The sequence below is a fragment of the Botrytis fragariae genome (genome assembly GCF_013461495.1).
Source record: "Botrytis fragariae strain BVB16 chromosome Unknown tig00000274, whole genome shotgun sequence".
NCBI classification, from domain to species: Eukaryota; Fungi; Ascomycota; class Leotiomycetes; order Helotiales; family Sclerotiniaceae; genus Botrytis; species Botrytis fragariae.
Window position 1 is genome coordinate 5,549 of NW_023501007.1, and position 286,182 is coordinate 291,730.

At 38.0% G+C, this 286,182-nt stretch overlaps 69 protein-coding genes across 69 annotated transcripts in view; 35 read left to right on the top strand and 34 right to left on the bottom strand.

The window, feature by feature from the left end:
* Bfra_012320 (putative surf4 family protein) overlaps positions 1-729 on the bottom strand; it is a gene marked incomplete at both ends in the record, with an annotated part of 946 nt that extends 217 nt beyond the window's left edge. The window contains 3 exons of the mRNA XM_037342637.1: positions 1-467; positions 522-634; positions 689-729. The exon at positions 1-467 is cut by the window's left edge and continues 27 nt beyond it. Of these exons, the coding sequence (XP_037187359.1) occupies positions 1-467; positions 522-634; positions 689-729 (621 nt within the window). The remainder of the gene's footprint in view (positions 468-521; positions 635-688) is intronic.
* A 580-nt stretch (positions 730-1,309) lies between these two features.
* Bfra_012321 (uncharacterized protein) lies at positions 1,310-1,613 on the top strand (the record flags this gene model as incomplete). The annotated part of the gene is made up of 2 exons (XM_037342638.1): positions 1,310-1,519; positions 1,578-1,613. The coding sequence occupies 2 exons, from the start codon at positions 1,310-1,312 to the stop codon at positions 1,611-1,613; spliced, it is 246 nt and encodes an 81-aa protein (XP_037187360.1).
* A 629-nt stretch (positions 1,614-2,242) lies between these two features.
* On the bottom strand, positions 2,243-3,396 carry Bfra_012322 (putative uncharacterized membrane protein; the record flags this gene model as incomplete). Its single annotated transcript, XM_037342639.1, has 4 exons — positions 2,243-2,494; positions 2,544-2,735; positions 2,791-3,056; positions 3,120-3,396. 4 exons carry the CDS (start codon positions 3,394-3,396, stop codon positions 2,243-2,245), a joined length of 987 nt encoding a protein of 328 aa, XP_037187361.1.
* Positions 3,397-3,899: 503 nt separating this feature from the next.
* On the top strand, positions 3,900-5,016 carry Bfra_012323 (putative tat pathway signal sequence protein; the record flags this gene model as incomplete). Its single annotated transcript, XM_037342640.1, has 5 exons — positions 3,900-4,194; positions 4,264-4,513; positions 4,564-4,594; positions 4,650-4,719; positions 4,781-5,016. 5 exons carry the CDS (start codon positions 3,900-3,902, stop codon positions 5,014-5,016), a joined length of 882 nt encoding a protein of 293 aa, XP_037187362.1.
* A 457-nt stretch (positions 5,017-5,473) lies between these two features.
* Positions 5,474-5,799, bottom strand: Bfra_012324 (uncharacterized protein; the record flags this gene model as incomplete). Its single annotated transcript, XM_037342641.1, has 2 exons — positions 5,474-5,498; positions 5,615-5,799. 2 exons carry the CDS (start codon positions 5,797-5,799, stop codon positions 5,474-5,476), a joined length of 210 nt encoding a protein of 69 aa, XP_037187363.1.
* A 680-nt stretch (positions 5,800-6,479) lies between these two features.
* On the top strand, positions 6,480-7,262 carry Bfra_012325 (uncharacterized protein; the record flags this gene model as incomplete). The annotated part of the gene is made up of 1 exon (XM_037342642.1): positions 6,480-7,262. The coding sequence occupies one exon, from the start codon at positions 6,480-6,482 to the stop codon at positions 7,260-7,262; it is 783 nt and encodes a 260-aa protein (XP_037187364.1).
* Positions 7,263-7,732: 470 nt separating this feature from the next.
* Positions 7,733-8,526, bottom strand: Bfra_012326 (uncharacterized protein; the record flags this gene model as incomplete). Its single annotated transcript, XM_037342643.1, has 2 exons — positions 7,733-8,449; positions 8,503-8,526. 2 exons carry the CDS (start codon positions 8,524-8,526, stop codon positions 7,733-7,735), a joined length of 741 nt encoding a protein of 246 aa, XP_037187365.1.
* A 235-nt stretch (positions 8,527-8,761) lies between these two features.
* Positions 8,762-10,702, bottom strand: Bfra_012327 (uncharacterized protein; the record flags this gene model as incomplete). Its single annotated transcript, XM_037342644.1, has 6 exons — positions 8,762-8,843; positions 9,692-9,758; positions 9,809-9,901; positions 10,022-10,130; positions 10,173-10,348; positions 10,405-10,702. The coding sequence occupies 6 exons, from the start codon at positions 10,700-10,702 to the stop codon at positions 8,762-8,764; spliced, it is 825 nt and encodes a 274-aa protein (XP_037187366.1).
* Positions 10,703-11,751: 1,049 nt separating this feature from the next.
* Bfra_012328 (uncharacterized protein) lies at positions 11,752-13,703 on the top strand (the record flags this gene model as incomplete). The annotated part of the gene is made up of 4 exons (XM_037342645.1): positions 11,752-11,761; positions 11,795-12,003; positions 12,034-13,016; positions 13,070-13,703. The coding sequence occupies 4 exons, from the start codon at positions 11,752-11,754 to the stop codon at positions 13,701-13,703; spliced, it is 1,836 nt and encodes a 611-aa protein (XP_037187367.1).
* A 6,383-nt stretch (positions 13,704-20,086) lies between these two features.
* Positions 20,087-21,940, top strand: Bfra_012329 (putative carboxylesterase protein; the record flags this gene model as incomplete). The annotated part of the gene is made up of 3 exons (XM_037342646.1): positions 20,087-20,549; positions 20,684-21,547; positions 21,606-21,940. The coding sequence occupies 3 exons, from the start codon at positions 20,087-20,089 to the stop codon at positions 21,938-21,940; spliced, it is 1,662 nt and encodes a 553-aa protein (XP_037187368.1).
* A 49,705-nt stretch (positions 21,941-71,645) lies between these two features.
* Positions 71,646-73,396, bottom strand: Bfra_012330 (putative mfs multidrug protein; the record flags this gene model as incomplete). Its single annotated transcript, XM_037342647.1, has 4 exons — positions 71,646-71,791; positions 71,936-72,280; positions 72,705-73,126; positions 73,191-73,396. The coding sequence occupies 4 exons, from the start codon at positions 73,394-73,396 to the stop codon at positions 71,646-71,648; spliced, it is 1,119 nt and encodes a 372-aa protein (XP_037187369.1).
* Positions 73,397-76,874: 3,478 nt separating this feature from the next.
* Positions 76,875-77,835, bottom strand: Bfra_012331 (uncharacterized protein; the record flags this gene model as incomplete). The annotated part of the gene is made up of 2 exons (XM_037342648.1): positions 76,875-77,588; positions 77,746-77,835. The coding sequence occupies 2 exons, from the start codon at positions 77,833-77,835 to the stop codon at positions 76,875-76,877; spliced, it is 804 nt and encodes a 267-aa protein (XP_037187370.1).
* Positions 77,836-78,068: 233 nt separating this feature from the next.
* Positions 78,069-79,303, top strand: Bfra_012332 (putative integral membrane protein; the record flags this gene model as incomplete). The annotated part of the gene is given in 7 exon segments (XM_037342649.1): positions 78,069-78,239; positions 78,279-78,473; positions 78,530-78,569; positions 78,626-78,732; positions 78,854-79,097; positions 79,109-79,161; positions 79,232-79,303. 7 exon segments carry the CDS (start codon positions 78,069-78,071, stop codon positions 79,301-79,303), a joined length of 882 nt encoding a protein of 293 aa, XP_037187371.1.
* A 5,711-nt stretch (positions 79,304-85,014) lies between these two features.
* Positions 85,015-87,229, top strand: Bfra_012333 (putative heterokaryon incompatibility protein; the record flags this gene model as incomplete). The annotated part of the gene is made up of 2 exons (XM_037342650.1): positions 85,015-85,480; positions 85,548-87,229. 2 exons carry the CDS (start codon positions 85,015-85,017, stop codon positions 87,227-87,229), a joined length of 2,148 nt encoding a protein of 715 aa, XP_037187372.1.
* A 1,233-nt stretch (positions 87,230-88,462) lies between these two features.
* Positions 88,463-89,542, bottom strand: Bfra_012334 (putative transcription factor nrm1 whi5 protein; the record flags this gene model as incomplete). The annotated part of the gene is made up of 2 exons (XM_037342651.1): positions 88,463-89,275; positions 89,327-89,542. The coding sequence occupies 2 exons, from the start codon at positions 89,540-89,542 to the stop codon at positions 88,463-88,465; spliced, it is 1,029 nt and encodes a 342-aa protein (XP_037187373.1).
* A 1,557-nt stretch (positions 89,543-91,099) lies between these two features.
* On the top strand, positions 91,100-91,963 carry Bfra_012335 (putative carbonate dehydratase protein; the record flags this gene model as incomplete). The annotated part of the gene is made up of 3 exons (XM_037342652.1): positions 91,100-91,408; positions 91,464-91,543; positions 91,666-91,963. 3 exons carry the CDS (start codon positions 91,100-91,102, stop codon positions 91,898-91,900), a joined length of 624 nt encoding a protein of 207 aa, XP_037187374.1. The 3' UTR covers positions 91,901-91,963.
* A 203-nt stretch (positions 91,964-92,166) lies between these two features.
* On the bottom strand, positions 92,167-94,971 carry Bfra_012336 (putative duf221 domain-containing protein; the record flags this gene model as incomplete). Its single annotated transcript, XM_037342653.1, has 4 exons — positions 92,167-92,939; positions 92,993-94,339; positions 94,416-94,890; positions 94,969-94,971. 4 exons carry the CDS (start codon positions 94,969-94,971, stop codon positions 92,167-92,169), a joined length of 2,598 nt encoding a protein of 865 aa, XP_037187375.1.
* Positions 94,972-96,698: 1,727 nt separating this feature from the next.
* Positions 96,699-97,194, bottom strand: Bfra_012337 (putative nitrilase protein; the record flags this gene model as incomplete). Its single annotated transcript, XM_037342654.1, has 2 exons — positions 96,699-97,115; positions 97,189-97,194. The coding sequence occupies 2 exons, from the start codon at positions 97,192-97,194 to the stop codon at positions 96,699-96,701; spliced, it is 423 nt and encodes a 140-aa protein (XP_037187376.1).
* Positions 97,195-98,196: 1,002 nt separating this feature from the next.
* Positions 98,197-100,151, bottom strand: Bfra_012338 (putative isoamyl alcohol protein; the record flags this gene model as incomplete). Its single annotated transcript, XM_037342655.1, has 2 exons — positions 98,197-99,897; positions 100,080-100,151. The coding sequence occupies 2 exons, from the start codon at positions 100,149-100,151 to the stop codon at positions 98,197-98,199; spliced, it is 1,773 nt and encodes a 590-aa protein (XP_037187377.1).
* A 582-nt stretch (positions 100,152-100,733) lies between these two features.
* Positions 100,734-101,794, bottom strand: Bfra_012339 (putative retinol dehydrogenase protein; the record flags this gene model as incomplete). Its single annotated transcript, XM_037342656.1, has 2 exons — positions 101,679-101,794; positions 100,734-101,605 (listed from the first exon to the last, which is right to left on the bottom strand). Exons 1-2 carry the CDS (start codon positions 101,770-101,772, stop codon positions 100,734-100,736), a joined length of 966 nt encoding a protein of 321 aa, XP_037187378.1. The 5' UTR covers positions 101,773-101,794.
* Positions 101,795-104,997: 3,203 nt separating this feature from the next.
* Bfra_012340 (uncharacterized protein) lies at positions 104,998-106,804 on the top strand (the record flags this gene model as incomplete). Its single annotated transcript, XM_037342657.1, has 3 exons — positions 104,998-106,020; positions 106,098-106,376; positions 106,433-106,804. The coding sequence occupies 3 exons, from the start codon at positions 104,998-105,000 to the stop codon at positions 106,802-106,804; spliced, it is 1,674 nt and encodes a 557-aa protein (XP_037187379.1).
* Positions 106,805-109,042: 2,238 nt separating this feature from the next.
* Bfra_012341 (uncharacterized protein) lies at positions 109,043-109,538 on the bottom strand (the record flags this gene model as incomplete). Its single annotated transcript, XM_037342658.1, is given in 3 exon segments — positions 109,043-109,169; positions 109,417-109,508; positions 109,521-109,538. The coding sequence occupies 3 exon segments, from the start codon at positions 109,536-109,538 to the stop codon at positions 109,043-109,045; spliced, it is 237 nt and encodes a 78-aa protein (XP_037187380.1).
* Positions 109,539-110,671: 1,133 nt separating this feature from the next.
* On the top strand, positions 110,672-114,652 carry Bfra_012342 (uncharacterized protein; the record flags this gene model as incomplete). The annotated part of the gene is made up of 1 exon (XM_037342659.1): positions 110,672-114,652. The coding sequence occupies one exon, from the start codon at positions 110,672-110,674 to the stop codon at positions 114,650-114,652; it is 3,981 nt and encodes a 1,326-aa protein (XP_037187381.1).
* Positions 114,653-115,410: 758 nt separating this feature from the next.
* On the top strand, positions 115,411-116,655 carry Bfra_012343 (putative deoxyribonuclease tatd protein; the record flags this gene model as incomplete). Its single annotated transcript, XM_037342660.1, has 3 exons — positions 115,411-115,572; positions 115,647-115,824; positions 115,877-116,655. 3 exons carry the CDS (start codon positions 115,411-115,413, stop codon positions 116,653-116,655), a joined length of 1,119 nt encoding a protein of 372 aa, XP_037187382.1.
* Positions 116,656-117,067: 412 nt separating this feature from the next.
* Positions 117,068-118,989, bottom strand: Bfra_012344 (putative trfa protein; the record flags this gene model as incomplete). Its single annotated transcript, XM_037342661.1, is given in 5 exon segments — positions 117,068-117,658; positions 117,670-118,493; positions 118,543-118,809; positions 118,867-118,908; positions 118,977-118,989. The coding sequence occupies 5 exon segments, from the start codon at positions 118,987-118,989 to the stop codon at positions 117,068-117,070; spliced, it is 1,737 nt and encodes a 578-aa protein (XP_037187383.1).
* Positions 118,990-120,381: 1,392 nt separating this feature from the next.
* On the top strand, positions 120,382-123,665 carry Bfra_012345 (uncharacterized protein; the record flags this gene model as incomplete). Its single annotated transcript, XM_037342662.1, has 4 exons — positions 120,382-120,688; positions 120,737-122,484; positions 122,543-123,113; positions 123,172-123,665. 4 exons carry the CDS (start codon positions 120,382-120,384, stop codon positions 123,663-123,665), a joined length of 3,120 nt encoding a protein of 1,039 aa, XP_037187384.1.
* Positions 123,666-125,480: 1,815 nt separating this feature from the next.
* Bfra_012346 (putative regulatory protein cys-3 protein) lies at positions 125,481-126,949 on the top strand (the record flags this gene model as incomplete). The annotated part of the gene is made up of 2 exons (XM_037342663.1): positions 125,481-125,736; positions 126,414-126,949. The coding sequence occupies 2 exons, from the start codon at positions 125,481-125,483 to the stop codon at positions 126,947-126,949; spliced, it is 792 nt and encodes a 263-aa protein (XP_037187385.1).
* A 2,329-nt stretch (positions 126,950-129,278) lies between these two features.
* Bfra_012347ia (uncharacterized protein) lies at positions 129,279-132,204 on the bottom strand (the record flags this gene model as incomplete). Its single annotated transcript, XM_037342664.1, has 3 exons — positions 129,279-130,574; positions 130,724-132,027; positions 132,108-132,204. 3 exons carry the CDS (start codon positions 132,202-132,204, stop codon positions 129,279-129,281), a joined length of 2,697 nt encoding a protein of 898 aa, XP_037187386.1.
* Positions 132,205-134,608: 2,404 nt separating this feature from the next.
* Positions 134,609-134,869, top strand: Bfra_012348 (uncharacterized protein; the record flags this gene model as incomplete). The annotated part of the gene is made up of 2 exons (XM_037342665.1): positions 134,609-134,730; positions 134,773-134,869. The coding sequence occupies 2 exons, from the start codon at positions 134,609-134,611 to the stop codon at positions 134,867-134,869; spliced, it is 219 nt and encodes a 72-aa protein (XP_037187387.1).
* Positions 134,870-134,920: 51 nt separating this feature from the next.
* Bfra_012349 (putative gamma-glutamyltranspeptidase protein) lies at positions 134,921-137,093 on the top strand (the record flags this gene model as incomplete). The annotated part of the gene is made up of 8 exons (XM_037342666.1): positions 134,921-135,079; positions 135,135-135,186; positions 135,252-135,326; positions 135,379-135,515; positions 135,566-135,626; positions 135,674-136,408; positions 136,528-136,624; positions 136,682-137,093. The coding sequence occupies 8 exons, from the start codon at positions 134,921-134,923 to the stop codon at positions 137,091-137,093; spliced, it is 1,728 nt and encodes a 575-aa protein (XP_037187388.1).
* Positions 137,094-137,613: 520 nt separating this feature from the next.
* On the bottom strand, positions 137,614-139,496 carry Bfra_012350 (putative alpha mannosyltransferase alg11 protein; the record flags this gene model as incomplete). Its single annotated transcript, XM_037342667.1, has 4 exons — positions 137,614-137,837; positions 137,911-138,895; positions 138,949-139,084; positions 139,141-139,496. The coding sequence occupies 4 exons, from the start codon at positions 139,494-139,496 to the stop codon at positions 137,629-137,631; spliced, it is 1,686 nt and encodes a 561-aa protein (XP_037187389.1). The 3' UTR covers positions 137,614-137,628.
* A 279-nt stretch (positions 139,497-139,775) lies between these two features.
* Positions 139,776-140,753, top strand: Bfra_012351 (putative mitochondrial export translocase protein; the record flags this gene model as incomplete). The annotated part of the gene is made up of 1 exon (XM_037342668.1): positions 139,776-140,753. One exon carries the CDS (start codon positions 139,776-139,778, stop codon positions 140,751-140,753), a length of 978 nt encoding a protein of 325 aa, XP_037187390.1.
* An 873-nt stretch (positions 140,754-141,626) lies between these two features.
* Positions 141,627-144,771, top strand: Bfra_012352 (putative ribonucleoside-diphosphate reductase large chain protein; the record flags this gene model as incomplete). Its single annotated transcript, XM_037342669.1, has 4 exons — positions 141,627-141,645; positions 141,698-141,855; positions 141,933-144,441; positions 144,498-144,771. 4 exons carry the CDS (start codon positions 141,627-141,629, stop codon positions 144,539-144,541), a joined length of 2,730 nt encoding a protein of 909 aa, XP_037187391.1. The 3' UTR covers positions 144,542-144,771.
* Positions 144,772-146,753: 1,982 nt separating this feature from the next.
* On the bottom strand, positions 146,754-148,089 carry Bfra_012353 (putative cfem domain-containing protein; the record flags this gene model as incomplete). The annotated part of the gene is made up of 4 exons (XM_037342670.1): positions 146,754-147,383; positions 147,564-147,649; positions 147,704-147,881; positions 148,006-148,089. 4 exons carry the CDS (start codon positions 148,087-148,089, stop codon positions 146,754-146,756), a joined length of 978 nt encoding a protein of 325 aa, XP_037187392.1.
* Positions 148,090-151,584: 3,495 nt separating this feature from the next.
* On the top strand, positions 151,585-151,919 carry Bfra_012354 (uncharacterized protein; the record flags this gene model as incomplete). Its single annotated transcript, XM_037342671.1, has 2 exons — positions 151,585-151,763; positions 151,871-151,919. The coding sequence occupies 2 exons, from the start codon at positions 151,585-151,587 to the stop codon at positions 151,917-151,919; spliced, it is 228 nt and encodes a 75-aa protein (XP_037187393.1).
* A 215-nt stretch (positions 151,920-152,134) lies between these two features.
* On the top strand, positions 152,135-152,459 carry Bfra_012355 (uncharacterized protein; the record flags this gene model as incomplete). The annotated part of the gene is made up of 3 exons (XM_037342672.1): positions 152,135-152,190; positions 152,227-152,302; positions 152,388-152,459. The coding sequence occupies 3 exons, from the start codon at positions 152,135-152,137 to the stop codon at positions 152,457-152,459; spliced, it is 204 nt and encodes a 67-aa protein (XP_037187394.1).
* A 5,967-nt stretch (positions 152,460-158,426) lies between these two features.
* On the bottom strand, positions 158,427-162,285 carry Bfra_012356 (putative serine threonine-protein kinase ssp1 protein; the record flags this gene model as incomplete). The annotated part of the gene is made up of 2 exons (XM_037342673.1): positions 158,427-161,895; positions 162,119-162,285. 2 exons carry the CDS (start codon positions 162,283-162,285, stop codon positions 158,427-158,429), a joined length of 3,636 nt encoding a protein of 1,211 aa, XP_037187395.1.
* Positions 162,286-163,999: 1,714 nt separating this feature from the next.
* Bfra_012357 (uncharacterized protein) lies at positions 164,000-164,240 on the top strand (the record flags this gene model as incomplete). Its single annotated transcript, XM_037342674.1, has 2 exons — positions 164,000-164,090; positions 164,125-164,240. The coding sequence occupies 2 exons, from the start codon at positions 164,000-164,002 to the stop codon at positions 164,238-164,240; spliced, it is 207 nt and encodes a 68-aa protein (XP_037187396.1).
* Positions 164,241-171,619: 7,379 nt separating this feature from the next.
* Positions 171,620-173,426, bottom strand: Bfra_012358 (putative mip family channel protein; the record flags this gene model as incomplete). Its single annotated transcript, XM_037342675.1, has 3 exons — positions 171,620-171,831; positions 171,966-172,589; positions 172,640-173,426. The coding sequence occupies 3 exons, from the start codon at positions 173,424-173,426 to the stop codon at positions 171,620-171,622; spliced, it is 1,623 nt and encodes a 540-aa protein (XP_037187397.1).
* Positions 173,427-175,059: 1,633 nt separating this feature from the next.
* On the bottom strand, positions 175,060-176,511 carry Bfra_012359 (uncharacterized protein; the record flags this gene model as incomplete). The annotated part of the gene is made up of 4 exons (XM_037342676.1): positions 175,060-175,501; positions 175,623-175,786; positions 176,087-176,290; positions 176,431-176,511. 4 exons carry the CDS (start codon positions 176,509-176,511, stop codon positions 175,060-175,062), a joined length of 891 nt encoding a protein of 296 aa, XP_037187398.1.
* A 283-nt stretch (positions 176,512-176,794) lies between these two features.
* On the top strand, positions 176,795-178,147 carry Bfra_012360 (putative cytidylyltransferase family protein; the record flags this gene model as incomplete). The annotated part of the gene is made up of 1 exon (XM_037342677.1): positions 176,795-178,147. The coding sequence occupies one exon, from the start codon at positions 176,795-176,797 to the stop codon at positions 178,145-178,147; it is 1,353 nt and encodes a 450-aa protein (XP_037187399.1).
* A 1,385-nt stretch (positions 178,148-179,532) lies between these two features.
* Positions 179,533-181,131, bottom strand: Bfra_012361 (putative glycosyltransferase family 31 protein; the record flags this gene model as incomplete). The annotated part of the gene is made up of 1 exon (XM_037342678.1): positions 179,533-181,131. One exon carries the CDS (start codon positions 181,129-181,131, stop codon positions 179,533-179,535), a length of 1,599 nt encoding a protein of 532 aa, XP_037187400.1.
* A 2,999-nt stretch (positions 181,132-184,130) lies between these two features.
* On the top strand, positions 184,131-187,274 carry Bfra_012362 (putative ph signal transduction protein; the record flags this gene model as incomplete). Its single annotated transcript, XM_037342679.1, has 4 exons — positions 184,131-184,138; positions 184,206-184,443; positions 184,494-185,193; positions 185,584-187,274. 4 exons carry the CDS (start codon positions 184,131-184,133, stop codon positions 187,272-187,274), a joined length of 2,637 nt encoding a protein of 878 aa, XP_037187401.1.
* A 1,137-nt stretch (positions 187,275-188,411) lies between these two features.
* Positions 188,412-191,378, bottom strand: Bfra_012363 (putative iq calmodulin-binding motif domain protein; the record flags this gene model as incomplete). The annotated part of the gene is made up of 1 exon (XM_037342680.1): positions 188,412-191,378. One exon carries the CDS (start codon positions 191,376-191,378, stop codon positions 188,412-188,414), a length of 2,967 nt encoding a protein of 988 aa, XP_037187402.1.
* Positions 191,379-193,877: 2,499 nt separating this feature from the next.
* Positions 193,878-195,549, bottom strand: Bfra_012364 (uncharacterized protein; the record flags this gene model as incomplete). The annotated part of the gene is made up of 2 exons (XM_037342681.1): positions 193,878-194,153; positions 194,212-195,549. The coding sequence occupies 2 exons, from the start codon at positions 195,547-195,549 to the stop codon at positions 193,878-193,880; spliced, it is 1,614 nt and encodes a 537-aa protein (XP_037187403.1).
* A 9,122-nt stretch (positions 195,550-204,671) lies between these two features.
* On the bottom strand, positions 204,672-205,030 carry Bfra_012365 (uncharacterized protein; the record flags this gene model as incomplete). The annotated part of the gene is made up of 2 exons (XM_037342682.1): positions 204,672-204,865; positions 204,958-205,030. The coding sequence occupies 2 exons, from the start codon at positions 205,028-205,030 to the stop codon at positions 204,672-204,674; spliced, it is 267 nt and encodes an 88-aa protein (XP_037187404.1).
* A 1,528-nt stretch (positions 205,031-206,558) lies between these two features.
* On the top strand, positions 206,559-208,255 carry Bfra_012366 (putative integral membrane protein; the record flags this gene model as incomplete). The annotated part of the gene is made up of 8 exons (XM_037342683.1): positions 206,559-206,705; positions 206,812-206,848; positions 206,935-207,014; positions 207,066-207,398; positions 207,483-207,550; positions 207,642-207,694; positions 207,773-207,802; positions 207,894-208,255. The coding sequence occupies 8 exons, from the start codon at positions 206,559-206,561 to the stop codon at positions 208,253-208,255; spliced, it is 1,110 nt and encodes a 369-aa protein (XP_037187405.1).
* Positions 208,256-208,849: 594 nt separating this feature from the next.
* Bfra_012367 (putative cytochrome p450 alkane hydroxylase protein) lies at positions 208,850-210,421 on the bottom strand (the record flags this gene model as incomplete). Its single annotated transcript, XM_037342684.1, has 2 exons — positions 208,850-209,821; positions 209,873-210,421. 2 exons carry the CDS (start codon positions 210,419-210,421, stop codon positions 208,850-208,852), a joined length of 1,521 nt encoding a protein of 506 aa, XP_037187406.1.
* Positions 210,422-211,197: 776 nt separating this feature from the next.
* Bfra_012368 (uncharacterized protein) lies at positions 211,198-212,099 on the top strand (the record flags this gene model as incomplete). The annotated part of the gene is made up of 3 exons (XM_037342685.1): positions 211,198-211,414; positions 211,469-211,704; positions 211,755-212,099. 3 exons carry the CDS (start codon positions 211,198-211,200, stop codon positions 212,097-212,099), a joined length of 798 nt encoding a protein of 265 aa, XP_037187407.1.
* Positions 212,100-212,987: 888 nt separating this feature from the next.
* Bfra_012369 (uncharacterized protein) lies at positions 212,988-213,967 on the bottom strand (the record flags this gene model as incomplete). The annotated part of the gene is made up of 2 exons (XM_037342686.1): positions 212,988-213,564; positions 213,624-213,967. 2 exons carry the CDS (start codon positions 213,965-213,967, stop codon positions 212,988-212,990), a joined length of 921 nt encoding a protein of 306 aa, XP_037187408.1.
* A 1,037-nt stretch (positions 213,968-215,004) lies between these two features.
* On the top strand, positions 215,005-216,717 carry Bfra_012370 (putative methionine protein; the record flags this gene model as incomplete). Its single annotated transcript, XM_037342687.1, has 2 exons — positions 215,005-216,099; positions 216,175-216,717. The coding sequence occupies 2 exons, from the start codon at positions 215,005-215,007 to the stop codon at positions 216,715-216,717; spliced, it is 1,638 nt and encodes a 545-aa protein (XP_037187409.1).
* A 2,139-nt stretch (positions 216,718-218,856) lies between these two features.
* On the top strand, positions 218,857-219,643 carry Bfra_012371 (uncharacterized protein; the record flags this gene model as incomplete). Its single annotated transcript, XM_037342688.1, has 2 exons — positions 218,857-219,235; positions 219,309-219,643. 2 exons carry the CDS (start codon positions 218,857-218,859, stop codon positions 219,641-219,643), a joined length of 714 nt encoding a protein of 237 aa, XP_037187410.1.
* A 515-nt stretch (positions 219,644-220,158) lies between these two features.
* Bfra_012372 (uncharacterized protein) lies at positions 220,159-221,574 on the top strand (the record flags this gene model as incomplete). The annotated part of the gene is made up of 3 exons (XM_037342689.1): positions 220,159-220,261; positions 221,262-221,332; positions 221,428-221,574. 3 exons carry the CDS (start codon positions 220,159-220,161, stop codon positions 221,572-221,574), a joined length of 321 nt encoding a protein of 106 aa, XP_037187411.1.
* A 5,491-nt stretch (positions 221,575-227,065) lies between these two features.
* Bfra_012373 (putative cobalamin-independent methionine synthase protein) lies at positions 227,066-229,548 on the bottom strand (the record flags this gene model as incomplete). The annotated part of the gene is made up of 4 exons (XM_037342690.1): positions 227,066-229,141; positions 229,205-229,368; positions 229,426-229,481; positions 229,538-229,548. The coding sequence occupies 4 exons, from the start codon at positions 229,546-229,548 to the stop codon at positions 227,066-227,068; spliced, it is 2,307 nt and encodes a 768-aa protein (XP_037187412.1).
* Positions 229,549-232,111: 2,563 nt separating this feature from the next.
* On the bottom strand, positions 232,112-235,724 carry Bfra_012374 (uncharacterized protein; the record flags this gene model as incomplete). Its single annotated transcript, XM_037342691.1, has 2 exons — positions 232,112-235,102; positions 235,152-235,724. 2 exons carry the CDS (start codon positions 235,722-235,724, stop codon positions 232,112-232,114), a joined length of 3,564 nt encoding a protein of 1,187 aa, XP_037187413.1.
* A 14,386-nt stretch (positions 235,725-250,110) lies between these two features.
* On the bottom strand, positions 250,111-252,066 carry Bfra_012375 (putative ankyrin and het domain protein; the record flags this gene model as incomplete). Its single annotated transcript, XM_037342692.1, has 1 exon — positions 250,111-252,066. One exon carries the CDS (start codon positions 252,064-252,066, stop codon positions 250,111-250,113), a length of 1,956 nt encoding a protein of 651 aa, XP_037187414.1.
* A 935-nt stretch (positions 252,067-253,001) lies between these two features.
* Bfra_012376 (putative gamma-glutamyl phosphate reductase protein) lies at positions 253,002-253,422 on the top strand (the record flags this gene model as incomplete). Its single annotated transcript, XM_037342693.1, has 2 exons — positions 253,002-253,225; positions 253,248-253,422. 2 exons carry the CDS (start codon positions 253,002-253,004, stop codon positions 253,420-253,422), a joined length of 399 nt encoding a protein of 132 aa, XP_037187415.1.
* A 1,341-nt stretch (positions 253,423-254,763) lies between these two features.
* On the bottom strand, positions 254,764-255,525 carry Bfra_012377 (uncharacterized protein; the record flags this gene model as incomplete). The annotated part of the gene is made up of 1 exon (XM_037342694.1): positions 254,764-255,525. One exon carries the CDS (start codon positions 255,523-255,525, stop codon positions 254,764-254,766), a length of 762 nt encoding a protein of 253 aa, XP_037187416.1.
* Positions 255,526-257,420: 1,895 nt separating this feature from the next.
* Bfra_012378 (uncharacterized protein) lies at positions 257,421-258,752 on the top strand (the record flags this gene model as incomplete). Its single annotated transcript, XM_037342695.1, has 1 exon — positions 257,421-258,752. The coding sequence occupies one exon, from the start codon at positions 257,421-257,423 to the stop codon at positions 258,750-258,752; it is 1,332 nt and encodes a 443-aa protein (XP_037187417.1).
* A 296-nt stretch (positions 258,753-259,048) lies between these two features.
* On the top strand, positions 259,049-260,461 carry Bfra_012379 (uncharacterized protein; the record flags this gene model as incomplete). The annotated part of the gene is made up of 2 exons (XM_037342696.1): positions 259,049-260,163; positions 260,206-260,461. 2 exons carry the CDS (start codon positions 259,049-259,051, stop codon positions 260,459-260,461), a joined length of 1,371 nt encoding a protein of 456 aa, XP_037187418.1.
* A 219-nt stretch (positions 260,462-260,680) lies between these two features.
* Positions 260,681-261,834, bottom strand: Bfra_012380 (putative short-chain dehydrogenase protein; the record flags this gene model as incomplete). The annotated part of the gene is made up of 4 exons (XM_037342697.1): positions 260,681-260,808; positions 260,873-260,965; positions 261,029-261,697; positions 261,750-261,834. 4 exons carry the CDS (start codon positions 261,832-261,834, stop codon positions 260,681-260,683), a joined length of 975 nt encoding a protein of 324 aa, XP_037187419.1.
* A 933-nt stretch (positions 261,835-262,767) lies between these two features.
* Bfra_012381 (putative short-chain dehydrogenase reductase protein) lies at positions 262,768-263,166 on the top strand (the record flags this gene model as incomplete). Its single annotated transcript, XM_037342698.1, has 2 exons — positions 262,768-263,013; positions 263,035-263,166. Coding segments are annotated over 2 exons (378 nt in total), but the record flags the coding sequence as incomplete, so codon positions are not given.
* Positions 263,167-263,223: 57 nt separating this feature from the next.
* Bfra_012382 (putative short-chain dehydrogenase reductase protein) lies at positions 263,224-263,847 on the top strand (the record flags this gene model as incomplete). The annotated part of the gene is made up of 3 exons (XM_037342699.1): positions 263,224-263,294; positions 263,358-263,625; positions 263,722-263,847. 3 exons carry the CDS (start codon positions 263,224-263,226, stop codon positions 263,845-263,847), a joined length of 465 nt encoding a protein of 154 aa, XP_037187421.1.
* Positions 263,848-264,810: 963 nt separating this feature from the next.
* Bfra_012383 (uncharacterized protein) lies at positions 264,811-267,265 on the top strand (the record flags this gene model as incomplete). The annotated part of the gene is made up of 7 exons (XM_037342700.1): positions 264,811-264,906; positions 264,967-265,025; positions 265,067-265,440; positions 265,904-265,932; positions 266,189-266,258; positions 266,315-266,757; positions 266,816-267,265. 7 exons carry the CDS (start codon positions 264,811-264,813, stop codon positions 267,263-267,265), a joined length of 1,521 nt encoding a protein of 506 aa, XP_037187422.1.
* A 1,478-nt stretch (positions 267,266-268,743) lies between these two features.
* Bfra_012384 (uncharacterized protein) lies at positions 268,744-269,900 on the top strand (the record flags this gene model as incomplete). Its single annotated transcript, XM_037342701.1, has 2 exons — positions 268,744-268,992; positions 269,076-269,900. 2 exons carry the CDS (start codon positions 268,744-268,746, stop codon positions 269,898-269,900), a joined length of 1,074 nt encoding a protein of 357 aa, XP_037187423.1.
* Positions 269,901-274,031: 4,131 nt separating this feature from the next.
* On the top strand, positions 274,032-276,319 carry Bfra_012386 (uncharacterized protein; the record flags this gene model as incomplete). The annotated part of the gene is made up of 3 exons (XM_037342702.1): positions 274,032-274,433; positions 274,492-275,521; positions 275,702-276,319. Exons 1-3 carry the CDS (start codon positions 274,132-274,134, stop codon positions 276,317-276,319), a joined length of 1,950 nt encoding a protein of 649 aa, XP_037187424.1. The 5' UTR covers positions 274,032-274,131.
* Positions 276,320-277,511: 1,192 nt separating this feature from the next.
* Bfra_012387 (putative aldo-keto reductase protein) lies at positions 277,512-278,950 on the bottom strand (the record flags this gene model as incomplete). The annotated part of the gene is made up of 5 exons (XM_037342703.1): positions 277,512-277,896; positions 277,956-278,147; positions 278,205-278,555; positions 278,638-278,872; positions 278,932-278,950. The coding sequence occupies 5 exons, from the start codon at positions 278,948-278,950 to the stop codon at positions 277,512-277,514; spliced, it is 1,182 nt and encodes a 393-aa protein (XP_037187425.1).
* A 463-nt stretch (positions 278,951-279,413) lies between these two features.
* Positions 279,414-280,853, bottom strand: Bfra_012388 (uncharacterized protein; the record flags this gene model as incomplete). Its single annotated transcript, XM_037342704.1, has 1 exon — positions 279,414-280,853. The coding sequence occupies one exon, from the start codon at positions 280,851-280,853 to the stop codon at positions 279,414-279,416; it is 1,440 nt and encodes a 479-aa protein (XP_037187426.1).
* A 2,184-nt stretch (positions 280,854-283,037) lies between these two features.
* Bfra_012389 (uncharacterized protein) overlaps positions 283,038-286,182 on the bottom strand; it is a gene marked incomplete at both ends in the record, with an annotated part of 6,947 nt that continues 3,802 nt past the window's right edge. The window contains 3 exons of the mRNA XM_037342705.1: positions 283,038-284,316; positions 284,403-284,501; positions 284,567-286,182. The exon at positions 284,567-286,182 is cut by the window's right edge and continues 1,387 nt beyond it. Coding sequence (XP_037187427.1) covers positions 283,038-284,316; positions 284,403-284,501; positions 284,567-286,182 — 2,994 coding nt within the window. The remainder of the gene's footprint in view (positions 284,317-284,402; positions 284,502-284,566) is intronic.

A 286,182-nucleotide genomic window follows, 5' to 3' on the forward strand; every position in this document is an offset into this window, starting at 1 on the left:
GAGGACACTTAACATGGAGACGAGAACAATGCCGCTTATCTTTGCTTTGTAGCCGACGGCGACCATAACACAGACACCGAATCCCACGACGAATACAATAACGCTTAATAAGTTCAATTCCAGGCTGGAAAAGAATGCAAGGAAAGTTAAAACAATAAGGACTCGACCAGCAAGCTGGACATACATCTTGTTATCTTTTTGCTCAATCCCAGGTAGGCCAGCCATAACTGGTCTCTTGCGCGCCCATGACGCGCATAGCATTATCAACAACCCCCCAAGAACCGAAAGATTACGCAAGAAGTAGCCAAAATCCGAGATCATGCCATAACATAATGCTTGCGTTACAACCACAAAAATGAGGCCTCCAACTGCAAGTTCTATGTGTTTCCGGGCGAGGACGAGGGAGGAGCAGGAAATCATCAAAACAACATTAGTAAAAAGTATGAGATTAGCTACTCCATAGTAAACTTGGAATAAGTTAGCAAAGACTCCATGGTTAGAATCAACCCTGTAGTACTGACTTTTTCGGTATTGATTCAGAAATATGAGCTGATTCTTCCACTCAGTAACGATTGTAAAAGCATCCTCCAAGAATGTGACGATTATCAGGAATCTTCCCATGAGTGGTATATATCTCGAACATGTCAGTAGATAAATGACAGTCTCAGATGCTGGATCGAAAACCTACTTTTTGATGGTGTCGCTGTGGTCTTTCATAAAAGCTTCCATCTTGATTGCCTAGTGACTTTGAGAACTGAGATGATTCATGTACCTAACTTAGTTTTGGAGACTCATAGAGGTATATGCGTCGCTAATAGAAAAAACTTGAAGTATTTAATGAATGCACTGTGAAAAGAGAACCAATCTAGCCAAAAGACATCAGTCTAAGTGAAATGTCGGCTGTAGCGTTTTATTAAAAGTTCTGTTTGATAATATTACACAAGTGCGATGGGGGAGTATCGGTAACCAGACACTGATGTTTAAAGGGACATTATCATGTGGAGTGGCTCACTGCTGTAAGCCACTGTGCACAGTCCTATCTAGAAACATTAGAATGAATTTATGTCCGACTCTCCGAGACCAAAGTGTATTTGACGCAGTTCTTTCAAAGAGCAGCTGCCCTTGGAAAGAGTATGTCCCTGAAGCCACAGAAAGCCCTTAAATTTTTTCTGAGTATATATAGACAGTGATTGCTGTATGTTCCACTAATCACAACACATCACATTCAAACATCCTTATCAATATTCAGCCTTTTCACTAGATTCAACTTCCAACAACTTCAATTCCACCGGATACAGAATTCACCATCATGCAGTTCTCTCAAGTCATTATGGCCGCGGCCGCTCTTTTCGCTACCCTCGCCGTTGCTGGTCCTTCCTACCCTAACCTTTTGGATACTCGCTCGCCAAAGTGCTCCAATGGCGAGACTTGCGAAGGTGTTAACTCCGACACGTGCTGCTACAGTGATGGTTGTTGTTATGTCTGCTCCGAGGGCTCTGATTCTGAGTGCGTCGCAGAGGTATGTTCTATTCCTGAAACGATGCATTGAACGGAGATGCTGACTCATTTACTTGTAGATCACTGAGCGCTCTATTTTCGCCGAGATTGCTTAATTGATCTGCACGCTAATCAAAGCCTGAATCACAGGAGAGGTGCCCCAAGCATTTCTCTTTTGGTCTTTGAGTCTTGGTACTTGGATTGCAGAGCGTAGTAATGGGATGGAATGGAACTGGTGTGATTTTATCTGATTTTATGTGAAGAAGAATGGATTTGGATCTGGGTCCATCTCGAAACCTGAATACTTTCTACTGGCAGGTTTCCACACTCATTTAGCAAATAAACTTTTTTTGGACTTCCATTGTTGTGTTCCGTATCGCTTGATACTTGATGTATCAAGATGTGTGATGTGTAAATCTCAAACTTGCAACTTGGAAAAGAGGATCTGTAAGCACAAGCTGTAAACTCTCCTTTTATTTGCTTCCAGTCCATTGTTAGATTAGCCTCCTTTCAAAAGCAAGTAAACCCTACAACAGGATAATTTTGACGACTCGAAATAAAGGCCGTGATATGTTTCAGCACTGAATCAAGGCAAGCTTGACTTTCATAAGGGCATCTACTACTTCGAAATTTTTCTTCTATCGTCAGGCCAAATCTTCGATAATAAATTTCACCGTGAGCAATAGTTGAACTTTCTTGCTTCGAGAAAAAAGTTTTATCTATAACGAATTGATCATAACAAAGTTTAGGTCATTGATCTACAATTTCGCGTATAAGGTGCCATTTCAATGTCAACTATATCATCCTCTTTATATCGATATTTTTGTATCACATACATAGCCTGAATGATCAGCCCCGCCCCTATGCCAGAAGTGATATCAGGTATAGTATGCCAGATCAGCCAATCTGCAACGAGGGCAAGTACCACCTGGAAGTAAATCATATGCACAGCATAACTGTTTCCTTCATCAGAAAGCCCTGCTGTCAGAAGATACTCCTAATGCATTTGATCAGTATCAATTCAAGTTTCAGGAACATTGTATTACCATTAAAGCTCCAGAAAGCCCAATAGACCCCATAATAAACCACTGTAACAAGCCTAGATCAAAGTTGAAGTTGACTCCCGGAACGGCAGCAAAGCAAGCACTGCTTACAATCAGGATACTAGTGGCAAAACAGTTGGTTGTCACAAGTGGATGTGATCGTAGTCCGATCTTGGAGATTGAAGAGTAAGCGCACTGAAGTACTGAAGTTAGTGAGATTCAGAAAAAACAATTGATATGTTCTGCTTACGACTCCCCCTAGCACCCCGATCATTGAACAGGCCAATCCCAGCCGCGATTGAGATGTCCAAATCTTCTGATGATTATCTGCATCATTGTAGTAAAGCAGATCGATGACAAAACTTGGTTTGGTGATAAGTCCTACACCAAGAAAACAGATTGCTATGGAACCAATCTCTATCAAGGTGAATTTTTTTGTTGTGACGAGACTAGCTCCCAACGGCGCTAGAAGATTCAGAGTTGTTGCGTCTGCTAGAGGAAGATACTTCAGAGAATCTGAGGCAACATTGGGAGTCAATCAAGGTTTCAAAGGTGAGGATAATCTCGATGTGCAATGACGGACAGGATACTCACAGTAAAATCCAGCTGAACCACAAATCCCTCCTAAGCTTCTCAGTATGAGCAGATGCCTAACACTTTTCTTACCAAGAGGCAGCTCATTCGGGTAACGTGTCGTGAGGAAAAGACTGTTGATACTCAAGGTGATGAACATACGGACTTGGAGAATCTGTTGGGGGTCTACTGAGGCGGTTGTCTCTAGGTATTTGGCCAGCCCGTGAATCGTTACAGCAAAAAATTGAGAAGCAAGTACTAGCAACGGTCCTTTGTTGATCATCCTGAAAAGACCAAAAAAATAGAGTTGATGGCTTGGCCGCTAGAAAAGTGAAAAGCTGGAAGATCTTATGTATACCTGGAGGACATTGAAAGAAGGTTGAAATTCATAGTGCGACTTCAATCGTATCATTAAGGATTTCCCATCCTGGGCCATGGTGTACTGGAGTCAGACTTCGGCAGAGGCTCTACCCTAGTCAACCGACTCTCGATTGCAGGCTCGCGCTCAAACTTAAAACTCCTTCAATCAAGTGATTTTTTACCCGATTTCCTCTCACGATGTTCCCAATATAAGGTTCCCTCTCGGGGTCCGTGAGAGTCATGCGACTTTAGTTTATATTGCAAAGTCCCCTGCCCTGATAAGCGAGCCGATGATCAGACCAAATTTATTTCACGGGGCACTTGCTACTTCAAATGAAAACCACATCGAACGGCTTCTCTACATCAAAATAATCATCACAACCTTCCTATTATCTGCGCTCTTCTCAATTTACTGTTCAATCCAAAATGACTTTATTTTTGAGAATTTTCAATCCTCAGGCCGAAAGATGGGCAGATCAACATCGAGCCAACAAAGCATCAATGGAAAGTGAGGAAAATTTGCTACCAAAGGCTGGAGACGACACAGAGGTACCGAGATCGCATAAATCTTTAAATGGTACTACCCGAGTCGTCATCACAGTTATTACATTGCTCCTATGGGGTGCGGCGGCTTTCGTCGCGGGTAGTATGACTAGTAAAACGCATCGGGATAGTCCTTTGGGCTCAGCTGAAAATGGATTTGTTGAAGAGCTAATTATTAGTAAGTTGAAGGAAATCAACATTTCATACTTCAGTCTCAGAAATTTTGCTAATACAACATGACTCATAGCACCCTCTGAGACATTCAAGCTCATACAAACGAGATTTACTGGCGGAGTGGACTTTAGCCCTGAAGGCATAGAAGTCCTCGCTCCCTCAATTTATGTCGGCGAGCCGAGTCTTGAGATCGATGAAGCATGGAACGCTATTATCGGAGGAGAATCACATTACTTTTCGGTCTCTGAGGAAGAAGCTAGAAGGTTATGGGGTACAGAGTCTGATAGGTATAGAGACAGGATTAGGGGTGGGTGGACTGGCACGTGAGTCTCAACTAATGTTTCTGGCTGGCCTAAATATCTAACAGACTTAGACTCGACATGTTTCACTGTCTACATTGCCTAGTACGCCATATACTAAACATCATTTGATATAAACCCGCTGACAACTTGGAAACAGAATCAATTGAGAAAAGCTCTACGTCGTGACATCTATCCCGAGGAAGAACATCGAGGGATGATACACCAATGTAAGTGAAAAAGGCCTTCCAACCTCTTGTAAAATTACAGCCAAACTCATAAATTTTCCAGTGCATTGCATCGATCATTTAAGACAGGTGATAATGTGCCAGGGTAGCAGCGTTATATCTCCTAGCGAGTGGCATGATGAACGCGGCCAGTATATAAATCCTAAGCAAGTCCATACCTGCAGGGCTTTCGAGAAGCTTCACGAGTTTTCAAAAGCGAGATACAATGGGAGTATTGCTGTACCACGCGGGCCGAAGATGCCTCTGCACCCACATCCATCTGTCCCACTATTTACATAGATTCGAAGGAGAAAATGAAGCGTCCAGGCTAAACCTCGTGATTAATTCTCACATTGATCAATCCAATAATGTCTTGAAGTCCTTCTACACGTTGCCCACGCCATAGGCTCCTGCCTTCTATCTTGAAGTATTCACTGGAATCATTTGAATAATGAGAACATTACAGGCTTGACGAGCAATTTCGCCCTGGTTGAACGTACTTGAGTAAGAAAACGATTCCAGAGTGATAAATTTTCAATAAATCATAAATCTATGTTGGAGGGAAAAAGATCACCTTAAACAGATCTATCCAAGCACCTTCAAATCACTCCCATTGTGTAGCTACTGCAAAAAAAGACATCAACATCCGAACTTCCATTCTGAGGAAACTTCTCAGAGCCCTTTCACAAGCAACTTCAACCCTCTCAGTACATCTGTTTCTGCGGCTTCACGTGAATTGGCGTCTCGAATTTGCAGCTTAGATTTGCTTGTCCCAAAGGAAACTATTATTTCATAGTTTAAAGTCAGTGAGGGTATAATATCGTCATTTCAGAGCTTGTAGTACCAGCCGCAGGTGTCTAACTACTGAATTGCAGCCCGACAAGAGAGGCTTGCTTACAGGCAGTGCTGGGTGAGATATATGGCGTGAGTGAAGACTATATCGAATCCTCCTTTCTGCACCTCTTCCATTGAAAGCTGACTCGTGCCCTTGCTGTGCTCCCAAAAGGTAAAATTGTTAACTGCGAGGTATCGATACGAGAGCTCTTTATCATAACACGGCTTGGATAGCCGCGAGGACAGCATAATATCAAAATCGCAACCGTTTGCTTTCGCTTCTGCGACCGACCACCCGCATTATCCTCGGCGGGTTAGGGCATAAGAAGAAGAAGTTGTATAATGGTTGTACAAAATGATGCCGAATGTCCATGCCAAGATGACCGTTGCCTATGACACAATGTAAGTATACCAGCTCCCTTTTGCTCGTGGCTTTTGCTGGTGTTCGTACTCGTGGGCGGAAAACAACCTGGAATCGCCGATTTCCGAGCCTGTACTAAAGAGGGGCGATTTGAGATACTCCGGGGAATTCATCTGCAGCAATTTACCAAATAGAGTAAGGGTAATAACAATGAGTTCAGGAATAAGAACAAAGATTGGAAACTCTTAATGTGCTGGGACAGAGTGATCCTGCACTAGATGTGAGAGCAAAGCAGGTAGAGGTTAAGAGGTTAAAGAGAAGATTGAATTAAACAAATGCTCACTAGGATCAGGGCGCTATAGTGAAACATCTTGAATGTTGCCCCTTTAAAGATAGCCTTCGAACTACTTCCCCCACTAAGCAGCACCGCGGTAATTGCCCCCTTAAAGACAGGATAGACTACCCACATGAATATTGGACCATATCCAGGTAACCTGGGAGAAGACATGAATTCATCAGTCAGGGTGCGTCTTCCATTTCTTCCATCAGACGATATCACAAGACTACGATGAAATTTATCCGCTCCCCAAGCTACGAAGTAGTGCGCCAAAGTGAAGATGGATCTGAAAAATCAAGTCCAGTTATTCAGTCTCTCTCAACATCCTTCTTGTGCATAGGGTGGGTGTTCGCGGCAGTTTTTGCATTCACCACTGGAGTACAGATTTTTTGGCAATCCAGGCTATACAAGCACCGCGATCTTAGTTCCGGTTCATTCGGTACTGGGTTTGATACTGATTTTGACCCATCAAAGCCTTATGTCCGACAAGAATCGAAAATGTTCTATGGAGGACCACGCTGGTATGATAATGGTACTGGGTACAAAGTCCACAATCCTTCCGAGCCAAGATACGTCGGACCACCTACAGACGAATTGGACGCGGCGTGGAAGGAGTTGGTCAAAGGTCGATACTTCAACGTCACCGAAGAGGAGGCTGAGATCGCATTCGGGACGCCACACGGACTTTACAATCACCCTGGTCTTGGCTACCTAGTGGGACTGGACGTCTACCATGCTCTACATTGCGTCGACGAGATCAGGAAAGCTCTAGACAAGGAATTCTACTACAATAATAAGACAAAACATGCCTATCCGGAGAGAGCTCACCGCGACCATTGCCTGGATCACCTTAGACAGCAACTAATGTGCCATGCTGACCTTACACCAATACCAGTAATATGGTACGAAGGGCATGGGAGAAGTTTCGTCCAGTCTGATGTTGTACATACTTGTCGGAATTGGGATATGCTGCAGGAGTTCAAGAACTCGCGGGTTGACGAGGCGGTGTTTTGAGAAAACGGTGTATCTGGATAGGTCTCAGAGAAAGAAAGAATAAAGGAGGGAGATGCAGGCAATTTTTGAAGTTATTTTCTACAGAAGGGGATCTCGAGCGCACAAGTTGATGCAATTCTATCAGTGTTGTAATTAGTATATTCCATGTTTTAATTACGCTACACTTTAGTAATGAGTATCAACATTTCCATCTATCAGAAAAGAGGCTTCACAATATATGTTTTCACGCTTAGATTTCAAAGATATCAACTTGAAGTATAAATACCCCCGCGTTTCATTATGTCTCTAGTATAGCCCTTTCGTATAAAATATACGGTTGTCGTCTACGAGATAGCAAGGTCTCCGAGAGAGACTTTCCATGGATGGCATGCACCTGTATGGCACAATACTTCCCTTTAATCTTTCTAATAATAAAAAATTGATTTCCCGCTCTGCTAACACCAACCACACCCTCCTGCGATTTATTGACTTTAAAAGACTTCCATCTCGCCAATCATACATCTAAGCCTGAACGCCGATCTCTTGATTTTTGTTCCAGTCGCAAGCTGGATCTGAGTAATGTTCGGGCTCCCGACCCGGCTGTAACAGTGCTCAACGTGCTCTTTAGAACGTGATACACTGTCTAGAACAAGGGGGGACTTCCTATTCGCACGGATCTGCTTGGCCCAAATGTAGGCGCAATGTTGATAGTGGAAGGTTCCATGACTGTATATGACCTCGTAGTTGCCCAGACGAGCCTCTGCTTCCGTTATGATATTGATTCCCTCTCTTTCCCTGTAGAAGGTGAAATTGTTGACTAGTAAAAACTCGTCGGACAGTTCTTGGTCGTAACAAGGAGGATGTACCCAACCGGACATCATGAGATCAAAGACGCACCCGCTGTCTCGCGCTTCTTGTGGTGTACGGCCGCATTCTCCCATGTTTACAAATTGAGCTGATGATAGACCGAGAGAAATACTTGTACTGACAATTGAGCCAATACCAAATATAACGAATAAAAACGCTAACCCGACATAAATACCTATGTACTGCCACTTTCTCATATAACGAAGATGCGGATTATCGTCAAGCTTTTCATCGTCGCACAGAGACGGCGACAATGTGCGATCGCTGCTGCAATTTTCCGAGCCTGCCGGGTAGGCCTGCTCTGATTCTGCTTCTCCTAGAAGCGCGAGTCTCTGCTCCATCTAATGCGGCAATGTTAGCAAAATCTCCCAGCGATATCACAACATCATCTTACCTTACTCGTGCTGTGAAGAATCATTCTTCCGATGCAGATCAGATATCAGAAACAGCTCAAAGTCGACACATGAAGAAAAAATCGAGTTCCCCTAGCTACCTAGTTTCAGTAGTAGCGTCCCAACCTGCAAAGATATTGACGCACAATGACGAAAGTGAAATGTGCAGACTGTGAAGAGGAATTAAGGGTGTGTCTAATCTGTTGAAAATCTGTAAAGAAATTTGAGCGGCGCTATCATGGCCAAGAACAATGACCACATCTACTCATGAGTGCCTTTCAGAGAGAAAGTGCCCCTTGAAAGATGAGCCTCGGGCACTATTCGAAGTCCCGAGTCGAGTTCACTATTCTCTGAATTGCATTCGATGCCCGTTCAGCCGAAAAAAGTTAATCGATAACATAAATCGTAGTAGTGACAGAAGTACAAGGCTTTTGTGCTTTATTTCTTTCGTAATAAACGAAAGTCAACCTTCGAACGGCATTGAAAACTTATCCCCTGTGGTAACAGAACCAGTATAAATTTTCTCATAATTTTTTTAATGCGCAGTCACTAAGTACCACTGAGCAATCAAGGGGCGCACAACACTGCTAAATCGACAACTACTACTTGTTTACCTACCATTGCCTTACTACGATCCCATATATGGCTGTTTCCAATGATAAACCTGCGATCATACTGTTAGTCTTGTGGCCAGCAGTATTCGGGGTCCTGGCCGCTTCTACGTCACTCGGAAGGCAAGCATTCTTAACATCGTTGTCCATATGAGCGAGCAAAAAGAGTATGTTGAGATGGAATGTTTCATGTATGAAAGTGAGCAAGGGAAAAATTGCATCATGCGTGCTTTTACACGTTTCCAATCGAGTGTTCTAGAGCTTCTCTGCATTTTAACTTTACATAGAATTGTTCAAACAAATAATTCACCAATAATCCGTAGTGCAGGTAGAATTTCTAGCAAGTAACCTGTGGAGTGGATTATCAGCAAATAACCCGTGGGTGCGGATGATCTCTGCGTAGTCTATTCAAAGATACAAAGCAAAATTCTCCACTACATATGAATACAAATTACAGAGCCAAATCCATCACGTATGGTGTTCTTCTAATGGATACATCCAGTTCCTCAAAGCACTGAAATCTCTGCAAACATGCCACATATCTGTGTCCGCATGATGTATGTGCTTAGTAGGCCTCAACGTTCTTGGAATTGGAGTCATATCAAGCTGACACTTAAGGAGCTGGTGAATCTGCAATAAGCAGTGTTCTGCGTTTGAGTTAGTTACATAGTTCTATCAATTCATACTTCCAACTTACTCAAATGCATTTCAAGCGGTCTTTGCGGATCTGGGTCTGCTGCGGGGCCAAAGTACCACTCGGGTGACAGTGACATTCTGATATAATTCTGATCTTGAGGTCAGTTTTTGGCATATAGCTAAATTGATGTCAAACTTACTAAACAATGAAGTGAATGTAATCCATTTGTCCTATAGAGAACAAATTTGATGGTTAGAATGCTATGTTTCATACAGATCACAAAGAACTTGCTCCAAACGTATGGTCCCATGCACAAAGTCTCTTTCAAAGAACTCAACCGCTTCCGGAGGCCAGTCTTTCGGTGGAACAGCAATAAATCGATCTGGACAACGCGATAACGTATTAGAAAAGCTCAGGTTTCCACCGTAGTTTGAAACATGCCTTTCAAATCGAGATTCCAATGGTGGTCTGTTTCGCGACCAGGGATGCCAAAATAGTCAGGGCCAGGTGGCTGGGTGAGAGACGCAGTGCCGTTCTCGTCATACACAAATCCTCCATAGAACTTGACCTTTTTCAAAGCCAATGTGTTGCGATCAGGTCCTATCGGTTTTCAGCTTCCCATAGCATTTCGAGGTCTCATTATCAGAACAACCAACGTATTTCAGTCTTAAATCCTCTCTCATAACTACCTAAAGGACCATCACAGTCTGCAGCTTCTCCCAACAACGTGATGGCCAATGCTACTGCGAGTACTAGTGATAGAGTGTAGAGGCATATTGCGTGGAATCTAGAGATGCTATCAATGCTACGGGAATTCATCGAACCCACCTCTGCTGTTTTCGTCTCGATATCCTCTGTGTCGCTGTCATGGTGATTGGATCGAGAGATGTTTTCATAAGCGCGAGGCGGGATGCTACGGAAGCCGGTTCGGAAGCCGCTAAGTAAAGAAGCCATTTGTCGAGATAAAATAGACGACCACTTAATGATCATTTTGTATTGTGTATTCCAGTCCTACGTAGAGCTTAAATTATATTTGAATGTAGTTCGGAGGTGCCGAAGCGAAGTGAGAGGTATTTTGAGATACGCATTGTTTAAGAGGGCAGTTGCACCCTGAAACCAACTTACTAATCCTCCACCATTTTCATACTAATACAATTTGATCCCGGCTGATATAGTACGAACTCGTCCTGCTCTCCTTTTCGTGAGGAATCATAGTCTCGCATCAGAATGAATTGAGTGTTGCTTTGAAGCCGTACACATGATTTCGATGTTATGAGCCATTTAAATTATCCATTCGTAGTTGGTACTCAACTCTCTGCAGAAGAAACTCATGAAGATGGCTGATCCAACTCGCCGAGCCTCTTAAATATAATTTCTATATCGATGTTAGAATCTAAGTTTGAAAATGTTTGAAGCAGAGGATGACAAGGTGGATTCGATTCTGAGCTTCTGAACCAGGTAAACTTACGTCAGAATAAGCTTTCGGGTCTTCTTACTTCTTCAGGTGACGGTAAGTTCGGATAGCTGATAAACTCCGATGGCACCCCGTGGAGTATAATCTCCTAGGTTTGAGATAAAATAGAAAGGCTTATCTCAAGTTAAGCTTTTGAGATAAGCTTTCTTTCTTATCTTTTCATATAACTCAAGCAGTCTAGATAACAATACTTGTTAAGGCCCTTTATCAATCTTCTAGAAAAACATTATTTCAACTTAAACTTTCAAGTCCTCTTAGTTCTTCAGGTCGTACTACGGTGATTTCGGATAGTACGCAGTGACTGATAGAATCCAATATAACCTTTCAAATTTACAGTAGGGGAGGAAAATGCTATCTCAAGTTAAGCTTTCGGTCTTCTTACTTCTTCACGCCAAAGGCTATTTTTAGACAGCACAGCTTGGTGACACCGCCTGAGATTCTCAAGTGTGATCGTCAGCCTGTCACAATCTCTTTATAAACTTTAATCTGATGCAGTGTTGGAAATGACCTCAGCGGCGCGCTGGCACTTATGGTCCATGGTAGGATATTATTCTGTTTATAACGATTCGTAGACCCGGGTCTTGATAGCTTGGCAGCTTGGCAGCTTGGCGAATCGAATTCTGAATATACAAGCGCTGGCAAGAAACATGATTCGAAGAGAGCTATTAGAACCGGTCACGGAGTTTCAACTGGCATTGGAAAATGTGTCTTTGGGGGACGTGGTTCAATCGCCGGTCAGCTTTTGCCTCAAGATTCCAATGCGGATAATACTTTTCTAAGTGTTAGAATGCTAACTAACCCTAAAAATTAGGATGCTCTACATAGCTTCCGGAAATTTTTGCGACGTGGAACCATTCTGCAGCGACGGCAACTTCTTATGGAAGCGCACAAGCTCTCTGCTCAAACATCATCATCACATGATCTTCATCTCCTTCAATCGCCATCCCTAGAGTTTGACAACAGTACCACGTACGCATCTGACGTCGCATCTGAAATTTGTAAGAAGCGGCATCTGGACGGTCTGTTGCAGCAATCCAGTCCTATAAATGGCTCTGCTCGCAAGCGGAGAGCTCAACCCTCAAGGGCGGCCTTTAATTTATCAAATACCACTGCGCACTCTCCCTCTACTAAGAAGGTCTCTTTAACTACGTTCCATCCTCGAGAATATGACCAATACCCAGAGAATGGGCATGGTGAAATCCATATCGATAAAGATGCAGGAGTTTATGGCTTGACGCCGGAACATGTACAGTCGCCACAGACTGCATCTTACGACCTATCTAGCAATCCCACTATTCCAAACATCCTTGTCAAGGCAAGGGAATTCTTTGAGTTGCGGCTTGCTAACCGTGGGAATCGCGCTAGATATCTTGTTCGCGCCGTCCAGGGATTTCTTGAGGCACCTCAGCTCCCATGTGATTTTGCAAAGGAGATGTGGAATAAAAAGTCGGCAATCTTCTCTAAACCACAAGTGACAGGGTCCACGGCTCGCTTTCGAAGTCTCTATGAGGGCCATCGGAAGATTAAGAGGGGTGGGGAGGAGTACCTTGCTGCAGCTCGCTTCTGTTATATCTATTTGGAACACGATTTGGAGCAGATAATACAATCGCAAAAACTTGTTTTGTCTCAAGGTAGAGGCAAAGTGACGGCTGCCTTCCAGCTACAGGCAAAGAACATTTCCATCACTATGGATGCTCTTCGAGCCGAACGTAAGGCCGGCCGAGGATATATACGACTTTTAATGGAAGGCGGACCTGGTTTTGTGCTTCGCATGGGTAGCAATGTATCGACCATGTAAGTTGCACTTTTCTATTCTCAAAGTTTTAGATGCTAAGGAATTTATTTAGATGGGAAAGGAAGCTTAGTGTCAGCGATATCACTCTTATTATAGAATTCATCAAGACCTATGCCGGCGACCTATATGACAACATCAAATCATACGATCAAGCTGCTGTACAAGCACTTCTTAACGGCTTCATCGCATATGGTTGGACTAACACGGAGATTCGTGAAACACGAAGCTCTCTGTTCGACGAATTACAACGCTATGCCAATTTATACAACCAATGCCCTGAAAGAACACTCGAAGATAATTCCAACACAGTGTCTCTCGCAACACCAATATCAGAAATCTGGGACGGTTCATTGAGGCAGAACAAATCCCCTTCTATGCTTTCAAATCTAGATCTGCTTCTGGAAGAGAGAAATCAGATGATGTCAATGCCAACAAATTCCGAGGGAGACCTAGAATTAGTCCTTTGTAACGAGGACTTCGGCTATATCGGAACAACTGCACTAGAGCTTGAACAGCCTTTATTCGAAGAGAATTTAGACACAACGTTTGATACAATAGATACTTCTGGCTCCGAAATACAAGATGATTTTTCTCTCTTCCACGAGCTCTTCCCAGAGCTCACTGCCTATGAAACTTCCGTTCATTCTTTAAACAGTGGGTGTTTAGATACGCCACCTGAGAGTTAACTAATTATCTCGTGGCACTTGGCAAAAGCGCATGAGCGTGTATTTGAGAATGTTCTGGGTACTTATTTGTTTCTATTCTCGACAACACTGATCGAAATCTATATAGGCTGCTCTAATCTTCGGATTTTAGCGGAGCCTCAATCGGTACTTTAGGACTTTGAGGCATATGTGGATGGTGGAGGACGCAGAATGTAGGGGGTCTTGCTAGCCTCACGACCGGTGCGGTAATGTGTTCAAGCTTTGCGTTTCCGTGTATATAAGTGCTCAGAACGTCGGGCATCAGCCTGACGCATCTACGAAGAAGAGAGATATCCCTTATGTGATATGTCGGGGCTCAATGGTTTTGCCTATTAGCCTAAAGAATAAATACATGAGAGTATGCATTCTGAAAGCATCTTCACCGTACCTTGGTGGCAACACACTATTTTATGACGTTCTTGAACATGGCAATGTCAAACGAGGAAATGCTAGTGGTGGCGCTATCTATTCCCATAATTTGAATAACTGAGGAAATCGAACGAACTTGTCTTTAGACTTCTATGCAATGATCTGTGTGAGTGGTCTGCTGCGCCGTCATTTCACTGTGATTCTAGTATGACAAATAATGTTTTAGAACACCCTAAAAATAACTCTTAGCCAGGTTATTACAAGAGCAAGGAAGAAGGCGTATTTCTGCGCACAGCACAGTGTATCTGATGCAGAAAAGCGAACCCAAATCCTTGACTTCCAGCCACAAAATCGGTCGAGTTCTGCGCTTCAGTACTTAATTCTACTCCACCCTGGAACCCAAATTGTTGTGGATTTTTGACCGCGATGAAACTACTTGGGTAAATATTATCCCAAACTGTAGACTGACGTTCGAGATCAAAGTTTTCATTTTTATAGAAAGTCCAAGCTTGGCCATCGTACGGATCAACAAGAAGAAAATCGGCGCCTCCACCGAAAGTCTGTCGGGTTCACGGAACTAGGGAAAGTAAGCTGACGAGTTTAAGTTAAGAGAGGAGAGATCATACTATCTACAAAAATGGTACGGGTCGTATAATCATTCTCTGGATATGAAAAGATGTGTAGGTTCAAGACTAGAAGAAGCAGGAAGACAGAGCTGAGTATTGCAGAGAGAGAAACTATCTTCCCTCCCAGCCCATAGAAAGGTGACCATGTCGGCGATTTCAACTTTTCTTCCGACTCAATGAAAGAACATTCTCCAGAAGTAGGACCTGAAGAAAATTCGGTGTGAAGTGAACTTATAGGTCTCGTCTTACAGGAGGTGCCGTGATCCTAAATATACGCAAAATGAATGCGGGTGAGAGAGATACTTTGCGAGATATAATGATGGTGAAAAGTAGATATTATGATCTTATCAATTCTAGTCACGCTTGCTTGATGGGTCAGTTTGTCCCCTCAAATCTATTCGGCACGAGCTCCGGCATAAAAAGGACACCCAGAGCTGGTAGTAAGCTTGTGTGGCAGGCCAAAACCTGGCCTGCGCTCACAGATATATTCTTTTATCATATATGTGAGCCTCATTCGTAGTCACTGAGAGAGTTTCCTCCCCACTCTAGCTTATTATCATAGAAATTAGGGTTGAGGTTAAAGATTTTTAACACCCTTTAACACTCTTTAATACTTCCAAGACCTAACAATAATCTGCCTACAAAATCAACTGAATTTATACTGGCTCAGCAGCCACTGCTGTTAGTACTGAGATGCTTGAGGGCTCGAGAGTCGGATATGCTAGATAACTGAAAGTCACTTGCGCTGATAGACTTCCTTCCGAATACGTACAAGACATTTAATTTCTCTTTTATCATCACCACGTTCATGGCAACTCAAACATGTTTATGGAAATTCTCACACTACTAGCATTGAGACATTATTCATATCTTTGGCTGTTTATCTAACTATGCTGACATAGCACAGACAACTGCTAGCGGCTGCTAATGCACAAGATAAAATATACGCATTGAGAGGATTCTGCAAGGACAGTGACTCCCCAGCATTGCGTCCAAGCTACAGACTCCCTGTTCGAGAATTTCTGATATTAATGTCGCCAAAAAGACTATTCAAAAAGGAGAATAATCTGGAACTTCTAGCATATGGCGGATTGGACTGCCAGGACGGGACCCTTTGCTGGGTTCCTGACTGGGGCTTGACGCCAATACCAATTAATTTTCCTAAGCCTAAATATAAGGAAAGTTAGGATCTGAACTTTTCTGCTGATGCGGGAATCGAGCCCAATTATAGGTTGGAGGATAACGCTTTACTTCAAACTCCATGGCATTATTGTTGGATCAATTACTCCACCTAATCAAAGAAACCAGGAAAAAAATAGATCGGCAGCCTAGGACACTATGCCGGAGTGCCATGTATGATTGAAGTAGCAAATCGACCCTACTATCCCATAAACAAGGTTCAGGAGATCAAATACTTGCACGAATCTTGAATGATAATTCTGATGATGAATCTGATAATGGTTACTCTGGAGCTCTTGACTTCACTGAGAATGTGACAAAGTGAAAACCATCCACCGTGCAAGATAGAGATTACATGCGTCATAGAAGGCCATATTTCTTTCGCACATCCCGATCTAAAGATCTTGTTGGATGCATTGGACCAGCCGAGCTGAAGGCAGGAGATATCATGTTTGTTGCTGTCGGTTGCCGGTACCTTTTGGCGCTTCGCGCGGTCACAGATGCGGGTGAAGTGCACTATAAAATTACAGGAAGCATCTTCAGTGCCGGGGATATGTATGGTGAGTCGTTCATAATACCATGGGAAAAATTGTTGCCTCGCAGATTCTTAGTCACGCTAGTCAACAAAATCGGAAGATTGATTCGGGATGCGTCAACCCCGGAGAACTTGGAAGAAAATATTTATGAACTTCTCCTAGAAGTTAATGTTTACGTCCAATTTCACTGAAAATTGCTAGACTCGCTAGATGTTGCTAATCTTGTGATTGGAGGAAGCAGCATGATAGATAGGAAGAAGAACCGATGGTCAACAACGAAGAATATCCAATAAACATGGTTTACACATTGTCTATGCGAGGTTCGAGCACGCCTAGGAAGAATGCTTCACCAACATAAAGTCTCTAATAATTGACGATGTCATGAAAGAACTGGATATGACTGCTATGCTCGAAGATATTAAAGACGTTAGTAGCAGTGAAGCTTCTTCGCCTCAGTCAATAGAGTGTCTAATCACAAGCTTTGTGGGAGATCTCTTTCGAATGCAAGGATCTCAGATCAGGTTTGGGGGCAGCATACCCGACAGCCGACATGCATAGCGCTAATGCCTCGCCTAGCGCGAGCATTGACTTAGAATCCAGTCATCGAGAAAGGGCTAGCTGATCTGGGGTATGATGTCAAACTTTCTTTAATTAGTGTGACCATCATTTAGAGGTCATGAAATGATGATGAGAAATTTCATGCTCGCAACCTGCCAGACGACTCACTCGGCTAGGTCTTTGGGTGGCTGATCTGATCCTGCGAAGGCTGGTGCTCTTGGAAGCAAAGCTAGGAGTGCAATTTAGTGACAGTAACTCCACTGCCCAGCTCGTTGTCAAGCCGGAGTTCATACCTATCCCAATTGTTCAGCCCGCTACATGTATCTCTCAATGAGCCCGGGGCTATTCTGTGAAAGAATATCTTAACGATTCCAGGAAGAATGATTGAAACAGAAGAATAACATGAATGCAAAAGCATTGTAGGCAATATATACTATGGTGAACGTTGGTGTGTATTGAGCTTTCAATCTGACAGCTAATATATATTAGAAAGAATTATGGTATTTTAGAATGTTAGGTATACATCCAAAAATTGATGTTTCAATGAAATACGGCGCGGGTATGAGGTAGCATCAGCACCACAAAAAAGCAAGCTGATAAAAAGCGTAAAAGTTGTTGTAAGTAGGATGCGTTTTATTGTAAAAGCTATCTACGTCCGGGGTGTATGTGAATCTCCCTTTAATGACTGAGGCCGCCAACTAGTTTTGGGTGCTATTTACGATGGTTGGAAGGATAAGTATTGTAAAACACACCAAAAAGTGATCAAGTTTTTCTCCACTTTTAGACTTTGAACGAATCAAATCGCAACATTGGTTGAATATTTATATAACAAACTCTAGTATACCAAAGTATTATAAAAGTTATATTTTATTCAAAATCATTTGAATTTCAAACGAAATCATTAGTTTTTTTATTCAATTATAATTCAGAATCCTATTTAAAATCTATAAAGAGCTTCAAATACTTCAAAAACTATAAAATTCCTCAAGTAAATAAATTATAATAAAAAGCATCAAAAATTCAAATTTGAAAAGAAATAGCTCAATATCTATTAAATTTCCTTAAAGCAACAATAGATTTATTAAAAACAACAAGTTTTTGTTAAAAGTGGGTTTTACACAACTTATCCATGTAACAATTGTAATCATACGTACCAAAATTGGTCTCCACATCTAGTGACCTAGTTTGATTTTCTCGAAAAAGTAGTTAAATCCATAATCTCTTAGATACTTCATTAAGCGATTTACAATTGGTTTTGATTATATCTAAAGTGAAAAGACTTCGATACTGGTTCTTCCTATTCGGATTCAAACGAAAGATCTTCTGTTTCCTACTTATCTATCAATCCTCGACATAAACAGCATACTGAGAGCTATGGATTCATCAAAAGAAGGAATCATCGTTCAAACAGTCGAATGATACTCCGGCTATAAGTATAGCGTCATCCGGACACCAACCAAAAGCAGCGATGGTAAAAACTATGTGAAACTATCATTCAAGATGGGGAGAAGACGATCATACTTGTAATGATTTTCCTTCAGTCTAGTGATAAAAATCAGACTTGCATTAGAGCAACTCTAACAAAGTAACGGCTTAGATATATTGCAATATAGTCCATATATTCTATCAACAGCGTTTTCCCTTACTTCTAATTCGTCTTTGTCTGCCTTATGAACTCTTTTTCTAGCTCCACATTCTTACTCGAGCCTTGTTCTCGTTTACAACAACTTCACTGGCCGGCTCTCCCGAGAGCTATAAATATACGAAACGTGAAAGCAATAGGATATAATAATAAGTCTCAATCGTTGTGATCACAGTATAAGACTGACATCTCAGTCAGGGAACTTGAGTTCCGACTTCAATGTATCCTCCTTAAGAACTGTTTAATAATTAACTCATTCATTGAATGAAATGAAAGCGTTGTTAACTCCTTTCACCGTCTTTGCACGAGCGCAAAGCATTCCATGTGTGCTATAGGCCGGCTCGGAACATTTGTACACTATATAAGTAATGTTTAATTGATGCACACTCGCTCCCCACTCCAAAATACCGTCATCGAAACTCTTATAGCTTGATTTTAAATGCTGACAATAAAGTTAACGTTTTCAAATCAAATCATGCAGATGAACCCAATGAAAGTATTGGGTATTGTAGAAGCATATTACATATACTACTGCTATTAACTCGAGAACGTTCTTGGATTGCATATTAAAGAGTCGTGGTCGTAGTACATAGCGTAGAAACGCCGAACTTTATTGCTCTATGAAATTATAACCCTCGAATTAAATTGTTCACAGCATAACTAGGATCTTTCTACCTACTATTACTAATATGATGTTCAAATAGAGTATGTCGAAACAAGTTTCTAAGACGTCGGGTCCGAATACAATGAATATCAGATGACGCGTATCTTTTCGTAAGAAAGGCTTGATATCCCTCTCCAAATGCATTTTCGACACTACGTTCATTCTAGTTCGCCGTGCTGGCATATATAGTGCACGGCAGTTGCAGCTTTTATGGATTTCGTGGCTTGGCGGAAGAGGAGACCCATGTTCGGTGGTTAAAAAACCTCCGACACGGTCCCGAAACCCCAAATTCTATACCGAGAGGAATCGATGTCATAAACAATACTTTAGATGCAAAGATCATGTGAGGATAAGCAAGCACCTTCTTTCCTGTAGGATTTGCCTGAGTAGGGTACCATGAGCAGCTTTCCTGTTGCAACTGTTTGAACCGAAGTATATACATGGAGGCAACGACCATCATGTCAGTCTGAAATTAAGATACATCGGTCTGTAGATAATGAACAATGACAAGTTGCTCATGGATGTATATCTACCTTATAGCCATAATTGGCGCTGTTGCAACGTCTGTGGGGCATCAGGGACCAAAAGTCCCCCTGGTCATTCATCTACTGTGCGTAAGTGTTCACTTGGAGTTAGTTACACGTTCATATGAACCTACGCGGCACCTTCAATAAAGCGGTCGATCTATGATATAAATAAAGGCCAGTAGGACGTTCAACAACTTATTAGCCAGACATATACAACTACAGTCTGTACTAATTATCGCTCATCTTGAGACGATTCAATCAATCATGTCGTTCTTTTCTTCCAAATCTGCTTTGACTTTGGTCACCTCAGCTTTTTTGGCAATTACTCCTATCAATGCACAGCTCTACAACAAAACAATCCAAACCACTTTGGGTCCCGTTCAAGGATACAAGTACTTCACCGCCAATGTCAGTGAGGAATACTTTGGTGTTTCTTCCAGCAATGTCGCCGCGTTCTTAGGTATTCCTTATGCTGCCGATACTGGCTACCAAAACCGATGGAAGCCAGCCCAGTCTAGAGAGTCATGGAACGAAACTTTACAAGCTACCAGCTTCGGTCCTGCTTGCCCTACCAGCACTTCTTCGGGCTATGTGAGCGAGGATTGTTTAAGTCTAAATATCTGGACGAACGCAAACTCTTCCAGTGATAAGCTCCCAGTCTTGCTTTGGAACCAGGGTTCTGAAGAGACGAGTGACAATCCTTGGTGGTATGGTGGCGGAATGGCCAGTAAGTATTCTACAATTCATACAAGCTAAGATTCAAATTCGAGCAAACTTTCTACATCTGGGAAATTTCTAGATGGTGGTAGAGGTCGGATTGCATTGCTTGTATTGAATGAATACTGACATACTTCACTCTAGTGAAAAATGTTGTCATGGTCACTTTCAATCGTCGTGACGACGTTCTAGGTTATCTCGCCACTCCTGAACTCAATGCAGAGGGTCTCGCTACTACCGGTTACAACACTTCCGGCAACTACGGTGTTCTTGATCAACTTGAGGTCTTGAAGTGGATCCAAAACAACATCGCCAACTTTGGTGGTGACCCAGACAGTGTTACAATTGCGGGCCAATCTTTCGGTTCATCACAAGTATACCATGCAGTCAACAGTCCGCTTTTCACTGGTTACTTTCACCGCGGTATCTCCCAGTCCGGTATTAGATATCCATATGATACACTCCTTGCTGGTCTAGCTACTTCTTACGTCACTATGGAGAGAGCGTTAGCTTTCGGTGTGAACTACACAGCTGCTCAAAACGTTAGTACTCTTGCGGAACTCCGTGAACTGCCTCTGTCAGATGTCATCCAAGGATCCAATGATCGTGACTCTAGCATCTGGTATATCACTGCTTTGCTATGCAACGACCCTCTTATATTCAAGCCTGTTCTGGATGGCTACGTTCTCCCCATGAAATACTTGGATCAACTCATCGCAGGTCCCGCCAACGATGTCCCACTTATCACCGGAAATACTAAAGACGAGAGCGGTGCCTCTACATCACTTACCCTATATAATCTCACCGAATACCAAGAATACAACGCTCTCCGATGGGGCAATCTCTCCGACACATACTTCAAACTTTACCCTGCAGATGGTAATGTTACTCTGGCCAACATGGCTTGGAACGCTGCTCAAAGAGATGTCTCGGTTGTCAGCAGTTGGGCTTATGCAAACAAGTGGATTGAGTCTGCCGCAAGCCCGATCTACACCTACTACTGGGACCGTAAGTCATCTTCATTGCTTCGTAAGTTCAGAAGATCAGTACTAATTATCTTTTGTAGATGCTCCACCGGGACAGGATCAGGGTGCTTTCCATCAAAGTGAAATCATGTACGCATTGAATGCACTATACGCCAATACTGACACATACCCTTTCACTGACGAAGATTACTACATCGGCGAATTGATGACTGGCTACTGGGTCAACTTTATTAGAACTGGTAACCCTAACACCGGTGGAGCGTACACTAATGGTACTTTGCCCCATTGGTATCCTAACGATGGTATCTCCAACTACGTCATGGAGTTGGGTGATGGGTGGGGTAACCATACTGTTTCTCCAACTGCTAATGTTGATCTAATTATGAGCTATTTTGGACAACAAATTCCTTACTAGAGAAGGTATAGGATTTGATAGGCCACAGAATTGAGATGAAGTGGTTCAGCCATGAAAAAAACCGATTTGCATTCATTGTTTCATATGCATTCGAGAATTGAATACAGCTCAATAACTGAAACAATTTGAAGAGTTAACAAGGTGCTGGACATTCTAAGTTTGATTGTTAAGCTGTAGTCTGAACTATTGAACATTCTAGAAGTCACACGAAAAGTGTCAGGTATAGCTATGACGAAAGAAACACAATAATAGTTGTACTCAATTACTCAAAATCCTCAATCCGGGCATTGGCCATGCTTCATAGTATAGAATTGATCAATGGCCTTGAAGAAGGCCAAGAAATGTAACGTGAGTCCAATCGCTATACCTACATGGAGTATCCGATGAGAATGGCCCCAAATATAAAAGTATCCAGGTTTCCATACCTCTGTAACTCGAAGCTATAGACGATGTTAACGGATCTCGAGCCTCCAATTCGGTAGAAAAATAAACTTACTGCATAAATTGTTACAGAGCAGAAATAGATGATGATAGCAAAGCTTTATAGCGAAGCTCCATACTAGGAGTTCGCTTGCGACCAACCAACTTGAGAGATCTTTATGATAATAGGGTAAAATGCTGAAGTTGCCATAACAGAAAACACTAATCTACGGAGGGGTCGCATCTTGGGAGCCTGGAAGGATTTCGAGAAAAGAGCAAACAAGGCGAAGCAGGATTGAGCGATAAGGTCAACCTGTACAGACTGATCAGCTAAATCGCTTGACAATTTACTCTGAAGTCTACAAAGAGGGCCTGAAATAGGAGAGCAACGTAATTATAGAAATTGTCACGGATCGCACTCAATCGCAATGCGATCGCTTACATACATATACGCACACGTGTACAATTATGTGTATATAGTTAGTATATAGAAGTACTTTATAAATACTTTGCTTTTAATTCTATAGTTATAAATTTTAAGGATAAATTGTATTCTATTCTTATAATTCTTTTAAAACAAAATGTTATATTATCTATAACTTTTTATATAATTATATAGTTATTTGATAGTTGATCAAATAATATCTTATAATTTAATATTTTTTTAAGTGAATTATATAAATTCAATATTGTTTATAGAAAGAAGATTTATTTCAAGTAATTCTTAATAAAGATAATTTATTAATAAATATATGAATTATAAGTACTATTATTATATTTATATTTATTAATTCTGATATTAATCTATTTATATCAATAATTAGTATATAATGGTCCCTAATTAGTCTTTCTGTTTAATCTTATTTAAAATAGATTTATATAAATAATAATAATATTATTTTTGAATCTGATATTAATCTTGATAGGAAAGGAAAGAATAAGGAAAAGGGAATTACTTATTAATCTCGAGATAATATTACTTAAATCAATATCCAAATATAATTAATTATAAATTAAATATAAGTATTCAAGTTTTTATAAAAATAAGTTATTAGATTATAAATATAAATTAATAATGTTTAAAATATTATTAGTTTATTTTATATTATCTCTTAATGATCTTATATATCTTTTATTAAGGTACGGGTAAAGACTTATATTATATTATAAGAATAAAAGGACTATAGAAGAAAAGGATTTTACTTATAAAAAATAAGGTATATTAATTATGGAAACTTTAGGTATAAAAGCAATTAACGAATAGATAATTAATACTATAATAGTATTCTTTACTTAAAATGATTAATCTTTGATTATAATAATTATCTAAACTAGAAGACAAAATAATATCAAAATATCCTTATTTCTATTATTGAATTAAAATAAACTTTTCTAAGGATTATAGTAATCAAATATTGAAGCTTTTTTAGTTTATTTTAGCTTTGTTTTAAGGGAACAATATTTATATTTGATGTAATTGGTAAAAGATTAATAATTAATCTCTTGAATTTTATTCAAATAAATGGATTGAATTTAATTGGGTTCACTAAATAGAAAATAATAATTATATCTTTTTGACTGTAAAGGTTTTTAGTGGATTATCAAAAGGTTAGGTAATGTTTTCATTTAATCAAGTAATAGAATCCGTTTTTATTGTAATAATCAAGAAGTTTATTAAATTTCTATTATTTAATCTCTTTGTTTATTTTGTTATTATATTTAAGAACTTGACTCTAGTTTTATTAGGACTTAGCTTTATTGATTATATCTTAATCAACTAATTCTAATAAGCAATAAAGCAATTATAGCAAAAAATTATAAAATACTAAAAAAATCTTAAAGTTAGATAAAAGCTAAAAAAGATAGGTTTATTTATAAACTTTTAGGATCTTATAGAAATTATTTTATTTATTATTATTTTTCTTTATAGATTAATCGATTTTTATATTTCAAATATTAATTCATATTTTATCGCTTTTTTTATATAAAGGAGTATTGATACAAACTCTATTAATATAATCTTTATATCTTTGAATAAACTTAATAGCAAGAACTTTCAATTTTGTTAAAATCAAATTGAATCAATTTATAATTTCATTAGCTTTCAGGAATTTATATTTTCTTTAATATAATAAGTTTGGAGGTATAAGTAAAGAAAATTTAATGCCAAAATATGAATAGAATTTATAGTTAGTAAAGAATAGAAATATACTAATAATCTCTAAGATAATATTATTAAATGTAAACTCTATAAATAAAAGCTAATTATATTAATTGTTTTAATAAAAGTTTATAAAAACTTAAAGATATTATTCTATTATAATATTAATTCTTTTTATTTAATTATTAAACTTAAAGTGAAATAAAGAAGATTATTTTAAAATAATCAATAAATATTTAAATAGATATTTCTAGAATTCCGAAATGAATTGTAAGCTTCTATCAAATATAATATTATTAAATGCTTTGTATAAATAGTAAATCTTTTCAATAAATTAATTAATAAGCTTCTTTATAAATAATCCTATAATTAATATAAAATGACATATCTTTATTAAACAATAAATAACTATAATAATATACTAATACTTTTTTCTATAATATTCATTAATTAATAATAATATAATATAATTGATAAAAATATTAAATTAAGAGTAAAATAATACTAATAGGAATTTGAGGAATTCGAGTACTATAAAACAAGAGGCTTTAATTCAAAAATAAAATTAATAGATTTATATAAAGATTTTAATTTCCCTTGATATATTGAGTTATTAATATATATAGGAAATAAAATCAAGAATCTTAATTCAATTAGAATATTCTATAGATCTAATTGAGTATATTTAATAAATTATTTGTATATAAAGTTTAGTAAAAAAGGAAACAAAAAGGTAATTATAGTAAAAGATTTTATTATTAATTAATTTATAATTTTGAAAAACAATTTAAAGGTTTTTTTGGATTAATAGTAGTCAATAACAAGTAATTAGATTTTGAAGTGTTTTATATATAATAGTAATCAAATCGAATAATTTATATACTTTATTAATAAGATTATTAATTGGCTTTTCGATATTAGAAATAATTATATTTATAAGGACTATAATCAGATTGATATTATTATTTACTTATTAAATAAGATTTATGAATATAATAATATTAAATACTCTTTTCAAAAGAATTATTTATAAATAATTCTTGATTTAATTATTATTAGAATTAGTATAAATTAAACAATTTTCTACTTTCTAATTTAATATATTAGGACAAATTGCTTTATAACCAGATTAATATATAATACAAAAATTAAAATCGAATAGGAATTTAATTTATTTCATTTATTTTTAATTTAGTATTTTTATTAATATAAAATATTCTAGATTTTTATAATTAATAATAATCTCAAATAGTTTTTGAATATTATATAATTCAAATCTCTATTTTTCTAATAATTTAATAATAACTAGTAATTCCTTATCATAAATCTTATAGTTATATTTAATAATACTATATTTCGAAGAGAAATAAATTATTAGATATAAATAACTTTTATTATTATACTATAAGAGTATATTACTTATAGTCCAATTTGAAATATTTATTTCAATAATTATATAATAATATAATATATGAGGAACTCGAACATATGGGGAACTCGAACACTTTTAGTCTATTATCAATTTGAAATCGCAATAACTTTTATTATATATATCTAATTACTTTTTATATTTACTCAAATTAAAGAGAAGCTTTAAAAGGCTATAATTTCATTTTAATTAAAAGAATTTAAATCAATTAGAAAGGCTACAAAGCATTTTGAAGTCTCTAAATCTATTTTAGCTGATAGGCTAACTAAAAAGAAAATATATTCCTAAATCTATGAAATGGCTTAAATTCTTTTAAATATAAAAGAAAATACTTTTATATAATAGATTTTATGATTTATTATTATTGAATTCCTTGTTATACTTATATTAGTAAAAAAAATGGTTAATGAAATTCGTTTTTAATATATTTAGATTATATTATTTCGAAATTCTATTTCAATAGAAATTCTATTTATAAATTACAAATAGATCTATAGATTCCAAAAACAATATTTAAAATTTAAAATATACTATTTATATTAATTAGAGTTTAATCAAATTAAAAAAGTAATTTCAGAAAATATTCAGATTTGGTTTGATGTATTTTGTATATGTTTTATTAAATAAAAGTATAAATTAAATAATATATATAATATAGATGAAACTAAATTTGGAATTGGAAGTATTCAAAATATATATATTATAATTAATTCTATTCAAAAATCGAATTAGAAAGTTATAATTAATAAGCAAGAATAGATAACTACATTTGAATATATTAATACAATTAGAAATGCTTTATTACCTATAATCATTTTCAAGGCTTAAAATATGAATTCTATATAAATTCCAAAAAATATATTTCAAAGCTAATAGTTCTTTACTAATATAAATAAATAAACTTTAAATAACTATAAATTAGAATAATTAAAAAGGGTTTTCAAATTAGAATCCAAAAAAGTATTAAATAACTAATCTCGATTTTTGATTATAAATAGTTATTTAAACTATATTACAAATAGCTTTATTGCTTTTTATATAAATAATAATATTGATTTATTTATATTATCTTTTTATTACTTTTATTTACTTTAATCATTTAATATTACAATATATAAACTAATAAAACAATATTATACTTTAAAGATTAATTGATATTCTCGAATTAATATAAAGTGAATTTAAAGAGTTAAATGAATAAAACTTTTTCAAAATATTAAAAAAAAGTATTAAATTTTTTTAATATTAAAATTAATTAAAAAGGAATTAGTTTAATACCTTTTATCCCACAAAAAGTACTTGATTTATTACTATTTAACTCTTTTCAATAATCTTCTACTTTACAAATAAAAACTCTTAATCAAGATTTAGACTTATCTATACTCAGAAGTTCTTTTTTAAATAGAATAAAATTAAAACAAATAAATCAGATCTTTAATATAACTTTAGCAAATAATAATTCTTTTATATCACTAATTCATTAATATACTAAAAGAATAACTAAACTTATAGAATCTCAAAATATTAAGATAGTCCTATTTCGAAAACAATTTTTTAATATTCAAAAAGTAATTGAGATTTAAAAAAAAAGAATTAAAAATAAAAGAATCAAATTACAAGATTAATTTGTTTTTAGTATTAAGAAAGTATTGAAAATAATATATAAAGTAAAGGAAAAACTAAAGGAGAAAAAGCTATAAGAATAATTATATAAATACTTAATTAAAGAATCAGAAAAAGAGATTGAAAAAGAAAAGTTAGAGAATAGTTTAAATAATTCAGAATTGGAATTGGAGGATTATATAGCTTGTAGAATAAGATTGTATATAGAATAATTGAAAAAGTATCCGAGTTCCTTATATATCCGAGTTCCCTATACGTTATATTAATAATAATTGAATATTATAAGAATTAAAATAAAGATAAAGATATATTTCAATATTTTGAAGATATTCTTTTAATTAATAATTCAATTTTATATATTCTCTTTTTTTAATAAATAATTTAGAGATTCTATAATTTTTGAAAAGTTTTGAATAAAATATTAATAAAAGTTAGTAAATTCTAGGAAATATTGAAAGTTTTTTGATTTAATTAATAACTTTTATTTAAAAGTAATCTTAATCTTATCAAAATCCATTTCTATATTACCAAGAATAATAATTAGACTAAAATACTTTATTCTCTTTATTTCAAACTTATATTTATTAATATCGATTTGTAATCTAATATTAATAAGCCTTTAAACAACTTTGCAGACTTACTTTCAATAATCTATAATATTCTCAAAATAAATCAAGATATTGTTTAAATATATTATATAATTTTTATCTAAAAGATTGAAAAGAATATAATTAATATAATTCTGAAATAAGATAGAAGTATTATAAAAACTGAAGAATATTACTAAGGATTTGAATAAATCAAAGCAAGTTGTAAAAGCAGTTTTCCATTTATAATCTTTCACAATTCGTAATTTATTGAATACAGTAATAATATCTAATTTAATATAAACTTTAGTATAACATAGAGTATTAAGGATTTCTTTAATCAATAATAGTAAATAATAGTTTTTAATAATAATATTATTTAGTTTATAATAGTTTTAGCAAATTCGAATATTCTCCCTTGGTTTTGTAGTTAAAAGAAATAAAACAATTAATCGAAAATAGAACTTATAAATAAATTCTTTATTTAGATTATTATTAAGCTATTTATAAATAATTTAAAACTTGACTAAAAATATTAAATAGTCTTTATTATAAAATAACTCTTTTTCTAATATAATTTCAATTTTATAATCTCAGGATTACTATAATAAAAGCTTATTTACTAAAGAAAATCAAAAATCAATAAATAAGTTATAAAGCTATAAAAATAATTTGTTCTAAATCTTTATTATAATAAATACAAATTAATTAGTTTTTTCTATAAACTTATTAATATTATTATCTATAATATTGTAATATAATTAAATAGGGTTTTTTATAATTATTTGATATAATTTATAAGCCTTATTCAATTTATCCTATAATACTTTTATAATATATATTTTTTTTGCAGAATTGAATAAAACTATAAACTATAAGGAACTTTATATTCTTTATTTCTAGTTATATATTTTGTAAAGTATTATTCGATTTATTCAAGAATTTAGATATTATTGAAATACGTAATAATAATAGAATATTTTGATTTTGTAGTAATCTTATATGGATTCTAGAATTAGCAATAATTCTTATTAGAACTGATTTCAGGATTAATTAGTTTAGAATTATTTTAATATAGATCTCAATCTTATTATCTCCTTAATGGATATAATAGTGATTTGAATTGGATTATGATTAATAATTAATCTTAGAGTTCTTATAAATAATTTTATTAATTAATATAGGATTAGAAATAATAGATTCAAGAAATATGAATTGATTATAAGGTAATAATAAAATAGCTTTGAAATTCTCATTAATGATTTTCTTTATAAAAACTTAATATAAATTTAGAATAGACTTTTTTAAAATAGATTTTCTAATAAATAGATTTAGCTTAAGATTAAATATAATATTAATTAAGGTTAATATATAATTAAGAATAATAATTATAATGAAATTGACTAAATAATAATATTTAGAATAATATATAGAAATAAACTTTAGAGTTATTATTACCTAATTAATAAAAGGATTATAATACTAGAGCTATAGGAGCTCGAGAATTATAAAATCCTTTTTTAAGAAATTCATAATATAGAATAAATCTATCTTTTAATAATTATTGATTTATATATTCAATAGAGTATAATAAAATAAAATATTAAAAAGTTTTTTATTAATTAAAAATAGATAAAAAATATAGAAAAGAAAGTATATTAATATATAAAGCTTAGAAATAACTTTTTAATTAATAAAATCATAATTTATAATTCTATTATTAATAAAACTAATAAATAGAATAATTATATTAAATACTAAAAAGATTTCTATTAAGATTTTTAGAGATTTGCTATTTATTAATCTAAAATATAAAGAATCTTTAGATATAACCAATCTTCTAATTCATAAAAATAAAGTTCTTATAAAGGATCTCAATTTGTAATTGTAAATTAAGATTAATCTTTTAATATACTTAGTAGAGAAATTGAGCCTCTACTTTCTTCCAAATAAATAAAATTCTTAATATATTCTTCTAAATCAAGTTTTTAAACAAAACTAAATAAGGTTAAAGAAGTATAATATAATAATATAATTAGAAAACGATTGATAATCTAAAAGGGGGTTTAGTACAAAGTGCTAATAATTAGAAATCAACTAATAGATATAAATGAATTCTAATATAGAGAGTTAGTAGTATTAATATTTCAATAGAATTTAGAGTTTTAATATTGATTGACTATAGGGAAACAATTAATATAAAGGGTATATCTTATATTAATATTAATATTATATTTTGTATTATTAATATATTTTTCTTTATAATTATCTTTGAAATAATTAGACTTTTTGTAATAGAGATAAAGATTAAAACTAATATATTATTCTCAAATATAATAAGATTGAGAATACTAACTTTAATAAGTAGTATCTAATTATATAAGATTATTAGAGAGATTAGATATAAAAGGAGTAATAATAATAATCTATTTTCTATTATAAAGTCTTGATTGATTATAATTGAAATTCAATTGATTATAGTTAAAATTAATATCTTAATTCTTTTATTGATTATTAAGATAAATCTTCTCCTTTAAATTATTATAAATACTTTATCACCAAATTATTTATATATTAATATTAATAGTAAAAGATTTATTAAAATAATTGATTAAAGTATTAATTAGTTTTTAGAAAATCTTGAATTTGAGATTAGTAATTTATTACTTTATGGTTTTTTTATATTTAATAATAAATTATTTAAATTCAATAATGAAATTACTAAATAGGGTTTTCTTTATTTTATATTTATTATAATTTATAGTAATCTTATATAAAAGATTAAGAGTTTAATATTATTTATTTAGTTTATACTAGATATTTGCTATAATATATTATCCAAAAAACTAAAGATTGGAATTATATAGATTGTTAGTAATTATATCAAAGTGTATCTGATTATTTATATAAACAGAATTAGAAAGCAAATTAATAAGAAATATAATCTTTTAAAATTCTAATTTGTTTTTATAATTTACAATTAAATAATAATTGATTATACTATAGAACACTATATATTGATTTTAATACTTTATAATATCTTATTTATTACTATTAAATTTCTTAGAAATAATAAGATATTTTTGATAAAATAGGGTTTATGAATTGTTATGAATAATAATCTTTAATATCTCAATTATATTTTTCAATTTAACAATCTTAAATTAAATATTAATAACTTGAACTTATATATTAATAATTTGAGTTTGTAATAAATTTATAATCAATTTAATTAATTTGAATATAGTTTAAGCAATTATAAAATATATAGTATTTGGATTATTAAATAAATCTATAAATAAAAAGATATTAATTTTAGTGGAATTGAGAATATAATTTAAGAAATGAAATTGTAGGAATAGATTAAGTATAGATACTAGATTAGTTATTTTCGGATATTCTTATAGTTATAAAACAATCTTACAGAGTTCCTGGATAATAATGGCTAGGGTGTATAGTGAATTAGTAGTAGGTATAATTAATATAATCGAAATAAACTTTAATGGAATTCAATTGAAATGAAATTGTAATAGCTTCTATATAAATAATATAAACTATTAAGATACAGGTAAAGACTTATATTATATTATAAGAATAGAAGGATTATAGAAGAAAGGGACTCTATTTATAAGAAGTAAGGTATACTAGTTATAGGAGCCTTAGGTACAAAGGCAACTAACGAATAGGTAGTTGGCGCTGTGACATCTTTTTTTGAAAAAAGTAGAGTTTAGATTTCTAACATTTTTATAAAATTTGTTAAACAAAATGTTTCTATATTTAGAAAAAAGAAAAATCGTTTTCAAAAATACATTTTGGAATGATTTCGCTTTTATTCAGAAAAAAGTATTTATTTACTAATAATCATATTTAATTACAACTTATTATTTTATTAAATATTTTATTTTTGTTTTAATATTATTTTTATAGAAAAACTATATATTCTGAAACCTATTAATCTTTTATTAAAACTTAAAGATAATATAAAATCAAAAGTAGATTTATAGCAGCTATTAATTATAGAATAATTAAAGCTATATATAATATTATTTATTTTAGAATTATAATATTGATTTTATATAACAAATCAAATAAAAAGAGAAATTCAATAATATTTATACTCTTTATATACCCAAATCCTTCTTTTAATAAAACTATAATTGATTAATAAGCTTATAGTAATTTATAAGAATTCTATCAAAATCGATTATATATAAATTGAATATAAATATTAGGTTATACTTAATATTATTTAAAAAGATAACTTTGTATTATAATATTAAAAGTTTTGACTACTTATTATATAAATAGAAATTATTAATAACAAAACTCTTTTTCGCAATTTGAAAAGAAAAATATCCGATTTCCTTTAACAAACTATTAATTTTTATATCAAAGATTATATTATTATTAAAGACCTTGTTAACAAGTTTATAGAGATTAATAAATTCAAAGTTATTATTTGAGAATGTAATTATTATAAATAAATTAAAAAAACTTTAAATAAAAAAGTTATTAATAATATTTTTATATAAAGTATATTTAAAGACACTTTTTATATATATAATAACTCTATTTCATTTTTTTAATATTGTTTTCAAAATCTCTTTTATATTTCAAATGACTATATAGAAACCTTTAGATCAAATATTATTTTATTTTTAAAAAACAATTTCAATTGTAGTATTATATTTCCCTCATTAGAAGCTAATTGTAATTCGATTTTATATATAAATAATTTTAGTATTATAACTGAAATCAAAGAAATTAGAAAGAATAAAGATTTCCATAAAGATTTCTATAATATTGAGAAAGATTTGAATTCAGAAATATAAGCGGAAATTATCAAATCTATTTGTGATATTGAAGATTAATATTTAAATTAATATGCTTAAATAGAAGTTCCCTTTTAAGTATAATCTAGAATATAAGATTCCTTGATTTAACAAAATTAATAAAAAGTGATTCTATAAATCTATTCTATATACTTTCGAAAAATGGATATTTATTCTAAACTCAATTTCTTATAAACTTCAAAGCAAACAATTTCGCTTTTATTAATAAAATACTTTTTATATTATTTTTTCCTATATTTAAACCTTATTATTTATTATTTAATCCTTTTATTAAAATCAAAAACTATAATAATATAAAAAGTAAAGTAATTATTTATTATATATTTCTTAATTTTATTATTAATACTCAATAATAATTCTATTTATTATTCCTTATTATTAATTTAGAGTTATATAATATAATCTTAGATTATATATAGCTAATAAAGACTTGAATTAAGATAGATTGTTTTAATCAAAGTTTTAATTAGTTTATAGAATATTCTTTTATTATTTTATTATCAAAAAATATATTTTTAATTAGAAATAATCTTTAAAACTATAAAATTAATTATTTAAAATAGAAAGATATAAATAATTAGAATATCCAATTAAATTAAATATATTATTAATTAGATAGTAAATAATAAAATATAATAACAATTATATTAAAGATATTTATTATATTTTCAAAAAAAACTAATATAATAGAAATAGTATTTATTAAAGTTTAGATTTTAATCAATTTGGAAAAGAAATCTGTTTTTGATTAAATATTTATTTAAATAATATATAAATCTCTTCCTTTTTGTATCTCTAATATATTCAATATTTATATACTTAAATCAATCTAATTTCAATTTATTTATAAGAGAAACAGGGATTATAAGATCTTTATAATTATATATATAGAAATCAATAATATTATCTTACTTTACAAATTTAATTAAAAAAAAGATTACTATATCTCAAATATAATTTTCATTTTGAAAAGTTCGAAATTAGAAACTTTAATTATTTTCAATTATATTATTATAGATATTGAAATTAAATCATTAATCCCTGAAGTTTATTAACAATATTATTGAGTATTCTCCAAATATAAATCGGATATTCTACTTTCCTCTTGATTATATAATTATAAGATTATATTAGAAAAAGAAAGCAAAAAAGCTTTCAAATATAGTTTTTTATATAAAATATTCCTTAAGTAGCTTGAAGTTATTAAAGAATATATTATTAAAAATCTTATAAAAGGATTTATAGAATTTAATTAAATTCTATTCGTAATATCGATTTTCTTTATAAGAAAACTAAATAAAAACTTAAGATTTTGTATAAACTTTTAATTATTTAATTTTTTAATATATAAAGATAAATATCCCTCACCCTTTATTAATAAGATGCTTATATGATTTATTAATATAAAGGTGTATATCAAACTAGATATTCAACAAATATTCTATTATATTTATATAGATTCTGCTTTTAAAAAATATACTACTTTTTGTATTTGATATGATTTCTATAAATATAAAGTTTTACTTTTTGAATTAATAAATGATCTTATAATTTATTAATAATATATAAATAATATCCTATTTAACTATTTAAATAACTTTTATACTACTTATTTCAATAATATACTAATTTATTCTGAAAATGAAGATAAATATAAAGAATATATTAAATATATTTTCAAATAACTTAAGTTTATTAGTTTACAAACAGATTTTAAGAAATACGAATTCAATATCAAATATACTAAATATTTAGATTTCATTATCTTTATTGAAGAAATATAGATTAATCCAAAAAAGATTAAAATAATTATTATTTGGATTTATTCTATTACTATAAAAGATATCCAATTATTCCTAGGTTTTTAGAATTTTTATTGTTGATTCATTAAGGATTATAATATAATAATAAAATCTCTTTATAAATTTACAAAAGCGAATATCAAATTCTATTTCAATAAAATCTATTAAATTATATTTAATATACTCAAAGATAAATTTATCTCTATTTCTTTTCTATAGTATTATAATTATATACTATTTTATATACTAGAAACTAATATATTTAATAATATAATTGCTAATATACTATTTCAGAAATATAATAACAAATAATTATTAATTATTTACTTTTTGAAAATAATAATTATTATTGAATTAAACTATAAAGTTTATAATAAAGAAATACTTACAATTAATATAACGTATAGGGAACTCGAACATATAAGAAACTCGAATACTTTTAGCTTATCACTAACTTGAAACTGCAATAACTTTTATTATATATATTTAATTACTTTTTATATTTACTTAAATTAAAAAGAAGCTTTAAAAGGCTATAATTTCATTTCAATTAAAAGAATTTAAATCAATTAAAAAGATTGTAGAGTATTTTGAAGTTTTTAAGTCTACTCTAGCTAATAGATTAACTAAAAAAAAAATATATTCCTAAATCTACAAAATAACTCAAATTCTTTTAAATGTAAAAGAAAATACTTTTATATAATAGATTTCATAATTTACTATTATTAGATTTCTTGTTATATCTATATTAATAAAGGAAATGATTAATAAAATTCGTTTTTGATATATTTGGGTTGTATTATTTCGAAATCCTATTTTAATAGAAATTCCATTTATAGATTATAAATAAATCTATAAATTCCAAAAACGATATTTAGAATTTAAAATATACTATTCATATTAATTAAAGTTTAATTAAATTAAAGAAACAATTCTAAAGAATATTCAGGCTTAATTTGATATATTTTGTATATATTTTATTAAACAAAAATATAAATTAGATAATATATATAATATAAATAAAATCAGATTTAGAATTGGAAGTATTCAAAGTATTTATATAATAATTGATTCTATTCAAAAATCGAATTAAAAAATTATAATTAGCAAATAAGAATAAATAACTATATTTGAATATATTAATATAATTGGAAATACTCTATCATCTATAATTATTTTCAAAGCTCAGAATATAAATTCTATATGAATTTTAAAGAATACACTTCAAAACTAGTAATTCTCTATTAATACAAATAAATAGATCTCAAATAATTATAGATTAGAATAATTAAAAAGGGTTTTCGAATTAGAATCTAAGAAAGTATTAAATAATTGATCTCGATTTTTGATTATAAATAATTATTCAAACTATATTATAAATAGTTTTATTATTTTCTATATAAATAATAATATTAATTTACTTATATTATCTTTTTATTACTCTTACTTACTTCAGCTATTTAATATTACAATATATAAATTAATAAAACAATATCATACTTTAAAGATCAATTAATATTCTCGAATTGATATAAAGCAAATCCAAAGAATTAAATAAATAAAACTCTTTCAAAATATTAGAAAAAAAGTATTAAATTCTTTTAATATTAAAACTAACTAAAAAGAAATTGATTTAGTATTTTTTGTTTTATAAAAAATATTTGATTTATTATTATTTAATTTCTTTTAATAATTTTCTATTTTATAAATAAGAATCCTTAATTAAGATTTAAATTTATTTATATTTAGAAGTTCTTTTTTAAATGAAATAAAACTAAAGTAAATAAATCAGATCTTTAATATAATTTTAATAAATAATAATTCTTTTATATTATTAACTTATTAATATATTAAAAGAATAATTAAACTTATAGAATCTCAAAATACTAAGATAACCCTATTTCGGAAATAGCTCTCTAATATTCAAAAAGTAATTGAAACTTAAAAGAAAAGAATTAAAAATAAAAGAATTAAATTATAAGATCAATTTGTTTTTAATATTAAAAAAGTATTAAAAATGATATATAAGATAAAGGAAAAACTAAAGAAGAAAAAACTACAAGAATAATTATACAAACATTTAATTAAAGAATTAAAAGAAAAGATTAAAGAAGAAAAGCTAGAAAATAGTTTAAGTAATTTAGAATTAGAATTAAAGGATTATATGACTTGTAGAATAAGATTGTATATAGAATAATTGAAAAAGTATCCGAGTTCCCCATATGTCCGAGTTCTCTATACGTTACGTTATTAAATCCTTAGGTTATTAGAAAGTCAAATTTATTAAATTCCTATATCAAATCAAAATATATATTAATTATAAAGTTCTTAAATACTTTATATCAATTAAATAGCTAAATATTTATTAAATATATTAAACAAAATTACTTATTGATTATAATTTTATTATTATATATTATACTGAAAAGAATAATCTTCTTATAGATATACTTATATATTATATTAATTAATTAGATTAATAGAATAATACTAAAAAGAAGAATTATTTATAATAGTTTATTAAAAATGATTAGATAGATATTAAGATTATACGCGAATCTTTGTAATAAAATCTGAATATAATTACAAATATTAATATATATATAATTATCTTGCTTTTTGATATTATAAATCGAATTATTAAAGTAAATAGATCTTATCTGAATTTAGAAGCTTTGTATGTATAGATTATTAAAATATATAGATATTTTATATTTAAAAAAGGATTCTTGTTTTATAATAATCAACTTTATATATTAAATATCAATAATTTATAAATCTATCTAATTCACGAAATTCATAATTTAATCTTAATTATACATTCTAATATAAAGAAGATACTCATTTTCTTAATAAAATAATATTATTAAAATAAAATGATTTAAATTATAGAATAATATATATGGAACTATTATTAATATAAGTATAACTTTATTCCAAAAGATTATATTTCTGATTTTCTATATTCATTATTTATTTCAATCCAAGCTTAATAATATATTACTATGGATTATTATAGTTTTAATAAAGATAAATATAATTATAATAATATATTTGTTATAATTAATTGATTTATTAAATAAGCAATTTCTATATTATATTATAAATTAATTGATTTAAAAGATTAAGTATACGTATACTTATACTATATTTACAGGTATTATGGGCTTTTAGAATCTATAATCTCTAATTATAATTCTCAATTTATATTAATTTTCTAAAAAGAATTCAATAACATTTTAGAAATATAAGTTAAGTATTTGATTATTTATTATTTACAAATTAATAATTAGATTGAAATTTATAATTAATATTTTCAATAGTGTTTGTAATCTTTTATAAATTATTATTAAAATAATTGATTTGAATTCTTATTAATAATAGACTATATTCAACTTATACTTCTATATAAATCTTTAGGTAGTTAATTTTTATATAAAACTTTGTATAACTATTTATCTTGTAATTCTTAGAATTAGAAATTTGATTTAATTCTATTAATTGATAATCTAAATATAATTGATATTAGAGAGTATATCAAATACAATAGATTAGTTTTTGATTAAATAAAAGAGAATATTTTGTATATATAAGAAAAGATATTTTAATTAATTAATTCATATTATTGACTAATAGATTTCGATATTGGAGATTAAATATAGTTTAGTATAAAAGACTTTTCGATATAATAATCTTTCAAGAAACTAGATTACTCTATTCAAAAAAGATTTAAGATTATTAAATATATTAGAAATTCTTTTAAATTAAATCTATTTTCAATTATAAAAGTCTATTTAATATTTCTATTTAATAAACTTTATAAAGCGATTAACAATTTACTTTCTGGATAAATCCTTAAATTACTATTTCTAATAAATATTACTAATAATATTAAATAGGAAATAAAATATATTCTTATTATTAAGAAAGTATATAGATAATTTAAGTATAGAATATTATAGTTAAATACTAATAATAATCTTATTTAATATTTTGCCTCTAATTTAAAAACTGCTTTATATTATCTTTATAATTTCTATTTACAAAATTTCATTTTATTAGAACCTTTTATATATTTATTGAAATAGATTTGTTTTTATAAAAATAGAAAGAATAATTATGATTTCATAGATAATAATCAATATATAAATAAAAAAGATTGAAAGAACTTCTTTAATTTATTATTATAATAAAGAAAATTCTAATCTAATAAAAAACTAAAAACAATTGAATAAAGACTAAATTACTAAGCTAATATAATAAAGAAAGTCTTTTTCCTTACTTAATAGATTTAGATTAAATTAGAAAGAAAATCTTTATAAATATTAATAGTTATAGTTGAATAAAGTATAATAGTAAAGATTGAATAATTTAAATCAAAATATTAGTCAAATCTCTAGTTAATAATAATAATAAGAATATACATAATAGTTATAAGCTTAAAAACAAAACGACTTTTAGTTGTAATATATATAATAACAAGATTGAGTTTATACTCAATTTTATTCAACTATTTATAAATTATTGAAAGTTTTGCTTTTATTTGAGTTATAGCAAGTTGATACTATTGTTTTAATTTATTTCTTTATTTTATAGCTTTAGTTATATAATGTTTTGTGTTTTTCTAAGCAAGAATGAAAGAAAGCATTTCTTTCGAAATACGATTTTTTAGTTTCTTTTATAAGTCGAGCTAGATAAAAGTTAGTATTATTATTAGTTTTAAGAATAACTAATACTTACTTTTATTATATTGCTATATTAGGCTATAGTTAATTGATATTAGAGAAATATCTTATAAGTATTCCTTTTAGATAAGTATTTATATTTATATTTGCTAGTTAAGTAAAGCAAGTAATAAGGTTGATTAAATGATTAGCTAGAAAGTTGATAATAGATATTATTCCTTTTATTAGAAATATAGTTGTGAATATAGTTAATATAGATTTAGTTGTTCTCTTGAATATATTGTTTCTGTTGTAATATTGTTTTCTTTAGTAATCTTTTGTTTGGAGATTCTAATTTGTTAATATTGATAAAGTCAATACTTTTGTAATGAATTATATCAAATTTATAATCAGATTAATTCTAGTATAAAGTCTTTAAGATTTCTTTTCTTATTATAATATTCTTATTAACCTCGAGTTTACGAAAATGATATATTGCTATAGTCAATTTGGTAGTAAACTCTATTTTGTAATCTTCAATACAATTAATAAATAAATTATGTTCCTTTTCCGAATTCTGTTTTGATAGATAATAGAATGGATATATTCATTAAATATATTGAAAATCGATTCTATCTTTAAGTATATCATTTTTGATATTTATAATTATATTTATCAAATAAGCTAATTACATATTGAGGATGAATAAAAGAAAACTTTATTTATATATATTCTTATAATCTAATTTATTATTATTACTTTTATTTTCATTAAAGTTTCTTTCATTTCCATTATTATTTGATTTTTCTATGGGAGTATATTTACTTTATATAATAAAAGAAATAAATTCTCTTTTTGCTATAAGTTATTAGGAAAATATATTAATATATTAAATGCAAAAGATAAAGTAAATAATTTATTATTATATATATTACTTTTAATTACTTTAATTATATTAATAATAATTTATTCTTATTGTTATATTTTGTTAATAATATCAAAAATATAATAATAATAAAAGATAAAAGAGAATAAATAATTGAAAAGGGTTTTAAGAGAAGAATAGGTTTGGAAGCTTTATATACCTCGAAAGATTCGAGCTATCATTAGATTATAGAATGGTTTTCTTTACTTTCTATATGCTTTTCTGTTAAAAAAAAGAAAAACTTATGTACACACCTATTTACCATATCATTCGATTAGATAACAATCGATACTATATTACAATCATCGATTTGAATACTAAATAGATAATTATAAAGCTTAAAGACAAGCTTTTCTAAAAGGGGGGATAATATTACAGATTATACTCAATTACAATACAATTGCTTACATATATGTATATATATATATACAATTATATATATATAATTAATATATAGGAATACTTTATAAGCACTTTGCTTTCGATTTTATAGTTGTAGATTCTAAGGATAAATTGTACCCTGCTCTCGCAGTTCTTCTAAGACAAAGTATTACAGAAATAATACTTACTGTGATTCATGTAAATTTTAATTGGCGTATTTTTTGAATAACGTGGTTTATCAGTATATACACTATATTAATATATACATCACTTTTACCTCAATTAACACTTTCGAATTCATATTATTTAATACGGTAAAAACCCCGAATATTATTATTCCATGTATTAATACCTCAAATATCAGATTTATAACTAAAGTAACCTCAACTAGTATTTTATAATATATATCAATCTTTTAATCTAATATAAAGCTTTTTAGAGATTAATAAAATAAAAGAAAAAAATACACAATTATTGATTAGAGTTTAAAGAATTCAACAAAATAATTCATTTTGAATTATCTCAGAAACTGAAATTAAATTTCAATTTAATAATTTTCCAGCTAGTTTTGTTATAGTAATCAAGTTTTAATATTAACCCTTTTATTACTAAGATATTATTATATTAGATTTTAATTTGAATTTTAAAGATAATTCCGAAAAAATTATATAATTGAATTCCTTGAATTCTAATCAATAATTTTATCTCTTTTTTTTCATTTGATTAATTTCTAAAAGGTTGTATACTAGATTCGAAATTTGCTAGTCTATAAATTTAATAATAATATAAAAAAATGATAATATTTCGTTTTATTATATACTAGTTGAGGTATTAATATATAGAATAATAATATTCAGGGTTTTTACTATATTTAATAACTATTAATTCAATTAATTAAAACTATTAAGAATCTAATAATCTAGAATCTATTATATTAATTTAATAGATTCTTATATTATAATCTATTTTTCTATATTTATTATAATATTAATTAAAGAATACTTTTTTATTAGAATTCTTTTTATTTTAATATCTATTATATTAAATTTGAATATTAATTTTTTATTGAAATAATATATCTATAGCTTTTTATTTAATAAATATTTCCTTTTAATATAATTAAGTTTTTTTTATATATTAATATTTATTTAAAATTTTATTTGTTTTTTGAAGTATATAAATCTTTATATTTAAAAATATATTTTTATATATTAATTTCTTTATATTTTTAGTTAAAAATTAATATAATTTTAAATAAAAATATAAAAAAGTTTAATTAATAATAATTTATTTGAGATTTAATTAACATTAATTAAGAAAATGTTTTTATAGGATTATAAGGTATTTGAGAAATCTAAGGATTTAAATTAAAAGAAGAAAGAATAGATATATAAATTCGAATATTTAGTTTAAAAAGTATTATTTTAGAATTAAATAGAATTAATTTTATTTCTAGAAATCCTGATTTCATATTCTAATTTATAATTAATTATTAATATATAGTTTTGAAAACTATAAAGAATTCAATCTTTAAGATATAATTAATATATATTCTTATAAACTCTTCAATTTATATATTATATTTTCATTTTAAAATACTAAAATATCTAATATTAAGAGATTACATTAAATAATTTAAATATAATAGTAAATATATATATTTAATATTATTCTTTTTATAATAATTCTGAAATAATATTGATTTATAGCTTTTATATTTATTCAATATTAATATTCTATATTTACTTTTAATTTGATTTCTAATATATTTATTAAAATATTTCAATTATTCTAAATTTATTTTATTATTTGTTCATTTATTATTTATAGATTTAATAACTTAATCTATAAAAAGATTAATTTCTATATATTAATTAAAAACATATATTTATTCTTAAATTATCAAAAATAAAAATATAGTATTTCCTTTATTATTACTATATATAATTACTATAACCTATTCTTAATTATCTAATTATATAGCTTTACTTCTATTATATCTTTTAATATTAATAACAATTATATTAATATTTATTATTCCTATTATAAAATCTATTTCATTAAAATTCTATAAATTATAATCAAGAATACCAAATTTCGCGTATATATTTAATATAAATCGAAACTAGTTTTAAATAAATATAGGATCTTTATAGAAAACTCTTTGAAAATTATAAATATATTTAAAATATATTCTTAGCTTTATATAACATTTTATAAATCAATAAGCCTAAAGCTTTTCAACTTATTTTATATCTTAAAAATTTAAAATATAATTTATTATATCTTCTATTCCTTTAACTTTAAAACTAAATTCTTTATTATTTATATCAATTATATATTAAATAATAATATTCTCTTTTAATTTAATAAGTTTTTATTATATTAATCGAATCTTAATCACAGAAAGTATTCTATTTATTCTTTAAATAAATATTATATAAATAATATTATATAGCTTAATAGCTTTTTTAAAGAATAACTTTTTATTTTATTGAATAGTTTTAATAACTAAAAGTATTCAAGCTTTTTTATAAATTGATTATATATTAATTGATTAATATATTACATATTATAATTAAATAATAAGAATTAAGGTAAAAGTAATATATATACTAATATAGTATACATACTAATAAACTATGTTATATAATTATTAAAAAGAATATTATAAAAATATAAATAATAATAAATAAGTTTTCAGAATTTTAAATAAATATAAATTTAAATATTTAATATTATTAATATCTTTTTCAGTCTTTGTCGGGACAGGGATCATATGACCGCACTAGCCCTAGCTTTTAGAACTTCAAGTAATATTATAATAGTATAAATCATAGTACTATATTAACTTTATCATCCTCATGATGATACTAATAGTCTTTTTAATATATTTTGAATGTATAATAAATATTATTATATAATTAGTTTTAAAATTTATAAATATATTTCGATTTTTAATTAATAAATCATTTCGAAATTCAATTATATTTAATTCCATACCTCTAATTAAAGATTTATTTGTTAAATAAATTATAATAAATAATAATTCTAAAAACTTTTGCTTATTTTTCATGTAATTATTAATTTTTGTTAGATTATGTCAGCGCAGGACACTATTAGTCAGCCGGGGAAGCCCCGGGGAAACCCCGGGATAACTATAGGCCGGTTGCTTAGCGATTGTTGAAAAGTTGGTATTAGTAGAATTCAATTTAAGGGTTATTAGCTTGGCTTATGATAGGCCTATAATCTATGATGCTATGAAAAGGAGTATTAGAAAACTATAATATTAAGATTCCAAAGGGATAGTTTACAAATAGCCGGATATACTCTGGACTGGTTAGGGTATAAAATTAGTTTTGATTAGAATATAACCTACCTTCTTGTGTAATCTCTAACTAAAGTCTACTAGTCCTGTTCTGATATATTCTCTATTACTAAACCCTGACAGATTAAATTTAATAAAGTTATTTTTCAAATTTATTAATTAAACTATTAGAATCTATAGCTTTTTTTAATAAATAATATTGAATTTAATATTCAATAGAAAGAAAGTATATAGAATAACAAATGATCTTTGGTATTTCATAGTGTGTTTTTTTTAAATACAATGTAAATAAGCTTATATATATAGACTTTTAGATAATTTAAATATTTGAATATAGATTATTTATTGGTCTGTACAAAATACATATAATCATTGTCTTCAAAAGACTCTCTCTGAAGGATTTTGTAGTAGGGAATATACCAGATAGACCTCGGATTACTCGTAGAGAATATCGGAGATAATAGTAGATTATTATATGATTGAAACTAATCATATGCCTTAATCAACTCAGAGTATATACTGACCTATTTATAATTTTAATCTACTTGATTAACTTTATACTCAATTTCCTTGATTTCTAATCCATTAATCAGAGCTTTCTTTAATAGTAAACCTAAACCTGTAGATTCTTAGGATTAAGGTTTCCAGAATTATTTACCTCCGATCGTCAATCGTATATTACGAGGTATTATAGAACTCGTCTGGGCTGACTAAGCTCGGATTTCGGTAATATTTGAAAGTATATTTTATTAATTAATTAAATTATATCTTTCGATTTATATTCTTTAAATAGAATATATAACCGATTGCCTTAAAGAGCTATAAAAACGAATATAATCAATTCTTAGAATCCCTATAATAGCAGAATTAGTGATTAACGAAGTAATTCTTTCGTAATTGTTATAAATTCTATAATACCTTTATTATATATTAAATAAATCGTTTTTAAAGTATTAATATAATTAATCTAAATCTTTATATTTTTTGAAGTTTATTCTAATCAATAAGGTTTTAATGAATTTTTTAAATTTTAGAAAGTTAATTAAAGTTTTGGTTTGAAGTAATAATTATTTATTAAATAAAAAGTTTCTAGGTTTTATTTGTTTTTCAATTCTCTTCTTTTCCTTTTCTTTTTCTTTTAAATTGATTTCTTATCAAATTATAATAAAAAAATAAAAAAGGGTTTTTAAATCTTTCAATTAGAATCTATCAAATACCTCTTAAGTATTATTAATCTTCTTATTATACCTTTATCTTAAATCTTTTATTAAATTCAAATAAAAATTATAGTCTATTAATAACGTAACTTGACTAGAAGTGAGTTATATCATGATATAGGTCAGATATCTTTACACTAAAATTTGTATGTAAAGGTACTTAGAGCGAAATTTTCTAATTCTATAAATACTAGAAATAGAGTTTCGATATTTTGAAGTATAATATATTCAATATAAAGATTTAATATAATAAGATATTATAGAGATATAAAAGCCTTTAATAAAGATATTAAAGTTTCTTTCAAATTTCCGTTTTTGTCTAACAAAAATTACTATAGGAATTTTTAAAATCATATTAATTTAAGAACAATATTATTCAAAAGTATTTTATAACTTTAATACTACATTTTTATTAGATATTAAATCTAATTATCAAGAAAAATTAAATTATCTTTAATATCCATAAAGATAAAAAAAGTCGCTCTAAATACCTTTACATACAAAATTTGGTATAAAGATACCTAACCTATATTATAATATAACTCACTTCTAGTCAAGTTATATTATATAAATTAAAATTAAATTATATTCTTATTTATATAATAGGTTCTATATTATATAATATAATAATATAGTTTATAATTTCATTTAAAAAATTTCTTATAGATTTTCCTTATATAATATAACTTATAAAAAGATTCCATTCTCTTTTAAACTTTTAAGTAATATCTTCTACTCACCCCTTAACTTTTATACTTACTCTCCTTTTCTTCTCTAACTTTTATTTACCTCTTTAATCTTCTATATATATACCTATTACGGAGGTACCCGTACTATAATATAGATTATAATATAAATACAAGCCTGTGATATCGTAACCTACGAAAACGATATTATAGGAGACATAGGATTTAAGGATAACTAGGAATAAGAGTAATTAAGTAAGTAATCAATAATTAAAAAAAAATAGATATCTATCTTTATTAGTGATTATTCTATAATAAGTACAAAGTAGATAGATAATATAAGTTAACTAGTAAACATAGATTAGATAAATAATAAACTTACAAAAAATCATAAAACGATTATTATATAAGTAAAGTCAATCAATTTATTAAATTAATCAATTTATTAACCGATTTTAGAGTATAAAGGTCTATATAAGAGAATAGGTTTTATTATAATATAAAGCTTTATAGTCAAAAATAATTATTACTTTTATTATTATAATTATAAGAATTACAACTAATTATAACTTTATTGAATTCCTACTTAAAGTCTAGTCTAAATCATCTCGAGAGATCTCTAGTCACTTCCACATAACCCTAGAGGCAGCTCCTGTAATAATACCTTTCCATTCACCTTGTTACAGGCATCTATATGAAATCAATATCAGGCCGACTATCATTCCGATATTGAAGAGTTTTCACATATATATATAGCTTTAAAAATAGATTTTTAAAGAAATTAATAAAAAGTCTTATTATTAGATTTATATCTATATTCTATATTAATTATTATTTTATATATATTTTAACAATTCTTTTTATTTAATTCTTTAGAATAAGCTATTAACTAATTTCTAGAAAAAGCTTTAAAAACTTTGAAAGCTTTAGATTTTATTTAAATTGTGATATATCTATAATATATTATTAATATATAATTAATATTATTTAGATCAAGATAATCTTTATCTTATTTATAAAGATTAAATTGAAAGCTAAAAAAGAAAAAACCTTTAGTATAAGTTCTTTAAAAATGCTTAAGGTATTTTTACGATATATCTTTGATATTCTTTCGAAATAAAATAGAATAATAGAATAAAAGAAAAAGAAAGAATATTAAGAAAAAGAAGAAAGCTTTTTCTATAAGCAAATTCTATTCTAAGTAATATTTGCAAAATATTAGTAATACTTTTATAAACCCTATCAAGAAAATAAAATCTTTATATAATATTTTACAAAAGAAAGAATTTAATTAGCTATTTCATAATTAATAAGATTATTAGTTAAAACTAATTATAAACAATTAATATCTTATTGAATAGCTTATATTTAATTAAAAATAGAACAATATTTACTAAAATTGCTTTACCTTAATAAATAAATACAAATATGCTATATTCAGAATTTCGAGGTTTTTAGGCTTTAAGTATTTTCTATATTTTCTGGATTTCCTTTAGGTTTCAAGATTTTCAGATTTTAGGTATTTTCTATATTTTCCAGATTTCCCTTAGATTTCAAGGATTCAATAAAAAACTAGCGAAACTTCTTTATTTTCAAACTTTTTCTAGATTTTCTAGATTTTCAGAATTTTCAAATCTTTTAAACATTTTCAGCATTTTCAATCATTTCCTAGATTTTTATTATTTTTTGTATTTCCTTTAGATTTCGAGAATTTAATAAGATATTAATAAAGTTTTATTATTTTTAGTATTTTCAGATTTTTTTCAGAAATTTCAGGATTTTCAGATTTTTCAGGATTTTTAGGATTTTCAGATTTTAAAAGTATCAGCTTAATTAGCTTATATAGTTCTGTTATTTTTTTAGAACTTTTAGAATATAGAATATTATTTATTAATAAATTATTATCAAATTCTAATTTTATATTTTTTATATACTTTCAGAAATAAAAACCTAAAAAAGGAAGAACAAAATCTTATTAAATATAAACTATTATTCTATCAAAAACAAATCGATTTCTTTTCAAATTTTTCAAATTTTTTAAGGTTTTTAAGGTTTTCAAACTTCAAAATATAAATTAGATTATATAAATTAGATTATATAAATTAGATTATATAAATTAGATTATATAAATTAGATTATATAAATTAGATTATATAAATTAGATTATATAGATTGGATTATATAAATTAAATTAATTCTTAGTATTCTTATATTATAATATAATTATTGAAAAGAATTATAGAAAAACTAAACCTTATAAAATAAGAATATAAATACTACATAATTAGTTTATACTATAGAATTTTATTAGAAATAAACAGCAAGTTACACATAGTAAATAATATATTGAATATATATATTTAATCTATATATTCAGAAAGTCCGGAAAAGGAGTTTTATAGTAATATATATATACTATATATATACTATACATATAATTTCCAATATCCCCCTATAATAGAAATCTATTATCTAAATTATATAAACTCTATATATATATATATTTGTAAAGAGCCTTATTAACTCCTACAATAGTACTAATATTTCAATATTACCTATAACATTTACATCTCTAATAGAATTCGATAATCTTATAATCTAATATCATATCGCAATACAAAAGTATTCTTTTATCTGAATCCTATTCTCCCTATTTATATTAAATAAAATCCAATTTACTATAAAGAGATATAACAATACAAATTTGATCTGTTTTTGTAAAATCCTCTTTATATAACGTAGTTTATTAGTACGTGTATCATATTAGTATATATACTACTTTCAGCTCAATTTACACTTTCAACCCTATATTATTTAATAATAATTCAATTAATTAATTAAAACTACTAAAATTTTAACAATTTATAATATATTATATTATTTTAATATAATATTAAATTTTATAATATAATCTATTAATATAACGTAGTTTATTAGTACATACACCATATTAATATATGTATCATTTTTACCTTAATTCTTATTATTCAATTATAATATATAATATATCAATTAATTAATATATAATCAACTCATAAAAAAGCTTGAATACTTTTAGTTATTGAGATTATTCAATAAAATAAAAAGTTATTCTTTAAAAAGATTATTAAGCTATATAATATCATTTATATAATACTTATTCAAAAAATAAATAAAATACTTTTTATATTTGAGATTTAATTAATATAATAGAAACTTATTAAATTAAAAAAGAATATTATTATTCAATATATAATTAATATAAATAATAAAGGATTTCGCTTTAAAATTAAGAGAATAGAAAAGATAATAAATTATATTCTAAATTCTTAAAGTATAAAACAAATTAGAAAGCTTTAGGCTTATTAATTTATAAAATATTATATAAAACTAAGAATATATTTTAAATATATTTATAACTTTCAAAAAACTTTTTACAAAGATCCTATACTTATTTAAGATTGATTTCGACTTATATTAAATATATAAGCGAAATTTAGTATTCTTAATTACAATTTATAAAACTTTAATAAAACAAGCTTTATAATAAGAATAATAAATACTAATATAATTATTATTAATATTAAAAAATACAATAAAAATAAAACTATATAATTAAATAATTAAGAATAAATTATAATAATTATATATAATAATAATAAAAGGAATATTATACTTTTATTTCTAATAATTCAAGAATAAATATATTTTTTTAATTAATATATAGAAATCAATCTTCCTATAAATTAAATTATTAAATCTATAAATAATAAATAAATAAATAATAAAATAAACTTAAAATAATTAAAACATTTCAATAAATATATCAGAAATCAAATTAAAAGCAAATATAAAATATTAATACTAAATAAATATAAAAACTATAAATCAATATTATTCTAGAATTATTATAAAAAGAATAATATTAAATATATATATTTAATATTATATTTAAATTATTTAATCTAATCTCTTAATATTGAATATTTTAATATCTTAAAACAAAAATATAATATATAAATTAAAAAGTTTATAAAAATATATATTAATTATATCTTAAAGATTGAATTCTTTATAACTTTCAAAATTATATATTAATAATCAATTACAAATCAGAATATAAAATTAGAATTTCGAGAAACAAAATTAGTTTTATTTGATTCTGAAATAATACTTTCTAAACTAGATATTTGAATTTATATATCTATTTCTTCTTTTTTCAATTCAAATCCTTAAATCTCTTAAATACCTTATAATCCTATAAAAACATTTTTTTAATTAATATTAATTAAATCTCAAATAAATTATTATCAATTAAACTTTTCTACACTTTTATTTGAAATTATATTAATTTTGACTAAAGATATAAAAAAACTAATATATAAAAATATATTTTTAAATATAAAGATTTATATACTTCAAAAAACAAATAAAATATTAAACAAATATCAATATACAAAAAAAATTCAATTATATTAAAAGAGAATATTTATTAAATAGGAAATTATAGATATATTATTTTAATAAAAGATTAATATTCAAATTTGATATAACAAATATTAAAATAAAAAGAATTCTAATAAAAAAGTATTCTTTAGTTAATATTATAATAAATATAGAAAAATAGATTATAATATAAGAATCTATCAAATTAATATAATAGATTCTAGATTATTAGATTCTTAATAACTTTAATTAATTAAATTAATAATTATTAAATAATATAAATTCGAAAATATTAATTAAGATAAAAGTAATATATATACTAATAAACCATGTTATAGGCTATATTATTATATAAATTATTTCAAAATAATATTAAAATTATATTTTTTTAATATTTATATTTTAATAATAATCAATATTTTTAAAAAATAAAAGAAGAGTTAATTATAATAAAAATTGAAATATTCGAAATTTAATTTCTATATTTATATTTCTATTATATTAAAAAATAAAGAAAGTATATAATTATGTACAAATGAATTTTATATATAAAATAAGTAGTACATATACTAATATAATATATTTACTAATAAACCACGTTATATATTAATAGATTACTTCGAATTCGTTATTTTCAAATTAGAAGGTTACCTTTTTAGTATAATAAATAATCCAAATCCAATCTTATATAAATAAACCTCCAGCTTATCTATTACCCTATATAGTTTTCTTAAAATAGTCAATTTAATTAATTTAATCAATTTAATCAATTTAGTTAATTTGGTTAATCTATAATAAATTAATCAATTCAATTAATTCGAATAGTTTTTGAAAAATTTAATAAATCTAGTAAATATAATAAATCTAATAAATCTAATAAAATTATTAAAATAGATAAAATTTATCAATTTGATCAATTTAATTAATTTAATAAATTTAATCAATTTAAATCAATTAAATTAATCAAATTAATTAAAACAATTAATTTAACTAAATATAATACTAACATTTATTGATTCTTTTTGATATATATATATTCAGTATTTTAGGTTTAATTCTAAATCTTTTTTATGAATTATAAAATTGGGGTACATAAATTGTTTTATAAGAATATTAGTAATTTGCTCAATTCCTAGAATCTATATAATATACAGTCTTTTAATATCAATTATATCTTTCTGAATATAATACTACTAAATATTAATATATTTTATTTTGTTATAAAACTTATTCTTTTATATTTAATCGATTCTGTTTATATTATTATAATATAATATTGAAATAAAGAGCTTTTCTTTAAAGTATTTATTTAAATCTTTTATTAGCTTTTTTATTTAAATTAATTCTTTTATATTCTTATTTGTTACTATAATTTCAGTTTCTATTATATAAAGGGATATCGATTTCTATTCAATTAAGAATTATATTATAGTATTATTATATCTAATAAAAACTATTCTTTGGATAGATTTCCTATTAGCTAAAAATCCCTATATTGAGTTTATATAAGCTTGATATTCATATAAAAATATATTAAATTGATTTAAATAAATTATGCCAATTGAATATATACTAAAAAAATATTAAAACAAATATTTTGTAAGTATTAAATAATTTTTTTTAGTATATATATAATATGAGTAAATTAGCTCATAGTGTATATTATATCAGATTATATACAATTAGAGAAATAAATAATATTACTAATAATTTGGAGGTAAAGAGTTTTATTGTTTTTGTATAATAACTCATTTTTTTTGTATCTTGAATAATTATATCTAAAGGTAAAGACAAGATCTTGATATCAAAAAAATCAATTCCAAATCTATATAAAATCTTCTTTATATAATTCAACTAATATATTTTAAATAATCAATCTTGTTGATTACATTTTATCTGAATATTTAGGAATATATTAGTTTCACTTAAATCTTTGTATTTCTATTTATTTAAGATTATTTTTTTTATTGAATTTATATTGATACGATTTCTTATTATTAATAGATTATTTATATATAATAGGATATATACTTTCTTTTTTATAAATAGATTTAAATCTACTATAAATTCTTCAAATTCAATTTCTTTAAAGAATCTTTAAATAACGATTTACCAAACTTTTAGTACTTGTTTTAATCTGTAAAGTGACTTTTTCAATTTGAAATATAATTTGCTTTTGAATCTAATCTCAAAAAAGATTTCTTTAAAAAATTATGATATTTCCATAAGGATTTCTATATCTATTAGTTTATTATTCAAGAAAATAATATCGATATTTATATTATTAATCTCTAAATCTTTTATAATAACTTTAACTAATAAAGTATATAATATTGAATATTTTATTATATTAACAAAAATCTTTTGGAAATCTATTTTATATCTTTAAAAACACCTTTTGATTATTAATCTTACTTTTTTTTTTAGTTAATCTATCAAATTAATTTAATTTATTTCTTAGAATATATTTATAATTTAATAGTTTTTAATTTATAAATACAATTTTATTTATAATCTTGAAATATTATTATCCTTTAAACTCTATAATTTATATTTTTGATTACTTTTATTTATACTTAAATATTCCCTTATATAATATCTTTGAATTCTATTAATTCTTTAAATATTAAATTGAAATTGCTAACTAAATAATTTTTAGAATATATAAAAATAATATATAATATAATTATATACTAAATAATCTAATTATTAAAGATTTTTCTCAATTGTTTTTTATAACTTTCATTTAAAACATTTTGAATTAAAATAGTTATAGAAATAAATCTAATTCTTGAAATTTCTATAATTATTTATATTTTCTATTTTAAAGATAAAAATGCTTATATTTTTTGTATTAGCTTAATAGTCTATAATTATTACTACTATAGTATTTGTAAAGAATAAATCTAAGCTTATAGCTTATTTTAGATTTAAATATTTTATTACTTATTGATATGTATTTGTATATCTTCTTATATTTATTATATCCTTTTTCTTTTTATAGTATTATTATATAAATAAGATTTTCTTTTATTCATTGTTTTAAACTATTCTGAAATTATCTTTTCTTTAAAATTTTTAAAAGAACATTTGTATTTATTAAAATCAATATCTACTATTTTATTTATAATTATATTATAAAAATTAAAAAGGAAATAAATATTATTTCTATTTATTTTAATAAAAATATAATCTTCTTTAAATATTTTAAATTCGAATTTTATTATTATTATTAAACTAAATTGCTATAAATTTCTAATTCATACTTTATAATCAAATATTCTGAATTTCTTAAAATTAGATTATCAATTAGATATAGCTTTATATAATATAATTATTAAGAAAAGTATTTTAGCTTTTTTAAAAGATAGGGATTTAATGAAAAATCTGTTTTTTAGATATATAGTATACTTAGTTATAAGCTTTTATATATTAGGTTTTATTTCTAATTTATTTAATAATAATATTAAAAGATTGAGTGGAAAAGCCCTCTATATTTACTATATTACTATATATATAAATATCTTAATCTCAATTTGCTTCCTTCAAAGAGAACTAATATGCCTATCTATAGTTTGTCTAATTTAGTCTATTTAGATAACTATATTACTAATCACAGTATATAATTAATACTAATAACTTCTATTCCTTTTAATATTTCCCTATAAAAGTTATTATTTTCAATCTTTCTAATTCTTTATATCTCTATTATCTTAATCCTAATATTTCTCTGAATCTTTTGAATACTATTTTTACTAGAGGTTTGATTATTCTATTTATTACTATATCTAATATATTAATATAATTAATTACTATCTATTCTTTTTTAGTAAAATCTTTAATAAAGTAATAGTATATATTAATATACTTTGATTATTCATATAAATATAAATTCTTAATTAAAATTATTACTTTTTAGTTATTATTTAATAATTAAATAGTATCTCTATATATAGATATACATTTCATTTTTCTAAGATTTTTAAATATTTGAACTAACCATCTCCCTTACTTAATGAATATTATTATTAATATATATTCGAATTTAGTATTTAATATTACTATTAAATTCTATTTCTTATTAGTTTACAATATTAGTTCTTTATAGAATATAGTAATTCTCTTAAAAATACTTTTCTAATTATATTAATTATCTATTCAATTTATATTAATAAAAACTTTTATAGTATTTGCTAATAGATTATATTTTTTTATGATTTAATATTATATTCTCTCAAACTCATATTTGAGTTTCTAAATAATTATAGTTCTGTTATAAGAGCTGCCTTTAGGGTTATATGGAAATGTCTAGAGATCTCTCAAGGTAATTTAAATTAAACTTCAAATAGGAATTCAATAAAATTATAACTAATTATAATTCTTATAATTATAGTAATAAAATTAATAATTATTTTTGAGTATTAAGCTTTATATTGTAATAAAATCTATTTTCTTATATAGATTTTCGTTTTATTTGAATAATTAGAATAATTGATTGTTTTTGAAATATTGTTGTTTTTGAGCTATTTATTATAGAATATTAATCTTATAACTTTTGATATTCTAATTTATTTTTTTGTTTTAAGGCTAATCCCCTAGAATATTATTAATTTTAATAAAATCTTTTTATTTATTATATTTTATTTTTTCTATAATCTATTATTCTGGGAATTATGTTTTAAGTTTCTAAAGTATTTTATAATTAATATTATATATATACCTAAAACTTTCTTTGAATATTTAGTATTCCTTAATATACTATAATTGAATTATTGAGATCTATAATATTATTATAATTTATAAATTAGTGATTCTATAGTTTACTACTAATTCATTATAATATTATTCTCTTTTTAGCCTAATACTTATCCTAAGTATTTATATTAATACATTTTCTTTTTTATATACTTTAATAATTATAATATTTCTTTTCTTCATTATATCTCCTTTAAATATTAACAAAAGAAAAAAACAAATCCGTTTTGCTCATTTTATTAAATAAAAAGGTTTTGAAATACTTTTATATTTATTATGTAAATGTATTAATTACAAATATATTGTTTTGCTCTTTAATTTTTTGTAGTATAATGAATGTATTTGTAATAGCAAAAAATGTAATGTTCAAGATCCATCTGAAAATAATTAGGAAAGTTTGTTTTGATAGAAGAAGAGATTGAATTAAAAAGAGAAAAAAGTTATAGCTAAAATCCTATAATTACAAAAGCAGAAATGTTTTTTATTAAAATATAAATCTGAAATACTTTATTATAATTTATAAACTCTTAATAAACTAATAAAAACAAAAAAGAAAAAGAGATTAAAAAAGGAAAAGATTGAAAAAAAGTATATTAAGAAAAAAACAGCAAATATTGATATTATATTTATTTTTATTAATTCCTTTTTTTTTGATTTCTTTAATCCTTTTTTATCTAAATTATCTAAAACAAATCTTGAAACCTTATTAGCAAATATAAGTACTTCAAATAAAATACTTATAACTTCTTAGAGCAATTGAAATCTTTCTTGAGTTCTTATATATTTTTTGAATATAAATAATCTAACTATTTAATTAAATATTTAATCTTATTTCTAATATATTTATAGTCTAATATTATTTCGATATTATATATAATATTTAAATTAACTAATTCAATTTCTATAAATAATACATTTAATATTTTTGATAGTATTGATTTGAATAAGGATATATAAAATATTAAATAGATATTTATTATATTTAATAATTTCAATTAATAATTAATTATTCCTATTATCTTATCAATCTTAAATAGTTCTAATTTCCTATAATCGAGTTTATTATTTAATCTCTTAATCTTAATATCTTGTTATAACAAATAAACTTTATTCTTTTTTTTAAGTATAGATTCTATATTATATTTTATATTATAATATACTATTGTTTTGAAAGATATAAATTTTAAATCAAAAGCCAATTATTTATAAAAATCTTTTAATTATTTAACTTATATTATCACTAATTTAATATTGACTTTTTGTAATATCAGGATTTTATATACTTATAGATTAAATCCAAAATTAGCTTATACTAAAATGATTTTTGTAATTTCCATTTCCAATATATTATATACAAATTATACTATAAATAATTGCTTTACCTAATTGTTTTATTAATAATTTATATAATATTTAAAATATACTTTTATTATTTAATTAATTCTCTTTATTTAATTATTTATTTATAGATAAAAAGATATTAATAGTTTTCTTTTAATATTTATAAATACTAATAAAGTAATCCAGAATTTCAAGGTAAAGAGCTTATTTCAATTCAAGATTATCTTATCTAATACTCTATATATACTTATTATAATTCTAAGAAATATATATATTAATTACTTGGTATTTTATATTTTCTTGAATAATATTATATATATAAATTTCGTTAATTTATTTATTATATTAAATATTATATTATATTTGATTTCTATAATAAAATCCTTTAAAAATAATAATTTGATTACAAAATCCTATATAATAGACTTCTATAATTAAAAAAATATATCTAAGATCTAGAACTAACCATATAGCATATATTATAATGATTTATTGTATATACAAATATTATAATTTCCAACAACTTCTTTAACTATTATTCTTATTTATAAGAAATAACTGATTTCCTATATTCTTATAAATATTCTTATAATTCCTTAATATTCATATACTAGTAATTTATATTATTCCATTACAAATTCTTTAATTATTTGATTTGAAATATATACTTTTCCTTAAAAGTATATAATATTATTTATTATAATAAATTCTGATTCTATTACCTTATATATATATATAGCTATAGTATCCTTATTATAATATAATTAGATTTTAGTTTTAAGATAATTATTTTTTAATACATGAATAACTATAAATTGTAATACATTATAAACTAGTAATTCATTTTCTTTTTTGAATATAATGTATAATTTGTATAACTTATTATTTTGATATTCTGGTTTTCAGCTGAAAATATTCGCTCTAGTATTTTCTGATTTTTTAATATATAAAATCTTAAAATTGTAATTGACTATAGTTTTTGATTATTTAATCTATTATCTATTTAATTATTTTATTATAATAAAATAAACCAAGTTTTTATAATTTATATATATTTATACTATATATTTTGATTCTTTTAAATAAATTTATTATTCTCTAAATATATCAATTATCACTAATAATTCTTTATTATATATTTTATAATTCAATTTAACTAAAAATAGTTTTTGAAAATAAAATATAATTAATTATCATTTCTCATTTTAACCTGATTAGCTCAAAATTACTTTTATAACAAAATCTGAAAAATCCGTTTTCATTATGATTTCTTTTTCTAAATTGAAAATCAATAGTATTAGCTTTTTTATCATTATTTATTTAGATATATTAAATAACTTCTATATTTTAATAATTTATTTAAAGTTTTTTTAATTTTTTCTAATTAATATAATCAAAAATATAATAATTCCTAAATAATTCTTAATAAATCTTTTATAGAAATTAATAAATCCTAAAAAGGATTATATTTTTTTAATTATAATTAACTACTTTTATTCAAATATTATCTTAACCTTATTCTTATTTATCTTAAGCCTTTAACTTAATATAATAAATCCCAAGAATTCTATTTTTATAATATAAAATTCGTATTTATTTAGTTTACACAACAAATCAATCTTAATTAAACTTTTAAGAATATTACTAATATCCTTAATATATTAAACCTTATTATTTAAATATATTAAGATATCATCTAAATAATATATATAATAAATATCTAGATATTATAACAATATATTATTTATAAATCTTATAAAAGTAGTTAATATATTAATTAGCTTAAATAGTATAACTTAATATTTGTATAGTCTATATTTAATTTTGAAAGCAGTTTTTCATTCTTTACCTTTCTTTATTCTAATTAAATAATAATTATTACATAGATTTATCTTAATAAATATTATTATTCTATTTAATTAATCTCTTAATTCTATAGCTAATAAAAGTGAATATTAATTCTTTTTAATAAGTATATTAAGCTTTCTATAATCTATAATTAATCTATTAAATCCATTTTTCTTAAATATCTATATAATTAAACTGATTATTTAAAATACGAATTCCCTAATTTATTTTTTAATTAAATTATTATTAATATATTCTCTAAATGTTTTTAGTTTATTTACTAATATTAAATAAATTAAAATATATATAAATATCTTGCCTTTCTCTAATATTATCTCATAATCCCATAGCTTATATTCTAATAAAGTCTTATAAATCCCTGATTTCTTGAAAACATATTTATATTTTTTATACTATTCTGATATTATAAACTCTTTTATTTTAATTATAATTTTCTATTATATCACTAACTTCTATATTTATAAAAGAAATATACTAATTTTCACTTTTAATAAAAAACTTTGGATTGAATATCCTATATCACCTATATTATTTATATTCAATTTTTCTTAATATATATTATATTTTATAAATATTTTGAATATATTTTTATAATTATTTTTATATTAATCAAATATTACTATTTCTAATAATTAATCTATTATAAAATTATATATTCTTAACCATAATATTTCTAAGATAATTTATTATTAACCCAATAATATAATATCAAATTATATAATCTTTAAATATTAAATTATATTTATTTATACTAGTTATATTTCTTATAAAATATTTCTATCAAATTCTATTAGTTATTTATTAATTAATTATAATTAATAAGAATTCTATTTCTATTAGAATAAAACTTTTAAGTACTTTGTAATTTCTAATATAATAAAATTTTCTATAGCCTCTAAATCTATTATAGTAATTTGTATTTATTTATTTATCTTGATTTTATAATAAATTTATTCTATTTATCCTATAGTATTTAATTGTAATATAATTTGCTTATTTCTATTATTCTAAATAATTTTATTAATAAATATTACTTATTAAGATTCCTTCTTTTCTAAATATATAATACTTATTCCTAATCTTATTCTATTATCAAATAAATCTTTTTATAAAATATATCAGTAAATCCCTTGGATAACTTTTATTATTATATCCATAACTAATAATAATAGTATAACCTAAATTTAAACATAATATTCTTCTCCAACTTTTCTATATAAAAACAAATCCTAATTTTCATTTTGTTCAAATATATATTAATAGAATATTTCCTATAACTCTCCTTTATCTAATTATTAAAGATATTCTACACTAATCCTTTCTATAAAGAATATATTTATAATAATTCTAAACCATAGAATTCAATACTAATCAATATATTTCACCTTATATACTTTTCTTTCCTTAATATTTACTATACTAAAATCCTCATTAATAATTCTTTTATTCATATCCTCAAATTTCCAAATATAATAATTCTATTAATCAATCTTTTGGATTGATTATAATTCTTCTAACTGTAGATCTTTATTTATTTATAATAAATATTTGATTTCCTTTTCTTATTTAAGTTTATTTTCATAAACTAATAATAATATAATTAGCTCTATTATATTTGTAATATATAATTATAATATAAAAGTAGTATTAAATTGATTCTTATCAAATTTATTCTTAAAGTTGTCTTTTTTATTTTCTATTTTCTTATTTCAATATTCTACTATTTAATATTCTGTTTTTCTATATTCAAAGCATAAATTATTTTCTTATTTTTGTTTCTTTTTCTAATTATTATTTCTAAATATATAATATATAGTATCTAACTTTATAAAATCCCTATATCTCTATAGATTATAATATAATCTATTCTTATTCTTATAATAATATTTTTGCTTTTGATTTCCCTAGGATTTATATAATCTTTGATTTTATCAATATTAATAAAGATAATCATTTGATTTGATAGAGTTTTAGATTAGATTGTTCAAATTTGTATTTTCAATAAATCTTTTTAATTTCAATTTGATTTTTGATTTGAGTTTTTTATAATAATGACTTATAATAATAATATTATTCTATTTAATTATTTCTATATATTTTTAGAATTCTATAATATACTTTAATACTAACCCTATTTATTTGAAATTGAAAATCTTATTTTTTATTACCTTTAATTTATTAAAGTTCCTAAAAATTCTATAAATCTCTATTTTGAATTCTTCAAAATCATTAAAAATAATTCAAATAGATTATATATAACCTTTATTATTATATTCAAAATAATCTTACAAATATAATTAAATTTATTTACTTATTTCTCCTTATAAATAAAACATAGCTTATACACTTTTAGATTCTATAACTATAAACTTATTTTTATTGAATCAGAAATAGATTTCTAATTACAAAAGAAAAATATTAAATTTCTATCAACTATCTTAATACTTATCTAATAAAATTATTTTAAGAATTTTATTAATAATAATCTCTTTTGGAACATCAATTATCTTAATATTAATAATATTTGCTACTAATATAAACTAATTTATAGTAAGATTTCTAAATACCATATTTAATAATAATTTATCAAATTAATACTTGAAATAGAAAAGATACTTAAAATATTATAAAAACTATTTTTAAAATCATATAAAAATATTTAAAAATCTCTCAAAATAATTTAAACTAAACTTCAAATAGAAATTTAATAAAATTATAATTAATTACAATTCTTATAATTATAATAATAAAACTAATAATTATTTTTAAACATTAAACTTGATATTATAATAAAACCTATTCTCTTATATAAATCTTCATTTTATTTGAATAATTAAAACAGTTAATCGCTTTTAGAATACTATTATTCCTAAGCTATCTATTATAAAACACTAATCTCATAACTCTTAATATCCTAGCTTATTCTTTTATTCTAAAACTAATCCCCTAAAACATTATTAATTCTAATAAAGCCTTCTTACTTACTATATTCTGTCTTTTCTATAATCTATTATTCTAGGAATTATATTCTAGATTTCTAAAGTATTCTATAATTAATACTATATATATACCTAAGACTTCCCTTAAATACCTAATATCTATTAAAAGATTAAGTGGAAGAGGCCTCTATATTAACTATATTACTACGTATATAGACATCTTAATCCTCTCTTACTCCCCTTAAAGAGAATCAAGATATTTGTTTATAGTTTATTTAATCTAGTCTGTTTAAATAATTATATTACTAATCACAATATATAATTAATACTAATAATTTCTATTCCTTTTAATACTCCCCTATAAGAATTATCACCTTCAATCTCCCCAATTCTCTATATCTCTATTATTTCAATCCTAATATCTCTTTGAACCTTTCAAATATTATTCTTATTAAAGGTTTGATTATTCTGTTTACTATTATATTCAATATATTAATATAATTAATTATTATTTTTTCTTTTTCAATAAAATTCTTAATGAAATAATAATATATATTAATATACTTTAATTGTTTATATAAATATAGATTCTTAATTAAAGTTATTACTTTTTGATTGTAATTGAATAATATCTCTATATATAAATATATATTCCGTTTTTCTAAAATCTTTGAATATTTAAACTAATTATTTCTTTTATTTAATGAATATTGCTATTGATATATATTTGAACTTAATATTTAATATTATTATTAAATTCTGTTTTTTATTAGTTTACAATATTAATCCTTTATAGAATATAATAACTTTCCTAAAAATACTTTTCTAATTATATCAATTACTTATTTAGTTTACATTAATAAAGATTTTTATAATATTTACTAATAGATTATACTCTTTTATAATTTGATATTATATTCTTTCAGATTTATATTTGAATTTCTAAATAATTACAGCTCTCAGATATTATATTAAGTTTTTTATTTTTATTCTATAACATTTTATTAGTTTTATTATATATTATAATAGTTGATTTAATATAAAGAAGATATTTGATTTTATATATATTGTTGAATAAATGAGATTATTTATAATTTATTAATATTCAATAATATCAATTAGTTTATTGTTTTTTATAATAAATTATAAATATAAATAATTAGTAGTAGATATTTTTTTAATATAATACTAAGTATATGAAATTCCGAATTTGGTAAATATAATTTCCAGATATTCTTTTTGGTTTAATGTGAATAATCTGTTTGCTTGATCTTTTATAACCCTAATATCTAGAATCTTATTAATCTTTTTTAGGTTTTTAGTATTGAAATATAAGAAGAGTATTATAGAAAATCAATTAAATTAATCTTTTGAGATTGAAAAGATAATTATATTATTAATATAAATTAGTAAATTGAATTATTAAATAATATATATATATAAATATAAATTAACAAGATTTTAAATAAAGCTCTAATTAATTAATTTAGATTTTAAAAATTGATTTCAATTTTATCTAGTTTATTTAAGACTATATAAATTTTACAGTATATATAAGATATATTTATTTAATATATTGATTTTTTGAAATAATATAAAATATATCTTTTTTTTGAAATAGGATTTTATAAAAATATTCTTTATATTGAAGTACTAATATTCTAAGTTTTTTTTTATAGTGATTATTAAGAATAAATAGAATATATTGAATTACATTATAAAAATAAATATTTCATTATAATTTTTTCTAAGAATTTAATTAAAACCTTTTATTATTAATTATACTTTGAATTTCTTAATTTTATTGTTTTTTGTTTTTATTGTGAATACCTATTTAGTTAAAACAAGATTCTTTTTTTTCGATAAAATATATTCTTTTTAAATACTATTTGTAATCAATAAGCTGATTTCCTTTTTAATAGTTTACTTCCATTTTTCCTTATATTTAGGATTCGAGATTATTTAATTATATATAATAGAGATAGAAATATTTAGAATCTATTTTATAGAAAAGATTATATCCTTACTTATCGAACTTCTTAAAATCAATTAAAGGTTTTTAAATAATTTCATTTTAATATTTAGATTGATTCTTAATATAAGAAATATAAAGATTATAGTATATTTGATAGTATTTTCATTTAGATTTATTAAGAATATTATTATTATTACTCTTATTAGTTTTTGAATATATTTATTTGGTTTATTATTGTTTTGTTTATATTTTCAAAAAGAATATTTTTTGAGAAAATCTATATTTATATATATAATTGAAATCTCAATCAAAGATTTATTAATTATAAATATTATATTTAGTATTTCTATTTCTTTTATTTTTGGAAATAAAATTGGTTTTATAAAAGAATTGATTTTGATAATATTCTTTTTATTATTTTTATTAAATTACTAAATATTATTGATTTTAAATATATTAAAGATTACAACTTTCAAATATTCAGGAATAATAATATTTTATAATAACTTAAATAAAGATTCTTATATCTTTTATATTTTATAAAATCTATCTTTTGATTTTTTATTAGAAATAATATTCTTTATATTTTGAAATTCTAATATAAAGTTTCTTATTCTTAGATTTAAGTTCTTCCCTTTTTTGAATTTGTTTATAATTATTCAATTTGCTTATATAATATAATCTAGTTTTAGTAAATATATTCTAATATATTTATTAATTATATATAAATATTTTATAAAAATATCTATTTAGATTATATCTTATAATTTGTTATATTATTAATTCTTTAGAATTATTTTTGAATTAATATATATATAATATTTGCTTTTCTATATTCTATAATAACTAATATCTAAAGTTAATTTTATAAATATTTTAATAAAATTAATAATATTATTATTAATAATTAATTTAATATTTATTCTATTTCTATAGTATATATTATATTCAATAGTTTTATTTCAGAATTCTAATAGTAATTTAGTTTTTTTTAATATAACTTTTATATTAATTTTAATAATACTAATATTTTTTCTAATAATTCTATTCTAATAAAATAATATTATAATAATTAATTTCAATTAGATTTTAGAGTTTTATTTCTTAATAACTTAAATTAGTTTTAATATATTATTAATTCGAATAGCTAATATTTTATTATTTATATCTAATTTCAATTTAGTTTTCTATTTTTTTAGTTTTAATATAACTTTATTTTTTGTTTTTAGAATTAAAGTTTAATTTATTTTTGTTTAACTATTTATAATTAATAGAAAATAACAATTTCCTTATAAAGACTTTAAAAATAAACTAATAATATCAAAATAAATAAATTCTAATCTTTTTGTTTTATAAAAATTAAATTATTTTGAAATTAGATTCTTTATTTTAATAAATATATAAACTTTATATAATATAACTTATAATGAATCAAATTATATAAAAAACCAAATTAGATATTTTTATATTAAAATTTGTATATAAAGATATTTAGAACAGCTTTTTATATTTTTATAAATATTAAAAATAATTTTATTTTTTTTAATAATTAGATTTAATATTTAATAAAAATATAGTATTAAAATTATAAAATACTTTTTAATAATATCGTTCTTGAATTAATACAATTTCAAAAATTCCTATAATAATTTTTGTTAAGCAAAATCGAAAATTTGAAAGAAACTTTAATATCTTTATTAAAAAAGATTATATCTTTATAAAATTTTGTTATATTAAATATTTATATTAAATATATTATACTTCAAAATATCGAAACTATATTTTTAGTATTTATAGAGTTATAAAAAATCGCTTTAAATATCTTTATATACAAATTTTGCTATAAAGATATCTGATCTAATTCCTTATATAATCTAGTTTATTATAAGTTATATTATAAAAATTTTAAATAGAATTTTGATTAGTTTTCTTAATATAATAACTTTATAAAGATTTTATATCTTTTTTGAATTAAGATAATTAAATTATTTATATTATAATAAATAGTTTTCTAAATTCTTAAATTCATTCAAAAAGATTTTTATTATAATTTCGTTTGATTTTATATTATTAATAATTTTTATATTTTGAAAAGCAATATTTTTCTATTTTTTTATAATATTCAAGATTATATAAATTCCTTTATTTATTTTTATTTTAATAATATTTATTTTATTTTTTTGAAAATATATATAATTTAAATTGAATTTATCCTTAATTTAATTTTATAAATCTTTTTTTTAAAAAGAAGATTGATTTTTAATCCTAATATATATAATATCTTTAAAAATAAAATTATATTTTTGTTTTTTAGCTTTATTATAATAATATTTATTCAATTATAATATATAACTTTCTTATTAACTTTTATTATCTTTTTCTTTATTTTCTTGATATTTTTAAAAAGAGAAAGTTAATTAGTTATATATAAAAAAATATTAATATCTATATATTAATAAAAAAGAATAATTTTATAAGTAAATTTTCTAAAAATAAAATATTTTTTATTATCAAACTCTTCTTTGCTTTTTAATAAATCAAAATTAATTAAAAGATTCTTATTATTTACAAAGTAAATATAATTATTTCTTTTCTTAATAAATAATATTTTAATTATCTTTTTAAATATTTCTTTTCTTAATAAATAATATTTTAATTATCTTTTTAAATATTACTTTTCATTATTTAATTTTATAATAATTATAAATTAAAGTTTATATAAATATAAAATCTTTATAATTATATAGAAAATACTTTTTTTATTTATAAAAATAATAAACATAAATTTTGATTTTATTATTTTGATTTTATTTTATAAATAAACTTAATCCTTTATATTCTCTTTATTATTTTGGGATTATATACTTTTTATTAATAATATAATTTTATTTTATTTCTTGAATATTAAGTTCTTTAATTATAAAATACTTAATCTTGTTTTTTATTATTAATATACTTTGAATACTTATAATATTAACTATTATTTAATATTCACTTAAAAAACTTTTAATTAAAATTAAAAACAAAGCTTTGTTTTTATATAAATCCTTAAATACAGAATTAATAATACTAAATTTATATTAATATTCTTTTAATTTATTCTAAACTTTAATAATAATTATTTCTAGATAACTAATAGATTTGAAAATAAATATTTGAATTATTATCAAATATAAATTAGCTATAATATTACTAGTTTTTGAATATTTTGATTTCAGATAATTTCATAATATTTATATTATATTATATTTATCAATAAGTGCTTTATTATTACTACTAAATAATCTATATATATATAATAATATACTAATTTTATCTTTCAAATATTTGATTTTCTTATTTAAATTAACCCTAATATTTATAACTTTGCTTTTTTTGAGAATTAGAAAAACTTTAATATTATTAACTTTTATTCTAATTTCTTTAACCTTAGTATACTCTTATAATATAAATTCAATTATATAAAATCAATTCTTTTCTTTTAATTATATTTTTATTTATTGAAATTATTAATTATAAATCTTTTAAATAAGATTTAGAATACTTTTTGTTTACTTTTTGATTTTATTTATTTTGATATCTATATAAAGAATTTACAAGGTTTTTTTTTTCCTTTTTCTATATAAATAAATTCATATAGATTATAAATATAAATATAATTAGTATTATATACCTTTTTATTATATTATATATATTTTGTTTATAAATAATATTATATACTCTTTCAATTTTACAAATTAATAGTAATAGTAATTATAGCATTATATACTAGTCATAGAGTAATACTATATATTCTTCAACTTTATAAGTTAGATTATAATAATAACTATATCAATTATATTCAGAGACTATACTAATCAAACTTATAACCTATTAAAAGATTAAATAAAAGAGATCTCTATATTTATTATATTACTATACATATAGATATCTTAATTCTAACTTGCTCCCCTCGGAGAGAACTAATATATCTATCTATAGTTTGTCTAATCTAGCCTGTTTAGGTAACCGTATTACTAATCACAGCACGTGATTAGTACCGGTAACTTCTATTCCTTTTAACAAATAATTTAAATATTACATTAATATTTTAAATCTTTTTTTTATAACTTTGTTTATAGAATATTTTTTTGATAATAATAGTTCAAAGATTAAATCTTTTTTTGAAATTCTTATTTAGAATTGTTATCCAAATTCATCTCTACTATTATCTACTCTGATTATAATAACTTTTGAATTAAACTCTTTTTCAATTTGATTAATTAAATTTATTAATATAAATATAATAATATTCATAAACTTATTTTTTATATATTTGATTTATATAATTCTAATTATATTATTAATAACTAGAATAAAGTATTTATTATTATTCTCTAAGAATTCCTGAATTCCTAAAAGATCTATATAAAGATAATATAATCTTATAGAAATATAAATAATAGTATACTTATTAAAATACCTATTTATTCTTTTTGTAAAATATAGCTTACAAACTTTTCAATTAATAATTTTCCTTTTTTTTCAATATAATAAAAATTATTTGAAGCTTTCTTTAGTTTCTCTAATTGATTATAATTGAGATAATTAAGTTAATAATATATAATCTCTATTTTATTATTATTTGGATTAATATTTTTAGTTTCAGAATTTAAGTGAATTATATAGATATAATGAATAAAAGATTATCTAATAATATAATTCTTATTAATTCTTTTTATAGATATTTTGAATTATCTATTTTTCTAGTAGGAAATTAAGTCCCTTTCAAATATAACTTTTTATTTATTTAATATAAGTATTTCAATTGATATAAGATAAGTGAATTCGAAATCCTTAATATACTATATATCTCTTAGAGTAAGATTCTTAATTATAATTATTTTAAAGATAATATTGAAAATATTTATATTACTTATAGTTTTTATATACTAAAAAGTATTCTAATATATAATATTTTGAAAATTTATAAATAAACTAATAAAATAATAGAAAACTCTAGAATTAAGTATTTATATATAATTATTAAATATTTATATATATATAGTATTAGCAAAATAAAAAGAAATAATATATTTTGAATTTATTATTATAAAATATATAATAATTATATATAGAGCCTTTATTAACTATCTTATCATTTCTTATTACTTCTTTAACTTTAATATAAATAAAACAATCTTTTTATAGAAGTTATAATTAGAACTATTTATTTTAATAATTTTGCTAATCTTTAATAAATATATCTCTCTATTATTTTCTTGATATTCTCTATAACCTCTAAATCCTTTTCTTTTTTAAGCTTTCTTTAATTTATATCCCTAAAAGACTTTTTATATAATATAAACTAATATAAAGTTTATATTAATTTAAGGAATTTTCTTAATTTACTATAAAATATATAGTATATCTTAAAGATTTATATTCATAAATATAATGAAATTATATTATATCTATCAAACTTCTATATCTAATAATATATTTAAAAACTAAGTATAAACGTTTATATCAATAATAGATTACTTTATTTTAGATATTTTATATTTATATTTAATAAGGTAATTAAGGAAAACTTAAATAATTTCTATTTTTGGATTGAATTATTTATAAATAAATAGTTTTTAAAGAGTCTGGATATATTAAGGATTTATAATATTATTGAATATTAATAGCTTTATTTAAATATTTAGAAGATTATTTACTATAAATAAAGATATTAGTTGAAAGTAATATATTAGGGTTAAATAGGAATTAATAATACTGATAATAATTTCTTTCTTATTCTTTCAATTTATAATCTCTAAGTGAAAGCCTACTAATATCTCTTCTTCTTTTGTATATATTCTTAATATATTAGCTCCTAATATTGTAAATGTAATATATTTATAAAAATCTATTCAATTATTGTTTTTAAAGATAATAAAAGATCCATACTTTGATTTAACTAAAATCGAATTTATTATATTTGAATAATATAAATTTTCATATTAAAATATATTATAAAAAAGATAAAAAAGAAGCTTTTTATAATACAGTACTTATAATTTGTTAGAAATAAATAATAAGTTATATATAACAAATAATATATTAAATATATATATTAAATCTATATATCCGGGAAGTCTGAAAAAGGAGTTTTATAGTGATATACATGTACTACACACATACTACACATGTGATTTCCAACAAATTTAATAAAATTTAGAAAAAAAGATTAATTCTATAGTAATTAACTATTAAATAGCTTTAAAGCTTTCAAAAACAAAAATCTTGAGAAAGAAAGCTTTATTATAGATATCAATATAAAATCAATATCAGGCCAATTATTATTTCAATATTAAAGAGTTTTTATATATATATATATATATAGCTTTAGAAATAGGTTTTTAAAGAAATTAATAAAAAGTCTTATTATTAGGCCTATATCTATATTCTATACTAGTCGTCACCTTGTACACACTCTAATACACCTTCCCTATAATACTAATATTTGAAAATCTTAAAGTCTCTAAGACCTTTTGAAATCCTTATTTTCTTTTCTTATTAAAATTCAATAATAAACAGGTTACAAAAAGAATCAATTTGATTTATTAATAATAAAAAGCTCTATTTATTATTAATAAATAAATATATTAAAATTATAATATACAAAATAGAAATTTATATAAGGATTTATATTGAATTCCTCTTCATTCAGAATATTAATTTTATCACTATAGGGAATCTAAAACTATTGAACTCCGGTCTATAGAAGCTTTCTATATATATCTCTAAAACGCTAACAGAGCGGCTTTAGAGTTGTTTATATTGAACCCTCCCTAATACCTCCGATTTATTATACTAAATCGACTAAATCTAATGGTGTATAAACAGTCATTAGACTATTGATTATCACTACGTAATCAAAATCGCAATATGAATGACTTTATAATAAAATCCTCAACTTCATTTGAATATATAATCTTCAACTAACAAACACCCTTTATTCTACCAGATGTGGTATTCTTCTATTACAATTATAAAGATTTAAAAACATAAAATCCTATAAATATTTTAGAATCTGTAATTAAACAACTTATATTGGCCAACAGACATGGATTTGCGAAGTTAGAGACTTGCTGAATCAATCATTGTCCGAATAATGATATTAGCTTTCAAACTCAATGTCAGTAGAGCGTCTGTATGAACTACTTGGACATTTATCGTGCCACTTCGACAATGTTCATCTAATTATTGATGCTCTAAATGAATACAGAGATGACCGTTCAAATACTATACGACTACTAGCTAAGCTTAATACTACCAGAAACAGTAACATCAAAATCATCTTGGCGTCGCGACCGGAGCCCGATATTTAGCAGCATTCGGAAGAGTTTTCAAATTTTTCGATTGCGGCATACAGAAACGATCTGGAACTCTATGTTCATTCGGAGATGAAAACTCGCTTGCGTGATGAACGATTAATTCTCCAAGATGAACAGAAGCTTAAAGAAGAAATCATCCAACGGGAATGTGTAAGCTATTTCAGCCTAATTATAACTTATTTGGACTAAGAAAACATTGGCCTTTTAGTTCGCTGGGTAACATGCCAACTCGATTATCTATGTCGACTAGATAACGATAAAGCAATCCGCAAAGCATTACACTCGCCTCCTCCGATATTATTCGAAATATATAAGCGAATCCTAGATTGCATTGATTTCAATAGTAATAACATAAAGAAGCTGGTATGTTATGTTCTAATATGGACTATATGTTCCATCATTCCTTTCTCGATATTGCAACTACTCGAAGCCATAGTTATCGATCTGGGCGATAAAGCTCAAGAAGAAGACGGTATTTCGACCGAGAAATTTATATTAGAAAGATGCAGCAGCCTTGTGAGAAGAACTAAAAGCTCAGGGAACACGTATGTCGAATTGGCACACTTCATGGTGAAGGATTTCTGACTGCGCAAAGTTGAGAGCCCCGCCTCTCAAGAACGCCACGATCCTAACCGTTGCAATTCGTGAGAATCGCACCCATAACAAAGACAAATCGTTTTATCGGTCTATTTTCGTACAAGGACGCCGGGGATATTAAGAACAAGCTAGATGTCACTATTACCGTTACTACTGTAGTAGATTTGGATTGAAGAACTGGTGCAGTACATGGACAGGCACAGTGCATTCTCTTTTCATTCTTTCCCATTAAATTCTTGTAGTACAAGAAGGAAGTTCGTAATTTTGGCCTGCTTCAAGGTGTCCGAGCGCAATTCAATCTACCTGTCAACACTAGATCGACAATAAAGGTTGAATGATGCCCTTTCAGCTGTTCATCATTCCTTTAGAATGTGACCTGAAGGTTCGATTTCATTCTAATCTTTTCTCCACGTCTCATAAGTATGAGAGGGACCGGCATGAAAACCAAAGCTACAAAGCCAAGAACCGAATTGCCCCACCCGAGACCCAAATTATTATACAGAGCTGGTCCTACAGGTACCGTTATTAGTATCTATGCAGCAAGAAGGTGTGGTTTTAAATGGGTATGAAATAGTGAGTGGCTTCGATTAACTCAAGTATATGATGTTTGAAATGGCGTGAATTAATTCACCAACCAAAGCAGGGAAGCCTTACCAGCCAAAGGGGGAAGAGCTCCTACAACACATCTCATAGTGACCATCGCTGCAAGAGAAGAGGCTACGTGAATGCCAAAAGCATCCACAAGGTAGCTGGAGGTTGGAACTATCGTAACAGCGACTCCAAATCCAAGAATTGCGGTTCCCAGCACAGGAACAATCCAGTGATTATGTCCCTGGGCTGACCATCCGTAGAGAAACAGACCGATTAGTAGTGTAGGACTACCAATAACCATGACAAGGAGACGATGTTCAGGTTTCATGTTTCCAGAAGCCTTCATCTTCTTGACGTATCTGTCCAGCACAGCGCCGCATACGAAAACACCAGAGGTCATTCCAATCCCTGAGAGATACGTTAGTTCATAAAATTTGAATCGATGCGAGTTGATAGCTACCCATTCCCAGGAATGTTAATTCCGCAGCGCCCGTGGAAAAGTGATATATATCCTGAAAGTCTTCCGTAATGCTGGTCAGAAACAGGTAGAAGTAACCGAACACCATTGCGACATTTACGGCCAGTAGAAAGATCATCGGGGAGAGGGAAAGCATCCTTGCCGGTCATATGAGAACTTTTTGGAGGAAGTCTTTCTTGGTAAGTTCGGTACTAGCGGGGAAACGACCCTGGTCGTGGTCCCCTAATTCTTTGCGGCGTTTCGCCATCTTCAATTTCAGAATCCTTACTTTATACGTTTCCCGAAAGATCAGTATGAAGGCGAGTTCGAGAACCCCAGAAAAAATGGCTACGAACCGGGATATCCATCTCCAACCGATTGCCTCCGACATGTAACCTCCTATCAGAGGCCCAGAAACTGGTCCGAGTAGTGGAGCAATCCCCATAACTGCCATAGCTCTCCCTCGTTCCTGTATGATGAACATATCCCCCACTATGCTTGAGTTTAAGGTTATTGATGCCACCGCAAATCCATTGAAAAATCGAAAGGCAACAAGCATTCCAATGTTTGTACTGAGTGCACCGGCTATGGAGAATACAACGAAAAGCACATTTGCAATGTGATAAATCGGATATCTGCCATAGACCTCAGATAATGGAGCCGCAAGCAAAGGCCCACACGCTTCCCCGAGTTCCCAAATGGACACCACAATATTGATATACACTTTACTCGCGTTCGGCGAGATCTCTTCGAGGATTTGTGGCGCCGCAGGAGTACACATCCCTGTAGCAAGGTTACTGAAAGTCTCACTGTTAGTGAATGACAGATAAATGAAGGCCTAGGAGCTAAAGAAATACTCACACGACCAAGGTCATGGCTGATATCACGCCGATGATAGACCATTTCCTAAATTTTGACCAGTTCTGTGGGTCTTCGGATCCATGAAGCTCATAAAAACATTGGGAACCTGAGCCTAATTCCACTATCTGTTGTGTATTCTCGATAAATCCTGGACTACATTCTGCCTTAGCACTCTCAGTTGTGGATGGCAAGGCTTGGCTAGACATAGGACATGTACTGAATGATCGGAAAATAGCTATGGCAGATTTCTAGTATTATAAAAAATGGTAATAATCTTATATAGTATTATTTCATGTATTGATATCTCAAATGTTAGGAATATAATTAAAATAATCTCAAATAATATTTTTGATATTTCAGTCTTTACTTTTTTTGAAAATAATATTATTTTAGTCTTTTTTTTTAATATTTTCTAAATAGAATTTTCTGATTTTTTTAAATTATTTTAAAAAATCAAGAAATTAAAAAAAATATAAATTTAAAAAAGTTGAATTTCTTTTAAATATTTTAAAAAAAATTAAAAATGAAAAAGTTAAAAAGAGTTCAAAAATTGAAAAATTGGAAAATTGAAAAACTAAAATTTTTGAAAAGATTAAAAGAATTAAAAAAACTAAAAAGATTAAAAAAACTAAAAACCTTTAGATATTATAAAAAATTCAAAAAATCAAAGAAATAAAAAATAAAAAATATATTGGGATTAAAATAGTAATATTTATAAAATCAAAATGATCTGAATTAGTATATACTAAACCCCAATTAACACTTTTGATATTTGGGGTATTAATATATGAAATAATATTATATGGGGTTATTACTATATAAAAAAAGTATTATTCTGATGTATTATTCAAGATGAGGCATAGCATCAATAGAAGTTTCAGACATTTTATCAGCAGTACTAGTTTTGTGCATGATGTTATTATGATTGAACATTCATATGATTATCCTATTGGATGACGGATAATACCATTCGTATCTGAGCCTGTTATGGGGTATCAGAACGGCCTGATGCTAATTCCAAAGGCAACGCCCAACCAGAAGTCATATTCATTATACGACTTGCCCTTTCAGTAACAATCAAGTCATGGTATCATGCATCTGAGCCTTTGAAGGACATAATTTCTATCTAGATTCTAAAGATCTTCAAAAATACATGGAAGGTGTATACAGTATTGAAAATATACCCGGTAGTCATACCCTTGCCTTTTACCAGCCCTACACTATGCAGACGGCCCTGCTGAACATATCACCGTGCGCATCGGCTGCATGCAATAACACGATTGACGCACCCTGTATCAACCTGCAATTGCAGTGCGTTCAATAGAAGCCGAAGCGAAAGATTATTTGTGTAGCTTTGTGGCGACACCGGGTAGAAGCCTTATGGGAAGAAATACTTTTTTGCTCTGAGATTAATAATATCTTACATAGACCGAGGATTCTCTAGTTCCAAACCCTAAAATTACGTTGAATCATCTATATTTTGCAAATATTTTTAACATTAATGCTAGCAATGAGGGGCAGTTGGGAAGACCGTCGTCTGTTTAGCCAAGACAGTAGTTTCGAGGTAGACTCCCGGGGAATTGCGATTCAGCGGGCTTGCCTACGATTTCGGAAAGTTCTCTTAACATTGTTCATACTCTCTGTGGGTATCAACATTTTGATTGGTATGCAAAACCTATTAAATACCACTAAAGATCGGCCCACAAATCTTCAGCATCCAACGCGTTTTGGTAAGCAAAAGTCATGGCCCCATACACTTCACAGTCATGATCTCGATGTATACTATAACAGCACATCTCGAGTGGAACATTCCAAAAACATTCGACCATCACAACGAATTTGACAGCAATAATGAAACCTTAAGAAATGAGGCGTGGGCATCGATCAACTACGATAGGGGATCGATCGCTTTGACCCATGAGTATGCGGACTCGTTAGGACTTCCCAGCGCTCAAAGATTCCCTTGGGATGATAGGAAGGGGCTTTTCTTCTTGAATGCCCATCACAGCCTTCACTGCTTGGTATTTAGATCACCCCCCCCCCCCCCCCCCCCCCCACCTTCCAATCGATTAATCTATGTAGCTAACTAGAGTTTGCGCTTTTAGGTCATACTGTATTCTGTGATGCACGAGTTACGGGACAACAAACCTCTGAGCTACACGTTCGGGCATGCTTTGTATTGTCTTGACACGCTGAGACAAGATGTGATATGCTTCGTCGATGATACTCCACGATATACTTCTGAGCTACACCCAGGTCAATCAGGAACTGGCCAATCTCGACAGTGTCGGGATTGGGGAGCGCTTGAAGCATGGTCTCTCGATCACACCTCGTGCTGGAGAGATATACAGCCTAACAGCGAAATCGACACACTGATCAGATTCAAGTTATGTCCACCAGGATCTCCTCACTGGAGAAAATTCATGCGGTCTTTGGAGATTTTGATAGCGACGATGCAGGCCCATTGATAAATTAGATTATGGCAAAACATGTTCTCAGTCTGGCTGAAAGGGAGAGTCGGCCCAAGGCACAAGTTTTACCGATTGTTTTAATGGTGTCACATCGCAACTTGCTGAGGTCTCTAGGCATGGTAATTGAAACTTTGAATTGTGTGTAAGGAATGTACTACTAGTAATCTTCTGACCGTTCCCCATCCCCAAGTGATATAACTGCACAACAAGCAAGCACCTAAATAATCGTCCTTGTCACAAGCTGCAGACGTAGCTTCTCTTCATAATCAAACTGTTCTTTCATCATAGCTCATGGCCACATATATTAATACCTCTTCCAAAAGTGCAGGTTCAAGTTCTGCAGCTAAGTTTCATCAGTATATCTAAGGAGACACATCTTCATAGGCACTTACTATTTCTAGTCGGAGCGCGCGACAACAATCGGACCAAGAATAGCCGGAGCTAATGATCTTGGCTTTTCATTATTGGCTTCACGCGAAACAACAGCCGGTTCAAGGATAGATGGAGCTGGAGATCTTGGCTTCTCAATCCCTGGGACTAGAAATTCATTAGCTTTGGCAAATCAGGAGGCAAATGACTTCAGCTCAGGCCTTGGGGTCATTCTCACTTGCGATTGGGGCAGCAAGGCCAAGTGGAGACAAGGCAAGCCAGGTCAAAATCAAGGTGGGAGTGTGCATTTCGAAAGAGTATCCGGTGTAAAGGGTACAGTAATGGTCTGATGGTTCTTTAGACTATGCTCGGTTCAGGTCTCTGTTTCTACCCATCCTTGGAGTAGCGTCTGAGGATTTTATAGGCACAGGATTGATAGCTACCTGCCGAGAAAGTGCAAAGCCGTCCCTCCATATCAGTTCTGTGATATTGCGTCAATATTGACGCAATACCACAAAAGTAGCTCGGTCTAATTATCCAAAGTTGAAGAATGATGACTGCGGCGCGGAACAAAAATGTACAAGGTATTGCATGTTTAGATTGGATGGATAATTGTGAAGAGGCGTATAGACTGAATTTGGGTGCCATCTCTACTGGCTTTCAATCTCGAATTGATCACATAACATACTGGTCTACGATTAGTGCCCGTTCAATGCCTGTTCATAATACTAGCAAAATGTGAAACTTTGGTTCGCCTGACAGATTAGATTTAAAAGTGGGTCCATTTTTAAGATAACAAAGTTCGGTGATTCTGATTTGGAAACTATAGTCGATGCAGTCTCCATTATTCCTGCGCCTGTATACTTACATTCGTGAGCGGGTGTTGTGGGATGTTCCCCAGACCCTCTCTTGCCAATTTCTTCACCCAGCCAATACTATGATCCACCCAAACCGCCCTCTCAGGAATCATAGCATCCGAATCTAGATCTTTCTTATCGATAGTTCCCATCATCACATCGAGCATTTCGGGCCACCCCTCCGGCATAGGACTAATACGATATCCGATATTTGTCCCACAACGACCACAAAAGTATCTCGTGCGAGCGTCGGAGGATACGAAAGCCGTCAAGAACGAATCATCACCTGATAATCCTGGTCGAAATATTTCTTCGGCAGATAGCCAAGGTCCTCTACGATGCTCCTCGTCGCTATCGCCATCAGCCTTAGTTGTTGGGGACTGAGACGCCGCAGATCGACGAAGGAGTGAGGATGTAATGTAATTGATTGGTGAGCAAAGCCAAAGCGGGAGTACGGCACCCGTGGCACGGCGACAGTCGTTGCAATGGTCGATGGCAATCATGGGTAAATGGACATTTTCTCCTGATTTGATCTTGTCCAAGTAGGGGTGGAAAGGTCTGTCACCGAGAGATGGAATTTGGATTTTGTAGCGAACAGCTCGGCAGTTGCAACCACCACGAACTGTTAGTGGGTGTTCAGGAAGTGGCATCTTGGATGCGACGAGTTTGTTGACCGAGTAGTGCACCGACAGTTGCGTTCCCTTAAATAGAACAGTAAAGATCGAATTGCAATCTGAAGATAGGTTTTGGGACGACGAAAACTCTTCTTATCTACTGCAAATTTCTTTTTAAAACTTACAAATCGTTGTGCGGATATTATGAGTTCATAAGAGCGTCGTATTTCATGTAGCTGAATACCAATAGATCTGTGCATCCGCGGCGGGTATCGACACGAGAAATGCCGGAAACGGTAGGTCGAAAGTACTCTGCCTCCTCGACTGCTACCATGATATCATTTCAGTCCGCTAATTTTGAATGCTTGCACACTGTACACCAATAAGCCCTAGTCACTAACAAAATGATTCATTAAAGACTCTTCGGTCGATTTCAAGGTTTATCAATGTGCTACAAATGGGGCACACTGGAGCCTATCTCTGTTCCCTTTTGGAAGATTACGTGCTGAAGATTGTGTATTGAAACGGCGCCATTCAATCTATTGTATGTTCTATGTGCTGAAAAAAATGTCTTCAGACGGCGCAGCAGCCAGCTCGCCATCCTGCTCGATAGGCGGTCATTCCAACACCCCCCTTTTTATGACAAGAATTTCTATCTCTTCATTTGACTTCGTTCTTTCCAAGGCTGTCCTTCTCTTGCATTCTCTTCACTTCTCCACTCACACAAAAGTTGGAAAGGTTGATTCCCGGAGCTTTCCTTTTCGTCTGGCTTGCTAGCACCTCTCCTGCAAAATATCGTCTGATACACCTTCCTATACGTTCACGTTCAAGTATGTGAATGAACAAGAGGTCATTGCTCTCGGGGTCACCCTTCCGATCGTCGGTATTTTTATTGTCGGCTTGCGATTTCTTACTCGGCGTCTCCAGAATACTAAGAGGGGTGTCGATGATTGGCTAATATTGAGCGGTCTCGTGAGTCAAAGAACTTTAATCACTCTATCAAAGACGGAGACTGATACCAGCTAAAGATATGGCTGATTGGAATGGGAATATGCTTGATTGATGGTAGTTAGATGTTTAATATTACCATACATAACGTCATTTTATACTCATTCACATTTTAGGGGCCCATAATGGAGCCTTTGGTTCACCAACTCCGGCAGCACCATCGGATTTCTCCCCAGAAGAAGAAGAACTCTACACCGATCCCTCAACTACTTTTGGCCAGAAGGTATGTCGATCCAACGTCTCTTTTCTCTACAGTTCCACAACGATGTCAAAACAAACATACTTGGAAGTTCTTGGCTGTGGCTAACTTTCTTGGCGCTCCCTAGCTCGAATTTCCCTTCCAGATATTCATGATATTAGCATATGGTTCCATCAAGTTGAGCATTATTGCATTTTATCGCCGAATCTTTGTCGTTAGCAAAAACGATGCATTCAACCGTGTCTCTAAGATCTCCGCTGCCGTAATATTCCTTTGGACAGTTGCCTTTATATTCATTATCATATTCGATTGCGGTACAGCAGTCTGGGCAAACTGGGGGTCCCCACCACTGCGCAGCTTAAGTACTGTACTATTGGTTTCACCAGCGAGTACGGTCTAGCCATCTCTGATTTCCTCGTTGATATCTATGTGCTCCTTTTACCTCTACCAATTGTAAGTTGTACAACCTGTGTTCGATACTCGCTTGATAATACGAAATCGGACTGACTTCTGAACGCGGTAGATATGGAAGCTTCGGTTATCTTTGAAGAAGAAGATTGCGGTTAGCGGCATCTTTCTTCTTGGAGCCTCGTAAGTGCAAGATGAGCGATGATCTGGACAAATGATTGCATATTAACTTGAGTCACTAGAGCCGTTGGCGCCTCAATTGCGAGGATGATACTATACATCCAGCTACTCGCCGGTCTTACCAAAGATGCCGTAATAGGCCCCAAACGTAAGAAACCCATATTTTCTCGCAGGATTCAACCTTCTAACTCAATAGCAGAAGTACTCACAGTAGGCTTATGGTGGAGTATGCTTGAAGCGGGACTCTCCCTCATCGCTGCTTGTCTACCCACCCTCAGTTTCCTCTTCACACACTTCAATCTTCAAGCCACGCTACGCAATATCCAAAATGTATCCTCTCTTCGGTCAACCGCTCATACCTCTACGCATCGTACGACTCAGTCTGATCCTCATCTCAATCCATACGTTGATCTGGAGGCTAGCCAGTCGAAGACTCCTTCGGAATCTGTGACGGCCACGCCGGAACATGCTTCCCGCAATGGAGGCTCAGTTGAAGAGTATCGAATGCATGATATGTATAACAATGTTTAAGGAATGTTGAAAATGAGAGGGAGCATGTAGACCTGGAGCTTGGGATTGTTTGGCTTTGGCTTTCATCAGGCCATGAGATCTGGACGGTAGACGTGTGAGAATAGATGCGGATATCATCTTGGTGATGTTGCCCAAGACGATTTCATGATATAATATCGGGAGTGTATTTATTTTTGGTCCTATCCAGGGTTCAAAGCTACGAGTGCCTGTGTATTATTTTACATCAGAGGCCCAGTGCTTCTCATCAAGTCTCCAATTTTCAAATGGGACTGTCAAATGATAGAAGATGAAGCCTGATTGCAGGCTGAATTGGTATGAATATTCTTCACGTGTATGATTATCAGCACCATAGTCCTAGAGCTACCAGACGAACAAGGTCCCATATAAACATTCATAAAACAATACAATTTAACAAAAGTTGATTTACTAACGTGATTCATATACGAGTAAATCATATCATTAAATGAATCACTCATTTTATATACAAAATTTGTTTATACATAACTATACACTTCCTTTACTTATTGATATAATTCTTCAAAAATTTGATATATAATATTTAAGTCTATAAAAATTATAAAATTCTAATTAGTTTTTCAAAATCCGAATCAATATAAGAATTATTATTAAAATAATTGTTTTGTAATAAAAAGGGTGATAATTTAGAAATATAATAAGAATATTTATATATTAATTAGATATCTAGATATTTGTTATTTTATTATTGTTTATAGCTTCCTTCTTTTTGAAAAATATTGATTTGTTATTAAAATGTGAATATTAATAAAACCTTGAATCTAATGTGATTTTGAAGTGATCCATTTGATGATATGATCCACTCGTATATGAATCACGTTATACAAATTAAGCAAATATGAATTCTGTATTATAAAAATAAAGTTTTTAAGATTTATTATATGTTACAGGAGCTGCCTCTAGGGTCATTGTTACGGGGGTAACTACACCGTGATATGGATTATCTTATAAAGCAAGTTCGAGATGTTTTGAACGCTGTATTCGGTGTGCTTCGTCGTTGTTTTACGTAGCCTCAATATGCGCAAAGGACATTGACCATGTGCACTAGCGCGAACCTCTATTCCTCCAAGCCCTCTAAATCGATGGGGTCCTCATCCATCGCCCTTTCGCGTTTCCCGTTTCCCATTCTCAGCATTACAATTCTAATTAAGAAAGAGCCAAAAATGTCTATTCTCAGGTTATTTAACCTGTGGCCATCCCATTTCTCTCTTCTTCGACAGTTACTCACATAAATCAATACATACTGTACTATTTCCTTCTTCAACCCTTTTTCAATTCTCTTTCCTCTATCCCTAGAATTCTCATCTAGCATTGTATATAATAACAACTATAATCAAGACTTCGAGAAAACGTTGTCTTTGTGATAACGGCCCAGAGAATTTAAATCTTTAGTATTTCGTTATAAAGTAGAATAATCTTTATTAATGCATAAAAAAGCCTAAGCTTATATTAAAGAACTATAAACCCAATATTCAGAAGCTGAATAGATTTGGTTCTCTTATATTGAAAGATACTAATACTATAAAGAAAAATATCACTAATATATACCAGAAATAAAAAAGGTAAGGTAATAAATAGTATTACAACAGCATCCAACATACCGAGTCACATGATCAGGAAATCACAGGATTAGAGATTCCCACTGGATCCCACTACTCTCATCTAATGAAATACAATAGAATCAATAGGACAATAGAGAATAAAGATCTATATAAAGAAATAGATTTCATTATAATATAAAGCTTTATACTCAAAAACAATTATTAGTTTTATTATTATAGTTATAAGAATTACAATTAATTATAATCTTATTAAATTCCTATTTGAAGTCTAGTTTAAACTATCTTAAAAGATCTCTAATCATTTCTATATAACCCTAAAGACAGCTTCTATAACAAATAGTAATTTTTTCGATTTCTATTTTATAAGATTAATATATAACATTAATATATAACATTAGGTTTTACAAATTCAGAAATGAGTAAGACTAATGAGTAACTATTTGAAAATTTAATAAAAAGGTTATAATAATATTTCTTTAATATGTCTATAAAAGTTATAAAATATATTGTCACGGAGATCACCGTCTTATATAATATCACATAATTGAGCATAGCACTTCTCTAAAATAACTACTTATATAATTACAAAATATTCTTTTATTATTAATATTAGTAAGCCCTATTAACCAAATTAAACAACTCTATCACCCGATTCAAGTATATAAAATAAATATAATTCTTATAATTATACCTCAAGTCAATCTGGTTTATTATTATTATATATACCCACTTCCTAATCAAGGTGACCAAGTGACATAGCTATCCTCTGTGATATATATATATATTCAATTCTGTATATTAATATCTACTTTAGTTTAAATAGCTTTATAATTGAATCGATGAATAATATATAAATATAAATAATATAAGAGAAGTTTGTAAGGTATATTAGTATATAGTAATTAAAAGATATTATTGATTATATTACTGTAATATCTCAATACCATTTTAATTGAAAAGTTTAATTTGAAACAAAAAAAATCGATTAACTTAGTATTAAGAGCAGACAACCTTATCCTCCTTCTTATTTATTACTAAATCTAGGATATGTTTATCTTTTTGATTGAAAATCAATATTTAGCATTTGTAATAATTATATTTCTTTTGATATATATTGATTATCGATCTGCCGAGCTAGTTTATATAGCTAAGGGAAAGATTAGTGATTATTATCAAATATATAAGGATATCAATTGAAATAGTAGATATAAAAATTTGAATGAGACAAAAGATGATAATTCTTTATATAAGAATCTAAAGTAATAACCCTTATATTAATTAAACTTTTTGAAAACTAATTTAAATTTTATAATATTTTTATTATTAAATATTATATATAAAACTTTGTTAAATTCTATTAATAAATAAATGAAGTACACGGTTATATACAGACGAATTTTGTATGAAAAAAGGAGTAGTATAGCAGCTGATATAGTGCATGTAATAATAAACTACGTTATCTCTTAAACATTCATCATTGCACTGCTGCCATCACTTCGAAGGTAAGATTGAGACTATTCTGGCCTCTGCCATATTCCCTCAATCGGAGATAGATGGATAGCAGTCCCAACTTCGTTCTATGAAAACTTTCATCTCTTGACTTTATCTGACACATGCTCAATAGAACTTCATTTCCGAACACAAACTGTTGTTGTGTTAAGTCCATTCTGCCAAGGCTGGGGTTTGAGATGAATGTCCAGGTAGGTATCCACTGATAAGCCGTCACTATGACTCGAACTACAAGGTAGGTAATTCAAATAACCATGTAGTCGCCCCAACCCTAGTTGAAAGATATATCACTTTCTCTAAATCGCGCCATCAGCCCCTGCCCTCTTCCAAATTCTACCCAGCCAAGCCAGCAGTGAAGCAGCCTCGAGCCAGCAACACTTCTGCCGCCTATTTCCAGGCTCCATATTGTTTCTCCTTTCTCCATCACAATTTTGGTTTTCCTTACTACTTTAAATGTACAAGCAACGACCGTCACGAGTGTCATTTACGCGGCCATAATTACAATATCGAATACACAGAATCAATTGTATGGAATAAACCATAGAAAATCTGTATAAAAAACGAAAACAGTTATCTGGCTTGTGGTAGCTCATAATATGTTTTTTAGCAATATCCTCCCTCCCTCTAGTTGGACTTTCCAAAAGTTAATGAAACCTATTAATAGAGCGGCTTCTTCAGGGTTGGGAGGAATTTCCGGGATAGTGGGAAGTTTGTAAAAAATGCATAGGCATGCTGGGCTTGCAAATGTTATTGTCGGTGAAATAATCCTTGCACCCATGCTACGATGCTATTCCCATCTTTCTTTCCAGATTCACGAAAAGACTAACTTATGACTGTAATACATTTATCAAATATTGACAGCTGTTAAATCGATCTCAATCCCCGTGAGCTTTATAGATATAAAAGAAAGTCTTATCACAATAATAATCATACAATTTTTGTTTAGGTCTTGCACTACGCTCCATTCTTTCATCGTCTATACTATACCGATTCGGTTCCAAAGCCCGAAAGATTGATCTCCAGTACTCAGATACCATAGTATACTAACTACCAAACAAACCCATGTGTCAATGTAAGTGGTAAGGCACTCTTCATGCAAAGTCATATCGTTCGATGTAATTAGCTAAGAAAGTCACAAGAATAGGGATATCTTTTCAGAGATTGATTGATGATGATTTAACGTGGTTTATTAGTGCATGGCCTATATCAGCATATGGCCTACTTCAAAAATGCATCAAAATTGAGCTTTTTTAATAATCATATTTTAATAACTAATTATTATTTTCTTGATAAAAAAATTATTAAATAATAATAAAAAATCTGCTCTTTTAAATATATAGTTTTTATATAAATTTTCTTATTATATTTTTAAAAAAAGTAGAAACTGTTATGATTTTTGTTATAAAAAAACTATTTCTGTAATAATTCTTATATTAATTCGAATTTTTTTAAAAAAAGCTTAGATTTTTGTAATATATTTATATTTAAATTTTATATATTTGGGTTTTAAAAAATTTAATTAATAAATAAAAAAAGTATACAATTGTATATAAACAAATTTTGTATATAAAATAAAATAGACAATATATTGATATAGGCTATATACTGATAAACCACGTTATAGCTTTTTGGAAAGACTAGATTTGTAATCAAAGTTTTCGAGGACTTTATGAATCGTTCTTAGACTGAATTCTAGTAATAGCTTAGGAGATGATAAGTTCTGTATTATATAGATAGAGATAGTCATTATAAGATTGAGTGCTTTTTGTTGATATTTATAAAGCAAAGAATTGTCGAAACTAAAGCAGTGTGAAGTGTGAAGAAATATTGATGAATGAGAAACTAAGGGAATAGTTGTATTGTATTGCTTGGGATTAGGATTGTTATCAGCCCCCTTTATCTAAATCGGTTATTAGCAGTCAGTTGCGTCACTGCGAAACCCTTGTATACTGCTCAATGAGCTAAGCCAAAATTGCAATTAATTTGCTTAGCCTCAATGGTAATTATTTAATAGATAAGGTCAGTCTCCAAGTCCACATTATGATTTCTTAAGCTTATAGTCTTTTCCTACCACAGAAATATGCTTTGTAATGTCTGTCATGATATCCATTTTAAGCCAAAATTACAGTTGACGAGAAGAGAGAAAATAAGTGTCATAGACCCTGAAGCCTGGCCGACTGATGACGACGATAATGAATGCTATGAGGAACAACTTTCTGATGATGACATCAACGAAGCACTAGAAATTTCAGGTCTAAAGGGTGAACTGTTTTATTTTCATCATCCCAATTTGAAAACGTTACGAAAATCAGCAGATAACGGCTGTCCTTTCTGTTATCAACTTTACAACTTGCTTGAACAACACATACTTGAAGAAGCATGGGCGAAAGAACTATTTGATAAGAATGATTCTTTGGAAGTCTACCTTTGCTATAACCCTCATGAGAATGAGATTTCATCTGAAAGAGAACAGGATTACCTGGGAGCTCTTCGTGTAAATCTTGGACCTGAAATCTTCGTCTATCTGAGATTAAAGGATCAAAATGGTAGGTGACCTAGACTTGTAATCTATCAACTCAATTTTCGTATCAATACTTATTTTCTTATACTTAGTATATATCACGCAAAAATACTATGGCAATTCAACCACTGGATCTACAACAAATTTCAGCTTAGCAGCTAGATGGCTAGAGGATTGCATGAAGAACCATACGCAATGTTCTGCACAACTTCAGATGAATACAGAGCTTCCTCTCAGAGTTCTGGATGTTGGGGAAATAGAAGGATCGAAACGGGTATTTCTGTCCGTTGGCAAAAGGGGTAAAAAGCGGTTCGGATCCTATGCAGCGCTTTCCTACTGTTGGGGTAAAGAAACTATACCTCCCCGACACTTCACAACAAGTAGGAATATCGAGACCTTGAAGGAGGCTATCGATGTTTCAAATCTCCCAAGAACTCTCACCGACTCTTTTCTTGTATGTAGACATTTGGGTATTAAGTTCATCTGGATCGATGCCCTATGTATTATTCAAGACGACCCAGATGACTGGAACGATCAAGCATGTCAAATGAGCCATATTTATTCGAATTCAATACTCACAATAGCTGCTGCTATTGGTGATAACAGCCAGGCCAGTCTATTCGTTCAAGATCCACGGCGAATCTACCCTACTTTGCTGAACTTTCAGTATACAACCGATGATGGAACAACTACAAGAAAAACGTCATTTTCGTGCCTTGACATGGCGGATAAGCAATGGGGGCACTTAGACACACGCGGTTGGGCTTTCCAAGAGAAATTTCTACCTATCAGGACTTTAAGATTTTCTAAATCTGGAATGCATTGGATTTGTGCTTCTAAAAATGCTAATGAAGGATTACCTATGGGGATGAAACCCTCAAATAGCAAAGCAGACTATGATCATTATATAAGAAATGATAAAAAGTGTCTTCCTGCAAGTTCATTGGACAATAGGCAAAGATATTTATGGTGGTATCAAGCGGTTGTGATGTATAGCCATCGAAATTTTACCCATGAGTCCGACAGGCTTATTGCACTATCTGGACTAGCATTAGCGTTTCAAGAATTACCAAATGACTATTTCTACGGGTTATGGAAATCAGACATAGCGTACGGATTAGCATGGAGCCTTTTGCCGAAAAACAATGAATCCATCCAAAATACCCAAAATACCCAGTCAGCATCATCATTACCTTCATGGTCATGGGCATCAAGGCCAGGTTACCGAATTGTTTATCATAACCCGGGTATTATTCCAGGTTGGGATTCTACAGGCGTAGACGAAGATTACTTAGACACCTCTGTAGTCAATTGTAGGAAGTGGGAGTGGGAACCATATCAAAAATGTCTGTTTGTCGAGGTGTCAAAGCTGGTACCTGAAAGCTCAACTAAAGATTCGGGTGGTCTGAATTCAAATGGATTATTAAGATTACGAAGTTCACTTCTGAGAGTTCTATTATTGGAACCAGTCAAAGATTTAGATTGCCCGAAAGAGAGATTTTTTACGGCATATAAGCTCACGGATTACTCGTCATCCCAGAATGATAAAATAAGGCTGATCAGAGGCAAAGCATCTTTTGATGAGCACTTTTGTGTGGCTGACGACTTATATATACTACCGCTTTTTGGAGTTCAGAGTTCACCTGATAATTGCTTGTTATTAAAAAAGATTGACAAAGGAGAAATGATGTTTCGAAGGCTTGGGTTTCTGAATTTGTGGGAAGGCAAAGACAACTTCGTTGACGAAGTACCTGTGACCCTTGTGCTTGTGTAAAGCAATCACAGTGCTAATATAATCAGACCTGAGAAGTTTTGAAGCATTATTGTTGTGTTATACTCATAGATGATTTTTGTACATATCATTGAGGTTATTCGGTGTCAACTTGAATACTAAATTTCGTTAGAAATATATACAAATAATGAAATTTAATAAATTGTTCCTCAAATAGACAACCTTGGTAGGGGCTTGGGAGAATAGTTAGAGGAGAGGCTTTAGAGAATACTGGCACTGAGATCTATTCTTGAGGTGTTAGGGGGCTAGATTAGCTAGTTATAGGGTTAGTGATGATTGATTGATCGATTGACTGAACCAGAATGATAGGTTCTTCGGTATTCTGTATTAGTCTAGGACTACGTAACATAGCTAAAGAAAAAAGCTCTTGGCAGTTTCTATAGGATGGCAATACTAAATAAACACTAGTATACAGAAAAACAGTAATGGTAATAGGAGTACAACAACGAATGTTGGAGAGCCATACCCGACTCTACACGTACTACCGCATGTAGAAAGCACGTTGATATAATAGCTGCCTTGGACAGCCAGAAACGTTAACATAGTGAACTTGATTCATCCTAGAATTTAAGGATATGCGCATCCTGATGAAACAAAATTCACTTCTACCTGCCACGTATGTTCTGTCCCCTCGTCTCCCCGATCATCATTCCTTCAAGCTTCCAGTTTCATATTAGAACTACCCCTCCACCACCTCCTGATCTAGTATCTCCATAGCCTCTTATACTAATATATCCTTTCGCAGTCCCATAGACTGAGTCACGCCACGAAAGCACTTGCATTATTCGGAAGTCATAGATAGCCCTTACTAACTGTTCCTGGACCAAAAATTCGGCAGCCTCTCAACTGTGTTCGGTTCACTCTTCACCATGATATCCAACCTCGTTTCGTCACTCCTGAAGTCTTCACTCATAAATTCACCACTGTAATAATCGTCACAGGCCACACAATTTTCTAACCTTGATGTAGATAATTACTGAAGTCCCAAAAGTGATGCTCAAGTCATCATTCGAAGCTACTTAGCAACAGGTCAGAAAAGGTATTTGAGAGTGATACCAGGGTTTTCAAAATGACCAGAATGTACATCACAGAAGCATGATTGATACCAGTATCAAATGGAATACCCCAATAACACAATAAAATTTCTAGCCCATCATACATCATGAGCCACCATAGGTTTTGCCCAATTCCACGCCCTCACCAATTTTCATAACCTCATAAACTCCTTCTCTTCCATACAAACATCCCTTCATCCTTTCCTGCAAAACTTGGCATTGCGATCCTACAAGTGAGCTCCCAATCACTCATCTCTTTCTGAAACCACTCTTCCATACTACAGTCGCTAAATCCTGTGTATCGATTCGCGTTTTGTGTTCCGACTGCTACAATTGTATTCCCTTTATAAGCGTTCAATACCCGTTTCGTAAATGTCCCAGCTGTAATCATGTATACCATTAATAAAACTTTGTTCTTTCCTCCAGCATTCTTCCTCAAATATTCCATCCCATCTGCCTTTTCAGTATCAGGTATCCACATATTTCTATATTCACTTGCCATGTTATCAACAGCGTTGACCTTCACCTTCATTCGGCGTAACATATATGTCCAATATCCACTTCCACTTGCCATATCAATAACTCCATCGGCTTTTGACTCTTCCACAAGTTGAGATATTATGTAAAGCGAATCGTAAGATGGTACGACACATCCAAAATGATGGTAAAGAACAGGAAGAACAGGATGAGTCATTTTTGCGGCCGCAGGATCCGCATAATGTGCATCGGGAAGTGGTCCAAGGAAAGATACCATCCGACATGTATGGGCCCAGATATCATAGTATGGATTTATGTGTGCTTTGGCTTTCGGTATCTTATATGAAGGAGCAATTCGGCGAGATTGGAGATAATTCGCAACCCACTCTCGAGGTGAACTTTTCTTTGCGTTGGAGGAGAACGCTACTAGAGCTTTAGATGTATCGGTCTTGGAAGAGAATATCGAAGTATAGGCATCGATGTCTGCGAGTGGTACCTTAGAAGTCAGTCAACATCAATCTACAAGTTGTGAATAGAAATGGCCTACCTGAACAACCTTGCCATGATCTTGGTAATGATACTTTAGTTTTCCCGTACTAGTGGTTTCTTGAATTTGTGATAATGTCATGGCGAATGATTCGGCGCGATATACATAATTATCATCGCTGGATAGCCCAAATGCCTCGAATATCGTTTTGGAGAAATCATCTTCTTTGATTCCACTCCAACCATCAAAAATCTCATCAGAAGAGGGAGAGGTCATCGCGGTAAAAAGATTGAGTGAATGGCAATGAGGAGTTGAAGTTTTGATTGAACTTGCGAATAATGTCGCAATAGCGTAGAAAGCCCCATCATGACAAATTTCAATCTGAAGTACGGCTTTTAGTTCCTCCAATGTTTGTGGCAATCCGTTGAAAGATCCTTCACATCACAATGGACAAGAAAGGTCAGCAACAAATGGGCGACGATAAGGTAAAGCGAGAATAGTAAAGAGGTGAGTTGGTTTCACAAATGAGAAATGTCTGGGTACCTAGGTCCAGTAATAATAAATTTTTTCGACTTTCAGTGAGGTGAAAGTAACTTTGGCACCTACACCCCACATAGTTCTTGATGCACAGAGTACGGAGTACAATCTGTCACACCAGCAATCACATCTTCACCTTCATTATCAAATACTTCTCTTCTCCACTCAGATCTTTGAAAACGAGTACTTAGCAGACAGAAAGAGCATCCCAATGTTCAGTCACCGAGCAAATTGGAATGTTTCCCGGTGATCTCTAGATATTCTATTTGGTTCATGATTGAAAAGAAGACTAGTACTTTACCCCGCGAATTTAGCCCCCAACTGTCGTGAGTGTCGGGTGAGTCCGCAGGTTCTCTACTTGAATAACTTCTCAAAAACATTAATGCGGTCGAAATAACGCCTAAGCATCTCTATCTCTCCCTAGTAGTGAGAATATGAGAATCAAGCTGGAAAACCTCATAGCTTTTGATTTGTAGTACCATCATATCTCCCTACTATGAAACGCGCTTGGTGGTGATGGACAATGGCATCACAGCCTTATGTGCTGCTAGAAGCACAACACTCATGCGGTCGTATCTGTCGCTTTCTTGGCCTGTTTTATCCCATCGAATTTGCATGATTTCAGTTCTTTCTAACAATTGATCTCAGTGGCCATTGTGGAGTGGAGCTTCCAGGTGGCGACACAATCAGCTTCCCCATGCATGAAGAGCGAGTTAGTCATGTACGAAGTAGGGCGGAAGGAGGTTGATTATTTATCTACCGTCTGCATGAATTTCAGGCTATATCTTCCCATATTTAAGCTGGAAGCATCGACAACACAGATGGTCGTTTCAGGCATCGCTTTGTATAGCCCACTCTACTTTGGGGACTACACTACTCTCCTACTGTACTCTGTTCTGCTCTTCCGCCATTCTCGAGGCAGATCTACACAGCCTGATATCGTTTCTCGAATTGCTTCCCAATCCTACCATATATATAATCTAGATTCCATTTTTCCAAAATCCCCCATCAATTCTACTGGAAGAGACAAAAACAAGCTTTCACTAAGCTTCATACTGCATGCTATGTGGCGTGATTTTTGTAACAAGTCACCCCACGTTAAGCCGCTAAGGACTCATTTTCATGGACTAACCTTTTCTAAACATTATGAATCTCCACTGTCTTGTGATCACTTACCATTGCATATACATTGAGAACTGAATGAAAGTAATAATTTTACATTCTTTTCTCCCTCTCAGAAACATTGATTGAACATACATCTTCCAATCAAACTTTTAACCAAAGAAATTCGTGAAAATGACAATTCCACTCCCCTCCCTCCGTTACTCTGTTCAATCTGTTCCAGCCAATCTACTCCAATTCAACAGTCCATCAACCTCTTCTCCACCGTCGCCTCCACCTTCCCGGGACTCAACTACTAATGCCCAAGAACCAAAAGAAACTGTACTCTGGATAGGGTGTTCTGATTCCCTGGTATCAGAAACTGATGCTCTCACCAATGTTAAGAGATCCGAGATTTTCGTCCACCGTAACTTAGGAAACCGTGTGAGCGTCGGAGATACAAGCAGTGGAAGTGCAATTGAATGGGCCGTCGATGTTCTAAAGGTATGTTAAAGCCTGCTATATAGTGAAACTCGAATGCTAAAGTCATCGGTATCAGGTACAACATATCATAATATGCGGCCACTATGATTGTCATCTGCTTGAAGAATCAGAAAGTGATAGTAACAACTGGTATCGGTAATTCTCCCCAATACTGCCTAGACATACTCACGTGCCACCTTTCTTCCTCAACCTCTATATCACCCACGCTCCATTCACTTCTGGTCCTATGGCAACACAAGTCCCACTAACACATGCAGTGATATCATCCAACTTCATCAAGAGTCCGACGCACTCGAACCACCTGCTCAATCACCTCAATCACGGAATCGTCATTTCACGGAACTTTACGTATTGTCTGAAGTAGAATGGTTAAGACAGCAACCTAGTGTTCAGCGAGCAATGAAGGAATGGGACTGTCAGATTCATCCCTTTGTCTATGACCGGGATCAAAATAGCTGCGTAAGATTGGTACCAGAGAGTCAGATGAAATGAGTCATTCCGATTGGGAAATGCAAAGTTGTATAGATGGTTGTAGTTTCAGACGAGGGATAAAATTATAATTAATTACAAAACATTATTCATGCGCAGAAGGCGCAAGCAAACAAGCACAAACAATAATCATTTGGGTATGTCCATCTCCTCCTAACACAAAACCTCATTATCACACTCTTCCAAACCACTTCGCCCACCATGACACGCCGTGATATATCCATGATTCCGACCATACATGATATAGACCTGGGTAATGCGCTTAAGAATCAATAGTCGATTCTCTTTTCCCGAATTGGCGCCTGCAATACTGTATCTTGATTCCAGACAACCTTCCCCTTCTCATTGAAGGTTGAAAGCTCGTCACTAATTGGGATTATCCCACTGGTTGCCTCAACCTCGTGTTGACTAATGCCCATTTCATCCCTAACAATCCACAAAGTTTGAGGGGGGCTTGTAATGGCAGGATCAAGGTAAGCCTGACTCTCAACAGCTTCCTCATACGATGGAAGCTCCTCGCGACTAGTCACAAATTTCTTGGCACGCGCGTGTGATTTGAATTTTCTTGGATCAAACAGTTTTCCAAGCATCGCGACTTTCTTGGACTTCTTGACATCTTCTCCACGACCTTCGGATTGTGTGGGTGGGAGTGCAGACTTGGTATATTCGTGAGTATTGTTTGATGGCGTCTCGAATAAAGCAACTTGATCATCACCATCAGTGGACCTTGGAAGGTACATAGTTAAAGGCTTCAAAGCATGACGCATCACAGCATGGTAAACAGCCGTCAGGAAAATAAAAACGCCCATAAGAACGATTGGACCTATTGTCGTATTAATGGCGAATAGACCGAGTAGACAGACTTCGGAGATGTACACTCCGACCATTAATTGTTGCAGAGCTTTAGCATACGAAGATCCTCGAGTATCGACATTGTTGGAAAGAACGAAGAACATATTATAACGGACGGCAAGGTAGACGATTGCGAACCCAATAGTTGCAAATCCGAGAACAAGGGGTGCGATGCAAGAATAAGAGATTGCTAATTTATTGTTAGAAATAAACATTCTGTGTGTCAGGACTGCATGAACATACCAATAACTCCTAAACAAGCAAACTTCGGATATAAGGATCCCCAACCGAGACCAGCCAGTGTAATGTATCGATTGTACATTTTTCTTGGTGACTTATCGAGGAATTTACCACCAATGGTTAACATGACCAGAGCGCCAACGTTGATCAAATTTCCAGCTGCAATTCCAAGACCTTGAACAATGATGTAAGATATGAAGAAGTTGGAAGCTTTTGGTAAACTTTGAGCGAGTAATGTGGTAGCTGAAGAGGGATTCGCAATGATTTCGGATACCACAGCTGCCGCTCCAGATGAGAATGTGGTGACCAAGAATACTTGTATGACTTGGAATGCGAAATACCAATTCTGGCATTTAAGTTCCACAGCCGGTGTTGTCACCTCACCACTGAGTTTGGCCATCCACCTGCAGACGATGGGTACCAAAGCCATCAGGATTGATAATGCGACTGAGGGAAGTAAACCAGTGACGACACCAAGAATAACACTTGGGATATCGTTAATGAATGACAAGAAAGGAACTTTTTCAGTCAAATAGTTGATGTTGCTGATAGCACCGACAACAGCAACAGGAATCGACCAAAAGATAATCATAGCAGTCAAGAATGTCGCAGTAGCGATCACCCTCATCTTTCTCTGTGTTTTCTTGATTTTGAGGTTCTTCCAAATGACTTCCTTGGGTTTGACTGCGATAGCTCTTGGGTCCAACTTGGTTGGGTTCTTTGCACTGAATCTTTGGAATGCATAATTGGCTTCAAATTGGGATCTGAATTCAACAAAGGCAGCAGGGAGTGATGTCCCATTTTGGCCCACTACAGTTCCCTGCTCCTTTTCGATTTCTGGAATAAGTTTTTGAAGTTCGTTTCGAGACCAATCAATGGTATCGACTTTCTTTCCGATCAACGGTATCTTCCCTAGACGATGCGATGGTCGATCTGTCTTCTTCATCCATTCGGAGACAAGTCCAGCTTCGGTATCCACATTCTTTCGCGCTGGCTTTGGCTTTCCTTTCTTCTCCGCCTTAGCCCATTTCTTTTCCCATTTAAGGCGTCTATCATTTGCGGATTTGATCATTTTAATTTCGGCATTTTCCAGCTTCATTGCATCGGTATCTCGCTCTTCTACTTTCTCCGTGAGCTTCTCACAATCTTTAGCCATCCATATACGAGCAACAACAGCATCTCCTCCAAGAGCCTCCTTTAATGCTGATTCATTCAAATGTTCCTGTGGGATAAAGGTGAAGAGGACAGTCTTGGATGAAATTCTCGACGCATTGAATGGGGCTAACATATAGTTGTGCCGAACATTGATAAAGAACATGGTTTCTTTGGTGATCATGAATATAACGAAACCTAAAATTGTCAGCAGATTTTCGAGCAAACGTGGGAGAGACCTGAAGAACGAAAGACTAGTACAAGGAATACTGACTGAGGAATATCCATGCAACAAATGTATGGGCATAGTATCGATTCTTATCAACTACATTACTGAAAGACAGTATATCAAGCTCCTTCTGGCCACCACCACCAGTCGCGTTGACCGGAAATAAGATGGGGAAAGTTATACAACAACCAACAAAACATATCTTGGTCAACAATCCGAAGAATCGAAGGTAAAAGTAACCATCAAGGGATTGATGGTCCAAGACATGTTCATCTGGAATACTTCTGAAGGGAGCAAGCCAGCCAAATTTGCTATCAGATAACCGCGATGTCCTTTCATCCTCGCGAAGTGTTGGTAAGAAGGTTCGAGGTTGGTAGACGCGTAAATATTTTGCGCGAAGGACCAAGAAGCCAATGATGTATACCACAGCAAGAGCGGCGACAGGTATCAAAGTAGAAACAAGACTGGATGCAGAGCTTGATGTAGTAGTAGATGTTCCAGATCCTGCATTCTGAGAAGACTATAAGATTGTTGAGTTAGCAATTGCATATTTGACCCAGATGCATAATGTAGAGTTGAATAGGAACACAATACTGACCATCTTGAAGGCAATTGCAAAAGCAAGTGAAAAACAAGAGTCTTTTTGGCAATGCCAGTATTTTTCTATGTATGAACAATTTCTTAAGAAGACTTTTAATCGTGATGTGATATTGATGTGGATTGAAGTAGACAAATAACTAAACCAATTTTTTTCTCAATTCAATAATAACAATACTGAGCTTCGTCACCCCCGCACTCGCACTTGCACGATCTGATTGATTAACTTCAGACTTGTGGTTAATTAGACCGAAAGACAGGATCAAATCGGTTTCTTTGGACAGAATTTGTTCTGCGGTGGGCTAGCTGATTGGGCACGGATGGCACAAGTGCAGTGTGATAATCGATAGTTAATTTCAGGTTGAAAATAATATAACTTGTTGTGCGCAATCTCCTACTCCGCATGTACTTTGTACTCTGTCAAAGTACTACGTAGAGAAGACCGAGAATAATTGACTTACATCAAACCAGTGTTAGCCACATCGCTACATCAAACATCATACCCTAGGTAGTGTCCTAGGTAGGTACTCCGTACTAGGGATTCAGCTACAGATGATTTCATGTGACGTAGCCAAACTTCAAACACTTGATCAAGTCCTTGATTTTCGGCAGAATTGACTTTGAGGCTAACGTACAATTATCCAGGCAATGAAAAGTTCCAAGATAATCTGATAATTTAGCTGTAAAAAAAATTGGTTTGGAAGATAACACTTTGTGAGATTTGAAGAAGTGGCAGCAGGTACGACTGGTGAGTTACTACGTAAGTGGACGCCAAACGGTATATTATGTTTAGACAACACCAAGACCTGGCTTCCACATTCGGTAATCTTCCCAATAATTGACTAGCTTTACGAAGTACAGCTTCGTTATGCCAATAATTTCGATGTGCCGAACCCTGTTTGCAAATCATACAAGGATAAACACATCTAACGGAGCGCGATCCTTGCCTAATTTGAGATTATGGGCGTCAGACATGCGATACTAGATCTTCAAGTACCATACCATACATATTCCTTGCCTTTCAGTGGTCCATTACACAAACGAATATACGGAACATCGTGGTTCATGTAACACGGTGAGGTCAGGAATGATCAAGAATAACATGATATTGCTTGCTATGCTGGCTACGCCATAAAAGATTCTCTGGAAATGGACTACCCATGACTTGCATACTCTGATCTGACTCATCAACGGTGAGCTTTGGGAAAGAGTACTTTTGTGGCTGGTGAACCAAGTTCGAGCCACGTAAATTGATAAATCGCTAGATAGATATCTTGATAGATCTACTACCCTAGGAATAGATCAATGTGATTATCCTACCCTGAAAATTATACCACATGCAATAGATTAAGATGTGCCAATACATCCCCGTTGCTATGTTAATACATCTTGCTGATGCCATCTACGGCCAATATCAAGGTGGAGGGCTCAGATCCAATCCTTCTACTGTAAGTTTGAAAGCATCATTCCTTGAACTTGTTCGCAGGCCCTATAGCAAAACTTGAAGATTTTGACATACCTTGAGGAACTTCCACCGACGTCCAGATTCAATCTGCCCCTCAAGCTATCTTCAAAATCAATGTCAACAGAGAGTAAACCATTATCATCTTTCCATATCGGACCGGCAAGAACATCACCCAAAGGCGAAATGACACACGAACCACCTCTACATACGAAACCAGATGTAACCTTTTTGTGAGTTTCTGTGATTTCTGGTGTTCCTTCTATCCTCTATGGAAGCTCAATCTCACAACCATCATCCGTTAGAATGGGTTTTCTCCTTGATTTAGATTGAGCATGCCTATAACCATCCGCATGAGCATCGTCAATAGCGCCGTCATCTTTATTGTTTCCAGCAATCCAGCTTGGAAGATTCGATCTCTTCATAAATTGATTCGCACTTAATACCACGCATCTACCCTCGCATGCAATTGTCCGCATCAATGGTAGCCAGGTATCCTTTGCATCTGCTGTGGGGGCTAAATATAAATTGACGTTTTGGCTATAAAGGGATTGACGTAATAAAGGCATGTAGTTTTCCCAGCATATCGCAGCCGCAAGCGTAAGTTTCACACCTCTGATCGTGGTTGTAACCGCTCTTAATGATGAAGGTTGACCTTGGCCCCACATGAGCCTTTCACTGCCAGTCTATGTCACCATTAGCATTTGTTGCAGACGACCACTCTTCCCAAATAATGACGACAAAGAGGAAATGTCATACCGGCATAACCTTTCTCCTTTTTCCAATCATTCCAAACTTTGGACAAACATACACAACACCACAATATAAACTTCCACCACACCTCTCAACTAATCCTGTCACAATGAATACACCAGTATCTCTTGCGATTCTTTCCAGCTCCTCTCTTGTGCCATCTCCGCGTTTTCCATCATCTCTAGCCTCGAGTTCTTTGTTCACCTATTTCTTTCCTGCGCCTTCTAGTGTATCCCCTAAATCGACCGCATCTTTGTAATAATGTAGATACTGTTCACGGCCTTTGGAATCTCGTGCTCCGACTACTGCGCCAAATGTTGCTGTGCGAGGGTAACCTCCTAGATATGCTTCTGGAAATAGGATTAAATCAATGGATTTTGTCACAGCTCGTTCTGTTCTTTTAGAGAGGGCAGCAAGAGTGGCAGATGCTGTAGAGAGTGTATGAGATTGCGAAACTGCCAAACGTAATTTTTGTGCTATGATAGTTAAATTTCCTGAATTGCTGAAAAGTTATGATTGATTAGTTGCTAGGTAGGGGTGGAGCTCCCAGGGCTTCAAGGGCATCAAAGCTAAGGGAATACTATGTGGGGGAGTTAGTTCGGGGAGACCTGAGGAATGCGGGGTTGTTGACTTGGCTTGCCTACATTATTACCTACCTGCTACCAGGTTTTCAGGGTAACCTACCAGAAATTGAATTAAATGATGTCGTCTCTTTTAGTATAATTCAAATAATTCGTCCACCTATTTTTCTATCATAATGTACCGGAAGCTTGCTCAGTCTCAGTCTCAGTCTCAATCTCAATCTCAGGAATATTATATTGCTCAGAGCTCGCAAAGTCCAATTATCATTTTTCTCATATGAGATTATTCGAAAGCTAATTCTTATCAAGGCCTCTGCATTGAAAACAGTCTTGTCAAACACATTACCTCTTGTTCATCCTTCATTTGTATGTCTAGAATCATGCCCAAACATTATAATAAGGTCTCTATATCTAGAACCATGCAAGATCCGGCTCATATATCCAAACAAGGGAAATCTGTTGCTGCGTTCTCCTCATCAAATCCCACGCATTTCCAACAAGTCAACAAATTATCAGGATCGTATTTCTTCTTGATCTCAACCAACCTCTCATAGTTTTTAAGACCCCACCAAGCTTCTTTCCAATCGCTGGTCCATGGATGAGCTTCGTTAAAATATGCACCTCCTGTCGGTGTAAACTCCTCTACCATTGCGGTCAGATTATTGACCAAACCAATCTGGATTCTTCGTTGCTCCAAAGTTTCGTTAAATGTCCATGCTCCACCATACGAAAGTTCCCAAATGGAATCCCGCCATGCTGGCGTAGAGGATGTTGATGCAGGATCCCACTGATAGAGCCATGGCGTAGTGTTGGGAATGTAAGGCGAGTACCCAAGAGAAATCAGACGTTCTAGAAAGCCCATCAACTTCGATCTGCCCTCTGAACTATTGAATACAGATGCCGGTATAAGTCGAGGAGCGAGTGGGCGAAGACCGCCAACAACGGCCTCATAGGGTGTCACATATTTCGTATAAAATTCATACCATGAAGAAAGTATTTCAATAACTACAGTACCGTCGTTCTCCATCGCAAACTTCATAGCTGGAGCCATTGATTCAACTGCTTCGGAAAGATTGAGAAGTGGTGTCACACTTATCAAATTGGCAGCTTGATAGTGTCCACCCCAGCCCTGGTTCGCCCATGGTAAAGAATTGTTGACTATGATAGATAGCCATTCCAGAACATTATATGATGTACGATTATATGAAATGGCCGCTACAGCCAGCTGAATTCGTGGCTCAACGCGATGGGTAACTTCCATCACGATCCCAAACGTTCCACCACCACCACCCCTCAAGGCCCAGAAAAGGTCCGAGTTTTTACATTTATTGGCGACTCTTAGGACACCATCGGTTGTAATGATCTTGTATTGAACGACTCGGTCAATTCCTAGTCCATAAACCGGTGAGAGAACGGAATGACCACCTGCTTGTACCCAACCTCCGGCTACACCAATTGTTGTTGCATAACCTCCAATGAACGTGACATTCTGGGTTTCTGCAAACTCGTAAACATCATTTGTGTTTACTCCTGCCGCTGTCGTGATGATATTGACTGGAGTAGAATCACAATCTTTAGGTACAAAAGATGTTTCATGACTCATCCCTGATACTTTTCTCATCCAAAGAGCCAAAGATCCCTTGCGACTACTACGACTAAGATAATCATGTCCACTATTCTTTATGGACAATCTTATCCCGGTCTTCCTAGAGAAGTCAAGAGCGGCGACAACGTCAGAAACCTCCTCAACCTGTACATAGTACTCTGAAACAATTCCTTGATTACAGCTGACATTTGTGAACGCATTTACATCGGCTGGAAGGATGTTATTGAGAACACATTGGTCAGTAACATTAGTAACACAAATCTCGTCTTGGTTGTTCATGAATCCGTTGTAGAATTGAGTTCGATATTCCGAAGATGTATAGTTATGTTGAATTTCCGCGCATTGTAATTGGTTAGGGGTAACTCGCTGGCCTTCATAGATTGAAAAACATGGATATGAAAAAGGTCGCGAAGTATGTAATCGGCCATTCAATGTTTGATTAAGAGATGTCCAAATGCTATGGCACTCCGTTCCGTGAATAAGGATGAAGAGGAAGGATTGAATTGGGCCTATATGTGAATACATTTTCTTTGAACAAAACTCTAAAGTTCTCCCACAATTCCGGACTGATTTTGGGGGTCCTTCAATGGACAATTCCGACACAACAAAAAATCGATTGAGTCTCAAAGAGCTTTCCAGAAACTTATTACACTGCTGTCCTATCCACTTTCGCTCGCTCTCTCCGCATTAATCTTGAGTTGTCATCATACAGCGTTACATGTGAATTCTTTCGTGAAGTGAGCAAGCATACCACGGATGTTGATATGATTGGAACGAGTCATTTGCCTATTTTGTATTTTGAAGCAGACATTATTGGCCCGGCCTGAAGTTGGTCATGCATGTGCATATACAATGATGGGATGCAGAATTATATATCAGGGTGTCAAGAAATTGTGCCAGGATCAAAGCAAGAAAATCGACTGCCTTGACGTGAGCTTCAATCCTGTATCCAAAGACCACATCGTAGATTCATTCACAATGGTGCCTACTTGGCCCCGAGACTTGTAAGTGCTTCATTCGATCATCGGCACGATGATAGACCTTCGGTATGATATTTGCGCTGGCAATACTTGAATCTTCTTCAACTGAGAAATATTACTTGCATCAATAATAGAGGTATTTTCAGGTACATAATAGATTAGCAAGATGTAATTGTTCGATGGCAGAACTTACCATCTCATCCTCATTATATCTTTCGGAAAGATTCTTGAGGCTAGTAATCACTCAGGCAGTTGCACCCGTGTAGGAAATAAGTGTAGGAAACAGAAACAGAAAATCATAATATACAGTAAATGGGTCACATTGGCATATGAACAAAAGTCAAGATAAGCCACTAGTGGGTGTCATGATCAGTTAAAGTCCAGTCAAGCATTGTACGCCTCCAACTCTTTCTCTGTCCAATCCCACAGCTCATCCGCCAGCTTTTCATCTCCTGCATACTTATTTCCATTGCCAGAAATTCCAACAGGTGTGTAATACTCGCCTTTCAAAACTTCGCCTTTTGCATTACCCTTGTTTGCTACAGCAGCCCAGAGTTGATTCTTTGCTCCGTCAGCCATACCTGTAAAAACCAAATCTCTTACTAAACCACCGACTTTCCCAAACACCCCATATTTCTCAAAAGCGGTCGCATACAAATTTGTGTTCACTACTCCCGGATGAACTGATACAGCTGTGATGCCCTTCTCGCCATATCTCTTGTTCAATCCTTTGGCGAAAAGAATATTTGACAGCTTGGATTGTCCATATCGAGAAGCTGTTGTATAACCATTCATATCTGTTTTGAGATCGTCGAATTTGATACCTCCAGCAGGACCCAATGTATGACCCAAACTACTCAAGGAGATAACTCTCACGTCTGCATCTTTCTGCTCTGCCGTCTTCAACAATGTGGGTAGAACTAGTTTCGTCAAAAGAGCATGTCCAACATGGTTTGTGCCAAATTGTATTTCATAACCTTGTTCTGTAGTTGCCGCTGGTACCGCCATGATTCCTGCATTTAAGAACAATAAGTCGAGACGGGGCTCTTTCGCATTGAATTGTTTGGCACACTCTTGAACTGACGGGAGGGAGGTAAGGTCGCAGTGAATAAATGTAATTGGAGCATTTGGCACTTTGGACTGTATCTCTTTGATTGCGGCGGCAGCTTTAGGTTCGGATCGCGCGGCGAGATATATGTGCGATGGATTGTGCTTGGAAAGCTGGAGGATAGTTTCAAGGCCTAAACCAACGTTTCCTATGATAACCAGTTAGCATCAAGTGAAGGGAAGAGACAATTGATCTTTGTGTGGAATAGGGAGATAATCTACCGCCTGTAACAAGAATGACTTTTCCAGAGAGATCAGGAATATCTTTATCGGGTTTGAAGGATACACCTCCTAAGCCAAAGAAACCATAGAACATGTTGAAAGTTTTTTTTTGGAACAATTGAGAGCAAAGGAGAAGATACAATACAATTATTAGATTATGACATTGCCTAACTTACAAGCTTGACGTCCATTTAAGATACCAAGATAGCTCCAATAATAGTCTGAGCCATCTCGCCTTACCTTACCGAGGCACTTTCATAGTTCATTCTTTTCGACATCGAAAGAATATGGAAAAAGAATATCGGGATTGAGCATCAAGATCCGCTAGGTGTGACGTAGTACCTGAGTAGTGTGGAATAAACACTATTTTCTAATGCCAGAAAATAATTTATTCGTATAAAAGGTAACCTTGCCCAAGCCGTTCGTTAATTCACCAACAGGTTGTTTATGTAACATGTCTCGGTTATGCGGTTATGTGACAAAGACCAAAAAGATGGATGGAATTGATATTGTTTCAAGTAATTATCATATTCATCTACTCAAGTGCCTACTCATCCATGACTACAGAACAATCCTTTTCTTGCCATTCAAATCCATTGCTATTTCGCGGCCTTGTCATTACCGCAGCGTTCCAATTCTCTTAAAGCCCTTCGCCCTATGATCTTCTAGTACTGGCATGAATATGGGATTGAGATATTTACACGCTCTTTTCTACACTTAAGAACTTACGTTTGAACTATGGTTAGTAGTTAAGTGTTAGCAGCATTGGACCATATCAGTATCAATGGAGATGTTAATCGTCGCGATAATTCGCTTTATCAATCTTTGAAGTCATCAATCAGGCTTACCTTTGAGGAATCGTGTCATGCTACAGTATAGCCGTTCAAACCTCACTCCTTTTTCCAAGCTATTCGATTTTTGAATATTCTAGACTACATTGCCTTCCATCAACTAGAATCAATCAAGCCAAAGCTCACAATCTCTCGCGCGCAACTACCTTGCCACCGATGGAAGAAACGGCTCCTACCTCACTGCGACAGCTTCCACCACCGGCACGATTCAGTAATATTAGAGCTAGCTTTTGGATACAAAGCTTCAAGAAGTAGAGAATTCATGAGAACGATTTCAATAGAAAGCAGCATTCGCAGATCACTTTATTTTGGGTGCAGCGAGTGGCTAGGTATGTTCGACAGAAAACCTATCGTAGTTGGAACTACGAATTTGAACGCTGATTCAAGCCGTTGCGATTTACAGCTCGATTATCCTAGGTCGAATCATCAAGCAGACGATAAAGGATTTGGTTGCGAAAGTAATCTGTCCGAGGCCCGTACTGGCAAACACGACGGGCATTGAAGGTAGCCAAACAATTCCCCGCAGTAAAATAAGTGGTAGACAATAATTCTCATTAAAATGTTTGAAATCTCTTGAACTCAAATGCTACATGCTCTTCTCCTTTGACGTGATCTTGAATTCCAACGATTCACTGTCTTTTTCTCGTAAAGTTCGTTTGAGGACTTGAAAAATGCAAACCTAGGAGTTGATAAAGTGAATGAAAAGCGAAGAGAACTGTGAATGATTAACAGAAGTGAAAGTACTACCATTCCTCATGCATGCAGCATGTCACCCCTCCCATCTCGTTCGTGTCATTTCAAGATTCGAAAAAGACCTCACTGTATTGATTTCAACTCTCTTTGATTTGAAACCGTGAGTTGGTCGTACTGGGTAATTCAGACAGGGTACTTGTATACACCTTGATGCCTTCGAAATCATGGCCGAGTCCTCCTTCAACCATTCGAGATGGAATCGCGCCGTTGCCATTCACCCCTAGCTAGCAATTACTGAAATTCTTCTTACGCAAGGTAAATTGCCCGAGTAGATCGTAATGGTGATATAAACTCTCGCTATTGCAATACCATGATTCAATCTCTCTCCTTTCATGTATTTGTATCCTCTGGTCCTTAGATTTTACTCAGATGATCGCTAATTTGTCTCGTTCAATATAAGTCTCGTTAGACCATTGGTGAATTATTAGAATGTAATGTGAGTAGGCGAGTACGAAGGAAGCGGTGGAAATAGTAGGTGAATCCCCAACGAGGAATTCCTACTAGTTTCAACATCGTTCACCACTGAATGTGTTTTAAGAAAATGGCGAAATATTTCTGAAGAACTTCGTATCCAATAAAGATCAAGCAGATCACTATTGAGAATCATGGGCACAATGGCATTCAGGTGGCAGTGGATTTCTTGTCTTGAGACAAATGGTAATCCAGACGCATTCGAGGGCCTGAGCCAATAAGGTTAACCTTCCACAAAACCATTTCCCTAGATGTCAGCAATGTACTGATTGTTGTTCTGGATTGTTCAAATCTAGAGCAGATACCGCGGTGTTTGGCGTCAATTAACTGGGCTCTATGCGCTTCAGATGAGATATCTGTTAGCTTTGTCGAGTCTGCGATTGTGGGAGGCTGTTACTGAGTTGCCATTTGTGCCGTACCTGCTTGTTGTGGTATCGTTGCGTTTCTATCAACGTTGCCCAGCGGCAGACTTCTCGAAGATTTGGGTTAATACTATGAGACCGGCGTGGTCTTTAAGATCTAGATGAGTGAGGATACAAATGCTTCATGCTTTGCAGGGCTTCTAGAATCTTCAAGGTCCATTGTTTTTTTCCCACAAACCCCATGAGCTCAGCATTTAAGCACCGAAGTACCCGAATTGTTATCATCGCCAAGTGGTACGCGGAGTACAGTGCAATTTATCTGACAACGGAAAAACGCCTTTTCGTTGTTTCATGTAATTCCAATAACTATCTCTTCATGTTTTTTACTATTGACGTTCCACTCCCTATGCTCTTTGTGGAATTGATCTAAACCTTCTTCGCTTCATTGTTTCTCATAGAAATAAATTTAATCAACTTCACCAATTTGCTAGGTTCATGAATAATATATTGCGAGCATTGATCTTGTTACGCGTTTTGATGTACGCAATAAACGTAGACTGTCTTGCCAATCGGGGGTTTTAATGGGCTTTGATGGGGAATATTAAATTTGCTTTCCCGCACATCAAAAGTTGATCGCTCCATAAACTCCTCTGAGCCCCTTATTTACTCAAACAGGGGCGGGTATCAATCATGGAACTACGCGTTCTGGGGAATTTAAATGGAGGCTCAGGGAGGTTAATTACGTGTTTATTAATCGTTTCTGTAGATTATAGAAAACTAGTCGAGTTTGATTCCCCAAATCTGATTTCAAAATCACGAAACTTTTCTTTCCGATGTCACCATCGTTCTTTTATGTTCGAGACTCATGACCGATCAACAAATATGTATTCTTTCATGGGATTCAACATCGATATCAGTGTAACGACATTATTATTTCTTCTAAGCAATACCCCTCATTATCAAGTTCGAGCAGATGCTGGTTTGATCACAAGTGAAAACTATGATACCTTTAATCTTGGAGGATATGGTGATTGGCCAAAACAGCATTATCATTCATCCGATTTGACATCACCCCTCTTTCTCGTCAATAAATGGAACGAGAGTGCTATCAGCAATCATTCTCATATTTTCATGTCGCCTACATTGGATGGAGAAGAGAAATCACCCATGATATTTTCTAGCAAAGATTTAAGTCTAGTTTACGCTGATTCTACATGGCATGGTGGTTCAGATACCAAGTTACAATTCTACAACGGAAAGCCGTATTTAACCTTTTGGTCTGGTATCGACTTTCAAGGCCATGGTTCTGGTGGAGGGGTAATGCTGAATAGCTCGTATGACAAAGTCTACAATATCAGTGTGAATTCATTAGCTGGAGGTGCGGATGGTCATGAGTTCCAATTGACGGAAGATGGAGGGGCGATGATGAATAACTACCATACTACTATTGCCGATTGTAGACCAGTAGGCGGTCCCAATGGTGGAAAAGTCTTGACAGGGTCATTTCAAGAGGTTGATATCGAGACGGGGTGGGTACGACATACCTGGAACGCACTTGATCATTTCGGTTTAAACGAATCCTTCACAGCCTATGTCGACGAGAAGTGGGGATGGGATTGGTTTCACATGAACAGTCTACAGAAAACCCGAGAAGGGCATTACTTGATTTCAAGTCGTCATTTAAGAATGATAGCATATATCAATGGAACCGATGGAAGTAAAATATGGCAGGTTGGTGGACACAACAACGATTTTACTGATTTGAGTGGTGGAAACGCCACGAATTTCGCATTCCAACATCATGCAAGATTCGTCAATGATGACCTGACGGAAATTACATTTTTTGATAACCACAACATGTACATAAACTCGCCGACGCCCAATTGCACAACGGATTGTTCTCGGGTATGAAGATCAAGCTTAATTATCACAACATGACAGTGAAGCTTGTACATCAATTCTATCATCCGAAAAGTGTACAGGCATGGGCTGAGGGTGGCATTCACGCATTGGATAATGGGAATTTCTTAGTTGGATATGGAGTTGTTCCTAGCTTTGCTGAATTTACAGAGACGGGTGAAGTCGCCATGGAAATTCAGACCAGGCCCTGGTATGTCGCCTCTGGTAGAGGTACGGACTTGTACCGCGTGTATAAATTTGATTGGGTTGCCCAACCCTCATGGAAGCCAGTCATGGTTGAGGTTGGGCAAATTTTATATATAAGTTGGAATGGAGCTACCGAGGTTGATTCCTGGGCTTTAGTAAGTACATTGTCTTTGTATGGCCTTCGTCCGTCAGAACTAACAAATCTCTATAGTACGGAGGAAGCTCTCCGACCACTATGCATCATCTTCTCACTATGCCTAAGACTGGATTCGAAACCGGAGTGCGACCATCCAATTCTTCTGCTTTCTATCAAGCCATTGCTTTAGACAAAGATGGGAATGAATTAGATTCAACGGAAATTCTCGAAATGTATCGCCTCTCTTCTCCTACACTTCTCCATATTCCGGAAGAGTATTTGACAGCAATGAGAGTTTTTCCTTTCATTTGGGCTGCTTTAATGTTCATTTCAATGGCTTTGGCACGTCCAAGTTTCTGGATTAAATTGCGAAAAATAATTGGAAGTGGAGATAATGAGGTGGGAGAGGGTATGGAGAAAGAAAGTAAATCTAAATTACTTCCGTAGGATTTGCGGTGCGATGAGATAAGGAGTCATTAACTTTTCCTATAATTTTGGCATTGGTGGAGCATAGGAGTTGTCTGAGGCGTATGGGATGTTGCATTTTTTCTGGAGGGGGGGGCAGATCATTGACATTGATCGAAAAGTATGTCTACGCGGATACCCAGTCAGGTTGATTTAAATTAGGGGGCACTTAAATTTAGTAACTTCGAATTGACAAATTTACCATGCTCTTCAAACGAGTGAGTGAGGGAGAATCTGTGACTGCGTTGAAGAAGCGTTGTCAAACATGTACGAGAAGCGCCGAAATAAGCGACATATCCAATGTTCCATGGAGTGAGAATATTGAAGTGAAGTGTGAGGACAGCTACGTGTCCCCGCGTCGCAAAGTTGAGGGTCAGGAAATGCAGGAAACATGATCATCTGGGCCACATTCCTGAAGGAAACTAGGACAGTGAAGGTCCTACAGAAGGGTGAAGGCCAATGTAAATTTCACCTTGCCTTGCTTCTCAACTTCACAAGTTCTGAATATATTAACCACATCTTTGATACAGCCCAAGTCGTTCCCTTTTCATGCAACAGAGTAAACGAATCATCCTATTCTATCCCATAATGAATTGCGAGAATGTCAAATGCAAAGAAATCGAATGGAAACAATTTTCCGATGCCATCCCAATTCTTCTGATGACAAATTTTTAATACACCAATTGGGTTCCATCCGGCAACTGTCACTGACTTTGAATTGTCAAAAACTTCTAGGCATGAGGTGAGAACCCTTATATGAGACTGGATAGGGCGCAAGTATAATGTAGTTGATGGACAATACGAGGCACAGAGTTCCGTTCATCGCTAAGGCCTAGCAAATCTCAATGTTCGTCTAGACGTCAGACATCTGGATACCAAATAAGAAGTAACCTGGCGCCGTCTAGACACCTTTGCGGCTATGTGCATACCATCATGCCATGCGAGCAATCGCAGTGATGTGGGCAGACTGGCTGACATATTTTACAGCGGCAATCACCCTCAGCGAAGCGTCACTTGGTTCGTTCAACCGCAATAAGTGTCGACAGACGAGGTATTCAGGAGCCACACCTTCGTCGAATGGGTCATTAGTGTGAGTGGTCGTAATTCGGCGTAGTTTCTGATCAACTCATAAATCTGGGAAAATGGAATGACAAACTAGCGCCTCGAATATCCGGTGAGTGAGTTTCTACCATGGTTGCAAGTACAGAGTAGACGACTGAGTTTGATTCTGTATCTAATTTGAAAGCATCTGCAAGGCTGTGAAACTCTCAATGAGATTTTTCTGATGAATACCACATGAACAGTGCGCATATACATAGACTTAAAGCCACCCTATGCTGCAACCTTGGTCACATAACTCGACGATAGTGGATAACCGCATACAGGAAGAAAATGCAGTAGATAACGTACCCACATCGTCTCATGCAATCAATAAAGCACTCAGACCGTTCGATGGTCACCACATAAGAGAATGGAGTAGAAAATATCCCGATGTTCTTCTAGCGAGAAAAGACGTTTTTGATCATACAAATAAGGGGGGCTTGAAAGGAAAATTTAAACAATGATTGTCATAAGCCGACTATCCTTATAGCGACCAGAAAATATCAGGTCTACTGACTGATGGTAGCCTCAGTGGCTGGAATGCGAAAGTACCAGTTTCTACCTAATGTGATTATAAATTCTTTTATCACTTTCCCAATCTTCAGCATTAGCATCGGCACCCCCATTCTTTATTCGCTCAGAACCATAAATACATTGACGACGACCTGGCAACAACGTTTGTCTTCAAGCCAGCTGATATATCATTTCCAAAATCAGGTGTGGGCCGACAGCCTTTGTCGCTGCGGATCCCACCCAGTTGATGCTTCATTTCTGAAAAAATAAACTTAGATACCAATATTCAAAACTCAAGGCGGTAACAATCTTGTGTGTTGGCCAATCCGTTGAATAAAATCTTTGTGGAAGTTTGTTGCTCTTCCGCAACAGCCGTTCCATACAAAAACTTTGCCAGCTCAATCGAGTAACAACAAGGGCATAGTAAGTCTCAACTTTTAAGACTCTTGAAGTCTTAACTGCGAACTCTTTTGAGAACTGGGGTAAGCACAGACGATAGGCGATAAAATTTTCTAGATACATGAACTAGAGGAGCGAGAGGAGTCTACACTAAGTCGAACAGATAAGAATGATTCATAAAATCCATAAACTTGTTTGTTACTCGAATCAAAAATCGACAAGTGGATGGACGGTCTTCAGGGTTCTAAATCGTAAATGTTTCAGAACTTCTTGGGGTTCAGGGAAAAAGATCAGTCGATCCTGACGTGCAACCTTCGCCTTGTCGCCTTGTCGCCTTGTTTATAAGAATTGAGAACTACTAGGTATCTAAGTATGCAGCATTTAAAGCGTATGATAGGTTATAAGAAATACTTGAGGAATTCAATAAACCACAAACGAATGAAAAGATGAGGCTGGAAATGTGAGGGGACTATATCGATAGGCATAGGTAAGAGGAGCGGTGTACTAGTAATGTCAAGGGTACTGAGTCCTGACCGCGAGCGACGAGCGACGAGCGTTTAACCTTACTACTTACTACGTACAAGCCGTTCGAAGTCAAATGGGATGCTGAAATTAGATGATAAGCAATTGAGTATCTCGGGAGAACTTGGCCAAATTCTCGTTGAAACTCTACCTAGGTGTACACCCAAAATTTCCTAGACATTTTCATCCCGAAAGATGGGATTTGAACGATATAACTTGTAACCATACCATTTTATGGAGTACAGACTGGACGGTATGGAGTAACAGTACGGAGTAATGCATCGGCAAAATTCTGGAAATGCGAGGCAATGCATCAACATGTACAGTGTTCATGTATATGTACGGGTAACCACCCACATAAACCGATATCCGAGATACCCTTTGCTTACCTTCCTTTGCCCTTCTTACCCTTCCTGCCCTTCCTGCCCTTCGTGCCCCTCTCGCCCCTGTATGCCGTTGGTCTTGATCGAGATTTCTGGCTCACCAATAACTGCAACTCGTTTCTCGCACTCATTTCCTCCCAGACTCAAGTTGTTAATTGGATGTTGTGTCTTGCTTTGATGGGTTCAATGGGTTTTAGTGGATTGGTTGGTTACTTTGGCTGGTATTTAGCTACTTCCAAGTGGATAATGGATGGGGCCGCAGTACCAGGGAATTCTTCGAATCCAAATCCACAAATCCAATAACACGACTGCAAGCAAGGCAGTCAAGGTACAAGTCGGAGGCGAATAGTATCATTTGTGTGTTGTTTTAGTTACTTTTAGGCATGAATGACAACGAATTATTCTTTATATCGTAAAAAGAGATGAGTTTCAACGGATTATCACGGGATATGCTAACCAAATTCAATCTGACACGTCTTACCTCGAACTCCACTCCCCAGCGCCACATGGTCTTTGCTTGCATGGCAGCATAAACAGCATAAACATGTACATGTAGATAGAGGAGACGAAGGAAGAGAAAAAGAGAAAAAAAGAGAAAGAGCATTAATTATTTCATTTCATTAATGCTTCGTATACGGTTCATCTATTCTTCTTATCGAAATTGACCTTTTATTGATATCCATTTCACCAACCCCCTTCATTTTCATGATACATTCTCTCAATATCTTCACCTCCTTCATCCTCGTGGAAAACTTTCCAACATCATGACCATCACACCAAGCCAGAAAGTCGGTCGATAATCATACAATTTTAAGATAAACATCCACCAGACGTAAAAACCATCATCATCAAACAAGCAAACACCTCTCTCGCGATCTATATCAATTTCCTCTTCAATTAACCCAAATCCTAAACACCTTCGGCGCTCAATATGTCGTTGAACGGTAGTCGATCGGTTCTTAACCGATGGAAGAACAAACGTACCTCGTCCACCGCTTCCGCACCACCTGGAACGGCCGGTACGACTAGACCAACCACGTCCGGCGGATTAAACTCTTGGACGGAATACACTCCAAGCTCAGAAGAACCATTTCAAAAGGCTGTCGAGGAAGCTGTTTTAAATGCACTCAATAGTGATGCGTTCAGAAATGTCATTGCGTCTCAAATTGATCCCGTGACCGCTGCTCTTTCTCGACAGCAAGAAAAGTTGAATGCTTTGAAAGCGACAACATTGAACCTTGAGTCATCATTCAGTACCTCAAACATCAAAGCTACTTTGGATCCAGCTTTAAAACCAATCAGTCAATTGATCGACGATGTTCCAGACACCGAGGACGACATTGAGTCTCTCGTTGAAGGTCAAAAGAAGATTTTAGAATACTTAAAGTCACTTGATGAGCGCCTCACTGGTATTGACACGAAATTTGATGAGTTTGAAGAGAAAATAACAAGCCTTGATGGAGAGATTGTTAACGCAGATCTAAGATCTGCCATCAGGTTCGGTGAATTATCCAATGAACTCCAGGACCGAAACAAGATGCTTGGGGAAAGACTGTGGTCCGTCGAAGGCGATTTGGGTAAGAAAATTGACGGCAGTCACCGGAAGTTGATTGGAATGGTTGAGGATCTCGGGAAATCCAGTCGAAATGTCATCAATAAAGTTTCCTCTATGGAATTTGATTCATCGTCCTCGAACTCTAGTAAGCTCGATGAGATGTTGAATGAAAACTCTCAGATGGTTGATAGAATGGAAAGTTTGAAGAAGAGTGTCTCAAAATTGGAAGACTCCCAGAAGAACATCCAAAGTACCGAGAAAGGATTGGCTCGCAATATCCAAGAAGTCCGCGATATTGTCTCTTCCCTTAACACATCATCACTGGAACATCACTCAAAGAGGTTAGACGACATCGAAAGAAGCATTATCACTGTTCGAAAGGAATTGGAAGGACAGGGCCAGCTGGCATCCATTGATTCGAAATTATTGTCGACCAACACATCTCGTCTCAGCAACATCATCGAGCAAGTCACCAAGATCAACGAAGTGGTCGAATCCGTTAACGAGCATGTCTCCGCGAATGACCAATCTATACATACCTCTAACTCAGAGAAATTGGATACTCTTACCTCTACAACAACAGCTGTGAAAGACACCATCGATCGAGTTGAGCAACACGTGAAAACATTGAATACATCTCAATTCGATGCTCATAGAGATAAACTCACAATGATCGCATCAATGATGACTAGCTTCGCTGAATCAATGGCCGGGATCCAAGATGGTGTCTCGAAGACCACCTCAGCCCTTCTCCCAAGCAATGAAGTGGCCAAATTTGATGACTTGGTCAATCGACTATCAGATATGCGGGCAGAATTGGATGCAAGACTTGAAACTCAAAGCAATTCTCTTGAGGATATTCACAGGCAAACTGTGTTGCCCATAGATACAAAGAAGCTGGACGACATTGCGACTTTACTCAACAATCTTCAATCCGCGTCTTATAATGATTCTCTCGCTACCCTCTTGGCATCTCACTCCACGAAACTCGATACCATCTCTCATGATCTATCTACTTTCCATTCCGGCACTGAAACAACCCTCAAGACGATCACAATCAGCTTAGAGACTATCGACCAGCATGTTGAAAATGGAACGGCTACTGGACGTGAAGGCATTCAAGGCTTGCATACTCAACTCGAAAGATTTGGTACATCTCTAGACAATCAAGATGTTGTCTTGAGGGACATCAAGCAGAGCGGCGCCAACCACGAGATTCTAGGCGCCATCGAGCATGTCAAATCTTCAATGGAGCAGGATAAACGAAGCGATGAGATTCTTGGACAACTCATGATCATGAAGGAATTTGTTGACTCCGTCAAAGCTGATAACAGAAAGAGCGAAATGATCCAAGACATTGCTGCTTTGAAGAACATTCTTGATACCATTAAGGACGGAAGTAAAGATGAGGAGATCATGGAAGCAATTAAGAACCTCGATACCTCTTCGACTACAGCAGGTTCGAGCTCCCAAGAGGGAGAAGTTTTGAAAGCTTTGGAGGCTATCATGAAGGTCGCTGATTCTAACGGCCAATCAATCGGAGCTGTTCATACCGACGTCTTGGAAATCAAGAATGCCAGCATCGAGAAAACTTTGGGTGAAATCCTCGCAATTAGAGAACTTCTTAATAACAACACAACATCTCTTGCTTCGGCTTACGATGGAATCCTTTCCGTCAACACAAAGATCAAGGATAGCGAAGAATCAGTCACTACTGCCATCCAAAACCTTCATTCAGCAATCGGAACCAACCTCAACGACAACAAATCTGCGCTTGTTGCTTCAATCAATGATGTAGCTACTGAACTTGAGAGTGAAATGAAGAATCTTGGCTCAAGATTGACATCCACTACGAGCGAATTGAAATTGGATATCAAAAACATTGACCTCGGTCCAACAAACACATCTATTGATGCGTTGAGCAGAGATGTTCAATCAACATACAAAACCTCCGTGGAAACCGCGGGAAATTTGGCCGCCCTCCCTGAAGCATTTACTAACATCAGATCATCCGAGAACGTTTCAATGAACATGTCAATAGATTCTATATCCAAATTTGTAGCTTCGATTGATGAAGCGATCAAGGAGACTGGGAGAGACGTTCAAGGTAATACTGAGATGTTGACAAACATCAAGTCAAGTGTTGCTACAAGTACCAATGACATTAGGTTCCTTCTAGATAAACAAGTTCCCCTGATTCGCCAGGATATCCAGGCCATCGATTTCAGTGAACTCGAGTCCGCTGCGGCCAAGAACCAAGCCTCCGTTGATTCTATCGAGAAGGCTGTTCCCCAGATAATTCAAATCGCTAATGACCATGCATCGGCCTTGTCTCAACTGGACTACAAGATGAAGTATCTTCTCTCTGGAGATATTGCGAAGATTGGAAAAGCAATTGAGGCCGTGGACCAAGCCCTTTCAAAGGCCGCTCTGGAGACCATTAGTGCCGTAGAAGGCAACGCAGCGAGGCTTTCAAACATCCGTGAGACAGTTTTAAATACTTATAATACCGTGGATACATTGACCCATACTGACATTCCTGGTATCAGCTATTCCCTCTCGAGCCTCCAGACATTCCAAAGAGAGTCCAATGCTCAAACCCTGGAAAAACTGCAGAACTGTGACAACGCCACTGGATCCATCCGTGACTCCGTTGAACATATCTCTACAAAAATAAACGACAATACCTCGCTACTCTCAAACATCAAGAACGACTTGATTTCATCGGCTGAAATAAACTCTTCAACGATCCACACCTTATCTTCGAATATTCTAAACCTCGATTCAACAGTGGGCCAGACCACAACCGCCGTTCGCGTTAACGGGGCAGCACTAGCCCGAATCGACAATCGTGTACTCGAAACCGGTGCACAAGTAAAATCCGTTATTCTTGAAGGAAACAAGCGACTTACCAAGGAACTCGACAAAGCAGTCTCACAACTCGACGAATTGGCTCACGATAACGGTACACGAATCCGCGGAATTTCCGATTATACTTTTCCAAAGATTGAAACTGAGTTGAGAGGTATTCATACTACTCTCGAACGATTAACACACAACAATATTGATGGATTAAGGCGAACGCGCGATTCTTTGGCCGTTATAGGCGCTAAAATCGCAGGAACCTCCAGAAAATTTGATGATCTAGTTGATGCTGTTCATTCGAGTGATGATTTGGATCATCTAGCTCATACTAAAACTTTGGTCGGTGGTAATGGAAAGATTCCTGGTGAGCACCGTATACTTGGGACAAGGAGGAGTAGGGGTGGAAGCAACGCCAGTAGTACCAAGGACGGTCCTGCCTTGAGCGGTTTGAGATTGCAGGCTTTCACGCAAGGTCATTCAAGTTTATCATGATCATTATGGGAGGGTTAATATCAGTTGGTTGGCGTTTTCTTTTTGTGGAGGACTTTTTTACTGTTTTTCATTAGTATTTTTCATGACATGATATGATCGCATGAGCATATGAAAATGAGCGAGCAAGAGCATGATGTTTGCATTTGAAAGGTGTACAGGTTGGGCATGGTTAGATTCGATATGAATTGGGATGGATATTACGATATGCGCATATGAATGGAATGAAGGATGGTTAATGATGACCTAAAAGGTCCAGAATGTTTAGATACTAGATGCATTTTTCTTAGCTATACCCTTTGCTTGTAGCATGCCAAATTGTTTTGCACAAGATATTCGGTCTCAAACTCCCTGTGATCCATGAATGTTGGTGGATGACGATGCAAATTGACTGTGAAGACCTCCTTCTCTGGCCAGCCCCTATCACCCGATGTGAGAATCCAAGGATAAGGAGGTTATAATAGTGATTTTTCCCATTGACGCAAGGAGTGAGGTTTCAACAGCTATACATACGCAAGCAGCAAAATGGCACGACATAAAGCCACAAATTAGACACTACGTTTCGACATATAGGAGCGTGCATGCACAAGGTTATGGAGAAGAAACTCAGCCTTGCACCTTTGCATTCGTCAGCCATGGCTTGTTCATCAACAAATGAGGGAGGTGTTCCCCGCTAGTATTTCTTAGCGCAAGGCTGTCACCCCGCAAATTTCATTACAGCCTTCTTCACCCCCTCAACATTCAGTACTTCATTCCACTCCATGAATCACCTTCGCCCACTTTGCAGGTTCACGAACTCTTTTCTAAAAACGCGATTAAACTCTGCAACATTACTGAGTATTCGCAATCACAGATTCAACATGTCTACAGCTACCAATGGTGTCCTCGAAGCTGGGCAAGGGGATAAACCCCGTTATGTAGATGTACATTCTCCTGCCCAAGACTTTAGCATCTATTCGACCGCGGGCACAATAGCTGATCAGTCTTTTCACAGTAGATAGGTATAAATCTTACCGACCCCGTCTACTCTGGAATCTACTATGATACACAACGTCATCCAGCCGATCTGCCCTCTGTTATTTCACGAGCTCTTACTGCAGGATGTGAGAAACTTATTGTTACCGGATCCGATTTGGAAGAGTCTCGAAAGGCTGTTGAATTATCTAAGGAATATTGTACGCATGTTTAGTTTAAAAGTTTAGAAGTAGCAACAGCTGATTCTCATAGCCGGGGTACTCTTCGCAACCGTTGGCGTCCACCCCTGTTCCTGTCTCCAATTCACAAAAGCCCCAAATACTCCGGATAAATACCTCCAAGAACTCGAGTCGTTGGCGTTGGAAGCAAAAAATACAAATCACTGCGTAGCATTTGGAGAGTTCGGCCTTGACTACGATCGTCTTACTCTATGCCCAAAAGATGTCCAGTTAGAATACTTTGAAAAGCAACTCGATATAGCGACTCGTCTGCATTTACCACTCTTTCTTCATTCACGCGCTGCTCATGAAGATTTTGTACGAATCTTAAAGGCCAGATTAGAAGAGTTGCCAAAGAGAGGAGTGGTTCATAGTTTCACTGGAACAAAAGAGGAAATGGAGGAACTAGTTGCTTTAGGATTTGATATTGGGGTGAATGGTTGTTCATTGAAAACAGAAGAGAACTTGGAAGTGGTGAAAGCAATACCTATGGAGAGACTCCAAATTGAGACGGACGGACCTTGGTGTGAGATCAGACCTAGTCATGCAAGTTCGAAATGGTTGAAGGGGTTCGAGGAAGGAAAAGAGGGGGAAGGAATGAGCGAGGGCGAAAAATCTATCGAGGGCGGGAAGGGTTGGAAGAGTGTGAAGAAGGAAAAATGGGTAGACGGGGTATTGATTAAAGGCAGAAATGAACCTTGTATGATTGGTCGGGTAGCGTGGGTCGTTGCAGGAGTCAAGGGGGTGAGTGTGAAAGAATTGAGGGAGGCGGCATGGAAAAATAGCTGCAAAATGTTCGACTTGGGAGCGTGAGTAGTGTTTGACTGTTTCGATTACAGAATACCTGTGTACGTGTTATTAGATGGCTATAATCTAGATCCAGATTCTAAATCATTTGACATTGGATTAGGCTTCTGTGAATGAGACCTATGATGAGGTGATTCTACGCCTTACTACAACAGTAAACATATTCACATACGAATAGAGGATTGGAGTTGGTGTCACAACATCTTTTGAGTTGTCCGGTATTTGACATTGTAGATCTTCTCATGATCTAAATCGATCAATGCTGTACAAATCGTGTCAAAACATCTCGGTTCTTGCAATGGCTCAATGAGAACAGGAAATCTGCAACTCCAGGTATCACGGCAAACCCAAACACCCAAACACCCAAACACCGAAGTCCGAAACTTCCCAATATAATCACGCATACTCATTACGAGCATCAGACGCCAGTTCCCTTGAACCCTCTAACCCTTCCCCTCCTCACAACTCCCAGGGTAACACCCTCTTCGCCAGTCATCCATCCTGGCATTTTCTCTCCGTCCACTATTCCTGCCTCAACCAATTCTCGGATCCCCGCAAATACATGAGTTCCCTGGAATGTTATTCTGATATCTGGCTTCCATGCATCCCTCCCTCTTTCGTCCCTTTCTGTTTCATTTCTTCTCTCACTGTCCTCTCTATTCAACCTATCAAACTCAGCTTCGATAGTACTTCTTCGCCCTTTGTTCTTCCCCCGTTGTCGCTCAGTGATTGATTCATTCTCTGGTTCAGGTGTTATGGAAACAAAAGAAGGGAAAGGGTCTTCGACACGAATATCGAGTCTTTCAATGCCCTTTCCGTCGTTGGGTTTTGCAGAGTTTCCAAAACGAGCTTTTGCTACATTCTTTCGTTTCTTTGCCAGTTCTGGCGCATCGTCTTCTCTGGGTCTTTTCATATTTCTCGGTATTGTCTTCTCTTTGTCAACGCTCTCCAACTGATCCCCAGTTGGTGAGTCCTCTGATGTTAGTAGTGTCGGATTCAATGGATTGTCCTTTTATTTACTCCTGCATAAACTTCCCATGCACCTCCTGCTGCGTTGTGCCTTCCTCCTCCCTTCCTCTCACACAGCACCTCCAAATTCTTCGTGGAAAATCCAGTACCCTCTAACTTGTACCTTTCTCTTGGCCTGCTAAACGCTTTCGGGATTCCATCCAGTGTCAGTTTCCTTAGACTCTTTGTGTCGGTTGCTCCATTGGCGCTCCCTACTGTGGAACTCAATGAAACATAAATATATGGCGAAGCATCTGGGAAAGCAATGTAAAACGTCTTGCTAGAGTCAAATGTCATGCTCGGTTTGTTAGAACCCGATGAAAGCGCAAGTGATGTGTTATATGGTGAATCCAGTATGTAGATTCTTAAAAGTAGTAAAGGTAAAGTAGCATGACGATCGAGATTGTAATGAGCTTTTACATCTGGTAGCACCTCTTTTTGTAAATTTTGTAAGAATATCGACGGATGGAATCGAGGTATTGCTGTATCTTTCTTTTCTTCCTTTGGAACTTCATGGTCGGGAGATGAAGATGTCAACGGTACAATTTTCAGGGCAGTCCATTTCTGTGATGTAGGATGATCATAAAGATATTGCATATCTGCCATAGCTAATTGATATAGTGTGATCCCATGTCTCCAGTCACCCTCCAGTATTCGATCAAGAACATCGCGCTTGCTGCCTTTTTGCGCTGTAAAGGAAGTGTAGAGTTCGCTGAGAGAGTCAAGGGTAGCATGAGGTGGGTAGAGATCTTGCGCATAATCTGAGGCAGAATCGTCGGCTTCGAGAAGATATGGCGCGGTATTGATTTGATTACGTTCGTCGAGCCAATCGAGGGCTAGGGTGAGTAGGGAAGGGCGCGAGAGGCGGGATAGAAGTTTGTGTACGGAGGGGTGCGTTGAAGGAACAAGCTGAGAGGGAGGAAGCGCAGAGGTAGTCGGTATAGAAACTGCAGCCATGATCGATGGAAATAGAATGAGTACTAATCAAGCAACAGAAATCCCAGAATTGGATGACACCTTCATTATCGGTTTCATTAATTTCCAGGTATCTTTCTTGACGTTGCGATGTGGTGTTATTTATCGCGTTGTATATCGCGAAATCATCGCGATCAGCTGATGTAGTGGAACTAGCACCGGACCCTAAATTTAGGCCTGTACCTAGTAGTCAATCAACCCAATTGCCAACGTACGAATTAGCAAAATGCATACAATTTAATGGCTTTCCCACTTCAATAAGGCAATATCTCCATTCTAATAATATTGAATGGTGCAATCATGAGTTAGCCACAATAAGACTCTACACAGCTGCCGGCATTTACGGGCTGAAATCATTGTAAAGTCTCAAGACGGCTAGGTAGTTCTAGAACAGTTATAGGAGAACCCCGTATGATTTTGTAACGGCGTTCGAGAAAGTGACCTCAAACGTCTTGCGAGAACAATACTCTACTATGATCAAGCACTTGTGTCGAACTCTGTGTCTAGCCTGGCTTTTCCATATTCATATGTGATGAGCCCATAGACAGTATTTGGACCATCTCTTATCTGAGTTACAGAGACATCGTGAAGAAAAAGTGATCCGAGTACGTGCAAAGCACTGGATAACAACACTTTTCCTTGATCTTTAAACATGGCGATGGCATCTTAATTGTCATATCACACACACTCTCAGCGCAAGGGTTTCAGATAGTGTGTCTTGGCCATCTATTTTTATTTGATAGCTCCAGAGTGCGAAGTCATTCGTGAGCGGGGACTCCCAGATGTACGGTGGCGTCATCTATGAACCAGAGATGGCGGCAACATACGGAAAAGAAATCACGCTCTTTCTATTGGAAGTGACTAGCTGCATAAGGTTTGCACCATCCCTAGATTCTCGGAATGTAGCACCTCGCAAATCATTGCTCAATATTAGATCTTTTATCTTCTGAAGACCCTGTATTGCCCTCCACACGAACACCATGCAAAAGTTGCCAGACAATAGTAGATCAGTGTATGAAGTGCAACATCAAATGGGTGTCCCGAGGCCGATGGCCAAATGTACATCTCATTCCGGGCAATCCGATTATAATAGATGATATATTCTAGACCAAAGTATGAACATGACATTGACTTCAGCACCCGCCTCAAAGTCACCCCGAGATGACAGATGTGGCGACAGCCTTGCCGCGTGGAGCCCCTTCCCCTTTAAATAGCATGCTAGCGAGCTGTGTGCCATTTTCATATTCTTCCCACAATTTTTCTCCACAAGCCCATCACAATAATCACTAAAGGTCCAACTACTGCTCTTTAACTTTTGTTTCTTAACCCTACACAAATTCTACTTGCTACCACGAAAATATTAGACTTCTCTTGACTTACAATTACACTTCTTTCAGCAATCATCTCAGTTGCGGTATCTACCGCTTCAGTTTCAAGATTGGGCCTCTGGTACATAACGCTCACTATTGAAGGTATGATTGAGTTTCCTGCCTTTCTTCAGCTTCCGCGAAGTTTCTCTTATCAAAGTCTTGATCCATTCTCATCCGTCCCTCGCCAATTTCTACGGCTTTTCTGTCCCATTCCTCAAGGTGTCTGGAGATCACTTTGATTTCATTGGATCAGTATTCACCACCTACCGTTCTCGATCAAGCATCACTTTACATATTTATTGAGGCATTATTTCACGATTGAATTCCCGACTTTACGGGCACTCTCATGTTTTCTCATATTTGTCTTACTAACCTTGGAATGGGACAGTTTTGCACGACAATGAGTTCCGTAATTTGGGATCGGAAGAGTGAAGTAGATACTGATCTAGCAACAAAACTCAGAGGAAGAAGTATCAAAAGCGAAAACACAGATGATTCCGTTTCCACAATGAGCGAAGGAATAGAACCCGACATGGACTCCACAGTTACTAAAATGGACACAGCGATGGTTACTAGGAAGGAGAAGGCGATGGAATATGCTGTTATTTTCTTAAATAAGGCTAGCAACATAGTTGCTTCTCATGCCGCCATGTTTCCGGAGTTCAAAAATTGGGAAGATCAAATTAGTATTCTTTCACTACGAAGTATTGTGAGCTTTAACTAACAGTCTTTAGAGCAAAACCTGGCCGGTATTGAACGTCCGCGGGTTCTTGTCGGACTACTTGGGTATACCGGGAGTGGAAAATCGTCCCTTATTAATGCCCTCATTGATGAGGAAATGGTTGTACCAGCGAACGCCATGCGTGCCAGCACGTCCGTGGTCACAGAAATTTCATGGAATGACTCTGATGATCCAGACAGGGCTTTCCGGGCTGAAATTGAGTTCATTTCAGAGGAAGAGTGGAAGAAAGAAATGGATGTGCTTTTAGATGATTTGGCCAACGCAACCAAGGGCGAGGATGTTACCATCAAGTCCGGCAGTGCGGCTAGCATTGCATTTGCCAAGATTTCCGCAGTCTGGCCGGAAGTAACTCTTGGCAAATTAAAAGGCATGAGTTCCGAACAATTATTCGATGAAGTCGATGGCGTTTCGGACATATTGGATTGCAGCCTGGAGATAGCAGACCACAAAGCCAAGGATTTTGCAGAAAAAATAAGTTTGTATATCGACTCGAATAATAAGGAGGTAGCTTCGGCAGGAATATCATACTGGCCGTTGGTGCGTTGCGTTCGCGTATACACGAAAGCCCAGATTTTACGGCATGGTCTTGTACTAGTTGATTTGCCTGGACTAGGAGACTCCAACACCGGGAGAACACAGGTCGCCGAGAATTATATGAAGAACCTTGACTACATCTGGATTGTGGCTGATATCGTACGAGCCATCGATGATCAAGTGGCCAAGGACCTGATGGGGAAATCCTTCAGGAGACAACTTTTCATGGACGGTAAATATGATGGCCACTGCGTGACTTTTATTATGTCAAAAACAGATATAATCAACAACAATGAAGTCATCTCGTCACTGCAACTCCGAAAAAGAGAGCTTAAGACGATTCTTGCTCAAGAGGAGGTTCTTATGCAGAACGTTCATAAAGTTCAAGAAACTCTCATTAGAAAAACTGCGAAGAATAACAAGATCAAGCGGGAGTTGAAAGGATTGCAACGTGAAGTGAAGCAGACTAAGAGCGAAAAAGCTACATCGCGTAAGAGAAAGTTCGTCGAAGATAGTGGGGCGGAGGAAGAAGTGCCTTCGATCAAATCTCAGATTCCAGGCAAGGTATCTCGCCAAGACTTGATGCGAAAGAAAGGCAGCACGATCAAAGAAATCGAAGCTTTAGATAAAAGGCTGGCTGGGCTTAAGCTCGAACTGAGATCAGCTAGAAATGAAATCAAAGTTGTCTGCACACAGGCCAGAAACACCTACACTCAAAACCATCTCAAGATAGATTTTCTCAATGGGCTCCGAGAGCTGAAACAGGATATTTCTGCTGATCGGAATGATGAATTTCAGTCTGAAATTGAGAAAAAAGTTGAGAGTGAATCATCGGCCACCAAACCTGGGTGGGATAATTCAAAGCTGATTGAAAATGCCTGTACAGAAGGGCTAATTGACCAGCTGAACACCTTCTGTGTGTCCTCCAAAGGATACCAAAGGTTGGCAGGACGTTTCAAGCGGAACCCGAAACCGAAAGGATTTGCAACTATAAACGACACTTTCATACCGTTCTTACGGGAGTATGCAGTCGCCTGTACCTTGACGCAGCGTTCAAAATTGGCTGACAGGTTCTTGAATGGATTCAATTTAGTCAAACTGAGTATCAGTTCGTGGGTTGAAAATGATTCTCCGAACTCATTGTCTTCGTCTGAAAAAGACAGACTCAATGGTACGTTGGAAGAACACTTGGGCGCTCTTCAGAAGGTATGTTCTCCTGCAAATACTGCATCAGCGCTGCTTTCAAACATCTTACCTTATATAGAAATTTGAACTTGCGTTAAATATTGCGATGATGAGGATGAAGAACGCCATCAAAACCGATATTTTCCCTATGTTGCAAAAATGCATCAATGCGAGCACACAAAAAGCCGAGGAGGCCTGCAAAGAACTCGTTAACGAAGACATTTGTTTTCAGACCTGGAAAGCAATCTGTCGTAGGCGCGGCAAGTTTAGTAACAGGAAAAACTTTAATTATGACTGGGTTGGGGTTTTCTCAGAACCGTTCCTGGGTCATCTTGCCAAACCTTGGGAAAACGTGTTCAGTTCGCAAATGCAGAATATACACGATGAATACGCTAGGAGAATTGCCACCGCAATCAACAGATTTTCGATCGATATAAAGCCTCTTCTTCGAAGCATGTCAGAAGCCTCTGCTTCGAGATCACCCCTAGATTTCTTAGCAAAGGTTCCTTATTTACAGCGTAAAGCTAGAACTGCCATAACAGAGTCATTTGATTCAGCGCGATCTCAAGCACAAGAGATTCATCGAGCTGTCGAGCCCCTTATACAAGATCATCTACGTCCAGTATATGAAAAATGTAGCCGAGAATCAAGTAAGTACTAACTCTAAATCATAATTGGCTACCCGTTAACGCAAGTGTCACTTCGCAGAAAAGGGTGCTCTTGCACGGATGAAGGAGAATCTTTTCGAATTCATCCAAGAAACAAATGAAACTATGTACAGTGAATCATCCACGGTGCTCAAGACTAAACTAGCCAAGATGACAAACAACCTTGAAGAATTATTGAAGGAGGCACATTCTGACACATCCCATTACCTCAGAGAAGAAATCAGAAATATGATAATGTGGGCAGTCGCGAAGGACGACGAGACCCGAGAGAACGTCAGGAAGACTTTACGCAAAGGGCTGACTGTACAATTGGATGCCTTGAGAGTGGCATGGGCTAGAGGTGCTTCTGAGCCCGCGGATCGTTTTCTCCCGGTCAAGACAGAGACAAAGCCAGATGACGATAGTAGTGAGGACAACGACGAGGATGATGATATAAGTGATGATAGCGACAGCAGCGACAACATTGGTGTCGGCGATAACAGCGATGATAGTGAAGAAGCTGAAGGTACCAGTGATGACATGGAAGACTCGTGATTTGAGATCGTGGTCTTGCCATTGGGATTGTGCACCATCTGAGTCTGATTATTAGGGAGATGAACACGTTTGCAAGCTTCTTTCTCGCATTTATCGGCAGTTCACTATATTTCAAAGGCCGTAGAATTCATATTCTGACATTTATGGCGTTGATTTTATTTCCATTATTGTTTTTCATAAAGGAAATCTTTGTTGGGCAATGGGAATAGGGTCTTATGCGAAGACGAGGACACAGGAGCATCAAGCTAAGTTATTAATGCCTACTTTCTATATTTTTCATTTTAGCAATGATGAACCTAAATGTCTCTTACAACTTGATGAATCACCTAGGCCTTGGACGACAAGATGTATAAAAGTTACCAACATGAATTTTGACCAAAATAGACCTCATCATCACCCGCCTCAAGATTTTCCAGAAATTGATTGTTCTAGACCCACCATACGGATACCTCCGGAGCTTTAGCCACGGCCTCTCAGACCTCTTTACATGAAGATGTAACCTCTCTGAGCCTGACGGCGTCTGAAGTGGCAGCGCCGCTTGATTGTGAATAGAATGTATTTGGGCGAAAGAATTCTACTCCCGAGGCAAAAATTTACAATACTAATCAAAGCAGCAACTTCCTATTCTCTCGGTGTAATGGACTCCGCATGACATTCTTTACCACCGATATCGTAGGAATACGAGAGATAATGTGATTGGATGGAAATATCTTGGGAATATCCATAAAAGCTCCGATTCTTTCAAACCCCGAGGATACTTCGAGGCATCAACATGTGTAGGTCTGTTGCAGGGGTAGAAGAAGGACATCAAAGAGGCGAGAAAGGCTCGACCAACAATAAAGAGAGGCTCGAGGGATTCAAAGAAACGATCAACCTAAAATGGACTCGTCATGATTTCAAGCCTACCATTGCTAATTCACTGCTCAATAGCGGAAAGACAATAAATTAAGAATCAACTACTTGACCCAATCACTCATCAAGCACTTTGTCTCTAATCTGTGAAGAAGAGAGTAAGAGAGAAAGAGAGACAGAGAAGAGAAGAGAGAAAGAGGAGTGAATGGATACGGAGTAGGTAGAATAGTAATCACGCCTTATGTAGTACCAATACAACAAGAGGAGAAATACATCAACCCCCACCAATATACCTTCACGAGACCCTCAACTTGTATGGAATCTGGAAAACATTTCCCATGACAGAGGTCAATTGATCTGAACGCGAACAGTTCATAGCTAAACCCGCATTTCCGTGATTACTCTCTTTTTGTGTATCATCTTGCTGAATAATAGCAGCAGCTCTTTTATTACTCTTTACTCTCTGAAATTTGTCATCAATCGATCAATCTAGGGTGGGGCAATCCTCAAGCCAGGCTACTCTAGAGTCTAAACATCTCGAAAACCCACCAAAGCCCACAATCCACAATCCACAATCCGTAATCACTCCGGAATTTGTCTCTTCCACTTAACAACTCGACAACTCAATCCCCAACCTTCAATCCTCAATTCTTCTCCCCAGATCATACTAACCGAAGGGATTTATCGTACATTTTGTTTTCAAGGGGATCACATCCACCATCATTTACATCGAATCCTCGAATTCGCAGACCTGCGAGATCATCAATTCAATCTAGTCCCTTTTTTTTTCCAAATCGGGCGCAATTCGGAGAACAAAGAAAAGAATTCGAATAACTTTTTCATCACCTCCCACCTTCCAACCCTTCCAAAAACTTCCATCGAATGATTTTATCTGCGACATCAATATCATAGAGACAAAAAGGCTACGAAAGCCACTCCATATTCTCGAATACATACTTCAAGATGGCGTACAATGGTCGGCGGGGTCCGAATGTATCGGAATACATCGCGAATCTCAACGCAATCCCAACACCACAAGATCTACACAATTCCAATCAGGATACATACAATGTAGATGATGAACTGGCTATGTTCACGAACACCGAATTTTACGATATCGACTCGGTCTTGCAGGCACCAAACTTCGACGGAGTTGGAGCACAGTCGACTGCGGATAGTGTTGATTTGGATTTAAAGGACATAGATTTCAGTCTTCCAGGTTAGAGATACCCCCATGTCTCCACTGTTTTGCTGTCAAACTTCTGTACTTCTATCATATCGAATCTCTCCTTTCTCCTTGTGTTTCCTTTACACGGTATCTTTGGGAGAACATGTTTCCCCTCTATCTTGTGGACGAATACTAGGCACACCTTCTAAGCACAAGTGTGTATATCATTTCAAAATAATCGGGGTAGGACCCTTCCATATGGACTGCTATGATCAATTCTCCATTTGAGAAGTTTCACTGGTCAGCTATTGGCCAATACCTTTACCTGCACATATCCACGTGCACCTAGGTTGCATACGATGAGTATAGTTCTTATCCTCTTGCATTACTTTTCTGCAACGTTCCTCGAACCCTTCCCTCCCTCCTTCCTTCTACATGCTTTGTAACCCTTTCATTGTGCTGCTTGGTAAGCGCACACAATTACCGAGTAATGGCGGCATATCACGTGTTGTCATACAACAATGACTAGGGTAGTCGATAATTGCTCCATTCTTTTGTCTTCCCAAAAGTCATTAGTGTATCTCCGGTCTAATCCTCGTCTCTTACCCGTTTGCCGTCGCTTGTTGCAGTCTACCTGCAGATCTATAATACAATTCCACATTTATTTCCATTCTCAAGCATCTTCTTCAAAAAAGCAGGCAAAGCTAACATCATGATGCTCCATTCAGGTGATTTCAATTTCTCAGACTTCAATACCTTCACCAACAACCACCCTACCAATTTCGGTAATCATGATGGCATGCCTTCGGTGATTCATCCAATTCAAACCAACCATCAAATCTATAATCCTCCGCCCTCATCTGCCGGCTCTCCTACATCTGCTCTTGTCTCTCCTCAAGTTGGAGAAAAGCGCAAAGCTGAGTCTTTATCTGATGGACGATCCCCCGACTTTGAAGATGCATCACGTATGGCTGCGGAAGAAGACAAACGTCGAAGAAATACGGCCGCTTCAGCTCGCTTCAGAGTTAAGAAGAAGCAACGCGAGCAAGCTCTTGAACAATCAGCGAAAGCTATGAGCGATAAAGTTGCAGCTTTGGAAGGACGCATCAATCAATTAGAAACCGAGAACAAATGGTTGAAGAATTTGATCACGGAGAAGAACGAGAGCAAGGAAGATATTGCCGCACTATGGAAAAAGTACAACAAGGATGCTGGTGGCAGCAAAGGTGCTGAACGCAAAGATGGTGTGGGCACAGAAGCTTAAATTGTCTTCTAAAGATGATTTTTCTTGTTCATTTGTGCTCACACGTTTCTTGTTTGGTCTTGCGTTTTGCGTTTGCGCCAGTTTGCGCTTGATTGAATTCGCGCCATGGTCGTTTCTGGGAGGTAATTTTCACGTATATCACAGCTTGGGATTGGTACATATTTGAATTTGTTGGTGGAAGACGATGGTACGATGGCATGTGGTCGATGATGGATGATTGAATGAAAGCATAACGGGAGTTCCGGGTAGTGAATTTCCTCCTGTTCTCATCTCAAGTCTGCTGGTAGATTTACAGCTTAGATTCACAACTACTGCTACGGCATGGTGTGTAACTCGGCTTACTAGACAGTTAGCTCATCTAAACAAAATGAAACTAAATAAACATACAACAACTTACCTACCTAATTCGTACAAACACACCATTGTGGGATCACAATTCATATTTAGGGTTACATGCATTTGAGCACGCCATTACAGTGACAGCTTTAATCCACCGCATATAACCATAGCCGTAAAAAAAAAAATGGTGATCCGAATTCCCAAATTCCCCGTTGAATAAAAAACACCATAACCCCTCCAAATTGCGTGCGTGGGAATCCAAAACTCCCCTCCAAAATACCATCCGCTCCGGCATTTCTGATCAATCAAAAAATCTACGCGTACCGGATAGGAGATGACGTTTTTGATGGGGGTTGTGGGGGATTAGCCGGTGTGGAGTTGTGGATTGCCATGGGGAAATGAAAATTAGCCGATTATTGCAAGGGGCTCCGGCTAACTTTTTGCCGGCGAGGTGTGGGAACCGGCATATGGGTGATGAGTTTATTTTGACTACGGTGGTTGTTTTTGGGTAGAGACTCTTGTATGCACTTAAAGAGAGGTCTTTAGCTCTGGTTTGGGCTGCGAAGTAATAGTTCTTTTATGGTTTGAAAGACGAATGAACTGTCGCTGTATGGACTATGACTTGCCGATTGTTAGCCGGCGCAGCTAGGGTACGGGAAATGATGTTGTGTACGCTGGTATTCGAATGGTCTTGTTATTTTAATGTGTTGAGTAAGTGAAATGGATTCTAGAGACTTTTTAGGATGTTTGCTTGGGGGTTGAATTGGGAAGTTTTGGGTGTATGAGTGTGGTGAAAAGAATATGCTGTGGATGGGATGAGAAATTCGCGCACCGTATATGAGGACACCGGTAAAAACCTTGGGATCTCCTCCTGGGTAGGAAAGGTAGGATTATCTTGCATTTTGGAAAGGTAATTCATACGGAAAGCTCTTGAGTATTCACGGTCGTCAAATACAATCCTCTACGAATGAGCGCTAAACACTAAAGAAATGAATGGGAAACAATAGCTACACTTCTTGTACTGAAGTTCCATTTTGTGCGAGATGAAGTAATTTGGTACAGGGTTTGACAGATACTGCTCATCGTTGACCTCCTCGACTTGTGTGTTTTCTCCCAACGATGCAAGCGGAAATGCACTACGAAGGCTATGGATAGGACGAAGAATATCCTAGCCAGGATAGTATCATGAAAGAGAGTTAATGAAGGAGAAAGGAAAGCGGCAGTAACGCCGAAGAATCAATATTACCAAGTCAATTGAAAAGGATTTCCCGATTCACCGCAGAGGATCCTGCACCAGTTCTGGCAACATAGATCCTAATGCAGAAGGAGAGTCAATGGTCAAAATTGAAGAAAGGTATTCTGGTGTTATTCAATCGCCTCGGAAGTGGAATATTCTGGTCTTCGACGTTAATTTGATAATATAACCACAAAACTATCAAGTTCAGACCAAAAGGTGGCTAAGAAACGCATGGGCACAGAAAGTTTCCGGTTCAATTCACTTGCACGTTTGCTTGGATAAAAACTTTTTATTGATATTTTTAAAGTAAATATCCTCCCGAGATGTTACTTATCAGAAAGCTAGGATAGTTCAGTAGGCAGTCTCATATTGTCTTTTTTCAACACATCGCCTTAAAGCAGACGACGGTGGTAACTTAATACAGATCGAAATCAAAACGCCTCCCAATTTTCAGATATAGCAAGAGTAACGTTCAATCCTCGCACCCAGCTCCCATAGAGCACTCCTCATGGCACACCCTTTTTTCGTAGAGTGTGATAGTCCCGAGATCCGAGGTCTTCGCCCCGAAAATAACCAACCGGTTCCGATAATGAAAGTGAATACGGCAAAATCTCACACCTCGAAAAATCTGAAACAGTTCGAACAAAGAATTTACCCATCTCCGTATAACTCAAGCCGACCAATTTTAACTTCGTCGACCTCAAAGAGAAGATTCCTCCGGCTCTCTAGCTTCCCAGCCCATTGACCTCAAATTCATTGAGCTTCACTTTCCTCACTCTCGACCCCTCGAAGACTGCAATCTTGATCCTTACCAAGATAGACACAATTCATGCAAGCACCCTTGAAACACTCTCCGGCCGGAATGGTTGCGCCAATAACGACACAGCTTGCAAAGGGTACAGAACCATCTTGCATGTAATCAGTGCAATGCGAGCAAGCCATTTCTTGCTCCATTTCGGTACCAGCAGCCTGTCCTGCACAAGCACGCCAGTGCTCAACATTCGTGTCGGCAATCTCACCATTTTGAGTGATATACTCTTGGACTGGGATGATGAGTTGCTCAATGCTGAGATTGCACAATTGACTGTGGATGGGATCAGGAAGGAACGGAATATTCCCGACAGCATGCGAACAGAATTTATCCGTTATATCTGAAGGCCTTGCTCCTGAAGATGTTGGCCCGGAAGTTCGAGGCTTCTTTGGTGAATTTCGAGGATGGACAATTGAATGGTTATCGGAGCCATCGTCGGACTCAGTGGCTTCGTCGTCGTCGATCTCATAGTGAGAATCCTGAGCCGATGCTGATGTTTGATGCCTACGCTTGCTGCCGGCCGGAGTCATTCCGAGATCTTCAGGAGTATCAGTCGTTTTATCACCGGCAGTTCTACCAGCAGCAAGTTCCCTTCTGCGGCGCTCGTCCTCGATCTGCATGTCATCAAATTTGGCCTTCCATTTCATACTCTGACGTTCATGCTTTATCTCTGTAGTTTCGATAATAACATGCAAGGATCCCTTGGTACGCTTCTCCAATGCCAACTTCAAACCGTTCTCACAACCTGTATTGTACTCACCGAAGAGATATGGCTTGATGTAATCATTGAAGAGGTCTTCGCGCATCAATCGATCAACGCATGCCACTCTATCTAGAAAGGGCATCTTGGAGACCATTTTTATGAAGTCTTCTGCTGGTTCGACGTTGGCAAAAGCAGCGGCTTTGGGGTCTAATCTACTTGGAAGCTTGCGATCAAACTGGTTTTGTGGGATACCTGGCTGTGAACCGACCCCCTGAGCCTGTGGAGAGACTGCCTGTGGACTAGTTTGAACTCGAGGTGGTCCCCGCCGAGGTACACGCTGGCTCTGCTGTGTAGATGGAGTACCTGATTGCGCAGACTGTCGGCCGGGTTGTTTTGGCTGTCTATCTCTCCGTGTGGGCTGTTGTGGTGCCACAGCTAGTGGAGCAGGTGCAACAGGTCGCAATGGAGGTCTCGCAATTTCTGTCAGTCTGGCACTGCCGCTCGCAAAGGATGCCGATTTACGTTGCTTGGTTGGCTGCTGAAAGGTGTTTTGGTGTGATCGTTCGGGATATACGAACATCGTGTGAGACCCAACACCAGGGTAACTGCCATTAAATTCAGGGGCAGCTATAGGGCGTTCACTTGACTGCTGTGCAACATGACCAGGCTGGCTCGCAGTCTGACTCTGGCTCCATTGCCAAGACCCCTAGAGACATCAGGAGGCGGCAGAACGGAAGTATGGAGCTCTTGGGCTGGAACAGGAGAAGTATCGCTGAGTCTGCGGCTACCCATAGCTCCCAGTTCGTCCTCGATGGGTGCACCGCTCTGTTGACGTGCTCTTGATGCATTGATAGCAGGAATTTGATACTGTGCATTTTGCTCCGAAAATTGGCTTCTAGCCTGTACTACTTGTTGTGAATCTCTAGCATCTCGAATTGGGAGAGATGGAGGATCGCTGTGTCTGCGTCTATTTGAAGTTATCGGTGACCGTGTGCTCGATGCATCACTTTGTTGACATGGAACTGCTATATTGGCAGAAGCATTTTGACCTAGGCCATTATTCTGCGACAATGGCTGTAAGGGTTGCGCTCCTTGAATAGCTCCAGCATCTTGACCCAATGTACCGGAATGATCGTTTTGGATGTCATTTGATGGTTGTAACATCGGGACATCGCTGTCCATCGCCAGGCCTATTGATGAGCCATCGTACTGCCAGTTACCAGAATATGCCATGGGAACGGTTTTCAGCGTCGCTCTAGGCAAAGGGCTCAAAGTTAACGGTATGTCGAGACCAGTGGCAGTGTATGAGAGTCCCTGCTCCAATGCCCAGTAACCTGCAGGTGGCGCGCTCAGTGGACGGCTAAGTTGAGCTGTCATTGTTTCACTGAAAAATTCTGCTTGATATCGTTCATTTTCAGACGTTGACTCTTGCTGTGGAGCTTCACCATTTTGGGTGCTGCTAGCAAACTGAGTGCCTAAGGGAGACTTTTCAATCTGAATTGACAATTGTAAGTCTGCATGAATATCACTGTCACTAGATGAATTGTTGTCCATCTGATATCTTGATGGGGCTGGTGTTCTGAAGCCAGTAGTGCTGGCATCCGTGTTATAGTCGTCTAAGAATTCGCGTATTGGCGTATCCTGTTGCGAGGTAGAAAAATTACCACTTCCGAACCCGTTCTGGAGGCTCGGATTATAGAGAATCTCGTCAGGGGTTGAAAAGATCCCAAGACCTGTCATGTTTGGGGGTTCTCCGTTTCCCTTTGCATCAAAGTTGTTTGTATTTGAGCTGTATTGACGAGGCGATCGTGTCATTTGAGGCAGTAACGTGGAAGGCTGTGTATTCTGGTGTGAATCTGAGGTCGAGTACCATCCTTGGGATGAACCTTCTACATATTGGCTGTTTTCATAGGGCCACTCTGCTTGGAACTTTGTGGGGTTCGGATTCGTGGAGGGCGTGTCAGTGCTCGCAGTGGCTTTTACTCCTTCTATGAGGCACAGTTAGCAACTAAAGGCGCAGATGCGGAGAAAGCGGGCAAAGAAGATATCAACAGATTTGAAAACTTACCATTTACGTCATTGCTAGTCGAAATCGCAATGGGAAGGGAGACTTGCTGGTTGTTGTACCAAGGGAGGTCATCTCCTCCATGGTAGTTGTAAGGCATCTTGCTGATGGTTTCGTGGGTTTCAGTTGCGATTTCTTTACAATGCCCTTGGTATGTAACCGGATATTTCAGTCTCAAATAGGTGAGTAGTTGTAAAAATTTCTCAAGAGTCAAGTGTTATTTCAAAGATAGGTTGATGATGGGAAGGTAAGAATTAGAATTGTAGATTGAGAAATGTTTAAAGGACCGATTATGTGTGGAAAGATTCTTTTGAGTCGAGTCGAGTCTAGAGAAGGGACCTGGTTGCTATCTTCAATAGAAATACCTAGAACGTTTGCTTAGCGAGATTAACATTACAGCAGCTTGTTAGACGAAACCGAGACATTCAACTTCAGACCGTGAATTATTTGCTGGGATAGATCACCCAAACGTAAGTCGTTTCTCTCTGGCAAGTTAATTGGCGCAACTCTGAAGGTACGTTTCCATGATTTTTCAAATTATGAACAGAGACTTGTAGAATATCCGGTGCACCTCATGAGTTCTTTAGTGCAGCGATTTCATGCTACTTTACAGAGGTTGACCAATTCAAAGGTCTCTTTACATACATGATGACCACGCAAGCATATAGTACAGGTCACCAAATATAATGTATATGGCAAGAAAAGAAATTTTCTTTATGGTGCACCCTTTTTATACATACATTTACAAACTGTTTTCCACTTGCAAACCATTCAATGCATCAATTCTGAAGGGAAGTTCCATGAAATCAGCCAGCTTTTGTTTTTTTCATCATGTGTAGGCTTACTGCAGAATGTGAGGGTGTTTTGAAAGTTCATTCAAGATGCGTGAAGGAACAATTGACGATGTAAGCAAGCTATATGAGAGCATCTTGGCCCCATTTTCAACACGTGAATAGTTTTGCAGCTTGAATATTTCAAACAGCCAAAGCAGATACAACAGCAAGTATTTAAAAAAAACCCCGTAGTAAATCATCAGAACAAAACAAACACAAAGCTGTTTCCTAAGATATTGCATAGGCGTAGAGAATCGACGAATGGGGGCATCATTTAAATGGGAGCAAAATAGCAATCTTGTTTGTGTTATAAAACGACCAAGGAACATAAAGTTGATGCACTCCATAAGGTGAGTCTCTTCAATAACTTCTCATGCCATCAAGCATTTGGAGAGCAAGAGAAGTTCTGAATCAGGCTGGTTCTGACGATCTACTCGGCTATCGTTTCTTCTTCTATACTCATTATTTTAGTAATCTGATTGATCTCCACTGCAAGCGTGGCATAAATCATTCGGAGTAAGTCTTAATGGTCTTCAGACCCGCTTTTCGAAGTTATATTGCTAGCAATCAGAGTATTATGTCAATCACAAATAAATTCTACGCCCAAACTTCGAGTCTCGTGACTAGTAACTTATGATTGTGTTGAGTAAGCATCAGCAATGATACTCACGGACACTTGCTGGCCGGGATGTCTTTACGCGATGCCATGACGTTCCAGGCTGAAAGTCGGGTTATTCAGCTTGTTATGCTCACCAGGCTCTTGCATTTGAATCAGAATGTATGTTGTGTTCTCAAGAGTGTGGCATTTCACGGAACGTATTGTTCCATGTTTCAAATGTACAATTTTCAGCCTTATCTTGACAAAGCTATTGACCGTCTATGCATGTCAGTAAATATCCGGCAGCCACATGGTCTTGTGCTCTGCATATGACATTGGAGTTTCCCGTGGGTGTCAGTGATCATGAGAATTGCGCCTTAGAAGCCACTGAAAACGTCTTGTCCTACTCGATGTTGAGGATATCAGAATCTACTGCACGAGATATATCCATTTAATAGGTAATCGGACCGTCGCCCTACTCATGCCAAGAATGTGACGAGTAGAAAGAAAAATGATGTGGTGAGATTTGATCTAACTGCTGGCAAGTGACACGGTTTCTGGTTGAAAAACTTCAGCCTAAGAATATTCTAGGCTTTGCCTAAGGTTCCCCAAAGCCTTGATCTATGATTTCTTGATGTCGAGTTGAGAGAGTGAGCAAGTGGATGGATGAGTGAGCGAGTGTGGCATCTCACATCGGTGATAGTGATGGTGATGGTGATGGTGATATGTAAATATGTATCAAAGTGAAATGGGGTTGAAAGAGGTAGGATTCAAGTGTCAGGAGCTCACTAATTGTTACTTCTTGATAATCCATCAAAAAATAAAGGAAGTGGCGACACGTGATCACCTGATTAACATACATTGGGCATTGAAAAACTTGACCAATCATTAATCTGAAAATCAATCACAAGCGCTATCTTACGCGTTAACCGCTATCTGGCTTCTACTTTAGTCTGATCCATAATTGTTTCGCGAAATGATAACTTACAGGTAATGCTTTGGGTTTGACTGACTTGTCCGCCACTAGCAGAATAAGCTCCGCCATGACTGAGATAAGACAAAACTTCGCAATCATGTTGAACTTCGTTCCTTTATTATTCGATAACATATCCGCCGAGCTAAAATTTCACGCTCGTGAATTACTTTCAAAGTGTTTCAACAATATCAGACCAGAGAACACCCGAGGCCCACTATTGTCACATAATTTCATGGGTTTATAGCACTTTGAGGTAACTAGCGGTCTTGTCTTCGTTACTGTTTGTTCGTCCCATGCGGTCAAGGGAATAAATCATCTCGAGAAATACAAGTATGCAAACCATTTTGGTATGAAGTAGATATAACTACCATATGCTGATACAATCAACCTAGATTTACAGTCTTTCAACATGAGCGGAATTAGCTTAAGCCGTCTTTGCTGGGTCTTCATGCTCTGGATCTTGCATGGTGTTAGCTCTTCCACTGTCACAAACACTGGCAATCGTGGAGCAGTGGCGAGTGAAAGCAAAATATGCAGTGAGGTTGGAGCGGAACTTATAGAGAGAGGTGTAAGTGACTTCGCTATTGATAGGTGATTCGAGACTTATCACGTGGATGGTATAGGGAAATGCCGCAGATGCTATGGTTGGTACCACTCTATGCGTTGGTGTCATCGGTAAGGCAGTTCCTCATTTTTAAGAATCGCCCCCCCCCTGTATTAGGCTTACAAATTCACTTAAGGAATGTATCATAGTGGTATAGGTGGAGGGGGCTTTATGCTAGTACGTAGCTCAGAAGGGGAATACGAAACCATAGGTACGATCCATGAGAGTTTCACTTTGTTTTCACATAACTTACACTCCAGCAGACTATAGAGAGACAGCTCCAGCCGCTGCATATCGTGACATGTTTAAACAGGATCGCAGAAAAGCCGTGGTCGGTGGAGATGCAGTTGCTGTTCCGGGTGACCTTCGAGGACTTGAATATCTTCATAATAAATATGGGGTATGTACTTCTTCACTTTGAGATGATGAGGCTTAACTAATATTCATCAGCAACTGCCTTGGCAGATCGTTTGCAATCCAGCTGTACATATTGCTAGAAATGGTTTTCCTGGTATGTACCTTTCACAATTTTTTATGTACGTCACTAATCTGGACTAGTAACGGAAGATACAGTTTACTACATGCAAGCAGTTAAGAATCAAGTCGGTTGGAATTTTCTTGAAGAGGATCCAAACTGGGCTATGGACTTCGCTCCGAACGGCACACTCCTTGAATTGGGTGATATAATGAAAAGAGAGCGATATGCCAATACGCTAGAGACGATTGCTAACAAAGGAGCTTCGGCATTCTACGAAGGGGAAATTGCAGAAGCAACTATTGCGACCATAAAGGCCACAAATGGAACCATGACTCTGGCTGATCTCAAAGATTACGAAATCAAGATTCGTAATCCGATCAACATCACTTATCGTGGCTACACTATCCATTCAACCGGTACTCCCTCCGGCGGTTCCATAGCCCTGAGCATTCTTAAGACCATTGAAGGGTATGACATGTATACAGAATCCGATTTATTTCTGAATACCCATCGACTCGATGAAGCCATGCGTTTTTCATATGCCGCTCATTCCGAGCTAGGAGACCCGTCATTCTTTGACGAGATGATTAGATTCGAAGAAGGAATCATTTCAGCTGAGACTGCAGATTCTAATAGACGAAAGATCCTAGACGATAAGACACAAGATGTTGGAAGGTACAATCCAGAAAGGTGGGATATCATGGAAAATCATGGGACATCGCATATGGTTGCTACCGACGCTTCTGGCCTTTCAATAACCTCAACATCAACCGTCAATTTACTTTTCGGTTCTGCCGTTATGGTTCCTGAGACTGGTATGTTATCCTGAATAATTCTTTTCTTGTTTTTAGTTCATGACTTGCGGAACTAATCCGTCTCTTTTCGCCCACGTTCGAAACACATTGAATCAATAACTTTGCTAACAATTTTACAGGGGTTATTCTTAATAACGAAATGGACGATTTCTCCATCCCTGGCGTTCCCAATTACTTTGGTTTCGTCCCTTCACCTATGAACTATGTTCGTCCTGGGTAAGTCCGAGCCTCCCTTTGCGTACAGATCTACCATTCATTAACCATTAACATCAGTGCGCGCCCCATGAGTTCCATCTCCCCCATTCACATCTCCCACCCCAATGGCTCCCACTTCCTTTCCATCGGCGCCGCCGGTGGATCACGAATCCCCACGTCAACAATCCAAGCCATCATCAACATAATCGATCACGGCATGTCTCTCGAAGAAGCACTAAAGCAACCTAGAATGCATGATCAATTACTACCCGAAAAAACGACCGTAGAACCGGGATTTGATGAAGAATTGCAGGAATATTTGAAGGAAAGAGGACACAAAGTTGGGAAAGCAAGTGGAAGAGAGAGTGCTGTACAAGGTGTGAGAGTTTGGGGTGATCTCTCGATTGAGGGAGAAGGACTGGCTGGAGAAGGATGGTTGGAGGCTATTGGAGAGCCGAGACAGAAGGCGAGCGGGGGAGTTGGTGTATGAGTGTCTTGAAGAAATTGAGTTGGTGGAGGCGGATGGAGGAAGGTGCGCTTCGCGCGGTTAAATTGTACAAACCCCCTCTTTCGCGACTGCTAACCTTGGTTGAGCTTCATCATATGAAGCTCATGATCTAGAACGAAGATCATTAGAATTTCTTTTCTTTACAGAAATGCCGATAGAATTTTGGATGGGGTATATAGGGTGAATATGGATATAGTTAGAGGTGATATTACTCAGATCAACTTCTAGATTTGCCTAGAAAGACAGACGGTTTCGCATCTACCACATCAACGAAATCATAGAAACCACACACAATCATTCATTTATTTATCTTAGACGAGAGAGTTGTTGATCTGATGTCATCATTTTCCTCCGTCTGAAGTCTACAATGTTGCAGTATCGTCCCAAGTATACCGTGAACAGTTTCTTATATATGTTGGTGTTTGCTATACATTTATTTGCATATGTATTCTGTCAATTCCCGACCACCAACAAGTCATAACATTGAACCATATGAATTATATTCAATCCAGACTTTCTATTGAGTTCTCCTAATCCCTTCCCATTTCCTCCTTAATGTCACTAACTCTTCCATACCTACAATCCACTTCTTCGCAAACTCCGCTTCTGTAAATCTTTGAGCCGATTTCCTCGCTCTCAATCTCATCGCTATCTTATCTTCTCGGGGTAGTGCTAGTGCGCTCTCGAAACCTTCAGCAAATTGTTCTACTGTCGATGCATGAAAGCCTACATCCAGGGATTAGTTTTGCTCCAAACAAGCGAGATGGAAAGGGGCAAGAAAAAGGAAGTAAAAACATACCCGTAGGCAAACCATCAATTTTTGTAACAATATCTCTCTTTGGGCCACCACTATCATGAACAACACTAATCAATCCTGCCGCCTGGTACTCCACAACTCCGATTCCAAAATGCTCATTCCACATCCCGTTGACTCCAACACTGGCTTTGCCTAACCATTTCAGAATATCCGGCCAAGGCGCATCCAAATGGAATTCAACATCGTCTTTGACTTGTAGTTCGTTTGCCAGCAGGCGCAATTGATATACGCGCTTTGAATCAGAGTCATCGCGAACACTCCCGATAAGGATAAGTTTCGCGCCTTTAGCTGCTGGGGATTTAGTGGCTTTGAAAGCGGCGAAGGCGGTTAAAATGAGTGTATGATTTTTCTCAGGGCGGAATTGCGCAATATAAAGAAGAGCTGGTTGACGTATCGCTTCGGATTCGGGGGTAACAGAGATCTTCTCCTCGAGCTCTTCGACGGCTACAGGAGGGAAGACTGCTGTTGCGATGGGCTTCTTTAATTCGCGTCGCCATTCTCCCCATAGTGATGTTATATGATCGAGTGTCCAATTAGAATTTGTGAGAACTACATCAATTGATGCTCCGACCCAGGTGTAAAATTTCGCAAATAACTTCCAATAGAGCTTCTTTGCCTCTCCTCTTAATCCTGTTCCTTTTCCAGCGTTCACCCCTTGCTTCCCGGTGGCAGATGTAGGATCTAAAGAGCCTAGCATATCTGTCGAAATGGTCGGATAATGTACGTAGGCTCCAGTCGGTACTTCAGGGAACAAAATCTTGCAGAACCCAAGCGCAAAAGCATAGCCCATTGTATCCACAAAAATATCGGGGACAACCAGAGAGAACGCATCCCATGCAAGTATGAGAGATCCAATTGATTGACCTAGAAGTGTGAAATGGGGCCATGTGGAAGCTAAAACCCAATGTCTAGTTGTGAGGTATAAGAAGGTAATCGTTGGTGGATGGAGTTGAATGTTGAAACGATCCTATTAGCTATAATCAGCCGGCGCATTCTGTAAGTATAGTAGCCACTCCATACCTTCACTCTAGCAATGATCTGCGACTTATCCACATCATGATCTCCAGTATAGACAATACATTTCGCATTTGGCCATCGTTTTTGGGTTGCTAAAACTGCAGCCCATAAAACACGTTCACCACCACCTCCAGCATTACTGAATTAACGTCAGCCAAGTCAGTATGAATTCAAGCAAAAAAAACATCTTCATACCAGAAGGGGTGAAAGAATCCAACAATGCCATCCCATTCCTTATCATCCTTCTCTCCCGTTCCACTCGTAGATTCTATATTCTCCCAATCATCACTATCCCGACTCTTTTCCTTGTTCTCCCTATAATCTCTCTGATCAATCTCCACCCTTTCCAGAACTTGAGCTTTCCTCCCAGCTGTCTTTTGCCTCAAGTAGAACCCCACCGTGCGTCCGACGTAACCTACAAGCTTCGGGCCTCCTAAAAGAACAATCAAAGGTGTCGCACCAAGAATCAAGGCTACTAGAATTGTCCATTTGGTATCCAGCCCAAATGTCCACATATCGCTACCGTCTGAAGCTTTGCATGATTCCGCCATAACTTTTTGAACGTACAAGTAAGAAGAGAGGGGAGGGCGGTTTTATCTCGAGTTTCCAGGGTTACTGTGTCACTTTAGCTGTGACGCGCAGGCGGTGGAGCGTGCGGCCGCGTACACCGATGCGGGACCTCTTTTTTCAAGGATGACATGTGAACGGAACTTTTGACTTGAGAAAATCAAATGTTTAAGCCATGTTGACAAGAAGATAGAGAATTTGATCGATCGTTGCTCTTGATTTGATTGTCTCTTTACGACGCAGAGAGTAGAAGTCAAATCACGATGTCTACATTGTTTCAGCCGGCCCGCACGTTAATGCATCCTTCTACCAGCTCAAAAATCCCGAGATTATTCTTGCAACTTCCTTCGACTTATCGATCATTCCATGCCTCCCCACGAACTCAGTCTCTCGATTCTGTATTAATAGCTACACACGGAGTTCTAGAAGGACTGCACTCTTTTACTGGCCTGCCATGGGCTTTTACACTACCTCTCACTGCTTTAGCTATTCGGACTGTCCTTATCTTCCCACTCGGCATCAATTCACGACGAGCTGCACAAAAACAAATCGACTTAATGCCCCTCATGAATGCATGGCAGCATCAATTTAGAAAACAATCAATACAAGAGGTTGGCCATTTAGGACCGGATGCGGCAAATCAGTTTGTTAAGGATAAAATGAAGAAGAAGAAGAGGGAACTCTATTCAAGATACAATTGTGGTACTTGGAAACATTATCTGCCATTTTTGCAATTGCCCGTCTGGATGATCGCTGTAGAGACGATTCGAAAAATGTGCGGCGCACATGATGGATTATTGAAATGGATCGAATCGCTGTTCACATCGAGTAACGCAAACGAGGCAACGGCTACCACGGATCTGGACCTGGGCTCTCTACTATTAGAGCCAACCTTCGCGACAGAAGGGGCATTGTGGTTTCCCAATCTTCTCATTTCGGATCCAATGTTGATACTACCTTTCATGCTCTCTGGGTCCATCTTATTGAATCTCACAAGCCAGGGGAAACCTAAAAGTGTATTCATGAGGAGATTAATGAATTCATTGAAGGTAGTCGCTCTTGCAATCATCCCACTTACGTTGCAGATGCCGAGTGCAATGTTGGTGTATTGGACATCTTCCTCTTTGCTTGCTTTTGGACAAGCCAAGATGTTGGATGTTTTTATGCCGATTAGAAAACCTGTAGTACCATGTAAAGGGGGACAGCCTGTGAGATATGCAGGTACCAGGGAGAGGAGTTAAAGATATAGTATGGTTGCTATGGACAATAGGCAGTAATGGTCTAGATAACTGATATACCCTGTGAGAGATGAATAATGATCGGCGTTAGAGACAAGAAAGGAATGAAGCATGCGATTTCGGACTTGAAGGATTGAGCAACGAAACGTAACCCATATTGGCAGCACAAAAAGGAGTGGAACATTGGTGCGGGCAAATGGATAATTTGAGACGAATCTAATCGTCGACTGGGGGACGCAAATCAGTAGTGCAAAAGCTACCTAGTACGATTAGATAGCTATGCTTTTTCATTACAGTTCCAACTGTCAAAGTACGTACCTCGCCAACATCTACAATATCTAGACAGTCTGTGACATATAATATACTGCCATGCTTCTCTCTTGCCCCCTCGCCCCCATCTTCCCACATATATCTATTACAGCAAGATAATGAATTAACTGGATTCACTCATGTAACTTTGCAGCCTTTTAGTCAAAGTTCCAACCACTTACTGCCCATCCTTGTTCCAGTAAAAAACACGCTAGCATAGTATTGTGCACGCTAGATTACCAATTAGCACTTATTTTCAACGCGTCCTTGCGAAGTGTGGAAAAGTCGCGTAAAGTGTTCCCTCTTAAAAACACTTGGGATCCATTCTCATAAACTCTTCCTTTGTTTTTTCCTCAAGAACGATCTCCTCCTACATTTCAATCTACAATACATCCTCTCTTTTTCTATTCAAAGGTAGATTGATTGTAGGCTTGACTGTAATCAGGTTTATTTATTTATTCTAATTTAATTGTGGTTTGCTTTCCACTCATCGTTTTTCTTCACCGTCCGGTTTGATTAACCCCTCCAAAATTTACAACGGAATCTACGAACAAAACCGTCGCCATCATGTATGTCTATAAGAGAGGTATGTACACTGATTGAAAGTCCCTCTTATTGCCTGTACTCATTACATTTAGATGGACGTAAGGAACGCGTTCAATTCGATAAAATCACAGCTCGTGTGTCAAGATTGTGTTATGGTCTCGACCCTGATCACATAGATGCTGCTGCCATTACCCAAAAGGTCATTTCTGGTGTCTACCAAGGTGTTAATACTATTGAGCTTGACAACCTCGTAAGTTGACCCCTCCCTCACGAGAACGCACCGAGACTAGTTCTCGCACCAAGGAATACTGCTGACTTCATCCAAAGGCCGCAGAAACTGCTGCATATATGACAGTCACCCATCCCGATTATGCCATTCTAGCTGCTCGTATTGCAGTCTCAAACCTTCACAAACAAACCAAGAAACAATTTTCCCACGTTATCCGCGATTTATACCAATATACAAACCCAAGAAATGGCACAGCATCTCCTATGATTAGCAAGCAAACTTACGAATGTGTTATGAGACATGAAGAGGAACTCAACTCTGCCATTGTCTATGACCGAGATTTCAACTACCAATATTTCGGGTTCAAGACCCTCGAGCGATCATATCTCTTACGTCTTGATGGCAAAGTTGCAGAGCGTCCACAGCAGATGATCATGCGTGTTGCTGTTGGTATTCACGGTGATGACATCGAAAGTGCTATCGAAACTTATAACTTGATGTCCAACAAGTACTTTACACACGCTTCCCCAACACTCTTCTCTGCAGGTACTCCACAAGCACAACTTTCATCATGCTTCCTCATCGATATGAAGGAGGACAGTATTGATGGTATCTACGATACTTTGAAGATTTGTGCCATGATCTCAAAGAATGCTGGTGGTATTGGTCTTAACATTCACAGAATTCGTGCTACTGGTGCATACATCGCTGGTACCAACGGAAACTCCAACGGCATTGTTCCTATGCTCCGAGTTTTCAACAACACTGCCAGATATGTTGACCAAGGTGGTAACAAGCGCCCTGGTGCTTTTGCTGTCTACCTTGAACCATGGCATGCGGATGTTTTCGAGTTTCTTGATCTGCGCAAAAACCACGGTAAGGAAGAAGTTCGTGCACGCGATCTCTTCTATGCCTTGTGGATTCCTGATCTATTCATGAAGCGTGTTGAAAAGAATGGAGAGTGGACTTTGATGTGCCCGAATGAGTGCCCTGGCTTGGCAGATGTTTATGGCGAGGAGTTCGAGGCTCTCTACGAAAGTTATGAGAAGGCAGGCAAGGGTCGCAAGACTATCAAGGCACAAAAGCTTTGGTACTCTATTCTTGAGGCTCAAACCGAGACCGGAAACCCTTTCATGCTTTACAAAGATGCATGCAACAAGAAGAGCAACCAAAAGAACCTTGGTACTATTCGCAGTTCCAACTTGTGCACAGAGATTGTCGAGTACTCTGCACCGGATGAGGTTGCTTGTTGTAACTTGGCTTCCATTGCTTTACCAACTTTTGTCAACATGAATGAGGGAACTTATGATTTCCAGAAGCTTCACGAGGTTGTTCAAGTTGTTGTTAGAAACTTGAACAAGATCATTGACATCAACTATTATCCCGTTCCAGAAGCCAGAAAAAGCAATTTCCGTCACCGACCTATCGCTGTTGGTGTTCAAGGTCTTGCTGATGCTTTCTTGGCCCTTCGTCTTCCATTTGACTCCCCAGAAGCCAAGCACCTCAACATTCAAATTTTCGAGACCATCTACCATGCTGCCTTGACCTCATCCGTCGAGATTGCAAAGGAACTTGGCCCATACGAAACTTATCAAGGCTCCCCAGTCTCCAAGGGTGAACTCCAATATGACATGTGGGGTGTTACACCTACTGACTTGTGGGATTGGGATTCTTTGAAGCAATCCATCAAGCAACACGGAGTTCGCAACTCGCTTCTCGTTGCACCTATGCCAACTGCCAGTACTTCCCAAATTCTTGGCTTCAATGAATGTTTCGAGCCTTACACTTCGAACATCTATTCCCGTCGTGTTCTTGCTGGAGAGTTCCAAGTCGTCAACCCATGGCTCCTCAAGGACCTTGTCGATATGGGTCTCTGGTCCGACAACATGAAGAACCGTATCATCGCTGACGGTGGATCTATTCAAAACATCCCCAACATTCCAGCTGACATCAAGGCTCTTTACAAGACCGTTTGGGAAATTTCTCAACGAACAATCGTTCAAATGGCAGCTGATCGTGGTGCGTTTATCGATCAATCTCAATCAATGAACATTCACATGAAGGATCCTACAATGGGCAAGATCACATCTATGCACTTTGCCGGTTGGAAATTGGGCTTGAAGACCGGAATGTATTATTTACGTACTATGGCTGCTTCAGCACCTATTCAATTCACCGTCGATCAAGAAGCTCTTCTTGTAGCTGACACCAACGTCGCGCGTGAACGCACCTTGAAGAAGCGTACTCTACCATCTTCCGGCTATGTCTCAAGCGCTTCATCGATCAATGGCGGTGGCCCAAGACCTATGTATGCTGGTAAATCATCCGCACAATCCATCGGTGCACCTAAGGACGTTCCAACACCAAGCATTACACCTCCACCTGCGTCAAGCAAGGAAACTCACACTCCAGTTGCTAAGACTCCTTTCAAGGCTGATGTAGAGGAGGGTGATAGTCCAAAAGCACTCGCCACTGAGCCTACTGATGCAGTTCCTAAGGAGGAAGAATTGCTTGAGTCAAGTGTTGAGAAGAAGACCCAAGATGAGGATCAAGGCAAGGACAGTACCGATAGAGAGTATGATATCTATGCTGATGCCAAGTTGCAATGTAAGTTTCCTCCGTTCTCTTCCCATCAAATATCACACATACTAATAAACACATAGGTAGCATTGACAACAAAGAGGAATGTATGATGTGCAGTGGATAAAATAAATGTGTTCGATGAGAGATGAGTAGAGCTCACGCTTTGGTGCTTTTGGTTTTGGGGGAGTGGGGTAATAAGGCGTTGATGTATTGATTGATTGTCATTTTTCACGGGAATGGCAGGATGGATGGATGGATAAACAATATGATTATTATGTAGGTACGATATCGATGTTGTATGAATAATTGAGGATACGGGGAGAAGAAACTAGTCTTGAGGAACATGCAATTATGGGAAGTTACTTAGTACTCTAGTTTAGATAGTTCATTGCTATGACGTTTTGTAAATTGGCTGTGTACGTGGTGAAGATATGATGCAATTCTTTATATCTTTGTCTTTGGGTGTACTCCGAGGATAGTTTAAAAGGGTAAGACGTGAAATTAGCTACCCCGCCCGCCCTCTCCAGCTTTCACTCCTCTCCCATCTCCGACTTATCACACTCTTCTCTTCCTTTCGTACCCTCTTCTTTACCTAATTCGCATCCCTTTATACTCTCACTCCATACCTCACTCTACTCTCAACCCCCAAGTTTTCCTACGCAACAACAAAAGTTCCTTGGTGTATCCAATTAACTATATCTTTCTTCCATGGTTCTAGAAAACGGCACCAAGAGACCTTGATATGATCTCTCTCTCCTGCTAATTCCTCATTCAACTGTCAACTTATGTTTATGTTGAGCGCCTGTTAATGATTTCATTTCATACTCTTACAACTTCTCAACTATCCTTTCTTTTCCTTTCTTTCTTTTCTTTTGCGATTGCATGTAGGTAACATATGTAGATACAACCTAGGTAGTTTCATTATTTACCATTTCCCTGTAAAGTATGAGTAGAAGATTACACATACTCACCCCCCTCTTCATAAATCCGAATTTCTCACAGCACCGCTCCTCCCTCTTCCAACTCTCAAATCCCGTAATCTCCTCTTCTCCCTTCATCCCACCTCCTCTTTTCCACCTTGCCCTCGACTTTCAATTTCAAAATTCACAGTACATATATACATACATTTCCATTCCATTCCATTCTACTCTATTCTATCCAAGTCAAGCAAACTACCACTTCGAGGTGCTGATCTATCGATATAGATGTAAATATACATGATCACAATCTAGGATAAGTATATAATCTTTTTCGCAAAAGAAGTAGCATGTGTATAGATACATAGATGCTCGAATACATACCAACAACACAAGCATATGCATAAGCACCGACATACTCGAGCTCAAGCTCAAACTCGATCCATCCCCAACTTTAGTATACCATACTGTATCATCATCCCCCTCGTAGCCTCTCGATCATCATCTACTACCTAGGTACATAGGCACATAACCTACATCACTGATGATCGATCTGGTTTCGCCTCTCGCCTGTTGGAATATCTCCTGCCGGCCAGCCGCGTACCCGGAGTCAAACACTATAATCTAAGTAAGTACCTTTGCTAACCTTACTTCTCCCTTCATTGCCGAGTCCCGCTTCTGGTAATACCCAGTGACCAAACTCCAATCCGTTCAAGCTAGACCAGGCCATCTACACTTGAACATTTGAATTGATGATGCATCACATATGGGTGTGTGTATGAATGAATCGATGGAGATATTGCGCAGACGATCGGGTAGTCTCAACTCGGCTGTCAATAAGGTCACCTGAACGAGCGGGACTGGGAAGGGAATGGTTCATGTCGATTTATTTTTTCATTCGTCATCTTCATTTTACCTCATCACCAAATGAAAATTGTTTCACTGCATTACAAAAACATATCAGATAAAAACTTTTAATAGTATTAACCATCATTTTAGTACTATTTATTACAGTTCATAATTCGTACCATCAATCATGCTTAAAAGCAGAATGAGTACCATTTGCCTGTCCGTCCATACCATGCCATGCCATGATCTCATTTATCCACCATTAAATTTCCATTAACATCCACGGATTACCCCCAATTGTTATTACCATGTCTATGGCGTCATGTGCATAGCTTCATATGATATGTATGACCAGAAATCCCATCCATACCTATCATCAAATGCCCCCATACCATCCATCGTGAAAGTCGTCAAAAGTTAAAGAAAGAAATTGTAAAATAGTATGATCAAGAATCGAAAAAATAAGAGAAGGGTATCGTTGCGAGTTCAACTACACTCAAATTCCATTATATTCACCTTCAGATGCATTGCCATATCAAGAAGATAAGGAAATGAACATCATGGAGTTGTTTACAAGAAAAGAGCAGCGAGACCAGCAGCGGCCATCAAACCAGTAGCACCAGTTGGGAGGGAACCCATGGCGGATGAGGTGGCGGATGATGCAGCGCTACCAGCGGCAGAGGTGGCGGAAGAGGCTCTGCTGGTGGCAGATGAAGCTGCGCTGGAAGCACCTGAAGCCAAGCTAGAGGCGGCAGATGAGGCAGAGGATTCGATAGAAGAGATAGCAGATCCGGCGCTGGATGAGATAGCAGAAGCGGAGGAAGCAGCCTCGGAAGAAACGCTGGCAACAGCTCCAATACCAGAGATGGTGGTAGATCCTACAGTGGTCTCAAAAGTGGAGGAATCGCTGGTGACGGTGGAGACGATAGCAGAGGTGGTGATGGCAGAGGAGATACCGCTGTCAGTTGGGCTTGGGGTGCTGTAAATGGTGGAAGATCCAACAGTAGACTCGAAGGTAGAATCACCACTGGTGATGGTGGAGACGACAGCTTCGGTGGAGATTGGAGTGGAGGATACAACAGCAATACCGCCGGCACCGTAGATTGTAGTGGAACCAATGGTGGTTGTGATGGTCTCAGATCCAGAGGTAACGGTTGCAAGGAGAGCAGAGGTGGTGATGGCGGAAGAGCTGGCAGCAGCCTATTAAATTTTGTTAGTAAATGTTCAAATTCACTTGACAATGATATCATTGTTGTAATCAATCTGTTTATGAACGCGCAATTTTCTTTGTCGTTGGAAATATTCAGGGAATGACCACCAGAAACCCCACAGATAGAAATTGACGTCATGCCATAAAGAGAAAGAATGAATAAAACTTACAGATGACTCAGCTGAACCACTGCCAGAAGCAGAGGCGGTGGAGGTAGCCAAGGTGGATGACTCGGCGGAACCAGTAGAAGAGACAGCTATTGAGTGTTAGGACAATATCAAATTGAAAGTTGAAATCAGGAATATCATACCTGCGCAGTAGCTTTGGCCATAGGCGATGACGGACACAGCAGCTTCAGTACCACATGCGGCATTGGAGCAATCACGGATACCATAGGCGAAGTCTGGCTTGGTGCAGAGACAGGCAGCATCAGGGGAAGAGCATCCAAGACCTTGAGCTTGAGCGAGCATGTTGCTGATACAGGTTTGCTATAGAGGAAATAAGATTAGTCGTTGCATATGGAAGAGAAAAAAGTCGCCATCGAGTTGCACGGAGCGCATGCAATTTGATGGCGACGACATGAGCATATCGTAACTAGAATTAAATACTTACACCACATGATGGAAGATCGGTAAGGGATTGAGCGACGGAAGCAGCTGCGAAAGCGCTGATGGCGAGGATAACTGAGGACTTCATATTGATTATTGTGGGTGGAAGAAGTATACTTCGTAAATTGTATTATAGAATCTTGGAGATTGAAGAGGGTTGTTGGTCTTTCGAAAAGATTTGATCGATTGAGATGGTGATTAGAAGTTATTTATCTTTTACTTTGAAGATGGATGATGGACGAAGGTTTTTTCTCTGTTTATACAAAAGTGAACTGGTTTGAAAGTAAGTTGGGGTGGGAAGTGAATCTTATTATAAATTTCCACAAACGAGGAAGGACCATGAAAAACCAAAGTGAAGTCAGAGTGAATATTGAGCCTTGACTATCATGAGTGAGTGAAGCTTGATTTTTTCCCTTCTTGCTTGGGTTAAGAAATTAGCTGAGATGGGAAAGAGTGACGAAAGGGAAATCCAGATCCATGAAAATCAAGCTAAGGTAAGGTACCCAATTTGCCATCAGTCTCTTCGAAGCTGGGCATGATTGTTAGCTCGCTCAACCAACCAATTGACTAATTCACAATCGAGTTAATGAGGTAGATCTAGTCCATCTCCGGTTAGTTCCTCCTGGATAAAGATGCTTAGGTAGGTAAATAGAATTGATTCGCTTTGACACGATCCCTGGGTACAGAGTAGACGGTTTGGATGTATCAAAACTAATTACCAATTGAAGCTGTATAACCATCATCTAATTTCAATTATTGCAACTCAAGCATAACCTTACCGACGATGCAATGTTTATCGATTCAAATTCTTGCAATTATTACCCCTTGGGGAACAGTCTGTGGGCCTCAGTGTGCCTTTTCATCCGAATATTCCAGTATGAATGAAGATTATACTTTGTGAGGGTCATTTTGCCAACAAGTCCGTCTACGCTGGCCATGTCGATTCCCCAAAGCTTGGAAACTCTCACCGATTTGTGAACTCTCCCATGTACGTACCGTTTGGATTGCACTAGTTGATGCATCTTTACTTCATTCACTGCAGAGGACCGCAGAGGACCAGTAGCATCATCCGAAGTGGAGGATACCAGCCACGAATTCTCTAGAAGATGGCTGGAAATATGATTTTCCTTGTATGCACACCAGGACGGGATTTTGGGGAGAGAAGTTGTCCAACTTTCGCTCGCTTGCAGATACAGGTGCATGGGCATTGGGTACATGTCAAGTTCCAAGAAATCGTTGGTAAATTTCTCCGCATTTGTTGACAAGGAAGAGGAGGGAAAAAGAAATTCCAAGCTTGGTTTTCTTCCCTGGCACCCAGCTATCGATGCAAGTAAGGTCGAAAACAGATGTGGCGTGGCGTGGCGCATTCGTCTAGTCCTTTCTGACATCACGGACAGTGTGGCTGATATTAATGTTGATGAGATGGGTGGGTGACATTGGTGATATTGGTGATATTGGTGATACTGCATGGACAATCAAATGTTTCTCATGTCATGCCATTCGATACGATACGGGTCGGGTAAACTTTACCTTCCATCCCATCCCCAGATCTTCCATGTTTAATTTCATGCTTTTTCGATCATCCGCCCAAAGTCAAATTAGGTACATTTTGGCATTCGCAAGCTAATCATCTTACCAGTCATCGTTACACAGATGCTGCTCTTTTGCATCGATATGCGTACGCTGTGCCCAAAAGTGTGTAAATCACTGTGACGATTTGCCTAGTAACCATCATCCAAAACCAAGTTTCCCAACAGTGCTTTCGTGCTTCGCTGGCAAAGAAAAGTGGGAATGTGTTTCTGTTACTTGGTAATACTCTGGTAATACTCTGTACATTTCTCTTCTCTTATTTCATCAATTTGTCATGGGGGCTCAATTCGGGTTCATAAACAAATCAATCATATCGAAAAACAAAGTCAATTGTTTTTGCGCGCTTCTCAAATACTATGGTGAGTCGTGACGTCTATCTGTGATCGAGAGTCAGATCTTCCCTCCAAACTTTCCATCTTTTCATTCATATCCAAATTAATATCCAAGCTTCACGACCCAGGTCAAATCTTATTTCAGGGTCCACAGAGAGGCTGGGATACCAACCGGGGATGATCTGCACTTCCCATCTTTTGCAATTACTACAAAGTCGAGACTCGAGACACCACTAAAGCAAGGAAAGGAAGGTCACGGCGACTCAATATTATTAGGCCACTATACCGGCTTTGACCAACGAAAAGAATACAAGTTCCCCACGAAATCAAGGATCAATCCTGGCTCATTGAATTAAGTGGTTCGAATGTCCATGTTGAGCTGAAGGAAGTCGAGAAGAAAATATTTGATATTTGATGTTCACGGTTGATGTCGATATCGATGGAAGCTTCTAGGAGGTGTATTCCTGTAGGTGAAATCTAATTGGAAATGTTCGGCGACGCAACAGAGAATATGGGATTCCAAGAGAACACAAAGGATAGGTATACGGAGTAGGTCCCTAGGCATTGATTTCATGATCATCCGCAACTTCATTTCCTCTCAACCTCCTTCATTTCCTCCAAATCAGCTAATTGTATCACACAAACCTCTTGGACCTCTCATTTCTATGCTTTCCGTACTTTGAGCCAGGAAGTTGACTACCTAGTAGATATCACACAGCTTTCGCGCTATTGAATACTTAATACTTGACACTTGATAGTTCTATTTGAATGCGTGCCTAGGTAAATCCTGTCGTCGTTCGGCCATCTCCTCTTCCACCACTCTTCATTCCCGTGGCTGGTAAAAGTTTAAAAAACTTAATTTCACTTCCTTCGGTAATTGAACGAACCATTCATCTAGATCCAATCCTTCAGGTGGTCAAGGATCAGCTCATAACTCCTTTTCCTATCGGCTTTCACCTGCCTATCCATTCTCGAGCCATTCTCTTAAATTTCAACCCGGAGTATTGATTGTTGTAAGCTAGAAGCTTTTTTCCTGCCCCTCCAGTTTCCAATCATTTTCCCACGATATTAAACACCCCTTCCAGAGAAAGGGTACAGCCTCATCAGATCGTGTGAACCGATATCTATCTATCCAAGATCCATTTATCCGTCCACATCCAGATAACGATAACGTTGCGGCAAGGAACCGAAGGAAAGGGTCCCCGAGACATCTCAGCTCGGGTGGCAGTCCGAACGTGATCTTCACATCCATGTATGGAGTAGGGCGATGCGGATTTACTATTTACTATTTACTATTTACTATTTACAATTCACAATTCACAATTCACAATCTCACAATATCATGACCCCGCCGCCAAATTAGGATCGATCCTACGGTCCCACCAAATAGAACATCCTACCACTTCCCTTTGTCTGTGTCTATCTGTACACGAAACTTTTCAAGCGCAAAGTTATTTTTCTACAAAAGTCTCTGCCTTTTCGACATTCAACACAATTGAATCCTAAACAAGTCGGATCCGCATTAGAATCTGACTACTAGATGTTGACTTTGAGATTTCAATACACCGCCTATTCGTTGTTCAAACTTCAAAGCGATTGATGGAGCGCAATGGAGCGCAAAGTGATGTGGCAATTCAAATTTCCATTTCGTTCGCATTCCAATGTTTTACAGTTGCTCGGTCGCGAAAATTTCAATCACGGTGGGCAGTGGAGACAATGCAAACACTTATTTTTTTTTTGCCAGCGCAACTGAGCTCGAGCAAAAATTTCAATCGAGTGCACTGTCTGTCTCGCCGCCAGTCTTGCATCACTTCCAATTCCAGAATTTGACCTCCTTTCTGTTCATGAATTGATCCGACCTTTTAGATCATACATCATAACAGCTGTCTGTACCTTCATCCAAGATCCGATCAATGAACAATCTGGGAATACTCAAATGTCTTATAGTTATGTCATAATATCGGCATCACATTTTCTGGGTCTCCTAGAGTCGTAACCCTAGCCCAAGCCCAAGCTCAAGCTCCAGCTCCATTTAGTTAGTGGAGCTACACTTGGCCAGCCCCACCACTCATGCTGTCTTTCAATTTTTTGTCTTGCATCTTTCTTCCTTCCTCAGCGCTCACTGATCTTTCGGCCCGTTGGTAGTAGTCATGAATGGCAATCAATACCTGATCAATTTGAACCGAAAACAAATATGGAGGAACACGAATGATGACTGACTCGAAATTCACGAATCTCGGTTCGGGACCAGCTGTCAAAGTCAGCGCGTCTATTTGAGGACGTATTCACATTCTTGGTGAAAGTGGTGCGAAATACATGATGAATGTTTTTGAGCTTGTACATATCCAAAGCTCTTTGTTTAGTCTTGTCAAGAAGTCGGTAAGCTGCATGGATCAGTGAGCAACGAGCATACCTTTCTTGGAATATTCGACCCCAATCAACACCATTGAAAGTTTATTTGTAGTTCATGAACTGCGCCCATTCTCGCCCTCTATTCCGTGTTCCACATTCTGAGTTTCTACCCTTTTCTCCTTAGTACCGAATCAAGTGGATGATCTTTTTCTCGGAATTACCTAACAATTATTTAAAACCCCCACCAAAATTCTTCACCCGACCCAAAAAAAAAACTTGATTCACGTGACTACACTTACTCTCTCCAAAATCTTCTCTACAACCACCAAAAAAACATCGCAACAACCTCAAAACACAATAAGAAGAGCAAAATATCAATTCATTGGCGGTGCTGGGAATCGAACCCAGATTGAAGCGGGAATGTATGAGTCTGTAATGACTCGACTTCGTGAAGACCCTGAGAGGAGAAACCACAACACCACGTGCTACCATTACACCACACCACCTTGTTATTTGATGGAGTTCGTGATTGACATTCTGCATTATGAAGAAAGAGCGACCCAGGCACACCAGTGTGGATAGGGAGTTAGATGCGGTCGTGGGGGTCTTATAGGAGTATGAGTAACTAAGTCGCTCTCCCTACTAAGCCTCGAGCAGGTGTGTCTCATTTTCTTCTTGTATCAAGAGGCCAAGAATGTTTAGTCGTCATCTCGGGGCTCATAGGAGCTCATAGGAGCGCAACTCTAAGGGCACATACTTTCCACTGGGTATTTTGACTTAACATCCCCATGCATGAAACTCATAATCTCGTCTATCCGGTACATTGTTGATGGATCAGAAGTTCTCTCATTATTCGTAAGCTCTCGGGACATTCCGTACTGTTCACTCACTTGTATCTCGGATGTCAAGTTCGTTACCATCTTCCCTCCTTTCTAGTAGTACTGTTGAGACCCCTAAAGACGGCCAGCTCTTTTCAATCGACATTTTTACAATAGCTGTTCTTTATGATTCACTTTATCTCGAGCTTTTTATCCATTTCCATTCCTCCTCTCTCTACGCTATCGAAGACTTTCTACTCGAATGCCTCGTCTAGATATCCTTCGAACTAAACAGGAACGAGTTCTATAATGTCAATTGCTCATCGTCCTACGAAGAATAGTTATGTAGTCAAACCCATTCTTCGTGATTCGATACCAGCCCAACAAATAGTTATTATCTCACCTCCTCCGTTCCGTCGAACACGGATGCCAAAAGTATCGGTGAAATCGGAGGTCCTCTTGGATTACTATATTAATACTGAACATGACTTACACATAGAGCTAAATCAGAATTTCCAAGGAGGGCTCAAGTAGTATATTTAGATGTCTTGGGAACATTATCGTAATGATTGGCATGATTACTAGATACACTGGAGACACAGATGACGGAAATTCGATAGGGCACATGAGGTTGCAAATCCTGAATGTATCTGTGTCGTAGGTGGAAAGTAATAACTCTAGGGAATTTGAAATGAAGTACTCTAGGGCATGAGGGGGTAAGGGTACTCAACTCGTTGTGCCATTGATTGATGGACTCATGGATTTAGACATTGGGTTATATCGGGAAACCTATTCTACCTCGTCTATTTGCTAACACGATATTGTAATCTAACCTCGAGTTAAAGGACATGGAGTTATTTTGATATTGATATAAACATACCAATACTATGTTGTCTAGTTTTAGTGATTTGTTACCATATAGACGGTGCAGTGGATATCGTTATTCGCTTCTGACACTACACTCTTATTATTTATACTCTCAGTACACCATCTACTTACGATTCTGTCCGCTAAAGATACTATTTCCTTAGGACATCATCCATTCAAGACATCATATTCTCATGGCATTACGGCTTTAGAACATCATTCCCTCACGCTGTTATAACCATGTAATATCCTTCTCTAAGAACACCACCCCACTGCGATACTACACTCTTTTGAAGCCATCCCCCTATAACAACACTATTCTCAGCACACCACCTAACTAACTCATTCTCAGCTTCCAAGTTCAACTCCTTACACGATTCCTGATATTCTTCACGCCGCAATATTCGATCTCTCACTAAATCTAAAACACAAACTCAAGTAGATGTTACTTCACTTATAGCCATGTATGAAAGACATAAGGCGTCGAATGGAATATGGTGATGCAAACTTTCAAAGTCTAGAAATAATTCAATATTTTAAATACAGCTAGTATCTGAAGCGACACAAATGTTCCACCTATATTCAACATTCAAGTATATTTAATCCTCACATCGCATTGTAATCCCTATTATCAGGAGATTTATCTCCCAATTTCTCATCTTTCTATTCTTCTCGCATCCTCCCTATCGGTAGAATTCTCGCGTTACTGAGTGGATTCATTCCAAACTTTAACATAAGTCGAAGGAGTATCTCTTCTGGCCTCGACCAACCGTTAGAAATATTTCGGTCAAGAAGGGTATTATGATTACTACTAACTTCTAAACCCATTCTCATCATTATTCCACCGATTCCAGATTTCTCTTAGTATATGATATATATATATGTATATTCTCAACACCGAACCCTCTGTCAGTTCAACAGCGATAGCAGGTCCGAAAGCTGCGGGTAGTGCAGAATGTTATTTTTATTTGTAATTCGTTTTGGGAAACCGGATTCCCCATAACGGCAATAGTCGCAGAACTGATAGTTCGTGCAAAGAAGAAGATTGAAGTCGTCGTAGCGATATCGCGGGGCTCAACCGTAGCTGTTCAAGATAGATCTACGTTGATCCCAATGACAAGTTGGAAGATGATGCGTTTGGTCTATGATAAGTATTCCTAGGTAATTTAGTATAATTATAGTATTATAAGTATAAGCATTAAACACATATCAAAATACTACTTGGAGTATATAGCATATGAAAAAAGGCAATAACGAGTAGCAAGGAATTTTATTGTTCTCTCAATCCTCAGCTCTTAGCTTGTGTGTCTAGCTCTCAATCTACTTCTAATATATATCATATACCCATTGTTCACATTACTTATACCCGCCATTTTTCCAGCTCAATTTGATTTGCAACACCTCATCCACTACACTCCGCTCCGCCTGCAAAGGAATTCCGAGATCTACTACAGGGGTGTTGATCTCTTTAGATCATCGACGGCCTCACCTTGTTTCAAAATTTCCCACTCTCCTTCGCTTCTAGCTTTAACAATCTTACACCTACTTCTCCTGTCACTTCTCATGACTGTGTCGTATTCATCTGCTTCATTATGGGTGTTCAATGGTCCGAACTGCAATCCAACAATAAACTGCTTTTAGACATTCAAAACTTTACGTTATTAGACTGCAGTCGGACTATTGGATACACTGTACGTTACCACCGCCCGCATCTTCATCTCCCGCTCCCTCCCCCTCTTCTTTCACTCTCACCCGCTTTCCATTCCTGCCACTCCGAACCTTGCTCGACTTCTCAGCAAGATCTTTATCTTCACTCTTCCCCTCCTTAGATTGATGGTATAATTTTCCAATACCCATATATGCTTAAACAATCTCCTCTTCGTTCCAATCCCTCCACTGTTTCTTTATGCCTTCTTCATCTCCTTCATCTCCTTCAAGTATTCTCATTACATACTCACACCACTTCTTACTCCATCCTTTATAATTCTTTCTCTTTGTTCGGAATAAAACTTTATCTCAATATCAACACATTCAATTAAATAGAAAAATAAACGATCTACATTATCCTCTGACACAGACAGGATATCCAATATTCCGGACTATCGGATATCTAGACATAGACCCATCAACTCCCACTCTCTTGAACTTGAGGGTCCAGCTCGATTTGTCGAAGCTTAGAATGTTGTGGCACCTCCCTTCCCCATAAGCAACCTACACCACATCAGCACTAAAGTTTTCACTCACACTCTATATTCTATAGAGCTAACTTACTGCTGTAAACGCGATACATCTGTCCTGCTTCTCCGCTGTGATTTCAAATGCCTCTGCTGCAATCTCCTGAGCTTATAGAATATTCGCCATCGGCCTATATTAATTATATGGAAACGATAACCATCTTGCGCAGCAGCAGCACTTTTCCTAATCGTCGTGGATTCTAGTGATTGTGTGGTGGAGGTCGAGGTCGAGGTGGAGATGGACGCAGATATAATTATAAACGTAGATTAGGAGTGATCTTTACGAAACAAAAATAAATCTGGGAGAACTACAGATGGTCGATGTTGCCTGCTTACTCACATAAAGAGCAAAGAAGAGATATCCTTCATTAGATATTACAATTACTCAAATATGAAACAAGATGCTCAGAAGACGAAAGACATATTTATCGAAGAGAATGAAAGATAAATGGGAAATGCCTTTTCACCATCTAGACAATAATCATCCATCACCTCCAGATGAAACTTTCAAAATAAAGCTTCAAAGTAAGAAAGGGCCTCCTTCCATTCGAGGCGGAAATTAAAATCAAGTCGTCTTCGTAACATCTCCTGGAATCTCAATCCAAACACCTTGCGAATTACACCAATAATCCATCAGAGATGAAACAAGAAAAAGACAAATTCAATATCAAACAATCAAACAATAAATCCGTTATACACTTTGAACATTGAGAAGCGAGAAGTGTCTCATCAGTCAGTCCGTATACCCACTAGTAGCTCCTTCCACGGAATCTACCAGTTGATTACTCCATGTACACGCTTCTGTCCTGTGTAGATCAACAGCCCCCTTTACCTGATATAGCCATCAACATTATATATAAAACCCTCTATACATACATACATACATACATACATACATACAGATATCCATCATTTTTCATTCCCAAACCCACAAAGTCCATTATCCCAGCTAGTAAATCTCAACTCATAAGTTCGCAACGTAGGAAGGAAACGTGAAGCAAAGGCGCAAACTAGCAGCCTGTATGACAATATAATATGAGTTTGAAGAAGTACACTGTAACCTTCTCCGAAAAGACACTCCGAAAAGTTTCCCGAGTTGATACTTGACGACAGGGGCTTCCAATCTCGATGAGCGGTAGGACAGGGACGTTGGAGGCCGTGATTAAGCACAATCGGTTGACGGTATATTCAAGGGTGAGAGCCAACTATGAAATATTGGGATGGGAAAGCAATATCACATACCCGCACCAATGAGGAAAGCTTAGGATTTCTAGTCTTTCATATTCATACATCATATACTAGACTACAATACTGTACAAATACACATAAAAGTCATCTCATCTCGTATATTCATCTTATTCATATCATATCATTTCGTCTCTTCTCATCTCATCTCTAGGTATCTCACCTCATCCTGTCCTACTAACCCTCCTCGCATCCTCGCATCTCCCTCTCCCCCTATCCCAACGCAATGTCCATGATTATATATATTAAGCAGATTCTCAGCTTAAGAAGTAGTATTCACAACCTTCTCCATGTTCGCCCATCCTCTTTCCTCTTTCCTCTTTCCGAGTACCTTCCATTTCTCGCTCCCCCTCAATGGATCTAATCCACACTTCTCTTCAAAGGTACATTTCCTCCACACTCCCTTAAATGCATCAAACCACGATAATGTTTCCACGCCCGCAACTCCTCTTTCAATAAAAGGTACAAAAAAATATCCCATCCCTTTGCATATGCATTGCTTTAAAAATATCCGCCAGCATCATAAGAAAAACTAAAACCACAACTTTGCTCAGATCCCATCCATCCATCGGCCCACCCACTCATAACATATCCTTTTAATCGATCTTCTGAACCCAAAGCTCCATCGGGCAAATGAACCCCCGTCGAGTGGGAAAGAAGAGAACACAAAATCATAATAACATAATTCACCGTAGCCTACAATACTTCCCACAAGACAGTTGTGATTTCGCAACGAGTTGTGCGCCCAGACTTCGATTATTTGCTTCATGCCTCATCAAGTCTTGAGCTAAAAGCAGTCGTTCTTCGGGATCAAGATATAGTGCTTGCTAATTCTTCGTGAGGGATCACGTTCCGATTTCCAAGCCAACCCCACAACAACTTTTTGATGGCCATCAGAAAAAATAAGACACGTCAAGAACACACCGCCATAGAGTTTCGTTTCCCACCATCCAAGATTATAGAATTACCACACAACATGACAGAATATCAGCCTTCCATCGATATTTTCTTAGCAGTGTCCGTGCTTTCAACACTTGCATTTGTACCTCTTCGACCATGGCTACCCACTGCTGCCAGCTTCATCTTTGGTTTCTTTCTCATCATCGTGAGACCTTCGTCACTATCTGAGTCATCCATATCCGCGTTCATACTGTTATCACCATCACCGTTGTATCCCTCTTCATCTGTGTCTGCATAAGGATGATTCACAGCGGGATGGATAACAACATGATCGTCAGAGATTGTAGAAGCTTCGGGTTCAGAAGATTCTTTGGAAATCACAGGGGGCGTGACTGTTTCGGAGGTATCGTAGATGGTTTGTGAAGGACAGCTACCAGGATCTTGAAGCATATCACCTTCTGGATCAGCAGATACAGATGATGAGCCTGATACTAGAGCAGGTAATGAAGGGACTGATGGGAAGAATTGTTCATTCGAACCAAGAGCTGATGAGGAAACAGGTGAGTTGACATCAGACGGGAAATTCATGTCACCAGGTGATATGATACTTGTCGAGGTAACTGAGCTATATGACCGAGCACGTCTGGCAGCTTCCTCTTGTCTTTGAGCAAAGATCTCATCGTCAGGTGATGGCGGACAGTTTTTCAATGGTGCAGTATCTAACTTGAGTTTCGAGCTGTGAAATTCAAGGCGTTTCGCATTTGCATCCGCTTCCATCTTCCTTCTTCGATCTAATTGTTCTTGAGCTCTTTGAAATGATTCAGGTGTACTCGCACCATAAGTTCGTGGGGCAGGCGTTTTCCCTTCCGGGGTTCGATTAGCTGTGGCAGGTCTATCGTCAAGGATTGATGCGGCATATTGAGTACTCATAACATTAGGCGTCGATGCTGATGAAACCGTCTGATGCTTGTCGAAAATGTGAGGTTGAAAAAATAAGGGTGAGGGTATTGGCCTGTCGAAATAAGCGTCAATCGGGCTATTCTCGGAGGAATACGTTGGACGGGGATGCTTAAAAAGTCCAGGGGCAACAGCAGTACTCATTCCAACGATGGCGGATGCATGTTTGTCTTCGGCTTTGAAAAGACTCCTATCAACAGATCTAGCCCTTGATGATGCACTCTCATCAATCTCCGTCAAGGATTCTCGACCTCTAGGATTCCATAAATGCCCACCAAATATTTGACCCATATGATCTGTGAAGGGACCTGGCGTTCTTGGACATTCTTCTGTAGTGGGGCTTCCGGAAAATGCGTGATTTACAGATCTCGAATATGAATGGCCTCTATGAACGACCGTCGCAATCGACGGCGTCCCCGAGATAGTGCGTTCCGGTGGACCTGGTCTCGCATCAAAATTTGATGATGCCAAAGAGGATCCAGAACGTTTGGGAGTGTTTCCTACCAGGGAAGAAAGGGAAAAGTCCTGTTGGAATGGATCGCATTGCAGCGAGTCAGGGCTAGCCGTTTGGCTTTGGGCCAAAGGGTGTTCCGTTGATTCTTTATGATGATCGTGGTGAGAATCACCGAACGATGAGAAGTATTCATCTCCACGAAGACTCGCTCGACGAACTATCTCGCGCAAAATAGGAGTATATGGCGGAGCATGGGTGTGATTTTCGGTACCTGAACTTGTGTTTGTAGCATTGCTTGTAGCTCTCTTGCGGGACCCTTCACCCTTATCATTTCTCATCACACTTGTCACCTTGCCTATAGTCTTTTTGAAAGTCGATCGAGCTCGCTCTAAAAAGGTAATAGGTACAACAGCCCGTTCCAACTCGCTCTTGTCGACTTCGATCCTACGTCCTGCGGTCTTGCGTGATGGATCTGTATCGTCAAGCCATCCAATGATGTTCTCGATGCCTTTGATCGTCCATGGATGTCGTTTGACCTCTCGGAGTTTGATCCGCTCGGCGGGGTCTTTGATTAACATTCTTCTGAGCAAATCATATAACTCATCATCGATTTCCTCGTAAGACAAATCATCCTCACTCCTATATGGTCCATCCCATGGTCCCATCCTTTTGCTAAAGTGTGAGGTTGGATTCCCTGGATCGACAGCCTTTAATCGTTTTCTGGGTATATAGACATCCTCCTTTGCGATAGCCTTGAACAATTGGTATTCATCCTCGGCCATGAATGGAATGCGAGCATATACTAGGCAGTATAGAGTAATTCCCAAAGACCAAACATCGATTTGTTCAGTGATTCTTGGCTGTTCAATTTCTAGATCTGTGTAGCATAATTCGGGAGCAAAAAAGGCAGGTGTTCCAACAGTCTTAGCCAACTCAAGATCGTCATCAAAGTCGGTTGCGTCAGCCTCGGAAATATTCTCTTCTGTCTCTCCTTCTCTGATAGGTCGACCGAAATACGAGACACCAAAATCCGATATCTTGACGCGATGATCCTTTGTCCATAGTAGATTAGCAGGCTTGATGTCTCGGTGAACGATACCTTCGTAGTGTAAATACTCCAGTCCTAAGACAGTGTCTCTGAAAGCCGACCTCGCTTGATCCAAAGTAAAGCATGGGACATAAGAGAAATCGTCTTCGAAAGCATCGTGTTGTGTCATGTCATCAACCGAGGACATGTGAGAAATAATACTATCCGCCATGCTAGGAGATCTTCCTCGATACATCGGATCCTCCGCGTAAGACCCGTACATGGTGCCTTCCAAAGCCATGGCTGAAGCTTGTGGAATATATGAGCCGGGGGCATCCTCTTCATTATCGCTATCTAAAGGCCCTATCTCAAAGTCAACATCGCCACCTCCAGGTAAAGGAGTGGGAGCACGCGAACTTCTTGCAGTTGGTGCTCTAGATGTTGCTCGAGAACTTTTCATAGATCCAGGGGCCGAACGAACTAGAGACGTGTGCGATAAGGATACAAAGGAGTCTTTTGTGGTGACTCGCGATAGGGGTGGTAATTCGGAACGTTCTTCTTCTTTCTCGTCATCATCCCCATGTTCCAAACTCCAAAATTCTCCATTTCCTTGATACTGTAGAAGCTTTGCCCTCTTCATCTCTTTCCTTTGTCGTCGACGTTTAAGTGTCTCGAAGTATGCCTCGTCATTTCCCTGATCATCCTCTCCCTTAATTTCTCTTTCGATTCTACGCCGTTCATACAAGGATATCTTGCGAACTCCCTTCCGACGCCACACTATTTCTCCTAATTCGACATGTTCAAGAACCATGTATATTTTTTTCAACTCCGGATCATCAATAACTTCCAATAGGCCGACGACATTTGGGTGACGAATTTTCTTGAGAATGGCAATCTCTCTCTTCGTTTTGTCTTCAGGAGAAACCGTAACTCTCCCAAGTCTTCTCTTCTTTGAAAATCTTTGTATGATTTTGATGGCGACATAATCTTGAGTTTCCAGGCTCCGGGCCAGTTTAACTTTTCCATGCACACCTCTCCCAATTTCATCGATGATCTCGTATTGATTTATGAGTTTTCTTCCGGTAATGAAATCTTGTTCGACTTGTGCTTTGTGAGTTCTAATTTCGAGAAAAACAAGTTAGTCAATGTTTCCAGACGTAGTGACTCAGTAGACCGTCGAAGTGGCGGGGCTCAGTAGATTGATGGGTTGTGTTGACAACCCCTCGATACATGTGAAGGTGATACACGGTGTAAATGCCCAACGATAAGCTTCGCAGATTGAGGAATTGAAGATTCTTCGAGGAAAGTGAATTGCGCCAGGGGAGGGAGGGATTGACTTACTCTTTTACTTTGTGCATTTGCAAAGGGTGTAAATAAGGACTTGAATGAGGAGTTCCACGGTCGGAAAGAGGTACAGGTTGACGATGGAAGTGGGAAGGACTAAATAGACCTGGACTCGAAGATGGAGTACTTCCCGCAGAGTTTCTTGGAACTGTGATTGAATCCATTGTAGTATAATTGTGGTTGTGATAGTGGTGGTTGTGAAAGCACGTCGGGTGCAGACATCTTTGGTGGTCAAATTTCTGGCAATCTTTGCCCCAGGTGAATCAAATTGGAGTAGAAGATTATGAGCGAGCCATCATATAGTGTTGTAAGTGAGGTGGTAAGGCAGTGAAGGGGTGTTTGATTGTTTCTTCGTTGTTGGGAGGTGGTGAGATGGTGAGGGGAGGCAGTGATGAGGTCAATGTATTCGGTCTTTCTTAGTTGTTGTAGTAGCAGTAATGGTAATGGGTCGTTGCGGTTTCGGCTGGGGTCAATGGTCGTCTGTCTCTTTTTAGTTTGATTATTTTAGCTTTAGCTTTGGTCGTTTAATCAGTTAATCAGAAGAAGGAAAAAAAGGGTGCTAAGGGTGTTGCTGCAACTTGGTGAGGTAAAGTTTAATAAAGTAGTGTGAGATGAATTAATGATGAATTGATGGATGGATGGATGGTGCCCTCCCCTGGTGGTGGAGAAAAGAATCCAAGTCACTGATGGATTAGATTGTCCGTGCTTTCCCTCTTACCGTACGTACCGTACCGTACCGTACAGTCAGTCCTTTCCAAAAAAAATTATTACTTTGGATCAGAATCGCCAGATGTAGAATATTAGATCAAGCGTCCTTTTCTTTCCTATCCCCTCTTGTGCTCTCTCTTGTGACGTGGATGAAAAATTGGAGTGAAGGCGGAAGAGAAAGAAGAAGAACCATCATAATCACGACATGCACAACAATAATAAAATATGTCGCATGATAAATGCCTACCTGGATTGGTTACTTGGATTAAATGCCCCTAGATAGTACTAGATCGATAGACACTAGTTGATTGATATCTTCTTGTTCTTTTTCTTGTCACTTATCTTTATCTTGCCAGTTAGATCTTTCGCTGCTAGCAAGGCTCCAGGCTCAAGGCTCAAGGCTCGTACCGTGTGGCGGTTCTTCTGATAATCAAGAGGTTGAATTGGAACTGGGATTCAATACGGTAGTACCGGAGAATGATACTTGGTGACTGTTGATTCTTTGATATGATTGTGAGTAGCTTAATATCCATAATATCCTGATTGGAACCAGTGACAGTGATAGTGACAGTAATAGTGACAGTGACAGTGATAGTGACATCGATGAGGTACGCTCGGCAAGCAAATACGCGTTGAGTTGACGATGAAGACGTGACTAGAAACAAAGGGAATGATAGTTTCCTCATGAAGAACAACGTGGAATGCAGTTAAATTTTGGACATTCAATAATCTGATGTGTGTAAGTAAGTCAATGTCTATTGTCAGTTCATGTCAAAGCATTCAATGTCCCTTCATCTGGTAGTATCATTGTGAAGGATATAACCCTCGAAAATCTAATAATACCCACGCACGCGTATAGACCGACACCTAACGAGGTCTTACAAAATGATAGAACTTTGGAAGCTACTGAAGAGGTCAAAATTCAATGGATTTCTCGATTCAGTTCCTTACAATCAACCAATGATAACTTCATCCCGTGCGAATAACATGTTGATCTTCTTCCTCCTTGGTAGATAATCATCTTAATCAAGGATGACCGACCCCCTTGGTAAAACTTGATAAGAATATGGCTGAATAACTCAAGCCGTGGCTAATGTGGCTAAAAATCCCAAGTGTTACAGAGCGGCACAAAATGATTCAAGTTCAACCATATCGTTCTCATTATCAACAATGCAATCCTTCTCATCCCCAAAAGATCCAACAAAAAAACGGTTGAAAAAGAAGCTATTCGTAACCAGAATCAAGATAAGGATTCATTCCCGTCTCCCAAATTTGCCTCTTACTGCCTTATCTAGTTAACTACTCAATTTCAAACTTCTCTTCCATTTGCGGACTTGGCGAAGAGAGGTGGACGGGAAGATCAAAGGACGAATCGACATCGATAGAAAAGGAACATCTACATGATGCATGATGCAAGAAATAATGGAGTCCAAAAAATTGGTCCCTTTTTTACTTTCCTTCCCTACTAACCCCTTCCTACTCGTAACCGCTCGCAATTCATATTCCAGCTCCGATTGTTCAAGCAGAGACAGAATATGATCAAATTTATGATAACCTTTTTTCTGTCTCCCAAGCCTCAACTGATGCACATGTGAAGAGAAGAGATACGGTACCGAGCTTTCTTAATCTCACCTCACGATGGACTTTCAATGCTTCATGATTCTCGCATTCATCCATATTGAAGCATCTCAACAGATATACATTGATGGTACGACAACGACACAACACACAAATTATTTTATCTCATAGCCGCAGTAAGACATCCAAAAACCCTTTATTAACCTTGGAATTATCCCGATCCTTTGTTATGTGTACAGCTGCTAGCTTAAGCAGGAATCGGGCTGTTGTGCAACCCTCTTCTAAGACGGTGGACAATCCAGATACCATACTTTTTTAAGCCATCCCCTCGTCCATGACTCCATGAAAACCCACCATCTAAATCCTTGAACAATGCGGAGAGGGGGCTGACAATGTATAGATGTACCGGCCGGTATGGTATATGATGCTTCATTTCTTATTATTTTGAACGATTTCCCGATCGACCATTCTTCGATTAGCCAACCATTCACGAATGCTCCGTCAACCCAATGCTCTTTTGGACATTACTCCGTATTCTATTGGATTTCTAGCAGAACGCAATATTGGATCCCTACTCTTCTACTCTCCATTTTTACTATTATTATATACTCATGCCTTTCCTTTCAAGTGCTTACGGACTAATATCCAAATTGGCGCGATGCATACAGCATCACACAAGGCATATATAAGCCACACCGGTTCGTCGGGCACACCAACACTCCTCTGAGCTACAAAGATGTACATGGGTTTGCTACCATCTTTCGAGATGAGACTACAGAATGCCAATAATTAAAACAACAAAGAAAACTTTTTTTCGGTGTCAATGACGATGATGAGGCATCGTATGATTAGCCTTTTCCCAAGAAGCGCGAGAACCAATCGTTAAGGCTCCTGATCCCCTTGGGTGGCTCTCATACTAAAAAATTCTTTGTTCGTGGAGGGGTAACCTCTACGTCAGAGCATCTTCTTTGTCTACTCTACTCTGTATTTTGCAATCAGTAGAAATGATTCTTCCATAGTGCCCTTGTAACCCTCAACTCTTCCTTTACCTACCTAGTACCTACTATTAACGAGAATTCCCCTCGATCGCTTCTCCTTCATTTACCATCGCGGAAGCATCCAAAGTCGTACCCCCATGTCAAATGAATAGAGACTAAACAGTCCAAACCAAGAAACTCGATACGATTCACCATTTTGACAATCTCAACGAATCAATCCCATTCCCAAAATCCCCTGTCCTCTCGTTGATCACCCAACTGCCAAGTCTTGCACGGCTGTTGGTTGATGTAATTTCAAGTCAAAGGGATCAATTTACGGCCCGAGTTGATTACGACTTTCTTCTTATTTTGCCTCCCCTCCCCTATCCTTCATAGATCAACGAAGCACGGTTCAAGTCGGGTACTACATCGTTTATTAGTGTCATTCGATGCTAGATTAGATAGAAGGAGAAGGGAGAAGGGAGAAGGGAGAAGGGAGGGGTGGTAGTTGATTCATTTGAGGCGATTGAAGAATGTAAAGAACCTTCTGATACTACCTCCTACGGTATGATTGGACTCGGGGCTTCTAAATGAAAACCTTTGATAGAGTCTCGGTGAATCCAATAATTGAGATGGACCGATTTGTAGAATCGCAACTACCCGTCAACTATCCATCCTCAATTTAGCATCGACCTAATTTGTCTAATATCACTTCAAGTATCAATCGAAATTTCTCCAATGGAGCGGAGTGGAATCGTTCCGTCATCAATGCAAGATAGAGCAAGCTGGTGGACCTATTTCAGATGTCTCCATTTACAATTTTAACAAGGGGAGTTACCTTGATACAGTAAGTTTACGACTTTGTTACAACCACCCACTTTTTCATCGTACGAGCAAATTCCTTCCTAGAGTTCCTATCTCTCATCAAAAATTCAAAATGGGTGTCTAATCTATGGTACCCAATATGAAGGAACCTTCAATTTGTACTTCCATATCTTAAATCAATATTAATCAATCAGCCCATGTGCCTCGTTTGGAAACGTGTTCCCCCTATTTCCCAACATCGATATACTAACCTCAAACTATCAAATCTCATACTGTAGGTAGGTACGTACAGCACATCTCCATCTCCCAATCCAAACATCTCCATATCTCCCCACCAGCACACCTAAACACAAGCCCAACCCGCTTCTTCCCGAATCTAATCCTGCATGCACACACGGAGTACTTCGTACATACGCACAACTAGCTCATTAATATCTCAAACGAGATTAAGAAATCGCAAAAGCGAGAGGGAAAGGGCAAAATACCACACGACACATCATATTTCCACCCCCTCCACACCTCCGTCTCAATGGATTCCTTTCCACTCAAAGGCCAAGGATCATACCACACACTCCTACTGTACATCAAGTTACAGATTCCAGGTCGCCTAATTATCTGTGCGTATACGCTGCATTGATATCTGGTATCTGGATAGGGCAAGGAGGTTTGATCGTGTGGTTAATGCATCCATCAATTCATCCTTCCGATATTGTGTCACCATACCGAGCATACATCCTTAGAGCTTACATGGTTTTCTACAAAGCATGCAAAGCACGGAGCGCAAAATACCTGGGCATGCAAAGCACCCAGAACAAACGTAAAGTATTATCTACGCGGTATCAGCATCAAAATACCAATCGTTTGCAATCTGGTTTCACTACATCCCGCATTAGTGACCACCTATCTATCTACCTACAGTATCTTGAGAAATTTGGACCATTCAATTGTCCACGTTGCGGATTGCAAAAGGCATCAGAATGCGCGGGAACCCATCGGAAAATCGGAGATGCGAACACGGTTACGGGATTGACAGGTTTGGGTAAGTATCACTGATGATGAAATTTCCCGAAGGAGGGATTTGATAGTATGTGGGCATGGGAGTAGATTGTCTTGCTGTGTAGCTTTCCCGTTTGGTAGCTTTGTGTTTTTGGATCGAGGCAATCGCCTATTCCTGATAGATTGGTACGAATGTTGATGTTGGTATTGGTGTTGGTGTTGGTATTGGTGTTGGTATTGATATTGGCATCGGTATGATCATCAAGTCATTTCCATCCGTCCAGTGACAGACTAATTACATTCAAACCTAAGCGTACCTGGTATATTGATGCGGGGCAAGTGCAACACAACATAACTCCATCACATCAATATTAAATTCTTCATGGGGCCGCTGCTATTTGCTCAGATACATAACTGGGGTCTCCTAAGTCTTGTGATTCTTCCCCGCATTTCGGAGTCCTGACCTTCATCAATCTTTCATCATTCGTTACTTATACCGCTATGTTAATGTGATGCCATGCGATGCGATGTGATGGAATATAATAAATGCATTTCAGATATCTGATCGGAGTTACGGCGTTGATATTTACCCTTTTAAGCTTTGGTTACCTTTTAAGAGAAGGAAGAAGCGGTTGGTTATCTATTCGAGATGTGCATGAACCTGGAGATCCTACAGAAAGGGAAATTCATCTCCTGAATTACTGACTCGCATTTCTTGCCATGTATGTACGCACGCACAGAACAGTGCTGAAATCCGGGGTATTGTGAAACGTGAAATGGGGTAGTAGTAGTTTCTAAGAAGCTTGACCTTGAGCTCTGGTAGTTACCAGGTAGTGCTATACACGTGACACTGCTTTTGTATAGAGTAGTACTCTGTAGCACTTCGGTATATCAACACGGAATGAGAAGGAAAGAAAACGGGAATTCAATCATGTGATTGTGGATTTAACATCATCAACCTTTTGATGTGTATATCCTGGTATCTCTTGGTACGGGGGATATTCACAGTTCCACGAATATCAGTACCAGACTTTTGATGAATTCAAGATTCTCTCCCATCCTATCGTTGATCGATTACTCGAGCCAACCTACCCTCTCACAAACACCCATGAACTCTTGTCATTCTTCATTCTTCATTCTTCATTCATCCCATTCATTCACATTCTCCTCCCTTCCAAGTTCCAAATTCCTATTCTTTGGGCCATCCTTTCTTACGCAGCCACCACACATCATACGCCACAGTCATACACTTTACCTAATCGTTCGCACTTCTTCACATGTTAAACTAACATTCAAAGAAAAATGGCTTGAATTCAGCCCAAGACAATGTCTCATTTTCCGATAAGCCAAAGTGAAGGGTAGCCAATCAATCAAGCTCTAACCATCTTGAGAAGAAGATGCAGAAATCAAGCAGATAGACACATTTGGACCAACTTAATGGAAATGTGATATATCTCGGATTCGAATTGTGGGATATTATCATGTGATTGCTCCTTTTGGCCAATAGTTTGTCCGTCAGAGAGGAAGTAAGGCAAAAAAGCAATCCTCTCTCTTTCAAATTGTACTAGTCCTGCATGATTAGTACATCACACCATCTCCCAAATTTACTTTCCACGAGTCAAATAAAGTTATCTCTCGGTTTACGTATGCATGTGTGGCTTATCTGAAACCCATTCACTCTATCCTCATCAAGCGCGCATATTCAATGTGAGGTACGTACTTGTCTTTGAAACGTATGTATGTATGTATCTGTGGCTTGAGGACAAGAGATATTTGAACACGAGATTATACATACGTATCAACACATCATCATATACTTGAGAATAAGACACTGGGTAGCAATATAGCTTTCATGCGAAGAATAGGAATACACAGATTCGTACAGTGCATCTGCTTCCAAAAGGGGCGGAAAGTGAAAATGTGAAACATTGATTTCTTCAACGCGGGATAACCTTTTGCGGAATGCTCGGTATTCCCGCTGTTGAAATTGTAGTCTCAGTTCATTTCTTGCTATTTCCTGGGTGTCGTGTCTTTGCTATATTGCTGTAAATGAAAGTTTGTGTTTCTTCACGCGGGATAGACATGCGAGAAAATTTCCACATGTTGAATTTTGTATCAAAGATAAAACATACTTGTCAATGTTTCTCTCTATATGCGGACAATACACACACACATTCATTTTTCCATTAAATACTATTCGCAAGATAATCTGGGCCGAGTGGGATTACTTGAATGCATTATATGCCAGAATGTCTGATATCAATTCTATCCCATCCCATCTCACCACATCATATCACCTCTATCCCATTCCACGTACATGCTTGTGGTTACGACAAAGTTTCTATTCGCTCTATGATATCCCGGATGACAATTCTCACATTCCATCATCATCTAACGAGCCCATATCAAATAACCAGAGTAGTCCATTTTCAACAACCCAAACTTAATTCCAACAGTTAAGACACTTTGGTCATTCAAATCTATATACATCACATCAGAATCTCGGAATCCTAAAAGGCGTACAAACTTTGCATACTTTACCTATATACTGTACAGTTCCTAGGGGATCTAACATCATCTGTTCTGTGGATCTTTGGTTACACTTCCCGGTGAGATAGAGTGGACATGTTTGATTCATATCAGTAAGCTATCATTGCGGTGTTTGAAAATATTCGAGTATCTACCTGAGTTTTCGTCTTATAGTGTAAAAGGTAGGTAGGTAGACATAGATTGTAATTCACACCTACCTGCAGAAGCAACGGTTAGTGATTGAGCATTAATTCCGTTTAATTCTAGACCCGTTTGATGTGCGAATTCCTATAAATCTCATATATAACCTCACCTCGTTTGAATATCTAATTCCATGCCAATATAGAATTCATCTGATTATTTGATTATACCTGAATATTCAAGTCAATATACTGTCTACCTTTCTCAGAATCTCAGTACCTCCGAATCTCTCCTTCGCCTGGTGTAGATACAATATGATCTTTGATTCTCGTCCTCGACCTTAATCATTAGTAAATCATCTATATACAATTCCATCTCCTTCTTTCCAAACAACTCAGCAATCGCAATCTGGGAACTACATTCCACTTGGTGTGAAAATCCTAAATTACTAAAGCAGTACTACATCTTGGGAGGGGAAATATTTTCCTAGCGATGCCGAGATCAAGTTTGCTTGAGATATCATAGAGCTCAGCAGTCTCAATATTCCAGACTACATCCTTACAATCTCGAGCTTCGAATTGTTACTCCTGAGCAAAATACTCACACGATCTCAAAGATTGTAAGATCACACATTTCGATGCTGAATCGTCTCCAACATCATAAATTCCCGATTCTCGGACTTTACCCTGGTGGTCCAGTCTAGACCATTGAATACCCTTCTGCAATTTGGATCCTCGGAGTAAATATTGTGGCTAAGGTCCCACGAGCCAAAAGGCGCAAACCTGACACCCTCGTCGCTTGTGACTCTGTTGCTGTTTGGCATTCGTCATCTTGGTTCATGGTTAGAAGTCGACTGTCCATGCATTACCGGTCTCTGCAAGAATAGGCATGAAGAAATGGCTTTAGAATCGCGATGTAATGTATTGGTGTCATTTTACCATTAGTATCCTCTTTGTGAATCAGATGCGGAAGATCTAGGGGAAGGAATCTTCTTATCTGGAAGGAGGGGAGGGGGGGGACAAGGAATTCATGTTTCATAAGATAAGAGTTCCACTTATTGCTTGATCTGAAGATAAATCATGTCACTTCGATGTACCAGCACAGTATCTTTGAGGTCATGTAGTCTCAAAGACTCTCGTAAATCGGGATTGATCTCAAGGAGACTTCCTCCGTTGGTTCTAATACCTTTGCCCTTGGCTTCAAGGCTGTTCAGAGTCAGCACTGCGACTCCCCGTCGAATTGGAAAGGAGGGCGAATATGTTGAGACTCAAGCCACGATCAAGTTGAAGAGCAGAATAATCATTAACTTTCCACACATCACGGTATTGCTTACCAAATTCAAATAATATTAATACAGAGCAAGTAATGTAAAGTAAATGTTATAGATATATATATTGTCATTATCATTCATTGGTGCAAACTTCTAAATAAAGTGCTAGGTATAAAATACAAATAACCCTCGAGGTTATAACTCATTAATTCCTCCATCTCCTGTTTTTCGCACCGGCGATAAGCCAAGCCAAAGTAAATGAAGTGCCGTGTAAAGTGCAAGCAAACAAACAAGCAAGCAATCAGTAGAGCAAGCAGGTAATCGGTGTATAAGGGCAGCAAGCATTCGCAAAGGCAAAAACAGAGAGACAAGACAAGACAACATCCAATCGAACTCCTCACTCCTCATTACCTCCCCTGAGACCTCTCAATTTCCTCACCCTATCCTCATTTTCCTTTTTTGATCCTTTGAGATCTAACTCAACCGACTTCCCGGTCTTAAACTTCCATTTCTCTTTTCGTATCTCCTGTTTCTCTCTTCCAAGATTTGTTCTCGCTTCTTTTCATTTTGTGTAGGATCATTCTTTGCATCTCCATCTTGACCTGGATTTGCCATTTCGTATTCGAGCATCTTGATGAATTTGTAGAAGAATACTGCGATGGCTGTTCCGACCATTGGTCCGATCCCTAGTAGAGAATGTTAGTTTAAGTTTGGAGATGGGGTGAGATGGGAGAAAGGCAGATGAGTGGTGTCGAATGTGGATGCATGGAAAGGAAAGGGTAAGGAAGACAGGTGTGCCAAGGTAGCAGAAGAAACTTACAATAAATCCAATGTTCCTTATCGAATGATCCACTAACAACACAAGGACCAAAGCTTCTCGCTGGGTTCAAACTTCCACCAGTATAATAGACTCCGACCATCTCGGCAATGAACAATGCTAGACCAATACCCACTGGCGCAATGAAAGTCGCCTTGTGTTTCTCCTTCGCCAACATAAAAATGGTAAATACCAACTCAGCTGTCAGAATCGCCTCGATAAAGACACCTTGTACGGTGGATGTTTCAGCACCGAGCGTAGTTCGTACATTGAATGTAGTAGGGAAGAGACCGAGAACCATTCCACTAGCAGCTATGCCACCGAGGATCTGGGCGAAGAATAGACAGACAGCGCGGGGAATAGGGATGGCACCAACGAGTACCATACCGAGGGTTACGGCGGGATTGAAGAGACCACCAGAAATACGGAAGAAAATCCATACGTTTACCATGAGGGAGAAACCGAAGATAACTGCGATGTAAAGCTGAACTGCGACGTTGAAACCTGTTGCAGCACCTGTGGTAGTGTTCACTGTGTTACTGTCGATATTGGCTACTTGAGTACCGGCAAAAGCAAAGAAGAGAAACATGGTTGTGCCGACGAATTCACCGATTGTTGCTACGAAGTCTGTCCATGGTTAGTATGTGCACGATGGAAAAGAGGATGAGAAGACTTACGATTTTTGAAATTACTATTCATCCATTGTGTCCATGGTAACCTCATGACTATAGCTCTTTCTTCTGGTGTCAAATTGTTCAAATCAATCGTTCCTTTCGTTCCACTCCTTTTATGCGAATCGTAGTTATACCCGTCGATACTCTCGTCTGTACTCTTTCTTCTAACCCTCTCACCACTGGCCCACTCAGGTGCAGCACCTGGTTCTCTCATCCCCTTTTCCAAGTCTCGATCTTTGCCAAGATCACTTCTTGATGAATCATCAAAATATGATTTCTGAGGTCCACTTTCCCATCCTACAACATTGCGATATGTACGTGGGGGACGGGAACGTTCGTGATAATCTGGATGGGGATGATCATCACGAACACGTGTGCGGGATGACATTGAGTTCTCTCTCTCCCGATCGCTATAGTAGAGGTCTTCTCGAGCACGAAGAGCTCTTCCTGACTCAGATGTGAAACTCAGCTTGGGGTCGTAATCGCCGCCGGAATATCTTCTTGGTGGAGGTACTGATGGCCTTCTTCTTAGACCTGCAGCTGGTCTTGTAAGATCTTCAGAGGAGAAGACAGGGTGTTGTGGGGTGAGATCTGGTGGTGACATGATTGGATGTGATGAAAGGGGAGGCGACCACATTGCTGTATCCTTTTGATATGCCCTAGAAGGAGACGATATAGTATGTGCAATTGGTACCAATTGTTGTTGTGAAGAACCAGGGCGATTTATAACATCTCCATCCATAGTTTTACTACTTTGGAATATTGGAAGGTCTGTGCCTTCTCCTGACATTGTTAACTTGAGACTCTCTGCGTCAATGTCTAAGTGGGGTGAAGGGAAGTCGTGATAGGGTAGAATATAGAAGGGACGCTTTCTCAGTGGCTTAGCCGTAATGATGGGTTTGTCTGGTAAAAAATAATATATAAAGTATGGGGGTGTGTATGAAGTTGATGTATTACGATTGATGATTGAGTTGTAAAGTATGATGGGATAAAATAACTTCAACGGATGACCTGAAGAGATATATATTCTCGTTTCACCAACCACTTTCCCCAATTCTAAGCACCATCGGGTAAAAGTATATCGAATCTTGATCTCCTTGAACCTTGGAAACATAATTTCTTCTTTTCCTTGCAATATCTATCAACCTAGCCATCTGCGTACGAAAGTATCTCTACCCAAGGTCCACAATCAAGGGTCTTGCTGAACACGGTGATTGAAAAAAAGCAAATAACTATATCAAAGGAGAACCATCATACTAAACGATGGATCCCAAGTGGCTGGCTTCTCAAATGAAGAAGTTAAAACTTGACAGGAAAGCCCATGTGTGCATCAATGCATGATAACGTGGACCCTTAAGAATGATTTCGGAAAATCATGGAAAATCATCGCACATCTGCCGTAATGACGTAGATCCTCCGGACTCTCCATAGAGTTCATAATATAAAGCCCGTTGAGCCATATGGAAACGGCAGGGAAAAAGTAGTTTAACTGATGATAATACTTGAGATGAATTATAGGGCAAACGCTTAACACATGGATGGACCTTGTCGTCACGTGGACAACATGCTCTTTTCCAGCCTTCGAAACTTCGGATTCCAACGACGAACATCCGTAGAAGAAGCGTAGAACAAGAATTGCAAGGGAAATGCTCGAAATAGGATTTGAATGGTTGGTATCGAATCTATCGATCTTGACTAGAATGAGAAAGATATGACATCGGAATAGAAATCGGATACAAACCGTCGTTTGAAAGTCTGTGCAGATCGTTCTGCTTAAATTGGAATTTGAAAGTTAGGATGGACTCAATTCAATGCGTTCGAGTTCAATTCATGCATTGATATGAAGATGAAATAACATATAATGATTGAGAACCCTCTGGCCACCTTTTCAAATTTGCTATCGAGATTTGGAATGATTCCAACGGAGATTGCAATTATTTCTGTGCAAGTAAGTGGCAACGAGCTGAAAATGAGTCGTGATGCATCAATCGAAGACGTCGGGAAAACTGACTCTCCAGGTGGAGTTTCAAATTCTCGCTTAAACATAATCATCCTTCATTGGTCAATGCCTTTCCATGATCAGGGGATATCTTGAGGTATATCATTCGGGTGATATAGGTTAATGTATGTTCTTATGCTTCTCGTACTTTTAGTCTTTTTTATACTTTCATACTTTCTTCTACTTGGTCAATTCTCTCTTCTCAGTTTCTATTCTCGTCCTGATCAACGAGGACTCATTTCCAGCCTCTCTCCACCCTTCCTTTTCCGTCTCTGCCCTATGCACTACTCTAAGAAAGTATCAAAACAGAATTAGGGATTAAAATGCAGCCATCCAGAACTTTTCTAGAACCTGTCTGAAAAACCGGAGAACTTTTATTGTTCATGAACGATCCTCACCGCCAATCCGATCCATCTTCCATGACTCACAAAACCCCCGGTATTATAGCCTTTCGTGCCCCAACCTTCTCTCTACCAAACCTCTTTACATACCAAGCCTTTCCTTGTAAAGCTCTTGGTAGCATCGTAGTTATCTCATTGATGAGAAAATTTCTTGCAGGCACGCAACCACTTCCAGCCATTATGAAGAAACCAGCCCATTCGATCCACTCACAGAAATAATGAGGATATAAAATATAGTTGAAGAGACCGTTCTGAGGAAGCATGTACACTTTGTCTACTTTGGTATTGCCTTTGTTTTTTCCGGTTGAAGGGTCATTCTGTGCTGCTTGTTTTCGAAGTGCCGCGCGTCTGATTTCACGTAGTTCATCGTCATGAAATATATTGCTTACGAGACCGAGAAAGAAAATCATCATGCCTAACTCGATACGTGCTCCATTTACATATGGATTTCCCGATGTAGGTTTCCTATAGGTAAGATGGTTAGCGCCGCTAAAGAAGCGCCATGCCACTCGTATGCTATACTTATGACATATATCTGTCCATGCTAAGACCATGTGGGAGTGGATGGAATAAAGGGAGAAATTACCAATCAGCTCTTGTAAGAGGCCCATAACCAGCAAAATAACACCCCAGTGATGTAGCATTTGTCACTTGAAAGGCAATCGCCGAAAGCCAAACTATAAAATGTATGGGGGACATAGAAGGAGAGATAAGAGGGCCAACAATAGCACGATTGATGTAATGTATGGTCTGATTTTTTGACATATCGTTAGCACAGATCCATCAATTTGCTTCTTTCAGGCTCGCGCCGACTTTTATTCCGCCACTAGTTCAATATCTGGTCTCACTTCCACAGAGGAGTTCTTTCAATTCCACTAGTCAATGGCCATTGAATCGACACATTGGTCCATCATCTGCTAAACTCTCCCTTTCGAACTCTTTCGCCCCCACTAAGTCACAGTCACTTGATCGTCAGACCAAGAACTATCCTCTGCCAGCTCACTCCTCCCAACACCTTTGTAGCCCTCCCAAAAAAGAAAAGAAACTCACATATAGCCCCGCCATCAGCTTATTCTCCCAAGGCAAGGCATTCAACCCCACCTCCTTGGGCAACGTATACATAATGTACAGCATAGTCACCAGCCCAGGCAGTTCCATCGTAATCCAGCCCAGCTTTCCTGGAAGATTAAATCGACTATTTGATGAGGTCTTGCCTGCACCGTACCATGGTTGAACCCATTGAATGATTGTTACCTATGGGTTGGAAGTGAGCATGGGCCATTGGGGATATGAGAGAATGGAGGAGAGTGATTGAATGAAAGGGATAGGAGAAATGTAAGCCCTAAATAAAGAGAGAGATGAGATAACAGTCGGGAGAGAAAAAGACTACAAACCAATGGAAACCATTGAAATCCCCAAACGATTAATTCCCAGTTTTCCCTTGAGGGAGGCATCCAATTCTCTACAAGAACCATCTTGACAATTACTTAGCTCAGACTCTTGAACAAGAGAAAGCATTTGAAGTAAGGAAATCGTCGTTCGAGTGAAGCACAATGCTTCAATGATGTCACCACTTTTTATTTGCACTTTCTGTGCAACTCACACCGCATGATGTTTACGCGTTTGTCAGCCTTGCATTAGTAGCCAATAATTTACGTATCTCAGATAGCTGATCGTGAAGCTTTCAGCCTTGCAATCACTACAGCTCACGATAACGATAGCATCACTTTTGTTAATTGTGACATTGACTAAAACTTCATGTCTTCACCCTCGCCCTCAGATTCACAACTAGAAATGACACCGTCACCCTCTCGCATCGCATTCTACACTAGTAATCTCTCATCCTTCATCTCCTCCCCCTCTACCTTTCGCATCCTGCGTACCCTATCTCCGCCCACACCACTACCCCCCATCCCTCCCACCCCCAAAAACCTCACTTCCGTTACCTTCGACGCATACGATGCCTATCGCGGGTCCCTTTACTTTCCTCCCACGACCACTAGTACCGCCCCAAACGAATCTCTAGACCATTCGAAACCCCCAAACCGAGATCACCCATCTCCCTCTAATCCCAACATCCCGCAAACCCTCTACATACTCGATTCTTCCTTTAACCCGCCTACTCTTGCACACGCGCATATTTGTCTCTCCGCTCTAAACGATCACTACTCTTCTTCCGAATTAGGTCACACAAACGCGAGGCTATTAATCCTACTCAGTACCCAAAATGCCGATAAAAAGATTACCGGCGCGAGTTTGGAGGAGAGATTAGTGGGAATGGAATGTTTTGCGAATGATTTATTGACGAGTTGGTATTATCCTCATTCGGCTTATCATTACAAGAAAGAGAAACTTGATCGTTCGAATGGGAAATCATCCGAAGTGACTGAATCCGATTCTTCGGACGCCGAGTCCTCAGACATCGAATCCGAATCCGAATCCAAATCCGAGTCAATTGGCGGAACGAAACTCAAATCTTCCCCTCCCCAATCTCCTTCATCTGAATCCCTACTTTCCGATAACCCCAACTCGAGGCCTAAAATCGATATAGATATAGGTCTAACATCTCTCCCCTATTTCCACGACAAATCTGCCGCCATAGAAGCCTCCTCCCTCTATCCACCCTCAACAACACACATCCATTGCACTGGCTACGACACTCTAATCCGCGTCTTCAACCCTAAATACTATCCACCCACTCATGATCTCTCTCCACTTATCCCCTTCCTCTCAAGCCACAAGCTTCGCGTAACCTACCGCATCGACAAAGACTGTACAAAAGAAGACCAAGATGCATACCTATCGAAAATGCAACACGAACTACCCAGTCTAGGAGGAAAAAAGGAATGGATAGAAGATAAGAAGATATACATGGCTCCAGGACTCGAAGGAAAAGAAATCAGCTCCACAAAAGTTCGAGCAATGATTAAACAATCCAGCGCACCGGATCCGCACCGAAAAGGCCAGGGAAGCTCGAAATTCAAGGGGAAGGGCAAACAGGAGAACAAGAGGATTAAAGAGGGATTGAAGGGATTTGTAGGAACATCGGTGGGGAAATGGATTACGGGGGAGAAATTATATTGGTGGGAAGCGAAGGAGAATGGGGAATGAAGGAGAGATGGAATGTAGGTAGCCAGCTAGGTCAAAGCCCAGTCGCGTTTGTGATGGAGATAGAATATGAAGTACGAAGACAAAGAAAGACGTGATATGATTTCATAAATCAACACATCCATCCATCTAACTTACTTGGCATCCCAATCGGAGACGCTCATAGCATATCGTAGCATCGCATCGCGTCGCATCGCATCAGCTAATTTCAGCACGGGAAAAATCAATCCATCCTCGAATGCATGCATATATGCATATACCTATGTACCTACCTAGTATGCATGCGCGCATTCCCACCGCCAAGAACACTCACTCACTCACTCACTCACTCACTCACCCCCTAACTTCACCCATAATCATAAACACAAACATAAACATAAACACAAACACAAACATAAATATAAATATAAATAACAAAACTCCTCCTTCCCCTCCACCATCCCCCAAGAACCAATAATTTTCCAAAAAGCTAGACAGTCTACTCGTACAAATCCGATGTTCGAATCTTATGATCTTGAATACCTACCTACCGCTATCCCTAGGTAGGTAGATAGATAGATGGGTGGATAGATATATATATATATATGTATGTATGTATATATATAAACATCCTCTCGCACACTTCTCCTCTCCTCCTCCCCTCGTATCCAATAGAAAATAAAATTAATACGACACCTATCCATATCCATATCCATATCCACATCCCCATCCCCATCCCCATCCATCCCCATCTAGCCAAGTAAATTGACGTAAATTTTGACGTACAAAACCTACTCCATCCTTCCTTCAGCCCTACCCTACGATCGATGTACAGTAAGTGCAGTGCAGTGCAGCCCTACGATACGATACGCGCTGTCATCACATCGTCCACTCTCATTCTTGGCTTGGAAGACCCCCATCTTGGTACTACATCACATCATACAAAAGGTTTCAAAATTCCCAATTCAAAATTTCTGTGATTAAAGACTTTCTATTCTTTGCTCTCCCTCTTCTATGTCTCATTCTCATCTAACACTCAAACGCTGAAAGAACCAAGGAAGCTTACCCATATTCTATCTGTAGTTACTGGATAATGTATACCTCTATAAATTTTCTTTTCTTCCCCTCTCTATTCCGCTCTTCATACTTCGAGTATGTACTCCATATAAATGTATTCGACAAAACGCCATACCCATGCATTTCTGGTACTATCCGTCTAGCCCAGTCCGACCCAGCCCATTCTACTTTGGATTCGCCAAAGAGTGTGTACAAAAAAGGGAGGATCCGATTTTCCATCCCTAGAGCAAGAAGCCAGAAACGCCCCTTTCGGCATAGAATGTATAAATAAGTCATCAATCAATTGCTCTCCCATTAACATATATTCTCCTCCGTCAAACTCAATAACATCCTCACAGAGTCCAAATCAATTCCAACACACCATCAACATCATACATTCTCTTTCCATCCTTGTGATCTTTCCACCTCCAATCATCCTTCTTTCGAATATAGGTTTGTCTAACCGTTCCATCTGCTCTTAATTCCGATTCAGCAAGATCCCATGAAACTTTTCGTCCAGTTTCACGAAGAGGAATTCTTTGAGGTCCAAACATAAAATCGAGATTCCATCCTGTTCCATCATCACCTAATGCATTGAACGTCCTTTCCATTTGATGAAGGTTGAAATCGATACCCTTGGGATAATGAGCAATGGACCAACCATTGGTGAGAATAAAGTTATCTCTAGTTTGAAATCTTTGGAGGAAACAATCTTCACCACAAACTTGTTGAATTTTAGTGGATTCGAAAACTTGAGCTTCATGCCACATTCCTCCCTTGAAATGATGAAGAGAAAGTGGTCTGATACCAGATTCATAGAACCCTGATGGATCACCAACAATATCCAATTGCCAGATGTCATGAAGGACAGTCAAACGGACTTCGGTGTTTTCGTATACGCACTTTCGGAGTAGGATATCACCTTGAGAACCCCATCCGGAATTTGCTTCTTCGACCTTCTGTTTAGTGCTGCATTGAGGGAAAAGATCTGTAATTGTCGCGGCCAAAGGAACAGAAAAGAAAACTCCAGCTCCACCATAAGCCTGGCTTCCATGGCGTGCAAGACTACCGACATCTTCAGAAAGATTACCAATATATAAATCTTCACTAGCATCATAGGTTGCCATTTTCTTGATGAGAGCATCCATGTTTGGGAAGAATGTATCGTCGTCGCACATTACCAGCCATTTTCGATGTTTTCTGGACTTGTCGTTATATAAAGCGGGTAGGAGAGAGAAGTAACGCTCGGCCATTTCGATTTTACTGTCTGCAGTGTAGACTTTGGCATCGATTCCATATGCTTTCAACATTTTCTTGATTTCGTTGATTTCCTTTTCTGAAGCATCGACCAATCGTAGGATCAATCCACCTCCATTAGAGTTTCCATGACCATCGGTCAACCAATGCGACCAATCGAGCATGGGGTTAATCTTTGGATCAGTAATTCTCTTGTAGGTGGTCGAAATGCCAAAGAGGAACTCAGTAGCATTCACATCTGCAGGAATAGCAGACTTTGGGACCGGTACATCGAGTGGTTTCAGACATTTCGTAGTAGGAGCCGTGTCTTTCTCGATGTTGATTGTATCGAAATATCGAGGGAATAAGTGTTCGTCAAGTCTAGTAATGGATTTTCGTTCAATATCTTGTCGATGATATCTAACTTGTCTGGAAGCATATTCGATTTTATCATCGAGACCATACTTTTCTTTCAGTTCACGTAAGTGTGTCGAATTGACGGCACAATCGGGAGAACCGTTTTGGGTGGTAAGAATTTCTTGTGAACTTGGACTGAGTTTTGATTGAATTTGATGCAGTCTCTCTGGTGTAGGTCGTCCGGTGAAGAAGATGATTGTGAGGCAAATGAATGTGAATAGCGCAATGCGGGTGAAAGGACTTCGAGGATTGATCAACCTATTAGGCGATATTGAGGTACCCGTACCTATCATGCCCATTGTGAAGTTGGGAGATGGATAACTTGCAAGCCAGTAACACCAGATTCTCTATGACGTGGTGGAAAGATACGTACGGAGAGCCCCGAGAGCGAGTCGACGAAAATGAGGCGTAAAAGGGAGAGGTGTATGTAACGACAGTTATTCTTCCTGTTGAGAAGAAAGAGAAGACGAAAGTTCAGGAACGAGTGAGAGAGAGATTATTGATGTAGGAGAGAAAGAAGGAAGATACAAAAGAAGGTTAACATGTAGGGCAGATCTAAGAAATTAAAAAGCCAAATCCAAATAGAGCAAAGTGGAAAAAGAAGGAAAGTCGAGCTAAGATAAGCTTGATATTTTGATATGCAGTTACCCTAAACATTAATGCGGAGCGATGAACCTTGTAAATAGAAAAGTTAGATGGTTGAGTAGTAGAAATAGTAAATTATATGTAATAAGTAGTATTGATACTACCTAGTTGATACATAGCACACATTGAATTAATGCTGGGAATGAATTGCAACGAATTGCAACGAATTATAATGAAATTCACTGAATCGAGACTGTCTTGAGCCCTTGAGTCTTGCCCGTGAGTCTTGAAACTTGAGTCTTGAGTCTTGACTCTTGCAGCGGGAGAGAGAGAGAGAGAGAGAGAGAGGACTCAGCCAGGAAATATCTACCATCTATCTAGATATCTATCTAGATATCTACCTTCCCCTTTCTCTCTCTTTCTTTCCCTCTCCTCAATTTCCTTCCCTCTCCTCAAAGACTTCATCCTGTCTTCATTCACTTAATCATTTTTATAAAACCATCCGAGTTCAACCAATACCATCCAAGCCTTCCAAATGATCCCTTCTCGATATCTCCAATTAAAATTTGATATTGATAGTGCATACTGAAAAGGGAAGCGTATTTCCGTGGGTTAGTAATCTTGAGATGAGATTTGATTGGACGCTGCGTCGAGATTGTGATTGTGATATTGTTGTTGGCATATGAAGGTTGTAAATTGCAGACCTGGTGCTTTGTAGATTGCGTACTACCCTCAGGGGTGATGGATTTGTTCTTGGCCATGAGACCACAGCGCTCCATACTACATAACAAACTTGCCCAGGGAGTATGATTAGTGCCGGATAAAGCAACCAAAAGGTAAGACATCTGCGGGCGGGGAGTGCGCGGACAAGTGGGGACAGACAGGTATTTATCATTATTATTCGAGATCTGGCTGGTGGTGGCTGCATCCAAAAATTGATTCTGATAAATGTCTGGATGTCTAGATGTGTGTGGACTATTGGACTATTGGACCATGGAACAACACCGGCTGGAACACACAAGACGGTAGAGTACTACCTAGGTACCTCGTGTTTATTTATAGATTGATTGGTGGGTGATTGATTGATCGATCAATCAACATGACGATACTGAAGTCTGGAGAATCGAGATGAACATTGGTTTCGGTGCAAAGATTATAAATATCTCGCAGTGAATCAGTGGTGACGTTTTGGATACAGACAAGGGGGGTTTCGCTTCTACATGCAAATTGATGATTGTTGGGAGTGAAGTGAAGGGAGTGAAGTTTGTGTGAAGTTTGTGTGAAGTTTGTGTAAAGTTCGATAGATGTACGTATGATTCCTCGTAAACCTCTACACTAGAGAGAATTGTACAATGTTATGACTCCTTACCGACGATACAGTACGGTATGGTGGACAGAAAGAAGCCTCTCAAAACATCAGCATTTATCTCTTCCAAATCCAAAGCAACTAACCTCTTTGGATAACAGAAATCACATCTACCAGCTATCTCCCTAGAACCCGCAACGATCGTCATATAGGGGCAAATCATTTCAATCATTTCAATCAGTGCTTCATTCAATCAAGTAATATTCAAGTACAATCACGTCAATCTTCAACTCCATGACCAAGAGTAATAACTTCTCGGCACTCTTTCTAACAACATGAGCATCATAACCTCTTCAAACCAGCCTCTCGAAACAGCGATTGTCAAGGTAAGAGAAAAGATCGACGTTCGGCATTGCTTTTGAGTTTATTTTTATATTTCATTCATCGACGGTGTACACTGATTTTCAGAAAGCAACGGGCCGAACCAAGTTTCAATGTAAAGTCGTTGTTTCTGTTTCGGATGATCTTTTGGGTGAATGGCAATTCGATGAGTACGCACACGGTACTTCCGACGATGTAACGTATTATATCTGCCATGCTCCCATCCCATTCGATCATAATCTGGTACGGTACTACTATGGCTGTTTGTCACATATTGATAAAGTAATTTCTCTCTGGAGTTTCTACTGAGCATGTGGAGTTGAGACCCTCGAGATCCCAAAAGGTGGCTTCGGAAATGGCTTGAATGAGGAATAGGGGGTTGCAATCGTAGTGACCTGGACTCGGTATAAAGACAAAAGGGGTTTGCGAATTCGGGCATGATACGAAGACCGATATGAGAGCAAGAGTGAGTTGAGTGGTTTCTCAGTGTTCAATCATATTCGAGGTTAGGTGTGATGTTCTTCGTTTCCCATCCTATCCCATCCAAGTTGTTCTTGATCGAATCTGTTAGTTATTCGCCTGGCTGGGTCATCATGCACGATTCTGTACATTCTAGAAGTGCAGCATCAACGGTACGGAAGTCTCACTGCGGTGGCACATGTTCTGAGACCTCTCACGGAGAATAGATTGATATCCGAATGCCTGAAAAGTTAAACTGTAGGTCACAATGGTGAGTTGATTTTGATTTTGATGTGGATGATTGACTGAATGGTCAACATCGCTACCAATCTTTGTAAGGTTGGCAGATAAACAAACAATATTCATGATTTCACTATTGCTTGTGAAGCCACCCTTTCAGTCTATCAAATATTTATGCCTTGTGGCCTCAATTCCTGCCTTATTGATCCCAGCGCAATCTGAGACCCTGTATCAAAATGCGCCCGCATTATTTACCATGGGAGAAGTCGACGTCCAGAAGGATTTCCCCTCAAATCATAGACAACCATAAGTCGATCGAAATTCATCATGGCTAGGTAAGTAGGACTCTACGTCTAATGTCATACCTTCAGCAGAATCACAAGCTAATTTATCAACTCGCAGCAATATTCTCTTTCTGCCATTTCGAAAGGCGACCAACCTACAATTATCAGATGCTATAAAGCAATACATATCCACCAAATATGACCAACATCCGGATATGTTCAAGCAGGACCTTGAGGTTATTGATGCTTTACGAAGAGATGCTATTCATGTTAGGGAACCTCATACCACTGGAATAAGAAAGATATCAGCATATGCGGGTCAACTTTCCTGGTTGGGGGGTAAATTCCCTATAGATGTATGCCAGTCCTCTACGTTCTGCATATATATACTTACTTATCTGAATAGATCGGAGTAGAGTTCTCATGGTACCCCGCTCTAGGATACAACATCGACCGACTCGTCGTGGAAAATAACCTCAAATTCGAACTCGCAAATGTAATGTTCAACCTAGCGGCTCTCTATTCCCAGCTCGCCATGTCTGCCAATAGAGCAACGGCGGATGGATTGAGAATTGCTTGTAATAACTTTTCGCTGGCGGCGGGGGTACTCAAACATTTAAAGGAGGAAATAATACCCGAGTTGCGCACTTCTCCTCCAGAAGATATGGATGATGATACACTGGAGTGTCTTCAAAGTCTTATGTTAGCACAAGCCCAAGAATGTTTTTGGGCAAGAGCACGGGGAAATGGGACCAAAGATGCTTTAGTGGCTAAACTAGCTGCAAAAGTGTCGGATTTATATTCGCAAGCTTCGGATTGGGGTATGAAGAGTAATGCTATAAGTTCGGAATGGCTACATCATTCATCGGTTAAACATCATCATTTTGCGGCGGCGGCACAATATCGCATGGCGTGTGATTGTTTGGAGAAGAGAAAATACGGAGAGGAGGTAGCGAGGTTGACAGATAGTATTGTTTGCGCCAATGAGGGAATCAAGGAAATAAAATATGTCAATAAAGCCGTGGCAAATGAGTTGCAGTTGTTGAAGAATACGGTGACGGAATGTTTGAAAAGGGCTGAGAAGGATAATGATTTAATTTATCTTGGTAAGTTTTGTTTCTCCTAAGTTGGTTGATTGGGTGACGCTCCGCTAGCCCTCCGGGGGCCACTGCCGTGGAGGCAGACTATTTTTAAATGCGAGTAAGCTTCCGCGCGCAGTGCAGTATGGAGATTCGAGAGCTTGCTGGTGGGTGAAAAACGTAGCGGGGAAGGAGGGTATAGCGCGGCTTCTATGCATTCCCACTGTTCTTTACAAGAGCGTAGCGAGCTATGACGGCTCAGTGAAGCACGGAGAAAGCCTCCACATTGCCATCCTCAAATTGTAATATGAGAAGTTCCGAGCGGAGCAAGCTATGGGGTTTGGGGGCTTGCCCCCATATCCAACCCGAATAATTAGGACGATTATGTATTTACTCGGATACCAGCTAACTTTCTAGATCCCGTACCACCTAAGAACGAACTAAAACGCCTTGAACGAGCAAATATGGCCAACCCTATAATCCCAAAAGAAGTTTCTGAACCCATGACTTTTCTTGGAGATCACAAAGAATTTGGACCGCCATTGTTCTCCAAACTTGTGCCTTTTGCTGTTCATGTAGCAGCCAGTATCTACGAAGAACGCCGCGATCGAATTGTGAATAACAATATTATTGACGAACTTGAGATTTTAACAACCCGCATCCATGATACCCTTCGTTCCCTCAATCTCCCAGGCTCTCTACAAGCCCTTGAGAAGCCTTTGGGTCTTCCTCCTACTTTGCTTTCCCATGCGGAAGAGCTACGTCAAGCAGATGCAATTGGTCGTATCAATCGATCATTTTCCGATGCTGCAAAGCTCAAGGCGTCGGATGAAGGTATATTTTTCGAAGCTAAAGAGCTATTACAATCAGAAGCATCTGAAAATGATCGACTACTGAGAAAATTCGGAAGTGATAGATGGGCTCGTTTGGACTCTCGATCCGCATCCCCAAAACTATATACTCAAGTGGATGAGATCGAAGGTTATTTCAAAAGTGCAGCGAATAGTGACCAAGTTGTTATCGTCAAATTTCGCGAGTATGAATCTATTCTTCAGATTCTTACCAGTTCAGATCGGGATATTGGAAATTTTGTCCCTAGCTCCCGACGAGTTAACATACCACCTAACCTTGAAGGGGAAGTTTCCAAACTTAGGAATTCCCTTAATGAGATTTCGAGATTGGAGAGTAGAAGGAGGAGGAAAATCGAAGCTATAAGAGAGAAAGCAAAAAAGGATGATATAAATCATAGCATCCTAGCTGAAACTGCTCGTTTGGAACGAGAATATCCTTCAACACCTGTTGTTCCAGCTCATTTTGAAGATTTCTTTGAAAGACGCCTCTCCCATACCTACGACGCAGATCTCACTTCTCTTAAAACCGAATCGGAAGAACAGGAAAAGCTCCTCCAACAATTGGAAATCGCAAATGCATCATTCATTAAAGCTAGAGCCGGAGATACAAGCACGAAGGAGAGAGAACAGGCCTTACAGAAACTTGAAATGGCATACTATAAGTACAAAGAAATCGTGAATAATGTAGATGGCGGAAGGAAGTTCTACAATGATTTGGCGAAGATAGTAGGGAGATTTAGAGATGGTTGTAAGGCTTTTGTGCAGGATAGAAGAGAGGAGGCAAGGAGAATGGAAGCGGATTTAAGTATGCCGTTGAAACCGATGAGTAGTCTTAGTTTACATCATCCCCAACCAGGAGTTGGCGGGGGAGGAGGTATAGGGGGACATCATGCGCCGCCGCCGCCACAACCGCTCATCCCGGTGCAGATGCAGGGCGGAGAAGTGCCCAGTCCAAGGAGAGAATTGAGTCCGATCCAAGCACCGGTTCCGCAAAGAGCGAGCTTGCAGAGTACGCCTGTGAATGTTGGGGGAGCGGGTCCCGGGGGTCCCGGGGGAGTGGGGAATGTAGGAGGTATGCCAGGCGCATTTGCAAACAGTGTTAATATGGGTGGGGGTGCAGGTGCAACGTGGAATCCGGAATTGGGAATTAAATTCGGTGGTGCTGGTGGTGCTGGGGAAAATGCACCTCCGCCACAGACGCAAGCGCAGCCGAAACAAACGACGTGGGATCCGAGTGCAGGATTGAGATTTGGATGAGGGAGTGGGTTATGTGGAAGGTGAAGGGGGGTATTAGGGAGTGAACTTTTATGTATGTATTCATTCATGTGATCAAAAGTGGTCTCGAGACACACGCTTGTACTCTTACAATATCTATTTTACCTAAGAAATACTCGTACATATTCAGTACATAGTATATATATGCATACCTATGGAGAGAGAAAATAATACATATATATATATATGTACATGTATGTACATAATAGCACATAACAAGACGATCAACAGACAAACGAACAGAGGAACAATGAGATAAGATGAGATGAGATATATATGAGAAAAGGTTGGAAGTGAGAAGAATGAGAAATTCAAATAGAAAAATGAAATATATCTATTGATCTACTTATAATCATTACGAATCTGAATTTCAAATCTTTAAAACATTGATTTCCATATAACAATTACATGGAGGGGATTTTGCGAGCACCGATGATATGATGTGATATGAGAGTGGAGTGGGTGGAAATTCACAGTCCAGTCACATTGGAAGAGAGATAGTTTGTATGTAATACGCTGGCTTTATCGAACTGGTTGATTGATTGATTGAATAGTTAAATGAACAAGTATTCGACTGATCAAAAGAGGGGTAGAAATATTCCCATTCCAGTCCTCCGCCCCAGCTCCTTCCATCGCTGCTACACACACTGCATGACGACCTACGAAATATAGGTATAGTATACCAAGGACGAAACCCCTGCCGCACTCATTGCTATGCTATATGTAGACAAAGTACGCGATATGAAATACCGACCGCACCAATGCCTACCACGCTATGTATCAAACCTCTACCTATTCCCCCATCCATTACCTCCCAAAAAAGCAAAAGGCCAAGTAATAAACAAAGTTCGTAATTCATGTCCATCCATCCATGATATAATATCCTAACCATCCCAAAGCAAGGCAAGAAATCATACAAGCAGGTAACCAAATAAATCCTCAAGCCCCCAACTCCCATGCTTATTTCAAATCAAAGTGACCCCACTCCGTATCCTCATCCATTCCTGCGAGGTAATGAAGCCCAAGCCCCAGGACGCCTGCCGAAAGGAGGTATACACAGAACCCCAACCCGGCAACCGCATGAAATCAAATCCCCATCCCTCAAAGATAAAATCCAAATCAAACTTCAACCTCACTCGCGGCCGCAGTCTCAACAACCTCGTACCAGAGTCCATGGGCATCCTTGTCTACTCTCCCCATCTTCCCAAGCACTTCCACAATCCCTCCAATCTTCGCCACAAACTCTGGCATACCCAACCCCGCAATTCCTTCATTGCCATTCCCATCATTCCTTGGGTTTTCTTTTGCCAATCTATGAATAAGATAACCTCTCAATCTAGTCATCAAAAGTTTCATAACCGGCTCACGAAGTTCTCCTTCAGTAGAACTTAGAGCCGAAGCTGCTGCCATAATTCTCTTGACTAATTCGCGGATGTGATTCTTGGTAGCCATGGGCATACTTCTACTACTTTCCAATGCGGCTGTGATGCCTTGTTCTGCCTGTTCTGATTCCTTAGAATTTTCAAGCACGGAATAAACTCTTGAAGCTTCCGTTTTCCACTGACTTCGAACATCTCGCTTAAGGATATTCTTGGCCTGTAGAAGAATTGCTGAAGTGGTGACGATTCGAAGAGTATCTTTCCTTGCCGTCTCGATTCTTGCCATGTCCAACTTTAAGGTTTCTGGTACTGGGCTTCCGGGTGCAGATGTACATATATCTACCAGCATCTGAATGTATGTTTTCTCTGGTGTAGGTCTGTTTCTCGCTAAACCGACATTCTCCGGATCTCGACGAGCAGCTTCTGTATAAACCTTTTGACGAGCTTCGCGCCAAGCTCTTGTGGTAATGGTAAGATCGTTGTTGGTCTCTTCCATTTCTTCCGAGAAACGTTTAGTTTCATATGTGGAAGCATGCTTGATCAGTTCAGGAGCCGATTGTTGAAGCATGAAATTGGCATAATCGAGTTGCATTAGATCGATGAAGCGCATCAATGCTTGAAGACGATCGACAAAATCACCTTCTCTGAGAGTAGTCTCAGCAAGAATTTTGACCTCGTCATCCCGGAAAGGAGCACATAATCGAGGTAAGATATTGCCCATAAAATTGAAGAAAGTTTCGTAAGAAAACCTGCCATTCTTGAGCTCTGATGCTACCAAATCTGTATCGAGGGAATCTTCAATGAGTTTGTACATTGAATTTCCAGGAGTAAGAAGACGTTGAAGTTTGCCTTTGATGTTATCGGCCATTGCAAGAACCCAAGGATCACTATTTCCAGCTGCGACTTCTTGTCTCATGGAATCGAAGATAAGTTGATTAACGACCCCTCGCTGTTGAAGACAATCTTCCATCGAGATACGATATTCTTTATTAATGGCCAATTCATGAACCAAAGTTCGATTGTCTGGAAGTATTGAATTAACTGATCTAAGATTATCTGCATCGGTAACTTGCCCACGACGTTGTTTGACAGGTGTAGCGGGTGGTGTAAGGGTTTGTAAATGAGATGCAACGGCATTATCGGAAGCATTAAAATCTTCAATGACAGGAGATGCTGATCCGGTTTCTGCCGCACGAGGTTTCGAATCCCCAGTAGGTTGTTTGGTTTGTTTAACCTTTCTTGCTTCTCGGATAGCATTTGAAATTAATCGTTTTCCCTGAACTGGTCCAGCAAGTCTCTTGATCCTAACCATCAATTTAAGTTGATTGTCTCTGATTCCATCACGATATGAATCGGTGACAGATTCTTCCGTACTATCTTTCACGGTTTGCCATATCGAATCTAATTCTACAAATTGTAAAACCATCATATCAATAAGCGTACTTGCATCTCTCGATTTCCAAGCGATAAAAGCATTGAAGAATGTTGCATAAACTTCCGACAGTGTCGAAAGCTGAGCTGGAGGAGGTGTGTAATTGTTTGCAGTTGTCAATCTAGACAAAACAGTTTCAAAAGAAATAAGTAGATCTCGGGCTTTTGCAACGAGGTCCTGCAATTGTGGATTAGCCAAATCATCCCTCTTCATTGGTTGCGCTCCTACCTGTTCCTGTTCTCCTTTATCACCTTTGCTACTCAAAACCTGTGTAGGGTGACCAAGGATAAGGAAAGCGCTGAGAAAGGTTCGGACTGCTGTCATTTCATTGACTGATCCGCTTTCTCCTTCTTTGAGCCCACAGATTCTCAAAATATGTGCCGTACTAAGGAGAACTTTCTCTTGTGCCAATAAATCAACCACTTTCTCAAATGACGTCTCGCGAACTCCATCAATTGTGAGCCCCAGTTCTGCAAAATCATGTAGTGCCTTCCAACGTCTATGGACTCTCCATCTAGTTTGAATTATCTTTGCTGCCGCTGACTCGGTAAGTGGTGCTTTCTTGATCTCTGCAACTGGACTTGGACTCGAACTCTTTCTCATATTACTCAAACTTCTTCCTCGTTGTTTACTGTTATTACTTCGACTCAAGATTTCCTCTCGCCTCCTTTCAGCCTCGGCAAGTTTTTCCTCCATCTCCTTTCTAAGCTTCTTCCCTTCTAGTTCCCTTTTCTCTTTCATAGTCTCCGCAATTCCCTTTGCTCTCTTAACTTCCTCCGCACAACTCGCTACAATCTCTGCCAAATTCTTCTCTCTCGCTTGTTGCGCTGCTAATGCTCTTTCTTCCGTATTCGTAGTACTTCTCGGTGCTGCCTTGGCCAATGCCGCCCTCAGCCTAACTTTCTCCGCGTGCGCTGCCCTATCGGCCAATCTAGCCTTTCGATCTTCAAGTATACTCGCTCTACGTAGATGTTGAGCGATGTAATTACTCTGCGGGCCCGGCATACCGGCGTGGCCCGCCGCATGACGACTCGAGCCATGTGAATGAACTGACGAGATGGAGTTTCGTCTCGAAGATGCAGCCGAAGATTTACGTCGATTATTGGTGGGGCGATAGAATCTTGCAGCAATGCGTGGTGGTGGTGTATGAATTCGATTTGAAGGGGAATCTTCCCTCTCGGATATAAGATCGAGGTCTACGGGGTCTTCTGGCATACCGGTTGATTCCATAATGTTACGGTCGGGATCGCTCATATCTTGAGATGCGCGACGCATTGTGTATATGTAGAGGTATGGTTGGGGTACTTTGGGTGGGGCGGTGGGTTTTTGTCGAGGTTGAAAGCTGAAAGTGTTCGCAGGTTGCAGATGGTGGTAGTTGCTACTTGCTTGGTGATGAATAGCTAGGTATGTAAATATGATGTGATTGATTTGGAAATGATGACTGTTTCGTCGAGTGAATCCTGGTATTGGATTGAAATGAATTATGAACCGTGCATTCGATTTGAATCCCAAAGTCCCACGAAGATAGTAAATGCAATAATGATGTGAAAGGGTAGAGAGCAGAAGGTAGAGGGTACAGAGTAAAGGTACAGAGTAAAGAGTACAGCAATCTTTCGTATCCGGCTTCCAGAAGTATTGAGGACAAGGTAATGTGGTAATGTATCGGTAATGCAATGCAATGTAAGATGGAAAGTTGGGTAGGATACCTCAGTACCTAGGCAGGCACCGTTGGATAAAACAGTGAAATGAAGTTGTACAATGAATGGATGGATGGATGGATGAATGAATGAATGGATATCCAATGGTATGTGTTGGTAGGCACGAAGAACAAATTAAAGTTTAATTGAGGAGGCTGGTTTGAATAGTAAAGGTTGAATGCGACCAATGTGAAGATTGAATTCGTATTCTTCGAGTCATGATACTCGTACAGTGAGGGCGAGGTATGATAATGGTGGTAGTCGTGGTGGTGTTGAGAGAGAATCAAGTCCCAGACATCTACAATGCGAAGGGGCTTTGGCGTTTAACCTTTTATTATCAGGCTTGGCTGAAAACGACGATTATGCGATTTTGCTTAGTGATGGCATGGGGAAAAGAAAGAATCACATGGAACATTTATCAGAGAGAAGAGAAGAAAGAATATTATCACCATCCACAATATCACATCAAGATCAAATCAACATCTACAATGTCATATCAAGATCATATCAAGATCATACCAACATCTACAATATATTCTAGATTCAATGTTTGTATGATGATATTGTATCATTGCTCTTCCGCTAGACGCATTATCCTTCAATCAAATCTTCAGACCCTCATCTTCAACTGCCCCCATACCATCCATCCATCCATCATCATGATCCTGCCCACATCATACGCACATACATACATACATACATACCACAGTACATGCATGCGACAGAATGTCTTACCTTCCAGACAGACAAATCCCCACCGCATGTCAACATCATACATGCCCCGAGTTCCAACTTCCAAGGTCAGAGTATGCAATATACGCTTTCTCTTTTTTCATTCGTCGAAAAGGTACCCTCATACTGATTCCATGTCCCATTCCATTCCATCATGATTCATCAGACAAACAAAACACACACCAGACCCTCAAATTCAATACCGACTCGAGAGTCGAGATGAATATCAAACAAATGATCTTCCGGGGTACATACTAGATCTAGTACATTATTTCCGATCTCTTCGTTCCAATTTCTTCATTCTGCATTTTCACTCTCCGTTGTAGAAAAAGTTCATTTCGGATTCGGTGTCCAAGAATAGATTTCCTATCGCTTTGGAATTTATTGCCAGTGCAATAAATGCCATGTTTCACTTGTTTTCGAGTACCCTACTTCAAGAGTGGGAGGTAGCTGAGTAGCTAAACAAATGATTACGAATCTGAGGATGAGATGAGGATGAGAATTGTGAGTGCAAGTTTCTTTCAGATTCATGTCCATAGTAAGATGGCAGTGTAGTAATCAAGCCAAATGCTTTAAATCCATCGCGTACCACATGATAGCCCTCGTAGTGTGGTATGATTATTCTTTGGAGGAATCAATACTACCCCTCCACCGTCCTCAATCTACCGTATAAATCCTTCGTACCCGTGTGGCAAATTCAAATGTTGCAATCACAGGTACTTGGTTATTCATTCATTTCATCAACTTATAGAGTTCAGTATAAAATTCCATGGATTGATTTCAAGCTATTTACAAGAATATAACATCACACTTCCTCAATTGTTTGCATCGTTCTGCACAGCACATCAAAAGAGGAGAAGAATAGAAGATTGCACAATAGCATACAAGGAATACTTTCATGAATCTGTAAATTGAGACGCTTATGCAAAAAACTATCCTCCAAATCCCTCGTGCCATCCATCATATGCAAGAACTCCATAGAAGTGTTAGTCATAACCTGATGACCAAAAACATACAAGCAAGCAAAATGTTCAATAAAAACACAAAAAAACGCATACATAAAACTCTAAAAATGATAATGCACAAGAAAGTATTTGGTTTTTATTTTGTCTTCATTGATATCAATCCCTTACATCAATCTCCAATCTTCTAAACTGTCTGATCCTGCTCCATCTTCAAATCCTCTTCATAAATATTTGGCAATAAAAAAACAATGTACAAGTAACAAAGGAAACCTCCACCTCAACATCTTCGCTCGTACACAATCACTTACTTCGCTGTCAAGAAGCAGTTGATCACATCGAGTTCAAGGATATACAAAATTCATTCCTTTTGTAGAGAGAATTTAGTAACCAGTTGGCTTGGCACCAGTTGGCTTAGCCTTGCTGGTCAAGAAACCAGAAGATGCGCACTTGGACTTCTTGGTGGAAGTAACAACAGTTCCGTTACCGTAGAATGGGATGGAAGTAACAGCGGCGGTGGTAGCTGGGATTGGGACAACGGTAGCAGTGCTAACAACGACAGAAGCGTCAGTGGTGGCAGCGGCAGCGTCGGTGGAGACAACAGCGGTTTGGATACCGGAAAGGGCACCAGTGGCATCAGATCCAGCGGCAGCGGCAGTCTAGAGATGATTATTAGTATGATGGGTTTTTGAAGTGTTCGAGTGATTAAAAACTTACAACGGTGACGGTTTGAGCGGCAACGGTAGCAGTGACAGTGACGGTAGCGGCCTCGGCACATGCACAGGTCTCAGATCCAGATGATCCGGAACCGGAAGATCCAGATCCCTCACCAGTGGTCTCTCCAGAGGATGCACCAGCGGTAGCGGATGGGGAAGCAGATCCAGCACCTGAGGCAACAGCGGTAACACCAGCGAGACCAGTAGCAGCAGATCCGGAGGAAACAGCTGAAACGGTGACGTAGTGAGTGGAGGTGGAGGTACCGTAGACGGTGGTGGTTTGGGAAGTGGTAGATTCACCAGCGGAAACGACACCAGCCTCGGAAGAAGCAGCGGCGGAACCAGCTGGGGATCCGGCACCGGAGGAAGCGGCAACGGTTTGAGTTGGGGTAACAGTGGCGTAGATGGTAGAGGCGGAGGTCTCAATGATGGTGGTGGTGACAACGGTGGTGGAAGAACCAGAGCCGAGAGTGTAGGTCAAGGTGTGGCTAGCGTTGGCAGTGACGGTTTGGATGGCGGAAACGACGCCAGTTCCGAGAGGAACGACGACGGAGGATGGGGAAGATCCAGTTGGTGCGGCAACACCGGAAGCAGCTGGGCTGGTCTCAACACCGAGAGCGCTGGAGACAGCGGCGGCTGGGAGAGAGGAAGCAGCGAGGGATGAAGCTGGGGAAGAAGCGGATCCAGCTGGGGCAGCCCCAGATGGAGCAGCTCCGGATGGTGCAACAACACCAGCGGATCCAGATGGGGATCCGTAGCCAGCTGGGGCACTTCCAGATGGAACAGCACCAGATGGTGCAACAACACCGGAGGCAGCTGGGCTGGTCTCAACACCGAGGGCAGAGGAAGATGCGACAGCACTTGAAGCAATTGGGCTGGTAGCACCAACGACTCCGCTGGAAGCAGCTGGGATAGCAGCGGTGGTGGTGGCACCGTAGAAAGAGCTTTCACTTGCAGCACTGGCAATGGCGGAAGAGAGGGATGCAAGAGCAGATGTCAAGTGCTTGCTAGTGATGACGGAGCTAGCAGATTCGGCCTCGGCGACTGGGCAAACAGTGGTGGCCAAGGTAACGGTATCGGTAACGACGATAACTTCTGGGGTGGTGGAAGCTCCCTCAGCGGTGGAGGTGGCACGAGCTGGGCAGTTGGTGATGGAAGCAGCGCATGAGGTGACGGTTCGGACGGTGGTAGCGTAAACGGTTAAAGTGGTTTGGCCGTTATCAGCAGCGGAGGTGGCAGAGATGGTACCGTTGTTAATACGCTTTGGGTGGTAGTGACCTTGTTGAGAAGCGGTGGCAACTCCGGCCAAAAGAGCCAAGGAAGCAGCTGTGAAATGCATGGTGATTGATATCGAAGGATAAATGTAAATTCTAGAATCCTCGTAAATGATATGTTCCTTCCTGTTGCGATATATTCCCAAGCAATCAATGCTATCCTAATTGTGTCTGAAAAATCCAAAGAAGAATGGCTATGTACCCAAAATGTTTTCTTTTTTGTTAAACTTGTATGTATGTGGTCGTGATGAATCGTTTGTGTTAAAGAGCGAAAGTCGATTCCGCAAAAAGGTGTATGCTTTCAAGGTAAAGAATGACTGTAGAGTTGGAAATAGAGAAAGGAACTCTTTTGTGCAAAAGGGACTTGGTAATGACTGTGTAGTGATCAAGGAAGATCTTGTGTTGAAAAAGGAGGGTGGAGGAATCTTTTAAAGAAAGGATGAGGAAGGGTGCGGTGCTCCTCGCTATAGGAGAATTATTAAAAGGAAATGGGCAAAACGGACGGGGAGGGTGGGCACAGAAAAATAATGAGTGGAACCCTGGACAAGTGGGATTAATTATGAATTGAACATGGATGAGGGGGGTTCCTGGTTCGATTACTACCTACTTGGTCCAAGGAGAATAAAATGTGTTAAGGATGGATCCATGGGGAAGGGGGTTTGTATGGCTCCTATGGTATGGTACCATTCTCCATTATAACGCTGAGGGAAAAAAAAGACTTTTTTTTCGCTTTGCTTGCCACATTTTACACCCAGACGGCGCGGTTCCAAACCACATGGGTGCTATGCAGGTACAGCTAACAACCCAGGTCGTTAAGAGGATCTCACCGCAATTGACCCTTGAAAGTCATCGGAACCTTGGAACGCAAAAGCTTGGAGGATTTCTCGTTTTTGAGAGGCTATGTTATTATCTCTTTCAGGGGCTAGTCATATTCTAATTCTTCATGTTTGTGCAAAGAGAACCAATCACAATCCGATGTTGCGTGAGAGTTTTGCGTGTTCCATTCTCTCTTCCAATGAGATGGAAGATAGGGGTAAGAATCATGACACCGGATGGTGATAGAATCATTACTCAAAGAACACAAGTTTACACATCTGTATGGAAGCTAGAAGTATACAATCCCAATCGGTCCCGTCCGTATAAGGTGATTAGATGAATAGATGAATTCCGATCCATAATTCTCATCATATTCTGGCTTCCTAATGGGCGGAGCAAAACCGGTCCAAGCAGGCATTGAGAAATTGAAGGGCACTAATCTTCGTTTCAAAGGATTCGGTTGGCTTGCTCTACTCAATTTCCACGATGATTGGTGAAACCCATACTATAATTTTTCCCTACGCAGTAGTGGAAGCAGCCTACCTACCTACTTACTACCTAAAATCCTAAACAAACAAAACGGACACTAACAATGTGAGCTCTGAGTGAAATTTTGAGTTTGGGGAGGGAAAAAAGGTTAATTGAAAGATCATGATTCATCATATCATACATTCTCCTTTAGTTTTCTGCATGAATTTGAATCTTGGGATGATACAGTTGCTACTCAGACAAAATGAATCGTTCATCCCGTAGTCGGTATAGCTGGATGATTACGACATATGATTTAAGCCTCTTTGTTTTGAGTGTTTCTTCTGCGTGAATGCGAATCGAATCGCATGGAATGATCTATGTATTTAGGTGTGTATGCATGTATGCTTCGTATGTATGTATGATCTGATATGAAAACACAAATTGTGGATAATTCAATATATATATGCGCGCAATGTATGTACACAGTATGTACTGTAAGTAGGTACCTCGATAGTCTTACATCGTATCTCGAAATTCAGGATTCATCTTGTCAATTCATTGAACCACGTACGTATATTCCTTGAGTAGATTACAGTTGGACGAATTGGTCAAAAGTATGTAGATGTGATGACGACTTTTCACATATCAGTAACAGTAGATTTTCGGAAATTAATTATCTGTTGGCCAAGATGGGAATGATTGGTGAAGACAAACTTAGATAGAGGGGATCTTCTTACATCGCAAACTTCTTTTTTCTTTCTGTACGATGTGTTGTGCTTTGCTTTGTGCTTTGTGCTTGAACTTTTGATTAATCATGATTCATAATTTACTTTTTGAGGTAATTGACGTACCAAGAGGGCCAAGCTTTCAGTGGTCGACCTTCAATTTCATCTGACCGTCTTTAATTTCTGTCAAGCTTCATTTCGGCATGCAGTGTAAATTTCCCCAGTCTGGATGCTGAAGGATGGAAAACCCCTCGTTGAGACGATACCGGCTGGTCATGTATTGTCCACTTACTCATGGTCCGATGGTCGTCGAATGATAAAGCCTCAAGTCTACTCGGTCAAAGGTTGGATAGATTGGTGATGTTGTTAGTATCAGTGCTATAGCTTGTCAATTATCGATCAAGCGATTCAAGCCCCTTCATCGGGAGCTTCCACTGGCGTTTTAGACCGGACTCCTTTTCTCATTACTTCTACATCGTATTTACTCAGCCATCATCATTCACAACACCCGAAGCTTCAAAAATGTATCAACAACCATGAAGAAATCAATGACATCGTTACCAAACCCAAGGTAAGGTAGAGTTCATGAGGCGCAGTGTTTTAAAATAATCATTTCAGCATCATGCATCACCACCTCATAAGGCAATAGGGCAAAGTAAAAGCAAATCTAATCTCAAATCTTGATCATTCATATAAAAAGGTCGATCATAAGGCCACGGCATTTGTTTTTTCTTCAACCGCCTTGATCTATTCTTTCTTCTTCAGCCCAAAGTGTTCACTTACTCAAACGCCGAACTAAACGGTTGAACCTACAAAACAAAACTTCATCGTTGTCCAATCTGATCCCCACAACACAGCACAGCTCTTCACTTGAACATATGGCGCATCGCACAACGGTTCATGAAACTGTGCCTGCATAAAAGTAATCTCATGTCCACGACGATCTTCTCTCGTCCTAGCCATTTCCCTGCACCCAAAAAATATTACCCCTGAATATGCAAACGCCTATCAAACACCCCGGACTGATAAGTTATAATCCAAGAGTGTTATTGAATAAAACCTCTAGGATATCCTTCACGACAGACAAGATTGTTCTAGATTTTTCACTCTTGTAAACGCCCAGCTACGCGCTCTCCACTCCTCCAATGTGAGATGAGATTTCGGGAATTGGTCGAAATCGAAAGGAAGGAGAAATTTCATGTCTCGGACCATGGATTCCACTTCATCCATCACTCTCTTCCATTCCTCCAAAATAAAATACTCAATCTCCAAAATGCGTATCCTTCATCTTATCACTCTAGCATATCTTTCGAGCGCAAGTCCCCAAAATTAGCCTTCGATCTCCTTCTAGCCTTCACACGGATTACTTATACGGAGTAGCTTTCTATCCACAAAACATCCATGATCCATCCTTACCTAAGCTCGTGTTTTGCCAAGATTGGTACCCATGCTGCTCTCTAAAAGATGACTTTATATTAACCTTCCCAAGTACAGGCCAAAAAGTGTTTCATGTTAACGTTGGTTCATTTTAAACCTTACGGAATGATGAAAACCTTACGAATGTACAACTAGAAAAGGTAATGGAATTCCTGGCCGCTGAGATTAAACTGGCTGTTTCTGGTAGATGTTTTGATTCTGTCTTTCGATAGTTATTGAGGGAGAAGTTTGGTAGGTTCCACTTGTATCTGGTATGGCGGGATGGGAATCATGGGATGGAAGCGCTAGATGGAGGGAGTGCGGTGTTAAAGATGGGAAAACTAAAGATAGGGTATACGGCGTATGTAGTATGAGTATGAGTAAGTGTGATTATGTAGCTATCGCAATCAGGACTCGGTATGGCGAAGCGCTGGATGACAGGTTGATTTTCAGCTTATTCATTACGATGGTCTTCCTTCCTTCCACATAAACTTTTTGTAGCTACCTAATCCATCATCCAATACTACCTAGCTACAACTCAAATATCAATCAATCAATCAATCAACCATCAGTCAATCAATCATCGATCAATCAATCAGTCAATCAATCAATCAATCATCAACTGAACACAAATAATCCGTCCTCTCCTTCCCTTTCCTATACGGGAAACAGTACCTTTGGTACGCTCCCAAAAGGGGTGGATACTTTAACAATATTTCCCCATTCCAGAGCAAGGACAAACCTGGAGATGTCACTGCTCATTCCATCCAATTCATGTATCCTCATTTCGCTTCATCAGTAGCGCCCATAATTCCGTATCCACCGCCTACAAACGAAACTGGAAGTCAGTGTCTTCCATCTCATGTCATTTTATTAAAATGGAAAAAGCACGGAGGCTAGCTTTATCTATCTATCTGTCTATTTATCTATCTATCTACTCGACACCCCGTCCAAACATCTGAACTTCATGGCTTGGAGAGGGAAACAAGTTGTTTGACGCGGGTATACGGATAGGTTACAGATAGAACATTGTTGTTTGAGGTTGGTTGGGATGTTTACTTGTTAAGTTGTAGTATGTAGAATGCAGTATGAATGGGGAAGTAAGCCCTGTAGGAATTAGAACATTCTGGATGCGAGGAATTGGACGTTTGTCATTTTAACTCAAGCTTTAGGGATCGGGTAATCTATTTGAGATCGTGAAGTAGATGGATGGAGTCATCGCGGAGATGTGAGAGATGTGATGGTGTCGAGTGGCAATCATAAATCATCAATTTGACTCTTTTGAATATATATGAATACGGACGGGATTGGAAAACCTCGGTCCCGAAACTATGCCGAAAGTTGCGGGGGTTTTTTAGTTGGGGAATGAGAGGTTTAGGGGGTTCTGGTGATGTTGAGCTACGTATATACAGTTGCATGTTTTCTACTTGTGATAAAGTACAAGATTCTAGTTGGATGTGTCGCTGTCGATTACAAGTTTTCACTCTTGCTCTAATTTTTATATAGTGTTTGAATATCTCAAACAATGGTTGATGGTCAATCTACAGTCAGTCCCTATTTACATAGGTTTAGTCGATAGATACCTCCGATATTCTGGATAGCTTGCCGTTATGAATGTAGTTATTTCAAAAAAGACGCTCCGCTAGCCCACTGAGGGCCACTGCCGTGGAGGCAGACTACTTGGGAGCAGATCTCAACGATAATGCTGTTGAATACTTCCCAGTCAGATTATTCATGGCTGTCCAGTATCTCATCTAAATGTTTCATACTCGTTAACACTTTTTTGCTTCTGAGGCACGCTATCGCAGAACCTGTAACGAGAGATAGTACTACTTTCAAGACATAGCGATGCCGCAAGTGATTTTAGGGTTTGCATTTACCGATATGTACCAATAATAAGCCAAGCTAGGTTGCTGGAATGACGCTCAAACAGGCTTGTTCTCCGGAATAGCATTGAGCGTAATAAAATACATCCAGAAGTCCCAGAAGCTTCGCTATAGGGACCTAAAGGATACCATAATCATGTTTCTGAGCCGATAGTGACGGCAACACAAGCGCGTGAGTTCCCGGAGCGGGTTCGCTATCATGTCATTATTTGATCCTAGCGCGCAATCTGATGCAGTATCATGAGTGTCAATTGGATGTCCTCAAGGTTCATGGTAATAATCTGTTAGTAGTCTTCTTTGAAACTTGACTCCGGGGGCCTGATTTCGAGTGTGGCTGATACTCAATGAAACACGGCAACTGTATATATGTCTAATGCTTCGTGATGACATCGTTAGGAATGATAGGACATGGAAGTATCTTATTGAAAATTACCCCAATCATTACGACCCACCCAGAATACGGGGTTGAGTCTCCCAAAGAAAATTATGCGAAACGCGACAGAAGTGGGGAGAAATATACGGTGATGGGTTTCGCATGAGCAGGCACATGGCTTGGAGAAAAGCAGACTCATCTATACGGGGATTCCGGAATCCTCGGAATCCTCGGTGGGAAACACAATGTCATCGTAAGATCTCGTATAGTGTCGGTATGACGTCAATGGATGCGATGTTCACGACATCCTGTTGTACCATACTTTCAATCAGTCATATGAGAGATCCATAATGTCATTATTGTCAGAAGTTATTTGCAAAGAACTTAGATCGATGTAGGATATCTATGTGTACCGTCTGTATATCAAAACTCGCAGGACATCACCTTGGCACTGCCATGAGCTGAAGGGACACCATATTTGCCTGCTATGATCACACTTCGCGTACAAATCTCTGTGTATTGCTGATGTATAACATCTAATCTTGATTGTCTCCAATTTTGTGTCTACCATCTGGCTGAATCAGGATATGCAGGCCCTCTAGGTAATTACACAAGCCTCCTCCCCCCCAAAATAGTTGGGCTCTTTCTTTCGGACTTCGAGAGGTATCGCTGAGTGGAACCGTCGTGCCTTTCACAGCTAATGATGCAGTCGGATTCACCTTTCAAAACTCTTTGTTCATCTTGTAAAAGCAAGCAGATTTCCGACAATTCAAAGATGAATTAATGTCTCCAAATCATAATGTCGAAATATATTGATATGAGCATAAGTGCCTCGCATGAGATGTAAACATGTTCTTTCAATCAAAGAAAAAGTGTCCAATTCAGATCCAGAGAAGACCACATTATGAGTCGATTTCAAAATACTTGAAAAGCAAGCGAAACGGCATCGCTGCGATTTCGATAGTAGCATATCCGTGAGATAAACACAGCTGTAAGGACAATTTATGGCGAAAGTCATGTTTAGTAGCTTAGTCAGTGCTTTTGTGTTCTTAAGCAGAGCTGATGATAATGTGGTGTGTATCTTGTGTGCTGAGTTGGAGTTATTATCTGGTGGGATTGTTGACAATGGGAGTTTAATTCAAGCTAGCTGTATCATTGTGAGCCAGTGTAGACAATAGTGTACTATGATGAAACTGTAATGCGTATTAATATATTAATATGATGCTAGTGCATATGAAAAAGGAGAAATATTATTCCTACACATGTTCGTATATTTAGATATCATTGACAATATATTGAGACACCGAAACATATTTTGGAGTATCTAATTTTGTAATTTCCTATTTATATTTGTCAGTATTCCAGAGAAACCCAATAATTATCACCATGTCACTTCGTATATGAATCACGGGAAATACCATTACTTGTACTATCATGAGTACTATATAGACGACGATTCGAATCACGTTGCTGAAAATTTGTACATTACATATTGAAAATATTCGAGTTTTTGAGATGATTAAGCCTCGCACCCTTATGATCTTTTTGAACAGTAAATACTGCTATGGAAGTGCAACAAATTTCTTGTGAACTTCAATGATGCGCGTGAAATGGAATTGTCTCCAGGAAACACAATCACAATGATTATTCCAATTCATTGCTTGTTGATTGTACTCGTCAAATTCGTAGTCATCATTCCTTTTCCCCTTTCAATAATTCACTACCGCTTGCTCTTCGTTTCATGGTAGGAATTCGGGGTTCCCCCTTTCTCGCTTCGCTCGTTATTATTGTCTCTGGCAAGGTCGATAAGATACTTCATCCTAGCTAATACTATCGAGTTAAATATCTATGTAAACTTAGTCTATCATAGAAATTCACGAAAGATAATCAAGCCATCTAATTAGCTCAATCCAGATACACTGCTTTGAACTAAGTAACGAGAAAATCGGATCAACGAGCCTTTCGCCCATTGAACGTGATATATATCTTTACAAATGTCCTCTTCTGCCACATACGACCATAGACTAAGGAGAATTGGGCATCCCGTCCGCTCTGCCATACACAAGCCTTAGATCGGCAGATTAGTAGTTGGGTGGGTGACCACCAGCGAATCCCTGCTGTTGTATGTTTTTACTTTTTGCACATGTGAATTGCTAGAGGAACTGGAGGTTTGCTGTGTTGTTGTGTGTATATCGTATATTCATCTCGCGATTTTTGAGATATACTCGGTTTTTGTTTTTTTTTTGCGTTGTGGGATGGTTTTCTTGGTTTTTGGTTCGGACAGGATCTTGAGGTTCGGAAGTTTGAACTGTGGGAAATATTAGGAGCGTGGTAAAAGCGTGTGCTCGGCAGTGTTAGGGATAACAGGTATGTCACGTTAACACATGATACAGGCCTCTTTCAAAGGGCGAATTTCGTGAATTTCGCGAGGGTCTAGGATTTTTGGAATTGATGACGAAGCACAAGTTGATCAAAAAAGTGCTGAGAACTTCTCAATAAAAAGCAGGGTGTACACACTCTCTTCCCTCCCCCCAAGAAAAACTAATAATACTTATCAAAAGACCTCTCCTCATACTTCGGAAAATATGGAAGATACGACTTTAGTGGATCGATATATAATCTAGATCCATAGTATTAATAATTCTACACCCCTTCCATACCTACAAGAATGATTTCTTCAGCGAGTGTGATATGCTGATGAACCACGCTACAGTTGATGCTTCTAGCGTTTACTGCAAGCTCCAAAGTGGTACATAGCACCATCTCTGATGGAGTGCAAGGTATACTATGGCTTATTGGTGGTCCATGTGATTAACCATACTACAATTTGAGAAGCATGTGATATTTACTCGCGCTAGATCACCAAACTCTAGATTACATGTTGTGAAGAATAAACCCACCAGAAATTTGCATAAAAGATTTGGACTTGGTCATTACCTCAGTCCATCTGTCGAACAATACCTGCACGCGAGAGATAAATAATGAGAACACGAAATCAAATAGAAGTAGGTCATACAAACCATCCACTCCGAGAATAGATTCTCCTCAGGTTATTCATCAAAGTCAGAATTCGCTTTGCACATACTGTTGCGCAGTCTAAGCAACTACGGAGTCTATCAAAGTAGCGGACGATGTTATAAAGACTGGTGAAAGCAACATAGTTTGCATTCTTGAGCCTTACATGTTTGAAAAGTAGAAGCAGGTAATTGTTAACTTCTTTGAAAAAAGTAGACCTTGCATTGATTGAAAGCCCTCCTGAGTCCTGACTGACGACATCCATCCTATATCCCGATAGCCAACCAAGCGGTAAGATCAACCTCAAAACCGTATGCGCTTCAATGGCATTGTTGCGCACGAGCAAAGGATGGCATGGCAATCTACACTCAAACCCCTATTAGTATTTGTGCGATGTATGTAGTGTAACGATCGATCGAAGACATTAGCTCGAGGGACTAACCGAATCCAAGATTGGTGGACATCTAAGCCTTGCTAGGGGTTGCCTATTCAATGAGGGGCGTAGGTGCTATTTCTTCCTCGTTGGAGACAGTTCTTGCGCTCTTCTTTGTATCTGCCCATTCAATTAGAGGGGCAGGTGAAGCTTCTTCTTCGTCGGCAGTGGTCCTTGCGATTCTTTTTGTGTTTGCCCATTCAATTAGAGGAGTAGGTGATTCTTCATCGACAGCAACATCATTTACTAGAATATAATGTCAGAAAGAGTTATCAGAAATAAATGAGGTGAAAAAGAAGCCATGAGTAAACCATAGTCTTTTAGGAGCTAGCACGTACCAGAGCGGGGTCTCAAGGGGCTTGCTACTGCGAGGACCGCCATAAAAGAAGTAATAAGTGTGGAGAATAACATGATTCTTGGGTTGAACCTGACGTGTTATTGAACAGCTTGGTTTCGGCCTATAAACTTTTGGGATGATTTGCTTCAAATGAATACATCTGTGCCAATCTCTTGGAACCCATATCTACTTATATATGTAGATCTTAATTCGAAGCATTACATGTTGAGTGCCACTTTCAATACACTCTATGAGCTTCTTAATCAAGCAAATGTATCACCGGCCGCTGGGAAGTGAGTGTGCCTAACACCAAAGAAGATGCAGCCAATGAGTCACAGCAACTCCAAAAAGTAAACGAAAGGTACAAGGAGGCAAAGTAAAAGTACGTTTGAAGAGGATCCTAGTTGCAATGTGATGACTCGCTGTGAAGCAACGTCAACGTTGATGCAATAACAAAAAAGGTTAATCTCAAGCATACCCTGCCGTTTGGTAAAGCAGCAATTGCGATCAACACAGATCTTGTCACTCTTAACCTCGATTGATATCTTTCCAAGCAAGGTATCCATTTACCATGTCTACCGAGGTAGTAATTTGGAGCGTAGTTTTCCAACAGACAGCCAACTGCAGCTGAAAGTATCCAATTGAACCTGTATGCACTCGGGTCCCGATAAACATGAGTTAGTGTGGGAAATACAACGGTGAGATGAGATGTCTATATTGCTCCTTGACATATACTACCCTCAACAATCTCATATCAGTAAAGGCATGGATGTATCATTCTTCAAATTTCTGAATAAATAGGATGACTGAATTTCGACCAAGTCATGAAGATCTTCTCGGCCAAATGAGCCCCGGGAGAGAGAAGATGTTGAATCTTGCATGAGATTTTTACGCGCATTTGAGGCGTAGTGAACCGATGAGGAAGCTCAGAGTGGTGCCAAGCCATTGCAAAATCAAATCAAATGTTGATGTTGAGATAATTTGTGATATGTATGTTTTTAAGACCGTTGGAACAACATAGTCTATAAGTGAGAAAAGTAGGATACTATAGAGTTAGTTTGTTTGTAGGATTGCGTCGAGATTGAACAAATTTCCCAAAGTTTTGTCAATTAAATAAAATATGGGGGGTGAGGGGGTACCAACAAGGCCTCGGTTATTTCCATGGTTGTGTTGAAGGAACCCCTACCCGTGTGGTCGGTATCCTAGTTCCGAGCCGGGGTAAGATACGACGTGAGACGGAAAAGACTTCCCGTGTTTAGTGTCATATAAAATGTTCGTCTGTCCATTCTTCAAGAGCGGGACCCAAGGCTTAATTCGACTTGAAGATTCTTATCTCACAGTTCAAACCACCAACTGGGGTCGGGCTAATTCTAAGTAAGATTAAGACTCGAAAGAATTGCGATAAGAATAAGCTTCTACACGGCACCGGGAGAAGCATCCGCGCAGCAGAGATGTAGGCCCGCTCAATAAGCTTAAACCTAACGCTTATAGATGTCCTATTTTTCACTTCAGATTTTCTGTTAATCCACTTCTTTCACCTCTTTGAGATCTTTCTCAGCATTTCATAAGCTTTTGTTTTGAAGCTGAGTTGAAGCGTCCAACATGTCTACCACCTCTCATGAAGGACTGACTGCTGTTGCCAGTAGCATGCTGGCACTTTCGACTGTGTCTATTGCTCTACGCTTTTATTCTCGCCGTGTACAAAAAGCGCCATTAAAAACAGATGATTGGATTATGATACCATGCCTTGTACGTAACTGTTCTTTGTGTCTCCGAAGCTAGTTTGGCCGGGTCACAGGAACTGGTAAACCTTATTACATTGCTCCTGGACTGACTTTGAAGTTTGGATACACAGCTACTGCTTGGCGGCACCTGTGGCACTGCGCTCTATGGTGAGATAAAACCTACTGTTCTTGGACGGCCCTGGGACGAATTTACATTCTATTGACTCTCAGTGCTTATTTATCTCTTTCATTAGGCACAAACAAAAAGATCCTAGGCTACCCAACACCGAGTGATAAATCTTTAGCTTTGGAAACTGCTCCTATAGCGTCAAAGGTACTCATGATTTAATCTCATTGCCTACAACATCAACTAACATAAGCTCAGCTCTACTTTGCCTTTGATTTGTTCTCAATTCTAACTCTAGGGTGTGTCAAGATTAGCGCACTATGCTTCTACTATCGAATCTTCTGCGACCATGGGCGCCGAACTGCCTTCCGAATACTTGTCATTATAAGCATCGTCGTATGCTCTCTTTGGGTTGCAGCCTTTTGTATACTGCTTGGATTGTCATGCGGATCTCACTTCTCAGCCCTATGGACTTCTAGCAAGGCGGTATTCTTGCAGTATTGTGGAACAAGACCTCATCAATTCTTGCTGAGTTTGTCTATCTCGGATTTCATACTGGACTTCTGGATCATCGCTCTTCCCATCCCTCAGGTATGCTGCAATTGTGACAAGAGATACTGTCAAACATTTCTTGCTCTTTTTTATTTTACGAGTTCGCGCGCTAACAAATTGTAGATTTTAACTATCAAAACGACTCTTACACGTCGTTTCGCTATTATTGGCGTGTTTCTCTTAGCATTTGTGTTAGTCAATACCCACTCTGAATTAGCTCTAATGATGCTCGTGTTGATCACAACTGGCATGTTTTGATTTAGCTAACATATCATACTATAGAGGCTTCGGAGCTTGCATTGCGAGGCTGGCAGTTTTTGTGGAGCTCGACAATCGTATGAATTTTCTCATCTTGATCCACCCTCCTTATATCCAGAACCACATAATTTGGAAAAGTCTAACCTCATAAATAGTACCCGCGACCAAAAAAGTTGACTCGAGACGTAAGTAGACAGCCCCCAGTTTCCAATCAAAGGTGCCGAGCTGTCGTGAGCTCGCATAGCTTGGAAAGATCATCAATCTAACAGACACCAGTAACAAATACGAAATCTATCTATCTATCCATTCTCGAAGTAGGTCTCAGCTGCATTGCAGTCAACCTTCCGTCACTTTACTATCTTTCGCACAAAGTCACACCGGAGAACGTGCTTCGCAGTGTACGCAGTATTATTTCTCTTCGATCCATTGGCTCTCAAAACAGCAAAGGATACCAGAAATCGAAATCAAGCAAGGACAACCAAAGCGTTGAGAGTCCTTCATTGTCTAATCTGAGACCAGACGATGTTATGGCTATTGAAACACATGCCATGTATGATTTGGAGAGCACAGGACAGGTCTCTGTTCCAAATGATGTGCATGTCACAAAGACTTTATCGCAATCGTCACAAAGACTATGATGGTATATTTATGAGATGGCCTAGATGGCTAGCTCAATGGCTGAGCCATTCTTAGAACATACAGCGACTGAAGTAAAGTTCTTGATTCCATTGGAGGATCTATGAATTGACTCTCAATAAAGTAGCTAGCTATAAGGGCACTATTGATTGTTAATAATGACATTTGGTATATTATATCAAAGAAATTTTAATTGAGCAAGCTGTGTCTTGATCCTGGGAGGGTGTACAGAATAACTTTCGCCTTGTTGAACACATCCTAATTAATCATCTTATTGAAGAAATTTATCCTCTACATCTTCCCCATCAAGAATTACTGAAGAGCATGTGAAAAAAAAATTGTGGACCAATATTCTGTATGCCATTTGATGCTTGAAATTATGGGTACAATAATTGAATACCCTGTGGCAGTGATAGGTTTCGAGATAGACCAGTATTCTTCAAGCTTTGAAACTAATATTGAACCGTTCCGCAAGAATGTTCCTGCAGCTTCAATTTATCTTCAATAACGACATGATTAGAGAAGTGCACGGCAAATGATATGTAGAATAAGCAGATGAATCGTTATTTAGGTCATGTTCAACATTGATAAGCTAATTACACCTGGAATGCAACTTTAACCCCATTTTTACTCTCCGTCAACGCTGTGACCACACCAACATATTCTTTGACCGGATCCCTATTTTCAATCATGGTAAATTCTCGTGTGAGTCTAACTAAGAGATAGATCGATTGGGTAAGCACCTGCTGTTGAGCTGGACAAATCCTTGGTCCTCCGAGAAAAGGTACGAACTCCCACTGAAACTGCTTTTTGGGATCGAACCATCGCTGAGGTTTGAATTCATTGACGTCTTGTCCCCAGATATCCTGGTCATGATGAAGGCCCCACAAGTTTAAAGCAACTACTGTCCCTTTTTCCACATAAATTGGGGACGTTCCCGAAGGTCCACCACCGGTGGGGAGAACGGTATCTCGTGTTGCGGTTCGGTAAATTCGTCCAGATGGTCCTTGATATCTAAGGGTTTCAAAAAGAACGTACTTGAATAGTTGAAGTGATTTGAGGACCTCGAAGGTTAGAGGGCGATCGCCCAATGCCAAGCTATCATTTCGGAGCTGTGTCCAGATACTTGGATTCCTCGCAAGATGAAAGAGTGTATTCGAAAGCATAACAGCTGTTGTATCACGAGCTGGTATAAACACATTCAGGACCTGAAATCGAAGCGCGACAGGATCTCGAATCTGCTTGGCCATTTCCAACAGCAGAATGTACCGTGTGGGCTTTATTGTGTCAGCATTCATAGCCTCAGCTTTTGATTCGGAATTATCAGTTTCTCTCAAAGCCCGAGCAACATGGACGTCAATATATGAGTGAACTATCCCACAAGCTTCCTTCCAGCTCTTGTCAAAATTATGCATAAAGCGTTTGAATCTTGAGAGCAATCTTCGTTTTCCCACCCCAGCCAGTGAAGCGTCAAACGCTGCAAGTATCTCCGCTGAGTTATTTGGATCACCAGCTAACTGAGAATCTATTGACTGTCCCATTAAGAATTCAGTAGCTGTGTCAAGGAACTATACATTTGTAAGCAGATTTTAGTGTGGGAGGGGGCCAAGAAACTTTACCAGCTTTCGAAAAGGTAGTTGGAGATCAATGGTAGAACCATCTCGAGGAATCATCTTAGTGAGCCTATCCACGTGTTTTCCGATGATCTCAACATCCGATACTTCAGTTTTCGAAAATGTGGGTCGAACCAGCTCTCTAGCATGCTTCCACTCGGCGCCATTCATGAAGAATATGCCTTTGCCGAAGAAAGGAGTAGAATGTGTTGTAGAAGCCTTACCCCAGTCTTGAAAGGCAAGTGCAGTGACTTGTTGAAAATTGCGTGCTTCCATTGTATTGATGATTTTTGAGCCTAGGAAATGTTCTTCCCATGTTTTTCCATACAAACCAAAGTGGTCCATGTATAGATCCATTAGGCTGCCATTCTTGGTGGCGTCTGTTCGTGATTTAACAAGCTCAGACTCCTTGGCTTGAGGATACAATGAAGGAGGCTCACAACCATGTTGTTCGATGGCCTTACGAGCTGCTCTAGACGAGACGAGCTGGCTCGAAACATAAACGAGCAGAATGAAAGGTAGAACGTACACGAACGTGGGCAAGAAATCGAACATGGTGAGAGTCAACCGATGAGAGGCAGAGTCACTTGCGGAATAAGAGCTTCCACAGATCGAGAGATCTCTAGTTGAGGCGAGGTCTCAGAACTTTTGCGTTTATTGAGAAATTAGAAGGGGTGAAGATAGTTACGCGGATTTCCCTACGTATTCTTTGGGATGGTCAGGTAGCTTCAACGCCGCGCAGAAACAAATCAAATTTACAAAGCTTACAGCCATAGAGAACCAGGTAGAACGTGATTGAGCTGCGTAATCTGCTATTTGATGGTTTTCTTTTCAACCATGTACAGTATTTAATTTATCTCTTATCTGACCTGCCGTTCTCGGCTATTGACAGGGGTATGCCGAGGATTATCAGGCCGACAACCATACATATTGTATGGCATCGCCACCAACATACATATGTGCATTTTGCATTAACCCAGGTAAGATCTGCAAAATAACTTCCAGATATTGTTGCGGACTTGTACTCGCGCAAAGGTTTTATTTTGGCGGTCACTGTAATCAACCTCCGGCTTACATATTTGCGATGGCCCTTATCCGTAAGGTTTTGAGATCCGGTGCAGAAATTGAGCTGGCCGCTTTAACCTTGAAGAAGTGAGGGATCAATAGAACCATGCAGTGTCAACTCAACACCTTTTTTTTTTTAACATGATTTGGAAAATAGTATTTGAATTAGTAAGTGGTGTGCCGTAGAAAAGAACGCGCTCTCGAGGCCCTTTATAAGTTTCGCTTGACTCATGGGGCGATGAAGCCTACTCTCACGTCCTTCTACAATGGCTCTGCAGCAGTATAAAATTGTGCAGCAAGATGATACAGATCACAATATCGAGACTTTGATGTATCTCAATTTACAGCGACAGCTTCGTTACTTCAAAGGAGTTTCTTTCGCTCTCGGCATTTTCCTTTCATTTTCGCTGTTGTTTAATGCGCTATGGGTTCACCAGACCTTGCAATTGATGTCGATACCCATATTAACACCCACCAAATACAGTATGTTGCTGGGATCTATTAAACACTGGTAAATTTGGCTAACAAAGCTGGCAGCTGGTCTTGTGCGAAACATATCAACTCCTTTCATCATAGATAATCTGTTCACCAATGAGAATAGAACCATTGCAGATGCAGCTTGGAGCTCCCCGGAGCTTGATTCGGAAGTCGGACTCGTGGCTTTGACAGACGAGTACGTCAAGTCGAAAGGACTGCTTCCGGCACAGCGCTGGCCTTGGGATCATTCGAAAGGCATCTACGTTCTGAACGGCTTCCACAACCTTCACTGCCTTGTAGGTATAACGGTGGCTTACAATCTTATATCGCTGACACATCTTGGTAGCAACTGGTCCGAAACTTAGTTCTCGAGGCATACGATAATGCGCCCCTAACATATCCATTTGAGCATGTATCTCATTGCCTAAATGTACTTCGTGAAGAAGTAATGTGCAATGCCGATGACACACCAAGATATACCGGTCGACTAAACTCCGAGAAAGGAAAGGAGCATCCAACATCTGGGATTGGTCAAACCAGAATGTGTAACGATTGGGGGAGACTGAGGAGCTGGGCTGTAGCAAATTCAGGCTGCTTCCGAGCTATCAACGAAAGCACACCAAATTTCCCCACTATTGAGCGTTACAAGTTTTGTCCGGAGGGGATGAATTATTCTTCTCCAACACCCTGAGCGAGAATGGCACACCCGTGCAGTTATCGCAGAAAAGCATTGCTAATTAGGACCTGCGCTCTGGTAGTGAGAATCTCTGCGACCATTTAATTCATACTGAAAATGTAGCTAGTTTGACCTGCCACCAGAGTTACAGACAGAAGAATCTATGTCCATCATTTCTCATGCCACTTGGCACTATTGATTTCAAGTTTGTGGCTCTCATAACCCTATCAATACATCTTCCACACTAATCTTGTGCAAAACCACTGGATGTGACGGGATTATCTGTATCGGTTATCATTTCTGTGAGGTTTGTTAGATATCACCAAGTGCCGAGATTCTGTATTCTCTGCTGATTACACAAGAAACTAACAAGCCCTTGGTTAACTTAAATCGGAGCTATTACGTAATATCTAAATATAGTATTGGCCATTCGAGTCACTATTTTTGGCAGTTGAACATAGCTGCATTTGTTGATATTTCAGAGGTGTTTAAGAAGAGAGCGTTATTTCTACATTTCATTTCACTTCTTGTAGTTCAAGATTTATTTTAAGGGTTATTCCATTAGATCAATTAATGCTCATTGCCAACCACGGTAAGATTAAACTTATGTGACCGAACGGTCTCCGATAAGGTCAGAATCATCCTGAATAAGATAGCGACTGCAAATTGCTTCTCAACCCCAGCGGCAATTTTTTTGCTTTTTAAATTTCCTTGCATATTTCAAAAGTTGACCATTTTAACTGAGATGGTTTCTAAATAAAATGAAAGTGACTTAAATGCGTCGATCAAGCATTCAAAATGTTTCTCAATGGATGAGATACTGGTTCAATTTAGATTCATGCTTTCCTTCTTACATATTTCTTACAGGCTCGAAAGTCTTTGCTATACCCCTCAGAGTTCTCTCTATTCTATATCATCCGGGTGGAAAACCAACGCCCTAACCTCGATACTCTCTCTCGTCTTCTCTCCCTCATGTTCGGGATTCACAAACGCACTATGCGGAACACGTCTCGCTCTCCCATCAGTCTTGCTATCAAAACACTTGATCAGAAGTACCTCCTCAGGTGTCTGCTTATACAAATAGTTCCATTCATGACCCGGAGCATGACGCACAGAGTAAGTTTCTCCTTCGCGATCGGGATAGATAAGTTTTATTGGAACAAGATCTTTGTCATCAACTGAATTGGCAGCAGCAACACCAAGAGGATCTTTGAGAATTGTCTTGATGGGTCGCCAAACATTGATGATTTGGAAACGTCCTTTGAGAAGCTTCTCGGCTTCCTCGGGAAGATGGTGGGTTACGCGGCGGGGGCTGGCGGCATAGGATTGATCGATGTGAACACGTTGAACAGGACCGCGGACGACAACTGGGGCGGGATTCTTATTGATTGAATCGACAGATACAGGTGCTGGGGCTCTCGTATCAAGAGCTTCACGACGGATTGTGTGGTCAAAGATGAAAATTTTGGATGCTCCGGTTCTATTTGATTGTCAGGAGTCTGTCCAGTTTGAATGCAAGAGCGCGGAGTAAATACTGACTCTCGTTTCAACAATTCTTCGGTTTCTTTATAGTAATCACTCTTGATTTTCTCCTCATCCACAAAGTCTTTCTCCTGACTAACATGGTTTACGACCTGGAAACCGGTGGTGTCCAACGTATACAGGTCTTCCGAACCGCGGATATCGTGGACAGTAACCTCCACCGAATGGACGGGACGATCATAAGTGGTAGGCTTACTCACGTAATTGGGCTCTGGAGGACTTCCATCTTCTGGATCAAGGTAATAATTCAGAACTCCTTTGATATCGTGAGGTGTAGTGGAGTTAGTTTCGAGCTTAGTGATATGGTCGGAGGAAGCTTGTTCGGTGAATGTGGTGGACATTGTGCTGATGAATTTTCCCGGGGTTTTATGTTTGCAGTCAAGTTCTGTTTAATTATATGATCAAAAGTCTTTTGAAATTGTGGATATTTTACTACGAACTTAGGATCTGGCAAGTATAAGTACTATTTTTACATCGAGATGAACCGACGTTGAAGTACCAAGAAGACCAATATAATTATTAATCCAGTATGGTTTCAAAGCACGTCTATTATTCAGATGTGTATTTGACGCTTTATTCAACCCCGCATTCTTGTGCATGTTTGACGAGAATGGCGCAATGCCATGTTTCAAGTAGAATTCGTGGGATGGGAAGGAAGTTGACCCATAACCCGCCGTTAGTCTCGGAAAAGGAGTCGAGTCAATTTGTTCACCCATTCCTTAAATTCGGTCGAATCTCACATAAACCCCCTCAGAAAACATCCAACATCTAATATTTGATTTCAAAGCTTATGACAAAAGCAGATAAGGGATTAGGCAGCGTATGTCAAGGGATCATAAGGCCCGCCGTTTTCCGACGAATCACAAGGGGGGACAAGAGAGCACGCAATTGTTGCATGAGATGATATATAGGTGCTGATCTACATGCAAGCTATTTTGTGTGGCTATGATTCAATATATGTCTTATATAGTTCATATGGCATCATTGATATGGCTGGGCTTCGGTGGTGAGATAATGGTGAAATTGGAGGAGGGTGAAACATGATCGTGGTTGAGCTGCTATCGATCTAAAAATTGAAGACTGCTAAAGATGCGGATTTTGTATTGAAGATAATTATTTCCAAATCTGAACCTGCTCGCTGAAGTGTTTCCTTTGCTCTTTCATGATAAAGTCCATTCTTCTGTCGTCGGATATTGAAATTTTACGTTCCAGATCGTCACATACCAATGCGATAACGACTTTACTCGTGGCTTTTATCTCAATACAATATAATTGTCTGCAGCATTACGAGACTTCTTGATGCTAAAACCGTATAGTTCTCTAATACCAGCGTATGAGAATCATGCGATCGTAGCTGCGTTTTTCAATATCCCCCAAAATGTCTACATCAACAAGTTCCGCCGACTCATCAGCCCTCGAGTCGGAACCTCTTCTCTCCTCTCGTTCAACCTCCGTCAACTCCCTTTCCTCTCCGAAATCCAAGCCCTCTCGTCAAATAGAAGACGATACCATCCCCGAAACCAGCACTTTAGGTCGTAACCTGTCCTGGTCAAGCGCCTACATACTCGTCATATCCCGAGTAATCGGTTCTGGAATTTTTGCAACCCCGGGACCTATCCTCAAAACAACCGGTAGTATCGGTCTTGCCTTGCTTCTCTGGGTTGCAGGTTCGATCCTTGCTTGGCTCGGTCTTCAAATTTCTCTAGAATATGGTTGCATGCTTCCTAGATCCGGAGGCGAAAAAGTATACCTTGAGTTTACCTATCCACGACCTCGATTTCTTGCCAGTACGCTTGTAGCTGTGCAAGCAGTACTGCTAGGTTTTACAGCAAGTAACTGTATTGTTTTTGGCGAATATGTGCTTTTTGCTTTTGGAATTGAGGGCACGGAATTAGGGCAAAAAGCTATCGCCTTGGGACTCCTAACCTGGATAACAATCGTCCATGGATGTTTTCTCAAAACTGGAATATGGATTCAAAACTTCTTAGGATGGATTAAAGTAGCACTAGTCCTCTTCATGGCCCTGACCGGAATATTCGTCGTGGCATTCGGTGTCAAGCTTCCGGAAACAGGAACTCAAGTCCCTACACTATCCAGAATGGGATTCTCCTGGGATGGACTTTGGACTGGTTCAAATTGGCATTGGGGAACTTTGACAACTGCTGTTTTCAAAGTTTCGTATTCTTATGCAGGATTGTCCAATTTGAATAATGTTCTTAACGAGGTTAAGGATCCGGTCAGAACGTTGAAAACTGTTGCGCCGGCTGCCTTGTTTACAGCTTGTTCGTTATATCTATTAGCCAATTTTGCGTATTTATCTGTGATTCCACTGGAGGAAGTGAAAGAAAGTGGACAACTTATTGCTGCGTTATTTTTCGAGAGAATTTTTGGTGATGTAGGGGGACGGATTTTATTGCCATTAGCTGTGGCGGTTAGTGCGGCCGGAAATGTCATGGTTGTTACTTTTACACTCGTAAGTTTTGAATCATTCATTTCGCCATATATAAGACACTATTCCCCAAATCCCAAATTAACCCTGCGTCACTAGGCCCGCGTAAACCAAGAAATAGCTCGTCAAGGTTTCCTCCCCTACTCTAAGTACCTCTCCTCCTCAGCTCCCTTCGGTGCACCACTCGGCGGTCTAATAGTTCACTACATTCCCTCCTTCCTCGTGATTGCCATACCTCCTCGAGGTGATGTCTACAACTTCATCCTAGACGTTGAAGGTTATCCGGGCCAATTCGCAGCATTAGCTCTCTCTCTGGGACTAATCTATCTTCGCTATAGTCGACCAGATTTGAAAAGACCTTTCAAAGCATGGTTGCCGGCTGTTTGGATTAGGATAGCGGTTTGTTTGGCGTTAATCGCGGGCCCCTTTTTTAAACCGACGAAGGGAAGCGCGGACGTGGAGTTTTGGTATGCGACATACGCTATTGTGGGGGTGGGGATCATTCTTTTTGGGGTGGGCTGGTGGGCGGTAGTGTTCTGGGGATTGCCACGGTGGGGTGGGTATAGAGTTGAGGAAGAAGTGGGGATTTTGGGAGATGGAACGAGTGTTACGAGGTTGGTTAAGGTAAAGGATGAGGATTGAAGACTGATATAATAGCATTGCGAAGGTTCATTTAGATATTTTGGATGGAAATTGGGGTAGTAATGTAAATATGGCGCGATCCCGGCCAATCAGGTTGATTTGTTGCCGGAACAAAATTCGCAATATTACATTCTTGCGATGTGAATTCATGATGGGAACATTGAAGCTCTTGGTGGATAGCCGGGTAGCTAAGAATGCCTCGAAGGTTAGAGATCCTAGGCCTCACAGGAAGCCATGACACAAGAGTTCTTGAGGCCGAATGAGACTACATAAAAGTATGACAAAATGGCAGATAGTAGAAACGTCACGTCAAGCCATTTGAATATCGATAGAACAGAAATCTGACAGCAGATGAGGGCTCAATTTTGGCCATAGTCCAGCTACTTGAAACACTTAAAATGAAGTGATCTAACCCTGAGATGAAAAAAGCACAGAACAAAACTATGATATTCTTACTTGAAGCCTGCTTGGTGTGGTCCTAGGAAAATGGAATGGGGTTCGCAAATAGGAGAGCTTTTCAGTGTTCCGAAACGAACTCTATTTCCCTTGTTCGGCCAGGCAAATGTAAATTATGTAATGTTGTGATGTAATGATGTAATGGAGCTTGAGAGGTCGAGGGAAGATGGAAGACTCGTGGTAAAGTTCGCTCATTGAAGGAGAAGAATCTATGCCTCCTCACCATTACAAATATTCGGCAACTTCACAATAGGAGACTCTAGCATTAGCTTGTAGATAGAGACTTCTTGTGTGCATTTTTAACAGCTTTCTCCAGTATCACATTCGAGTTTGTCCCTTCACAATCATTCTCGTTATAATTCATCCAGGACTCTCAACCAATTCTTTCTAGCCCATTGTGGAATCTCATTTTGTTGTTCGTTCGAAATGTTCTCATTTCGGCGGATGATCTCGTTCGGCAGATTTGCAGAGGGGGAAAGTTCTAATTATTTTGCTTAGGTCTGTGATCTCGCGACGCGGGCGATGTATAGAAAGCGGATGTCAACTGGTGAATTGGTCGAATTCCATTATCTATTCCGTTGGGCTATGGTATTATAGTTGTATCATGTCGCATACCAATACCGATACTTATTGTTGTTGTAAGTAGAGCAATGCCAATGAAGAACAATGGTACAAAAGTTGTTTTGAACAATAGTCATTGAACCACATCAGAGAAGTGGCGTGTTCATGTGAGATGCTTAGTCACCATAAATTCTTATGGTGATCCTCCGACTTTCGCGTACAAATCGCGTTCACCTCATTTCTATCATCACAATCCCAATTATTTATTTGTGCACTGCCGAGTATATTCGGCACGTTAAGTAGCGGCGACCAAAGGAAACCGCATGTGCAATTCAATCCCAGCCTATTTGGAGGCTCTTCGAATCACGTCCTTGGGAATACTCTTTGCTCGCCAGGCTCTCGTATTTCAAAGAGTTAGTTTATATTGCCAAGTTTTAATATTGAGCTTAAACTTTTCAGCCTCAGTAGTGCGGGACAGATCGAGACCACAGACGGTAGCTCGTGGAAGCTCGCTAGCTAATCGATTCAGCCGATAAAAAAAGAGGCGCTATAGTTGAACATTTACGGCTCGATTATTTATATCCATCTATGTGTAAGTTTGGAAGCCTGACAGTCAATAAATTGTTGCCAGGTGCACAAGTACAGCTAGGCAGTCTGAAACTTTGTTGATATCTCAATCCAATGACTACTCTGGGAGTCTCGAGCTAGCTGTTGCCAAGAAGCGAATTTCCAATACGGGCACCGTGAAATATGCAGAGAAAAGTTCACTCGGCGAAAAAACTGTCACATTGAACCGAATTCCCCAATATTGATAGGTTCTTTTACGGGATCATTGTGCACGATCATGGAAAATGGCTTGCCTCTCGTAAACAAACCAATAAATTTCTTGTTTGCATAGTCTTCATGCTTCTTAAAAAGAATGTATGTATTGTTGTCGGTCTCCATTATGGATAATTAAGAATGCGGTCTCATCCTCAGTTCTCAGAAGTGCATCTTTAATTCGAAAAACACTTTCTTACACATATTCTCATTTTCTCAATTGTTGTTTCTGATTTTATTCGTTTTTCTCGGAGCAAATTACATCTGCTCAAATCAAGACCATCATAATTTCCGTTTATCACCATGTTTCTATCTATAATAACAGTGTTATTTGTCGTCTCGCCTTTTAGTCTGGCTGCTTCGACCACATGTACAACGTCGAACGCAATTTCTTGGGCCGAAAGTGGTAGTACAACAGGAGGGACAACAAATGGCTCTTCAGGCACATCTTCTTCAGATCCTTGTGCCGAATATGCAAACAATCCAAAGGCTTTACAGGTATGCTATGAGATGCAAAGCCAAGGTGAATGCAATGCTGTTGGAGGATCTGCTTGTGGCGGCGACGACGACGATGACGAGGACGAGTTGATTCTAAGGACGCGTGATACTCTCTCTTGTTATAACGATGAGACATGCTACGAATATACTGATGGATCATTGTTCTGTTTGAATGAAGAGACAGGTGAGCTCTCTGGCATGGAAATGCCATGTTCTGCAAGATTCATATCAACGAATGAAACTAACTAATTTTATAGGGGACTATGCAGATGACGTAGGAGGCACTGGAAATGTCTATAATGGCGTTTATACAGGGCCAGATGGATCACAAACAACAGTCGAGGGTGCGTCTGCAACATCACCAAGTACTAGAAGTTCTAGTAGCAGCGTGACGCATTCAGACACAAGAACGACCTCTAGTGCTGCCGCAGCTACTTCTTCCCCAAGTTCTTCAAGCTCGAGGCCTGTCGCGGCCACTGGATCTACTACTAGTTCCGCGAGTGCTACTGCACCAACTGCAAACTCGGGTGTTGGAAAAGTCAGGCCTGCGTCTGCCATGGGAGTCTTGGGCTTGATCTTAGCATTGATTTAATGATTCTACTCTTGGGATACCACTGGAGTGGCATAATCCTATTTTTATGGCATTGTCACCTTTTGTATCTTATCTTATACACCTGTAAAAGCGTCGTAATTTTCAACGCAAGTCATGCCAAAACTCCATGAGAAGAAAAATAAGGAGCATGAATCGAAGTTCAGACATGCAATTGGCAGACTATTGACTCGAAATTTCCAGAGATTGGCAAACTTCGTGGAACTCCTTTCTGGCTGAAGTTTTTGACATTATATGGAGGCTTGCAGCATGTTCACTTCCCATTTGCTCTTATTTCATCGTATCTTTTCCAATGCCTTCTTTCATTTCACAAGTTGCATAATCTACATGTATATGGCCAGGCATAAACACTGTGTATGGGATTGATCGGCATATGTCTTTCTAAAAGGCAAACCTTTTCTTTTTCATAATCATATCTTTGGGCATTCACGGATAGCTCCTGGGATTCCTTCTATCCATACGAACTCCGGGGCGAAATGTTTTGGACAAGGCCCAGAATGACAACGAATGATCAAACGCCTCGGGGTCCAACTATCCACGCATTTTTGAATATACCTCAAAAAGACCGAGCTCAGAACATCTCACTTTCGCAATATGTGCGTAACTCGATTTAGTGGGATCATATTGATCAACATTGCATGTCGTCGCCCCAATCTTACGACACATATGATTACCCCGCGTCCACTAATTTCACTAATCGTCATCAGTAACATCTCACAGAATATGCAATGCGCTCAGTAAAAATAATGCCAATACCACCCTCGTTGATTTTTCGTCGAAAATTGATCAGATACCAGGATCAAGTATAGTGACAGGAAGAATGGAGGTCACTCGTTTAAATCATTGATCATTGGGCGTTTCGCGTTTGCAAACGGAGTTTACCCATTCAACTAATCAATTGTTCGGTTGAATGAATATCTCAACCTCCGAATAACGCCTCATGGAGTACTTGGCCGCAAGGATTTACATCAAATGGACAACAAATTCTGGGAACTGCCGACAGCTTTGCTTGGTTTCTAATCAAAAAGCATGCAGTAAAGTAAGCAACACTTACCGCAATTCTCTTATATGTTTCCCAATAAAGATCCGATAATGTGAAACGGGTTGCAACATCCACCGATGGAATCATACGTTATGATTACCTGCAAATTTTTGAAGAGAGGCGGCGGGCGGGGTAGTTGATTTTCATTCGCTCTGCATGAATTGAAATGTATGAAATCATCGGCAACATACTTCTCATACACTTTGCTCTTTTTCTTGCATGTGAATCGCGGAGCTCTTGCTCCTGAAGTCCTTAGTTTGAGGATATATGTTGACCATTCTTCCACTTTTCAAATATTTTCCCTCATCAAGCCATTTTATCAGAAGCCGCATAAATACATACGTACATAAATACACACACACACACACGCACGTATACAATCACCTAAAACTGTGAGCATTTAGTTCTTCATTCTCACACTTCCTGGTTTCTAACTCATTTTGACCATTTTCATTCTGCAAATCATGTTCTTATTCCTGTTGGAAAAGTCGTTGTGTTTATAGAGGATTATTGACCATTCACTGACACAGTCAAGCCTGAACCTCTAACTCATCACAGAACCCAAAAAACTCGTAAATATGCCCGCAAAAATGACCAAAGGTGATGCTTCACGTATCCAATCAACTCAAGTACGTTTCTTATTTTCTTCCTCTCTGCCTATGTATTCTATCTAAAGTTCTCCGTAGTATATCACTGCAACCCAAGCTAACATATCTTACAACAGGCCCAAGGCGGTAAAGACATGTCCTCTTCAGGATTTGCCGCGCGCGCTCAAGGATCCGGAGATCGAAACGCAAACGCTGGTGGAGCCGCAGCAGGTCAAGGTACTGGTGGTGGAAATGCCGGTCAAGCTGGAACAGACAAGAAGTAGGATAGGATGATGTTGATATTCAAAATCAATTTTGGTCTAGCAGGCTAATCAAAGCTTGTTTGATGTTCCGATTGTTTTCTTTCTGGCCAGCGGGGTGGAATTGATGATGAATTTTGGAGACAATGAGATATGGACAGCTTGGATAGGTGATTGAAAGATTTTGGATCGGAGATCCTAGCCATTCATTTTGAAATAGCAATGCAACGCGATAATTGCTAAAGTTCTTTGCCTTTGTTTGGCTTACTCTGCCTTATCATACCAATTCCCCTTCTTTCTCCACGCAAACAGAGTTTTACAATACATTACTGCCCTACCTAAGAGTGGGGAGAAAGTTGTGTTTTGTCAAGACTTCACCTTGAAGGACCTCAGTCTCCGCAAGCACTAAAATACGTAGGAAATACATGTTTGATGCCCTCTGGGTACATCTGTAGTCCATCAAAGTTAAGATCAGAATCAACAAGCACATTCACCTCACTAATGGCATTATAAATTATATTCCTCTGCCCGTTGACTCCTGCCAAAAGTCTCACACGAAAACTCTTCAGAGCCAATGAGACACAAACATTGAATCCAAACGAATTATTGAAGTAATTCGGGCTAGAAGTTCTAGAACAATTTAGCCCTTCCATATCGTCCTCTTTCCAATCTTGCACCTGATGGGGTTTAAAATGGTAACAAACAACAGCGAAGATTAGAATCGTATGGATGGAAATCAGTGAATATAGAATAGATGGGATTAATGACGATAAAACAAAATACAAAATGAATGGCAATGATGGAAGTCTCAGAGTCCCAGAGCTATAGTTTTATCTCCATTTTTGTCCTGCTACCTCCTTATTGCTTCTTAATCCACATCTGTGTTCCTTGTCACTTCAAGAGTTCTATCACGAATAGAAACAGGCAGCCATTATACTCTGCCCACATCTTAGTTGTGATCGTGATGATTCAAAAACTAGGGAATGCCTGAAGGTTTAAGTAAGCTTGTCTTGCGTCCCAAGAACCTCTCTGGTTGATGATTCAGCTTAGGCCATGCGCGACATAATGTGAATTCTTGCGCATGCGCAAGGAATGGAGGTTCATTCACTAATTTATCCTTCGACTCCTCTTTGACCCCTCATCTCCAAGCCTTACCCCGCCTTGCTTAACACCCACTCTCTCGCTTGTCATTGATACCCAAATACCTTCGAAGCCATTATAAACAATACCTCATCTCCTTTTTAACTTTCAACCATACAAACAGAAAAATAGTACTCGCACGGAAGTTGTCTGCTTGAAGCTCCAATGTTAAGGGCTGGGTAAAATGAGGATGTAGAGGCCCACTAGTTTCCGCAAAAATACAAGGGAACTCAAATATTAAGCGATGGGGACGAAGAAAACATCAGACGACTACACGTAGAAAAACGATGGTAATTTTTAGGAACATTAGTAAATCGATGAAAACAAGAGATGATAGAAACAAACAAGAGCAAAGACGACCATACAGAATTCCATTGTTATCTCCATCTATCCCCTTCCACTCTTCCGCAGCTCATCCTTCATGCCACCAATATCCTTCTCACATCGTATCCGCAAACCACAACTCTTACCCACAAGTCCTACAAGTAGAGAATATGCGGGTGGTACATCCATGGTATAACACCCCTAATGACTAGAGATCCTGGAACTTCTGATCCTTATACATCCGCCAAATTTTCAACCCCTGTCACCCTTAACTTGGTCTATAACACTGGAAGAGCTCTCATGTGCTATGTAAAATCAAATGAAAATCAAATAAATTGACCCAATCATTCACTGAAAATCTTTTGAGGAAAAAAATATCTCAGGTCATCGCCCCGCACTCCTCTGTTCCACGCGCTATCCTTATATACACCCTTATCAAACTGATATATAAATACGCCTTCGCCTGCTCAGTTCCATTTGCTGGGTATGCAACGTTTTAATTACTATTGGTTCACCAACCATGCTACATCAGAATTCGAATGTTGCAGGGGCACATGTATTGTGTATTAAAATCATGAGCTGACATCAAATATATACCAAGAAAGACAGGAAGATGCGCTTAGCGTAAAGAGACGAAATCGAAAACATGCGCCGAATAGATGACAAAAGTAACCATTGAAATCTTGATCTCCAGATTAAAACAAACGATCGATAGCAAGACAAGATAAACAAAAATATAACAATGCAAACAAATACCCTGAACAGCTTCCCTAAGATAGTGAGGTTTTCTCATCTTGTGTGTGGCGAGCGTTGCACTCTGAAGAACTACCATCCCCATCTGCTGCATTGATACACATCACTTGATTCTTCACTCGAGCTAGAAACATGATTGGAGGATCCTCACTCACACCATGACTTGATGCAGCAGCATACATCAATATGGTATTTATGGGTATCATTGATGCATTTAGCACTTCAGTGTTTTCATCCTTGAATTCAAAAGCCATCGAAATGATTTCCACCTTCCAGATGTCTCTAGCATATATAAATGCCCGTCATTAGCCATATTAGCTCCATGCCGCAAAGTCAGAGACGAAGACATACTGTGACCACGCAGACAGCATCGTTGACTTCTTCAGTTTTTCGACATATATCTCAGCAGATGGTGCTACTGTGTGTAGTATGTGAACCATATTCGATCCATGCCAAGTAGATTCGGCATCTCTAGCTTCATCGAAAGGCTCGCAAAATTTTGACAATGGCGGATCTTGTTGCGCAATGTACGCGAAGGATGTATCCCTGTGTCAAGGATAGCAATTTTTGTAGAGATCTCTCCTTCATATCCTTCACTCTCCACAACTTCGGCTATCAATTGCAGATTTGGTAAGGAGTTGGCGACCGAGTTTATTCTGCAAGAACGGTCAGCGTGACCAGAACAGAGATAGTCCGAGGACGTACTTTAAGGCAGTTGAAACTGAAGAAGTCAGTACCGAATCGAAAACCTCGTTGTGAAATGCCGCACAACCGCTTCTGGATGATTTATCTTGGATGGGTCGTGGTTCTCGCTTCTCCTGATGGATATACTGGTTGTCTACTTCCAATCCAAACAATCAAGAATCAATATCTACTTAAAACTCAAACAATAAGAGCCAACTATCTATCTATAACAGCAACAATCGAAACTGATTATCTACTTCCATTCCAATGCACACAATAAAATAAAAGCACATCCTCCACATCCTCCACATCCTCTACACCATCCCAAACCAAACACTCCTTTCCATTCCCACCTCATCCCATCCCAATCCCATACCCCTCCCTCTCAACCCACCAAAATGAATAATCAACCCAGCCGAAATCAAACCCCACAAGTCAATATCAATGTAGAAAGTTATCTATAATTACATACTCATACACATCACAGATTATCAAGAACATAAAAATAAAATAAAAATACACATCCTTCAGCACCAAACAGTATATAATCAAATCCTACCTACCCACCCCCCTCCCTCCCTATGAACCTACCCACATCCCACCCATTCCAATCCATTTTCCACCAAACTTTTTAAATAAGCCTTCATCTACCACAGAAGTACAATCAATCTCCATCTCCATCTCCATTACAAAGAACATATACATACACATACACAAAATCTTATATATATTCCAAATCTCAATAGATATATAACCCAACCCAACCTAATCCAACCAGCTCAGCTCAGCCTAGATCTACCTACCTACCTACCTACCTACCAAAGCTATACATTCTTCTCACAATTAGAAAGGAATTTCGAGTTGGGAGAAACATTCAATAAATCAGGTAAGTCTAGCTTTGTATTCTTTTGAGTGGATCTTCTGATTATTGATAATGTAGTTATTATATCAAATTATATCGAATTAAATCAAATTATAAACACTGAGCAAATCCAATCTTATCTATCTACCTATTTATCAATTGACTTGTAGATATAACTCCCCCCTTGATCATATGCGAGTTAATTAATCCTATTTTGCCCTATTCTATTCCATCCCATCTCATCCCATCCCAACCCATCCCAAAATCACCATCCCTCCCCTCAAAAACCCAAGATTCTTCCAAGATTCTCCTCAACAATACATCATAATCCATCCATCCATCCACCCACCTACTATACATCCAACATCAATCCACCACCCCTCCTCTCACCTTTCCTCTCACCCTTTTATAAACCCATCTAAACCATCAAAATACGAATACATTTGTAAACCCACTACCCCCTCGTTTCACCCCCTTTTACCTCCTTTGTATCTATTCATTCATTCATTCATTCATTCATCTATCCATCGACCTACCCATTCACCCTTTTACTCATCTACCTATCTACCCATCTACCCACCAAAACCATCTACCCATCCATCCACACACACACACACACAGACAGACACAAAGAAAAAAGCCAACCAGTCATCCTTCCAAAATCTCCTTCCAAAATCTCCTTCCAAAATCTCCTTCCAAAATCTCCTACAAAGATCTCCTTCAAAAAATCTCCTTCTAAATTGAATCAAATCCACCAGCTTCTAGAATTGCCGAGCTCCCCAAGCTAACCTCCCTCCCTCCCTCTAGACCTCCTACACGTTGCTAAAATCGCATCATCATATTGAAACAAAAAAAAAACTTAAAAAAAACTTGATCTTCTTCTCCTTGAGACTTTCGCTTCGTGAAAATTTAGAACTTAGAATCAGGTAGGTAGGTAGGTAGGTAGGTAGGTAGGTAGGTAGGTAGGTAGGTAGGCACGTAGGGTTGAAGACGATATATATCAAATGAAAGTTATAATTTTCTCCGCAACTGAGTGGTCTTTCTTTCAACAATCTATGAATCAAAAAACATGAAATAATAAAGAAAAATATTTAAAGTGAAATATTTAAAGTATACAGCAAGAGGATCACTGACAACAGAAGAGTAAAGTAATGACGAGAAATGTTTCAGAAAAAACTTGATATTTTCCTTCTGGGATGTCAAATATAACTCAAAAAATGAAGAGAACCCCAACACACAAGATAATACAAGAAACATCACATCACTTCACATCCCAAATCATTGCACACAGCACAAATATTTTTCCCGGTTGAAGAGGGTATATTTTACTACTTTTATCATATCTAGCATCCTCCACCAAATAACCACTCATTGTCGTCCTCCTTGACTATCATCAAGATAGTAAAGTTGGTTTAACGTCACAAGAGTCCCAAAATCCCCATCCCCTTTTTCTCATTTCCCGTCATATTTCATATGTCATTCATGCGCCACGCCACCAAGATGTCCGGTTGATGGATCATCTGTTACCCACCGAGGGACTACCGCCCTATGCTGTTGAAAACTCCCAAGCAACGCTCACAATAACAAATCGCTTTTTGTCTTCAATGCCCCAACCAAGAAACGCCGATGTTGAAGTCGTTCCCATTGGTTAAAGAACCGCAGACATTATAGTAAAAAAAAAAGAAAAAGAAAAAGCTCATAACATCATCTTCAAATCACATCCCCTATTAAGACATAGATGGGAAGTGAAATTTATGCCTTGTTGGCATACTTTTGACGGTAAAACTTGGCAGCGTTGACCATGTTGGTCAAAGCAGCCTTAGTCTCAGCCCATTGACGAGTCTTAAGACCACAATCAGGATCAATCCAAAGTTGCTCTGGCTTGAGGAATTGCAACATCTCCTCAATTCGGTCCTTGATCTCTTGCTCGGATGGAACACGAGGAGAGTGAATGTCATAAACACCTGGACCAATGTGACGTGGGTAAGCCTCATCAACAAAGACCTTGAGGAGCTTAGCATCAGACTTGGAGTTCTCAATGGAGAGAACATCAGCGTCAAGAGCGGCAATGGCGTGGAAGAAATCCTGGAACTCAGAGTAACAGAAGTGAGAGTGGATTTGAGTGGAATCTTGGACACCAGAGACGGAAAGTCTGAAAGACTTAACGGCCCAGTCAAGGTAAGCCTCACGCTCCTTTCCACGACGAAGAGGAAGACCCTCACGAAGAGCTGGCTCATCGACTTGAATGACGTAAACACCAGCAGCCTCGAGATCAACAACCTCATCACGGAGAGCCAAAGCAAGTTGCTCAGCTTGGACGGATTGATGAACATCATCACGAGGGAAGGACCATCTCAAACAAGTGATTGGACCAGTCAACATACCCTTCATTGGCTTCTTGGAGATGGAGACAGCGTATTTGGACTCCTTAACAGTCATTGGTGCTGGGCGAGAGATATCACCAACGATGATAGGAGGACGAACACAACGGGAACCATATGATTGAACCCATGCGTGGGTGGTGAAGGCATAACCATCGAGACGTTCACCGAAGTATTGAACCATGTCGTTACGTTCTGGCTCACCGTGAACGTAGACGTCAAGGTCAAGTTCTTCTTGAACCTTGACAACATCTTGAATCTCCTTCTCAATGAACTTCTCGTACTCCTCCGCAGTGATTTCACCCTTAGTGAACTTGTTACGTTGAATACGGATCTCCTTGGTTTGTGGGAAAGAACCGATGGTGGTGGTTGGGAAAAGAGGAAGACCCAAAGCCTTTTGTTGTTGAGCAATACGTTCTGGGAACTCGGAGATTCTGTTGTAATCCTTCTCGACAATCTTGGATTGACGTTCCTTGACCTTGGGGTCGTTGGTTCTCTTGGAAGAAGCACGAGCTTGAATGGACTTGGCGTTAGCCTCGAGCTCAGCGCGGACGGAAGCTGGTCCCTCAGTAACAGCCTTAGCGATGATGGCAACTTCAACAACCTTCTCGGAAGCGAAAGAGAACCAATCAGCAATTTCTGGGTCAAGCTTCTTCTCGCTTGCGAGGGTGTGTGGGGTGTGGAGAAGGGAAGAGGAAGTGGCAACAATGACACGGTCCTTTCCGAGCTTTTGGACAGCAGACTCAACAGTCTCAATAGCACGCTTGAGGTTGGTCTTCCAGATGTTACGTCCATCAACAACACCAGCGGACAAGATGGTCTTGGATCCCAAAGCGGAGATGACAGTCTCCAATTGCTCTGGGTTACGGACCAAATCAACGTGGACAGCATAGATGTCAGTTGGGAGAGCATCAATGTTGTGGACGATGTCACCAAAGTATGTGGCGAAGACAATCTTTGGGATCTCATCACCTAAGCTGGCGAGCTTCTCGTAAGTTGGCTTGAAAGCAGCCTTGGTCTTGGATGGAAGATCGAAGACAAGAGTTGGCTCATCAATTTGAACAGTCTCGGCACCAGCAGCCTTAAGTTGCTTAAGGAGCTCAATGTAAACTGGGAGGAGGTTGTCCAAAAGATCAATTGGGTCAACGGATTGTCCACGGTCTGGCTTTCCGAGGTGGAGGAAAGAAACTGGACCAACCAAGACGGGTCGGGTGGTGATACCAGCATCCTTGGCTTCCTTGAACTCACGAACAGCCTTTGGGTCGGAGGTGAGCTTGAAAGCTTGGTTGTCTTGGAGAGTTGGCTTGACGTAATGGTAGTTAGAGTCGAACCACTTTACCATCTCCAAGGATGAAACATCAACACCATCACGTTGGTGACCACGTCCCATAGCAAAGTATTGATCGATTGGGTCGAGACCATGCTTGGTGTATCTTTCTGGGGTAGCCTGTAGAGAGAAGAGTTAGTGACATGTTACATTTGGATCTGCAGATGAGATTGGAATGCTTACACCAAAGTCTTGGATGTGAGTAAGAACTTGATCGTAGAGAGCGAAGTCGTTGGATGGGATGATATCGACACCGGCATCCTTTTGGATCTTCCAGTGAGCAAGACGAAGTCTCTTTGCCTCAGCAAGGAGATCATCTTGAGAGATCTTTTGACTCCAGTATGCCTCTGTTGGTATTTGTTAGTATCCAATGTGGGGTAGCATTGTGAGGTAACAAATCTTACCAGTAGCTTTCTTGAGATCTCTGAGAGCTCCCATGCGAGGGAAACCAAGAACGGATCTGTCGTTGATATGGTTAATAGCTGTAGGAGTACATGGCAGATGGATGCAACTTACGATTGAACCATATTTGCGGTATTGAAATGTGATGATGAAGTTCAAAGGTAAAAGATGGGTGAAGTCGAAGTATTTAAACCGACCACGGATTGCGTGCTAGCAGGTGAAACTAGACAGCGAAGTCGGAGATTGATGGATTGATTGGTCGAACACTTTTTCTATTCGATTCTATGGAGAGAACAGAAGAGAAGAAAGTAAATTGAAATGAACACTCTGAATGGAAATTCCGAGTGCACTCTTGGTTGTATTTGTAGTCAAAAAGAGGAAGAGAAGATGTGAAGCGGTGTGTGTGTGTGTGTGTGTGAGAGTAAGATAGATGGAAGGGAAGAAGAGGAGAGAAGCTTTTCTTCTTGTCTTTAATAAGTGAGGAAAGAAGATTGGCCGGCCCTTGAAAGGCAACACCCATCACTCATCACCCATCACCCACCCCTCTCTTTACTTTTTCCACCTACCCTTGTCTTTGAGGAACCCCGCCTAGGACTAGCGTGGAGAGTGGAGTCACATTTGAGGTACGAGATAAGAATACTAGCACGTGATTTGCAGAGATTTCGGACACTGGGATCTTTCTGTGACCTGTGTTGGTGGGTTGGTGGGGTCAATGAGTTATCAATGTTGCTAGCTGAGATGGTGCAATCATCAATTGCCAGGTGAATTAGGATATAGGATACTAATGAGGAGGAGATATTTGAAGACGTTATTGGCAATGACAATGCTTTTCTCCATTGCCACCGAAGATCACTGGATGTATGGATGATCAATTCTCATTTGTCAAATGGTGTGGGTTCTGCTTTCATTCAATCCAACAACTCACTTGCTCACGTTCATCTACAAAGCAAAAAGAACAATGCCATCCAGCTGCATTGTTCTTGAATGTCAATCCTTCATTCACCATGGCTGGCACCCAAAACTGCAAAGACACGTAGACACTACCTATCACCTCGGGATACAAGTGATGTGTATGTACAACAGCAACACTCGGTCCTCGATGTTTCTGATTCATGAACCTTTTATCGATCAGTAGGAGGAGTACAGACTCGCCCAGTGTAAACGTGTAAACTCTTTCAACTCCTCAAACTCTAGACGATACACAAACTCTAGACAATCTACAAACCCATCTTACCCAGCACCACCCCTCCAAATGCTTCCTCATGTATGCATGTTCCATACCAATCACTGTACACACACACTACACACCAACCACCAACCACCAACCACCCCTCTCTCTTCAATTCCATCCTCCCATCCTCCCATCTTCCCATCTATCCATCCCTCCATCCCTCCCTTCCTTCCTCCCTCCCTCCAATTCGCCCCCAACCTTCCCTTCCCTTCCCTTCCCCTCCCCACTCAAAACCCACCACCCACTCAGAAACCACCCACCAAACTCAAAAACTCAAACCCCACTCTCCAAAATCATAATAAACAATTCAAAACGCTTCGGCCCCCTAGCCCCGTCGGTCCCTGGAAATCGGCCTCCGAACACGCACCGCACCCTAATGCACACCAGGAACATCAATCCTCCGGACTCATCTATCCTTTTGCTTTCTTTTCTTCCCTCGATTTCCTCTGCTACGACTGTTTCCCATCCTTCATTCAAGGTTCATCCCATTCGTTACGCTACATTAATTTTCTTCTGAAAACACGAACACGAACATGAATTGATTGATTGATCGATTGATTGCTTGTCACCATCACAGAAATTCATCACCAAAAAGCATACATAACACGATGTGTTGGTCATAATCTTCATTAACATTTCTCTTTCCCGGCCATATCTTATCTTGCCTTGGATTTTGCCGCCTGGTATTGGTATCTAACTATTGTCCGTCCATCCATCCATCCATTCCTCCCCAACCCATTCCCGCCATCCTCATCTAATCATATCCATGAATCCTCATCGAAAAAATCCTCTCCACTCATCCCACCGGTCAAAATACCAATTCCAACGTATGACTGAATCAGAACCACAAGTCGAGCGCGAGCTCATCCCTATACCAATTGCTTTTAGGTGTCATACAAACAACCCCTGTCAATAATCTGAATGCACCACCGAGAGTTCCCACACCAAAATGCATGATTGCCTTTTCATATTCCACAACTCCATCCACCCCATCTTTTCCAACCATACCAGACCAGGCATACCCTAATGACCCTCACTGCTCACTCATTCCGTTGAGCTTGCTGTTTAAAAACAATACAAGATAGAATCAAAAAGAAAAGAAAAAGAGCTAGAAAAAGATATGATGTACAATTCCCATTCGACCAGTATACAATTATAAGTATAAGAAGAGCTTTTTTTATCCTTCCCTGGGCCGAATCTTGATACCCAAATGTGATGGTATTCAAGTATGTAAAAGTGTAATGTGAAACAATTCGAAAGTAACAGCCATAGCTTCCATGAGCCACCTGTCGAGAACGCCGTGTATAACTCCTAAGGGTAAAAAGATCATTCGCTAAAACGCTATTCAAAGTGCGGGGGTATCAAATCAGCTGGATATCATGATGATGTGTGTATAATGTGTTCCGAATCCGGAGTAAGTGCGAATGATGAAGGTCGAGAATGATATCAAAGAATGTTTAAATAGGTGTTTGTGATTTATCCTTTGAATGAGTCCATCCAAAAAGATCAAATTTATCCTTTCCATGCAGAGAGCCGAAAGAAACTGCCGAGTCCACAGGACTAGGCCTCGTAACTAAGATATCGCGTGGCTCCAGGAGTAAAGACTTTCGGTAATATTGCTGAACGTTCTCATTATCCGAGGCGGATTTGACGTGAACAATTTGAGCTTGAAGCCACTCTTGAAGTTCCGGAACTTCTGCCAGGCGATAAGGGATCTGAAAGCGTTGTAGTTCGCCGATGATTTTAGCCGTGCGAGTGTGTTTGTCAAAGTTAATGACAGATGTGCCGTCAGCCAATTGCTTTGCAGATGGGTTACCAGCATCGACAAATGTCAAATCTGTGAGGTAGGTACCAACAAATGGAAGGCATGGAGGGACATGGTCATGGAGTCTACGTCGAAGGCAGGCGTAATTCTTCTCTGGCTCCACAATTGCTTGTAGCGCCTTGAGCATTTCCTTTCGCTTTTGAGATACCAAGTCCCAGGTTTTCTTCAATCTAACAATAGTAGATGAATTAAGCGAGCAAATGATCGCCATCAACGAATCATAATTGTTGAGCTTGAGGCATTCATGCGCAATTTTGATCCAATGCTTGATGATAATGGCTCTCTTCTTAACGTCGTCGTGTTGCAAGATTGTGTCGGCGACAAGGTTAGAAAGATCTGTTGACAATGTCGCCATAGCTCTAACATTTACCGCACATGAACCACCCTTTCTGGCCTTAGTCCATGCGGCCCCGAGAAGTTCCTCTGGCATAATGGAGCAAAATATATTCATCTCCTTGATGGTCAATTGACGGGCCAATTCAAGTGGATCAAACTCGAGAATGGATGGATTGCTACCACCCATTTTCCAATTCTTCAAAACTGCGGCTTGGCTTCTTGTTACAACGACAGGAGGGACTGGTACATCGGCTGGTACATATTGACCGAGAGATGTGCTAATCTTTCCGATTGAGGAAACGAGCCTTGGCACCAGAGGTCCATCCATAGAAGACACCTTTTGAGCCAACTCCGAAAGTCGTTTGCCAGCTGCGGGGAGAGCAGCCTTAAGCTTATCATTCGCGAAGGTTTCGATAATTGAGAGCGCAGCGTAATCAGAGACCTTTCTCCAATGAGATTCCAGCCAGCCCTTGAATACATTGTAAACTCTTAATCTTACCGGTCCTGCGATATGAGGACTCTCGACAACATATTCAAAGCGATCAACCAGAGCTGTGGCAAGCTCAACGGGAGACGCGAACAATCTGAAAGTAAGATAAAAGGTTGAAACAAACATGGAGTCGGGTGTTGAATCGTGTGTAGTAAGTCGTTCTACCAATGCCGCCAGTGAACCGCCGGTAATTTGACCCTCCTTATTGTGTAGTAACTCGTGTGCGAACGTCTTCTCAAGCATCCTCGATTCGAGATCATATGGATCATCGGCGAATGTTGATTGGCTTTCAGCTATGCTGATACTTGACAAAGATGGCTTGCTTCTTGGTTCGTAAGCTGTTAGATCTGGAGTAGTCGCCCTAGTAGAAGTTTGCGAAACCATGCTCATCTCCGAATCGCGTGTGTAACTACTACTAGCTCCAGTGCTAGACACTGCGATACTGCCAGATCTGTATGATTGAAATTCTCCATCGCTTGTTGAGTTACGATCGGAAGGACTGTAATCTTCTTGGCTCATCAGAGGAGCGCCCATTTTTGGCAGTGGGGGTAGAATGGAGGTGTTCGAAAGTCGATTCGACATTCGCTTGGTTTCTGCCGCTGGCGGAGAGCTAAGGGGTATCTCTGGTAATGGTTTCTCGTAAACATCTGGAATGACTAGAGGTGGTGGAGGAGGACGCGATGAAGGCTGTTCCGGTACGGCAGCACTAACTTCGGGGCTTCGTGCCGCTTGTTCGATTGTGCCGCCTATCGAGGCAACGTTAATTCCAAGACCTTCGACTGGTTCGAATTCGAAGTCGCCAATTCGCTCAATCACGAATTTGGTCTTTGCTACTACTTCTCCAGCAGCTTTAACACATCCTGTGGCCGCCATTAGTAGCCCCCCATTTTGTTGAGCCATTACAACGTCGTCTTCTTCAACACCTGATGAGCTAATTATATCCCGAGCTGCCAACGCCAATTTACTGATTCTATCATACATTGCGTTCCGAGCATTGTTCAACGAGTCGGCGCTCTGGCTGTCGTGAGCACATACTGCTTCGACTACAATCAATAAACCTTGGCCAGCAGTTACTGACTGCCTAACTGACGACAGCAACCCTTGAGAAGACTGGCTTTGTAGATGAAGCCTTCCGATGAATGATCCCAAATATGAGAGAAATGTATCGTGACTAGAGTTCAATCTCTCAGAAACAAGATTTTGACGTTGTTCAGCGGGTACAGAGGCGATAAGTGAAACACGGTGAGATACGGAAGCCCTTTTAGCCTGAATCGAAGAAATGGATAATGGACGCGATGTTACCGCTGGGTACGCAGTCGATATCCGTTTGTGTGACTGTCGTTTGTTCTGCTCTTCCGATTGCAGGGAACTGGAAGCGGCGCTCGTCGAACTTCGGATCGAGCTTCTGTGAGATGCCGTGTCGTATGCAGGGTCTGTATGCGGTGTCCCGCTAAATGACGTCGAGTCCGCTGGTGGAGTGGGTGGAACATATGATTCCTCAGTAACGGTTGTCATGACTTTATGGACGGCCTGTCGTAATTTCGCATCCTCCTCCAAATTGTCCAAGAATTTTATACCTCTCACAACAATTTTGAAAGCTTTCAAAATCATCTCATCGATAATATCGTTCACAGTTTCCGTGTCTGCTCCCACTGAGGAACAGGTAGCAAAATCCTGCAATTGTTTGGCGGTTTTGACCAGGGCCGATAGATCGGACAAAAGAGCCTTTCTATTCTTTCGGAGGTTATCGTTGCTCTGTACAATCGGTGATTCACGAGTAAGGCAGTTCGATTTTTCCTTTTTCCGTATTAGCAAACATGATTCAAAAAAGCTAGAAGATCCTTACTAGTAAATATCTGACTCCTGCGATAATACCTCGCATGAATTGTTGGTTGCCAAATATCTCACTATCACTAGTTAAACCACTCCGTAGGAGATCCCAAAAGTTTAGCAATGCCTTTAATAAGTTCCTCATGGAATCTGGATCGTAGGCTTCACAATAGTTGGTGGGCAACCAACCACGCGCGCCAGAAACGAGTAGTGTCCCATCTGCCCAACCATTGGTGTGTATTGAATGCACTAAAACCACATCCCCTTCGTTTAGTGGAAGCGTGACCGAAGAATCCGAAATAGCATATTCAGGATGAAAAGGGTAAAATGCCCTCAAGAAGCTGTGAAATACCGGAGGAGGCTCCATTTGATTTAGATTTTCTCGAGAACCATTGGGAGTGGCGGGGGGCGTGATTTGTGATTGACTTCCTGTTGACGTTGTTTGGTTACTACTTCTGGATGAAGTGTTTCTTTTGTGTTTTGAGGATGATGCGTTGCTGTTTCCGCGCGGTCGACCCTTATGTATTGTAAGAGGTGCTACCTGTGCACTCGTTCGCTTGGAATGCTCAGACTCCTGCGAGTTCACCATGATGGTCCGCCTTTCAAAGATATCATGGGTGTTTTCCTATCAATATCCTAGTTGAATGGCTTGGGGTAGATTTGCAAATTGCAGTTATATTGAATGTCTCAAGACGTCGTCCACACTTTTAGTCTTAGGATTCGATATGACCCAACGAGATAATAATCCGGAAGTTTTGCGATGCGATTGTAATGCTTTTGTTTTGATGTTATTTTCCCCAGTGCTTCCTTTGTAGAATCGACCTCTATATTCGTCGAACGGTAAACACAATCTGATAGTGATAGTGGAGATTAGCAAGAACCCTTTGGATAAGAATCAAGTGTTGTTTTGGTTATGGAGAGGAATGAGGAGTGGGGGATGTGTGGAATGTCATGTCATTCTGAGAAGCTTGACTGGGATGGAGAGGTGCATACCAAAATTGGCTGAACCTTGGTCTCGGGAGAGACTTACCAATGAACTAGTCGAAAAGACGATTCTCGTAAGTGACTACCAATACTCGAAAAAAGGAAAAAGCGATCGTTTTTCCTTGTGATGTTTCGTATTTAAGGAAGAAGAGTCGTGTCTTTGATCTCTAGCTTAAATAATTAAGTCGTCGTTGTGGTGAGTGTTGTCGACTAGGAAAGCTTAGTTGACAAGACCGGAGGACCCTGAATCGCAATAAACTTTATGCCACGCGGAAAAAGTTTATTAAAGTCGGGATGTATTGTACTTTGACACCAGTTGACAGCAAAGCAGTTAGTGTATCAAGTCAAGAGATTTCAGAACCCTTGATGTGCGGCCGTCGATTTGTCAATCACACTGGGGGGGTCTCGGATGCACTTATGTGGCTATGATTTTTGTGATGCTCCAAACGCGAGAAATCAATGCGTTGAAACTTGAATTGTCAAAAAAAGGAAAATCGAGGAATTGGATCGAGACCGGGAAAGGCAATACAATAAACCCCACTCTCTTTGCTCCGTTGTAAGTAAGTTTAGATTGTAACTCTGGCACAGCAAGAGTACAAAAGTAGAGGAAGGAGAGAAGGAAGGAAGAATATAGATAAGTATGTGTGTGTATGTATGTATGTAGTATGTAGTATGTAGTTTGTAGTATGCAGTATGTGTATGTATGTGCAGAACATGCAGGAAATCCAAATTGATTGATTTGAGAGGTGCAAGTAATAAGAAGTCCAGGTAAGGTACTTGTTAAGGTACTTGTACTTAAAACAAGGTACTTTCAAGGTTGTCAAGGTGGGTGAGTGGATGGTGTATTTTGGTGGTGTGAGGTGTTGGGTATTGGGTGTAATGCCCTTGGGTGTACGAGGAATATGGTATGGTATGGTGTGGTATGGTATAGTGTGGTATAGTACCCTATGTATGGGCCGGTATGGATGATGCACAGATATAATGCAAGGGTTCAAGGAATTGACTCGGTCGATCGATTTTTCTTCGCATATGCAACCCTTCCTTCTTCTCTTTTCTGTTGAAGGCTCTCAGAGAGAGGATTCAAATGGTAACAAGTAGGTGATAATTATTGATAAATAAACGACGTAATGAATGAACGACTGAACGAGGTGAAGTGAATTGAGTTGAAGTTTGTGGAGAGAGATTGCTTGCTTTGAATCTTGTCAATTGATGGGAAGAGATCCTATCGAGTTTCAATTCGTAGACTCTTTTACATGAAGATGTTATCGGCCGTTGATCGCCTGTCGCTGTGTGGTATTTTTGGCAGTCGTGCTTGGTTGTAGTTGGAGATGTCGATGTGTCGATGTTGATCTCAATGTCAGTGTCAATGTCAATGCCAATGTCAATGTAGTGGAGGTTGAGGTTGTGGTTGTAGTCGAAGTGAATGTCGGATTCAAGAGAATCGGTGGAAGGATTTTGCCCTCTTCCCTTCCCTTCCCTTTCCTTTCCTTTCCTCCCACTTCCTCTCTATCGCTCACCCTCACTCTCGCTATCTATCACACACTCTCTCGCTCTCGTTTTCTATTACTCAAGGACCACTATCTTCCTTTTGGCGGAGTTCCCAGGTTTGTACTTCTTCTCTTACCTTGTAATGAAATGGGTCCCCCAGATTTGGGAAATTGTGCACCGTGCAAACAAGAAATCTACCTAGGTAGTTGTAAATGTGGAATTCGGGTGGATGTCGTTGTGGATTTCAGAGCTTAGATTTTAATTCAATGATTTCTTTTGATGTTTGGTGTTGACAGAGAGTGAAGGGGAAAAAGTACTCTCGGCCCTGACAATGATTGATGTAATATAATAATGGGACTGTAGGACTTTCCATTCTCTTCAACTCTTTAGATAGACTTTACTCTCTTTTCCCTCTTCGCTGCTACCGGCACACATCTTTTACTCTAATAATCATTATTATGAAAATACCGAAAAAACTTTAACAAGGATTTGTAATTGATTTTCCCATGATTCTCTGGTAGCGATCCAAGGAGACGGTTGCAATACCATCCGTATGTGAGTTCTTATTTTTCGGTGGCTTTCCAGTAGGGACGCAATGCTGTTCATAAAATGGCCATTCCCTATCAGATCAGATCCAAAGTAAAGTACCATACTACCTCTCTCTTCCTGCTCCAATAATATGAACTTCTCAATCCACCGAGTAAACAGTAAGGATACGAAAAGTAAGGTTTAATGATCAATCAATTAGCTCGACGGAGCGGAGGACACAGCAGCCATGCCATATTAACAAGGATTCTAGCTTTCTTTTCTGTTACTTTGACGACCGACTGACGGTTCGACAATTTTTACCATTTTCCCTAGCTTCACTTGTTCAAACCCTGTCGCTGCTCTTTGCTTCTTTTCCCTCTCATGAGATGCACGCTCGGCACGTTAATTCAATTCGATATGATATGCAAGGGCTACTCGTGAGATTTAGTGGAGTAAGAGAACACCGAAAGAGGGAGTGACGAAACGGCCGCACATACCAATTAAAGAACTGTGCCTGGGCTGCGCTTTGCTTGATTGATGGTGTAGGATTCTCGGGTTTGCAAAGAACCAATTGATGGGAGTGAAAATGGCAAGGAGGCAGTGAAGGGGTTACGAATTACTGCACTAGAGAGTGTGAGAATGTTATGAATCAAGGTAAGAGAGGGAATTGAAAAGCAGTCCCACGAATCGAATTGATACTGGGAAGATTCAGATAAATTCAATATCAATGGCATTCGATTCTAGTCCGAGTTCTACTGTTTCGTGAAAGATGTGACAGGGAAAACCCGAATGGAATTGGAGAAAGTCACGCAAGAGGGAGGGGTCCATCAGTCCCGTTTTGGCATTGTTGAGACTATCCAAGAGGCCAGGCATTGCGATGGGTTGACGGAACAAAAGCATCTGGCCCTGATCAACCACTTCTCAGATTCGAACTTTTCTTCAAGGCTTGATATTGATGTCTGTTCCCCTCCATGTGATGCGAAGAAAGACGTTGATTCTTCTTCAGCTCTGTGCTGCATTTCATGCTTGTTCAAGGAACGGTCAAGGAGTAAACACAAGGCAAGGTATTTTATAGGTCGAATCGTGTGATATTGAAATCAAAATGTGCTTCACAATCCATTCTTCCTTTCCAGGCCAATGCTGAAGGGATAATCGAAGGAATTTCATTCACAGGGGCTCTTGATTGGTAGTGATAATTTAAATTCCCCCCCCATCTCTGTCCTATTTGGGGTAATACTCGGGGGTCTAACAGCTGCCCTTGAAAGAACCCTCCGGGGTACCGGCGTACTGTACTCAATCGAGTCTTAGAACCTGCGCGTCTTTTGGACATCTGTCATGCCCTTGAAGTCCATAAGGCGCAGCGCAGTATCTGTCCGTCACAATTACCGAATGTGTGAAAATGGTTACGGCTGTTCGTCTAGACTGAGACAACTTCTGAGAAATGGGGACGATATTTCCTGATTCCTGGAAACGAGAGAGAATGAAGTTGTACAGCTTCTCGTGTTGTGTAGTATAAGGCACCAGAAAAACACCTTTCTACCTTCTTCTTTCAAGCTCTCATGCTCAGCTACAACAGGTACTCAACCATGGATTAGACCTCACACAGACTCTACATGATGTATACTACATAAGCATACCTGGCATGTATATACATTGACGTCGTAGCAGATGAATCAAATAATATCCTTGGCTGGAGTTGTTCACGGCTCAGCTTTTTGTGTATCATTGACAGCCTCACGATAATCTAGAGGTCGGAAGTATATCTGCCCAAAAGACCATTTTTCCATCGTTCCAACAAATCATGTTACAAGTGTGGTCACAGCAGCAAGTAGGTTTCAATACATCGATCGACGTGGGATATTTCTATCAGAACTCTTCTTTTACTGCGATCCGATTGAATACAATCTATATGCAGTGCAGTCATAGTGTGTGTGGTTGCCGCCATGCTTTTTCCCTTGACTTTGAGTGTTAATGTTATGAGATTTTGTATCTCCGTCCCCACCACCTATTCCTTTGATTTTATCTTTGGAGATTCATTCATGATAAAAGAGCGCGGTCAAATTCGTTTCTAGGAAATTACTGACGTCTTCAATTTACGAGTTAATCAATCAACAAAAGAAACTTCTAACCAACGTGCCAACGTGCCAACGTTCAAGCAACTTCGCCGTATCCGAAAAGTTGGGGATTCCGTCGCCACTGGCTAGATTTGTCTCTTTTCGTATTCTCTCCTCTCTCTCAAGCTGCTGGGCGGGGAGCCGGGGACCTCTTCTATCGGTTCGAGCTTGGAGCTTCTTCAAGGTTCATGAGACATTTCTAGGATTTTCCAGGATTTCCATATCCTAGCCATCGCCGTTCCATGCAGCCTCACTGCAGCCAATTTTGGACCTGCGCACGTTCCCCAGGATTATTTCGGGGTTCGGTCCTATATGAGGAAACAACATCCACCTTTCAAAATGCCAACCTTTTCTTGATCCAGTAACGGCACGGTTCGGGATGAGAAAGTATCAATCCAAATTGGAAAATGGTTGGTTCACTTCTCGGGATTGTTACCTTATGGTTACAATCCGTCAGACTACTTCCTTCCGACTGGCTTGGGTTACTATCAGATATCATCAACACAACGCTCAAAGATTCTGATACTGTACCGATGCTGATAATTGTCCGAACTCGTCACACAACATTATGATCTGGATTCTGTCCGTCTTGCTTTGTCTTTGTCTAACATTACCTTGTTTCGAACGTGAAGGAGCTCAAGATGATCGAGTGCGAATCAAACACGTGCGATTTCATTCTTCTGTTGATCAGTTTCCGCATTGCTAATATAATCATTAATTTATCATGTTGACGAGTTCTCCAATAGCTTCATTTTTGACAGCGGGTAAGGTATTATTCGCATGGAGGACCAAGCCCAAGTTCAGTCACGACTTTACCATTTCGGAAAACCAAAATCATCACGTCTTGATATGCTGGACCACCTTCTGGATCGGGCATATCACTTGCTCACTTATTCATGTTAAGCAAAATTATGGGATCAATGTGGATAGGATCTCCATGATCATCTACGACTTTATTTCTATTCAATGGGCATTATGGATACTCGAATTTCGCGCTTAGACAAATTCACAGATAGACCTACATCGGCATTCTCACGGTAGTCGCCGTTACGTCCGACTGGGAATGTTTTGGGTGTAAAACGGGTCAAAAATATGACGATCTTCCACAGAGATAATGATGTGATGTGATGTGAAGCAAGCAAGCAAAGAGCCAAGAAAAACGGGCAACCTCAGTGTTGATAATAATTAGCAGAAGCAGGGGAAATCCAAGCTCCGGAACTCCAAATCCATTAAGATTCGCACCCGTTATGTTAAGAATGTGTGTGACGAGACGCTGTATCGTTACTATCTAATAATGGTCATCGAGATGAAAACATTCACATCCACTCATTCTTCAATCTTGTTCACATCATCATCACAGACGGCCCGCAGTACATGATCATACCGTACAACCCCAATTAAACCCCACGCGAACAGGTATCTGATCAACCATAATCGTCGAGCAGCATTATCACCTTGCATATCTTACCATCTACACTACACAAGATGAGCCCATCCACCAGCACCAGGTCTTGAAGAATCAAAAACATGTGACTGAAATGGTTCCAATGATAACAACAAGGCGAAGCCCCTTCGAAAGGGGAAAGTAACCAAACGAACATTCCCCGTTCCGAGAAGTAGTCATGATCATCATCATGATGTTATGTTCCGAATCCTTTCGGAGCAAAGCAGTGATATTGAGATTGACATGGGACGGAGATTTGGGGGTCCCCCTCCTACTTTATCTGTAACAGAGGCGCCACCAGCATACATACATACGAATTAACACACCTTTCGAGACTTTTCTCCCGCTTCAACACTATGCTCTGAGAACGAATGGAAGGATCTCCAGAACGTGGGATGCGTGCAGCTTGGCTTGAACAACCTACTCCTTTCCCTCCGGAGACGTTGAAAATTGAAAGCCACCAACATACATCCAACTTCACATCTGGACGGAACAATTTTTTAAAAGAATGCCTTGGAGCATTCTCATCATTCTAGAATTTGTGATGCATTGGTATAGTATCGAAGTATCAAAATATGATACGAGATTTAGATGTTCCAGACTTTCAAATAGACCTACCTATCCTTTTGCGCTCCAATAACAATTAATCACTGATGCGCGTTGAGGTTAACTTGTACTGTAAGATCTAGAGTACAGCATACATACATACATACATACATACATACATACTCTATAACCCAAATCAGCACATAAATACCCCCCTAGGTACTAGGTATTGACCCCCACACCACCCACTCACAAGCCTTACCAAACATCATCCCACCACTACAAAGTAAATAAAATCTGTGGATGGGCAGATTTGGCAATGGTATGCACACTCTCGCACTATGCTGGCAAGCAAAGTCTACCTTGATGCTTATGCTTAATCTTATAATGGATGTAGAATGGCCTTTCTTTTTGTTGTAGGGTGAATACTGATTATCTTAAGGGTAGGGATAGGAAGTATGCGGGGGATTCTTAGGGTATGAAAGGTTCGTTCGTTTGCGACGAAGCACGTATCTATCGTACGTATGTATCTATTTGGATGGATCTGCGTGCATGCAGCAGACCTGATGTAGGTACCGTATCGTATGCATTTGCCTCGCTTGCCTTGCTTTGCCTGATAGTCTTGGAGCATAAAGGAGTGCGAAACGTAGAACGCCAAGAACATGTGACTGAACCACTAGTAATTTGATAATCAGATTCAGAGGACTTCTGGAATTTGGGAGGAATGTTCAAGAACTGGGTATCTGTTCCATCCCCTTTTAATTTGGTCGGAACAAAGACATTGGGTTTGAAATAGGTGAATCAGTGGGAAATTCCCTTGATATCAATCTAAGGAGTAGACATGCGACGATGCTATTTATAATGGGACCCTACCCAATATATGCTTCCTCAGAGGACTCTTATGATGAGATTGCCTTTGCAAGGAGCAGCAGAAATAGTACACAGTTTGTAACATAATCTTGGTACCTGACGGAGCTTCCTAGATTCCATAAACTTGTTTTACCTCGGATTGCCCTTAAACTTTCCACATCAGGTCACTGCTACGGAGTATAATTTATCATACAAGTATTCTGGAAATGCTTCGCCTCAAAAGGTCTCATCCAGTACTTTGGCTCTGGAAATTGCCCAGTTCCATCTCCAAATGAAAGCCCAGTCGGCACATCGGCTTACCCCGAAAAGCAAAACCCGTTTTTCGAACAAAGCAAGGAAAGACTGGAGACCGAATGATGGAAGGGAAACTCGCGAGAGAAAGTTCCATTAAAGTTTCTGGGAAGTTTGTTTGGTCATTGATACGAGATGGCAAAGCGGAAACCGTGAACCGCAAGATATTATGGGGATGTCTGGGACAAAAGCCGGGCTGGGTGAGAGTGCTTTTATGGGGTATCGTTTTGCCTCTATTGATTGGATCGCCAGGGGCTTTTCAGGATGTCCGAAACATGTGCATCATCGAATACGAATATTCTCGAAACTTTACAACCCACTTTCTCAATTCTCATTCAAGAATGAAAGTTATGGTTTTCGAACAACACAAGCGCAGAAGTCTGTTAACATTCCCATATCTCAAATCATATATACTCCGAATTCCAAGGGTCCGGGTTAGACTTTGATAGTGTGTATTTAGTGCTTTACACCACCACTAAAGAGATAGGCGGACCCCTAAGCTTAGGCCCTAAAGGATGGGTTTTTTAGAGGCATCACTATATCCCGTACTTAGTTTCTCGAGCCTAAGAGACTTATTTGGTAGTCTAAATAAGTTTCCTCTTACCGTGTGATCGCTGTGTTAGCTTTTATCTATGGCGTCGAGATTGGCATCGCGAGTTAAATGTCACGTTGTTCCCACGCTTATTAGTGAATAGTGATGAAGTAAATTTTTCTTTAGCTCAGTGGCGAAGGCAGTTAGTTTCGATGTCTCATGCCTAGTTGCTACTTTCGGATTGAAGGTTAACAATCAACATGTGGCTATTTTGTTGTCTAGCCTTTCGTCTATGATTTCGATGTATCATCGTCAACACTACCTACGCAGTAGGGGTCTCCCTAAGATAAAATCTCCTAGTCTTCAAGGAAAAGATACCACACATATCTTCGAACACTGGCTTCCTAACACAAATTCCAAGAAAAACACGGCACGCAGTTCGTGATGATCCCGAGATACTTCCATTCTCTCCTCGCGATTTCGATCTAGTACTTCTCCATTGTTACTGCCATGCTACCCATATAGGCATTCTTTTCCTGATGACAATGAAAGGAGCTTTTGTCTTACAAATTGACTCATGAGCCACAACTCCACACCTCGAAACAACTGCCGGAACGGCATTGGGTTAAAGTTTCTGTTTTGAGAAAACAAAGGGTATATCTTATGATGCTCTTTGTAGAGAGATCGTCATGATCTAAAACCCATACGAAACAGTCTCAGTTCCCAGATCTCCATCTCTTTATTCCGCTATCATCGGGAATATGAGTCATTGTGCGAATTGATATCATACTCACTTCTATGTTTCATTCTTTATACATGTAATGATATCGCATTCCAATCCCTCGTGAGCAGATTCTCGTTTCACCATCATTCTTCAAAGTCTAATTAATATCCCTATGGGTATAGAGTATCAGTGCGTAATACTACTCTCACCAATCAAATCGAGCACATGAGGACGCACGCACACTCGTTTATGTGCTTTTTCATACTTGCGTTCATCTCTACTCAAGAGGCGTTTTTGTTTGACAGACGCCCTGCGTAATGGATTGGGGTTCTCCCAGCTGTCAAATCCAACTCGAAACGACGAGTCTGGTTCTTGGAATCTTGGTTATCTTTCTTTTGTTCGCGGAGGAAAGATGATTGGTGAATCGGAATCCATGACATCCTTGTTTTTGCTGCAAATGGTGCACTGCGATTGAAATCTCCACTCTCCTGCATCTTCTACGAGTCATTCCTTATTTCCATGCCCTACTCTTCCGCGCGGATCCTTCCGCCGCTTAACTTCCTGCACTGTATATTGAGCAAAAGTCTTGTTCCCGCCCGCACTCACACATCATTTACGTAATGCTTTCAAGTGCAGAGTATCTTGCAGAATCATAGCTCCTCAAGACTTCAACCGCGTCAAACATCTTCCCAGCGCATCATACAGCAAAATATTGTCACATCACTCAATTTGAGCTTGAAAACGCAATCCGATAGTTTGCGAAGAATTATCGATTATTCATCATGATCTACAACTATAATCACACTCTATCAATGCACGGTTATAAGATCCTCACATATAGGTCTAGAAGTCTTCCGTCTGTCCTAACTAGCTAGCCTCTTCTCCTGCAATCGGTCGCATGGAGACGTATTTGTGCAATACCCTGTTTTTGAAGAATCGTTCTCGACACAAATTTTGTGACTTGCATATCATGACGATCAGAGGTTTGATAGGCTGGGATTAGGAATCATGGCAAAAGGGGCGGCGGGGAAGTGATTCACATTGCATGCATGCATGATCGATTACAGCATTAGCCGCAGCGGGATATATCTTCCGGGCCGCGTCGGGGCCTCCGATAGAGGTGGATGATGGGGTTTGATCGTCGCGTCAACATGGGCGGGTGAAAGGTACGATTCTTCTCTCTGAACTCGTATCTTGACCCATAGAGACTGAACTGGCAGGATCCATCAATCTTCCTTCAGAGTAGCACACTCCAAACCCAATGTTTAAGCTTATTCGAAGTGTGGTTGTCTCATACCCAAATTCTCTGTTTTCGTCGAGGTTTTATTAGATGGGAATTATAGTCTTAGTCTCGGCTCTCGGTTTTCCGTGGCGTGCGATGTACTCATTTATTGGGATTTGCAATAATATATCAGTGGAGCACTACACAGTTGTCTCGTTCGCAATAGACAGATGAACAAGCTTTACAAAGACCTCTCATTTCCCCATCAAACAATCAGGAAATCAAATACCAGTGCATCAACAAGGAACCCTGTCATCCATATTCATGCGTTATATGCACAACACTATGGGGATGAGTGCATGGCTCAGTCGTTCTCCGTGTTCTCACCATCTCATGCTCAGAGCCCACGGGAAAAGCAAATTAGAAATTTCGCTCTGGTATTTTTCATTTGATTAATTCATACCTGTCTACTTGAACTAGAAATCTCTATCGTGTTATCTGTCTATCCGTGACGCGTGTGTCTCACAGTCCATCCTTCCATTCCATCTCATAACCCACGCAAAGTGGCGATTTTAGACCTCTTACAACTTTGAGAAAAAATCCAATCCGTAAGACGAGAATAGTCTAGAAATATGGACAAGAGGCTAGACTCTTACCTACTTACGAGGAGTAAGTACTAATCAAAAGGTTTGCGTCATCCGAGATACCGGGATGGATGGATGGATAGAAGATTAGATGTGGAGATCGATAAGGAGGCTACGGGTGGTGCACTGAGTATCGCGGAGTGTAGATCAAATCCCGGAGATGAGGTTCTTGGAGTGAGTCTCGGGATGGGATGGGATGGTAGGGGACGGGATGGAACGGGATTGTGAAGTTTCTCGGGAATGAAGATCGGCGTTGATGTTTTTCTTTTCTTCTTTTCTTTTTTTTTTTCCCCGGTTTTTTTTTCTCGGCACTGTTGGTTGGGGGTTGAGGGTTGAGGGATACGAAGGGTATAAGGTAGAGTCTTGAGTGTAGATCGGATCCCGGGGATCAGGTTCATGGAAGTAAGTAAGTCTCGGGATTGGATAGATGGGATGGGATGGGATGGGATGGGATGGTATCGGATAGTATGGAAGTTCTTGGTGGATGAAGATCGACGGTGGTATGTTTCTAGAAGCTGCTGGCTGGAAGGTTCGCAGCGGGAAGATGATTTTCAGGTCTTGAGATTGAGGTTTGACATCTGCGGGGTGGGGATGGGGATGCTGGGGGCTTTTTGTTGATTAGATGGATGGATGGTTTCTGGGTGGAGATTTTAGGCGGGCGCGCTGTGTTTGTTGTGGATTGCTGAGAGAAGTGTTGAGATATATGCGTTTTGGAAATGAAAAGCTTTTGGATTCTTCTACGCTATGATGTGCAATGGGGTTTATCAGATGAATGTTCTTCCATATATATTCCCTGTCGGTGTAGTTGTAGTATGCAATGGGCTCTTCTCCTGAGATATATAACGTTCCTTGGACCATCACATTTCCTTTCTCCGCAGAAACAAGGGTGTCAACATTGACACAGATTGAGGAATTTGATTTCCCTTAACTCATCAAAATGCCTCAATTCTGGACATCAAACCGTGTGACCTGGGCATCATATCTTTACCAGAGAGAGATTTCTTATATCCATCTTTTTTCGCGTCTAAAGTGTCATGTAGGAAAGCTTACCTTCGCTGTCATAATCAAGAACATATCGCCAACTCTTCTGCATCTATCAGCGAAAGTATTGTCCCTCCCCCGCTCTTACGGTAGCTTCTGCATCTCCCAATATTTCACAGAATCATGTAATCTTACATCTCCACACGAGTAAACATTAGGATCAACCCGGGTTCTACTCCAACGTTAATAAATACTGCATCTATTGAGGTCTCTTTCATTTGAACTCTCTTGCTTTGCGAGAAAACGGAAATGGGAAGGGGAAGATGTAGGGGCTTCTATACTCGGATTCTCAACTTCTCATCGGGAGTCACTTCTAGTGAAGAATAAAGTTTCATCGAAGATTCGTGCGAGTGAATGAGCATACATTAGACCTATGGGAAACTTTTTAGACAGGAGGAGAGGGAGTTGAGAGTATATATATCATCTTTAATCCTGAGGATCTTCGTTCTTTATACCAAGTCTCTAAAATAGGGTATTCAAGCGTTAATGGACAGTTTGTGGCCACAGAATGTGGTTTCGGTATTGGTAGGCAGCGCATTGCGATTAGGGTAGTTCTGGTTGCATGTAATAAGTTGATGAATGGAATGGTAGATGATTAGTTGATTCCTTCAGTGAGGGAGAATCGTTGTTACAGTAGGTGCTATCCTTGATTTTTGCTTGTTGTTGAGTGCCTGTTGCTACTAGAATGATTAATTACCGGTGGCTTCTTGTTGTCAGGAACATCACTCTCACTGTTTTGAAGACCATCAATCGCGGAGAATCCCATCTAATCAAGACTTCTACAAATGAATGCTGGAGTTTTGAGGTAATAAACACGGTTAAATGTCTCACACATCCGAGTTGGCGGTCGGATAACTCCGCAATGTTTTGCTCCCGATCCAATATTGGAGAGCTGAAATCTTAACTCGGGCTGGGACTTTAATAGGTATCTTGTAAATTTATTTCACGGAGGGGGGTTTGTGATATGAATGAGATGGTGATGAATAAGTGGAGCAATGCTATCGTCATATATGAGGATGGTGAATTGGATTGAATGAGTTGATAACTCTGTTGATGATTCACCTTGAAAGATTTTTGTGGTACAATCAGATAGGGAGATGAATGCTTCATGGGTACATAAAGTACCACTGTATCTCTTCTCAAAGCCTTCTTCATAGAAGGTGCGTTGCAACTGCGAAGGAGCATGGCCGGCACAAAGGTGTAGTTTTTACAAAGAAATATGACCTGTGAATGAGTAGTTCGAGGACTCTCTTTACGTTTGAGCTGGATATTTCTTCCCGGGACAAATAAAAATGAAGATTGTCTTTAAAAGATCTCTTGTCGTCATTACCTTCTTTATCTTGCTGTCAGTGAGCTTTTTGCCATACACTTTCCAGCTATACTTTTTTTATACCATATCTCAACCCTAATGAAACACACTACTGAGAAAAGTCCACCTAAACAATTTGCTTCCAAAGATCTGATAGAAATATAGAGGAAACCATTGTTTGGGTACAAAGCAATCCTCGGTTCTGATTTTAGCGAGACAAAACTTTCCAGCAAGATTATCCCTTTTATAACCTCGCCTCAAAAAGGAATGCTAAGTCCAAAGACTTCGCAACTGCTCTGGTGAATATCTCATGAGGCTCTCAAACTCCATTTTGAATCCCTACAATGTGACCCACTCGCCTGCTCTGGATGAGATGACATATACAAACTATCTTAGAAGTAAGTAGTATAGTGTTCCTTCAAAGAATACAAGGCGGGACGCGAATCCTGGTATGGTTGCTACATTTCTTGAGTAGATCAGATCATCTGTTTGGTAAACTTCAAGCTCATTTTCCACGTGTCGAAGCCACATCACAATCTATGTTGCTGCACATCATTGTCTTCAAACTCGCGTAATTGTCGTATAATCTTCAATCACTGTCAAAAATTTAATCCAACCCATATATCTTCTAGACTTCACCCCTGGAAGACAGACGAGAAATTGTAGAAAGGAGGTTATTTCCTAGCAACACCATGTCCTGGTGTCGAGGTTTCGAATGCACGAGCAAGTCTGCAAGCTTTGCTATTGAATCCGTATCATACACCTTTAAATCGATTTTCCGTCTTGAAATAGATGTCCGGAAACTTCATCACAACAAGAGCGTATCTTTGTGTGAGAGATTTGGATGTATCTAACTCAATAGCGGGGAAGAATAGTGGAAAATGTCCAGGTGAAATTTGATTGGCCGACTGTGGCCGTAACATAATTCAGTGACTAAGATGAGGGGTTTACAGATACTCAAAAGGCTTATTGGTCTTCCAAATCAGAGCAATTTCATTTCAGCGGATTACTTCTTGCGCTGGTGAAAAACAGAGTGGACTGACCGAAAGTTGTTCACCACAATTTGAAATTGGCATACGTAAGAAGACTAATATTTGATGCACGTTTCAGGACTCTTAAACATTGACAATGCTTTATTGCTCGATTGAAATTTTCAATGATATTAAAATACTGTCAGACGCAACTTTTGTTACTGTTGATTCAGAACACCCATTTTTAGTCTCCACTTCTTCCGAATTTCACCCAAACACGTCGCTGATGTAGTCGGACAATTGTTTTAAGGGAGGCTCAGATTTGCATTTCACATTGTTGTCTAATTGAATTGTTGATAAGTATGATCCGGCGGGGGCAGGATACAGCAATGCATGTAATGGTCTATCGTTCAAAATCAGCGGTATCAAGGCGTCTCGATGATGTAGGATTAACACGCCCGGGTTTTGGTTCCGATATATGTCAGAAAGATCCGAATTTTCGTCTTCTGTCAGAATTTTCAGATCTTGGCTCACCGGAATGGCCCAGCTATGGAGTGCGAGAAAAGCATCCGTGCCTTGCTCTTGTTCTAACTCGCAATTCGATGAGCCGTCAAGAACGTCGTCGGAAGTATCCATAATAGAGTCATCATCTTTGTCAAGTTCTTTGTCGTTTTCCTTAACTTTCACGTTGCGCAAAACAGCATATGCCGCAGTCCAATGATCTGCGGCGTTGTATATAATTTCGGATTTACCCCAAACTATTTTTGCAATGAAATCTCCGTCTCGAACATCTGCATTGACTAGAAACTCCTTCATAGCTGGAAAAATATCCGTTTGTAGATTTGGCCACATAATGGTAACTCTGGATGTTTTAAGATTGGCAGGCAAAAGTTCATTGATGTGCTCCTTGGACCATTTCTCATCGTTCTGCCGCCACGTATTTATATGTTCGAGCAATGTTAAAGGCGCGTACTCCTCAGCTTGAATGTTTAAATTGGCGTGAAGTTCATCCTGTTGAGGAATCTGGCACAATTCCTTAATATCAAGTCTGACATGAGGGTCAATTGCTTCAAGCCAGGGATTAGTCAAATCTGACGTCGAAGAAGGTAGCCAGACTGATGGTGAAGGTGGAATTGATCTCAGGTATTCATCCATTTCCAGATTATGCTCGTTGATGTCTAGCCATTCCCTGATTAACTCAAGGACTTGATGCTTTTGTCCAATTTCCAAATCTTCATGTGTACTATACACTAATCTTGCAACGGCGTGAAACAGATGGAATGTAGGTTGTTCGTAGTCAATTACCATGTTTTGTCGGATGAAATCCTCCTTTGGAAGCAGAGAGAGAAGTGCGTATATTTTGTCCCTGGGGTTGGTAGCCTTTGCTGTTTTATACCGGAGAACCAAATCCACAAATGTACCAGATTTTGTATTTGAGCGATGATTGCAAAGTTGTAGGGTAGTAGAATTCATCTCGGCTTCCTGAATGGAATACTCCCGTATCTGACCCCATCTGTAAAAACTACTTGAAGCGTATTCGGAATTCTCCAGAGCATCGAACATACCACAATCAGCACTCTCTTCTGAGTTTTGCCCCGACAGTCTTTGTTCAATGCTCATTAACGTGTTAAAAATTTCCCATGAGACGCTCTTCAACCCGTAGAAAAGCGTGATGTCGCGCGCAAGAATGATTTCTTGTTTAATCCATACTCTATCAAAATAAGGTATTTGATCAAACCTTCCTCGAAGTTTTTCCCTAGCGATCCTAGCCTCTTCGCCGCCATCGTTTGCCGAGGTGGGCTGTATGGCACCGATTGTGTCACCAGTACCAATACAACTTGCAACCCACAATGCCGATTCGTATATCGAACCCATAATAGCCACCTGAAAGTTCTTCTCTTCATTGTTATCTTGATTGATACACAATGAATCGATCCACAAATAATCGGTAACGCCATGGTGTCTCATCTGCCACAGAGCATACCAGCAATTGAATCGCACTCGCATCCTTTTACCGTTTACAATTATCGGCATGAGCGGGACAAAATCTCCCCAAGTGTACGAAATGGCAATGTATCGTGGGTGGTACACATCATCGCAAAAGTTGTGAACCGTCAAGCTGAAGCAATAGTCATCACCATCAGATGATGATTGCTCCAGCCGAAGCAATCTGATTTGCTTATCAGGGTGCAGGAGCGGAAGATCTGCGTAAGGAGACGGCATGATGAATGATGAAGAAGTATAAAGAGAGGACCAGAGAAAAAGACATTGATTTGGGTTACATTAAAAGCTGATGCACTTTTGTGCTACGCCTTTCAGCCTCTTTGATATGTGGGCCTTGATGGATTTGTGGTCGATTTCTCGAATTACCCAAGTAACTCCTTTAAATATGTCGTATGGTGAAGGGGTCTGATTATATTTGAGTGCAAACCATGGTAAGATCATACAATCATTTGTTTTCTAAGCCCTTTACCTTAGAAACATCTTGTAAAGTCCAATAATGCTGGAGTAACTGGGCCCGTGAAAATGACAGGCTGTAGAGCAGTTCCACGTGGGGGTACGGACGGGGGTTATGTATGTAGACAGATAAACTAAGTGGCAGCCAGACGGAGTCCGTTTCGTCTTTCAATACAGAGTGTATTGAAGGAAATTCCTGCAATTGAATTGTTGTAACTTGTAAGTTGGATCGCTTGAGCTTGAACAACGTATAAACAAAGTGAATGGGGGAAATAACGTGCCCTTCCACACCGAAATTAATCTTACCGCCTGCCAAACGCGTCGCGTCTAACACCCAAACTTAGCACTTCAAAAACAATGCACCCCTATTGTTCAACCAGACACCAAATATAAACTGAAAAAAGATAACTAAATGAAAAAGACAAAAGATTGAACGACATGAAATCTATTTACTTTTGCTGTAATACACATTAACCTTACCTGCCAGCCGCCCAGCTCCGAGCCTAACAACAGTGGCTATAGAGTATTCATGGACTGGGCATTTCGAAGCTTGAAATTAGAATAGAGGAGCTGTGAGTCTTTTGCTAGTTTCCCCAAAGCCTATCAATATCAGTTTACGAATTCATTGCTATAGTCGGTTTGATTCAAACATCCGCACAGGCCGAAATGGTCGTTCTACGCTGCCATGGACCTGAGATTACATGGCGAGAGCTATTATCAACACACAATCCCAACAATTTCAAGAAGAGAATCTTCTGAAAACAACTTCTGGGTACCAAGAATTGACAGTAAAGCAAAGCTTGAGGAATTCTTCCAACTATTCGTTCGCTGGCCATAACAATGTCGATTTCACATGGGTAGCTCATCATTGGGTTTCGGGATTCTTCGCCATCGCTCAAGGTCGCAAACGCGATGAAATATCGCCGTAGGCTGTGTATGATGCGTAGCAAAAAGGAACGAGAAACAAGCGTTTTCGTTGATTCAAAAACAGTATATCCAGTAGCATGCAATATCGCGGAGACTATATCAGCTGAGCAATCAGCTCTCAGACTGTTCTCTCACAAGTTGCGGAAAGATCAGGTTGCAATCCGCTGCGCCATTCACCACATACGATTTCACTAACCAGGCCTGATAGTGGTCTAGACCTGCACGGTTGTTGTAGGTAGTATCTCCGATGAAATGTTGAACGCGGACAGCACCATGGCCCACACTCACATCCTAGCCTCCGAATCACAACTCCAACCCGAGTACAGTCGAACACCGAACCACAATCTGAAGATACACTTCATTTCCTCTCCTATGCCATCGAGTCCATGGTGAGTATCCAGAATTTGTGCGGGACCCTGTCAATAATACTATCACGTTTCTGAGCGGGCTGATGGGCGATGACCTCATACCAGACCCTCTGCCCACCGTACAAAATATTCAGAATCTAGCGTCACCCATAATGATTTCATATGACTAGGATTACTGTACCTGCCTGCTTTATGATAAAGCCAGTTGCGAAACTACTTAAGTGAATATCTTTCCTTGAACCTCGCGGTTGATGGTTTATTTCCTATGTCGAGTTGGAACAATAAGGGCTGATTGTCTATTTCCAATCCGAATAAGCAGGGACGATTGTTTACCTGGAATTTAAGCAACAAGGACTGATTGTATATTTGGAATTGAAACAATCAGGTTTGATTATCTACTTGGAATCGAAGAAATGAAAGCTTGTTGTCTATATCGAACCAGGACATTGAGAGCTTCTCTTGATTCATTGATTTCTCTTTCAACCCACCAAATAGTTGAACATAATTCCCGCAAGTCGGTCTAGGAAGTCATGGCGGATCCAAAAGCCTGGTTTCGTCATCGATATAAGTCGAAAAGTTTGACATGGTAAGGTACATATTATCCATATTTATCCGCAAGAAGTTGAGTGATGCAACATATTGGCACTTCGAACAAATGTCATTATTGAATAGATACTCGGGCTAAAAAGAAATCATGTAGAGAGTACCTAGTGGTGCCTAAATATTTCTAGGGTATGGCAGGGTGCATTACGTGAGGTGCATTCAAAGTCTCAGTAGACTCAGGCACCTGAAACATATTCACGTACAGAAATCATGTGGACAAATATGAGATGAAGATAATGGTTTGGTTTTCATTGTTCTCAAAAGAAAAAAAAATAGGGATAATCGCAAAGCATATACTGTAATAAACGTTGAACTGCAAGAATATCCATCATCCAAGATTCCCTTCCATGCGCACGTTGGCGACTTAGTCCTATAATCCTGAGATCCCAAAACTCCTTCCCCATATCGCACCAAACCCCAAATAACATCCCACCTTGATCGTGACCATACCCATATCTTCATTTCGTGTCAAAAAATCTTATCTCATCAACTCCTGAAAACCGCACCCTTTTCCTTGTACAATACGCGTCTCATTGTCTCCAAAATTCTTCCCTTTGAGGCTTATTCAACCCCCGAATGCATAACCTCTCCTTTCTCTTTCATTTAAGTCCTCGTTCCTCGTTCTTGAGCCAGATACAGTTTCTGTCCTCGCAGGTCTGTATGATGTGGGTACTGCTTTGATAAATCCGTCGGGCTTTTCGTAAACTTTGTTCTTCTGATCATAATAGTTGACATAAATTAATTGTTCGTTGCTCCATTTCTCCGTCCAGGATTTCTGCATATGATCCACCAGAAAGTTGAAATCACTTTTAGAAACAATTTGTTGATCTGATCTGACTTTTGGTTCTGGTTTTGGTGATGTAGTGGGAGCTGGAATATGAGTTGAAGCAGGTGGCGTGATGATTAGACGTTGTGAAAGTCCGATTATGATGCTGGAAGCATCTGCTTCAATGAGTTTCCAGTGCTGAAGAAGAGTACCGAAGCCGGGAAGTTGTCTAGAACCCGAGGTTTGTGTGGTCTTGTTGGCGATCTCGTATAGTTTTTTTTTGATATCAGATGATACTGCCCGGAGACATTTGTTCATTGGTTGGATGGATGCTTCATCGCCAACAGCCATCCGGTGCCCGAAACATCGATTCAAAGTATCATATTGAACTGAGAGGGTGGTATGTGAGTGGAGGAGGGTGTCTTGAAGCTTGTCGAAATTCTCGTGCTTAGTACCTAGTCGTCGAGTTTCTCGGATCTGATGGCAAAATCCAATACAGTCTGACAACTCATTCAGGAGAGAGTCGACTTGTGTTTGGAAGGCAACTCCAGTTGGAGACATAGTTGCAGTTTTGGAGGTGTTGATGGGTGATAGTAGTGGTAGATAATAATGAGACTAATTCAGTGACTGGACAGACGAACTAATATGCAGCCCTACTGTGGTCTGTGTCAAATGAAACAAAAACCTTTGTATGATCTGAAATGTTTGGAGAAGTAAGAAGAAAGGAATTGATCAATGGATGAAATCCGTCTTGGTTTTAAAGTCGGATTGGATCGCACAATCTAAAACTCGGAGGCCTTTCACCACATCACTCATCAAGGGAAATCTGAGTCCAAGCCTCAGCCACACATGATAACATCCACATTGTGAATAAATCAGGGGATGCAATTGCGGGTATTCACCACTGGCTCGCCGATGACTTTCAACTGACTCAGATCCTATCCAATAGTAATGAAGCAATAGGGCTGGAAACAATCAGTAGCGATGATTGCCTAGAATCTAGAGGACAGATTATGGTGTGCATTGTGACTAGTACGTCTACGTGATTTCATTTCCTATGGGGAAATGTGTACAAAATGAGGGGAAATGAAGGCGTAGAGTCATTGCGATAACCAAGCATTACTCAACACTCAGATTTTCGCAAACTTACATTGGTTGGTTCATCGAAACGAAGAGGCAGATGTCAAAAAAATGCAAGCACGGCACGTCGCGTAGAGCCATAATTCGGCGCAAGGCAGATTCCGTAAATCACAAGTGCAGGCCAAGCCTTCGAAGTTGCGGAAGTAAGCAGCGGGGCTGTGATTTATTGGACGAGCCACAATCCTTCGGGAGAACGAAAATGATTGGTTGATAGGAAGAAAAATCATGTGATCTCAAAGCTACGCCTCGTTTTGAGGCTCAACATCTTGAACAATTAGCTGAGCAGAAAAGATTCCAATCTTCGGTTACATCATTGAGCTTCAATTTGTGCCCCGAGTCTACTTCTTATCTCGTGCGTATGAACTGATGGAGCATGGGATGGCTGTAGGCTATGTAGTATTCTATTCCGAATATCTGTTGTGATGAAAGTGCTCGTCTCGATGAAGGGGTTGCGTCCGACTTTGTTAAGGGAATTTTCCGTAACCCTCAATGATTCCATATCATGAATATTGGCATACCTCTGCGTTTTTACGTCCGGTTTCTAGGAGCTGAGATTTTGGCCATGAGCGTTCCCATACCGCCACGTGACCAAGTCATCTACACGCGGGTTGATCTGTCAAAAAGGATGCGATTATGGAATCATATATTTTGTGCTCTACTGTTTGATCCGAACCATGTTTCCGTTACAATCTCAGCCCTACAGGTGATACCTCAAAATGATCTTTGAGAATAGTCACGTGAGAGCGATCGATTGCTTCCATTTTACGAACTCTCGCGTTTCGGAAGTGTTTGCTTTAACAGACTCAATCAGCGAGATATGAAACCGTTCTCACTTCCTCGGATCAAAAACAAAAAGCCTTCGTCACCAGGTGGAGAGCTAACTCGGACCGGCCCACAGTAGTGATCCCGACTTGGCATAGTCTCCACAGATAGATTACAGGACAGCGATCTTCCTGATAGCCACAGCTGTCGCTGATTTACTTCGTCGGGTACAATTGGAGGTGTGTTAAAGTCTGAAGAGAACTATTGCCGCCAATCCGCATTGCAGGTCTCGCAGTCAATGACGATTGGGACAATAGGGGTCTCAACTGAGTATTCAGGAGACATTTAATTAAAGGGAAGAATGAGGGGCGAGACTTTCAGATACAGTACCCGCATTATAAGCTTAATTATTTTGATACCTATCCACAGTATCGTCGTAAGCATATGCGAATCTGCTGGACTTGCAGTTTAAAACAAAATTGATGGGTATATCTCAAAAGCTGCATACTCTTTCAGAGCATCATGTTCTTTAATTTCCTCGAGAACACTTGAAAATGGCGAGGTACAAGGGCGCTTCTGTCCTCTTCTTGCTGTATATCTTGCTGATATTTTATTTATGGACAAAAACACCAGAATTGACAACGCAACGAGTTGAAGTTGCTCAGGAGGGTGAGTTCGAGACACCAGGACCATTAAATCCACCTCCGGCCGTGAGAGCTCGACCACCAGGACCGATTCACAAACAACTTTTGAATGTCGAGAGCTCGCATGCTTCACGCCAAGTTGTCGATACCTTTCAGTACAAAACCCTTCCAGACATACCATCATGGAACAGGCCTCCCAAAGAGCATGTTCCGGAGAAAACTCCTCTTTTCATAGGTTTCACTCGCAACTGGCCTTTACTACAGCAATGCGTTTTATCATATATTACTGCGGGGTGGCCCGCAGAGGACATATATGTTGTGGATAACACTGGTACAATGAGATCTAACTTTGATTCTCAGCCAAAGATCACACTTCAGAACCCTTCGTATCTGAATGTCGATCGACTCAGAAACGTCTTTGGGGTAAACGTAATTTCAACGCCAACCCTTCTCACTTTTTCCCAACTTCAGAATTTCTACATTTACACGGCACTCGAAAATGAATGGGAGAATTATTTCTGGAGTCATATGGATGCGATCGTATTGCCCGACGAAGACTTAACCCATGCACCACTAAATCAACAACGAAATCCTGCGATATCTCACAAGTCTTTATACATGCGAGCTGTCGATGAACTTCGGAGGACCTCCGATCCTAATTACGCGGAAGGACACGATGGATGGGGAATTCGCTTCTTCGAGTACGATTGGCTTGCGCTAAATAACGTGCAAAGCTTTGTGAAAATGGGAGGATGGGATCCATTGATTGGCTATTACTCTGCTGATTGTGACATGTATCAGAGACTTCAAATGGCTGGCATCTTGCTAGACACGGCCGAGGCGGGCTGGATTATGGATGTGGGAAGAACGATTGATCTAAACTTGCTCTTTCGTCGAAAATACAATCCAGATATGCCCCCTAAAACAGCAGCTGATATGAATAAATTGGCGGAAGACAAGATGGGAGGAGAAGGCTTCCAACATCTGATTAAGTTGATTCAAGCCGAAGCAGAATGGAAGAACAATGATCCAAGTGCCAGAAATCATTGGCAACGAAGGCAGTTAGGAGGTCAAGGAGAGCCATTTCATCGCGATCCGCGAGGTTTCGAACAAGCACTTGAGATATTGATACGAAGTGGTGATGAGATATATTCAGAAAAATGGGGGCACATGGGTTGCGATCTTAAAGAATCTGGATTGCAATTAGAGGATGCTTGGATGGTTGAACATGATTGGGAGTAACAATTCCATTAAGAGATATTCACATCAATATCAATGTTTCATCGGATGGTATTCACTGTAGTGTCCATTTTTTCTGTTATTGGGTTTTATTATACGGTGAATGGGATACGGGATTCATTACTATTTATATTTTCATCATTTTTTCTTCAATTCATATTTTCAAGATCGATTTTGTGATTGGCAATTTTCTTTAGGAGATACAAGTATAACACCGTGCCTGGCGTCTGCAGATGTAAGCCGATTGTTTTTTTAAATACAGGGCTACCCTCGATGTTCCATTCTGATACTCATTCCCTATGGGTTCTGATCCTTCTAGCCTGGCCTCGGGAATCACATTTACTAGTGTGCCACTTCCTGAATCCTTTTGCGATCCCTATCTCGATACACTTGTAGAGTGCTATAAAGACGAAAATCATTCCAAGCTAAATGAGAGCCATGATAATCATGCTGCCAATGCTAGTACAGAGAATTTGGATCACCCAGATGATGACTTTATTCATGAAGACATCGGTTCCAACAAAACTTCTATAAAAGACCGGTCTTTAACCGGATCGTCTACTTACATGTACGAAAAAGAACCTTTTGATACATACCGCTGTAAAGTCAATCAGTTGTGTATTGATATTGGCCTTGTCGAACCATCAACTATAAAGCATTTGGATGGAGGAAGTTACAACAGGGTGATTGGCTTGCCATTTCGAAGTGACTCTGGAATTCAGCGACGTATTCTACGGATTCCGCAAAAATGGGATATGAAATGGTCCAAGCAGACAGATATCCAGAACCAGGCCGAAATAAATATGTGGCTTCAGAAATTCGCATTCCTCCATGTACCTAAGGTTCTAGCTATCGATACAACCGCTGCAAATTCTCTCAAATCACCATCTGTGTTACAAGAGAGGATTCAAGGAATACCTCTGGATGATTTGTTCTTCGAGGTTCCTACACAGCTTGCCATGTCTATGAGACTTGAAGTTGTAAACACTATTGCAGAGTTCATAATCAAATTAGAAACAACCACTCTGGATAAGCCGGGAAGACTGGTTGGCACTCATGCTGTACCATGGACTTCAACTTCCGTGGCTTGTTCCGCATCACGGATTGAATTCGCTGGCTTCTCTCGGAACTTCATGGAGAGCGCACCTCCTCTTGAAAATCAGGACTTATATTCATTACTCCCCACTATGATCAAAGCCCACCAGACTATCAGAACACAAAATGATGCGCAGTGGGAAATGTCGGCGAAACATTTTTTCAAATCATCTGATTCAATCAACGTATTATGGCACTGGTATCTCGAGCCTCGACATATCTTTGTCGGAAAGTCCGAAACTGGAAGATGGGAAGTTAGTGGAGTCATTGATTGGGATGATGTAAAGTCCATGCCGTTATTTTTGACTAGAGCTCCTAGGTCCTGGCTCTGGTTCTATGAGGAGCGTTTCGAATAACGTAGTAACTTTACATTTCCATGGAACGGTGACTATGACGAACTTTTGGATCTACCGCTCAATCAGGATGTAACGATTCTTAAGGAGTATTTTGACCGGATAATGCAGGACGTGGACCCAACGTATATGGATGATACATACGGCAGAGGTTTTTGGATCCGTCGACTCGCTCGATTTGCAAGGGATGGATTTTATAGCCCTGAAAGTTTAGAAGTTATGAGAAGTTTATCGAGGACTGGAACAATTACATTGGTGATCTGAGTTCGATGTACCGGGAAAATCTTTGTCATATATCGCTTGATGATAGTACGCATCTTTAGATGAAGTATATCTCGCTGTGTATTTTTCCTCTCAAATATCAATTTAGTCCGGGATGATCATATGCAAGGAGAATGACAAAATCTATCAATTGCTAAAAGATACAAGATTCACCAAGAGCGGCGAGTCTATATCTATGTTGGTGCTAGTAGAATAACCTCCTTACAAATCGAATTTTTGTCCTACAAGCTTCTCACTCAGCGCCCATAGGCGCTCTGCGTAGTCTGGGTTGGTAGTATAATCTGCCGTTTCAGCAATTTGACAATCGGCAAGGTAGGTACCCGAGTGATCTGTATTATTTCCAAGTGTTAGCATTGAGAAGGTATGGTTATTGGAAAGTAGGGATGTATTTACCTTTCAAAGCTGGGTCAAGAGCCGCAACTAATGTTGTTGATGTGCCTGCTTCTAAGCTCTTCCAAGGGAATGAGCCATCCATCTTTATGTGTCCTTAATTTTCTTGTCAGTAAAACTTGGACTATGTTTAATGATGGACTTTAAAGTCTGAATTACCTCTGGAATTGAAACGTTCGGTCATAGAGCCATAATCTTTTTCCGGATCCATCTCTCTTACCAAATTCGTGATGATCACGCCAGGGTGAACAGCAAATGCGTGTACTCCCTTACTTTTCAATCTCTTTGCCAACTCAACAGTAAACAAAACATTTGCTGATTTACTTTGGCCATATGCTGACCATTTGTCATAGTCCTTCCCATCACTGAAATTATAGTCATCGAATCTAACTTCGCCCAATGACCATCCCATACTGGACAGATTGACAATTCGTGCCCCTTCAGATGCAGCAGCAACAATAGCTGGCATGAGTAGGTTTGTCAGAAGGAAATGCCCAACATGGTTTGCACCAAATTGAACCTCCAAACCTTCGGCGGTAGTGTTGTATTTTGCTGGCGCCATGACACCCGCATTGTTGATAAGAGTGTGGATCTTGGGAGTGAAAGCCAGAACAGAATCAGCTGCAGCTTTAATGGATGAATACCTTCCAAGATCACAAAGAACAAATCTAACGGTTGTGCTTGGAGAAACCGCTTTCACTGATTCCACAGCCGGTGCGGCTTTAGATTCGTCACGTCCGAGCAGGAGAATAGTTCCTGGTTTAGATGCAGCAAGTAGCAAAGCTGTTTGAGCTCCAAGTCCGCCTGGTGTTGGGCCGGTAATAACAACTAAGAATGTTCAGAGCAGGTTCATGTGTAAGTGATAAAGGGATAAACTTACATGTCTTGTCAGCGACAGACTTTGGGAATGAAGCAACGACTTCAGCGCCACTTGTCTCTTGACCGAATTGCTTTTGACTGGCCATTTTGCTGTTTTTATTGAATCGAGACAGAGAACTATGGAAAGATGTGTTGGCAGGTTGATTGTGATGTTGATGTTGATGATGTGTTGTTGATGAGTAGAAACTTTCTGGTGATTGAGAAATGCAGTCTTTATATACATGGTTTCATCGCTCTTGAACTCTATCACAGTTCATTCCAATCCACAACATTATGGGCCCCAATCCATCGGCGAAGGGCATTCAGTTCTCCATCCACAGCATTTGCTTGACATCATCGATGTTCACTGCCAGATTTTTGCATTGATGGACTGTATCAATTGAATAGAGTCCGAAATGATTACCAATTTCCAAGTGAGGAGACCTTAGATTCGGCCGAAAACTCACATTTCAGTATCCACAGAGTAGCAGTAATTCCGAAAGAGAATTTTAGCAAACGGATCAATGAGTTTAGAAGTTTGCTTTCTGACGGAGTTAGCTTTCCGACGGATTTATAGTATGCGGCTATTGCGTCCGTGTGCGGCCGTTAGACCGCATCGGATGTAAGTCCAATTTTCGACTCCAAATCCGTTATTAACAGACCTTCTTTGCTGGGGACATAATTAATAATATGTCCGACGATCTTCTTTTCGGGTTTGCGATCTTATGCATCCGTCAAAAGATATCATGAGTCCAAATTTTCAATTATCTCCATTTTGGAGTACCAGTTCTGACTCTTGGCGACGTTAATGCTGCACCAAACGGGTTAATGAGATAAAGTCAAATTTCGAGATGTTAAAAAGTTGTCAAGGTCTCGTCTTTTTCCCTTGGAAAGTGACATGGTGTAGTAAACCACTCTAAGTTCTTGGTTCTCTGAGATTTCATATCAAGCAACCTCCCCCCGCTTTGAAGTATAAAAATTACCGCTGTCTCTCATTTTCTTTCAAAATGGCGTTTGCACTTTGACTACTATACCCCCAGTTTATCGTCAAGGTGCCTCCACCAAGAACTTCTTTCGAAGGCAAAACCATCATAATTACCGGTAGAAATACAGGTCTAGGCTTTGAAGCAGCGAAGTTCTACCTCAAACTCAAAGCATCCAGAGTCATTCTTGCTTGTCGCTCTCTCGAGAAAGTAGATCAAGCCAAGCTCGAGCTGGAACAGACTTTCGCTATAAGTAAAGATATTGTAGAAACATGGCAGGTCGATTTATCTTCTTATACATCTGTCATTTAGTTTTATTAAAAGGCAAAATCTCTGCCTCGTTTGGATGTCATGCTCCTAAATGCGGGGATTATGACCAAGGAATATCGTGTAGCGAAGGACAACGAGTCAACTATCACAGTGAATGTCATTTTAACTTTCTTGATGGCATTTTAATTGGTTTCGAAACTGAAAGAAACTGCAAACTCTTCCGGTACAATACCACGTATGACGATGGTGTCCTCCGATCTACACTTCCTTAGTGATTTCTCGGAATGGAAAACTGATGATATATTTGCATCCTTGTATGAATGATAGGTACATTCGTCTGCTTCTTGATTAAAACCGCTCCGTTAAAAATTACACAGACATAACGTTTCGAAGCTCATGGAGATACATATTGTCCGTCATTTTGTATCTCTATACGGCACAAACTACCCGGTTGTCTTCAACACAGTGCAACCAGGTTGGCGCCAATCGAATCTTTCAACCGAGATTGCCACTCTCTTTCAGAAGAAACTAGAGAGCTTCATGGAAAGAACAACTGAAGAAGGTGCGAGAAGTTTAGTATTTGCAACTTCATTTGGCAAAAAATCTCTTGGAAAATACGTTGAAAATGGGGGACTTTTATCGCGCGTTCATCACTCCTCCAGAATAGCGACAGATAGGGAATAGCTTTCTACTCAAACTATAGTGAATCATGTTTTGTAACGAGTAAAGATGGTGCTGCAGCTGGCGAGAAACTGTGGACTCAGTTATCCAGCAGGTTGGAGAGGATTCGCCCAAACGTTATGGAGGGATTCCAGGGCATTTTGGATTTTCTCTCGAGGTCTCTGTGCTACATTTATGATTTCCTAATCCGGACATAATTGCCATTATACACCATACAAACATTAATATCAAAGTTTGTAATTTAAAATTGCTGTCGTCGCTTCATCCTCGCCTAACTCCGACCAACACAGGTAGGTTACTGTGCCACAGTTGGCTGGTGGCTGAGACTCCACACCTGAGCTAATCTCCAACACCAACATTTCATTTTCCAATTCCTTCCTACCAACGTCAACAACATCATCGTCTTCATCCTTAAAAATTTACAACAATTTTAATGTCTTGAATACCATGCCATGATTAAGATTTGAGTTAATAACTCTTTGTGATTCTGCAAAGCGCACAATGAATGTATCGAAGCAAGGCTACGACATTCCAAAGTTGGAAGATTCTAGGGTCGCGGTCGCGGTTGGTTGACTGGCCGTGGTTATTGGAGTTGGGATTGGGCCTGCAGTGAGGAAGGCAAATTGAGGCACGAATTGAGAGACCGCCGGAGACACTGAGTTCTAAGGTTGATTCAAGTGAGTCAATGAGGATGTATTTTGAGATTTTGATATCGATGGACTGTGCGTCGGGAAAGTTACCCGTGCGATGATTTCTTTGATTATGTTGAAATGTTTCTCTAGTACAGTGACTGCAGAGTCCATGACTTGAATGAATGGAGTCTTATTTAGAAACATCTGAAAGAAAGCCATTGAGACTTCGTCATGTAGACAATGAGAAAAGAATTGCTCTTCGGTCTTGGTGCGCCTCGTGATTCTAGGCCGTTGCTGTCTCTGACATTGCTTTGGTACTTCTTGATACTTTCGAGTTGGCGTTCAAAGTCGAGTAAAATGGAATGGTTGTATATAATCATTTGCTATTCCTCACAAGGAAAAGTCATTCCGCTCCATATCTCTGGCAGATTAGCATTTTATATCTTATCCCACACTCTTTTGTCTTTCCAATATTACAAGAATATTTATATAGATCTATCTAAGATGAGCAATGGACATGGAACTGCTTTACAGATACATGAAATTGGTGTTGGATGTGTTTTGTGGCTTCCGCCTTACCATCGTTCCAACGGAGAGGGGTTTCGTTCCCCTTGTCAACGCCACACTGGGTTCAAAGGACATTTGCTGAGAATTAAGAGATTTTATCGTCCAGTGCTTGTCATCAACACTTACAACCCGCGGCATTCAAATCCTTCGATTTAATTTCTTACAGTAAGTTCCAAAATTAAAATAATCTTGCATATTGTTTATAGATCTTTCTGGTCGAGTTCACAAGACTCATTAAAAGGCGTATACTCTACCCCGCTTAGACATGGAAGTCGTGCTCAGTGCAGAACAAACTACTCGCTTGAGAGTCGCCGAAATCTATGGGATGCAAGTCAGTCCCGATTAGAACACATATTTAAGCTCAACTTGTCAAGATTTGATGCGTACGATTGGGGACAGGCAAGACCTTGTGAATACCGAATTACTCGCCAATCATATCTTGATCTAATAGAAAGATTGGGTCTTCATGCCAATACTTTTCATCCTAACTCGCGTATCAGAAATGGATTGCTGCAAGCATCATCACCAGCTCCACCGCCACCTACTCAACAACTACAAACTGTGAAGCGTCGTTGTGGGAGTAAGCTACAAAATCCATTTTTTTTTAAGTAGATGCACTAACGAAATGCAGACAATCCCTATGATTACCTGGAGTCAGAAGAACGTTGTCCAGGAGTCGACAGAGGAATTAGTAGGAAATATCACGGTCTGGGACCATGCTGTGGAATATTGCGTGTTGAATTTGAGAATCACTATGGGTATTTGCTGCGGGCACCGAATACTATTGTATGTGCAAATTACAATTACTACATTGCGAAAGTATAACTTATTGTTTTCCTGATAGTTTCCATGCGAATGTTCAGATTTTTTAGCCCGGAATGCTCAGTGTCATATCAATATCAATATCTCTTCATAATGTGAGAATCGTATAAGGTTTTAATGAAAAATTAGAAAGTTCTAAGGCTCTAGGGCTGATTCTTGTTTCGGGGCGGAGATGAATTGACAACGACGAGGATACGGAAGAAAAAATAAACGAATGGAAGTTTCCGGTACCCAATTGACGAAAGTTGATGTATCGAAGTCGCAGTCTAGACAAAGTGTATTGTTTTGCCAAGAGATTTTGTGTTAAATCTATGGAGGGTGTCTCAAATTTTTAGGACCTTCGAGAAGATGCACACATCGACGGGTAATAAGCGCAATAATTAGTATGGTTAACATAATACATTGTATAAAAAGTTTTTTTTCAACGTATTGAAACGGTTGTTAAGGGAATGACCTCGGGTTTCATGAAAGCCACAGCTACAGAAAATGGATGATTCGAACTACAGGAAACGATCAGAACCGTCTCTGTTCCACCTAGTGATGGATATTCGCGATTAGGTATCGTGAAGATTCTCGGTGATTATTTTGTGTTTCAAATGTTTGGTGGAGGAAGATGCAGCTATGATAAATAGGTTGTGAATACTCTGAGTCTCCACGACGATATGACAGCAATCAATCCGGATATCACCACCAAATTGCACCTTCAACTGCCTTTCTCACCTATCATTTATTTATTTCTCTTTCACGTCTCCGACATATCTATCTTACTTCTCAAAAAGCCGACCTTATCCAACGTCTGCTCGCCAGATTCCACGTCGTCATGGTACCAGAGACTGCCCTGAAGAAGCATGAGCTTGGTGCAGGCTGCATTGTAAAATTACGCAGAAAGAAAGCCGAAAATACTTGCGAAGGAATTTGTTCGGAGAATCGTTGCCCGAATTTCTGCACGCAGTGTCTAAATGGGTGTGATGATACCGCCAAACATTGCAAATTGGAGAAGATGTCTTATGGGCATCCAGCTCTGGTTTTGGGTATAAGAGAGAGGCATAGTACAACTTATGTTACCTTTGTAATTGTGAGCTCAAGCATTCTTCATATCTCATTGACCTTATATAGACTAACGTAGATCAAAGATTTCAGCGCTGGGGAGCGACTTCGGTACCTTTCAAGAATTCTTGAACAAACGCGGAGATCCTGGAGCACTCACCCCTTGCGCCTTTGGCCCAAAATGTCGCTGGCGACCCGAAGAAAACAATTATGGATTAAAATATGCCGTTGAGCCCAGTGGGATAAATTTTACAAAGCGTTGTTACCTCCAACTTCAGCACAGGTATACTCTCAAAATTGACTCTTTCGTAACATTTAAGCCCAAGAATCATCCCGGCACTAAGCATGCTTATGGTTTGAGATTTACCGAAGATTCTTATTGCAAGATTATGAAGAGAATTGGACTGGAGAAAGAAAAGTTTGTTCCAACTAATGATCTAAAAAGAGGGAGAGGGGGCGCTACAGGAACCACAACCACTCTTGATACAGGGTCATTGCCTTCTGTCGATATTGACAAGCGTCCCTATTGCACTTGAAGAATCATATTCCGCATCAGCTTAAAGACGCCAGTCTTCGAGAGAATATTTCTAGCTTCTATATCTCATCAGCATCCACTCCCGGCCCGACGACAGTACTTAATTCGATACAGCTGAACTTACTTGGGATAAAAGAGCCATATTGAGCTTTAATAGCGTCCGTCAAGCGATCGGATATTTGAGCTTCAGAATTGTTCACATCACCGTGCCAATACCCATTTTCTCTCGGTCAAAAATTGACAGTCTGAGATAAGGTCACTACACATGCTCATGTTAGTCCAATTACAACATCTCAGTGGTCTCACTCTGCCGCCTTTTTTTTGAAAAAGAAAATCCCACAGTCAGAATTTTGACAGTCTACGTGGTAATCATATCAGATAAATCGTGGGTGAAGAATATGGCGGTGATATTCCTCACCGGAATTATGGTTTTAATCAATACTGAAAGCTGTCAGTGAATCAGCTCTATCATCGAAGGAATTAGAGCAGGCTTATTCCAAGAAAGACGCTGGCTTGATACTTCGATTTACTTGCCGCTGGCTCCCATCTTTTGGAATCAACAGAAATATTATTCGAACAAATTTTAATACATGGTTGAAGAGTTTTAGTGAAGAGCTTTTGCTCGAACTTATCGAATTGAATAGTGTTAATTGTACAATCAGAACTAAATAATCGATTATTTAATGTTTCTGATCGGCAATGGTAACTCTATCACTTTTGACTTCGAAATTGGAAATTGAGCTTACTTGGCTGTTGATTGTACTGACCTAACGTACTACCAAGTCTTTCTTTCGTCCGCGTTACTGATGTTTCATGTCTTTTTTGATAGCCTCAAGGCCGGCCTATGGAGAACACTTGTCGCCTAAAATAGCAAAACTGGCAGGCACCACTTGAGAGAGCTAGGAAGTTTCTTCCGAAGATATTTCGGGTCGAAAATGATATCTCGTCATTGATCAAAACATTTTGCATCTCGACATTTTTTGGGCCATTCAGGTCTACTGGCCTTGCACCCAGCCTTATTTCTACAGTCAAAGGTTTATGACCACATCTCAGCCTCGCCTTTGCTATGACCTGAGATGACCTTAAGCGCCGACTCCCTCCAACCTAGCAAGCGGCATCCAACCAATCGATATACTTCCGCGAAATTATTTTGTATGTGTGATCAAAAAACGTTGTGTTGGTTCGGTCTGTCCATGAGATCTCGGAGTAAAACATTTCATCACTCCTGCAAACACGGGGCTGAGGGGAAGGATTCATTTTGTCTTGGTTGGGTTTGCCAACGATTAACAGGCATTGATCAAATAAAAAGTGCTTATACTCTTACAAACTGTTTGATTTAATGTGCACCTACTAATAACGGGTTGTCATCAAATCATCTAACTATATCATTCTCTACCATCCCGCCCACAATCCAAAAGGTAACTGGACACCAGTGAGTCGCAATATTTCTTCGTCGTCGTTCTTTCCTTATTATCTGCAATGGCCATCGCGTATCCGCGCGAGTTGAAGTCTACAAAACCCCTTACGCCTCCACCAAGTGACGAGAACTTTCCTCGACCAAAAGTACGATCGGGTGATCTTTGTGTTGGGTGCATTGTTTGGTTACCTTCAGAGGGTTTCGACAAGAGCATTAAATGTTGCAAAAGAGATTGTTGTGGAAAGGGACTTGGAGAAGATGGATACAATAATCCTGTTGTCATTCTCAAGATTAGACAAAGAAAGGCTCGAGTATACGCGGCGACCTAATTTGCTACGTTGCTACCGTACGTTACAATGAATCACTCTATCAAATATGTATTGACCAGTCGCAGATTACCACTTTCAGTGATATGAATTTGGAAAACTATTTATCGAAATGTCCACACAACTCTGAATTTCAGCAATCATTACCCATTAGTCCGATAGATCAGGATAGCTGCGTCGAAAGTACACCATCATGGCTTCTTCGTCTGCAAAAGGGAGCGCTTAAGAAGCAATCCTACATTAATCTTGCTCATATCTTCAAGGTGCCTTCCAGCAGCCTTTCCACGTTTGGCTTTCGAAATCATCGAGCTTATAAGCTTCGACTGTCAGCCACAAGTTATAATAGTCTAATGGGGGAAATGGGTCTTCGAAATGAGCCCTACGAAGAAACTGCTTCGCTTTACAAGACCGCGCGAGCACGTCTCGAGGCGCTTGCTTCCCAAAATAGGCAAATTCCATCTCTAATATCAAAAACAGCACAGGTATCATTTACCCTTCAAAACGAAATAGATGTGGAGAAGAAAAAATACCCCACTACTCCCTTCCCAGTTGCCTCACCGGATTGTCCTCATGCTAAAACTGCTCCGACATCTCCTCTTCTCCCGTTAGGACAACGAAGAAATGTCAGATTTACCTTGAATGAAATACCCAAATCTAAGAGTCTCCTCGACGTTCCACGAGTAGCCGGGTATGGGACTGTCAATAATCAGCAACTGCTTACTCCATATCCGATTCAGCCACCTACTCCATTGACGGCGCGCTATCATTCTTTCAGGCCGTTTGTTGATCATGGGTGGAGACATGTTGCTTTGAGATTCTTCGCAGGGTGTTTGAGTCTCGGAACAGTATTCGGAGCTTTCAAGATATTGTGGTCGGCAAATGGTACTTTTTGATGGGGTTTTCTGTGGCATTGAGTGGGTTTATGGATGGCGCATATTTTCAGTGGGTTCAGGAGTGGTGTTTGATAAGCATTAAAAGGAGTACATGGATTTCTGCCTGTGGTTTTAAATGTACGATATACTTGGAGAGACGCTGCGGGCACCCACTTGTGATATGCAATAGAAGACGAGGTGATTGATTATGTGACTTCTCCACTCGTCGCTCAAGATATTCATTCATTAAGAGAAAGTGACGTCGACAAATTGCAGCAGTCGCATCTAAATATAACCTTGGTGCGATCTTGACCAACCTACTGCACCCCTTCTGATTGCATCAATGCCATGACGTAGAAACAATTGCGAAAGGTCCATTCAGTTAGTTCTATCAATTAATATACACTAGTATGTTGAGTGACTGATTCTCACATCAAAGGTGCATGTTTGCATACCTAATTTTTGTAATTGTGGGATAGGTGCTGAGATGTTCTTTAGATTATGCAAGATAATTTTAGATTGTCAATAACTGAACAAACATTGAATTCGAAGCTTGCCCATGGGGCTGACAGTGATTTTTTTCGTGTAAACCATTCAGTACAGTGCCGGATCAACATAAGTTCCAAGGGGGAAAGTTCTCATCGTCGAGTAAATTACTTCCCCCAAACATCAAAAATGGAATCTTCGGCGAACATCCCATGAGGGCTGCAATAGACGGGTCCGCTAACCTTCTTCCACGACTCCATTAAGTGGTCTCCACACTAGAAAATAGTGTTGTCACAAGCTTGGCATTTGCAAGAGACCTCCCTCGCCGCCGGGGCTTCTTAAATTGATAAGCGGATCGATTAAACTTACCTGCGTACCAAGTAGGTATTTTGAGTTCATCAGAAAGCTTGTTCCACAAATCTGACTTGTGGGAAGGAATGAATAAATCGAGCTTCATCACAATTCGATATCCCCACTTCTCGTACAAGCGCATACCGAGCTCATTAGCTTCAATGAAACCTTCTATCCCCATTTTATCGATCCTAGTATTGGCCCATTCCATCATCAGTCTACCAACAACATGAGACCTGTGATCTGGGTGTACGATCATCATGTATATTCCTGGATAGTAGGCGGCTAGAAATGAATCTTAAGATGATATGCTAGTATTGCAACTCACCAGAATTCCTACTATGCATCCAAAAGCTTCTTGGCGTCACGGACTGCCTTATCGTCTCTTCGCAAAACTCCCTCGCCTCTCCCTCTGGCCACCAGTATACACTGGGCTTCAGAATACCATCAGGAAATGTATTTCCATCATGCCATTTCCAAACAGCCACCGATAATCTTCAAGCTTTCTTTTTCTTCGACAATTACCCAGTGGTTGGTCGCAAGATTCGCCGCCAGATGCTCTTTCCACAATCGTTCTTTTGGTGCAGTAATTCCTGCAGCTCGGTCTTCCAATGAATAGCCGAATGCGGGAAAAAAGACAGAGCTTGATGGCATATACGGAGAATATTGAGCTTTAAAGATAACTTCAAGTACCGCATCGAGCTGCTCCCTCGTCTGGAGTCTGCTCACTATGTAATTTGTCATTATCTATGATTAAGATTCAATCAAAAGAAAGAATCAAAGGGCAATCGAGAACAAGAGGTGGGTGTTTCCTACAGCTAATGGAAACACAATCTTGACAAAGGTGCATCTATTCTTATCTATTGCTGTAACGGGCTCACAGTCTTCGTGGTCCAGTCTGTTCTAAGCCTTGTAATATTTCATCTGTGCCGCAGCCGCAGTAAAATAGGTTCATGCACGCCGAAAAGAAGCTATTTAATCAAGGTTAATGTCACTTAGTACCTACCCTTAGTATCAAAATCCATGTACCTATTATATCTATCAAGCGACGACACACAAAGCTAGCCAATCCAATTGCAACACTGGAGATATCATAATTGCACAATGTACAGAAATAATACGACAAAAATACCTATGGAAATGCCCTGTTACTTCTTACACATGCTGTCATTCAACTTTCCATCCGAGGCAAAAGTAGTATTACCTTCAATCTTTGATTGCAAGATACTTATCAAGATTTTAGACGGCATTAGACTGTGCCAGTTCTTTCCAATTAGGCGACCATTTACGCCGTTTTTGACTCCAGTGTGATTGAGGGGGCCGGATAATGCCAGTATGAGATGATATCTCCGGTCCTGGTATTTATTTGTGTCACAATTCGATTACACTCTCAGCTTTGCGTATCGATAGTACTACCATAACGTTTCTGTTTATTGGATTTTGAGAAGCTTGGGTATTCCTCTTACTAGGCAGATGTTTGGTGGATAAAATGAACTATAATGTCCCCAAATTTACCGCTGGCTGGACCACCGTTATATCGATCCCTAGCTTTAGACTGGAGAAAATCTGTTCAAGCTTTTATTGCTTTAACTTTTGCTTCTCTGCCTTTTTTTTGCTTAGGTATGGAGAAGTTATCCGGAGCAGATCACGACCTGAAGATTGGATGTCGCACCCGGGCTTAGCACCCAAAGTCTGGAATGAACATAGTGGTAGCTGTACCCAGGATTCTTCCTTGAAAAAAAAGAAAAAGAAGTTCATATGAAGAGAATATCACCATCAGGGAGGAATAAATGTTTGTGGATGAGTATCATCAGTCATCAATGATGGATGTTTGTCTTAAGAGCAACGCTTCTTAATTATTATATGATTTTTAATTTAACACTTTTGAAATGCTGTTATATAAAAGCTTCAGGTGATACAAGAATCCATTTTGCCCAGGCGCGTTTGTTTATGCTGAGATATAATGGAAAGCTCGCTGCAGGATAGTCGAACCTTACTCTCACTATACATGGCGGTTAGGTGACCATGGTCGTGATATTTCCAAAGGAAATTGTCTATATTCTTTCTTCAAGACTTGAAATTGAGACTGCAAAAACGAGAATGCGTGGATTTTCTTGATCATTGATTCGTTAGTAGATAATCAAGCTGATATGAACTTAAAGTTACCAATGAAGGGATCTTTCACTTTCAATGCTCAGGCAGGATAAGGCCAAACAAAGCTACTTAACTTATAGTTGATACAGTACAAAGCCATATCATTAATCAACAACCGGGGGAAGAAACATCTCGTGAGATCTTTAGTAGGGATCTCATGTCATCGCTGCCAGTTTTGGAAACTGGCCGATCTTATATGTTGAAGTTTGATGCCGAGCTGTCTACCGCCAAAAAAATTATATTTGAAAATACTGAGAATGTCTGCATCTAGCTCGTAGAGCTATAGTATCTAAGCCACTTGCTTGTAGTTAAATTCTTTGTTTGAATCGGTCAAGACCATTCACGCAGTCGGGCAAAAAAAGCCAGATCTACAGGCTTTCTGGAATTTCGGTAAAGCATCTCACCAAAAGTCAGTGAAACAAAGCATCAAATTTTGAAATACTGAAGTTTTTCCGATCCGAATCGTATGTGCCAAATACTCCAGCTCGACACATCGGTAGTCTCAATCGTGCGGATGGATTGTGAAGGTTTGCTAGATGAACCAGCTGCTCAGGTTGAATTAGCAGATGACTTACAAGCAATCAGGGATAGAAAATTATATAATAGCCCATCAATTCCAGTTCGACTGTGAAGTAATTATTGAGCTGATCAAGGGCATTGAAAATCTTGTATTGGCAAGCATAGCATTCTTCGCGAGAGATTCACTTGTCACCGTTCGCTAAAGTCTCTAGTGGCGGTTTGTTGCGGGGAAAGATCTGTGTATTGAGATAATCGCTTTCGGTTATTGAGCTTTTACAGGTGAATCTCTCGCTTAGTCGATTTAAGCATGAAATTCTAAATTTTCTATTCGCCTGCTAATAGTGAATAGTAAATTGCATGGCATTATCACTATTAGACTAGGGTTTGTTTTCCAAAATGACTCCACGGAATCAGGGTGGGACAATAGACGGAATGACAACGTAAGATGCATCAGAAATATCATGAGCTGCAGTGAAATTGTAGATCGGAAAGTAGATTGGGTGAATGTCTCTATTGAAAGATAAATTTCTGGAATCATGGGCGCGCCCTGAGTCAGTTGAAAGACCAGTTGAAAGATCTAAACAAGCCAACAAGCCTTCCTGCCGATAAAGAAGTAGCAGAAATCACAATCTTCTCTACATTCATTATATATAGCAAACAGTGACTTCTTTGACCTATAGCCTGGATCCTTGTCTAACAACTGGACTTCCTCAGTCCTTTCTAAGGACCAAAATCTAGAGGTATGTTTAAAGTGAAGGGTTCGCTGATTCACCACAAAAACAATAATAACCAACATTCACTCAATCTCGTTTGTGCAGCAGCCAGCCACCGTAGCGAGTTGAAGATATGTATTCACTACAGCAAGGTCCTTTTGGCAACGCTAAGCAGTTTCTCATCTTTAAAGGCATCGACTTCTCCGACTTTGCAACTTCCTTCGAATCAACATCTCAATAGATTTGACAAACATACAACTTGGAAAATCTTCTTGATTCCTTGTGCCTATAAACATCTTTCGAATATCTTCTTCTCCAGAAGACCGATTTTGTATCATTCCCATATCATTTTGATTCTGCAATATCAAAATGGCTGATAAACAAGACAGCCGTTTCGACCTACTCCCTGCAATTTCTGTACCAAATCCATCCTCGAGCAACGATTCATCAGCCGATCTATCTCAGAACGGTAACTTGAATCCCACATTCCAAAATGATCAGAGGGCGCCTACTCCACAAGCTTTCGGGTTAGGTCGCATGCTTAATCCTCTTCCTCAACTCTATCCAGTACAGCAGCATTATCAGGGCCCAGCAGCTTTCTCTCAGCGAAACTACCAAGTATATGACCCCCTGCACTTCCAGTCCAACTATGGTACCAATCCTGGTAATGTTCCATCGTACCAAGACCCAGAAATACCTCAATATGGGAGACTCAATCAAGGAGGAAACCCTCTCCAGCAATTTGGCATGTCTCCACAGATCAACGGTAATCTAGGGCACCAAGTCAGTCCAGACACTCAAGGATACCGGCAGTACAATGCTCTTATGCAGCCGTCATCTCCAATACCACAAGTATACACTAGGCGCAACAATGCCTTCCGTTCAGGTGTACCCGTGCCATCTAGCCGACGAGGACGACCTCAATACAATAGTCCTCTGCGTCCAACCGTAGCAGATGCATATAGTTCTCATAGGGGTACCCATCCGACCCCTCTTTCTGATCAATCTTCACTGGCTACCCCAGTCAACAATAGATTGAGTCAGAAGGTAGAGAATTCCTCAGTGCAATGGACGTCGCAGCCAACATCATTTGGCTCTCGGGTACCACAATCAACACCAGCAGGCAAGTCTGACAGCAGTGGCAGTGCCACTCCTGAAAATGACGATATTGCCATCCAACGAAAACCAGCCATGGTACCCAAGAAGTACCACTTGCTCGCCGAGCATCTAATGCCGGGGTGCATTGTATGGCTTTCCAACTACGAGGACGGGCACGAACCAATCATCTGTGTCCAAAACCACGAATGCAACGACAAGGTCAAAGACAAGGATGGCCGCAATCATCCAGTAATGATCTTGAGGATCAACCAACGTCGTGGTTCCAACATCGTTGGTGACGTCATACTTGACGTTGCACTGGTAAGTCTTCACTAATTTGCTTTCTCATCTTGATCCCCCATTCCGGGAATATTTCTGTGAGAATCAGGCAGACTTGATCTACACACTTACCGTTCCATTTTTCTATTTGCATTTACAGAAGCTCTGCAGCACCATGCCCAAACGTTTCTCAAGAATATCACTAACAGTTGATCAAATTAGATGACAACCCTCAGTGGTATGCCTCTGGACAAGTATGTAAACAAGCTGCGCACACTTGGACCAGATCCTTCAACGCAATGGTATCTTAAAGAAACTATGCCATTGTCGTGGGTGCCACAACAAACACTCCAGGTGAAGGGTGACAAGCTCGACGCTGTGCGGAAACACGAGCAGAACCAAGAGTCACAGCACCACGCTGAGCTCAATCAACGAGGCAACACCTTGTTGTTTCTCTCGCGAGGGAGCATGCAGAGACGATCGTACATGCGTGTACATCACATCTACGCTGTTCCCATAAAGCAACTTCAAGCTTGCAGTCGGTACGCAAAGCTTGCCCACATGGTCCGCTTGGACGAGTGTGGATACCGAAGGGTAATGGAAGTCTTGAACCTGGTACCCGAGCCTTGGGAATCCAGTATCGAGAGAAGTGTTGCGGCTGCTCCGCAACGCCTTGGAAACCTTCGAGACGAGGAAATGGCACAATTCAACGCCATTCAATTGGCTGAAAGCCAAGCTCGTCGAGATGAAGCTGTCATGCAGCAAGGTCTGAATGTCGCGCAGCAAAGCCCATTGGGTAATGCCTCTAGCGTTGAGACCGAGGGTCGCGAGTTCTGTTGAGGAACTCGTGACTTAAATACTTGGATATATGAAGTTCTTTTGCCTTTTACTTGTTCGCACTTGTGGAACGCGGAGAACAACTTTTGCACACATAAGATACTTATACACAAACACATTGAAGTTCTGGTTTTTTGACAGGAGATATTGGGAATATGCCAGAGTCAGTTTCTGGGCAGGTTATAAGGGGCGAAGGACGATAAGAGGAGCTGAGCAATCCATCGCGTAGATGCCATAAGTCAATCCATAAAACGCGGATAGTTTTATTCTACCCTTTTGAGAATCTCGTGAATCATAATTGGAGTTTTGTGCATGTTCATGCTAGCAGTTAGAACGGTTGTGAATATGCAAGACAACATGATTGGTCACACCTGATGAATCCACGTGATATCAACCTCTGAAAATCATCAGCTTTCATAGTCCGCCCTTCCGTCTTTCCCCATTTATTTCCCTCCAACCTCATTTGATCTTTTGTCCAACAGTAAGCCTCACTTTTCAATCACTATTCGCACCCTGTTTAGAAAATCTCAGACTGAATAAACCCCACCTACCCCTCTCGACCCATAAAACCAAAGCAAAGCACCACAAAGCTACTGCAACTCCCAACACACGAACGACATGACTCACCTAACAAAGTATAAGATGAGGCTGGAACCGTTTCCCAGACTTTTAGATTGGTCTGGTCGTGCCATTTCCTGCTAAGGGTTTCCAGACGTGCGACTAATGCAAGAGCTCGAGATTCCCCACAAATACCTCCACACAAATAGTGCCACGCATCAGACGACAATTCATCAGGGCTCTCCCGTCATGAACACGAACGCGTTGGGAGCCACGTCTTTCCAGAGTTCATGATCAAGAAAGAGTGCATATAAATTTTGACATACTAGCATGGATTGTGCATTTGGGGCAAATATTTGATGTGATGTGCGTCATTTTAGAATGCTATTCGAATCATGTAGCCAGCAGTCATGCTAAAGAGGTCTGACTTATCTGAATATGGAAATCATAGCCCATGCTTTTGGGAGAAGTGTTTTCATACTTACTATAGAATGATATCTGATGTGTAGTCTACTTGAACATCGCCATTCGATTGAACCCATAAGTCACGTAGAAGTCTGATACCAAGATATTGGGAAAATTTGGTAATTTCAACCTAAAGTAACTGAAAGACGACTTGCTGGTAAAAATTATCAGACTATCGCAACTCAGGGGTATCACCGAACAAGAAGCTATTCATGGCTTCTGGATATCTCGCGCCGCCGATCTGAACCTTCTCGATAGCTGTCCTAATCTCTCTCTCCTCTTGTCTACTAAGTTGCACATGCAAGGCCTCCATATTTTCTTCCAAATACTTGATTTTCTTTGTTCCCGGAATCGAGATAATGTCATCGCCTTGGGCAGCTAACCATGCTAATGAAAGTTGTCCTGGTGTAACACCTTTCTCAGATGCGATCTTTGCCAGCTCCTTCACGAGCACGAGGTTTTTTGGGAAATTCTCTTGGGAGAAACGAGGGGCGCTGAGACGGAAATCATTAGGCTCAAAATCAGCTCTAGATTTAATTTGGCCTGTAAGAAAACCACTAGAGATAGGTTAGCATGTTGTATGTAGCTATGAGGACTGCTTGGATTGAGGTCATACCGGCCAAGAGGTGAATAGGCAACGATGGCAATGCCAAGCTGGCGGCAAGTTTTCAAAACTTCGTTCTGTTCAATATCCAAAGAAAATGGAGAATATTCAACTTGTACGGCATCGATATGGTGTACTTTCTCTGCACGGCGAATGGTCTTCGGACTGACTTCAGAGAGCCCTAGGTACCTGATCTTTCCCTCTCTGTTGGCATAGTCATTAGCACGGATTCAACAACATATGTTGGTGGGTGTGGCTTACCTCTTCAACTCAGCCATAGCCTCTACTGTCTTTTCGATAGGAGTCTTTTTATCTACTCTATGGCAGTAGTATAGATCGATGGTTTGAACACCCAGTCTTTGTAAACTCTTCGCACACGCAGCCTTCACGTATTCCGGACTGGTATCACAAGTACGAGTTCCATCTTCATTGGTTTTGAAGGCGAACTTGGAGGCCAAGAATATCTGATCCCGCTTTCCTGTGCGTTTGAACCATTTTCCAAGTAGATCTTCGGAGTCGTTATACATGTCTGCGGTGTCCCAGTTGGTCTGTCCAAGTTCGTAAGCGCGGTCGAGGACCTTGAAACGCTCTTCATCGGATTCGGTGCTGCCACTGTTGGAGAGTTAGATGTATTTATCAAGATGAAGAAGTTATGCTGCGTGAGGAATTATGAAGAAGGGTCCATGAAACTCACTAGAAAGCACTTAAGCCCATGGTTCCGAAGCCTTGGGCGACTACTTCAGGGCCATATCTGCCCAATTTACGGGTTGGAAGTCGAGGCATTTTCGATATTTGTATATGAATGTGTTGACTGTGTTTTCTTCGAAGTAAACAGTTTTTCGATCGAGGAGATAGAAGATCCCTTTGGTGGGCACCTCTGCTCTCTTTATACGTATCCCCTCGTTCGTCCCATATCTCCGGATTCGTCACTTAACGCCATTCCAAGGCTAAACCCCACCATAAGCGTCGGAATTACATGCAGAATTACATAATCTTCGACCAAACATTGTTGTCCATGTATGCAAAGCTCTATTAACGACGACAATGATCTTCATTCGATTTGGTTTGGTGGGTTTGGTGGTGATGTGGTGATAGGTATGAGGTGATGACGATTTAAAGTTCTAGCGTACATAATTTTAGTGGTGCCTCCTCGGAAGAGCCCCTGTAAGTACGGATAATTACCCCACCTGGATTCTGGTCAAGCATATCAATGGATTTCAAAGCATGTGAATTTCGAATCACACAAATCAGAAACCATGCGAATCATAGCAGATCAGATTAATGTTGATGTTATGAGTTGAGTATTGGAAAAGCTGTATACCCACGATCTAGTCAAAAGTACAGCCCAGATAATCATTGAAGCCTTCCTCTTACAGCCAGCAAATCTTAATCATACATGTATGAAGGCTTCGTGGCCTACTCTGCAAGTTTCCACAGTAGCCGCGGAAGCTTGGAACGACAACAGGAAAGCTATAATAAACCCCCAAAGAGTCCTTGAGTATTTTCTAAGTCTTCCGGCTCTGCGGTGCCGGTAGCTTTCCATGAGGGGTGACCAGGGAAAATACAAATATTCTTTGTTTTGCACTCTTCAATGAGCTTCGTAAAGAAAGGGATTTTCTCGCTCAATTCGCAATGATTCTCACAATCTTCACATTTATATGTAAGACCAGCGTCGTCCCAAATCAGTTCAATCTGTCGCAGTTCGGGAGCATATGTTTCTTTGTTGGCGACGAGCTCATAGAGTTGTTTCAAGCTAACAACATCGTGTTGATCATAAAATGGTTTGCATACCAGAATTCTCAATCCAGGCGGCAAGGAATTGATCAACCGAGATTCATCCTCAATTGGGCTTTCACTCGACCATATTGAAGGAGATGGCCAAAGCTTTACAACCTGTAGTCGTTTGAATTGAGACAATGAGAGGGAGTCGTCACCCGGTCTACGGGAAACAAAACTGACGTCGACGTATTTTAATGAGTCTTTCGAAGATGTCAATCCTTCCAAGATACTTTCAACACACAAAGGTATGTCGTCGAATTCATCCATGATGTTGGGACTTCCACCCAAATAGAATCTTTGAATGCCTGTGAAACGCCTCAGGAAAGTGACAATGTCATCACTGAAATCGCACGAAACGAAGTTCAAACTCTCAATATTGGGTATCGGCGTTACGCCTTTTAGCCTACGGCTGTTCATCCAGGAGTGATGCCACACTGAGACCGCTTTGAATCTTTTCACGGATCTTAAAAACATAAGTGGCATGATGGAATCCAATGCTGTTCTTCTGTTGCAAAAATCAGGTGCAATTGTTATGCTTTCTAAGTTAGTAAGCACCCTCAGAGAACCGCCCTCTGGAGATTCAGTCCGCTGGTCTTTTACGAGTCGAGCAATGAAGTCACTAAATGCAGAGACTTCGCAATGACTTCCCCTTAAGAGCACTCCATGCCAACGGCGCTCTTCTCCCAGTGTTGGAAGTCCCAGTACCCTTAATTCTGGAACGAGGCAAAGGAGTACTGTTATCAAAGCCCAGCATGATATATCCATCCAAAAAGCCCCCGTCCAGGTAGAGATATTCCAAGAAACCAAGTTTTTTTGCACCAATGTAGCCTTTTTGAACAGATCAAGCGAAGTTGTCTTCCAGGGGGCTGGGTGACACAAGTCATTCCAGTTAAAGTGGCGTAGATCGAGCCAACGGATGCTTCGTCCAATCACCGGTTTATTGAGAATAGTGTTGATCAGTATTTTCAAAATTATCCGATTTTCCACAGCACAGTGATAATACAGCAATTCAATACATACAGCATAGAAATAGCTGGAGCATTGTGCCAGCATTACAAGGGAAACTTTAGATAAACATAATCCAATACCAATGATAATCTCCTCCGGTAAGTCATCGAGTGTTATAGGCATGTTGCTGTGCGGTGAGGGATCTTTGCCAAACAAAATGATATCGAAAGAGAGGTTTTGCAATGGATGTATGTTTTTTTGTTATTTTATCATTGCAGTAATGATTGAACCACTCAAGATGGCAGATCGTGGTTCATCGAGCCGTGCCTTCTAAAATACATTAATCATATTGATGGCAGGAGCAAAAGAGTGACCTCCTCTTGGTTTCTAAATGGGGATATCGCAGTTGCCTTTCGTTGTGAAGAATAAACAAACAAAAAAGTTTTTTGAATAAACTCTCTACAGTTTCCAGTCAGCTTTCAAAAAATACTGACAGGTTCAATGAGTAGGGTATTATATTTGAAACCGAAACACTAGGTACGAGCTCTGCACCTTTGAAAGCGATATGATATCTATGTAAATTCGGGATACTGTTTGATTGAATTGAGCTATTGGAAGCCTCTAATTATTGAACGGCAGCTTAGTTGGTTCCGAGACAACAGAAGGTTTCGATAACTGACTTGAGGGGATTGGGAATTTTGAAGGACTTCAAATATACCGAGTAGAAGCAAGTCACAAAATTGAGACATCAGGGCTACACATAATTCGTGATATTGAAATTTCCAAGCTCAAACTATAAAGAGTTCCCAAATTCACGGAACTGGTTCGTTCCTGACGTAACAATTGAGTTTCACTCTTACTCTTTCACCTACTGTACCATAGGAACCAGATTCGTCTACACGAAACTTTCAGAGTTATCCCATTCTCCTGACACTCAGCTGAGAGCTCCGCTAATAAGGGGTGGCGTTGGTATAGTCTACATTCTGTATGGCTTGCGAAGGAGTGAGAATCGTGCCTAGGGAAATATTTGAGATAAAGCTCCTTCAAACTTGTCGTAACCTCCGTCATTTCTTCCACCAGTCTTTTCATTGGCTGTATCATACTCCTTAGACTACACAAGCTTATTCCTTTGCAATTGAGTTTTAGCGAGTGCAGTTTATGAGGAAATACATGGTTCAATGCCGAGCCTAAAATTGGGGACATAGCAACTTTTTCAGCTGGCAGGAATGTTCAAACACTAATTTCTAATGTCTTGAGAGCCGAGAAGTCTCGAAGAACCGAAAAATCCGAGTTTCTCTGTGCATGAGTACCTAGGAACACTCTCAAATCTCTCAAACTATGCTTGATATGAGACAGCCGTTCAATAATCTTCCCAAAGTCAATGCTGCACTCATCTTCTTCACCGTAAAGCTGCCACGAGTGTGCGTCGAAATTGAATGTTTCCAAGACATTCAAACTTTTGAGGAGTGGGATGAGATATCTAGAAGAAATGTTGGTGGCAATTATATCCAATCGTAGTAATGTCCAGTTTTCTATGAAATTTGCGTATTTAAGCCTGCTCGGTCTACTAGGTCTGCTCTGAATGATTAGAAACCGCAAAGTGAGTGTCTGTAGCACTGAGAGCTGAAGAAATATCTGTAATTATCCATTCTCATAGGATCCCTCGATTTGCTAAGGGCTGTAAGATAATAACGAAAAAGCGTGTAGACAATACTTCTGTAATTGAATCATGAATGCGGAGATTAAATGTTGGTTTCATTAACTATTGTTATCCGCTGTAAATGAAATCTGGAAGTGTTCATCTCCCAGTGGAGAAGACTAATGCAAGGAAGGAAAGCACAACTGAGACTTGGGACTGTGAGATAAAGATGAAACTCTGCTTTCAGCAAGTGCTCCCTGTAATGAAAATTTCAATGTAGAACTACTGTTGCGAGATCGTATGTTTAAATAACAAATGTTCATTATTCATAATTTCAAGGGTCGAAAAAGGTAAGCCCCGAAACTGGGATATGAAATTGGGGTATTCAAGCTGTAGAAGCGCCTATATCATTTCGTTGAAGTCAAAGAAAGAAAGATAATTATAATGGCAAGAATCTCTATCTCCATGTCTACTAGCGCTGGGTGTAAGTTGTAGGTTGAGTATGATCTCGACATGTAGCTCATTTTATGACTTTTCGAGAAATACTCTGATTGGCCTGACTGCGGAGAAATTTGGTTAAAGTGTATCTGGTGAGTACATTGGCTGGAATTTAATTGTAGGGGTTAAATATAACGACTGTGAACTCACCCCCCAGAGCATCCCCGAACTCTTCCAGAGAATATCACACAAACACGTCTTCAAGTACCTAGAGCAGTGCACTCTGCGGCTCAAAAGAAACTAGTCATCGCACGCCGCGGAAACAATGAAGGTCTTCCAGAATCCGAAAATTCTCCAGCATCGTCCTCCACTGTTGCCATTGGACGTCTTCCACCTTTGGCATTCATCTTCGTGGTATCGGGTATCTCCGGTTTTTCGACTTGTTCCTGGGCCGTTTGATAATTTTGACTCGCAACTCTAGAACTTGTAGTATACGTGTCATTCAAACCTCGATTTGCAGTTAAACGATTGTTCTTGTCTGTGTTCTGCGCTGCTACCGCCTCGGCTTCTTCACCTGCTGGTGTCCACTCCAATAAGAGCTGTTGCACAATATTGTCGTCAGTATATTCAGTCCGTAATGTTCCATAGGGGTTGTATGATTTGCCATCATAGTGATCAGGGTAATATGCCGGTCGTCGGTCGAATGGAATGACGGGCTCCTGTATAAATTGATGGGATGGGAGATTATAAGAAGATGGCCGAGGTGATGGCTGAGGTGATGGTGGTTGGATACTTCTGGATCTGCTCCAATCATTGTATGATCCACTAAAGTTGTTCGGCTGAGGTCCTTTACGGTTCGGTTCATGTCTTTGTCTCCAATTGACACTATCAGTCACAGGTCTTGCAACGGAGGCCGTTCTTCTAGGCGGGGAGTTGCTTGGTCGACGATTGGGCACAAAGGCCCTTTCAGCAAATGAACGTGCAGGTCGATTGCTATAATAGTGCAAGGAACCTCTTTCTGGTGATGGTGGTCTCGAATCATCAAATGACGATTCACTTCTAGGCAATGGGGGCCTTGGTGGACCTCTTCCAGAAAACGAATTCATGCCAGGAGTAGATGCTGTGTATTTTCTCACGGAAGAATTGGTGGGAATCTTGCCACGGAACGAGGTTCTCAAAGGTGACAGTGATCCGGAATCGTTATCTGACGAGCTACTTTCGAGCGGCGGGGACCTTGATCTATAGTATCTTCTAGATAATGCGTGTCTTGGACGATCATCATATGTTGAATTTCTGCCCCGGTCTTTGGCCAGTGGTTGAGGAAATCTTCGGTATGGTACTCTTCCCACCCCATGAGTTCGTTGTGGAGGCTCATTATCTGAACTGGAATGACCATCTGATTCGTACCGCTCAGGGTTCCTTATTCCCCGTCGTACAGGCATTCTACGACTTTCTACAAAGCTTACGTGCAGTCTACCATTGTAGCTCTCGTCATCACTCACATCATCTCTTTCTCCGTAATTTTCATCCCAGGATTTTGTTCTTTTAAACTTTGCCGATGGATTATTGCTTGATTTTGTGTAATTCGTTTGTCTTTCTAGCTGTAGTTGGTTGAAGTTGTGTTCTTTGTCGTAAGCTTCACGTCTGCTGGGTACCCCAAGGCTCTGTAGGCCTCGGTAACAAAGCGTTTCCTAGCAGAAAGGTCCAAGTGGTTTGACGTTGGATGAGAGTCCTTGCGTAAGGAAAGATAGGCCCTTCTCAAAATTAGCAATTGAAGAGATAGTTATTGGAGATCATAAAGAGAAAAAGAAATGTTTACTTTTTGATAGCAGCAGCATTCGCATTTGTTGGAATCTGCAAAGCTTCATAATAATTGCCAAGCGTTCTCTCGGAGTCAGATGGATCAACATCAGATGTGTCAGATATAGATGAAATACTTCTCAGTGACTTAGGAGAGTTCGGAGGGATTGGTTCCGTATCTTTAGTGCCGGGGGTTAAGAATTCCAGGGGTGTTGTTGGAGGAGAATTCAATGATTTTGTAAAATCAACGCTCTTAAGACTCGAAGTTTTTCGGATGTCATCGGCACCTCTGTCTTTCAACGTTGATGAGGAACTCATAGTCCAACCACTCTTCTCCGATCTTGAAGTATTATCTGCTGATTCATTTGAAGTTCCAACAATATATACTGTAATTGATAGGATTCCGTCACTTGTAGGACTTAGACACTTCCCATAGACGACTTCGAGTTGTGCAAGAGTCCATGTGATGCTACTATTGACTTCGTTGTTTGAGTCGACTATCTTTTGGACCTGTCTCTGCTGTGGCACTGTGAGATTTAAAAGCTTCGCAATGACTATCCCACTACTCGTGCTTAGCTCTAAAATTCTTCCAAGTATGTGTCTTCCTGAGAAATGTTGTTTGACGCCATAAGCGTTTACCCAATCAGGCGACTGAAACGAAGTTTCAATAAGTATTGGGTGAATTGTATATGCACCATAAAGACAATCTCTATCGTCCATAGCTCGTGAGATGAGTTCCCCAAGCTGCTGGGGACCAAAAGCATTACCATTACTACTGTCTTTCGTATCCACTCGAGTTGGTGCAAATCTGTAGTCGAGGCCAAAATCTGGCGCCATATCAAGGTGAGCCAGAGGCTTGTTAATGATAATCGCGATGTGACCCTTTTCGCCCCGCGACCACAATCGACTGGAATGTTTCTTCACTTCTTTGAGGCTTATGAGCGCTTTTCTATAATTTTCCTGAGGTTTCAAAATCTGGGTCAGACTAGCGGTCTCGGCCGATTCAAGAAAGCAAAATTCCTTCCACCAATCCTGTTGGGGAGTGTGCGACAGCATCCGCTCGATCTCTGATTTTCGTAATTTGAAATTCCTAACAGTAGGTATTTGCTGATAGCTTTGACCCTTAATGAAAAATGCAGTAAGGAAGGTACCTTCTGGAATCATCCTGTCTATGTCATCCTCGGCAAGATTATTGCGTCTGAAAATATTTTTGAGGCCACCACTCTTGATAAAGCTGTGCTTTGAAAAGTTGCTCCTCGACGATTGGCTAGTGCCAACCTCAGAACATCTAACATCACTTAGAGAATTGGATATTTGAGATGCCGGATAATCCGTGGGGAGCTTTCCGAAATTCGATGGCGGCGAACAATCGGGGTTTGAATCATCGAATAATAAATCCTTTCGCTGTTTGGGTAACTTGCAGGAATTAATTTCGATGTTCTGTTGAGAGCGTCGATTAGTAGATGGTGAGGATGAAGTTTCTATTGACGCGTCTGATGCTCTGCTTTGAGGGATGATTTTATCCTGCGACTTATTGCTTTTGTTCTTGTCTAAGAACTTCTCCTTCATCGGCAGATTCACTGCCTTTGATGATTCGGATATTTCTTCCTTTTTAATTGCAAACTGTTCGTATTC